Below are 262,078 nucleotides of genomic sequence, written 5' to 3' on the forward strand. Positions count from 1 at the left end.
TGCTCCCTTGCTTGCTGCTTTGTGGTGGTGTTGGTGGTACGCCTTGTCAATCATATCTGTTCTTTTCATTTTTTTTTCGTTTTTGCATGTTGGTGTGATCTTTGGCTTAATAGATTCTTCGTTCCTGGCCAACTCTAAAAGACTAGCCATCATGCTAGATATCCAAAATTTTGCCTACTGTAGCAAAAAACACTCCAAGAAACTAGTCGTTTAGGCTTTATTTGATTTAAAGGAATTTCATAGAAATTTTATAGGATTTCATTCCTATAGGAATTTTTTCTACAAAACCATTTAAATCAAGGAATGAATCATATGAAATTCCTATGGAATGCATCTTCCTACACAAGTTTTGGAGGAAATTTAATAAGAGGTTAAACCTTATGGAAAAAAATCCTTTGAGTCTATTCTTCTTTTTAAATTCCTGTGTTTTTCCTATGTTCCAATCAAACGGTCATTCCTACGTTTTTCCTGTGTTTTGCAATCCTCTATTTTACATCTACATTACTCCTATTTCTTCGTTTTTTTCGTTCCTGTGATTCAAAGGAGCCCTTAGCTTGGCCGGTCATTCCAATAACCAAATGGGTTGACTAGCTAGCTAAGTTATGCTAGCCAAACTAGTAATCCTTCACCTTCACTCCTATATTATTGGGTGCACTAGAAGATACGAAAGTATGATTTGGCTACTCTTTTGAAGTGTATACAGAAACATGCAGAAAACATGGTAGTCTTTTTTTTCTTTTGGGTTAGCTATTTGGCTAATTATATTTACATGGCCTCTTGGAGATGCTCAGTATATCGGTTGATTAGCACTTGGTGGTTTTCTTCCTATGAAGCATAACAAAGCTATGAACTGTTTGATGTGGCTCCATGTGTGATTGTGTTCTTCCTTTTCTGGTATGATGTCCAATCCAGTATAGCAGTATGCTGAGATGCTGATTGCTCAACTCAACTCCACGACCTGCTGATGCTCGCAGCAGAAGCCTGAAGGCGCAAGATAGCAAGAACATTTCAGCTCCATGGTGCATACAATCGCTCAGTTTGGATTGGAGCCTACCTACACGTGAACGTATCGAGTGTATCACCAAAAAATATAGAGATATGCATGTGTGAATATACTTTTGACAGTATTAAACATATGTATAAAGTCTCATCTTCAAATTCATTATATTTTAGCCACGACAGAAAACAAAAATCTAACAGTTTTAAAGTAGAAATATATCATATTTTTGTTATTTTTTCTCTCTGTGTATAATGAATTTAAATGACGTTATACATAGGTATAATACTATTAAAAGTATATACACATTTGTGTTTAGAATTTTTGTAATATTTGTTAGTTGACGTGTACAACGTATGCACCAAAAGTTTGTGTGTGTAGTACACGTTCCCTACCTACACAGATGCTACACAAAGGATTGCAACTGTTCAATCAACATTGAGTGTACCATGCATGTGGCATGCATTATTCAGAATGTGACCTGCAACTAGCTTTGTCTATTTATTGTGTTGTTTTCCAAGCCCTGTGAATTAGCAGTCGACTGGCCATATTATTGCCTTCACATTGATTGATTGTCCTAAAACCACATCAGTTCAGCCAGTGCTTAGGCAACTGGAGATATTTGTGCGGAGATGGATTTTCTTCGAGGGTTTGGACGTCAAAATTTTTCGATGTTATCCGAATAGTCATCGAATAGTTTTAGAATAATATAAGATATATCAATCTTTAGACATACCAGTTCAAATTTAACTATAGAAAAACAAATTAAGATATGACATCCACAATAAATTTGTTATTTTTTATAACTTGAACAAATTAAAATTAAACTTGTATGTATATGGATTAAATGTCTTGTGTTAATCTATATTGTTTTTTTAGTTATTTGGATGACATATAAGAAATAAGTGAATGTCTGCCCGAGGGATAAAAATATTTTCCGATATTTGGTCCTGATAAGTGAGACCCTTTTGTTCCCTGTCGCTGAACATGTATGTTCTCAACTTTTGCTCAGTAGCTGTGCAGCGTCTGTATTGCATGTGACAACCAAGATTCAGTTCAGAAGGAAGCTTCAGTCTCTAATGATGCAATTGAGAATCAAATGAGTTATTTTTCTCTTGCACGCAACGAGCTGCAGACTGCTTCCAGCCATAAATTAGACTGTGGTTGAGTGGCCTATGACTATGAGCTTTTTGGTCAGCTTCATCACAGGATCACAGGAAGCAATGCTGCATCAGCGTCAGCTTAAGCAGTGCTGGACAGTCACCGTCTTTCATACTAGTGTGTACTGCTAAAAAAATCACAACAATTATAGAAGTACTTTTCTTGCTAATCTTCACCCTCTTTGATGAGTTCATTCTTTTTAAGTTTTTGAGTTGTTTGTTCGATGAGTTTGTCGTAGGCTAGCTGATTGCACGACAACCAATCTTGCATTGTGTTTGTTTTGTCAGAACCCAGGATAGATCAATCAACGTGCAGGAACGAATTATATCATTTTTTCGGACCTATATAATCACTTTGCTAATAAATAAATTACATGTACGGACATGGATCCATTACAAGACAATTTCGTTTTTCGATGATGTCATTGCACGACAATTAGCCCGTGATTCCTCGCAACGTTCGTCTTTCACTTTCTTCTTTAACGACAGATTAAACTACAGTTTGGTACTAGCACGGAGGGTTATTGTTTGGATTTTTTATAAAAAAAATCAAATGACATATTTGAAAACAAAAAATAAATTATAAATAAAATTTTTATATGCGTACTCTTAATAATCTAAAAGTCATTGACTAAAAAATAAACTTAGATAAGGTTAAAAATTTAAATTTTAGCTTATAAGCATAAGTGAAAAGACGAGGACTATAGTTTTTCACAGTGGATGTATACACAAGGAACAAATGCATTTATACAAGTGTATTCGTGTATATATATGTGCATACGAAACATGATGTTTTACGACGGTATACATACGTACAAAACATACTGTATATATGCGTATGGCGAGTTCGCGACGTACGTACGTCCATGGCTGTGTGTACTTAATCATGGCGTCATATGCTTGGACATGGTGTTGACGATGGCGAGCGCGTTGGCGGTGAGGTGGACGAGGCCCATGACGTGGCCGCGGACGGCCTCCCTGGTGCCGCCGCCGCCGGCGGCCTCGCCCTTGAACCCTTCCATGCACATGTCGCCGTCGGTGAGCGCCGCGCTGGCCCACGTCAGCACGCTGTCCACCTCGAACCTCACCTGCCGCGCCGCCTCGCGCCGCCCTTCCTGCTCGCCGACGCGGGCCATGGCGTCGACGCACTGCCGCAGCGCGTCCTCGCCGTCGCCGAGCATGCTGACGCAGTCCCCGGCCGCCTGCGCCGCCGCCGGCGGGAGGCGGCCGCCGGCCCCCGCCGCCATCGACCTCATCGCCGACGTCGCGTTGCGGGCGCCGGCCAGCGTCACCGTCAGCGCCGCCCACGCCAGCCGCGCGGGGCTCTCCCCTACCGCCGCCGCGTACGGCGCCAGCGTCGCGCCGCACAGCGCCGGGTACGCCGTCCCCGCGCACCACGTCCTCACGAAGCTGCTGGGGCCCGCGTCGGCGTCGGCGTCGGCGGCCTTCGTCGACGCCGCCGGCGCCGGCCTCCCCGCGGAAACGACGGCGGCGACGGCGAGGCAGCAGCAGCACGCGACGGCGAGAAGCAACGAGAGGCTAATGCGTGCCATGACTACGTGCTTCGCGTGGTGTACGTACGAGTTTTTGTTTTTGTGTGCGACGTACGCGCGCGCGGGGGTGGGGAGGGATTTATAGGATAAGGCCGGGGCGGCGGCGGAACGCGTCGGGGTGTACATGTTGCATGCGTCGCGCGAGAGTAAGCTAGCGGCAACGGATGCGAGCGAGCTGATCGCATGGATCGGCCTGTGTGTGGCGGGCGCTGTACGTGGCGATTCGGGCCGTCGTCGCGCGTCGTCCTCTCGTGATAACATATTAATAGTACGGAAATTACATACTCCCTTCATCCCTAAATATTTGACGCCGTTGATTTTTTATACACGTTTAACCATTCGTCCTATTTAAAAAATTACATAATTATTAATTATTTTTATATTATTCCGTGTATTATTAAATATAATTTTATGCATATATATAGTTTTACATATTTGACTTTTTTTGAATAAGACGAATAGTCAAATACGTATAAAAAAATCAACGGCGTTAAATATTTAGTGACGGAGGTAGTATATAATCGTGTGATCCGTACTATTTTTAGTTTTACTGTGGGCTGTGCTTCCGAATATCAGCTTCACTGAACCTTCTCACCCTCCTTGAAGATCGGAGATACGTGTAGACCGTGATGCGTGCTCATACATGTTTGCAGTTATGCCAAACTGACGACGGCTGCTGGGCAATCACACGGGCTACAGAACGAACGAACAGAAACGGCGAGATTTGCAGACAGATTTTCAGGGTCGTGGACTCGTGGGGGACCGAATCAATGGTGCTGTACGGTTCCTTCTGCCGTCGCCGTCACCGCTGTTGTCATCGATCCGTGCCAAAAGGATATATTGTTTGGGTTTTTTTATTTTAAAAAAGTTAAACATATATTTATAAAGAATATATAATAGTATGTGAATAAAACTTTTATATACGTAATCTTAGCGATATAAAAATTAATACTGAAAATAAACTTCAATAAAAAACTATAGAATCAACTTTAAAGTTAAAATTTTAATTTTAACTTTTATAAACATAAATGTGAACGAATATTATGGTGTGAAAACCTTTCCCTGGCAACTCGCTCCGTTTCTTCTCTGGGCCCACCTGCTCGTCGCCGGCGGCTACGGCGCGAAAAGCAGAACAGCATCACGCTGCTCCCGGTCGACATGGAGCAGTGTACACCGGAGACGAAGCTGTCTGCTGTGAACAAGTTTATCTGAAAGAAATTTTTGGCTGTTCAGAGTTCAGACGCCATTGAGTTACCACTGCAGAGCAGTGCAGCGATGTGACCGGCCATACATTATGCTCTACTACCCTGCAACGATAGCCTTGTGCTGCTGCAAGTGGGCAGTACTGCAGACGATCTTAATTCGCTGCAAGTTGTTGCCAAGCAGCTTGCAGGAAATGCAAATCATGTGCAGAACATCTTTGGCTCATAAATCAGCTCAGCTTGTCATGGGGCATGGGATGGAGATAGCTGGGACCAGATAAGAATGGATGAACGAATGAACGAATGAATTCCAGCTCGTTTATTGCTGCAACTTGCTGGCTGAACTTGCCATGGCAGTGTATCTTCAGGTGCAGACCCATTGGGACGACGAATTCCAGCTATCTGGGACGGATCACGAGCAGGCTGCACATCGCTTGCTCTCTTTATGTCATCGTCGTCGCTTTTTTTTTTCTGAGGATGCAATCACATTCATGTTGGGTTACTCGAGAACGGGCCAAAATATCGTCAGGCAACTTGCATATCGATCCCTCTGTTCACCAGCTGTGCTTAGCTTGAGTCCTCATCACTGGCGCTGGATGAGATGATGAAGCTAGGCTGCACTTGTGGTTTGGTATTGGTTGCCATGCACATTGTTAGAAAGTTGCAATTCGACGCTTTTGTATCGGTTAATTTGCAAGAAATGCTCGAGCAAATGCAGCATGCAAAATGCGAGCATTTTTCCTATCCTTGAGCAGGGAACATAAGGTATCATTGTTTTTTATGTAAAATTTGGTACCTTCTAATATATAAGATACCAAGAGATACCAAATTTTACTTGAAATATAAGGTACCAAGAAGTACCAAATTTTACTTAGAAAGAGTGATACCTCTACCTTCTTAAGAATATTAAAATTGCTCGTAAAATGCAGATGTAGGAGTAGTCTGTAGTGGAAGGCGAGAAGAGCAAGAGGTTGGAAATATGTAGATCTGTAGGAGTGTGGAATCCACGTGTAAGTTATTGTAACTTATTATGTTAGAGAATACATAATTCAGAAATAAAGTTATTGTAACTTATTATATTAGAGAACACATAATTTGGAAATGAACGTAGGTACTGAAATAACTATTTAGGAGATTATTTTATCAAGGCATCAATGCTATATACAATCTTCGCAAAAATAATACTGTGTGCATCAACATCTCATTGCAGTATAAGTATTTTTTTAGAAAAAAACATTATTCAGATTTTTAAAAACAATATTTTTATGGGTTATTTTTTCTGAGCGAAATCCAGACGGAAACAAAAACCAGAACAACAGTCAAACATATTTGTAGAAAAGTAACACATTTACGCAGCGCATATCAATTCAAATTTGGCCGATTGCATGTACTGCACAGTGTTTCAAGAAAGATATTTTCCTTTGCTTTATGCTGAGTCAGAAAATTCCAGAGATAATAATAAAACACTGTACAGGAAACAGTAAAGCTGAGTGGCACAAGCTATTCAAATTGAACCTCTTATTCCAAAAATGAACCTCATAGAGCAGCTTTAGCGTTTGTTCGCTGGAACGAAGCTGAAGTCTGCCCAGTACTAATAGCGCTAATTTATTCTTTTCTCTCCAATGTACTAACATCATCCGGCGAGAACTACGAGAAATAAAGAAGTTCATTTCACTGATTCACCCCTCCATCACTTCTCACGGGCAGGTAGACCAAGAGCAGACAAATAATTTTCTAACCCTTAAATTAGATACTAAATCTAGCGAAGATGCCAAAACATTCTTAACTTAGCACCACTCCTCCGACGTATTGCACCTCAACTGGTTCTCTCTCCCCTCCTGGCACCCTGTTAGAACTAACGATGCTGGAGCTGCCCTTATACACGTGGGCTAATTAGCTACAACCACCGGCATATGTAGCAAAAACATGATACTACGAAAATGGAATGTGACTGCTGACTTGTCGTCGAATTTTATTAGAGTTTTTTATAACCATATACTCTATCTAGTTGAATATATAAGGTATATCTTTTTTTACATGGTCTTCAAGACTTCAACCTTATCCTTTAACATAATTTCTTATAATATAGTATCAATAGCTATAAAATTAACATTACATAAAAAGATCTCAAATACGAATATAAGCAGATAAAATGCATGACACATAATACATATGTCATTAAATCAATCACTAGTTAAATCAATCATTAGTTGAAAACTTCAAACTTTAAACTTTAGATAGTCACAGAAAACAAGGATAACTTGGAGTATTTTTAAAACATCCCCCTGATATTTTTTTTCGTGACTATATCTCGTTTATGATGCAATATGTTGACAGTTTGATAATTGAAAAAAATAACGAAATGGCCGTATAAAGACATATACTAGAGACCATGGTTTGCTTGAGTTTTGTAATTTGTATCCTTTTAATTGGCGATTTTAATCATTTTTATTACTACGCATGTCGATGGATCATGACACGCGCGGGGTGGATCTCTACTGCTACGGCTCATCCCAGGGACGCCGGAGCAGCGCGGCCGGCGGCTCGGGGTCGCCGCCGCCGCCGAGGCAGTTCGGCTTCCACTCCGGCCACGGGAAGGCGCGCCGCACCGGGACGCGCGGCCCGCAGCGTGCCTCGTGCTCGAGCGCCCGCTTCGCGTCCGGGCTGAGCGCAGAATCGTGCCGCGGCCTGAACCTGTTCACCGCCGTCGCCGTCGCCACCGCAGCGACCGCGTCAGAGGCGGCACCGTACTCCGTGTCCGTGCCCCCTCCCCCTCGGCCGGGTGTTGCCGCCGCGGCGCTCGGTGCGTCGGCGGGCAAGCCTACGACCCATCCGTCTCCACCGCCGCCACTGCCGGGACTGTAGGCTGACGCCGCCGGCGAGAGCAGTGGCACCGCCATTGAGCACAGTGAGAGGAGGAGGAGGAGGAGCGTCGGCGGAGTACGTCGAGCGTGCATTCCGCCGCCGTTGTTAGCTTCTTACACGATGAATTGTCGATGCGACGCTACGAACTTATAGCTAGCGTGTTGCTGTAACTTGTCACTAACATTTCTTTGGGATTAATTGCAACTGAACTTTGGCAAAGTTACTGCAATTAAACTTGCATGCAAACGTGTTTAATGGTAAGCGTTGCTTGAGAGGAGTTTCTCAAGAAGGTTTAGATGCGAACTGAGACATGAGATTTCGGTAAACTGAACTTGAGAAAACGGGAGAACATATACATGCAGACAAAAACTTCACGGAAAATAGGTATTTGTTGGGATTACTGGCATGTGAACCGTTTATTATAGAGTTTACATGTTAGTTAATCAAAGTTAAAGAATGGTAGGTTACAAAAACTGCTTTTAGAATCTAGTGGACTCTGCTTGTTTCATACAACTGAAACCGATGGATTATCTTATTCTGTATATCTATTGAAGGGTGTAAACAAATAAATTAACTTTTATAAAGCTGTAACATTTAATAGTTTGAGAAGCGTACAACCGAAAATCCAAAATACACAATTAGACCATTCTCAACGGCTCTTTCATTTGACAATAATTAGGTGTCACATCATATTTTTTTATAACATGACAAGCATTTAATTAGGAAAGAGAAGAAAACTCTTCGTCCTAGTGAAAGGCTAGTGGTGTTGTTTCCAAGCAAATGAAAGCTGAATGAAAGTCAATTAATACCAAATAATATTTTCATCTGTAATTTGTATGACACATTTATTCACACTAGCATGCATAAATTTAATGCTCTACCAAATCTATGAAATTGTGAAATAAAAGAGCATCGTTCAATAGTCTCTTTCATTTCATTGAACAAAATTGAAACGTGACGTGTCACAATTAGAAACTGTGAAATGAAAGAAGCTATTGAGAATGGCCTTAGAAAATGCCGGGCCTCAAGACATAGCAATAACCACTTGAAATTTTGATCCATCCTGAAATTCCAAAACACTTTAGAACATTTTTCATTCACCAACAAGAACAATTGTGCTACACATTTTGCAGTGAGCAAGGCTAATTTACAGGAAACCCACATTACGTTTTTCCAGAGGAGGAGGCCCAAATTACTATTCCCCTACCGGCCCATACCGATCACAGGCAGGTCTCCGGCCCATACCGATCACAGGCAGGTCTCCGGCCCATACCGATCACAGGCAGGTCTCCGGCCCATACCGATCACAGGCAGGTCTCCGGCCCATACACTGGTTTTACGCCAAACCTGCATCGAAGGCGTAAACATGGTATCTTGAAGGCGGAAAACCGTCCATTCCCTCTATCCAAACGCACCGGCGGTGGTCCGGCGCCATTTCCTCCTACGGATCACCTCGCCGCGCCGTCCCCGCCGCCGTCTTCCCAATGGTTCGCCTCTCCACCGCCACGCTCTCCCCGCTCGCCTCGCCTTCTCCTCCCCACTCGTCGTCCACTTCCCGGCTCCACCTCCGCGCGCGCCGCTGCCGCCACCGCCTCGTCGTCGTCCGCCTCCGCGCCCTCCCGGTCCCGGTCACGGACGCGTCGCCCTCCGCCCGCAGCCTCCGCCTCCTCGAGTGGGGCAAGGTCTGCGACGCGGTCGCCTCCTTCGCTGGCACCGCCCACGGCCGGGAGGCCACCAAGGTACGTGCTCTGCTCCGACCCCACCACCGAACCCCCATTCCGGAGCCGTTGCCATTCCCGTCGCCCGACCACGGGCTCACGGCGGGGTGTGACACGGGGTTCGCCTCTGACGAGGGATTTCGGCTTGGGTTGTTGGGTGCAGGCGCAGCTGTGGGAGGTGGAGGACGTGAGCTATGAGCAGAGCCGGAGGCTGCTCCAGGAGACCGAGGCGGCGGTGCGGCTGATTGACAGCGCCGGTGGAGGGATGGATTTCTCGGGGTTGGATACCGTCGCGGTGAGGACTCAATTTCACGGAAACAATTTCTGTTTCTCTATAGATGTTCTAATTGCATGCTGCTAATAATCGACAATAATCATGATCGAGTGACGAGTATAGTAACACTAGAGCTGGAATAATGCATCATTTCTATTTGATTGATAGTAATTGATACTAGTACTAATTAATGTCCACAGTACGATGTCTTTGCACTGTTATTATGCATCTTAGTCAGTGAACTATATGCTCACTATACACTCATACGTCTAAGTCACTATGGATACGTTGGCTTTGATATGCTTACATTTTTTTAAGAATTGCTATGCCGACGTCTACTTGAAGTAAATTTCTTTACTGAACAATGCATGCAAAATAACCCCTGCCTGTTTATTTATCTTCATGCTTGATTTATAGCATTGTTCCTTTTATCTCGTTTTGCTTTACATACTTACATGCCAACTGTGTAGAGCTACTGAACAATGCATGCAAAATAACCCCAGCCTGTTTATTTATCTTCATGCCCGATTTATAGCATTGTTCCTTTTATCTCGTTTTGCTCTACATACTTACATGCCAACCGTGTAGAGCTGTAATTTTCTGTTTAAGTGAAGGTAGAATCAGCGATACATGGTATCTCTGGAGGTGCTGTGATAAAAGGTCAGGAAGCAGTGGCCATTGTTAGCCTGATGCTCTTTATTGAATCATTGCAAGTAATTATCAAAGCTGCTATGAAGCAAGACGAGGACTCACATGAACGATTGATGACTCTTACAGGAACGGTAAGGACCTATCAGTTTTTTCTATTTCCTTTTTTTTTCATCTATCATAAACTATTCACGCCAGTGCAGCATGCTGAATTCTTCTTCTCTCCTGCAGATTCTAGATGCGGTAATTAATAAATCACTAGTGAAATCAGTACAGGATGTAATAGATGATGATGGCTCCGTGAAAGATACTGCAGTTTGGTCCTTGCACCCTGATTCTACTTTTGATTCTTGTTTATGTGATACTAGTTTTGATAAGCATTTCAGTTTGCAGAGTCATGAGCATCTTCTTTATTATGAGGAGATAAATATTTATCACTATTAAGCACTAGGCAGGTAGATGCAGCCATGCAGATTTGAAATTGTTTGCGACCAAGCAATATGGCATCCTAAACGTTAACATGTTCTCTCTTCTTCCTTCATAGCATTGAATGGCACTAAAACTGTATGAATGACAAGTCATTGCATTTCATTCTAATATTCCTACCGACACTTGACACTTGTCTATAAATATACATTTCTGTGTAATTCTGCCCCTATTCTTTTGTCTTTTTACCTATGCACTTTTTTAAGGCCGTAGTGAATGATATTTCATCTGTAATATACACTTATAACTAAACGAATTGTTCCTTTTCAGAGCCCTGAGCTAAGACGATATCGAGAGCAAGTCCAGGTCCTAGAGAGCAGGGTATGTGGTTACATGCTTGTAGAAAGATGTTACATGGTCCATAAACTATGAAACTGTATAGTATAAGTTTAGGAGAAATCGTCCTTGTTTTAAGTCTATCGAGTAATTTAAAACTAGTTACTACGTTTTTTTCAATCTAGAGGTATTTATTGATGGAAATATTGCTATTGATAGTTGATTGTCTGCTATTGAGAGTTGAGTCTAAATATTTAAATGTTGTTGCCTTTTCAGTTGTATCAGCTTATGGACAAGTTAATGCGAAATTCTGAGAATGAAGCTTCCGTGTCGGTATTGTTTCATGCAACCCACTTATTGCCAATAAGCTTCATTGCAATAAAGCACAAACTATTGCTTTTCTCTAGGAGGTATGCATTGTAAATGGAAGATGCTGCATAAAAGTAACAGGGGACAAGTCTTCACCTTTTGATGGATTACTACTCTCCAGGTATGCCATATGCTCCTTAAGAAATAACGATTTTCCTCTTTAACTCCTATATCTATATGTTTCTTTTATTAGGATACATTGCTAAGACTCCTAAATTATAGCAAATATGAATTTTAATACTCATGCTTTATGGGAATTAGCTACTGATTTATTCTTTAAAATGGTGTGGATCTTCAAAGATACTGGGAGTTTAATTGTACCATTAAATAATATATTTTGAACAAAAGATCCATTTGCATTTTAGTGGTTCAGATGCTGGAAGTATGGTAGAACCAATTGTTGCTGTTCCACTGAATGATGAGCTGCAGGAAGCAAGAGCTCTAGTGGCTAAAGCTGAACTGGATGCTTTATCAAAATTGACTGATAAGGTTTGAGCACTTGTTTAATTTGGTTTTGTTACTTGAAGTTTTCTTAGACGCGCTTTATATTTTTGTCTGCAGATTTTACTTGATCTTGATAATATTCAGAGTTTGCTGCAAGCAACAGTTGAACTTGATAAGGTGTTTCTTTATTAAATATTTCGTATTGAAAATAGTTATTGCGCAAAATTTATTTGATTGAATATGTTAGCTTATCTTGCAGGTTGCAGCTCGTGCAAAATATAGTATAGCATATGACGGTACATATCCTGACCTCTATTTACCAAACCTCGTAAATGGAACAGTCAGTACTGCTACAGGTGGGTCTATCAGCACAACTTCCTCAGCTCACCTCTCTAAGCAGCAATGGAAACTGTACATGCCAAATGCGTACCATCCGTTGTTGCTCCAACAGCACCAAGAAAATCTGCATCACGCGAAAAAGGATGTAGCAAGTGCTACAGCAGTGAGTTTCTAGATTCATCCATTTTATTCTACTTGTATCTTTGGCAAAGAAAAAAAAAATGAGAGTAGCAGATGATGTATTCTGAACTGGGATACATGTTGTGTTTGCTTCTGGATATAATATTTTCTCCCAGAGCATAACATGTGCTATTGTAATCTGTTACTTCTCAATATTTAGCCATAGACTAATTCTCATTTTTCTACATATTTTTAGGAAATCCGGAGGAGGAGGATATATGGACAAGACATTGTAGAAGAAGATCAACTGGCATCAGACCTCGACTTAATGAAAATTAAGGTTAGTTCTCACTTGGGGTTAAACATTGATTACTGGTAGTATCATTGGATAATATATGCTCCAGTTTTCAGGTCTCCCAGCTGGAGAAATACCATCCAGTACCAGTAGATTTTTTCATTGCTGAAGAAACTACTGTATTGGTTATAACTGGCCCAAACACAGGGGGCAAAACAATCAGCTTGAAGACCGTTGGTCTGGCATCGTTAATGTCTAAAATAGGTATTGGAATTATTAAGGGCAGCTTGTTTCACTGTTACTTGGTGATCGTTTCCTACTGTTTATCTGTTTTGTACTCTCATAAGCTTTCCGTATCTATAATTTTTATATGGTTTGATTGATTGTGACATTTTTATAGTATGAACTTTTGGCATAAAACCGGGGGTATACTTTGTACTTCTTATTTTCAGTCCTGGATGTTCTAACCAGAATATCTTGCATAACTTTGCCTGTTCTGCTACAGGTTTATACATTCTAGCTTCTGAACCAGTAAAAATCCCATGGTTCAATGCTGTTTATGCTGACATTGGAGATGAACAGTCTTTGACACAATCACTCTCCACATTTTCTGGGCATCTGAAGCAGAACGGAGTGTGTTTTAGCAGTTATCTTAATAAATTATTCATTTCTGTAGCTTCCTAAATTGCTAGCTAGTGGCATGACTACTGCTGACCCTTTATCAGGCCATTCGTGCAGAGTCAACTTCACAGTCCTTGGTCCTTTTGGATGAGGTTAGTAATTTATTCACTGGCTTGAACTCTTGATACTTCTTTTTTGGTCTTTAGCAAGCATTGGGTGTACTTTCCTGCTTCCTCTTCCAACTATCAACTTCCCTTTTTTTTCTCCATATAATAATTGCTGCCAAAGACTGCAGATTGCAATTATTGTCTCAGTTGCAGTTGTATCTTCAGAGAGGAGGATGATCCATTCATCTTTTCATTGTTGTTTTTTATTACTTCTTGTGGCTTGTAACCTCCATATCTTCATCAGCACTTTTTTCCCTGGTTATTTTTATTTTTTAGCTGGGTCGGCCGAAGATTGGCCAACCAAATTTTTTTTAAGACTTAGGGGAATAGTTTACATGTGACAGTATCGACAGAAAAGTTGTCGAGGCTAGGTGAGCAACCTCACCTTAGACCAATACAAGTAAACTCACCCTCTTAGTTCTACCAGAGACCACATAGAGAAGATTTCCGCTTTTCTCCAAACAACTATCTCTTCTCTGATGTCGTTGAACAGCTGTGCCGCTGACCTTGCTCCATATGAGCCAGCAGACTAGTATGAGTAGCGTGTCAAACAGTTCCTGTAGCTCGGTCTGAACAACGTCCTTCACAGCAGCCACCAAATGACGGTGGCTAGGTCCAGGTCTTCCAGAAGGGGAAAGACCACGTTGATCCAGCCTCGCAGCATGCTCCACACCCGGTTTGTGTAAGGGCATGTCATTAACAGATGCTGGCTAATTTTCTGGTTCAATGTGCAAGTGTGTCAATGCCTAGGAGCTGCGTTTGTGGTTTTGAGACTTCTGCACTTCAAGCAACTTCTTGCATATTTGCCAAAAAAAAAAAAAGATGCTGCATCTGTGCAATGTTTTTAACACACAAATATCCCAAACAATACAATGTGGAATGTTATACTGTGTAATTCATGACCAGAATGCTCTTGCTATATTGTAGTCTACAATGGATGTTCACTAAACTTTTGCCCATTCCTCAAAATAAGTTGGTAATGCATCCTTGTTTCCTGTTTAGGTTGGCGCTGGGACAAATCCACTTGAAGGTGCTGCTTTGGGGATGTCTCTTTTGGAATCTTTTGCTGAAGCTGGTTCCTTTCTTACTCTAGCAACAACTCATCATGGAGAACTTAAAACATTAAAATATAGGTCAGTAATGAGCATAACTGAGTCTTTTCCTTTCTACTAGTTCAGTTTTCATGTTTTATTTTATAAATTGATTTTATGGTTTTTGGAAAACAATTCTCCAATTTTATGTTGAAAATGAATCTCTAAATGAAAGTAATTGAACCACTAAAACATGTAATATGTATGACAACGTTGATGATATGATTCTATCAACAATGTTGGAACTCATAACAAATCAGGTTGATTCTAATGCAAACTGTATATGAAATGAACAATTTATTGCATAGAAGTGCATTTTGTGTGCAGCTAGTATGGTTTGGTTGTTGGTTGTTAACAATTAGTCGGTTACATATATCAAAACATGACTCATTATTGTAAATACTTTCAGCAATGATTCATTTGAGAATGCGTGCATGGAATTCGATGAAGACAATCTAAAGCCCACATTTCGGATTCTTTGGGGAATACCAGGTTGCTATCTGTTCTCTTTAATCAACCATGGAATGTTGATATTTGCTTGGGCAGTTACAAGATTCTTATAACTTTTCTTTATGTGGATTTTCTACTTATAAAATCCATTCCTTAAAAGGTGGCCAACCTCTTCACCTGGATTATCTATGGCTGATTCCATTGTTTATGCTATGCGTTATTTAGCATGACTAAACACTGCCCATCCTGTTTGTCTTTCATGCTCCTGCGGCATGGAATGCTGCAAGTCTTTCTGCTCTAAGGATTAATGCTATGCTGAAAAAGATCCCATGCTATTTTTCCTATCATTTCTTAAACTTCTTGATTTATAGTGAAGCACTCAGCGGGCAATAAATTATGCTTGCAATATTTGGTACAAACTTTCTTTGCTGGAACAAGTCAAACTAGCTGAATAACTTTATATAGTTATGGTAAACAAGTGCCTGAACTGTTGTCTGTGCTATAAAGATTGCTCTTGTTTCACTCTTGAAATTCTTATGTTCTCGTATTTTGTTACAGATGTAACTCATAGTATGTTACACGTGTAGGACGTTCAAATGCAATCAATATTGCTGAAAGACTTGGCTTGCCCTCGGACATAATAGAAAGCTCACGACAGTTACTCGGAACAGCTGGTGCAGAGATAAATGCGGTAAGTTCAACAGGATCACCTATATGGGTTGATATTTTCCTCACTACCCTAAGTTCATCCAAGTTTTCTTTGCAGCTGGTTCTATTTTCCATTAATGGGAAATGGAACAAGGTTTTGCACTTGTTTTGAAAAAAAGTTTCTTTGCAGTTGATACTGGACATGGAAAACTTCAAGCAACAATATCAACATCATCTTCAAGAGGCACAGTATTATCTTAAGTGAGAAATTCTCCACATAGATTTTTGCACTTTATGTTGAGAATGCTGCAATTCTCTTACCCACCCAACACATTCTTGTTTGGATATAATGTGACATACCACCTTTTGAGTTCGAAAAAAGTACTCTGTGATAATTGATTCTAAGTTATGTTCAATCATGAGTTTCATCTATAATGGTATAATACTATATGTTGAACTTCCTTTTTGAGTGAATTTTTAGTTCCACCACATAGGATTTTAGATCATTTCTGATGTATTAGGTTAGATGGGTGTTCATTCAACTATCAGTCTATCACATTTAACTCAGCAGAATTAGTATTTGTCCTACTGATCGGGTTGAACTTTTCATAGTTAATTATGCATGTGCTAATTGATGTGACCAGGCAATCCAAGGAGCTTCATAATAACCTGGAAGAGGCACAGAAGAACATTATAGACCACACTTCTGCTCAAAGAAAAAGAAAGGCGAGAGTAATTTCAGAGTATGCCGTTATGGCTCGTTCTATTATACGTAAGAAGTTTCAGCAGTTCCGTGAATCTGCAATAGCCAAAAGAGCACTTGAAGAAGAGAAGGCTGTGGAGAACAACAAACCTGAGGGATTGAAGGGCCCTGAGCCGACGAGCACTCCTGTCGAAAAGGCACAGAACGCAAACATCAGCATGGCTGCAACAACTGGAGGTAAGATAGCATAAGCAATTATGCGTAGCATATAATTTATAATGCCCATGCAATTTCAAAACAATCTAAATTTGTCGGTCTCTTCTGTTCTGTTCCGTTCCTTTTTGCTTAGATGAAGATGGTGGGGTTCCAGAAGTTGGAGATTTAGTTTATGTTCCTAAGCTCAGGAACGAAGCTACTGTTGTAAAAATAGACTCGTCGAAAAACGAAGTGCAAGTCCAAGCTGGTATAATGAAGCTCAAACTAAAACTCAAAGATGTCAAGATTCAGAAGAGGATCTCCAGATAGAACGGCTGCGCTACCTACCACCTGCATTCGCAGAGATAAGTATGTATACCTTGTTTTATTCAGTTACATCACTTTACTCTGCCGAATCCTCATTTTTGCTACACATCTAGTCATATATAGCCATGCAATTGCAGTAGTTTCCCTGCGACTAGGTGTGAAAACGGGTCGGGTTCGGTCGGATTTCACCTTTCCCATATCCTAACCCACATTTTGCAATCGGGTTCGGATCTAATACGGATATTATCGAATACGGATACAATCACAGATAATACGGGTACAAATACGATATAAATATGTACCAAACAGATACGAATACTTACGGGTACGAATATTTATGCGAATCGGGAGGCGGCCGCCGGACGTCGCCTTGGCGGGGAGACGCGGACGCCAGACCGGAGGGCAGACGCTCGAGGCAGCCGACAGGAGGCGGAGGCCAGACAGAGGCTGGCGGCGGTGGCCTGTGTGCGGCAGTGCGGGAGCTGGGAGGAGATGAGCCGATCTGCCGATATCGTCGTGTGGCCGTGTCACAGTGTGCCCATGTCGCGTGCGTGTGTGAGCAGCGTGACGCCGTCCCGTGACTCCGTGATGCTGCGTGTGTTGGGTTAGGTTGTGTTTCTGTGTTGTGTATTTGTGTTGGGCCTTGAAGCTTTATGGGCCGAAATAAGCAAATGTTAAATCGGATATTATTCGGATAGTATCCACGATACATCCCAGATAATCCGTATCCGTCAGATATTGTCCTTCCGAACCCGAACTCGTATCTGCAAAAAATTACCCGGATTCGGCTCCGAATCCGCGTAAATTACCGGGTACCCGAATATCTGACCCGAATTTGTTCCGAATTAATATGGGCGGGCGGGCGGGCAGGCAGGCGGGAAATATCCGCCCCGTTTTCATCCCTACCTGCGACCCTGCCTCATAATTTTGATCAATTTTGTAGAAGAACCATGTAAATCCATCTGGGTTCAAACTTGAAGTTTCTTGAACGACCGTTCTTCTCTAACAGTTAAAGAATGACAGTGACATTTACTCTAGGCTCCATCTTTTGTTTCTTCCCATCAACTCTCAATTTCTGAAGCAAACCGGGGTCCGGATAAGCCACAGTAAGCTGCTGTGATTCCGTGGATATCCATGTGCTCTCTTCCTCAATGGGTAATGTGGTAAGTGGTGGGTGCCCGCTATTGTCGGCGCCCCGTTTTTATAAGCATCTCTCACATGTAGGAGCATCTCATTTATCTTCAGATTTTTTCGACCTAAGCAAAAATAAGTTATTTTGTATATAATAAGTTGTATATTATGATAATATGTTTAATGATAAATCTAGCAACATCATTTTTACATGATTCATCTTTTTGATATTTTTTATTCGTAGTCAACGTATAAAATGTTTAGCTTGGCACTATTTTAAAGGCAGCTATACTTTAAAATAGAGGGAATAATAAGAAGTATAAAAGTCTTAATCTAGATTTCTTTTTGGGGTCACTATGTCTCTGGCTTATAAATGGTTACCCTGAAAATACCTTTCAAGCATACTGATACTTTTAGGCCGATCTTAATACATAGTTTCATAGCATAGTTATCAAAACAGTAAACTAGTTAACCGAGTCAGATTAGCTTTATGGGGATGAAACTCCTCTCTCATCTCATGAAACTTTCTCATTTAATAACTATGTCAAGTCAACAATTTTATTGATGTAACATCATATTTAATATACATGACATTCTCATAAATCATGCATTGAGATTGACCTTACAACAAAATGCCCCCCTCGGTCGATCTACTTAATGGATGGATGATTGTATAAGGTGAACTTCTTGAGATTTTGACATGGTCACCTATCCATGTGCTATGCTGTTCAATCCACCCCACAGACCACCGTACTGGATTGTTTTAATTTGTTCCGTTCCCCTCTCGCCATCTTCCTCTGCTCTGATCCTAGGAATTTCTGTGCTGCTCTCTTTGAAGTCGTTTTCTGCATTTCTCTGCACTCCCTCTCGAATCTCACCGTCTCGCAACTCGCAAGGGATAAGACTGTTTATCGCAGCCGTCAGATCCCGATCCGACGGAGTTGCCGCGCATCTGTGGATAACGACAACACGCGTGAACTGCGGGCGCGTGGACTTGACGGGGATAAATATAAAACGAGTCCGCATCCCTCGCGGTTCGCATCCAATGTGCGGCGCGTGCTCTGCAGGTGGGCCCCGCCTCCACGCCACTAATCTAGCACTATCCTTGTCCTACTTGAATTATACTCCCTTCCTATAGTATATGTAACGCTGTTGCCTTTTATTTCTATGTATTTTATTATAATATGATTTATTATTATAGAAATTTTTAGTATGACCTATAATTTTATATATTTGATAAAAAATTTAAATAAGACTAATGGTCAAATATAGATTCAAAAGTTAACGATGTAATATAAAAAAAGGAGAGAGTATTATGTTATTTTATTAAAAGTAAGACAATATCAAAAGTACAAATTATATATGAGAAATAAAAATACTATTTTAGGATTGCAAAATCTCTTCTATTTTAGAAATATTAAAAGCTAAAATTACTTATATTAGGGTATGTTTAAAGGTGAAGCCTAGGATTGACTCTTTCTTTATTAATACAACAAAATATTTTTTATTACTCTTCTTTCTTTTTATTATTTATCACATGTAATAAAATTTTCTTAATAAATTATAAGATTTCGATTCTAACAACTATTTTTCTTTCTTCCATTTTCTTTTTCTATGTCATCATATTTGTTTACATGGTCACAGAGTCAGTTATATACGGCAGCGTTCGATTCAGCCGGTGAGGCTAAATTTCATCTCGTTTTTCGTTAGCATGCTTTTCAAACTAGTAAATGATGTATTTCGTGCAAAAATTTTCTATATAGAAATTATTCTAAAAACCAAATAACTCCATTTTTCAAATTTTTAATAAGTAATACTTAATTAATCATGTGCTAATTACGTTTATCGTTTTCCGTGTTGCTAACCAACTTTTGCGAAATTGAACGGCCTACAACTAGCACTACCAGTATTAGAGCAAGTATAATATCAGGCTATAAGCTGGCTATATGCTTATGTGAAGGAGAGAGGGGATGAGAGAGAGTGTACGCAGGCTGTAAGCTTGTAGCCAACTCGGGCACAGGAACCAAGAAACTCTGTGAGAGTGATATGTGGGTCATGTATTAATGATGTAGAGCTATCTAGTATATGGGTGGGCTAAAAGAAGACTATAAAAAATCTTATAGCCAGCTTGTTGGCTATACTATTAGCCTTGCTCTTATTAATCTTGAAATAATTATCTTCATTATTTAAACCACGTCAACCTACCTAACCGGTATTGGTGGTGCTGTCCTTTACTCCTCTGTCTCAAAAAAAACCAATTCTCTGATTTTCGTGTCTAAAGTTTGACCATCCGTTTTATTTGAAAAATTTTTAGGAAATTAAAAAAAATAGTCACACGTAAAGTACTATTCATAATTTATCATCTGATAAAAACAAAAATATGAATCACAAAAAAGTTGAAATTGTATGTAAAAAATGAAAAATTAGTTTATTTTGGGACATAGGGAGTACACAGCCAATGACAGGTGGGCCATCCTCTTGGCCGAGTGCCACTGGCCCCACCGCACAGCGGCACATAGCCAGCGTCGCGCCGATGATGTAATAGGCCAGAATATTTTGGCGGGGAATAACAACGTTGCTTGCCGCCGATCGAACCCATCACGTGGGGATTACAGGTGGCGCCCGTACACTTGTAGGGGCCCAAGTGATTGAGCCTGACCCATTCGCTGTCGACCGAGCCGCATACCTTGCTGGCTCAGCTCGGCTCGGCTCCACTTTCCCCTGCGTGAGCGTTGTTGAGCTTTGCTGCGTGTGAACGAAATCTTTCCGAAGATTAATCAATCAAGCAAACGAGACACACTGTCAAGTGGAGTACTTCTGTCTTTCTAGGAATCTCCCGGGGGAAAAGAAAGTCACAACCTGCTCTTTGAAATGGACTGCTCATTTGTTAGTTCAATATAAACTCGGCGTTTACTTTAATGGATATTACAGTCCAGATGAGATGGATACTATTAACCTTTCGTTGTCTCCTTCCAATAAAAAAAAAAACCTTTCGTTGTCTTTATATAGGGTTCGAGGTCTGGTGCCGTTAGCAGCTCATAAATGAGGGGTGTTCTTTTGTCTCTCCATCCTAATCCTTAACCCCTCCTAAAAAGAGCGACGGTAGCCGTAATAATCTTTTCAGTTATGCTTATAATGTAAATTTTGATTTTTTTTAATAACCATTGATTTTTGGCTTTTTCGGCCTCTGTTTCTAGATCGCTAAAAAAGTTTACCTATAAATTATTTTTAACTATTAATAAGTAGTTCGTTTATCCCCAAAAGCCAAAAGATGGGGTTCCTAATATTAACCGAGGGGATGAGGAAGTAGAAACACCACTTGATCGAGCACCGATGATTTTGTATCTTGTCAAAATGTTGGCTAATTGATCGAAGTGGATAAGAAAACTTTATGCAGATGTGATACAAGTATTTACACAATGATGCAATTTGTTCAACTCTAGGGGGAAAAAGAGTGGTAGTGGTATTAATTATTATAGTGTAAAAAAAGAACATTGATTTGAGAGCTGGATTTTTGTATACTACTTTAAAACACGATCGCTCATTCCCTCTCCTTTCACTCTCACATGTGTAGTGCGTCCTTCGAGAGAGAAAGAACGCAAAAATCTAATATAGAAAACTAATTTAAGTGATTGGTTAAAAGTAACAGGTGAATCCTTCTACTTAATTAATTCACACTCCTGGATCTTGATCTATTGTGTCATATGGCCTGTTACAATGTAGTCCCTCTGTCCCAAAAAAAAAAAATCAACTTTTCGGTTTTTTGTCGAACGTTTGACCATCCGTCCTATTTGAAAATTTTTTAAAAAATTTTTAAAAAAATAGTTACATATAAAGTACCATTCATATTTTACCATCTAATAAAAATAAAATTATTGATTGTAAATTTTTTAATAAGACGAAGAGTAAAACATTATATCTAAAAACTGAAAAATTGATTTGTTTTGGGCCGAAGACGGTATGTGTATACCACTCGGTTGATCGTACTTGGAGGAATTTATAGCTAGAAGTCAACAACATCATTTGAAAGAACGATTGTGACACCCGATCTACTATCGTTGTGACACACTTCTTGATCCCTTTTTCTGTGTCTGGGGACTGTACTAAGACTAGCTTTTTGTTAATCTTCTAGAACTGAACCAATATGTGCAAAAGTGGGAGACGTTAGGTGAGCTAACACTCGATTGGAAACCAATATACGACCACGCCCGTTGGTGCGGGTAACGGAAACGATGATATCATGATATCGGGATCCATTAGCAAAAGGTGAAGCAACTACTCTTTTTTTCGGTGGTTATTCTTTTTGTTGCACGCTATTAAGTTATGTTCTTTCAATCATTGGTATACGATAGTACACGTGCTTATGCCAGTAGTAGTACTGTAGTAGTTCGTGTAAATGATTTTTTTTTTTTGTGGAAAGTCATGTACAATACCTGGATAATAAAGTTGTTGGGAGCCCTTAGCAGGAAGAATCGTGGGGTTAACGGGAACTGAGCATGGCCCGGGTGGTTAGACTCGTTGTGGTAGATATGTCTATTCGAGTTTTAAGTTCTAAACTTGATACATGTGTTTGTATTTATCGACATTTTCTCTCAAATAGTAAATAACATTAATTATCAATTTTATGTCATTTTACCATTGAAATACTCTCACCTTTCAAGACGAGTCTAACAACCTACATATTTAGAAAAACATCGAGCATCAAAGTTTTGGAACTAAGTTCAATCTAGTGTGTGGCTACAAGGAAAATAGTTTGGCCTGGGAAGTGCGGATAGTGTAGCGGTGGATGTGAATATCATGCATATGTGGATATGTTTTTAATAAAATTTTAGTACAGTTTAGAATTGTGACATGAAAGCATCTTAACAAGAGACAAAAGTGGCATAGGGTAGCCAAGAGCAAGCAATTTGATTTTTTTACACTCGATAGTTTAGGACGAAAATGGTTAGAAACAATATTAATTTTATGGGAATGGTCTCGGTACGGCTAAAAGTTTTTCGCATTTACAAATTTAATTATCTAGTAATGCCTTCAATATGATGATGATGAAATTAGAAAAATTAAGTTTTATGAGTAGAAACTTTTGAAAAATATATTTTTTAAAAAAGGGAATGGTATTCTTTCGGTCGGGTATTTTATAGGAACTTCACTCCTCCTCAGGTTGGGTTTCGATTATTTAACATGATGACACATTATTATTGATTAAGATAACTTCTCTTATTATACTTACCAACGTCAATGTAGGAGATGGAAAAGAAGAGCGTGGGCTCATTCACTCCATTAATTAATTTATTTACATTTATGCTTATAAACCAAAATTTAGATTATAGAACTTAATTTTGGTGTTGATTTTGTGTTTTTATCATAGTTTATTTCAGATGTTTGCTTTTGAATCACAAAGGACAAGTACATAAAAAGTGTCCTAAATCATTACTTAATTACTAATAAACCATATGAAAAGGCATAAATATAGAGAGAATTCCCTGTATGCCACTGAAATTATACCCAGTTCCTTCTATGCCCTTTAAAAAAATCGAACTTCCTTATGTGCCATTTACTTAATTTTTTCTTCCTTAAGTGCCATTGCCGTTAACTTTTCCATCCATCTCCATTAACTTATTTTGCTTACGTTCCTTCTATGCCACTACATGCCAAATGACCCGAAACATAGCATTGAAAATTGATATTTTCGAATAAAATTTGAAATTAAGACAACAAACTTAAAAATCGATATTTTTGAATAAAATTTGAAAATTGATATTTTCAGATAAATTTGAAATGACTCATAACATAGAATTGAAAATTTGAAAAATACCACTTTTCCTATTTTGAAGAGTACTAAAGTGCCATATTTGACCTCAGTCTCTGGCTATCACAGCCTGGGTATCTTTTTTTAACCTTTTGAAAAATTTCAAAAACTAAAATGGTTTTAAATCTCTGAAAAAAATAAACGAGTAAATAAAGTGACAGAAAATCTCTGAAAAATTCTAAGTACGGAAATAGATATTTTTCAAATTTTCAATTCCATGTTGCGGGTCATTTCAAATTTATCCGAAAATATCAATTTTCAAATTTATCCAAAAATATCAATTTTCAAATTTTATTCGAAAATATCAATTTTTAATTCTGCTGTCTTGATTTCAAATTTTATTCGAAAAATATCATTTTTCAATTGTATGTTTCGGGTCATTTGGCATGTAGTGGCATAGAAAAAACGTAAGCAAAATAAGTTAACGGAGTTGGATGAAAAACTTAACCGCAGTGGCACGTAAGAAAGAAAAAATTAAATGAATGACACAGAGGGAAGTTCGATTTTTTACATGGCATAGAAGAAACAGGATATAATTTTAGTGGCATACAAGAAGTTCTCTCATAAATATAAGATATCCGATGAGCGCAATTAAAATTCAAATTTTACGGCAATTCGCCGAGCTTGAGAAGAGCCCACCCCCCCCCAAGCCTCTCACTGACATTCTTGTCCCTGGTGGCGTTGCGCAAACAAAAGATCCGCAAGCACTGCAGCCCGACAAGTGGGTCCCAATCACCGGCCCCATGATTAGAACGAAATGACATCGAAATGGATTGACTCGTTGCTTTGGTGAGCCCATGAGCCACGGCTAAAATCGAGCCAAGCCAGAGCCAGAGCCGAGCCGAGCCACAAAGGACAGTGCGCGAGCCGCGTGTCGACGTGTGAGCTAACGCGAGGGCATTTCCGTCATTTCCCAGGGCCACGGATCCTATAAATAGCCCTCCTCTCTTCGTCCCCGCCATTGCTGCTCCCCCCTCGAGGTTGGTGCTTCGCGGGTCCACGCGGCGTTGGGAGAGAGAGAGAGAGAGAGGACGAGGTCCTCCGCTCCGCTTCTCCCGCTGGTCCATCCGGTCCCGTCCCGTCCCACGCGCCTCCTCCATCTTTCGCCTCCGAGCTTTTCCACTGGTAAGTTCCCTCTTCGCCTCTGCATGTGAGGAATCTGTTTTCCTGTGAGGTTTTCGGTCTGCGATTTTCTGCGGTGTTCCGTGGGAGGGGATTCGCGTTTGGGTTTTGATCTGGAGGCGTTGGGGGGTTGGGATTGGGGTGGATTTCGGTGCGTGAGGTGGTTGGGATTTTTTTTTACTGTTTAGATCTGGTAAAAATCTTGGAGGGGGAAGAGGAGCAGGTAGGTTTCTGGTTGGGGAGAAGGGGGGTGGGTGTGTTGACTTGTGGAGGTCATGCTCTTTTGTTCGTATCCGCGACGAGTTTTATATTGGGGATCTACGACTTTTTCTTTTTCATCTTTTTATAATTCGTACGAGCGAGGAGGTTTTTATCCCCCAGACGTATTATCTGTGATTCGAATTAGGGTTTGGCGTCGCGGAATTCGATTTGGGTTCAAAATGCGAACAGATTTGGTAGGATTTAGCTACTGTTGTACTTTTTTTTTCTCGTATGAATTTACGTTAGTGCAAATTATTCGTTCGTCAGTTCAGTAGTACTATCAGCGAGTACTGGCGCAGCGTGGGTCATAAGCAGAAAGCTCCAAGACAAAATTCTGAACGAAATTCTTGTTTTGGGTTGCAGAAACTTCTGATCTCCGAAACCACAGAGAAAAAGGGGGTCTGTGAAGAGAGTTTTTTTTAGCAGCAGTGCAATGGAGGTATTTGGCAAATCCGTGATTGCTGAGCCCAGCAATGTGATTTACTTGTCCAGTATTCTTAACACTGAAGGGCCAATCCCTAGTCACAAGTGTGACAAGAATTGCCAGAACGAGCACGTCTTTGGCAACATGTACCGTTGCAAACTGACCGGAACCACGCACATCTGCGACAAAAACTGTAACCAGCGGATCCTCTACGACAACCACAGCTCGCTCTGCCGTGTGAGCGGGCAGCTGTTCCCGCTCTCGCCGCTGGAGCAGCAGGCGGTGAGGGGGATCCGGAGGAAGCATGAAGTTGACAGCAACGAAGGGTGCTCCTTTAAGCGCAGGCGTGGTGCACAGCTGCATCCATCCCCTTTCGAGAGGTCCTACTCGGCCGTGTCTCCGATCCCAAGCCAAGTTGGAGACGGCATGGACCTGAGCTAGAGATAACGAGAATCCAGTCTTTTTCTTGCCCCAGCCGCCTAATGCCGCTCTTTCGACTCCTTTCTCCCTTCTTTGACAGGATGGAACTATAAGAGCTTCCTTCTCTATAGACTTATGAATGAAGGGATATGAGACTCCTTAGATGCACTGAATAAATGTCTATGTAGTATCAGTTGAGATTCACGGGACCTTGTTGTAACTCGTAATTTTGGTTGGACCACCTATTCTGAATTGCATAGTACTTTCAGATAATCATTTTATGCTATCGCTTAGATTATTTTCCTATACCACATCAATCCTTTTACTCTATTGGTTACTTATCTTGTGCATTTTGGTATGATCAACATATCAATTATGTGAATAGGCTTTGATTAGATGAATGGTGTAAATTTGTTAAAGATTACTTGGTTCTTAGACGGGGGGTGTGTGTACTTACTAACTGAAATTTCTGCAAGGCTGTTAGTGCGTTGCCTGGCAGGCTGCTGGTAAAGTGTGACTTCTTTATATTTTCTTTTCATATAACTTGATTATGTATTTTACATGATTCTCTCTTTTGCAGGTTATATTTCTAACGTTTCTACTGTCTTTTTTGTTTCTCATTTGTTCTTTGTTTGTACCCTGAATCTTTATTGTTTTGCAGGACCTTCCAGGTGCTAACTTTTTTGTGATATGTTTTTATCTTTCATAAAACTGTATGTTCATATAATTGTTTTCTTCATTTGAGTTAACACCCATTCCTTTCTTGTGCAGGTAAACTGCTGAACTGTCATTCTGTCAACCGGTGGGAGGAAAAGAACTACTTACGGAGGATCACTGGATCTTTGCTGCCCAGTCTGATAAGCAGATCTCGTAGTGAGCAGCGTCCTTTCCAGGTAATTGCTTGTTATGCAATCACATCAACGCAGTATTGGACAAGCTATTGTACTATACACCCCTTTTGCATCTGTAGTAGTGATTAGCTACATCATCTTGTCACACCTCTTTACACTAAACTTGGTTGGCATCAATACATAATTATAACCCTGTTATGCATATTTGTTATCTGGGTACAGTTCTAAATAATCATGGAAATGTTGCAAGAACAGTTTTGACTGAATCTGATAACACAATTACATGGTAGTTAAGATGAATCATCATATGAGATGACTAGTGCGAGCAGTTTGATGCCTATGTTGTGAACACGAACAAGATGGCACCTATGGCTGCATGACATGCCCACCATCACTATGAATAGTAAGTGTTGCTGGTTTTGTGTTGGCTGTCGACGAATTACTCTTTTGTGTTATCTGATAGTTCAGATGAGAGGTCTTCTAGTATTCCAGTGTAATTGCATATTGGCTCTTCTATTTCCAAGATTTTTCTGCATAAGTTTCTAGTTTAATAGTAATATTCTGTAGGACTAGGATTAAATTTCCTCATTTCTATGAGTGCCTTAATTGCTCTGACCTGAACATATATGATATACCATCATCGAAAGCCATCTCTTGTACGATGTTTCCATACACATATTCCTTTTCATTCTTGACTTGCCAGATTATTTATTTTGTCAATCCCAACCAGAGACGTTCTGTTCCCTAGCTTGCTCAACCCTGTATGTCTTTGCAGATCAAGAACACAGGAAGCTTGGTACTACTACTGGAGCCACAAAACCTCTAGGCTGATATCAAAGAAGAGCGAACCTTGAGCAGAGCTTTGAACTTTTGGCGTCGCAGCACGCTCTTGCGTTTGGAGGGGTCAACAAAAGTAGCTACTCGCAATTTGTAGAAACTCTCTGGAGACAGTAGACATTTGCTTTAGCCGATAAGCCGGCTCCAGCACAAACATACTACATGTGAAGCCCCGACTTTTATATGTTCATGAAAAGGCAGAGTTTTTTCTCCGGCCTGCACTTACATAATTTCATCTTTTCTCATGAAATGTATAATCTGCTGTCGGTTTCGTATGCCATTGAAATGTGTTGAATGGACCTGTTGGGAAGTTGATATTAGGGAAAACTAACGAACTGTGAAGAAAAATCCAACCAGTAAGTGTATTTTTACCTTATTTCATATCTGGCAAATAAAGTCAAGTCTAAAAGGTTTTTTCTTTGGAAATTTTATGTCCAACGTACGGAGTAGTTTCTAAGTTTTCACTAGGGCATGTTCTTTTGTAATGCTGGATAATTATTAGTTTCAGGACATAGATGAATGAATACCATTAAAGTTACTATAAGAAATACTGATAGGGAAGTTTTTTCTTCTAAAAATCTTCAGTTTACTACCGCCCCCATAAGTACACTTTCGACTACTTACAACACACCCGTATTTCATGATTTTACCCCTAGTCACTTTCTCGTACATAACTATTAGTACCACTCATCATTCGTCCTAAAATAAAATTATTTTTCCACCTACCTCATCTCAACCAAACATAATTGTTATTCATTTAATGTTTCCTCGTATGTTTTCTTTTCAACAAATATCATTCTTCATTCAATTATTCTCACGTACTTTCTGCTATATGAATGATCACATTTTGGGATGGGGCGTCTCTACACATTGCGCCGGAGCTATCAGAATGGTTTATCCAACCTTCAGCTAAAGAGCAAACTCAAGTGAATTTCAACGACTCCAGCTAACATCATCTTTGCAGAAAACAATTCCAGCTTTAGATCTGAGTATAATTACACAATTACTGCTCAAGGCATCTAACCAAGCTACTTCTATAGAAAAGCATTTCGAATGACAATTGAAACTAGTAGCATACAAAGTGAGAAACATCACAGAAGCCATCTGGAACTTGTTTCCTTTTTGGCTTTCCGGCTATGAAAGTTTCTACCGTCTCTGTTTCATAATATAACACTTTCTAGTATTGTTTGGATTCATATGGATGCTAATAAATCTAGACATATATATACAAATAATGTACAATGTATGTTAATCAATAGATAAATTAGACATGGCCAAAACATTTTATAATATGAAGCGAAGAGGGTACATGACATAAGTACCATGATTTTGATCTCTCTGTCCTAGACTCTACACAAAAACAGAAAACATATATTCACATGACCGAAGCATGCAGGTTCACGAAGCTGCTACCAGGACATTCAAGCTGGTTTGGTGACGTTTCAGATCTTCACCTCACGAACGTCACTTTGTCCAAACGGGGTGCCACAACCTGGGCATTTACGGTGGCGGATCTCAAGGTTCCTCTGGATGCATGGTGAGCAGAAGAGGTGGAAGCATTTGGTAATCACGACCTGCCAAAATCCAAGAAAACAAGCAAAGAGTTCATCAGCAAATGCAAAGAGTTTCCAAAGAAATGGAGTTTGTGGTGGGTGTAAGGATAGAGTTAGGCCGTGTTCGTTTCTTATGGTTAGTAAGCCAAATTCCTTCTTTTTCCGCGGGTGCGCTTTCCAAACTGTTAAACGGTATGTTTTTTTAAAAAAAATTTATAAGAAAGTTGCTTTAAAAAATCATATTAATCCATTTTTTGTTTTTTATACCTAATAATTAATTAATCATATATTAATCTATTACTGCCTTCGTTTCATATTGTAAGACATTCTAGTTTTGTCTAAATTCATCAATTGATGAATGTATATAATTTATATATATTTGCAACCATATGAATCTAGACAAGGCTAGAAAGTCTTATATTGTGAAATAGAGGGAGTTTTATGTTTTCTGCGCTGGTTGCCGAACGCAGCCTTAATCCTCGCTTTCTACAACTTGGTTCACACACAAATCAACATAATGCAGAATAAGTTAATTCAAGGATCTCACCTCTTTTGGTCGGTCGAAGCATACCCCACACTTGAGGATAGCCTTACATTCGTTTATTTCATTTTGGAGCTTCTGTATAGTAGTCTCTTCAGTCTCTGAGGTCAGCTCCAAGACTTCATTTTTGATCTCTTCATATTCTTCCTCAAGTTTTGTCCTCTCGCTCCTGAAATTGAAAAAAGAAAATGTAATGAACACATCGTGGTAGAATAGAAAGACCAACCTGGGATAAAAAGGATTACACACCTCTCATGCTCTAGCTCCATTTTGAGGTCAGCTATTTTTTTCTGATTTATCTCGTATTCTTTCTCAGCAGATCCAAAAGTGGACCGAAGCCACTTGAGCTCCTTCTCTGCATCAGATACCTCCAGCATAGGCCTTTCAAGCATAATTGCAAGATGCCTACTCTCTGAAGAAGATTTCATAGCTTCTGCTACATAGATCTTCATCTGTTAAACAATTAATAGTGTATCTTTAATTTATTTCTTTTAAATCAACACTTGCTTTAACAATATCTCCAACGACTCAGCAGAAAGAATATTTCAGTGTGAGCAATTTATCAATAAATTATATACATACACAATACTTTAGACATAAGCAAAATGCTACCTGCTCTTCACAGTAGGTGATTTTTTGTTTAGATGACTCCAGTGAACTGTTGACGTGCTGAAGTTGCTTCTGGACTATGTGGTTTTCAGAAAGAAGGGAACTATATGCTTGTTTCATCTTCACACTATCCGATACTAGCTGTTAGATGAGAACCGTGTTATTGATTGAAACTAATTTGTTCAAAAAAGGAAGTAGCTTTGGTTCTAGAATGGACCAATGGTCTAGAAATCCCTGCACCAACTAGCAGTATAACTGTATAAGGTGCACTACTGCACTCTATACACCAACTGAAAATTGATCAAGATGAACATCTAAATACCTTTATGTTAAAATCATCTCTATCAGCAACCTGTTGAAGAAGATGTTGATTTTGTGTTTGCATGTCTTCATATGCTTGACCAATTGTCTGCAGTAACAATATAATGTGTTTTTGTTCACACGCACACAAAACTGACAAAAGTGCTGATAAGAAGCAAAAATTGCAGTAACCTCAATTTCACATATATGGCCCTCCCTTCCAGCTTCTAAAATTCTTATCGACTCCTTGAGCGTCAGAACATCTCTGGAAAAAACAGGGAAAACAGAATGTAAGGTGATAAAAAATGCGAATCGGATACAGGATATTTATTGAAGATTATTTAGCCATCACAAATTGTAGCATTTCAGTATACTTGTCCAAACACCCTATGTTTAAACTTAGGCATTGTTAATAGCAGGGGTAGGGAATAGAAAGGTGAGCAACTACACTACTGGTTTGACCAATGGGGAACTATTTTGAAAAGGCAAATCCCAATAAACTGGAGAACTATTTTGAGCAGAGTGAGCAAGGAATAATCATCAATTGCTTCTAGCGTGATTCAAACATAATTTTCATAAGAATTGCCTTTCTGACGCATCCACTTTGGCCCTCAAATCTTCCAGTTCTATTTCAGCGATTAAAAGCCTTTGCTGACATGCAGTTTCAGCTTCATTTGCTGCTTTTACTCGAAGCTCAAGATTATGCTCCTCTAGACATTTCCTCAAATATTCAGCTTGCTCGCGAGCTTGTTTTTCTGATTCTTCAATCTCTGCAATTGACCTAGTAAACAGCAAAGTAAGAAACTAAAACAGAAGGATCTAACAGATGGATATATCCATGTCAAATACATAAAAGCTGACAATTATCTAGCATGACATGCTTCAACATGCATCGTATCTTATTTTTAACATGCTCAAATTTTAAATGCATGTCACAAAATTCAGTTGCAAGAGTGACTTTAGCTTTCCTTTCCCTTTTCGTTTTTGGGTTTAATGTGGTTGTGCATACAGACCAAATGCACTAAAACGTTGTTCCTGAATCTTAGTTCAATGATATACAAGTTTTTCGTTTATTCCCTAGAAAGAATTTAAAAATTAGATGGTGAGGGCAATACAACAATGCAATCCCTAACCTCTTTTGAGAATAAACATCTTATAACAATCAGAAACAAACATAAAAGGTAGCAACTAAGTTAAGTTATACCTAGACTCGGAACCTTCTTTCCCGAGCATGTCCACAATAAATTGCAACTCCTGCTTTTCCTGGTCCAGTGTTTCAATCTGTTGAAATTATACTGACAAAAATGAATGACAGCCAGAGAAATCCATTAATTGCATCTGTTACCAAATTATGTTTTGCCAACAATTGGTGCTTAAATTTGGCATTATGTGAATGATAACTAAGCTTTCATTATTTCTTTAGCAGCAATAGCAGTTAAAAGCTTTTTGAGACAGCTCCAAATCCTGGATTATTGCACAGAATTGACTCTGTATGTTCAAATAAAGTGGTTTAAGCATAATTTTAGTAAAAAATATTTCAAACACCCCAGCTCCAAATGTTTTTGGACCTAGGGATACCCAGCTCCAAAAATTACCTGAGTTGGAATTCTCCCAAATATGCCATAAATCATGTTTCAGGCTATCTAACAGGTACAGACAAGCATGCCCTTATTGCTGAAATGGTTAGATCTAAATATCACATATATTGGCTGTCCACGTGATTGTTGCAAGGTACAGAGACTAAGTATGACTAAGTGAGCCTCAGAAAGTAACTGCGACTTCAGATGGCTGGATGAAAGCTGAATATACCATTCGATGCTTGAAAAACTTAAGTATTAACTGGTAATGCATAACATAATTTTAGAAGCAATCAAAATATACTAGCTACAAAATAATCAGGACATCCTTGATTGTTTGCTTCTTAGTGCTCCTCATATGACTGGTTAGTTACGATTGTCTGTCATATTTTGGTACTGTTTGAGTTTTGACACAATGCTAATAGAACACAGCTGAAGGGAAAACTTTCTCAGGAAAAGCAAAACATGTGTTCAGATCTCAGCATCTTAGAAGAAAAGGAAAAGATCAGGATATTTTACCAATGCTTTGAGGGATTTTATCTCAGTGATTTGTGAGTTGTACCTATCAGATATCTCCTTTTGTTCACCAGTCTGAGAAATTCCAGATATTTCCATCAGATGCTTTGATTATATTAGAGGTTTACATAGCTAGTATTACAAAAAAGAGACCATAGAACATGGAGGACTAATCAGGTAAAGCCTTCTGAAAATAAAATGCAAACAGTATGCTTAAATAGGACGGTGTAACAAGTAGAAAAACTTCAGTCTGCAACTATGCATAAGGGCTTCCACACAAAATTCAGCTTTTCTTGACTGGGTCACAAAATTCAGCTTTGGCATGAATATTAAAACAATCAGGATACAGTGAAGTACTGAAGTATATGAATTCAAATGGTCCTAAAATCGTTTATGCATGAACATGCAAAGCACTTGGTGATAAGAGGATACCCCAGAGCATTGGGCTCATCCTCCTTGTGTAAAAATAATCAACCTTGAAAAGGAAAACTATTGGTGCTAGTTCTAGTGTGAAGAACATAGTTTTGAATGCAGTAGCCATCAGCCAGTGATGTGGAGATCTATCCATCAGAGTGAACAAACACAAGTACTTGTTCCTTCTAATATAGATGTCATGCAAATGGATGGAGAAATATCATATTAGCATGCAGATCAATGGCAAGTTGGCAACTGAGCAAGGAAGTTTGACAAAATTCACAGGAGTCCAAGAAAATTCCAAACACTCATAACAGATGAAGATTGATGACCACTGCAGAAAACACAAAGTAAGATGGACAATTCAGATCAAATACATACCTTCTTAGCTAGCAAGGTTCTTAAATAGTCAGCTTCCTCACGTAATGCAAGTGCTTCAGAAGCCGCATCCCTTGATCTTTTCAACTGATTCTCCAACAGTTCCATCTCTTTGGAGAGTGATGCAGCCATAACATGAATCTCATCCTTGAAGTCTTTTTTTCCTAGATGGGGGAATCAAGAAAAACATATATTACACTCTGCAGGAAGATATCAACCAGATACCCCTAGCTAACAAGCTATAAATGTGATAAGTCCACTCTACCCGAATCTTGCAAGGCTTCCTCAACCTTGATTTCCAGATCATTCTTTTCAGCCATAAGTTTCTGAATTTCATGTTCCAGACCTTCAATTGTGGCACTGTAAGTGGTAATGGATTGTTTAATACTTTCCATTGATTCTTCCTTTGCAAGCATTTCTTTCTCCTTTTGCATGAACTGGTCCTTTTCATTCTAAACTCAGGAAGAAGAGCTGATCAGACAACACCACCATTGCAAAACAGAGCAACGGAGGAAAAGCAAAGTACCTGTAACACTTCAACTAACCCCCTGTGTCGTTCAACCTCAGCATTCAGATGATTTAACTGGTCATTAAGAATTGTATATGGTTTTGACATAAAAATATAATTCTCATCTTTTAATTGATCCTGCATATGCATCAAACAAGTGCGATTTAAAATAAGAAAGCCAGGAGCCAACTTAAATCTGTAAAATTATGTCAAAATTCCACAGCAAAAGATAGTAGCAACCTGAAGATCTTCCAGTTTCTTGGACAGTATTAGATTATCCTCCTGGGTCTCATGGAGTTCAAATAGGCGGTTTGCAGCAAGAGTCTGATCTCCATAGGAGAAATTAACAGTAAAAGAAAAAACAAACAGTGATAAGATAAGAAGTCAGCAAATAACACATCTTCAAACCATCCGTAAATATAACCATAATAATAGCAATGTCTTATCACAAATACCTTAGCCTCTTGAACAGCATCTTTCAGGTCTCGCCAGCCCATACCTTTATCCGAAGATTTATCAGTTGAAACACTACCATTCACACCATTCGGAGCAGCTATGTTCATCACTGAGGCTCCATCTCTCTGCAACTGGAGAATAGCCAGCTTTCGTCGACTTTCCTCAAGATCTGCCATGCTTTCCTCTAGCTCATCTAAAAATAAAACATATGAATATAGGATGGTTAGTTTGGTACAGCCAAGGTATGCAGATGTGCATTTGCACTGTTGCCAAAAATGTAGCAATGTCCTGTTCACATATGTGTATTATATGATCTCCTTCCATTTTTTATGGTAGCCAATTCCTGGAATGAATACTAACAGTCCTGTATAATTTATGCGATAAATAGACAAAGTATGACAGAAGGAAATCATACACTGCAAAGCCAGGTTATTTGCGAATATAATTATATAAGTTTGTCCATCGAGCTAATAAAAAATAAATGTTTTTTTTTATAAATTTGTCGTATAGCACATTTACATGACCATAAGCCGAAAATTGCAGGTAGATCAACATAAATGCAAATGAAGAAAAAAACTAAAAGGGTTTCAAAGTTGAATAGGGTTAGGAGTAGCATTATTTTAACACCTGAAAGACACTTTATTTCATGTAGTTCTCTTGAATGGCTGCTTTTGAAAGACTCAATCTCATCCAGATACCTTTCATGCTTCTCGTTGATGATAGAGATAGCTTGGCGTGCATTGTCAACGACCTCTTTCAAGTAACCATTATGGTTTTCAAGGGCTATAATGACATCTAAATTAAACAAATACAGTTTAAGAAAATGGTTAATTATCAAGTATAAAGTTGCAGTGTGAAAAAAAAATTGAAAAAGGGTACAAGTTTCATTCCTCTTTACCTTCATTAGTGATTGCCCCAGTTAAAGCTAATGATAAAGATTCACTTCTGGCCTGGTGTACAGCAAAAGCCTCTTGCAGGGACTTCATCAGAGTAACTGTTGTTGAATAGCGCAAGGCAAGAGCTTCTTCAACGAATTTTGACAGGTTATTGTCATCATTATTTTTGAAATTGCTGGTATTCAAGAGCCTAAAGAGAAATATCTCCTCAGAAGGGCATGCCTCAAGAGATTCTGAGGAAGAAGAAGAAAAAAATTCAGCCAATGTAATTAGTGGAAGGAAAGTAAAACTTGCAAAGCAAAATAAAACAAACAGCCAACCCTCTGAGAACTCTTCATGATCAAGCGCTTGCAAATTGTTTAAATTCCCACCAGCCCGAACCGCAAGCAGGACTAAATCATCAATCAGCTACAATTCACAAATGTATCAGACATATCGAACTGGACAGGGTGCATACAGTAGAGTTTACATGAGAATACAAAGCACATATGAATAAACCTGATTCCACATTTTATTCAAAGAAATCAAACTGTTGTCGTATGAACATTGCTCATCCCTCAGCTCCTTGAACTTGCCTTCCAACGCACGCAGCTCAGATTTCTGTGCCTCCAGTTGCTGCACAAGCTTCTGATTCTCATACTGAAGAGCTGCGGCATCCATCTGTAAAATCAAATAAAAGTGATATGGCCATGTATTGCAGAATAAATCAAAGACCTAAAACAGGTCAACAGCTTAAGGATCATACTCCAAATTCACCAATCCATATATCACTAACACCAATCAAACTTCTTCGATTACTTAAACTTTGGTACTCAAACATTTGGGAACCAAAAAAAACTGCTATTAGCCTCCCATAAGGTTAATATCAAGGCAAATTAAGCCAGAAGAGTACCTATCTAGGGTTCATGATGCAGATTCCAGAAGAGAAAAGGGTGCGTGGATAGAGAGATGAGAAAAGAGGGTGCGGATGGATGCTCACCGGTGAGGATGAAGGGCACGTCGGCGCCCCTGCTCGCGGGAGGAGAGGGAGAGAGGAGGAGAAGCCCGTCCTGGGCCGCCTCAAGGGAGGGGGGAGGGGGGAGCTCGCCGGCCGGCCGCCGCGAACGGGAGAGAGAGGGCGGAGGAAAGATACCCTACAGAGCACTGAGCGGTCCAGATTCATCTAACGTCATATCAACGGACGAGATCGGACCACACCCTAACCCTAGCCGCCGCTGATGTGCTCCCCCTCACCCGATGCCGTGTGGTGCGGCATCGCCCGGCCGTCAGGAAAGCTCCGTGGGCAGTGGCTGCTTGACAGCGCTGCCGGTGAAGACGGCTAACGCTCACGGGTTATCTTTTGGTTGCTGAGGAAAAAAGATTGAAGAACTACTACAGATGCCGCTACAGTAACGGGATAAGCAGCAAATCAAAGGCAACCGTTCAAAACGTAAGCAGAAACGGAGCACACATGATCAGTATTCTGTTTCCTAGACTTTCTGAAAAGGTTAACGAGGTATATTTGTGAATAGAGAAATAAATTGTGGATAAGTATTTATATGCGTATAACATGTACACAGTGATCTAAAACGCTAAAGCTAAAAAATAAACCATGATAAGAAAAATCTCAAAACTAACTTTAAAATTAAAATTCAAATTTTAGCTTAAGAGTATAAGCAAAAGGTAAACAACGGGATATCGGTCGTCACTCGTACGACCCCGCATGGTTTCAAAAGTCTGGTTGAGATGGCTTGTGTCTGTCAAACTTTGTCTAAAAACCGGACCAAAAGATTTCATCTGGAGTACAAATACAAATGAAGTGGATTGGATTGTTTAAAGTAAAAGAATAAACTACTTCCTATATTTATAATCTATTTTATGTTATAAGATATTTTGCTTTTACTTAAATTTATATATAAACCATGATATATACATATTTACTGTATCCAACATTTGACCATTTGTTTTATTTTAAAAATTTTATGATAAATATATTATGAGTTCGTATATAAACATGATAAAAATTATGTTAATCACTGTTCTACGAGGTCATATAGAGTATACTATATTTTTCCTTACAATATCATTTTTAAATTTTTTATTACCTTCCTAGATTATATATATTAGAGGTAAAAAATATACATGTTTCTGATTCTGGTTTTTAGAAAAATATGGATTATAGTATAAGAAAAAATACATTATTCTGTATCAGCAGTATGGCAGTATCTAGGGGTGATAATGAGTCCAATCATTTTGCCTACGAAATTTAAAGGTCGGGTTCAAAACATATTGAAAATAAAATTATATAGAACTTTGAGCTAAAATCATTTTAAAAATTAAATAGGGTTGTGAAAAAACCCACATGTCACGATCCATTCTCATCCCTTATGGTATCCGATTTCAAATTCAAAATAAAATATGAGTTCGGAAATTCGAATATCATCACCCAACCCAATTTCACGCCTACCGAGCAGTGGCAGCGGTCCTGCCACCACCACCGAGAGAGAAAATGGCGCTCGCCGCCGCTCCCCTGCTCCGCCTCCCGATCTCTCCTCCCCCCTCACCACCGCCGACGCCGGCGACTCCTCTTAGCTGCCTCCACCTTCGCGCTGGCCGCAGACGACAGCGCCTCGCCGCCGCGGCAACGGCTTCGCCCGCCGCTCCCATCTCCCCCGTCCCCGTGCGCGCTCGCTCGCTCGCAGTCATCCTGTTTATGGGGGCGGATGCGGCCCGCTCGCTGCGACCTCTAACCCCCCTCGCCGGCCGGATTGCAGGCGGCGGACGCGGAGCGGCGGAAGCACGAGCTGCTGCGGGCGGTGCAGGAGACGGGGCGGGGCTTCGCGGCTGGCCCCGACCAGCGAGCGGGCATCGAGGAGGCCATTGTGCGAGACCACGACCACCCTACGCAGCATCTCTCGTTCGTGTTGGGCTGCCCGCGCTCGGGATTATGACGCGCGGGGGGATGGGGAACGACCTAATTTGCGTGCTGCGCGCCCTGTGTAGGTGAGCGTGGAGGAGCTCGGCGCCGGGGAGGGGTCGCCGCTGGACCTCGCGGCGCTCGACGGCACATGGAGGCTATGCTACACTTCGGCGTCGGACGTGCTCGTCCTATTCGAGGCGGCCGAGAGGCTCCCCTTCCTGCAGGTTCTTCTCTCTTTTCCAAATTTCACTAACTAATTTCTCCTTCCTAAGAAGTCAACACTGATTAGTTGCACTAACAGTGAAATTAATTTAGTCCTTAGCAACTGCAAGTGCCAAAACTTTTTCAGTTTTCACAAGAAATATTGGAAGTGTTTGATAGTGTTGAATACTGGGTAAAAGTTAGCGTCTTATTCCGATGTGTTTTGGCTACTAAAGCACTCTCACGAAAGCTCGAACTATAAGGAGTAAATGTCAAACACCCCCATGTACATAGGTTTTGTGTAACAAAAAAAAACCATGTCTAAGGATTTGATTTCAACATGCCCCGTCTACTTTGATCTACTGTCAGAAAACCACATGTTTTAGTACTCAAAGGCATTACAGGTCTCTTGACATGGCCAAGACCCCACCTGCAGGTAGCCAGGTACCACATCAGCATGGTATAGTCGGCAACGTGAGCCTGATCGGGCAGGCAACCATGCCATTCGTCCTGCTCATCTCTCTCCTTTCTCGCCCAGAGCCAAGAGACAATTAGCCAAAGCTCCAGATTTGCTTTGGCAGCGCAGCTGTAAGGGAGGACGCAATGAATATGCCTGTAAAGACAAGGGCTGGGTGCTGCCATGTGAGAGAGCAATCTGGAGAACTCCATATTTTAGTCGGGTTGAGGTGACCCGAGGCCTATTCGGAAGCATCGATCAAAACACCAAACTGGAGCTACAAAACAGATGAAATGAAAATAAAATTCATTTCGAGGTGCCTGAGTACTCGAGCTTGAGGCTGAGTTTGCATGGAAAATTAGTGTGGCGTTGATAGGCATGCGATTGATTAATGTGGTTATGCGCGCCGATAGCAGTAAGCTAGTACCCAGCCATTTCGAGGTTCACCTGATCCTGTTTAGACGCTTGGCAATCTGGCATGCATCCAGCTATCTAGCAGCCAACGTGGCACCTGCTGGTAGGCCCTTGGCCACATCAACAGGTCTGTGTTACCTTTGATTTGAGTACTGAAACGTGTTTTTTGTTTATAGAATGGCAATGGACATATGGGTCAAACTGAAACCAAATCCTTAGACATGGTTTTTTTTCTTACACAAGTCCATATACATCGGGGTCTTTGATATTTAACTATTAGAGATTCAATTTTGTACTACAACAGGTTGCGTCAGCTGGTAGTGCAATTGTTCTGTGATATTGTAATATTCTACTGGAGATTTGGGATAAGGGTTGGAAACTTGGGATCTATTCAACCATACGATTTTCAGGTTGTGCTTATGGATACAGGTGGGGCAAATATACCAGAAATTTGAATGCAAAGATAGGTCAGATGGTGGAATTGTGCGGAACGTTGTGCGGTGGAGCATCGAGAACTTGCTGGAGGTAAAAAATTTAATGTGTGCTCTAACTTTATTCTTTTGTGCAGCATATTTTCTTTGGGTGTGTATCTCTTTTTAGCCATTATTCTTGTACCACCACAAAGTTGAAAAACGCCATGTGGCATTGACATATGGTCCCAGTTTTCACATGTGGTGATAATTTCTAATTTGCGCATCTTCTAGATGTATTTAACTTTTTTTTTGCATTGTTTTCATTATCCCAACATCACTTTACTGCTGGCAGTTTATTTTTTTAATCATGTTTACACTTAAATAATCATTCACTTCAGATAAGCTGTAGGTGAAATGGAATTCCCAACTGCTACATTTCTGTGTTGTATGAACACTATTCATTGTGATCAGACAGTATGCATAAGTACAATTCACTTGCCATCTTGAATTTCTAGTGGGCTGATCAGCATGTAATCTTGCCCTGCCTTTACTGTCTGTCGGAATAGTACGAGGAAAGCAACCTTTCTCTAGGCTGATTATGTTTCTGTGTTACTTGTGATGGGGCAGCAATTCATCTCCATGATTGTTGATATACACAATATTATGATCGCTGCAGCTTTGCGGTGATTTGACTAGCCATCAAAAAGTGTTTGTAGATTTATTATTTACTGAAATAGTGTTTGTTATCTGGATGATACTGTATATTTATGTGGTATGATCTAACTGGAATTTTCAGATAGGAACACTTACTTCATATTGTGCATTAGCTAAGCAGTTGATTTCCAGAGCACTGCATATTATTGATAAATCACAATTTAATTTCTAGTCTTTAATCTCATTGTTTAGATCTTTTGTGTAAGATTGCTTTTAGTGATCTCTATAGGAGCAAGAAGGTGCAACACTGATGGTCTCTGCAAAATTTGATGCCATGTCTAAGCGCAACATCTTCCTTCAATTTGAGGAGGTATCTATCTGATTTGGAAACACATAAACCTGCTTATTGATTCCAGTATTGTGACATGAAAAATGGCATCTATATTGTTACATTAGGCTAGAAACGTTGAAAATGTTTTGTTACTTCAGTGTGCAGTGTACTATGGTAAATAGCAGGGATGTGATTTCCACTCAGCAAGTAGAATGTGAAGTATAGTGACAGTTGGCATTCTCTATGATTATATTCTAATGCAAGATGGTGCTAGGATGTACTGATGAAGCAACATGACTAACCATTATATCATCATAATTCTAACTTTCTTGCTCATTTGCAATGCTGCGATTTCTTAGTTATCTGCTATTGTCATCCACAAATTTAAACAACTAGCCGAATGCCCATGCTTTGTTACGGATAAAAGAAAATATACTATAATACTGCTTAAAATAAATAAAAATACATTTCCCACGAAATGTGTTACACATTTTACAAGAATATTCATCTTAATTTGATTTTATATCTAGCTATCCATTTAGATTTGATTTTTTCTTAATATTAATAAGTCTAAGGGGATAATTTGTATAATTTGCAATGGGGTAGGCATTAGGCAAGGTAGATTCACTACCACCACCACTCCACCACTACCTTCTTTTAAATAACTATAGATGTTAGAGAGTCATTCTTATGCTTTCATGTTGTTTTCCTTTTTTTTTTTCCGTTTTTCATCATTTATCTTCTTTTTCTGTGTGGCTCTGGTAATCAGTTTTAGCTGCTAGTTATGATCCACTTTTTAACAGGTTGCGATACAAAATATCAAGATTAGTGAGCAGTTACAAGCACTCATAGCACCTGCTATACTTCCTCGCTCATTTTTGAGCCTCCAGGTATGTCGGGATATATATTAGTTAAGCTGCATTACTTACATGTTATGTCTATTTTAGTTCAGCCCCCTCCCCCACCCAGGCCATAGATATCCATCTACAAATGAGATATTCCTTATTTTGAGAGCTGCTAGTACCCATAATATATAAATGCTAGAGTACTGTTTTTCTGTTCTTCAAAAGGAGAAAGATGATCTGGGAAGCTATTAATATTTAGGACCAGCGTTTGTATTGAAATTTGTGCTGTTATTCAAAACTTTAGATTTACAAGTATCTCATTGCAGCATGTTTGTCCATGTAGGTATTGCAGTTCCTTAAAACATTTCAGGCTCAAGTTCCTGTTAATGGCCCTGAAAGGTATGTTTCCAGTCTACTCTATGTCGTTTCTTGCTTCCTGTGTTCAGCAAGTTCTAAATTGAGTTTAATCTTAGGCGGTCACCTGGAGGACTGTACTATCTTTCTTACCTTGACCGCGATATGCTCCTCGGGCGTTCAGTTGGTGGCGGTGGAGTTTTTATTTTCACAAGAGCGCAACCTCTTTTATGACGTTTTCAGAATTATTAGTAGAATATCATTCAAGGCAGTAAATTATCTGAGTTTACACATACAAAAGGTATATTTTACTTAACAAAATTGCAACACTTTATGTCTTCTTTTCAAATCTGGTTATCATCTTATTCTATTTTGGGGGAAAAAGAAATTTGCTTGCCGAAATCTTTCTGCTTTAGATTACTTAATTATCTTGTGCATCGGAACGTGGTATTTTCTTTGTAATATCACCATGTATACATCACTCTGAATGTATTAATCTCAGTCAGTTCTCTGTATCACTGCAACACTACTCCGTTATTAACCATTTTTGCCTAGTGTTTGTGTTCCTGTATGAAAGTCTCTATAACAGCATTAAGTCTTTGACATTTGTTATGATGTTATCAATGCTTGCACAAAGTAAAGATGCACCTATTGTGATATTTTAGTTGATTTTGTTTCTCTATTTTGGTGTAATAACTGTTAGGAGAAAAAACACTTTATTCAACAAGTAAACGGTCACTCTAAATAGCGCGCAGTGCGCTACTTATTAAGGGGATGCTTGTTTTCCCTCAATTTTTTTTAAGTCCCTGTCATATCGAATGTTTGAACACTAATTAGAAGTATTAAATATAGACTATTAATAAAGCTCATCTCATACTTTAGACTATTTCACGATGATTAGCGAATGTGATGCTACAGTAAACATTTGTTAATCGTAGATTAAGGCTTAAAAATTTATCTAATGAAATAGCCTTTATTTGTGCGATTAATTTTGTTATTAGTCTATATTTAACAATATTAATTAACGTCCAAACATCCGATGTGACAAGGAATTAAAAAAAGTACTTGGATCCAAACAGCCACTAAGGCTGTGTTCGAAACCAACCAAGGAGGAACACTTTTACTTTTTTTTTCGCACGTTTACCAAGCCGTTAAATTGTGTATTTTTTTAAAAAAATTATATGAAAGTTGTTTAAAAAAATCGGATTAATTTATTTTTCAAGTTTGCAAAAGATAATACTTAATTAATCATGTGTTAATGGCTTTCTTTGTTTTAAGTACGCTGATTAGACAACGGTGGCGGGTCAACTTCAAACGCGCCCTAAGAGCAAATTCAATAGTACAATCAACTGTTTGCTACAATTTATCTATAATTCATATCATAGTCATATATCTAACCCCACCTATCAACTTAATGTTGCAGCCATTTTTTACTCAACGCCGGTCGAGAAAGCCGTTGGGAAGGCACTATTCAACATGGTCAGAGAAGTAGAATGAGATCGGGGGAGGAGCAGGGCACGTCCACGGCCAGCAGGAGATGGATCTACTGCTGTTGAAGCTGGCGGGAGATAGAGGGAGCTGAGGGCTGGGCCATGAAGCCACGAGCCACAGCCGGCCTCGCCTCGCTCGAGGTGACGGCACTTCCTGGCCCACCTTCTCTGCCGGTGGACGTCGCTCGCGGCAGCGCACAAAGTAGGCGGACCGACGCCGACGCAGCGCCGGTGAGGATCAGTGGGTGGCTGACGACGGTAGCAGGAGATCGAGGCGGCGCAACCGGCACGGATCTGGAGGCGCACTGAAGCAAACCGGCGGCGGGCGGATGGTCTGCTTCCCTCTGCCTCACTACAGCGCGCTCCTCTCGACTTGTCTCGATTTCTAGTCACCACCACTTCGGTCGCCTCTAGCGCATCAACTGCCACTTCCTGGCCACCTTCTCCGCCGCACCATATATTGGCCGCTGTTTGGTCGATCCCAAAAACAGGATCGTTGTGGAGAGCGATGGATGGATATATAGTGGCTACGGCCGCGTTCGTTGTTGGTACATTTGGGGGGGTAAGTTATTCGGTGCGAAAAGCATAGCAATAGATTAGTACATAATTAATTAATTATTAATTATAAAAAATTAAAAATAGATTAATATGATATTTTAAAGCAACCTTCCTATATTTTTTAAAAAACAACGTTTAGAAGTTTGAAAAACGTGCACATGAAAAATGAGGGAATCTAGATAAGCAAGGACAACCGAACACAGCCTACTTGGTACGTGTCCATGTAGGTAAAAATATTAGAGCAAGATCAATAGAATAGCTAAATATTAGTTCTATTTTTTTCCCATATCACCAAGAGCTAATATAGAGCTAACTTACATAATAGTTACACACAAACATATGCTACAATATTAATGCATGGTATACTTCTCATACACATAATGTCTTAGAGATTATGTTACAGCTGGTTGTAAATCTGTAACTCATTTTTCTTCTCTCTGCTTTCTTATATCCTCCACATAAACATAAATAAGACATGCTTCTACGTGATGACTTTTCTACATATTGTGGTCCAAATACTCCCCTTTATTTACTGGAGAAAACAAATATTTCCCTTATTATACTTTTTTTTACTGACATTTCCCTTAATTATGCTGCTTGGTTTAGCATCTGGTGCAGTCATATTCTGTCGTTGTGTGGGGTAACCGGACTTAGTGTCAAAGACAATCTCAGCTGGGTTTTATTGACTTTGTATATCCGTTTGCTTGTTTCATTTTCGTTATCATTTAGCATAGTTAACGTACATCGTTCTCCATGATCTGTCATACATGTGGCGTACGGTTATAACACTCTTTACAAGTTTTATTAAGAATGGAAAGATACACTTTCAATTAGCTTGTCGTGATCTGACATTTTTTTTCAGCCCTATTTTGATCAGCTGCTCTGGAAGTAGATAATAATTCTGATACCATTTCTGTGGTTAATCTGCAAGCAAGTTACAGGCTCAGTTTGTCTCGAGAAGACTTGAGTTGTTTATTTTGTGAAGCCCTGTTCCAGTTCTCTCACAAAAGACAGGTCTTAAATAGTTCACTCAGCCCAGAACCAGGTTCATCGACCGTGTCAACAAAGTAAATTCTTTTTTCACAAAAAAAAAAATCAGATGCACAGCCTGCAGGCTTCTAGTAAGGGCATGTTTAGTTAAAAAAATTTCCTATAACATCACATCGAATATTTGCATATAAATAGAGTATTAAACATAAATAAAACAAAAATTAATTTTCACAATTATGGAAAAAATCGTAAGACGGATCTTTGAGCATAATTAGACCATAGTTGGTCATAAGTGCTACAGTAACCAATATATGCTAATGATGGATTAATTAGGCTCAAAAGATCCGTCTCGTAATTTTTTGATGGAACCTGTAATTTGTTTTTTTATTTATATCCAAAAACCATTTCTGACATCTGATCAACAAATATTTTAGAATCTAAACCCACCCTAAGATTTAAGAAACTTCTCTAGGTCAATTCAAACGGCTGAAGTATTGTTCAAGGCTTCAGCTTTCGTAAGGTCGACACTTGGCCGAAAATCCAAGCCAGCGAAAAGGTCTTGGCGTTTGACCTTGGGCTTTAGTAGTGCGCGTTTTCCGGTTACCATTCCCATTCTTTCTGCCTATCAGTTTAGGGGTTTTTTAGTTTGCAAAAATTTTTACTAAAGCGGTTATATCGAACGTTCGACCAGATGTCGGAAGGGGTTTTCGGACATGAATAAAAAAACAAATTTTAGATTCCGCCTGGAAACCGCGAGACTAATCTTTTGAGTCTAATTAATCCGTCATTAGCACATGTTGGTTACTGTAGTACTTATGGCTAATCCTGTCCTAATTAGTCTCAAAAGATTCGTCTCACGATTTTTAATTAGTTTTAATGTTCACGTATATTTAATGCTTTATTTAGATGTCCAAAGAGACGTGACGTTTTTGGAAAAAATTTTGGGAAGCCTAACCAGAACAACTTTTTGAAGAAAAAGGCACGGGAACCGCTAGATTCTCTCCTCTTTGGTTCTTGGTTTTAAAAAAACCAGAACGAACGATCAGTACTGACTGATCATTTCATTATGTACAAACCATGTAAATTTCATCACACACACACCATAATCTTGCACCAGTAAAATAATATGCAAGAATAATTTACATGTTTTCATGACCTTCTCGCACAAAAAAAGAACAATCTACGAGAGGATCCATGGAGACCTGACCCGATCAGTCCATGGCGGCGGCGGCGGCGGTACTGCAGGAGCCGGACGACCGGATGACGCCGTCCATGAAGGCGAGCCTGTCGGAGAGCTCCCGGACCCGCCGCTGGTGCTGCACGGCCTCCGCCACCGCGTCGGCCTCCAGCTCGCCGAGCTGCACGCACAGCCGCTCCTCGGCCTCCTCCGCGACGGCCAGCCTCGCCAGCGCCGCCTCCAGCTCCCGCCGCAGCCGCTCCTCCCGCGCCGCCGCCTCCGCCACCGCCTTCTCCAGCTCGCCGTTCCTCCGCCGCAGCACCTCCTCCGCCTCCTTGGCGTCCATGGCGGTGGCGGTGGTGGTCGCGGCGGACACCTTACCCCACATCCTCGTTGATCAAGCCAGCGTGCGTGGCGCGTGTCACGATGTTAACGAGGTAGGTTGAAGAAGCTGACCGTGAAGTACGTCGTGGCGTATTATTTTGGTCTGGTTCTAATGTGTTGGTCTCCTTAGGGTTTATATAGTAGGGGAAGGATTCAACTGGTGAACTTTTGTAATTTCCCCCCGTTGAAAACTTTTTCTTGACAAATTAACTACCGGCAAAACCTTTTCAAAAAATAGACGAATTCGTAATACTTGGTGTATATTGCTTCTGTTCCATATTGTAAGATTTTCTGATTTTGCTTGGATTCATATATGTACTAATATGTCTAGACATATATATAGAAAACATATGATTTAATTGGAGTTGGAACTGTGAGCTAACCAGAGACCTTCCTACCCTCACGATTCGGTTGGACCATTTGGTTGCACTGCAGCTTCACTGAACTAGGATACAAGAGCTAGAGCACTACCAAATACTACCTCCTTTTCATAGTATAAAACTTTCTAGCGTTGTCTAAATTTATTTATTGATAAATATATATAATTTATATATGTGTCTAGATTTATTAGCATCCATATGAATCTAAGCAATGCTAGAAAGTCTTAAATTACGAAACGGAGAGAGTACCAAACTTGGTATTAGGATCTAGTGTGTAGTGTGTGTATACTATCACAAGTGATGCTTTGTGGAGCCTTAGAAGCTCTATGGAGCATCTTACGTCTTAAACTACTCCATATGTTACATATTATAATACCTTTTAATCTTTTTTAATTTTTATCAAATACATATATATTAATTTATTAGCATATCGCCCATGCGTTACAACGGAATTTTATTAAAAATATCATTAACATGTTAATAAGTAGAGTTAATAAAAATGGTTTGATATATAGATCTTAATTATTTTTTCTTTTAAAAGATGGGAGGGAGTTGGTGGTGAGGTAGGTGGCAGATTCACCACCACCCACCACCACTACTCATCTTTATAGTAGTATAGATGAATGAATCTAGACATAACTAGAAAGTCTTATACAAATGAATCTAGACACACATATATGTATCCTCAAATCCGAGTCTAGTTATACTGTAATACTACAGAGAACCACTGTTCATATGAGTTGAACGGTAAATAAATGTCTTGAACAGTGACAAAATTCTATAGCAGCAACACATCTAAAATAAGGTTAACTACCATAGTAAATATTGTAGAGCTAAATCTCTACCATCTGTTTTGATCAAATGGTTACGAAATATGTCAAATTTGTACTATTGTAGTTCTCTGTAATAACATGATGCTACTGCAGAGGATTTTATTCCCCTCATATCCCACAATACAGTGATAGGAACATATCACAGTGCTGTGCCAATTTTTCGAAAGATCCTCGCAACTTTTAGAAAGGTTTTGAAAGGTCCGTTTTCAAAAGTAGTGTCCAGTGGTTCATTTACAAAAAAATGATTTGCGGAAGGGCTAAGTTGCGAAAATTACTCATGCAGCGTTGAGGCTGTGAAGGACGCCGAGAAGGCGTCTAGGTTCAATGAACCGGTCCGGCAATCCAGAGGTGTCGGTGTAAGCGGCATTTTCAAAAGCTTACATACAAGCTGATGCCATAGTTCCATCCATCGCTGCAAGACCTTGCCGGTACGTCTCTCCCTCTCCTAATGTCTTCCTCCTGATTCATTTGGAGAGATGAATCGGTGAATGTGACTGGATAGATACTACTACTCCCTATATTCCATGAAGTAAGACTTTTAGATTCATATTAATGCTAATGAATCTATATATATATATATATTACATATATTTATCAATTGATAAATTTAGATAAAACTAAAAAGTCTTACAATATGAAAACAGAGATAGTACCAGTTATCCAAGAGTATGGATCATGGAGATTTTACCACACCAAAGAAAAATGTGATAACATGGTCTTCTTTTTTTAAAAAAATAACTCCATTGAAACAGTAAAAGAACCGTGATATTTTGCTCATGCAGTACACACAGTCTACTCATTCGTTACTTTTTGAGTTTATATGTATTCATCCATATATCAGATATATGTATATATTTTTATATGTGTTTAGATTTATTAACACACATAAATATAAGTAAAATCAGAAAGTCTATTAAACAGAGGAAACATTTCTTTTCAAAGAATAGACAAAAGATTTGCACACGTAGAAAGATGATACAACATGACGGAAAAAAATTATCTGGAGCAGAGCACCACTCCTCACCATGGGTAGATCGTAGGTTGTCGTGTATACCCCCACAACCTACCCTCTGTCCCTACCAATTATCACACTGAAAGCAGCTGCAAAGCCCCTATGTCCCTATCCATTATCACATTTTTTTCTGGTAAGAATCCATTATCACATTGAAAGCAGCTGCAAAGCAAACGTCCTCATGTCTCTCTATTTTCTTCATACGAATTACTCGTTCTCTAATCCTCTGCTTGCTGGGATTCGAATTTCCAAAAAATGAATTTACATATGATTTTGAAGCTTTTAATTGTACTATACTTTTGTATTATATTTTAAATAACAAATAATACATGTATAAATGTTTTGTCTATAACCCTAGATCGGCGTTGATCAACGAAAACAATACTTTAGGGTCTCTCTGAACGAGTTCTTTTTTGAGCCACCCTTACTGGTTGGATCGTACGGTACCAATGGAGTTTGATGTTCTGAATTTGGCTGCGTGCGTGATGCTGATAAGTATAAGGAGAGCAAGCGAAAGGCACATGCTGCTGCCTACTGGTACTTGTACTACGACAGTCGACAAGATTTCACCATTTCTTTGACGGTGAGGTGCTCACCAATAATCGGTTATCGGTCCTTAAAATATAGGAACAAAAGTCTTGTTATAGAAAAGTGTAAGTTTATGAAAAAAAAAAAAGATAGTAGTATTCCTTCGTAGTTGTTAAACTGAGATCACCTGCAGCCACGGTTTTGTTTATCGTTTCATAAGCCGAAACTGTGCGCTGGTGATATCGGTAATAATCATGATAATAGTAAAACACTGTATAAATTTGAATTTAATTTTTTTGAATAAAATCTTTGTGGTTTTGAGGGTCCAACCGCGTGGTAGGGAGCGATTGGGACATGATCTCTATGTTTCATGAGTCACCCATGGTGACGTATTATTTGGGTTCCTACATCTCAAGACATGCAAAGTGTACCAACGTGGCATGTGGTTTTAACCCACCATGTCGAAGCCGTTGTGCTAAGTGAACATGGACCGTGCCCGTGTAAAGGCATGCGCGCCCTGTAGAGGCCAGTGGGCTTGTTATACCGAGCCTTTCTATAGGCTTAGGAAGCAAGAGGGATGAGAGGAAGGTGTCGATGTAGACCTAGGGAAGAGGCCCTAATGATTAAGTTGTTGCACCGATGAGTTCCATGAGGACGATGTCGCCACCTTTACCGAACTCCAGAGAGAGTCTCCTAAGCCAGAAGCTCACTGGAATCGCCTTCGATTCTTCCCGTTGCGGAGGTTGGCCCGCACTGAGCTAGCTCTCTCGTCCGCCAAGTTGGCCACCTCTGAGCTCACCAGCCAAGGTTGACCTCTTGAGTTTGCTGCCTCCGAGCTCGTTGGTTAGACTTTGGTTAGATTTGGCAACCCACGGCCAGTTATGTCAGCTAGGGAGGGGGAAATGAGGGGTGCTGACAAGGTGAGTTGAGGGGGGAGGTTGGGTTGTGTGATGAGGAAGGAGATGAGGGAGCTGGTGGAGGTGAAGAAGGCAGCGGCGTAACACAAAGGAAAGGAGATGGCAATACATGATCTTTGGGGTGGAGGGCTGGGGTCACTTTATTTTTATTTCTTATTTTCAAGATGTACAATGTAAAATTTTTGTCTTCTTTATAAAATGAGAAAAATACGAAGACTATATTAGAAATTTATAGAGATTGATACAGAAAATTAAATACACTGCTTAAGCCACTTTACATTGTAAAAAAAGAAAATGATATTATCCTATATGTCAGATTATCTCTCCTCACTACTCGATAAGGATACATTTCATGCCCCCAAAAAAACATATCTTGCTTCCTGCCGAAAATGATGCTGCCTGCGGCAATGGGCGGACACCTTTTGTTAGGCTTTTTTAACTGTCTGCTTGCGATGTCGCTTGTGTTAAAGCTGGCACGTTCTAGGCCATTCTGGGTTGGAAGAGCTAGATGTGGCACTGGCTGAGTGTATCATATAGACCAACACCCATTTCTACTCTTACTTATAAACCAAATTTTAAATTTTTAATCTTAAATTTAGAGTTGATTTTAGGATTTTTTCGCCGATGCTTATTTCTTAGCATTGACTTTTAGATCGCTAAGAATACACATATAAAAGTTTTATTCACAAACTATTTTTTTCCAAATATCTTGTTTGGATTTTTCTACGGAAGAGCCAAACAATTACCCCCAATAGAATACCTCCCTTATAGATTAAAAATACATCCCTTCTCTTTTATAATACTAGTGGTTTTAATTTTTAATACCAACCCTATGCGCTTTCGATTTTAATCCTTGTTTTTTTCTAATTTATGTGAAAGTACAAGCTTTTAAGTTGAACACCCTAAAATCTATATAAAAAAAGAGTATAAAAAGCTCCATTGCGCATCTCTGTCTTGCCCTCTCCCTCACTCTTGGCTTCCGCGTCGGTGACCCTCTCTCCTCTCTCTCATTCGCCACGGTGAGAAGAGGTAGGGTCGTCTAGTATAAATGAGTAGTCATAAAGATACAAATAGAAAAAGCTTAGGACATAACAATTTACCATGGTTCAGGCACTTAAGATAGATAATAGCACCGATCCAATTTATATGGATCATAGATGATGAAATCACACCAAATATAATGTATGAGAAGTGTATACCTAGCCTAGCAACCAATCTTGTTAGGAAGTCGGAAGCTATTTAGTATTCATCATTAAAAACATATTTTGGCCATTCGAGACTATATATTACTCCTTCTAAACAATTACTGTAGTTTATTATCAGACTTGGATGTTATAAATTTTGTACCCTCTACAGTGAAAATAGACTATATATAATATCATTATAGGTACTATGAATTTATAGCCTCTGTACACGAAGAAAACTCTGATCCTTCCTGCTACTTTCTCCGTCGAAGGCCGATATCCGAGGGAGTACATCTTATTTTTACTATTTTTCATGCTGATATTGAGCAGGTTGCATGGCAAAGTCTTGCCATTCCTTTCTTCTTATTTTAGCATATGGTGCAGTCGTTTTATGTCGATTTGTGGGGTAGCCGAGGTCGTATCTCATACAGTTTCATTTGTGTGCCTTCTGGACTTTCTGTGTTCACTAGTTTTGATTTCATTTTCGTTATCTTGTACCTCGGTTACATACATCAATCTAATATGTCCCCAAGGGTGAATACGATCTCTGAATTTTCGCTTCAGTGTCAATTTAGCCCCTAACATTTCATATTATGCAGAGAAGTCACTAAAGTTTGTTACTTGACATATCGTGTTCTTTACCTCTTCTTCCCAATCTATATTCTCTTGTTTCCGCACATATGCTAAATGACGAGTTTTTTGAAAAAAAATTCTATAAAAATGTTATTTTAAAATATTATATCGATCTAATTTTTTTGTCATTTTATAGCTAATAATCAATTACTTATAAGTTCATTCATGATACATTTTACGTACCGGTCATCAACCCCAACTATCAAACCTTGGCCTTAATTTAGTCTCAGAGCCTACTAAAACACCACATAGAGATGCCACCTCATCCACATATGCAAATTCAACATTTAAATACCCATTCCACCCTTTCATTTTTTTCCATAGGAAATAAAGAAAAACAATGGAGAACAAAACAAATAATTGGAATTAGCAATTGATAAAAAGAATATCACATTGGTAATTAATAAATTAAATATGAAACATTTTCCATTTTCTTTTGCTCCCTTTGATTTGTCCTATTTTTTCTATAGCAATTTTGAGAGTAAAATGGGCATTGACTTTACATGCGCAAATAGTGTCTCGCACTCACATGGTGTTTTCAGTGGTTCTAAGGACCATATTAAACCATATAAAAATAATTGGAGACTTGTTTAGACAAAAATAAACTAGGACTAACAGGACATCGGACCAAATTGGCTATTCCACCTATCCTAAATAATAAATGTGGATCAGATCTGGAAAATGTGAATCAGATCTGGAAGAATTGATTGAGATGGCTGCGTACAATCGTAATACTCTACTTCTAAAAGTTTTAATACACTTAGATTTATTAGCACATAAATGAATATATGTAAAAACAAAAAGTCTTATAACGAATATTACGTAGGAATAATATGTAGGAGTAGTATTTGGTTGGTTTCATGTCGTTGTCTGAATATTATTTTTACTGCTCATTTTATTTGCTGCTCTAAGATTAGATTAACTCTAGTACCGTTTCTAATTGGTGGTTGCCCTGAAAGCACGTTACAGATTATTTCCAGTTTTTTGGGAAAAAGACGGATCTTGATTTGCCCAAAACCAGGCCAATTAGTGCCAACAACAAGGTCAATTCAGAAGGCTCAAGTCGCGTTCAAGCTTCAACCTTTAATCCAAGTCGAGTTTTCTCCCAATAAATTAAAGTCGACGAACAGTTCTTGGCCCTGTTTACTCCCGACAATTACAGCTTTTGGCCTTTGGAAATCTGAACGATCAGCATCGCCTGATCTCTTTCATAATGTACAATCTCAGGTAAATTTCTTTCTTTAATTCACATATCCAAACACACAGCAGCTTCTTCATGCCATCGATCGATCGGATTAACGCAAAGAAGAAGAAGAAAAAAAGAAACGTACATGGTTCAGTGAGAGCTGGTCGACGGTCAGTCTGTGCCGGCGGCGAGGGCGCTGCGGCGGTGGCCGGAGGAGCGGAGGACGGCGTCCATGAGGGCGAGCCGCTCGGAGAGCTCCCGGACTTGTTGCTGGTACTCGACGGCCTCCGCCACCGCCTCGGCCTCCAGCTCGCCGAGCTGCACGCACAGCCGCTCCTCGGCCTCCTCCGCGACGGCCAGCCTCGCCAGCGCCGCCTCCAGCTCCCGCCGCAGCCGCTCCTCCCTCGCTGCCGCCTCCGCCGCCGCCTTCTCCAGCTCGGCGTTCCGCCTCATCGCCTCGCTGGCGTCCATGGCCGCCGCCGTCCTATCGATCGTCCTCACAATACACAATGTACAGTGTCGCAAGAACGGCCAAGGTTCAAAGCTGCTCCGGGTCTCTTCACATTTTGGTCTCCTTTTAAAGGCGGGAAAATGGGTGCCGCATGGCCTGAAGCCGCGAGGAGAAACTAGAAGGCGTCCAGGTTCAGTGAACAGATCACAGCAACTGGGTTTGGATGCAAGATGATGCCATCCAGTCCGTCATCGCCTCTCGAGACACCTTAATTGCCCGTACGTCTCTCTGTTCTCCCTATTGTCTTCCTCATGATTCATTTCGAGACATCACAAGTGTTGAACGTGACTGCCGCTACCTCCGTCCTATATTATGTGACTAAATTTTTTTAAAATTTTAAATAAGACGAATGATCAAACTTCAGACATAAAAATTGAAAAATAAAATTATTATAGAAGGGAGGTAGCAGGGGATAGAGAAAAAAAGTCCCGGCGATGGAGCATGAATAATTCGCCGGTACTCCCTCTTGAACCAGAAACAAACGGTGTCTTATACATGGTATTATCGTTTAATAAGTTAAACTTAGCAGATATTCTTTTTATTGATGAATGATTATCTAATTTTTATAGTCAGTTTAATTGTATAAACAATGAAATTAACTACTATAAAATTAAATATATATATACACACACACTTTAGAAAAAAAACATTGCTTAGCAGTTTAAAAATTACGCATGTAAAAACCGAGGAATAATCTGATCCATAAAAACACAGATAAGGGTATAAATATGGATGACAGTGAACGGATTTCTTTGTTGACCTTTTTATATCTTCTAGATTAGACTTGCCTGAAGAAAAAAGTAAAATAATATTTTTTATTACCGATGAATTATATGCACCTAAGTAGTGTTAACGCGTGTATAAAAGTTTTTATTTATAAAATATTTTTATTACAAATAAGTTGTTACGTTTTTTCTCTTACAAAGCTAAGCGATAGGAGCCCTAGTGTGGGGTTATTTCTACGATGCTGACTTCTGCCTTTTTATTTCTTTATTTTTGTCATTTCTTTGTGCAAAAAAAAATGTTTGGGTGATCAGTCTTATTCAATCCGATTGTGCACATTTCATGCAGATAAAACCGAAGAAAACATCATAGATTGGAGAAAAACCTCCTCACCTACACTACACGGGAGGCTTGATGCTCTGAGGCTGATCAGCTCATGAGTGCAAGCGATCGATCGAAAGGCACGTCTGCTTTACTGGTACATGTACTGTGACAATATATTACATGTGTCGAGAAAACCCTCACATTTCATCTTCCTTGACGGTGAAATGCTCACCAATCATCACCAATTGGCCCTCTTCTACGTACTAATTTCGTTCCATAACAACCTTATTTTTCGTTTTTTCGTGTCCAACGTTTGACCATTCGTCTTATTTGAAAAATTTGTAAAAAACTTAAAAAAATAGTCACATATAAAATACTACTCATATTTTATTATCTAATAATAATAAAAAAAATAATCGTAAAAAATTTCAAATAAGACAAATAGTCAAACGATAGACACGGAAAAATAAAAAATAAGGTTATTATAGGACGGAGATAATACAAGAACAAGAGCACAAAAACTCATGTTTGAAACATATCAAAAGTACCCTAAAAAAATATCAAAAAGAGATGAGCACGAGGCCTCCTTGGGAACATGGAGATATCACCGGGATTTTACGTGATTTGAATTAAATCTTATAAAAATATGATGAAATTAGGGGCATTTAACTTTTTGTCACTCTTAAAATTAATGATAACAGATTTGTCACACATGTCTACGACATATGGGCTCTCATATGGCTAATGCCATGGTGGGTCTCATGACAAATCCGTTATGACCAAATGTAAGAGTGAAAAATTTTTTATTATTCCATGAAAAAATCAATGTTTTCCAGAAAGCGAAAAGAGACTATCATGAGATTTTATTTTTACGTGATTTTTAACTAACTGAACTCTATAAAACTCCCCAGAAACTAAAGGCTCCAAAATTTTATAGGTTTCAAATCATATAGGATTTTTTTCTACGTAGTCCTTCGAAATAAAAAAAAAACTTTCCCAAATCTTATAAAATTCTAAGAAATAATTTCTAGACTCCATAATGAACCCGGTAGCGAACATGATAGTCTATAGATATTTTTTTTTCGGTTCTTCTTTTCTTTAAAAAAAAAGACCTGTGTTTCAGAGGACCGGAGCTCCAAATCCTATACCGTTTTGTCTGTTTGGACTCGAATATTCGATCCAATGATCCCAATTCCCGAATCTGCCGGGGAACACGGTGGGCCCAACCCCGAAAGGAGCCACACGCTTTGCACAGTGTGCAGTGGCCGCATCTGTTTAGTTCCCAAATTTTTTTTAAAAAAACATCTCATCGAATTTTTAGACACCTAAATAAAACATTAGATATAGATGAACTAAATAAATAATTGCATAGTTACGGAACAAATCTTAAGATGAATCTGTTCATGATTAGTCATAAGTGCTACATTAACCAACATGTGCTAATGATGAATTAATTAGGCTCAAAAGATTTGGCTCGCGGTTTCCAGGCTAGGCGTGAAATTCGTTTTTTCATTCATAACAAAAACCCATCAAACATTCGACGTGACACTTCTCTCAAAAATTTCCCAATCTCCATTCTAATGCTAGCTGCCTCTTTCGGTGCCGTAGGGTCGGACCAAATTATGGCCCTTGGCGACCGTCGTTGCCAGCGACGTGTGGCCCTCTCATGTACCAATCTGCTGCCCATTTCGCCTTGCCGGCAATTGTCTCTACCGTGTCACCGTGATGTAAATGTAGTATATATCTAGTATACCACTGTTTTAAATTATAAGTATAGTATATATATCTCGTATTAGCTCTGTTTTAAATTATAAGGTTTTTTTATTTTGTCTAAATTCATACGTATGGTAATAAATATAGATACATATATAAAATATATACATTGATATATGGATAAATCTAGATAAATCTAAAAAAATATTATACTCCATCTGTTTTATAATATAAGATATTTGACTTTTTTGTTTGCAATGTTTAAACATTTGTCTTATTTAAAAAATTATAAAAATATCATTTATTTTGCTTGTGACTTACTTTATTATTAAAAGAACTTTAAGCAGAACTTGTTATTTGTTATTTTTTATATTTGTACTAAATTTTTGAATAAGACGAATAGATATACGTTACAACTGAAAAAATCAAATATTTTATATTATGAAGTAATATATAACGGATAGAGTATACCTATAACTTGGTGGATGTGTCCGGCTGAAAATGATGATGCCTGCACTTGCGACGAAAGTTGATTAAACTTTGTTGTCGAGGATTGTAGTTTGCGACGAAAGTCAAACATCTTACCCTTCTCTTTTAACCATATGTTTTATTATGCCAAGCAGTAGATCTATGTTAAAGGTGTTATACAAAGCTCATACGCAGAAACATAATGCAGATAGCAATAATCTATGATGTATAACTTTACATAACATATAAAGTTCAAAATTCATGAATGTTTTGGAGAGCAGTGAGAATATGCATGGGTTTCTGTACTTAGTATATCAAAAAAACTATGTATTATATTCTAACAATATGTATACTCGACAACTACAGTCAGTGTTTAGAATGGAGAAAGGTCCAGGCAAATAAAGGAGTACTAACCTTGGCACATTTCGTTCACAATATATCTCGCCACATTATTGAACATATTTACTTAGAAAAAGCAGCAGTATGCAGTCGCAAATTAAACTACTACCTTCTCTTCTCCTCTTTCTTGCTCCTCTCGTTATCTCATACTGACTCTGTTCCAAAAAAAAAAAATCAATTCTCCGGTTTTTATGTTCAACGTTTGACCATACATTTTATTTAAAAAATTTTCATGAAATTAGAAAAAATTAATCACACGTAAAGTACTATTAATGATTTATCATCTAATAAAAACAAAAATATCAATTATAAAAAAATTTTAAATAAGACGAATAGTCAAAAATTATAGATAAAATATAAAAAATTAATTTATTTTAAGACAGAGGGAGTACGCACCAATTGGATATTTTTCTCGAGATCCCGCGCACGCGGCCGACGGAGCTAGCTGAATCGACCGCGGGTGGCGACACGGGCCCCGGCCGACGGCCCGCGCGCGCCCGGCCTCCCCTCCTTTCCGGGCTGATCAGGACGATGCGGCCTAGGACGACGTTGCTAGAGTCGAGGCCCACGCGCTCTGTTGGAGTTGTGGCCCAGGACTGACCCAAGGCTTTGTCGCACGGAAGGAAGGAAAGGACAAATATACCGCTGACATCGCTACGCTGCTGCCAACGTCACCGTGACGTATGGATGGTGTCAGCATAGACGAAAAAACGAGACAGAATCTTTATTCTTTTTTATAATAGCAAAGATATGTATTAAATCATAGTTCAATCGTTCAATTCGTGGTATGACCGTACCTAGACACGTGCGTTTTTTACATTTTGCCCTCTGTGAGGGTGGCAAGGGGCCAAACTACAAAAATGCCCTGACGCCATCGGCGGCTGTCCCTGGCGCTTGGCGCCCTCACCTCCGTCGTCTACCACATCATCTTTCCACCCTCTAAGAGGGCGGTGAAATGTTAAATTCGCAAATTTTGGAAATGAAAATATAGTTTTATAATTATTTAATACATAAAATAAAAAAATAAAAAATTCTTTGGATGCCCACCATTTGGCCCAAAAAAACCAAATGAAAACTTTGTTTAGGTCCAATTCAAAAAGGAAAATAAGAAGGACAGAGCCGAGCGAGCAAAGAATTGGGCCAGGCTAAAATCTAAGGCAGATCTCTGATGGGCCATGGAAAACAATACTAACTGGGCCTAACCCTCACCACACCCCACCACACCGAGACCCCCCGCGTGACGTGTCCCCAGTGTCAGCCGTCGGATTGAAAGTTGTACGGTTCAGATCGTACAACCTGACCTTCTCCCAAGCAAAACCCCCGGATTAGGGTTTCCTCTGTCCCCACCCTGGCTTATAAATTCGCTCGGGACGGATGGGATCGGCAGAACCAGCCCTGCCGCCGCCGCGATCCGCACCTGCGATCTGTTCTTCGTGTTCTTTCGATTCGTTCCGCTTCGATTTCTTCCTCTTCTTTCTTTTTGATCTTTCTTCGGTTTGGTCTGGGATTCGTTTGCTGTTTATCAGTTCATGAGTTCACCGTGTGCTGAATTTGCGAATTAGGGATTTGTGCGGAGGCGAAACGAAAGGGAGGAAATTGGAGGCGACGAGCAATGATTCAGGCAGCCCCTTTGTCTCGATTGCAATGGCAATGGAGGTGTTGCGTTGCTCGGAGAGTGATTCTTCTGCTCTTCAGATTAGCTGAGAGGAATGGCTCTTTTGCCTTTCCTCACTGAAGCTTGTCTAGTAGTCTTAAGAACAATTCATTTATTGCTCAGCTTCGTTTCTCTTTGATCTAGGTATTTTGGGGGGTTTCTTCACAGTTGATTAGTTTGATTTACTGCAAAATCAAAACGCCAAAATTTATTCTTCGGGCAGTTTAATGGTGTACGCGTTTTGCATGATCTGGGGCGACAGTTTCATAGATGGATGTTAACCTGACGAAAATATTTCTGGGCTGTCTGCAAACATTATGTTTGATAATCGGAGTGACAAAGATTAAAATTACAAAAATATCACCCGAAAAAAGTGCCAAGAAAACGAAAAAGATCTAATTGCACGGTGGTGGTGGTGGGAGCAATTGCTGCACGTCGTGGTGAGGAGGCGGCGGCGAGCTCTATGGTTGCACCGGCGACGGCGGCGAACTCCTTGGTTGCACTGGCTTCGCCGGAGGTGGTGGTGGCGCCCGGTAGAGCGGCCATGTAGTCGGGGACTCGGGGCCGGCTTCGGCGACGGCGGTGCCCTCACCACCGGCCTCGCCCACACGGCGGCCGGTGATGGCGCATTTGAGGTGGACACTGGACAGAGCAGCCAGGATGGCTACGCCGGCGATGAGCACACAGCCACTGCGTAACTCGATTTATACTGCAACTTCGATGGTTAACTTCGAATTTTTTTGCCTTGCCGGCTCGCACATGGAGTTCTTGCCGGCTCTACGAAGAGTATAAAATTCGAGTTTTCTTTGGACTTCTAAATTCTAATATAAAAATCCGAGCAAAACATTTTCCAGAGATTGCACACGAACATTTTTCAGAGATAGCACACGAACAGCAAAAGAACAAGCTTTCAATGAGCAGAAAGAGTCTTGAAAGGAAAAAAAAAAAAGGAGCAACAAATTTACAATGGTGAGCGAAGAAGTGCATGAAACCGAGTAAATCTTGGAAACTACTTGCTGTCGAAAATTTCAAGTTCTACCGAGCCTGCAACGACGGCTACAAGCACGGCGGCGGTGGCGGCGGCGCAACCGGGCTGATCGGGAACGGATGTGGCCGGTGCGGTGGCGGTGGACGTGGCTTTGGCCTAACGTACGACACCGGTGGGTGTGGCCGCGGCGGAGGCGGAGCTCCAGTTGAACCCCTACGACCAAGAAGCCCCAAGACTGGTGCAGGGACTTGACCGCGGTGGCCGGAGCATGTCGGCAGCTCCGGCGCCGGTGAGGTGTGGCCGCCGCCGCAGGCGTGAGGATGCTGCCCCTGCTGCTTGGCGGTCACTGCCGAGGCTGGAGCCAGCGCTGCTAGGATGAGCAGGAGCAGAGCTTGAGCCGCTCCCATTTCTGCCTAGAGAGTGTCGGAGTGATGCTTGGATTTGGGTTGATTTGGATTTTCTGAAGCGAAAATTGAAGTGTTTTATCACCTAAATTGATGAGCTGTCCACTGTCATTGTAACATGTGAAGCGCCGGATAAGGACGATTTTTTTCTTGAGTCTGCAGTACGCCTCATTTGTAAACACGGTTGCCGAAAAACCGTGCGATTTTCCCGCCGCGGTTAATGTAATTGCCGAAAACCGTACGATTTTCCTACCGCGGTTAATGTAATGTGATTATCGTAACAACATCCATTGTCACAGCGAGAAATTATCTCATATAAAAACCACAGCAATCGTGTTTCATCGAAAGGCGGTTTAAATCCTACGTAATAACCCAAACTCTGTTATTTTTTTATTAGGTTTCTAAAATAAAAATTCGAGCTTTTCAGACTGATGGCCAAGTGACAAGTGAGGCGAGCAAAACATTTATTCAGAGATTACACATGAGTACAGGAACATCAGTCTGAAAGTATACGAACATTTCTGAGAGATTGCACGTCCCACCTGTCTCCGTAAGGTTATCTTTCAGATTTTAGATATAATGTTTTGACCATTCGTCTTATTTAAAATTTTTTTGTTATTAATATTTTTATTTTTAATAGATGATAAAATATGAATAATATTTTATGTGTTACTAATTTTTTAAGTTTTTATATAAATTTTTTAAATAAGACGAATGATTAAAATAAATGGCACAGAAATCAAAAAATGATATTATTAGGACGGAGGTAGTACACGCTTCAAATGAGCAAAAGACTAAAATTAGCCCAAAACAAAAAGGAGCGAAACATTTACATCGCAAGACTCGAAGTTCATGATACAGAGTTGCTGACTGAAACATTCCAAATTCCGCCGATCCTGCTACGACAACTACAAGCGCGGCGGCGCCGGCGCCGGCGGTGGCGGCGGCGGTTGTGGCTGTGGCGGTAGGTACGACACCGGCGGGTTCGGCCGCGGCGGAGGCGGAGCTCCAAGTGATCCTCTACGACCAAGAAGCCCCAGCTGCGGCGCAGGGGGTTGGCCGCGGTGGCCGGAGCATGACGGCAGCTCCGGCGCCGTTGAACTGTGGCGGCAGGTCGCCCTTGCGGCCTGGCGACCATTGACGAGGCTGGAGCTAGCACTACGAGGAGGAGCAGAAGCAGAGCTTGAGCCACCAAGCGGAAGCTGAACCCCATTTCTGTCTAGAGTGATGCTGCTGCTTCTTCTTCGCAGTGCAGTGCTTGGAGTTGGATGGGTGTCTATGGCCTTTTATGCAATTTGTACCAATGGCGATGGCTCGTGCATTATTGGTAAATTGGATTTTATGAAGCGTGAGACTGCGCTCTACCTCCATAATTTTCTTATTCAGTCATACGTTTTTTAAAATTAGTGTTTAAAGGCATGTAAAAGTTGCGTGTCCGTGAGGAGTGGACGGGTGTCCCTATATGCTTTTGGATGAAATTTGCTAGTTCAGACTGTCAAATGCTAAATACTAAATATAAAGTTGTCAGTTTTCTACCCAGTGTTTAGATCCATTTTTTCAAAAAATGCTTCAATTATGATCCTCAATAGATCATGGCCATCTCGAGGCACGTCGCGACCTACAGACAACACCAGTGAGACCCGGGAAGGTAACCCTACATTTTGGAGATTGCACACGGCAGTCGGCACACCGAGATGATCTCAGAACAAGTCCAAGACTTGCCTCCCGGATCAGAAATAAACAAACGGAAATGAAAATTCGGGAGGCGAGAGCCAAGCATATGCATGAAACAGAAGAGTGGGTAAATCCACGAGCTTCCTTGCTGAATGCTGCTTGAAAATTCCGAATTCGAACGACCCGGTTGCGTCAACTACAGGCGCTGTGGCGACGGCGGCGGCGGCGCAACCGGGGATGGAGGCGGTGGATGTGGCCGTGGCGGTAGCCGTGGGGATGGAGATGGAGATAGGTTTGGAATCGGCGGAGGCGGTGGATATGGCCATGATCGCGGCGGCGGCCGTAGATATGGCCGCCCTCGGTATACAGGAGGCGGTGGCGGCGACGGTGGTGGTGGCGGTGGTGGTGGCGGTGGCGGCGGCGCAACCGGGGATGGAAGCGGTGGATGTGGCCGTGGCGGTAGCCGTGGGGATGGAGATGGAGATAGGTTTGGAATCGGCGGAGGCGGTGGATATGGCCATGATCGTGACGGCGGCCGTAGATATGGCCGCCCTCGGTATACAGGTGGCTGGTTTGGATCCGGCGGAGGCGGGCCAGGCGGCGATCTGCGCCGGCGTGCTGGCCTACGATTACGATAAACGAGGCCCACCACCGGTGGCGCTGGGACCTGACCGCGGTGGCCGGAGCATGTCGGCAGCTCCGGCGCCGGCGCCGGCGAAGTGCTGCTGCATGCGTGAGGTTGCTGCGGCCATTGTTGCTGCTTGCCGGCCGTTGCCGCGCCGGAAACTAGCACTGCAAGAACGAGAAGAGCTTGAACGACCACGAAGGAGCAGTGGAACCGGGATCCCATCTCTGACAATGATGGTGATGCTACAATGGTCTCTGCCTCCCCGAGGCTGGAATTTATGCAGTTACGTCCCAATGGCCCATGCATTTGGTGACGATGAGGTCTTTGATTTTCCTCAAGACTGAACTGAATTTTGAGATTTTTTTTCTCCGCTCACAATCAGTGTGTGCGTGTTTTTTTTTCTAGATGAAGATGGATAAAATATTTTCTATTTTCTTATAGCTTGTTAAATACACGACAGAATTAACTACGGTAAAATTGAAAAATATATACTTTAATGATATAGAGCGATGAACTTCTATGTTTATTAATAGTTGAGAAAACACACATGCAAAAGCTTAAAAAAATATGTATAAAAGAACCCAAACCAAAGCTGAAAATGTCTAAGATGATCACTATACTGGACAGAGAAATGTCTCGAGAAATTCGACAGTATGGAGGAATTGGAGATAAGGTCGAGATCTTGCGTTTGCGGTGGTCTAGAAGTTGGTAATCGTACGTGAGATGAATTCGAAGATAAGCAAGTGGACAAACTCAGAGGTGCTGCCCGTAGCACAAATGTATGATCAAGTGATGGGCTGTATTTGGCTGTGCCGGTGCAGATAATTTTGGATTCGGAGACTGTGTATAAATCAAAGTGTTTAGGGCACACTGGATTTGTAGTGAAAAACTGATGAGGTTACATCGGATTTGTTTCAGATTTTGGATTCAAAACATGGTTTACTTTACTGACCGATGATTGGATTTCAGGTCATGTCGGCATCACGGTTTTTGATCAGGCCCTTTTTAACCTCCTCGAAAAATACCTTAAAATAACAAAAAAAATTGTAAATATGGTACTTTAAGGTGCCTTTTCAAGGAGGATAAAAAATCTGTTTCGACAAATTTAGATCGCTTTTTGATAGATTTGGACTGAATCTTGATCACATCTACTGTTTGATTTCTGAATTTGTCCTGGTAGTCGCTGCTTCCTCCGTCCAAAAATAAGTTTATTTATCAGTTTTTGGATAACGCAGGACACAAAAATTAAAAAACAAAGTATTTTCGGGACGGTCGTAGTATATTAAGAGCAACGTTTCGGTGCATATTACTTGTAGTATAATACTGTCAGTAGAACTAATCTCGTCCATTGATTTAAAATGGTATTTTCGTACTTTGATTAATATTATTTTTTATCACATTATGCACAGATAAAAAAAGCCCAACAAGACCCACTTACTGTCCCAATAAAAAAGACGATATTGCTCTCTCAGAATTCTACTACACCTAAAATTGCTGGTAGTATAATCTAATCATAACCATCCAACAAAATTAGATCAACGATCTGAATTAAATCATATTACAAGTAATATGCACCGGATTCTTAAACGTTTGCTGGGGGTGTCCATGTGGTTACTATAGCCAGCAAGGCAGCAAACGCAGACCGTCGACGCTGTCTTCCTGCACGCAGACCGTAGCCACAACACCAGCCGGTCGTCCTCTTCCACCTCCAAACGGACAGCCACCACGTCGACCTGCTCTGCTCCTCGCCGGTGCAGGAGCTGCTCATTTGCTACTGCTGTTGACTTGGATCGTTCATCTCAGTGATCATGTACAGCTGGTTACTTCATGTGCATGAGTGACAACGCTGTTATTACAAGGTTCCATGGCCTGAAACCCGAGGTTTTATAACCTAATTAAAAAATGCTAGGTTGATGACGATCACTAGCATCTTATTCAGAACGAAATGCTGATTGGTATGGCAGACTAAAATTCAACCGCATGGAGAAGGAGAGGTGAAGACTGAGTAATTAACTTCTGAAAATGGACAAGATTTTAAACCGATTTTTGAGTCAAGTTGTGTGGTGCTGTAAGACTTTGTAATTCTTATGGATAACAAAACAAGTAACATTTGGTACAAGCTTTTTAACATACTTAAAAAAGTATATCAAGTTATCACTTTTTTCACTGTAAAATTTCATTCGTACCTTGATATACCATGCTAACCTTGTACTAATAAATAACAAAATATATTAATTATCATTAATCTTATTGTAAACGAGTGCGTCAGATGAGCTAGAAAATAGAAATGGGCGAGGTTTGCGCTGGGCAAGGCCCACTCCGCCGCCTCCTGCGTGGGCCTCACGATCGAAGATTGCCAGCCGGTGTACCTATTGGCCTCGCATAACTTAACTGGGCTGGTCGTGTTACTCGTCATGACTGTCCATACCATGCTCTCTCTCTCCGAAAGAAAAAAAAAAGTTTGGTAAATTTGTCATTGTTTTTTTCTAAATTAAAAAAATATAATTTTCGGTAGTTTTACAATAATAAATTTGTAGTAGTAATTGCAAAAAAAAAGTTATACTTACTACCGCAGTGGCTTTGTGGCGTCAGTGTCATCGCTGATTTCAGCATTGCAAAATTACTCTGCTCAAGTTAGAGCAAGCGTATCAAGTGAGCAACAGCCACACAAGGGAGGAGGCAGTAAGGCAGCGTTTAGTTGCCAAAATTTTTGGCAAAAACATCGTATATTATCGAACGTTTGACTAGATGTCGTTTCGAACACGAATGAAAAAACAAATTTCAGATTTCGCCTGGAAATCACGAGATGAATCAATTAAGTCTAATTAGTCTGTCATTAGCACATGTTAGTTATGGTAATACTTATGGCTAATCATGTCCAGATTCGTCTCACGATTTCACCCATAATTATGTAATTAATTTTAATGTTCATGTATATTTAATAATTTATTTAGGTGTCTAAAAATTTAATATAATGTTTTTAAAAAAGTTTTTGGAACTAAAGCGATCACATCGACCGTGCGCAACGACACTGACACACACTGTGACTGTCTATGTCAACAACAACACGTGATTGCAGAGTGATTCCAGACTCTCCAGGAACAAAAGAAAAAAAAACGATCAATTGCTGTAAGTGTCACGAAACTACATGCTCTATGATTAAATTATCATAACTCTATAGATTTGGGACCCTATTTTTTTTTGCTTTTTTTATGTTTATAAGCCAAAATTTAAAATTTTAATCTTAGTCTAGAGTTAATTTTGATATTTTTTTTATCATAATCTATTTTTTGGTTATTTTTTGGTCTTTGCTTGTAGATCAGTAAAAACATATATATATGATCAAAGTTTAAATACATACTGTAATTTTTCTCGAAAAAATAAAAAAGATGACCCTCTTAAGACGGTATACGATGAAACTACAAATATAGTAGCAAATTACTATAAACTTGTGTCACAAAACAATAGAATTTAGTGGTGACGCCACCAAATAATTACATATTTTAGAGTTTCACTACTATATTCTTTAAGTATAAAAAATTATAGCTTTATGATAAAATTATTATCAAATCTGTAGTTTTGGGATATACTCTATTAATCTCATAATATAAGGCGTAACTATCACTAACGCAGAAACCAAGCAAAAGTTATAGCACCTCGTTTAGATTACATTGGTTCATATATGCATGTGATGTGGTGTGATGTTTTGATGGTTAAAATTCTAAAATAAATCTAATGTAGAGAAAAGATATATCCAAGTTAACACATGTTTACATACACACATTATATTATGAGACAGAGAAAAAAATACTTATATATATTATGGGACGAAGAGAGTACCTACACCTTAAATATGTGTTTTCTTCTTAAAAAATAATATTAAATAGTACATAACCTATATATATATATATATATATATATATATATTCGTAAAATTTACCCCAAATAAACAACGGTGGCAGCGTGAAGGCGTTGCCGTAAAGGAGCTGTAAAACGAAGCCAATAAAGTTGCCGCCCACCCACGCACCGGCTCGCTTTCGGGGCCCCCAAGTCGCCACCGTCCTCCCCCACCACCACCTCACCTTTCCTACACTTCCGTCCATTTTTCTCCTTCTTTTCTTCAAATTGTAATACTGCCACTACCCAAGTACCAACCGAAAGCAGCGACAGCTCAAGGCATACGACAACAAGGCGAAACAAAAGAAGAAAAAAAAGAAAGAGATGGTAGTAGTACGAAGAATAGATTGCAAGTTTGTGAACAGTTCGATCGATGGCCCCCTTGACACACGGCTGCTACCTACGCATAGAAAAGCGAAATAGTTACGAGTCTACACTGTTCAGAAGCTTAAGATTCTGAGAAATAGCGGATAAAAAATTAATTTATAGAGATTCTGTGAGAAGGTATCGTCATCATAAGTTTTTCTAAAGAGACTCTTGGTTGAAAACCGAGATGTATTGATGAGAGGATATATGGCCGAGGTTGCACGGAGAACTTTAACCCAAAAGCAACTACATATTTTTATGATATCAATAGCAGCATTTAGATGAGTCTGCTAATTAAAATTCAAAATGATACAATGTATGTTGCATGTACGAGTTCCAGTGAGATAAGATATGGGTTGTTTGGACTACCATGCTTCACATTTACGTATCGTTATTATTTTGCTACGGTTGTAATCGCAACTCGCAACCATCTTAGTCAAACACTTATGGTGTTAATCCTCACATGTCTCAACTATTTTATCTAGGCACTATCAATGAAAAATATATTTATATTAGAGGTTTGTATATCATCTTGTTCTTCTCAAGACATGGCAGACTTCACTCGTTTAATCATCTGTATTTAGTTCCCAAAAGATTTTCCTAAAAACATTACATCGAATCTTTAGACATCTAAATGAAACATTAAATATACATGAACATTAAAACTAATTACACAGTTATGGGAAAAATCGTGAGATAGATCTTTTGAGCCTAATTAGGACGTGATTAACGATAAGTGCTACAATAACAACATATGCTAATGACGGATTAATTAGACTCAAAAGATTCGTCTCGCGGTTTTCAACCATAATCTGAAATTTATTTTATAATTACTTTAAATGTGTGTCAAAAATTTAATGTGATGTTTTTAAAAAATATTTTTCAAACCAACGGGGCCATAATAAGCTAACATTTGTCCATCTTCACTAGTGGGGTCCCCATATTCCCATAGCTGTAAAATGGAGCAACTATTTGCTCTTTTTTTAAAAAAGGAGAGAAATCAAACATTGGGTACATAATGATGTGCACGTAGGAGCAAAAACAACAACACACAAAAAAAAAAATGGCAGGTTTTCTAGGTTGGCCCAGGTGGGCAAATGATTCCGCGTTGGCACGGCTGCCGAGACAGCCGGGCATCCGCTCTCTTCGCTCGCAACTCACAACTTTCCAGTGAGGCCGGCGCCTCTTTACATCTCAGCCATTTCTCCCCATTTTCCACCTCCACCACCATATATCTCGCCCTCTCCCTCTCTCTCCCACTCGCCTCCTTCCTACGCTTCTTGCTGCCGCCGCCATCGCCGCTTCGGTTCTCTCCTCTTCTCTCCGGTTTAGGTGAGCAACTGTCTCTCGAGGGTCCCTGCTAGCGATTGGTGCTTCTTTTTCTTTTTGCTGGAGTTACTAGTTCAGTAGGACAGTAGGTGCTCCTGATTGTTTGGCTTGTGTGTATTGCCAAATGCTGGATCTTTAGGATTGGAGTGAGTTGATCTCTTCTTCTTCTTCTTCTTCTTCTTCTTCTTCTTCTTCTTCTTTTTTCTGTTCTTGTTCTTGGTGAATGCTGATCCGTTTGGCTTCAGCTGTTCGATGTATCCGATTCATTCTGTGTTAAAGGTGACGAGTGGTTCTACGATGCGATAGATCTCTTCGATTTGGATTGTGTGGTGAATCGTAAGGCTTGGAGTTGGTTGGACGGCTAGTTGTTCTGAATTGCAGATCAACGGGCGGGGTTTTCACATGAAAGTATGAAACTGCCTTGATTTGGTGGTGATCTGGAATTGTATAGGTTTAGTGAAAAGCTGATTCCTTTTGTTTTTGTTTGCACGGTTGCTTGCTTGGCGTGAGGAAAAAAGGAACAATTTTTATTGCTGTAGTGATCGATTGTCTATTGGGAGTTTATGCTCCGGCGCAAGCATTCCTTAGTTCATATAAGAACACAAGCATACCAACGATTTTATTGTGTGACATGGCTTATTAAATCTGACAAAACAAGTATTTTCAGAAATCACGGGCTCTAAATTATTCCAATGAAAAGGTTCACAGGTTATGGAGTACTAAAATGGATTCCTGTGGACCACGATTCTAAGATGCTTCACATCTTGATGACGGCTGTCTGATCAGAAAAATTAATGCTTCAGATCAACTAATCAGATAATCCATGATACGTGCACACCATGTTCCATTCATTTCAGCCAATCTGGCAGATCCCCTTTTTTTAGGATGGGTCTAAATCGATTGAAATACACGTGTATTGTATACCCTGAGGACCATTCTTTTGGAGGGTCGGTTCTTCAGACCAGCCTCACTTTTATTTATTTATTTTTATTTTGGAGAAGGGTTTTTTTACCCGGCCTCATTTGATGGATTATAATTTTTTAACTGCAACTCACCTGATCTAGTTACTAGAAGTTTATGCATCATAGGCCTTTCATTTTGGAGTATCCTATCCTATATACAACTAAATGCTTTACCTTTTTCCTTTATGCACACTTGTTTTTTTCTGTTTGAACAATCCTTATCACAATTTGCCATGGTAGTTAGTCAGTAATAGCTTTCCATGTAGTAATAGCTTAACAGCATGCATTTTTGGCTTTGGTATTTGATAGAGTACTAAGCAAAGAATATATTGGCTTTGTAACTCATGTGTTGAGTAGGATGAACATTTAGTTCTCACATATTTATTCTGTATCAATCTACAGTTTGTGTAAATGCTGTCTTGAATAAGTTTTTTTTTTGTCAATGCAGATCAATTAACATAAATGGCTGACGCAGAGGACATTCAGCCCCTTGTCTGTGACAATGGAACCGGAATGGTCAAGGTAATTAAAAGTTATCACTTGGCATCACATTGTTGAACACAATGTTTACTTGCTGGGAATTATAGTTAGAACTGAGAAGCTCATCAAGTATTACTTGTCTTCATTTTTTGTAGGCTGGCTTTGCTGGAGATGACGCTCCCCGTGCTGTTTTCCCAAGTATTGTTGGGCGTCCACGCCACACCGGTGTAATGGTTGGGATGGGACAAAAAGATGCTTATGTTGGTGATGAGGCCCAGTCCAAGAGGGGTATCCTGACCTTGAAATACCCTATTGAGCATGGAATTGTAAGCAACTGGGATGACATGGAAAAAATTTGGCACCACACGTTCTACAATGAGCTACGTGTAGCACCAGAAGAGCATCCAATTCTTCTTACAGAGGCTCCACTTAACCCTAAGGCCAACAGGGAGAAGATGACACAAATTATGTTTGAGACATTCAGCGTTCCTGCCATGTATGTTGCTATCCAGGCCGTGCTTTCCCTATATGCTAGTGGGCGTACTACTGGTAAGTGAACAAAGAATAAGCATTTTCATCTGCACACTTCTGTTTCGCTGCTCTGGAATATTAATCAAGCAGGAATAAGCTGTAAAATAAAATGCTATGCGCACAACTCAAATTGGCTGCACATTGTATAAAGTAAACTTAAATGAACTATTCAAACCAAATAAAATACAAGGTTTTGCCTTGCTTTACAGATGTTACAATAACAAAACAAATGCCGCTATGTTCTTTGATCATTTATCGTCTTGATCTTTTTTGTCAATAGGTATTGTCTTGGATTCTGGAGATGGTGTCAGTCATACAGTCCCAATCTATGAAGGTTATGCCCTTCCGCATGCCATTCTCCGTCTTGATCTTGCTGGTAGGGACCTGACTGATTCCCTCATGAAGATCCTGACCGAGAGGGGTTACTCGTTCACAACCTCTGCTGAGCGGGAAATTGTCCGTGACATCAAGGAAAAGCTTGCGTATGTCGCTCTTGACTACGAGCAGGAGCTTGAGACTGCGAAGAGCAGTTCATCAGTTGAGAAGAGCTATGAGCTGCCTGATGGCCAGGTGATCACCATTGGTGCAGAGCGCTTCAGATGCCCGGAGGTCATGTTCCAGCCTTCCATCATTGGCATGGAAGCCCCTGGCATCCATGAGACAACATACAACTCCATCATGAAGTGTGATGTTGATATCAGAAAGGATCTGTATGGCAACATTGTTCTCAGTGGTGGATCCACCATGTTCCCTGGCATCGCGGACCGCATGAGCAAGGAGATCACTGCGCTCGCGCCAAGCAGCATGAAGATCAAGGTTGTCGCTCCTCCAGAGAGGAAGTACAGTGTCTGGATTGGTGGATCCATCCTTGCATCTTTGAGCACTTTCCAGCAGGTAATGCAAAGTTACCTGACGATTATACTTCTTGATGAGCTTTCTAGATTGTTCCAGAAGGTTCTGACACAAGTTCCTTTCCTTCTCTCTTCGTGCAGATGTGGATCTCAAGGGCTGAATATGAAGAATCTGGCCCAGCCATCGTCCACAGGAAATGCTTCTAGATGTTGCTTTAGCTGTATCCTTCATGCGAACCCTTGTCTAGTAGCATTAGCTGGTTGTTTCATGGACAGAAAAAATTTGTTGGTCTGATGGCTTGTCTATGGTTGTATCTACTCTGATTAGCTCCTGTTTTGTGTATGCCATATAATTATTCCGTGAGAACGTGGGAGTCAAAGAACATTATGTGTGTAGTTCCATTTCATAAATTGATTGGATTCTTGGACTTATTTTTTTTAGAACCTTTGCAATGTTCGTCCTCCTGATTTCCTTGTGCTGATATCTTTCCTCCTAGCAATTGTGCCGTGCATTCTTGTCTCCTGGCTTGTGTACTGTATTTGCAACACGCACAATGCTGAACTCTATAGCACAGAGTATTCCTCTCGTTTCTTAAGTACATGTATTTTAAATTGTTAAATGATATGTTTTTTTAGCAAAATGTTTCTATATAGAAATTAATCATCTCCTCATTCTAAAGTGGATTTTCAACTTTGAAATTCCACCGTTTATGTTATTAAATATCTAACAAAAAATAATATTTCATATATAAAAGAACACACCTCCGAGCTACACATTCTGGGTGTGCATTGTGCAAAACGTTCTGCTCAGGCGTATAGAGCTCCTCTAACGTATTCATAGCGATCACAAAACATATATTCGAAAAATAATTTAGGAATAAAATTTTTTTATATATGTAGTCTTAACGATCTAAAAGTCAACGCTAAATAATAAAATTTGATTACTCTAAATTTAAAATTAAAATTTTAGTTTATAAACATGAGTAAAGCGAAAATATAAGGTTGATAGTAGGTGTGGATCCACGTGTTAGCGACTGTAACGGTAGGTCGAAGAATCTCAATCCAGTGGAAACACGGGAGGAGCAGCGGCCGGTGATTTCGCGCTACGAGAAGCAGAGGATAGAAGAGTGCTCCTGTAACTGTAACTCGCCTGTACCCAACTGTCCTCTCCGACCCTTGGATTTGCCAAAACGACCGGCCAAAATCGCTTCCCCGGATGACACCCGCATCGGCAGCACGCCGGCGCCAGAGTTGCACGGGTCTCCTCCTGTGAACAAAGGCAGCAAATGGCTTCTTGTTCGGTTAATCTACTACTATTACTCCTACATCTGAAGATGATTCGGTTAGCTGAGCCTTGAGGGGAAGTATTCTAAATGTTTAAGGAGACATCTCTCGTCTATTACATATCATCTAAATAGTTATAACTAATTTAAAATATATATAAAAAGATAGATGAATACTTAAATATATAACTTCACAAACATACGAGTTCAAATATAATTTCTATAATTTATAACAAAAATAATAAATATGACTATGAGTATATATATAATATTCAAAGTTTAATTTATTATTTTGCTATGGATGGTATAAGACATTTTTTAAACTTACATGTTTATAAAGTGATATATATTATATGAATTTATCTATATAATTTTTTAAATCTTTTAATAATTATTTAAATATTACGTAATAAATAAGGGGATAGTTTAGGCTTGAGCTGTCCAGCTTCTGTGACTGTGTACACCGGTTTCTGGTTTTGGCCAGACGACCACCTTCAAAAACCGGATGTCCGTCATGCCCCGACGACTCGAGCGACGCTGACAGATCACCTGTACCTGCACATACTTTCTCATCGATTCATTGTAATACACCTTTAGGTTTTTTCGTTTGAAACTCGTTGAATTTTTTTTACGTACATTTGATTATTTGTCTTATTTAAAAATTTTGATTAAATATATAAAATTATAAATCATACTTAAAATTACTTTAGTAATAAATCAAATCATAATAAAAAAGTTAATAATTATATGAATTTTTTTAAATAAGATTAAGTGCCAAATATAAGGCCTTGTTTAGTTCCTAAATTTTTTTTTTCCAAAAACATCATATTAAATCTTTGGACACCTAAATAAAGCATTAAACATAGATAAACCAAAAAACTAATTGCGCAGTTACGGAAGAAATCTTGACACGAATCTTTTGAGCCTAATTAGAAAGTGATTAGCCATAAGTATTATAGTAACCAACATGTGATAATGATAAATTAATCTAAAATTTGTTTTATAATTAGACTACATTTAATACTTCAAACCTATATAAAAACTTGATGTGATGTTTTTGCAAACTAAACCCCACCTAAATAAAAAGGTCGACAATCATGTCAACGCTGCACCTACTTTTTCACCGGAATAAACAAAAAATAAACAATAGTAGGCTATAGGCAGCACAGAGCTGTTCCAACTGGAATCCTGGGGGTCAACTCGGTGATAAAACCACCAGTCGCAGGCCGAGTTCTCATGCCGGAATGCCAAGAAACAGCAGCGCGGCGCCGTTTGCTGCCAACCGCAAGAACACCCACGCTGTCATGTCAAATCCCGTGATTTTCTTTTTCAACTCGCCACGACTCGCGCGTATAAACACACTGTGTCTCCATCACGAAACCGCGGAGGAAGTGAGAAAACTACGATGCATTTGACACTTAGCCCAGTGAGGAAGGCGGCGCACGCCCGGACGGCGAGCCACCCGTCGCCGTCGACGTGCCAGTGCCGCCCTGCCCTCGTGAGGCTCGACGGCGCGGTGAGGGAGCTCAGGTCGTGGTCGTCGTCGGCCGGCGGAGGCGGTGCGGTGGATGCGGGACCGGGGCTTAAGCTCGTGGAGGCCGTGCTCGCCGCGCTCGGCGAGGTTCTCGAGCTGCCGCAGGCCGTGGCGGCGCTCCGGCACGGCGGCGCGTGCGACGGGGCGCTCGACGGGTTCCTCGTGCTCGCCGACGCCTACGGCACGTTCGAGTCGGCGCTGCTGGCGCTCGGGGAGAGCGTGGCCGGGGCCCGCGGCGGCGCCCGGCGCGGGGACGGCGCCACGGTCGCCGCGTCGCTCCGCGCCCGCAGGCGGACGGAGAAGGAGCTGTGCCGCCTCGCGGGGACGATGCGGCGCGCCTCGAGGCCGGCCGCGGACGCGACGGGCGAGGGCGACGGCGTGGGCGACGCGGTGGCGGAGGCGGCCGCGGCCACCGCGGCGGCGTCGGAGGCCATCTTCCTGGGGTGCGCCGCGATGTCGCCCGGCACGTCGTCGATGGCCAAGACGGCGCCTCCTTCATCGAACAAGTACTGGCTGTCGAGGCTGCGCGTCGTGCCGGCGGCCAAGAAGGTGTCGCCGGAGACGTGCGCCGCGACGGCGACGGCGGCGGCGGCGTTGGAGAGGCTGGAGGAATGCATTGGTGAGCTGGAGAGCGAGAGCGAGAAGGTGTTCAGGAGGCTGTTGCAGACTAGAGTTTCTCTTCTTAACATCCATAACCCCGTGTAATTCTGCATCTCTGTTACTCCATGCAGTTCGGAATCGGGAAATATTTTTTTAGCACAAATCTAAATAGTTATAAAAAATATAAAATATTTAACAAAATAGAGTAATATGTATATCACTATACGAACATATACGAACATGCAAGTTTAAATTTAATTTTAATAAAAACTGAAACTAAGTATACGTAGAATTTTAGAGAAAGAAACAAGTGAAAATTCTGAGTTTTGCCGTGTCATACCTTGATCTTTATTTGTCTCGTTGCTAAGGCAATAAACGATCATTAAAAAACCCTAAAATAAGCTTTAAATTTAAATTTTAAAATCAAAATTTAGCTTTTACCAGCATAAACATAACCTAAAATATGAGTACTATGAACTCCGGAATTGTGATAGGACCTGTCGTACATAAGAATTTAGGTCCTCATGTCAAACGTTTGACACCACTTTTACGAACATAAACAGAAACAAAAGAGTTATGTATGTTAATCTAAGTTGCACAGCACATCAAGACTAAACCCACCTTTTGCTTAACGTCAAGTATTTTGTAATCGGTAGCACCTGGCAACCAAAGATGGCTATTGGAAAGCAGAATTGCGTTCTGATTAATAAGCATTTTTGTTTTCTGGAGTATGCAGAACGAAAGAGACCTTGGTACTTAGAGCGCCCAATCTTATCAGCGTCATAAGCTACCGCTTATCATCATCGAACACTTGCTGGAGCCAAACTAGTGCAGACGAGCCAACAGTGTGTGAAATTTGAAGCAATGGGGGAGGCTAAGCCATTGTTTGATAGAGCTGACTCCGGTGTATTTTACTGGCTGTGGAATTTAATTCATACCGTTGATCTATTTTTATCGAATGACTGTAATTAGATTATACTACCAACAAAATTAGGTGTATTGAAAATTTGAAAGAATAATATCGTCCTTTTTATTGTGATCTTTATAAAAAACAAAATTGTAAAACCCTACTAATCAAGTAATTAACTAAGTAAAAAGTACCTGTTTTTTACTGGTAGTATAATACTAATAGTAAAATACACCGAAGAGTTGCCCTTGCTTGATACTTGGATCAGCTCTCTGCATCTCTTCCTGTGCTTCTAACGCAGGCACGGATCCATAATGTAGCTGGAAGGGGGCTGATAGCTCGCTCCCCTCTCCTTCATCCTCCCCTCCAATTTCCCCTCTCCTTTCTCCATATCGTGAAGATCTAGCGGGTAATGGAGACTTGAGCCCCCTCACCCCATTACATGTCTGTATTCTAATAATCGGTGCTAGTGTTAGTGTTGGTTTGACATAAGCTTTATCGTGTGATAAATCTTCGGTCCTTATCTTTGGGCCTTTTGCTCGAAAAAATCAAACGACATATTTATATAAGTAAGCATGAAAATAAGACTGATAGACAACTTATAGTTATAGTTGATATTCCTCTTGTTTAGCTCTACAGAAATGGGTAATTATAGTCGTGTTTAAGACTCTTTTGTGTAGGAATATAAGTTACAAACGACAATATATTTTGTTCCGAATGGAGTACTTGCTAGCACTGAGACTCGTTTGGAGCAGGACGTGACGGGCCGAAGCATTGCTGTGCCTATTGTCTGCATCTTTGGGCGTACACACGACAGGATTAGTGTCTGATACTTTCGGTTAGTGGCTACAGTGATGTCGTCGTCTACCTCGTGCCGTCGCCATTGCTGGCACCACGATAGTAGCACACAGAGGAGCACTTGAAAACAGGTGCACTGAACCATCATCGCCATGATCAATGTGCCAGTGTTTGGTCGGATTTCGATCTTTCATCAGCCCTTTTTCTAGAACACAAGGTGGACGCGATTGATATTTCTATATGTGAAGATGATTAGACTGTCCTGAAGAGTCATTACCTTTTGTAGCTGAGCAGTGGATGCGATTGATATTTATATGCGTGAAGATGATTAGACCGGCCTAAGAGTCATTGCCTTTTGTAGCTGAGCACTTTGAGCTTAAAGATAAGCTCCAATCAGAGTCTGGCTTTGTGGCTCGTCTCTGAAACCTGGGAGGTTTTTGGCTGAAGAGAAAACAGCGGACCTGACAAACCGGAGAGAACGGAACGAAGTACACAGCTGCCATGGTATTCTTAATATCTTATAAAATGTGACAACATGGAGAACAATACTACTACCAACTACCATTCCGAAAAAAAATAAATCTAAGTTTGGTTTGAACAGGGGAAAAAAAGATTAATTCGACCATGCAGCATACTGCATACGTATTCTAGTATTAATAAGCTGGCATAGATAATGGATTGTAACCCATTCTGTGAGATGGTAGATTTATATACTATCGAGTATCGACACTTCATTTTCTTAAAAAAAATTACTCATGTAAATATTTGCCTTAAATTAAGAAAATTAGATGCACTCTCGAGGGATTAGAAGATGCGTCCTAAAAAATGAGAGAAGAGTTAAGCCAGCCACCACGAGAAAGGGTTCATAACCCTGACAAAAACCGGTCCAACTCGAAAACATAAACCATTTATTTTTTTTCGATCAAGTTGAAAACCAAGTTGAATTTTAAATTTTTTTGACAAAGTTTATCAGTTTATCACCGAATTTTAAGAAAACCGAAGATACCGCTCAAGGGTTGTTTTGATCCTGTAGTGTACAAGGATTGGGAACCATCTCACGGCATTCTTAACACAGCGAACATCAACTAGTGGTCTTATCTCACGAGATCATCAGTAGGTCATAACCTTTTCAATCTATGTGGTCTCAGATAGACAAAAAACAAATTCACGTGATTATTACATCTTACAGAGAGCGTGATTATCCCCCTAAGACGCAAGCCCCACAACATCACGGTTCCCACAAACATATCAGCTACAGCAAATTATAGCCATAAGCCACTGTTAGGCATAGCCTCACAGTGCCACGCAAGGCAGGTGATTGTTTGGGTGTTTCGTATAAAAAAACTAAATAACATATTTATAAATAAAAGATAATTTATAAATAATAAATTATATACCTATTCTCAGCGAAGTCAAGACTGAAAAAAACTTAGGTAAAAAAACCAAAATCAACTTTAAATTTAAAATTAAAATTTTAAATTTTGACCTATTAACATAAAAAAAATAGACGAAGCTGACTCGGTTAGAGTGAAAGTTCCCGGATCACCTACACCTTGTACTCAAATCACTGTGCAGATTTTGTCCGTATCCATTAGGCAGGCAGAGCTGTTCAAAAGTAAACTCAGCACTGTCAACTACTCAACACAGTGCTGAATACTACTAATAAACAGTAATAAGCACTAGCAGTAAAGGCAGATTAGCAGTTTTGCGGTCATGCCAAAACAGCAGCTCGCCCGCCGTGGCGCCGCACCAACTCCAAAGCGCGCAAAGCCCTTATCCAACGCACGGAAAGCCATCGATTTTCTCTCTTTTTCAACGTGCAATACCACCTGCTCCCGCCACCCGCGCCGTCCCGTATAAAAACCCCCGCGCGCCGTTCTTCTCATCACGCACGCAATCAAATCAAGAACCATTCGGCAACCTACCTGATCGAGTGATCCGGTGGTGGAGGCAGCAGTGAACTCGATGATCGGAATGCAGCTAACGATCAGGCCGGCGGCGGCGGCGAGGTCGGCGAGCTTGCCGCGGGAGCACTCGCACCCGGTCCTGGCGCGGCTCGACGGCGGCATCCGCGCGCTGAGGTCGTGGTCGGCGGCGGCGGCGGGGAGTGTTGTTGACGGCGACGGGCGGTGCTCCGGGGTGGCGCTCGTGGAGGACGTCCTGGCGGCGCTCGGCGAGCTCCTTGAGCTTCCGCAGGCGGCGGCGGCCGTCCACCGCGCGGCCGCGGACTGCGAGCGGGCGCTCGACGGGTTCCTCGTGCTCGCCGACGCCTACGGCACGTTCGAAGCGGCGCTGCTGGCGCTCAGGCAGAGCGCAGGGGAGCTGCGCGCCGGCGCCCGGCGCGGCGACGGTGCGATGGTCGCAGCGGCGCTCCACGCGCACAGGCGGACGGAGAGGCAGCTGCGCCGCCTCGCCGCCGCGATGCGACGCGCACTGAAGCACAGCCCGGTGGCGGCGGCGGCGGCGTCGAGGCCAGCGGTTGACACCGACGGCGAGGTGACCGGCATCGTGGCGGAGGCTGCCGCGGTCACCGCGGCGGCGTCGGAGGCCATCTTCCTGCGGTGCGTGGCAATGTCGCGAGACGTGCCGGCAATGGTGCAGACGGTGCCATCGAACAAGTGGCTGGCAAGGCTAGGCGTGACGCGGGCGGCCAAGAAGGCGGCGTCGCCGGAGATGGCGCCGGCGCCGGCATTGGAGAGGTTGGAGGAGCTGGAGGAATGCATTGGTGAGATGGAGAGTGGCAGCGAGAAGGTGTTCAGGAGGTTGCTGCAGACAAGAGTTTCACTTCTAAACATCCATAATCCACTGTAATTCTGCAGTCATGTTGGTGTCTGTATATGTACTTAGCTACTAAGATATTAGAAGAAGAAATAGGAATGTGTATAATCACCGTGATATATTTAACGTAGTTTGACATAGGCAGGTTTCTCCCTGTTTGCTTCTTTGATTCTTTGCTTTCGCTCCGGTGTAAATGTAGACCTGCTATATGATAATTTTTCATGTTAGTATCTGTAGAAATGTTGATTGAAACTCATCAAGCTCGAAGGCCAATACTCAATAAGAAAAAATAAGCCAAATGCTATCTTTGTCTACTCAATACCGTCAGTACCAAGAAGGCTATAGTGCAAGCGTGGAACTGGTTTAACAGCATGAAACTTTTAAGCTAACGAGAACAGAAGAACTAAATGTAGCACATTTTCTAAGGAAAATGAACTAAAAGATAAAAGGGTAGTGTTCCAACAAAAATATTCTGTGTTATGGACCTATGGTTAATGCTTAGGCATAGTGTTCCAAAACGCCGAAGCAACTTGCTATACTGGAAAAAAGACATTATGGACATACAACTGCCACTAAACTTCAAATCTGAATTACCAACCAGATAAGTTAAGGTTCACACCTTTCCAGTTGTGAGCATCAACTGGAAGTCCAGAAGGCTCAGAACTATACTCAATCCAGAGCATTGCATTGACAGATCATGCCAAACAGTGAGCATAAACCCCTCAAATAAAAACCAATATCCTTCATCTGGTTAATGGATGGCATGCAAAATTCCCTGCACATGAATATGAAACACCATTCAAGGTAGTCCAAGCACCTCTTGAACAGGTTATGGTAGACAAGATTGTCCATGAAATCCACAACTGCTTTCTCCTCCAGCTTCAAACTATCAAATCTCTTGCTCCTGTAGATCACTTGTTTCCTCCCCACTGGCATCAGAAGCACTGGCACATGAAGCCATGTTAGCATTTGAATTGGCATTCCCAAGCCCGCGACGCCGGAGGAGCATGAGCTCAACAAGCTTCCTCCTTGCCTCCGACACATCGTTCGGCTCGATGAGCTTGCCACGATCATACGCCTCGCGCAAGAACACCGTGTGGCGCTTTCCCTTCGCCGAGAGGTAGAATATCCCAGGGTGATCCAAGAACACATCACGGACATTGACCTCGATCCCAAACCATTTCCTGAACTGGCTGAATTTCTCCACCTCCACCATTTTCTCCACGGTCAGGCTGAGGAACTCGTGCGCGATCCCCACTGCCCTCTTCTCCATCTTCTTCCTCGCCATCTTCGACACCTTCTTGCTTCCCACAGTCTTCCGGACTGATACCTCGTATGGCCCAATGTATGGTAGCTGCTGCCACTCCTTCACTTTCTTCCGGTACTCCTTGGTCAGCCTGAATCCCGGCGGGAACTGCAGCTTGAAGGCGTGTTTCTCCGGCCGGGCTTTCTCGACCGCCGGAGTGAACTCCTCGGTCTCCGGATCGGCGACGAGGTGCAGGATGTGGGTGTTGGGCTCGGCGGGGTTGGGGGCGAGGTGGAACAGGTGGGGGTGGCCGGCGACGACGGAGTCCTCGAAATCGTCGGGGAGAGCGAGCTCCCGCCAGACCCGGAAGACGGCGCGGAGTGGGAGGGATCGGGAGGCGGACATCGCGAGGAGGCGGTGGAGGGTGCGGGCTGCCGCCGCGGGGGAGGACGCGACGGCGAGGAGCTCGGCGGCGGGCGCGGTGAGCGAGAGGGAGAGCGGGAGCGGGGCGCGGAGGTCGAACACGCGCGGGAAGAGGCGGAGGAAGTGCAGCGCCCCGCGGCGGTGGAGGCGGAGCGGGAGGCGCCGGGCGAGGCCCGGGAGCGCGAGCGGCTCGGGCGACGCCCGCAGCGCGTCCACCAGCGGCGCCGCCGCGACGAGCGGGAGGTGCGCCGCCGTGAGCTTCTCGAAGGTGTGGTCGAGGTGCCGCGCCGCCACGTGCTGCGCCGCCGTCGTCTTTCCCCGCGCGAGCAGCAGCCGCGCCGGCAGCAGCGACATCGCGCGGCGGCCGCCGGCGTCGGCGCTGGCGGTGGCGGCGGCCGCGCCTCTCCACCTCACGCGACGCCGAGCAGAGACGCTCGCGGATCGCCTCGTGGGCCTAGAGCAGTTCGAGGATTTGGGATTTCGTCGGCCCAGCCCATTAATGGCGGCACCCGAGCTTTTTTTTTTTCCCTTCATCTAAGAGATGAGTAAGTTTACTTGTTCTTCATCGAAATTCAAAAGAACGGATTGAGAATTTGAGAGAAATCGTAGGATGCATCTTCTCTCTCCCGTGAGGTTGCGTGGATCGTCTTCGAGCGCTGCTTGATCCTTGAGGTGAGTGGATCCATGATCAATCCATGGCTGGAATCAGTGGTAATTTTCGCTTTGCGTTTGTGGCGATTGCGTGAGGGGGGAGGAGGGGGTCCAGTTGATGGATTTGATGAAACCCTAGAGCCCCGATGCGGGATTCGGTGGAAAGGAGGAAGATGGCATTCCTTTCGTAGAGATTCTTCCGGTGGCATTCAAATCTTTTCTGTTTAACTTCACTTCATCTTTTCGTTTATGCCCATGCCCATGCTTATGATTTTTAGGGTTATAAGACAAAAATTAAATTAAAAAAACTGTGAGCTGATTTTAGGGTTTTTCACCAAAATTTATTTTTTATATTATCTTTTTATCACTAAGAATACTTATATAAAATTTTATTCACAAATTATTTTGTCTGTAAACATGTCATTTAACCTTTTTTCCACAAATTATTTCGTTTTGCTGTTGTTTTGTTGCTCTTGATCCAAAAATAGCATGTTTTTTTTCAAGAATTTCAATCAAATTTGGATGATTTGAGTTCCCTATGATCCCATTTAGTTTTTTCTTAGGAATTCTTGCAAATGCCTATCATATAGTTTTTTTTTTTGAAACGAGACATTGGATAGATTGATTCTATTACCAATAGTGATCAATGTAAACTTGCTCTTCTGTAATAAAAACTGGTGATAATATACTTGAGAGATGAACCAATATCACCTGCAAAGATATCTCTTTCACCCAAGGAAATAAAAATCATATGCAAATATACCATCATACAAATAACTAGGATGACAATGACATAGAGATTCCTGGTATATGTGCTTGTGGTCCATGCATTTCATTGCACCGACACTACTCCATCACCTCCTGCATCACACTGCATCATGAACACAAGCATCTTTCCAATCCAGTGTTAATGTTCATTTTTAAGTCCAAAAGGAAAAGCAAAAAAAAAAAATTGCAGGGAAGGAATTAAGCAAATGGAGGGCCGACAATCTCTCCCTCTTGTGTGTGGATGCCGTTTCACCATTTGACCAAATCCTGTCCACTCCATGCAGATGCAGGATAAAAGAAAAGGAATAGCTAAAAAGTTGTGCCTTTTGGTTATTTTTTTTCTTCTAACCCTGTGATTCTACTGCAAACAACAACCATCATGGGCATGGCCGGGCAAAGCTGCCCAGATCGATGATCGAATCGGCGATCGCCGGCGAGGGTGGGGGGCAGAGCGAAATTGCTTAGGTCGCAGGGAGGAGGATCTAGGACCTGCATTGTGAAGGTAATTCAAATTCTTGGGTATGAATTCTCCTTTGCTGATGATTCTTGTGGCGTTGTCGTTTTCAATCTTGGGGATGTAGTATGGTTTATGTATCTTGTTGCTTGTTTATTGATATTTACTATTATCTGTCATTTGTGATTCTAAAGTAGACAAATTATCCCTGTTCTGGCAAAAATATGTGGCTTGAGAATATTCATTTTCGATCTTGATCCTGTGCAGATGTTGTAAAGTTGATTGCCGGAAATTCCCCGTTTTTTCCTTCAAATTGTCATGCTTTAGCTTTTTATGACCTGGACAGTTTTGTAATACCTGGAATGGTTCTCACTACTGGTTAAAAGCTTTTAGAAGTAAATTGTTGAAGAGAAAGCAAAATAAAGTACAAAGAACCAAGGCACTTTTAAATTTTGATCTTTCTCTACAGTGGTATTGATTTGCTTTTAGGATCACACACTCCCAGCTGTTAGCCTGTTACATCTTGAAAGCGAAGCTTGGCACAAGAATGGAACACGATTGATCCGTGTTTCCCAAGAGCTAAAAGTAAAAATAATCCACAACTGAAGGTTAGACTCTTCAGAGTTTTCAGATGTCCAGGATGGTTTAGAAACCAACAAGCCTGAAAAACATTCAGCAAAACCGCCAGGCATGGTCAAAGCACGCCACACTCGGTGCGAGATGCCTAATTGCATGGAGACCAAAGATAATTAATCCACTAGGCCACTACAGGGGTGTTTAGATAGGGCTAAACTTGTTAGCCCCATATCACATCGGATATTTAGACACTTATTATAAATATTGAACATAGACTAATTATAAAACTAATTACAGAAATATGAGCTAATTTGCGTGACAATATTTTTTAAGTCTAAATAATCTATAATTAGTATATATTTACTGTAGCATCACATAGGATAATTATGGAGTAATTAAGCTCAATAGATTCATCTCGCGAATTAGTCCAAGTTTATAGATACGTTTTATTTATAGTCTACGTTTACTATTTTTAATAAATATCAAAGAACCGATGAGAGTTTAGTCTCTTGTTTCAATCACTCCATAGCCCATTGCACAATGGTCATCTGGACATTTTGGTCCAGTGCCACCGTACCGGTGTGCCATTACCACGTGAGCCAAGAAACAGGAGGTCGATCCAAGAACCCTAGCCAGCTTTGGTGGTGGTGCTCCTGCGCCCCTCTTTTCCCTGCCCAACTCCACCCTATTTTTTAATCCCGTGTCGGCGTGATCTTTCTGCCACCGCGGGTGTATGGCCACCACCATGGCCCCATTCACACGCACTCCTCCTTTATTTATGAAAGGGGGTCGGGTTAGCTGGGAGATGAAGCTGCTGCTGACATGTGACCGTGTTCGGCATCACTCCACTCCATTTCCACCACCACTGGCTCAGTGGCTGCCTCACTCACTCACCGTTGTCCATTTGCTAGGTAGTAGTCCAGGCTCCACGGCTCGCATAAATAGGCAGAGCCTCTGAACCAGGAGGAACAGGAGGAGGAGGGGTTCTCTCCATCGCTGCCTGCTTGCTTCCTCTCGTCCTTGGGAGTGCTTCTTCCTGAGCTGGCTTCTTGAAAGGTTTGGTTTTTTCTTTTCAGCTTGGTTTCTTGCTGTTTAGTGTTTTCTTGGAGTGGTGTTAATGGTGGTGTCGGTGAGTTGGATCCACTGCCATTAGGGGATGGAATGGAAGTGATGCCACTGGGTGGCATTCATGTGGCTTGCCTGCCATTGCTGTGAGGTTTCTGGATTTCTGTGGCCTGGTGCTTAGCTGCTGCCACCATCTTGTTGCTTCCACTTTGCCTTTTGCCTAGAATATTTACTCTTTAGCTTCTTTGCCTTTTATCCTATCCCCTTTCTTTGCCTTCAGCAGCAAGCATAAATCTTGCTGCTGATTTTGGTGAAGCACAAGCCTTCAGCAATAAGCGAAGAAGTGTAGTTTTTCTCCTCTTGAGTGAGGCAAAGTGTTCTTTTAGAATTATTTCGTGATCTACGATTTATTAGTGGTATTTTGCCCCTCCTGCTTGGTTAAATGCTATCTGTTCATTGTTCACCATGGTCTTGGCCTCTCTTGGGTTTGGTTTCAACTGCTTCAGCTTAATAAATTTAGGACAAACAAACAGTCAGGTGTATGTTTCCTGATGTTGTCAGTGGTCAGATTAAACAATTTTGCTCAGTAGATCCCTTCCATATCCTGAATTTTAAAATGATCTGTAGTTTTTACCCCCATTTTCAAATTTGTAATCGGAAATTTATTGCCATGTGATCTTCGCAAGTACTAAGATTGGTGCGACAATTAGTGTGCCACAGTACATAACACGAGGAATTTCGAATTGTTGTAAATCAATAATACAACTCAAATTCATCCGTCAATTCAGCTTTGCGGCTCAGATCAAGTAGTTGTAGCCCAAGTTCTTCAATTTAGTGCCTTTTTTTTTTCTGCATTCAGCAAAGCTCCTAGCTGACGAGTTCTTGAAATCTTGCAGGAGCCATGGCGAAAGAGTATCCTGCCTCCCCTAAAGCTCAGCAGCTGCAAGAATCCAGGAAGCAGCGGCTCACCTACATCCTGGTGGTGAGCGCGCTCTGCGTCGCCTTCTACGTCCTCGGCGCGTGGCAGAACACCACGCTGCCGAAGCCGGCGGCGAGCTCGGCGATCACCAAGGTCGGCTGCGACCCGGCGGCGTCCTCCTCCTCCGCCGTGCCGTCGTTCGGGTCGGCCTCGCAGGAGTCGCTCGACTTCGAGGCGCACCACCAGCTCAGCCTCGACGACTCGGACGCCGGGGCGGCGGTGCAGCCGTTCCCGGCGTGCCCGATGAACTTCAGCGAGTACACGCCGTGCGAGGACCGGACGCGAGGCCGGCGGTTCGAGCGGGCGATGCTGGTGTACCGGGAGCGGCACTGCCCCGGCAAGGACGAGGAGATCCGGTGCCTCGTCCCGGCGCCGCCCAAGTACAGGACGCCGTTCAAGTGGCCGCAGAGCCGGGACTACGCCTGGTTCAACAACATTCCCCACAAGGAGCTCAGCATCGAGAAGGCCGTGCAGAACTGGATCCAGGTCGACGGCGAACGGTTCCGGTTCCCCGGTGGCGGCACCATGTTCCCGCGCGGCGCGGACGCCTACATCGACGACATTGGCAAGCTCATCTCGTTGTCGGACGGCAGGATCAGGACTGCGATCGACACGGGTTGCGGGGTACGGGGGAGAAGATCAGAACATCTAGCTCAGGTTTCTTGATTTTGTAACAATGTGCTCATGCTTTTGCGTCTTGTTTTCAGGTTGCTAGCTGGGGTGCTTACCTGCTGAAGAGGAACATCCTTGCAATGTCGTTTGCACCGAGGGACACCCATGAAGCTCAGGTGCAATTCGCGCTGGAGCGAGGTGTGCCGGCCATCATCGGCGTGATGGGAAAGCAGCGGCTACCTTACCCGTCTAGGGCATTCGATATGGCGCATTGTTCGCGCTGCTTGATTCCATGGCAAGAGTTTGGTGAGCACTTGTCTAGGATCAAATTAGTTTCTATGTGTATCATGTTTTCATGCTGTTCTTAGGTAAAAATTTATTGACTAAGTGTGTTGATGTTTTGAAATTTTCCATAGATGGACTGTACCTAGCTGAAGTTGACAGAATTCTAAGGCCTGGGGGATACTGGATCCACTCGGGTCCTCCGATCAATTGGAAGACACACTACAAGGGATGGGAGAGGACCAAGGAAGACCTCAAGCAAGAGCAAGACCAGATCGAGGATGTGGCGAGGAGCCTTTGCTGGAACAAGGTGGTTGAGAAGGGTGATCTCTCCATCTGGCAAAAGCCTAAGAACCACCTTGAGTGTGCCAACATCAAGAAGAAGTACAAGACACCCCATATCTGCAAGAGTGATAATCCTGATGCTGCCTGGTATGGAATCACTGCATCAACAAGATTATCTGGCAAATCATCTAGCTGTCTGCTGCTGAATTGGCTGCTTCTTCATGTGTGTAGGTACAAGAAGATGGAAGCATGTGTTACTCCATTGCCTGAAGTAAGCAACCAGGGAGAGATCGCAGGTGGAGCGGTGGATAGATGGCCACAAAGGGCATTTGCAGTCCCTCCAAGGGTGAGGAGGGGTATGATTCCAGGAATTGACGCGAAGAAATTTGAGGAGGACAAGAAGCTGTGGGAAAAGAGGGTGGCATACTACAAGCGCACCCTACCCATAGCCGAGGGGAGATACAGAAATGTGATGGACATGAACGCGAATTTGGGCGGGTTCGCTGCTACTTTAGTCAAGTATCCTGTGTGGGTGATGAATGTCGTCCCTGTAAATTCAGACCGGGACACCCTTGGAGCAATTTATGAGCGGGGATTCATTGGCACGTACCAGGACTGGTGTGAAGCTTTCTCGACGTATCCAAGAACATATGACCTCCTGCATGCTGACAATTTGTTTAGCATTTATCAGGACAGGTGACAAATGTTTTATACTATATATCATTTCTTTTAGCTCTTACTTCTGCTTAACCATGTTCAAGCTATCACCGTTTAGTTGTGCATTTCACTGAACATCTTCCCAAGTATGTTGATTTTAGGTTAGCCCTTAAAGGATGCACCTGTCTTGTCCTTAGTCTGTTCTCTGATTCAGAAGACTCATTTTTTCTTTTTACCAAATTAATTTTGGAAGATATTTCCAATGGCAATTCGCCATCATTTTCTACATGAATTCATATAGAATGAGTATAGCTTAAGCCTTAAGCTACACAGCTGTGAGTACCATATAATGAATTTTCAACTGTACACCAAAAGATGGAGACATTGTGCACTGGCCGGTAGTAAATGAAAACCAATGGCATGATAGTCCTTTTAGTCCTCGTTAGATCATTGCCACGATGTGCATGGCCTGTACAGTACTACTCTTCATTATGCCTGCAAAGCCGCTAACCTTTATACTCCCTCCATATTTTTTTTATATGACGCCGTTGACTTTTAAGTCCATGTTTGACCATTCGTCTCATTCAAAAAAATTATATAATTATTAATTATTTTATTATAATATGATTTATTATTATAGGAACTTTAAGTATGCATTATAATTTTGCATATTTGGATATAAATTTTGAATAAGACGAAGAGTCAAACATAATCCTAATAGTCAACGGTGTCATACATAAAAATATGGAGGGAGTACAATTTTGAAAGCAAGTCACTGATATTTCTACCAGTGCTCATGCTTGTTGTGCTTACACATGATCCCATGCCAGCAACAATGTCTGCATTGGTGGTGGGGCAATCAGAATGTGCAAAACTGCAAACCACATTGTTGGCTGGTAGCCTGTTTACTGATGCACATTTCTTCAACTCTGCAGGTGTGACATAACCAGCATCCTCTTAGAGATGGACAGGATCCTAAGGCCCGAGGGCACGGCGATCATCCGCGACACGGTCGACGTCCTCACCAAGGTCCAGGCGATCGCGAAGCGGATGCGGTGGGAGAGCCGCATCATGGACCATGAGGACGGGCCCTTCAACCCAGAGAAGGTCCTCATGGCGGTCAAGACATACTGGACTGCCGATGAATCGGAGCAGCACTAGCAACACTGCACACAGACAGCACACAGAACAGGCTCGGCTGATCTCTCTGAAGACTGAAATCTGAAACCCAGCTTTGTTTTCAGAGCTGTGATGATGATGGCATCGGAGTTTCTGCCATCTCGGTGTAGCTGAGGATCATCTGGTCACTTGTTTTCTTTGGCCTTCTGCAAATTCTTTCTAGTTCCAAATCAAGGAGAAGCTGTGGAGGGTTTTTCGGGTGAGATTGGGCATGGTGGGGTGGATGATATATGAGTTTGTTAGCAGGGTAACAAGTGCAAAATCTTACATAGGGTTCTTGCCCCAGTTTCACACATGGAGCAGACAGCAGAGCATAGGTTTTTTTAGACTGTAATATGATGGCGTCCAAGTATCCAATAGACAATGTTACTCTATATCGAGGTTAACTAAGATAGGTGTTTGTCGAGTTTATTTATGTAGTTCTTGGAATGATCAGTTTTTTTATCATTTAACGGCGATTTCTTATGTTCCTTGACACGGTTGCAGTACATTCTTCCAAAGTAAGTAGTGATTACATGTCACATTTACTGGCAGATGAAGCTAGAACAGAACAGAACAGCTGTTTGCCCTGAGTTGGCCCAGAAGTAACTGTTTGCCCTTACAGTGGATGGAAAAGAGCGTTCTCAACAGCTTATCTATCTCACCCTCTATCCTGAAAATAGAGGATGAAAACTACAAATTAAGCTTTAACAGAACGACCATCCTACCTATCATTTATTTTTGGATGTCATCCATATTAGAAGAGAACCTTTATATTTGGATGAGCTCTCTCCATCCTCCAAATAGATATAGAGTATGTCATCTATATATGATCTATTGGAGTACAAAGAGATATAAAGGATAAAATTGTTTTAGATGATCATCCAAATGAAGATATGGATGACCAAATTTAGATAGGCTATTGGGAATACTATAAGGGGCCAAACTGCTAAAATGTCTGAGCGCCGTCAGCAGCCATTTTTGGCGCTCCCTCTACTATTTGTCATGTCATCTTTCCGTCCTCCATTATGACGGCGGATTTGCAAATTTTGGAAATAAAAATATAGTTTTGTAAATTATTTAATAAAAATTAAAAATAAATAAAATCATGCTTTTTATGCAATTCAGCCCAATAAGTAATGAAGCCCATGAACAAGTATACAGTGTCAGTCCATACCCCATGAGAACTCTCTGCAAAGCCCAGTAAGTACAGTACAGTTAAAGCAACCTTTTCCAGCTCTTCTAGAAGCAATTTTAGATGAGCACAGGTGATATGATCAGATGATGCCATTCCAGTGTGACAGCAACAAGGGAAACTTTAGAGAGCAGCTTTGTTCTTTTCCCGGGCTTTCGGCGCATATATGCTCTCCCACTTGATTAATACACATGCATCACAAGTTGCCCTTTCTCCTTTTGCTGTTATCCTTTAAAAAGTGGTTAAATCATCTACCAAGGAAGAAAATTAACCATAAATGTCCATCCATATCAGGGGCATTTAACTTTTTGCCACTCTTACGGATGTTCATAACAGATTTACCACTGGACCCACCTGTCATAGACTCATGAGGATCCACATGTTACAGGCAACGAGGAACAAATCTATTTTGGCCACTCGTAAGAATGACAAAAAGTTAAATCTCTCTCTATATCAAGTCTAATATTTAACCTGAATTAGCCATATATAAGCATAAGTCTAGAATTTAAATATAGATTTAACGAGAATAGTAACATCCTCATATTTTTGCTTTTGCTTATGCTTGTAAGCCAAAATTTAAATTTTCAACCTTAAAACTAAAGTTTATTTTGAGATTTTTTCTCATAGTTTATTTTTCAATTTTAGCTTTTAGATCACTAAAAACACATATATATATATATAAATATTCATAAATTATTTTTCGTTTCTAAATATGACGTCTAGCACAATTTTAATAACCAAAAAGTCTAACTAGCTGAGTTATCCTGGTAGTATTAGTTTGTGAGGTGATTGTTTGGCTAATGACATATTTGCAAAGAAAAATAATTTATAAATAAAAATTTTTATATATGTATTCATAGCGATCTAAGAGGCAATGCTAGAAAATAAGTTTTGGTGAAAAACCCTAAAATCAATTTTAAATTTAAGATTGAAAATTTAATTTTTATCTTATAAGCAATTAAGCATAACCCCAAGGACGTTAAAGTGGCGTGCTTGCATCTTTCATCTCCATTTCCACTTCACGAACACCTCGGCTTCCTAAATAAGCTTTTGTTATGACGGCAAAGTTAAAAGCTAATGCTTGTCATTATGCGAAGACCCAGACTTTTTGTTATTCCCCTTGATGGATACGTGTAACCAAACAAAACCGAGTTTATCGATCACTTTTGGCGCCTTGAGTCACGGCAAGATGGTAGCTGTCCTAATTACTCTCCGGAATATATTTGGGCATATGCGCTAATCACTCAAAATGTGTTGCCTCAAATTGACTCTCGATCGTGTCACGGTTTTTTGTGGGTATTTTATAATTTGTATTGAGAGTTTCAGACGAATCCTATCAAATATAAAATCATGTTAAATGTGCTCGATAGGGTCCTTTTCTTGGCAGGTGTTTGGCAGAGTCTTTAATATTAATTAAGTGTCGATTCCTGACACGTTTCGTGGATGTAATTTCTCTTGGAGAAAGCATTACGGGTTCCTTTGTGAGGATTTTCCTGGGTATTTTAATTGATTTATGTGAAAATCATGTAAAATTTCTATTCTCAAAAGAATCTTGCATATGAACACTAGAAATGTCAGACAAATCATATCGAAATTAATCAGATAATTAACGCATATTGAATTAAACATTAATTATTACTTAGTTGAAAAATGATTACATTTTAGCTATCTATAAGAAGTGTGTTCCTACAGAGAATTTTATATAATGGGAACAGACGTTGCTTCCACGGAAGCTACAGCTAGCCTCAAAACCAAATACAACAATCTAAGACAAATGATGAAGAGAAGACACAATAATTAAGCACCAAGAGTAATCTTATTAGTGGAACTCTATCCAGAGTTCCTAAACATAATTAACAGACAATCAATTAATTATTAATTATTACTAATTTAATTTTCCCATTGAAGTACCTAAGCAAAGTGTGTTGGTGATAATTAATACAAGTAAACGAGAAGAACATGACTAAGGGGGGGTTGTTTAGATGCGGCTAAACTTTTTAGCCTCATATCACATCGGATGTTTAGACACTAATTTGAAGTATTAAACATAGACTATTAATAAAACCCATCTATAATCTTGGACTAATTCACGAGACGAATCTAATGAGCCTAATTAATCGATTATTAGCCTATGTGATGCTACAGTAAACATTTGCTAGTTATGGATTAATTAGGCTTAAAAAATTCGTCTCGCGGATTAGTTCTCATTTATGAAATTAATTTTTTTATTAGTCTATATTTAATAATTTAAATTAGTATCTAAACATCCGATATAACTAGAGACTAAAAATAAGTCCCTATAAACAAACACCCCTAAAAAAGCGCCAGAAAATTAATCCATAAATATCTAGAGGGTATCCTTTGGCTAACACACGAGCGTCGTATGGCACCAAGCAAGTGGGAACAGGAAAAGTGTGCCACCAAATAACCCTAGCTGCGTTGCACCCAAATTCCGGAATTTTCTGCAAACAACTGGGCTGATCCGGCTGGAGATTTTGACCACGCGAATTGATTCAACTCCAAGTTTTGTTTGGTTGGTTGCACCTCGTGTTTGCGAAGCCTTGACTAATTAACCGCCAGAGTTTGGTCGCCTCCAAACGCTCCAGAATTCATTGGCGCGTCAACCTTTCAACTACTGCTGCTGCTGCTGCTAATTTCTCCCATCACCACCACCATTTTAAGCTAATCTGATCAACGTGAGAGAACCGGGCAGGTTTGGACAGCGAAGTTTTTGGAGTTGTTCAAAGGCTACTATTTAATTTGTGAGAACATATGCCGCGTGATTAATTGCCGATTTGCATGTTTAGTGCGTGGTTAATTGATTATTAAATCAGCTTGGTACGAAGAAGGGGAGAAACATATTTATGGAGCCGTCATTAATTTGCTAAAGGACATGAGATATGTTGATTTGTACTTATCCAAAGTTAAAGAAAATGGCCATAACTTGTGCAAAGAAAAACGATCATAACGTTCTCGAACTTGCCCAAATTTAGTCATGGCCCCCGCCTTGCTCTTTCACGAGCGGCGAACCCATCATGTGCCCTGCCCAATGGCAGATTTAGAAAAAAAATATTAGAAGGGGCTGGACGAAAAAAACTGCTTCTAGCCCTTCCTTCTCTATAATAATACCCAAAATTTTTTGTAGGGCCCAAGGGGGCTTCAGTGGCGTACATCAGATAGGGGGCTGAAGCTCTCTAGCCCTGGTGGTAGATCCGCCCCTGCCCCTAACCCTCCCCTATGCCCTACCCCCTTGCCTTTGCTCAAGCTAATTGGTAGGCACCTGTGCAGTGTCAATGATGATGGTGGCAGAGCCTCTCCCAAGCTCCCAACGAGGACAATGGCTGGAGAAACAACTAGATCTAGGGACCCTGCTCTCAGATCCGGTAGTGGTGGCCGCAGGGTTCTCCTCTGGCTGGGAGAAGATGGCGGCAGTGATTTTAGTTCTCCTAGCTAATGGACGACGATAGTGATAGGCTCATCCCCAACCCATGGCAAGCAATGAGTTGGGCTCCTCCTTGGATAGCAATAGGAGCTCCTTCGGATCACAAGTAGTGGCGGCAATGGAGGCCCTCCCTAGCCAATGGACAGCGATGGCGGAGCTCTTCCTAGGTTTGCATGCAAGAATGGCGATGGGGTAAGTGGGTCTATACCCTACTAATCAACAACCGTAGTAGCAACAGGGCATTTCTCTATCCCACAATGGGTGGCAATGAAGACCTCCTCAACCTATGGGTTGCATCGGCGGGTGGTCAGTGAATGCAGCAGTGCCAGGAGTGACAACCTTTCAGGTCTAGGGCATCCATGCACAAATCTAATTGCTTGTCGGCCCGATCTATAGTGTTGGCAGCTTTGGTTCTTGGATGGTGTTGGCAGCCACAGTGAGCTGCTAACAAACCTGTGAGTAGGCACAACATCAACGATGGGATTGCTCTCACAATCGTAGCTTGGTGGATACCAAGGCGGACGCTTGGACAATGACACATGTGGGTGCTGGTCCCTCCTTGGAGGCATCCTTTTGGGTCCTTCTGTCCAACAGTGTTTGGATTTTCTTTGGGTGTAACCCTAGCCTAACGCTTGGGCCGGCGATGGTGGCGCAACTTGGCTTCATGTCCTTCTTGTAGGCATCATTGAGGAAACCTTTCGTAATTACTAGTTATTTCCCGCTTCAGCACCTCATGGTTAGTTTTCAAAAGTCAGAGTTGTTGTTGCTTGATGCGTTCGATGAGTTTGGCAACGATGCCTCAAAGTTATGCTTGATTGCATGCGGGTTTGGCTGTTGTTCCCTAGGGAAGTGAGAGTTGCTCCATAGTTGTGAGCTTCGCAAGGATGACCTAACGCAAACCTTGTCAGCTATGTCTTGCTTTGGTGTGAGGTGGCAAGCTTTTGGTCTGCAAGACTTGATCTAGCTTGCTCATGCCTCAATGAGACTAGTGATCATGAAGTTGGAGTTGCGGCATCAACAGGGCATGGCATATGGCAACGATGACATGAGCCTAGCTGAGTTGTGGTTGGGGCAGTTTGGGTTTTCGTTCTAACCCTGATATTTCATGCCGAAGTTGGAGTCACACATTCACGTGGATTGTGGTGTGATGATGATGATATTGCGTCTTTGTCAGTGTGTAGAAGTCTTGTTTTTATTCTAGCTTGTCGCTTGGTTTAGTGTAGTACTATTGGTGTTGGTTGTTCTATCTTGGTCTTGGTGGTTTAGGTCAGCTAGCAGAGAGTTTGTTGTATATGTGGTTTTCGCCCAGTTTCCCCTATTTAACTGAACACTAAGATTTTGTTCCAGTTTTCTCCTTAAGATGAGACACCTTCTTCTCTATATAACACGCTGGCAACTGCATGAACATTTAAAAAAAGAATAACGGTATGAACAATTTTTTTTTAAAAAAAGAATCGTACAAAATGGGGAAGCCCCAAAGATTTGGTGGTGGAATAGAATTTATTGCGGATACATGATTTGTCTGATGTTTAAATTTGAGTTATAATTATGCATGCGTGCATAGTATTTGACATGTCTTTAGTGAATTTAATGAATGCCCCCAAATATTACTGACATACCTGCGCTCTCAATATGTATTTAATATGTATTTAGTGAGATTGAGAATCCTGTATCGTTGGCCTCCGTCTTTTTACCATGTTAGGATGTGTATTTGTGGATGTGTGTAGCCTTTATTTCAAAATATATGACATATTTTGTTTTATTATGATAAGAATTTGACCAAAGATTATTCTATTAGGATATAATTTTTATCATACTGAATTAATATTATTAGATTTCTATTTGAAAATATTTTTTTATGATTATACTTCTTTATAATTATACTTTTATGCCGTATAAGTAATTTATTTATCAAACATGGTTCTAACGAAACAATGTACTGTCTATATTTTGATATGGGGGAGTATATCTTGAAATGGAGGAGTATGTGCATATATGACTTCGGTCATAAAAAAAGTGTGTGGGTGTGGTGTGTGCGTTTGTATCTTTCGCCTTTGTGTAATAAAAAGATATCCTATTTTTTTTCTAAAAAAACAATATAAACTAACTATTTTACTTTTTTATCAAGATATATCATCACAAACTTTTAACTATGTGATGCATGATAAACTTTTTAACTATGTGATGCAGGAAAATATCATTGTATGACTGATTGTTGTAACTTAGTAACATAAGTTTTTATGAGTTCTTATAGAGGATATTAACAAACCAGCCTCGGAATAATTCTGAGGAATAAGCTAAAGAGACCGAAGGTGGGGGAACGGAATACATAAAGATACGCTGCAGTACAACTTTAATGGCAGTACTTCCATTGCTAATTCGGTCTTAAACGCACAAAGATTCCTCTTCTCTTCCCCAGCGAATAGAAAAGAAAATCGCATTGCTAATTCTGTCACGCGCAAAGATCATTTCTTTCGCGGTTATCCAAATTGTATGGGAAAGAAATTAATCGTGTAGTGATGGACGTTAAATACTTGTATTTCGCGTGAAGTTTCCTTCCATATTAATTTCCCGTATTAGACTGGAAGAGAAAGCAACTTGATTGGCGAAAAAGTAGTGTTTTGGCATTAATAACGTAGAATCCACGCATTAATGACATGGCAATGGCCATGTCAAAGCTCTAAACAATTAGAAGAACATGGTTGACAAATTAACAATCTTTTTACGGGTGGATCGATCAAGCTATATTAAAAAGAAACAAAATGGCCTAAAAAAATAAATCCAAGAATTGCTCTGAACTTATTGGAGCAAATCAACAAATTAACAAACTTTTGCAAGTATATCGATCAAACCATACTAAATTAGTGATGTGTTTAAAGTGAATGTTCAAGAAGGAAAAATGAACTAAAATCTAAGAACAAAAAATGAACTAAAATCTAAGAACTACTCAAAATTATGGGAGCAAATCAACAAGTTAACAATCTTTTGCAAGTACAACGATCAAAGTATATTGAATTATTGATGTGTTCAAAGAAGTGGATGTACAACAAAGAAAAAAAGAAGAAGAATAAAGCTAAGAAATACGCTTTCTTTACACTTGAGATCTCAAATTTTTCGTCGTCATCAGCATCGCAAGCCGTCCTCCGATTCTTCCGGTGAGTAAACCCAATCGAATCAAGATCGGAGGAGGGAGCAAAAGGAAAAACCAAAACTAGCTAAGTAGTTAACCAACCCTAAATCCATGGAGAGATCAGCCAAGAATCACGCGCGGAAGCAGTCGGCGAAGCGCGGGAGGTGGAGGTGGATCTGGCTCTGGTGGTGGTGGGCGGCGGCGGCGTCGAGGTCGACGAGGTGGTGGGCGCCGTGGAGGTCCTGGTCGATGAGGCGCTCGACGTGGACGAAGCGGTCGACGGGGCAGGGGATGGCGATGGCGCCCTGCTGCCGGAAGCCGTACTCCCGCTCCGCCTCCTCGAGCAGCGCGCCGAACAGCGGGTGCTTGAGGTGGCCGAGCGGCACGGCGAACCGCCGCTGCTCCTCCCCGTCGGCCCCCACCCTCACCGTCACGCACCCCTTCGGCGCCACCGCCGCCCCCTGCCCCTGCCCCTGCTGCTGCTGGTGCCTCCCGTGCATCTTGGAATCCAAGAACTCAACCGAGGAGGAGGAGCAGCAGGAAGACGACGACGAGAAAGAGAGAGAGCTCCTGCTCCTGCTGGTCGTCGAGAGGAGGAAGACGAAGAAGACGAAGCTGGGTTGGGTTAGAGGGAGAAGGGCCAGGGGTCGGAGCTGGAGATGGCGAGGCGGAAGACGGTGAGGGAGGAGTCGCGGAGCGAGGTGGGCACGTTGGACATGGCGATTTCCCTCTCCTCTCTTCTCTTCTTCTCTTCTTTCCGTTGCCGAGTAGAGGGGGAGGTCACTGCGACGCGGGGGGCGGATTTTATAGCCTCGCGCCGTCGCGCGCGGGTCTCGGTCGCGTCCCTCGCCGTTTCGCGACTTTGCGGCTACGGACGGTGCGATCGATTTGGGGGCGGGGCGGGGTGGCGGATGGATTGTTGGGTGTTGCGTGCGTAGATTTGTGATTTTGTGGGGTGTTTGGGTGTGTGTTTTGGGCGTGTTTCTTTCGTCTCCCTCCCTTTTTCGGTTGTTTTTCTGGGAGATGTGGATATGGTCAAATGGATAGGCGTCATCGTGTTTCCCTTCGTTTCTTAGTTAGTTTGAGATTATTGTAATTAAATTACTAGAAATTATCAGGTCCACCTAGTGATCAAATGTTTAAAAATTTTAATTTCACCAATCTAATCCGTTCACTGTCGTTGGATAATAATCTAAAAGCATACACGCAAGTTAAAAACTCTCATACATGTCCTCCATCAGTCCCCCATGCATTAATACATGCGTGTTTGGTGGAATAACAAAAAATCAAACGTTTGATCAATAGCAAAAGTGAAAATAATCTAAAACACCCATGTGGATTATTGTAATGGTTTACTATAGCTCATGAATTATATTATTATAATCTGATAAGCATTTTTAAGCAATATATTCTCATATTGTTTGGTAGCTAAGAGCCTATGACCTACAACTTTCGGATAATTTTAAAGTAGAGGGCAACTATTGATCAATTACTTAAAAAACTGAAACCATCAATCGATTTTGTTATAAGTTAGAGTAAAAATATCCTATGGACAAGCACAAATATCGAAGTAAATCTAACCGACGGGAAAATTGTTTGATAGATTAAAATCTTTCAAACGATTAACAAATAGCAAAAACAGTAATTATCCGCATGGTCATACAGTGATTTGCACCAATATAACCTTATCACAATCATCATAAGTGATAATAAATAGGATCTTAATTTGGTTGTGCCTTGTGTGTCCTGTGAGGTGGTTTGGGTAGTTGTGATTCCGGATTCTGTGGTGATAACGTATGATGATGGATGCACGGTGAGGTAGTTGGATGGATAAAACGTACTACTTCGTACTAAAAAAATTCAGGTATGTAGTTTGTGACCATCTATCTTATTTAAATAATTTATTAAAAAATTAAAAAAATAGTCACACGTAAAATATTATTTATATTTTATCATATAGTAACAATAAAATATTAATCATAAATTTTTTAAATAAGATAAAGAGTCAAAAATACCATCTAAAAACTCAGAAATTCGTTTATTTTGAGACGGAGGTCGTAAACATGCTAGGCGTTGGTGAATTTCTATGGGAGGGAGAAGAGGGTAGGAATTTGTTTTTTTTTTAGTTAGAGTAGCTCGTTGAAGAGTTCTCGGGTTGACCGGAAATTTTATCAACAGGTTTATCCTGATCGGCGTCGTCACTGTTCAAAATTCAAACATTGGATATGGCTATATTAGTACAGAAGCATAGTTCGAGTTGTTCTGCGCGTGTATTAAAATATCGGGCTTTCTCACTAGAACCATTTTTTCATTACATTTTCTTATATATCTTTATTATCTACAGAAAGTCACGTACGTATTCATTAATTTGTAATGGAGCAGCGTCCGGTACGAACGCGATCGCATGGCTGGCTCGCCGGCTTGCCCACAGACGCACGGCGGCGCGACGTGACGTCGCCGTCGCCGTCGCCGTGGCCCCCCCGGTTCGCGCCGCACGCGAATGCGGCGGTGTCGCCGTAGACAATCCTGGACCAGGCAAAGCTGGAGGGCCGGATTCTCTTCTCACGGCGGAAGGGTGGCAAAGCTGCCGCGCGAGATCTTTTGCGGAGCGGTGAGAACGCCACCACTCGCGCCCCGCCTCGACGATGTGCGGCGGCTCGCCGGACGTGTGGCCTGCGTACTTGCCACACCATATGCGATTGACACACCCATATTTTCGTTTATATACTGGTTTATATCAGCTAAGATTTAAATTTCAAATCCTAATTTTAGAGTTTTTTTACATAGTTCATTATTCAGTCTTAGCTTAAAAGAATAAGTATATAAAAGTTTTATTAATAAATTATTTTTTAAATAAATCATTTAGATTTTTTTCATAAAAAAAAGACAAACATTTAACTTCTGATGCCTCTTCTTCTGGTCGTACGAGATCATTCTGGTTCGCTTTCGACCGGGTAACGTCAATCTTGAAGCATCTCTCCTCCTTGTCTCGATTCCGGTCTGGATTGACGATGAGTGAATATATATGGTGATGATCGTTTACGGCGACATTTATGTTTAATTTCTCTTCGAATTGAGTGGATTTTTTTTTCCTTTGGCTCCTAGTACTACCAATCATCAAGCTGTCGCAACCTGGGTTGGTTACCTCAGAGAGAGGGAGAGATCGATGATTCGATGGGGTTGGAGTTGTGGCAGGAGGAGCAATATTGGTGGAGGCGTTGCATTCTGCCATACTGTGTCTGCAATCAGCATGTGTAGTGCTACTACTACATGTTTGCAGGCATTCACGTCTAAGCGTCAGACGCTTGTCTCACGCACGACCGATGGCTGCATAATTGGTCCACTAGCACGGAACCTCACATTTATAATGGGTTATTCATGACGAGCAGAAGCAGCTGTTACAAATAATAGTAGCTGTAACGGGTAAACTTGACGACCACTAGATATAGCTAAATTTAGTTGTTACATATGCTCGGTAACTTATATATACCAACTGTGTTAGAGCCATTATAAATGAATAAATGATATATCATATATCATTTGACATTTGTAACGGTTTTTTTTGAGACGTTGATCTAAAAGCTGAAAAGAATAAATTATACTCACACCGTCTCAGAGAAAAACGAATTTTCGGATTTAAAATTTAGACATCCATACACTACGTCCCAAGTCTAAATCTAGAAATAAAAAATTTCTGTGGCGGAAGGAGCAGTCAATCTCCCTAATGCTTTTATTTGGTGATGCTTCGTGTTGGCCGTAGACTTGTGGTCAAGTCAATCCACGCTGGACCATTCCTGCCGCATGAGAAGGCGTCGGCACCAAAACCATCGCCGTACGTGACCCCCGTCCTCATCACGGTCCCACCCGTTCCATTGCACGCCACTTCACGCACGTTACCACGCGCAGCGCAACGTCGTCGTCGTGCGCCGCGCGCCCGCTAATCGATCCCCACACGAAGAACTGAGTTTGGTTCCTAAATTTTTTTTAAAAACATCACATCAAATTTTTAAACACCTAAATAAAGTATTAAACATAGATAAAAAACTAATTGCATAGTTATGAAAGAAATCTTAAGACGAATCTTTTGAGCCTAATTAGTTCATAATTACAGTGCTACAGTAACCAACCTGCGTTAATGACGGATTAATTAGGCTTAAAAGATCCGTCTCACGGTTTTTAAGCTAGCCGTGAAATTCGCTTTTTCGTTTGTGTCTAAAAACCCTTCCGACATTCGATGTGATGTTTTTGCCAAAAAATTTTGGCAACTAAACATCACCTAAACACGCGGCCCCGAACCGATTCGCGTGCGTGCGTACTCGCGTCGTGTCCCCTCGCGCGCGCGAGGAGTCGAGAGATAGCGGCGGGCCGCAGCCGACCACGCGCGCGCCTCGGTGTCACACACACCGTCGTCATCTCGGGTGATCATATATATCTCCACCTCCGATTCGATCCGGATCGTTTCGGTTCGAGCCCGTCCCCCGTGGCCGTGGGAGGCAACGCAAGCGCCCGCGCTGCACCACGTACGGTTGGTGCGCTGAGCCTTCGTCGCTAAGTCAGTCAGTCACGGCCTCACCGGTGCACGTACCGTACGTGAAATGTGTAGCTGGGTGGCGGTTTCGCGGGAGGGTTTTGCGGCTGCGATTTGGAGGGTTTCGCACATGCGCACGGGAGGAGGAGGAGGAGCTGGAGCTGGCCGTAGCCGGTCGGCGCGTCTCCTGGCGTGGCCTGGAAGCTGGGACTGGGAGCGTGATGATGCATGCCGTCGGCGTCGGTTTTGTCGACCGATGCGGGGGTGGGGGAGGGAGGATCAGGTGAAGGCAGGCACCGGGCGACACGCGTGGACGGCATACGCGTCCGTGCCGGTGCCGGGTCGTGTTGGGTTGGGGGGGCATGGGGCCTACCCCAGGTAGCCCGCGCACGCTTCGTTGTTGGTTGGTTGCCGTGTCAGTATTTTTCTAGTACTTTAGTCCCTTTCATAAACTTGTTTTACGAAGAACTCCTCAAAAAAATTTCTCACAGGTAGACTCCTTTTCTCAGCGCCAGCGACACACTTGCCTCCACTGCTGATAAAATTAAGGGACGCGGTGCCAATTTTTTAGCGTTCAGGATATATTCATAAACAACTTATTTGTACAAATCATATTTGTAGAATATTTTACATATTTTTACCTAACTAGGAGTATATATGTAAATCAGTTATTTACAAATATATCCTCGGTCTCTCTTGGTGTCAATGTTCGGCTGCCACGAGAGCTAAGGCGTGTCGATGGTAGAGTTATTGGAGCCAAGATGTTGGACCTATTACGAAATAAGTTTTTAAGAAAGGTCACCATGTAAACGAAAATACAGGTCGCCTTGCCACCCTGGAAGTTTGGTGGTGCACAGCTTGCACGTAGAGAGTACATACTTGTATTGACATCCAAGTTTCTCTTTTCAGACAAACAAAAGCTTTGGAGTATCACTCTCTCGTTCTGTACTTCTGTTTTTAAGAAAACTAGTTATGGCATGTGTGTTGCAACTGTCTTTAGATTTTATTCGGTTTAGTCAAAAAGTTTAGGTCAAGTGAGTTGTCTGATGGGTTTTTCTGAGAAATTGTTTTTTTTTTGTTGAATGAGTTTTATGGTGGAAAGAGATTTTTACCTGGAGGTGATAAAAGATAAAGATCCAACAAAGCTGCCTTTATATATTTATTATATATTCCATGTGCTAAAATAATAATTGACGGTTTTGGCTATGGGACGTTCAGCTTCAACAACTATAAACAAATTTGAAATAATTGATTTTAGCAGTACATATTTTGATATTGATTTGTGACAGTATATCATTAGATTTGTTATTGAAATTACTTTACTAATATCTCAAATTTAAGCATATCTATTTTGATATTGCATAAAAAGTGGATGCTAAATTAGTTGTAAACAAGAGGTGTATCAGTACGGCTATCTTTCAAAAAGGAAAATGAAGTTCTTTCAAAAAAAAATACATTAAGACGTCTCCTTCCGTAGTTGTTGGGGTTCACACTCCACAGGATAAGGACTATCATGTGTATTTGTTCAATTGCTACTACAACCACCGACCTTCCGAGATTTTGGCGAATGTCAGACACGGCATTGCGATGCCCTGTACTTCTGGAAACTGGTAGCTGAACTGGCAGTTTTTTCTTGAGCTGATCTGGATGTTGCTGGGGACGAATAGATATATTAAGACCATGTTTAGTTTTTAATTTTTTTTCTAAAACCATCACATTAAATCTTTGGACATTTAAATGAAGCATTAAACATAGATGAAAAAAACTAATTACATAGTTATGTGAGAAATCGTGAGATGAATTTTTTAAGACTAATTAGTCCATAATTAGCCATAAATGCTACAGTAATAAATATATACTAATGATGACATAATTAGGCTCAAAAGATTCGTCTCACGGTTTCCAGGCGAGCTGTGAAATTCGTTTTTTTCATTCGTGTCCGAAAACTCCTTCCGACATTCGGTCAAACGTCCGATGTAACATTCCTGCCAAAAAAATTTTCCATCTAAACACCCCCTAATTGGAGCAAAGATGACAAGGTTTGCGCTGGCAGAGGGATGCACACGGTCTTCTACGGCGAGCAACTTTGTGCTTCTTTTAGCATTATCGTTGACACTTGGAGTAGATTTTAGATTTTAGTGATATAAAAGCAAATATTAAAAAAATAAAATTTGATAAAATAAACTTTAAATTTAAAGTAAAAAAATTAAATTTTAGTTTATAAGTGTAAGAAAAAAGTGAAAAGACGAGGAGAAATATACCTATTGTTTAGACGGTGCCGAGCAGCTGCAGATGATGCATTACTAGCTGCAGGTTGCTGCCCTGCAAGCATCCAAGCAGATCTTCTACGTTCCAACTAGGAGTTGATTAGTGATACTACACTACTTATTGCTTCTTAATGCTGTAGGTCAACCACTAACTAAGTTTCATAATATAATGATTTTTTAATTTTAATTTTATAGTAAATATAAATATTTTAAGTACTATTCATACTACTTGTCCCACAAAACACTTTCATTCAACTTTTTAAATTTTGATCCGCACCTTACTTTTCATCCTTATTCATTTCTCATTTATTAGGTAGCTATGGTTTTTTTTTCTCAATCTTAATTCATACTAAATAAGTTAAAAATGCTTAAATTTTAGACGAATGGAGCAGGTCTCATGCGTCGAAGCAATCAGGCCATGGTTGCAGGGGAGGTTGTGTTGGCTTCTGAACATCGGTAGAGGCAGCGAAAGACGCTCTTTTCCATTAATCTATCAAGGCATGCAGGCCTTCACGTTGCTTCTGTTTGGCCTTCACTTCATGGATTATTGATTTCTAATTTTGGATTTCCTTGTTAATTTATTCGTTACAAAATACTGTGCTGGAGTTTATTTGTAGTCCATTTGACCGTTTTGATACGTTTCAGAGTTTGATGCTACCGTTAGATTTCATTTATTTTTAAGTGAAACTTACGGAAGCACACAGCTCGCTTCCGTCCTCCATTTGGGCTGTTTCAAATTCCAAGACCAGATCTTCTACAAGAGCTTTCTTCGTGCTTGCACAGTATCATCTTATTTTTTGATGACGAGAGCGTCTAACAAACTCAAAGGGCAGGTACAATTGGACGATGTCAATGTACTCGTGTGATTTGGAAAATAAATGTCGCACTGTAGAGTGTAGACCAATAGCTCATGCAATTTGTTGTATGAGTGACGCAGTTTATTTCAAGCAACTTAGAGGTTTGGAAAAAAAAATGAAGAGGGTCAAAGTCCTAAATAGTACATTTCATGTAAAAAGTTTACATAAAAATTCATCGCATATTGTTTTTAAAGAATTTTTAACTTTACGGTAGCTAAACTATTCGTTTATACCCTCATAATTATCATAAAAATCAGATGTCTGTGTGGTAGTAAGTAACTAAGAATGGAGGAACAATTTTACCATTATTAAGAAATAAGAAAGGTTCTCTATATACCAAAATTACACTCAAAATTTAATGTCATCGAAAGATACATATCAACTCTATGAACTAGCGGTGTATTTTGTTTTTCCTCACTATATATAGCCTTCTGGAGTTATAGTCTTTTAATTATTTTTTTCAGCTATATCAATATGAAACTTTGCATCCTGGTGTGGTTTGTTGAAAAAGAAAGAAAGAAAATATGTGAAACCAAATTGTAATGAGGCCCATCTGAATAGAGTAGGCTCACGCAAAAATCCATGTGCAATGTGTTTTTTTAGAGAATGATATTTTTACCCGGTATCTATATCCACTCGGATATATGTAGCTATTTTTTTTAAGGAACTTTGGGAACTTAGCCCGATTTGGATAAGGACTATGGAGCAGCATTTGATGTAAGATGGGCTAAAAAAAACAAATTTGTGATAACTTATCAGATCGTCAGCATGTGGACTCCTTGTTTTGCTTCAGATCTGCTGCAAGCCCAGTCGTGTTAAGCATATCCGGGCTTTACCACGAGGGGAAGCCTCAGTTGCTGAAAGGGCAACAGAGTTTGTAGGTGTTAGCACTGTATGAAACTTGCCAACCAGGCCCCTGGACAGACCGAGGCAACGAATCAAATATCGGACGAGGTGTACTTTTTGTTGTTTCGTACTTCCAAATTTTTTTATTTAACACCGTTAACTTTTATATCTAATCATTCATCTTATTATCTTTTTCAAATATGCAAAATTATAAATTGTTTTTAAAATTCTTTTAGTAATAAATTAATCATAACAAAAATTAATAATTGTATATTTTTAATAAGACGAATTATCGAACGTAGACCAAAAATTAATGACGTTAAATAAAATGAGGAGAGTAGTATCCTGCAAAGAGTTATTATTATATCTCCTTTTATATTTTTGCACTTAACACAGAAAACACACACCACAATTTACACATGAACTCGCAGGTGCGTGCGCCCCCCAAGCCCCAAGGACACGCTCAACGGACGAAATGGAGTCTAGCAGCAAATCTTTAGCTACACTAATCTCTATTGAATCGCCTGGGTATAATATTCATGAACACCAGGATTTCCTGGTGGTGTGGGTGGAGTCCAATAGTGCTTTCCTGCAAAGAGTTAGTACTTGTCCTGTTCATTTTGAGTATAACCTGACATGTTATGCCTGTTTATAGTTGGATCACTCCTAAGTTCATACTCCATCTTAAGATATTAAAAAAGTGCACTGGTGTTCATTCAAGTTTATGCTTGTTTTTCGTTCGATCACTATTAGTCTATACCCCCTTCATCTCAAAATATGATTTCCCATTTCCCAAATCCGTAGTACTAGATTGTATCTAATTCGGTATTTTTCAATATTTTGTGAGGGAGGAAGTACTATTAAAAAAAGGGAACAACCCACAAAGGCAGAAACTTCTGTTCATGGACACATCCTAAATTCAGTTGCCTGTTGATCTCAGGCAGAGAACTCAGAAATCCTCGGCAAGGTAGTACAGCTGAGTAGCAATCCAATCCAAGTGCTAACCAGACAGCGAGGAAGATCCTTTCATCCCCGTGACATGTTTTGTGTTTTTTCTAAGTACCTTTCGTACCTGAAAGCATTTGGTAATTGTCCTGAGAACCATAAAAGTGGCCGTACAGTTGTCCGGCAAAAGCAAAACACACTACGACATTTGTGGCCTTTTCTGCCCCCATCTGCATTGGATTAGTCAAGCAATGGCAGTTTAGAATAAATAAAGAACACACCAAACAAAAAGTAAATTTTAAGACGTCATGATCATTATCATTATCATTGTCACCATTATCATCAGATGTTTACCTGTAGCAGCTTCTTCTGTGATTACTTGATGAAAAAGGAAAGGCACATAGATGGCACCAGTGATAATACATGCAACATACTAAAATAGACTAGAAGGCATGGAAGAAAGTTAAATCAAGGGTGAGCCAACTATACAATGCCCACCGACAAGCCAGATTAAGAATGGTTTAATCAGAACAATCAAGATGAGAGCAGGTAAAAGGTAAAACACAAACAGGTAAAAGGTAAAACACATTCAGGTAAAGGTAAAACACATCCTTTCTTCTAAAACTCCATTGTGAACTTTCACTTTTGGTTTCCTTTTTTCTCTACATGCATTCTCTACAAGCTAAGCCACGAAAAAGAGAGGCAAAACGGCAGCAATCCTCTGACTCCCATGAATGAAAGCAATGGAAGCTATTCAAGCAAACAAGGCAAAAAAAATTTAATGATGCCGCCTCGCGTTGCTACTTCGCATCGTCAATCCATGCAAAAATTTGGTATAACCTAGAAAGCTAAGCTTGCCATCAGACGGTCTAATCCAGTCGCGGACGATAGAATATGCTGCGGAAGAAAGGTTCATCTCCTGTCAGGGGAAATGGGCATTGGATTAGTGAAACTCACAAAATAAGATATTTGAGTCAATTCTCAGAATATTTCTGTTGCATACCTGCGCCAGCTCCTCAATTGTGATGGGACGGTTGCCTTCCTGCTCAAAGTACTCAAATGCAGTGCCAGCTATTTCCTCCCACCGTGATAAAGCCTCAAGTTGGTAAGGACTGATTGTCGCCGCCCGGAACTCCTCAAAGTCCATTCTTCTATAGGCAAGTGGCTCCAACTGAAATTGAATACAAAAGTAAATTCGGATGAATGACATATAGCATACGCTTAAATGAAGAAAATGAAATAGTGAGCTGAGTGAGCATTTCATACCGCATTCAAGATATCAAGGGCTCTGGATTCCTTCATAGCATCCGTAGAGTTTTGCAAAAGAGCCTGTAGAGTTAAAATGTTGATAAGTGTTATTGAGTTCAGTATCCCACAATGACAGTAATTCAAATGCTGACAAGAATAAGAGCTTGAATAAACCTAGTCAAGATTATGATTGTAACAATTTCATAGAATAAGAGCACTTACCATCCTGAAGTTTTCAATGCATATCCGACCATCAGTACTACTTGGTTCTAGCAAGTTGTACTGTGCTCTAATGTAGATAAGCTCGTCTTCTGTTATTGCTCTGGACAAAGCCTGCATCATTAAAAAGGGAAAATAAAAGGATTAGTAGCATAGAAAATTGGTCAACAAAGATCAACAGGATAAAAAAAGTAGAATCAATGTAAACAAGAGATATCTCCACCTCCCTGTGTGAAGTATATTAACCTAGACAGCTATTTCTCGCAAGTTGGGACTATATGGTATATAATTACATGTACATACAACCACAGGGGTGTGTTGCTATCTGATAATCAAGAAAAAATATGGAAGTTTCACAGCATTGGTATCAGAGTTATAGGATGAAGTAGTGCAGTAACATTGCATGCTACAGAGATTACAAGGATGAAAGCAAAACCTTTAATGCCGCTCGCTTGAAAGGTGTAGAGCGAAGATATGCTTTAATCAACTTAAACACTAGCATATCCAGAGGGATCGGTCGGCTTTCATCTCGCAACCAGGGATGAGCTACAACAAACAGACAATACATAATAAATTTACTAACGGAAACTTAAAAGAAATGCTATCTGTAACTGATGTAGAGAAACCAAGGAGAATCACAGGGACTACTCACAGAGTGCCTGGGCAGCAGTCATTCTCTTTCTGTAGTCCTTGTTAAGAAGTCTTTTGACAAAGTCTTTGGCTTCAGGAGATATTGCAGACCACGGTGTGTCATCAAAATTAGGATCAGCTCTCAGCACTGAGCGGAAAATGCCTGATTCAGTCCGTGCCCAGAATGGTCTGCTACCGCAGAGCAAGATATAAGTGATAACACCAATACTCCACATGTCTGCTTCTGTGCTATATGACCGATGTAGGACTTCCGGGGCAACATAGTATGCACTACCAACAATATCATTTAACCTTTCATCTGTAAAAGAAAATGCATCAACCAATTAAAATATTTATTTAAAAAACTTTAAAGCGTAGGAACGTCAGGATAATTCATATAGATTTAAAAAACATAGGTGAATGCCAGGACAAGTTCTTCGTAAGGGCATAATTCTTGTGTGGGGGAACTACCTGGCCTTATAAAATCAGAAAGTCCAAAGTCGATGATCTTCATAGGTGAATGTTCATCTTTAGTGCTGAATAGGAAATTCTGACAAGATCAAGGGTATAACTATTAGATGGAATATATCAACAATATTTGTAACAAGATAAACACAGTTCAATTTATGTACTCAACATATAAGACGGACCTCTGGCTTCAAATCACGGTGAACGACACCTTGAAGATGGCAGAAAGCAACAACATTTAATATCTGTTCAACTATAACTTTAGCATCTTCCTCAGTGTATCTCCCACCTCTAAAAAAGGCAAGCAACACTGCATTAGTGCTATACTTGTTTTAGTTTGCAAAAAAAATATGTCTAAAGAAAAATATAATACCTGGACAAAATTCTGTCCAATAGCTCCCCACCTTCACATAACCTGCTCAATAACAGATAAATAAAATATGAATCACCATGCAACTTTACACGGAAAAAAAGGGTACTTGTAACCAGATAGCAAGCCCATTTTAGCATAGCTTTTAGATGATGGAAATATCCATCACCTCTACTCTTGATGTGCTAGAAATATGGCATATGCAATATCCTCAGGTTCAAAAACTATCAAAGGGTAAAGTCTATTTTGGCCTCTGATTAGTTTTCAATTCACTGTAAACTTACAACCTGTATGTTTTTCACCCGCCAACTTCCAGAACCAGACAAATAGCAAATCTGAACCCATTCAACAATGGTTTTTCTATCACATGGCAGTGGCATTCGCTTGTGTGAACTCCTATTATGATTGTTTAGCTTATGTGGGTGCCATTTAGTCAGGTCCACATCAACAAATTTACTTAACAGGAGTTCACGCCAGCAAAAACCACTACCACCTGAATCAAAAAATCACTGGTGGGCTAGAGTTTGGGGTTTTATTTGTATTTTACGTAGTTCTGGGTGATATATAATCCTTTTTGGGGGGTTCGGTGTGAAAAAAATGACTTCAAGAAGAATTTGAGACCAACTTTATGAAATCCAAACAGCCAACTATGTAAGGATGAAAAGTCAACAGTATCTGAAAAAAAGAAACGTACTCCATGATTATGTAGACATTAAGGGCATCCTCACATGCATCATAAAATTTCACAAGATTCGAATGCCCAGATAAAGCCTTCAGAATTTTCACTTCCCTGCGCACATCCTCAATTGATATTGCTGTTGTCATCTGATAAAAAAGAACAAAAAGTTGAGATCATGTTCCAAAGAATTAAAATGTCAATATGTAATAGACTAACCCAGAGAACTCATATTTTAATCCAGGGAAATTTGGTGCTTAGTGATTGATCATCCTCTCTATTTATATTAATGAGCTCACTAGTTCAAGCATTAAAATTAGATACTTACGTCAAACAAAAAGGCTGCTGACATTCTGATACATACTATATATATGACAGAAGAGAACACAACTGCATGAGATGCGAATAGACGAAAATATGAAAGAAGAGAAACGCATTGAACAATGTATATGATTAGGGAGCAATAATTTACGGAAGCAAACTGAAATATTCAATAATCAATGCAAGTAATAATGCTCTGAAAGGTGTTTATATGCACAAGAAACATCAATGCTCGCATGCACATATACGTGCACATACATTCCTTATGACATTGTACATTAAATTTTAGCGGTAATTTGTTGGGCTGACATCAAGAAACAACGATTAAAAATTGAACAATGTCCAATTCAGTGTCTAATTAGATTTCCAAGGACAATCATCTCACTATCAACATTACTCAACTTATTTCCCCAAAAATATAGAGGATACTTATTCACCTAATAAATTTTCTTATCCTCTAGCTCCAGTCATATCAAAGCGCACAATATGGATTAAGTAGCCCCAAACCCTTTTGCAGGCAACCAACATTTGAAACTACTCCAGCTACAATGCTACTACTTTCCAAGCTATCTGGGAATCATACAGAAATCAGTCACTTCTTAGCATAATCGAAAAACTGTATATACTATATACCACGACCCCACGTTTTGTTAAATAATGAACAAGAGAACAAGAAACAGGTAGCAGTATGGCAGATCGATAGATGATTAGATCACAAAAGCAGACAAAACATTAAATGTAGGAATGCTGAAAACAAGATCTCCACAATGTACTTTTTACCGCCACAGGAAATACCAGCACGATTATGAATACACATTCCTAGCTCAATGTTCAAGTTAGGCAAACAAAGAAATGATTGATTTGCTGTTGCAATGTCTGGCGATGGCATTACCAAGTCGCTAAACACTTGCTGCGAAACCAAACCACAAATCCTGATCCATCGTAGAACTCCTCGAAGGATCATAGCAAGATGGCATCTTCGTGTACGAGCTAAGTCCATAGAAATTCGATAGATTGTGCGCTTTTAGTAAGGGTGGAGAATGAGATCACGATTGGTCAGACCTTGGCTTTGGAGATGACCTTGACAGCGAGGAGGTGGCCTCTCATGTCGCCCTTGCGGGCACGCGCGAGGCAGGTGTGGCCGAAGTGGCCGCGTCCCACCTCCTTTCCCAGCTCGTACTTGACCGCGAAGTGGCGGTCATAGCCGAAGCTCTTGTCGAGCTCGCGTTCCACCTCCGCGCCGCCGCCGCCGCCGCCGCCCCCGTGCTCCGGGATCGGGACCTCGGCGGGAGGCTTCGCGGCCTGCGCCTGCGCCGACGCCGGCGAGCGCTGCCCGAGGCGGCGCGCCAGGGACGCCTTGATGTGCTTCGCCGGCGACGGCGGCGGGAACGGCCGCCGGAAGAACCGCCTCGGCGTCGTCGCGGACGGCGCCGGCGACGGCGCGATGCCCTCGGGCAGCGGGCTCCCCGCCCACGGGCTCCCCACCGCCGCCACCGACGCCCTCCCCGGCGTCGCCCCCGCCCCGGCCCCCGCCCTCCTCCTCGGCGTCCCCGCCGGCGACGGCCTCCCGCTCCGCCTCCCTCCTCCTCCTCCCCCCACCTCCTCCCCCGCCGCGCTCACCGATATGGTCGTCGTCGTCGTCGTCGTCCCCACCCCTCGTCCCCCTCCCCCTCCCCCTCCCCCTCCCCCATCCCCATCCACCGCCACGTTCCTCGCATAGCACTGCCCCATCCCCCCCACCCGCGATCGCCCACACCACCTCACCTCACTCCACTCCACTCCACTCCACCCCACCCCACACACAAACACCACCACGCCGCCGCCCCCCTCGAGCCCCCCCGCGTCCCAGGATTTATAGCGCGGGGGGATGAGGAGGAATGGGGGGAAGAAATGGAAGGAAGCAATGGTGGTGGTGGTATCAATGAGAAAATGGAAGGAAGAAGAGAGGAGGCGAGCAGCGAGTAACGTACGCGCCTCGCTGTGTGTGCGGGTGCGCGAGGGAGGGAGACGGTCTCCGCGAGGCCTCTCTCTGACGCGTGGGCCCTGCCGGGGCTGCGGGTGCCTGGCCCACCGGTCAGCGGCGGGTGGGTTTTAGGGTGGTAGGGTATGGTGGGGTCTATGATCTTTTTTCCTTTCCCGTATAGGCGTGTGTATAGCTGGTGTATTTCGTCGGCTTTTTGTTTTTTTTGTACGCTTCCTTTTTTTTTTTGAATTTAGGCGTTGTACAGAGATACGGCTGACGAGTTTGGAAGAATACATCCAAGGTTTTCGTGGGTTGTAGAGGCTGCATCTTTATTGTTGCAGCTGGAGTGACACCTTTTTTTTTTAAGCTGGAGTGACACATGTTTTTATAAGCGCATGTATATACATTAGCGGTAGTAAATAGTCATTGGTATTTATCACGTGAAACATAGTGCGTATGCGTTGAAACAAATTTTACTCAAATTGGATGAGACATCCAATACAATTTTGGGTGAGGTGCCAATAACCAAAGTTTTATGTTTTGCTTCAACAAGATAATATGACGAACGAATTAACTAAAATAGTTTGCATTCTATCTTTTCGGAATGAAATGGTTAGTATTTGATCGAGCAAATATCTTTTTGCTACCGTGAATAAGAATTCTCTGATTCCCGCTAATATTATGTATGTCTTATTTATACAATTTTTATGGCTACGCGATCTAGATATCATTAGTTGCATCCTACTATTTAGGTTTTACCAGCATCAAATGCTCCAACTTAGTGGTGCCTCCAACTCATCTACCTACCCTAAAGCTAGTTAGTCATGATTTGTTTTTATTAACTAAGCGACAAAAAACCGTTATATCAGTTAATCCTAGAACATAAGAGCGTGTGTCGTTGCCATTTAATCCAACCGTTACGCCATTCGTTTCAACGTATAAAAAGAACATCCGAGAATATTGTACTACCTCATTTCTAATATAGAGGTGTGAAATTTCGAGCTGCAAAATTATTTTTTTAAAAAAATGATTCAGCCGTGTGGAATATAAAGAGGAGAATGATCGATTGATCCATCAATTGATCTGGCACCCCGGGTAAAACAAGTGGCTGATCGATCATCCTTTGGTATTTTGCTGGTGCGGTTCAACTGGATTGTATGCGAATGATACCATCCATCCATCATCCATGCGCGGAGCGTGGCGTGTGTGTGGTGTGGTCACCCTGCTCGTTGCGCTGCCCAGCTGCACACCGGACACTGCCACGTGGGCCCCACGCAGCGTGGGGCCCACCTGTCATAACCTTACGCGTGTAGGAGCGCTCGAGGAGTCGAGGTCCCTGTCCCCCCCTCTCCCTCACGCGGAAAGCCATGTGACCCTCCAAAAAAAGAAAAAATCCCACTCGAAATACCGAGTTGATTATTTTATTTGCGTATTCACAGGAAAATACGAAACAGATACGAATACGTTACGTGTGCTTGTATCAGAAGGGAATCTCTTCAATGCTGATACTCCAAATATACGCCTTCTAATCTTGCGTATCTCCAAGATATACATACCAATAAATGAGTAGCACCAATTCATGGGCGATTTTATTTTCAGATATAGCTTGATTTATATCGTGTATATCTATCTATCTATCCATCTATCCATGCATTTTTATTTCATTATTGTCTACCATTTTTTTATGGATGTATCCATTTTATTTTGCATTTTTCTTGATAGTATTAATTTCTTCTTGAATTGGACTCGTATTTTGATGCTTGCTTGCTCCTAGTGCTATCTGTTCGCTTCTGCAGACAGGCCAGGTGGTGGTCCTTGTTCTAGCGTCAACTGCAAGTTTATGGTTACTACCACTTTTTTCCTTTCCATGCTTGCATCAGAGAGTAGTAAAAAAATTGATTAAACTGACCATTTCTGATATCTGAATAACGTCACCGAACAGTGGAAGAATCGAAATTTTTTAGCTTGATTTGACCCAATCGCTAGAAAAATTCAAACGATGCTTATAGTTACAGTAGAATAGCTGTTCAAAATTGGGATTTTTCTGTGCTCTTTGGAAGATGAAAATTTTGCTTCTTCGTACTTGGTTGACCAACCAGTACTTGTTTGTTTGCATCTCATCTCACTTCTCCAAAAACAGTACATTAAATTGAAAGAGAAATCTAATTAAGAAATGCTCCCAGATGCTGTTCATATTCCTGATGAAATATAGAACTCGCATAAAATATGCAGCTGATATAACAATCACAAAAGCCTCTGTCAGAGATCAAAACAACCCTGATCAGGATTCAATCGATCCCAGGAGCAGATCAGGATCCTTCTTCTCCGAATAAACAAAGTTGTGTGTTGCTGTCTCTCTCTATGGCAACCTCTATCCAAAGCCAAAAACTAAGTACTCCTAATAGCTATATGACAAAATCAAACACACAGCCAGAGTACCAAGCCAAACCAAACCGATGGAAAACGCCACATGCATCCATGGGGGGCCCCTTGACAATGGCTTCTCCAAGATCCTTGCGTTATATTGGCCGGTGATCTCTGCAGCCAAGTTCTCTGTTGGTTTGAAACTTTGAACTACACCTGATAAGCCCCAAAAAAATAAACAAAACAACCAAAAATAATTTAAAGATAAAAATATTATATGTATGTCCTTAAGTGGTTTAAAATTAAATTAAAATAGATGATGAAAAAGGACACTAAACTTAATATTAAAATTTTAAATTTTGACTATACGTAACAGGCTAACAATCATAGAACGAGAAGCTTAGGTGGTGCTTGAGATAGATAGATACGACTAGTAGCTAATTAAGATTGAAAGATTATTTAATGTTTGTGATACTTATTCGAGGTATAAACAACCGAATTAAGGGGTGTTTGTTTCTAGGGAATTATTTTTAGTCCCTAGTCATTAAACATAAACTAATATAAAAAAACTAATTTCATAAATAAGAGCTAATCTACGAGATGAATTTTTTAAGCCTAATTAATCCATAATTAGCAAATGTTTACTGTAGCATCACATAGGCTAATCATTGATTAATTAGGCTCATTAGATTCGTCTCACGAATTAGTCCAATATTATATATGGGTTTTATTAATAGTCTATATTTACTACTTCAAATTAGTATCCAAACATCCAATATGACATAGGGCTAAAAAGTTTAGCCCCATCTAAACAATCCCTAACTTACATAGTGAAAAAGGAAGGTTCAATGAGGACTTTTTTTTTTACGAAAGACATGGTTTAGGAGCATGCAGGGTTTACATTACCGAACGATAATCAAAATCTGAGCCTAGTCGGTATCACATTTTTCAACAAATTTCGACCTCATTTTGACTGACTTGACTGAACTTTGATCGATTAACTGTTTGACATTTGAATTCATCAAAAACCATTCAAATTTTTAACCAAAAATTGATTCCAAGCCACACAAAAACATTGAAAACCGCAAAAATCGGCCGGCTTTCGTCGTCTTTGCTAACCCCAGGAGCTAGTAAAGCATGACTTTTAAAAGGATCCAAAATCCTAATTGGAAACAAAGAATAGTACTAATAAGGGCATTCTCAACCCAATGACTAGGATGGTGTCTATAGCATTAAATAAGTTGTCACATAAGATGATGTGGCAAGTGAATAAATGAGGAAAGAGAATAAAACCATGTCTTGCATAAGACATGGTTTCTGCACAACATCCAAGATATCATGTGAGATAAGTAGCATTAAATTTAAATGTGAAATAGTGATGTTTGTATTGAAAGAGTAGTGTCCGGTACTAATTTCTTGATGATGGGAAGTTTTTAGAAAATGTTATAAGTTGAGAATGCCCTAATTAAGCCGATTGCCGGCCAACATTGCCTAGCTAGCAATAACGGCTGCATGGTATGCTACAGCACGCATGCAGAGGGGGGGGGAGGTGACAGTTCAGAGAGGGATATCCGGTGTGCTTAGTTGGTAAAAATTTTTGCTAAAGAGGTCATATCGAACGTTTGATTGGACGTCGGAAGAAGTTTTCGGACACGAATAGAAAAATATTTCAGATTCCGACTGGAAACCGCAGGACGAATCTTTTGAGTCTAATTAATCCGTCATTAGCACATGTTGGTTACTGTAGCACTTATGGCTAATCATAGACTAATTAGGCTTAAAAATTCGTTTCAAGATTTCTTCCATAACTGTGCAATTAGTTTTTTAATTCATCTATGTTTAATGCTTTATTTAGGTGTCCAAAAATTCGATGTAATGTTTTTGAAAAAAAAATTGGGAACTGAACAGGCTCTATGGTCGCTGGATTTTGGTTTTGGGGTTCTTCAGTTCGGCCTGGTTGGTCTGTGAGAGAGAGATGCTGCTACCTTCCAAGGGAGAAACACCCAAAAAAAAAACCTCTACAACGAGGCTTCGAGCTCGAGAAATTGTTTGCAGTATTGCAGCTACCGTTTGGACAGTGATGCCGATACATGCATGGCTGCCTGCTTACGATGTGGATGAAGATGTGGCGCCACAAATATAATTGGCCTGGGGCTGGGTGTTGAAGAAACTTAAAACTTAAGACGGATCTAACATAGAAGCGGGACGTCTTTGAGCCCTTATTATCGGTTCTAGGTCCATAGAGATCTCTAAATTTCCATTAATTTTTATCTATGATATATAGAAAGTGGGGCTAGAGATTTATTTCGAGGGTAAAGAATATGATTTTTGATCGGTCTATTATTTTCTCTGAGCAGGATGAGGATAGTTATTGAGTCGAGATGAATCACGCTCTTAATATCAACTTGCCCCAACTAAAAATTAAAATTTGTAACTTTATTTTAAAGTTTTTCCATTGCAGTAGTCTATTATCTCAAGATTAGCCTTTTAACGTCAAATTTATTTAGCAAATATATTATTTTGTGTTGCTTCATTCATGTTTCATCGCCTTTATCATACGCTCCTGAATCAATCAATATTCAGAATTCCCAAGGCTATCCTTCTAAACTGACAAGAGCCGAAATACGCTTGGGTTCTTGTTGTCCTTTCTTTTGCTGATGACTCAAAACCGACAAATTGCCTCTTCTCATTCCGTGCGCATGCGGTTTTCTTCCTTTCCAAGCAGGACGACTAATTTGCACGAGCTGATTGATGGTCCAATTAAGCCATGATATGTCCTTCTGATTCCTTGTGTAACACTGACAGTCTCACCATTTGGCTTGTGTTTATACTTGTGAACTAAAATTTAAATTTGGAACCATAAATTTAAAATTAAATATGAGGTTTTTTATCGTAATTTATTTTTTAGCTTTTGATTTTAGATAACTAAAAACACGTACATACAAATTATGTTTCGTGTGTGAGTATTTTCCCAAAAGAAATGAAAAAATGACCATCTAATACTATCGAGTACTGAAGTATAGCAAACAAACAATGAAGTGATTGTTTGTCTTTTTCATAAAAAAGCCAAACCATATATTTGCAAAAAAAAACAATAATTTACGAATAAAACTTTTATATACATTGTTAGCGCTCTAAAAGTTGTTAAAAAATAAACTTAATAAAAATCTCTAAATCAGCTATAAATTTAAAGTTAAAAATTTAAATTTTAACTAAACTTCAACCAGCGAAACTACGAAATGATGATGGGAGTGAGCGCAGTTTTGGGGAGCTGAAGATACGGCGGAGTGGAGACGTTTCCATGGAGTCGAGTTCCCTGCGAGGTTTGTGTCAGCTAGCTCGACAGGACTCCGATCGAGCAACGGAATGTGTGTTTTTTCTTGGTCCCCAACCCCAACAGCTGTGCAGCGCAGGCAGGGTACGGTGGTGGTGGAGTAGGAACACCGCACATGTCAGCAAATTACCAGCGCCAGCCAGCTTCGCAGTGCGCCGCTGCCTCGATACATACGGTCATCAAATCCTGCAGCATCTCTCGGTTATTATTCACCGTGTAATCCCTGTGATAATTATTATTGGCCGTAACTTCTTTAAAGCAAATACAAATTAATTCCATTATATGAAGGGGAAAAAAAGCCCAGAGTCCTCCGAGTTGATCGGCCGCATCGCAGTCATCGTCTTTTCATGTTTCAGCTCACGTTGCTATGGATCGTTGTCTCAGAATAAAACAATTCCTATATTATTACACGTTTCCTACGTCTTAAAATATAGTTATTTTTAGAATAATACTAAATTAAATATTTCGAAATCTATACATTAATAAAAAAAATAAAAAGATCGATCGGTAATAATGATGCTATGATATTCCTATATATCTTTAAACAAACTCTAGTGATGGTGTGGATGTTAAATTTGCGTGCACCTAGCACAACTATGTCCCGACATGTGCGACCATTCAAACAGATCCATTATGTTATATTAAAACAATAATAAAGATAGTTCTGCCAGTGTTTTGGATTAATATATAATTTTGTTATAATGTACAGATATTCCTCCAGTATCATTAAACAATCTCTAACAATATGTAATTCTTTTTATTTAAAACTTATGTTTTATAAAAAAAATTATTAGTTAAAGTAGCATCTCGAAGACTATATAAAGATCTATAAGAAGTTATACGTTGGGACACATGGATTACTCCCTTCATCCAACTTCATTTTTGCCTTTTGTAATTTTCCGACAAAAACTTCAATCTTAAAGCGATCATTGTATTAGAGTTGGTAAAAGTGGGGATAAATGCATTGAATTTTGTTAAAATGGTAACAAATTCATTTATTGTTTTTTGGATTTGTACCGATATGTGTGGGATGGAGAAAAGATAAAGTATTTTGGAGACAGATTAGGTAGTACCCTCAATATGGAAATCGAAGAGTTTTATCTATTTAATAATCCTTACATACTCACTTACCAATAAATGATATTTCGGCCCTTTGTTCTCCTCTATAACTTATCCTTAATATGTTAAAATATGTTTTTTTCTAGAAAGAGGTAGCATTCATTAGCTGTATTGTTTGGACTCTGATGTGTAAACAGGGACAAAATCCGGCTGAAGGTTGCGCTTAATTAAGGTTGTGTTTGAACCAGCGGATCGACTAGACTACTCCCTCGTCTCTAAGTAAACATACATGTTTTCTAAATCGTTAAATAGTACGTATTTTTCAAAAATCATATATAAAAATTTATATGAAACATTTAAATTGAATTTTAAATATTAATAACCAATCAATCGTGTGCTAATAACTGCCTCGTTTCACATGTCAGAATATTCTTAGTTTGTTCAGGCGAACCGAACCTAGTGTGATTTGTATAGTTCAGCTCCATCTTTTTACTGAAACGATCATGGTCGCAGACTCTGAATTCACTGGACTAGATGCGTCATACACACACACACACAGTAGTGATGTTGCTGATCTTGATTAACTGGTTGCAAACTACAGGTTCAGACACTCAGAATGGTAGGTTCCACGCCGTTCCATTGAGCAAGTTAATACGACTTCGGTTAACGAGATAACCTAGATGGTTAGCCATGTGACTACCTGCAGCCTATCAGCGTATAATACTGTTCTCTGATGTTGCTACATTCAGTTGATCGGTCGGTCTACCTGGTTTTAACAGTTCTTAACCTGGTCAAGCTCCATTATGTTAGGCCTGTTTGATCATAATGCAGAAACAGTATATAATATATATGCATAGACCTTAATTGCCTATAAAAAAGGATTTTTTAAAAAAGATATATATACTCGAATGGTTATGAGCTATCTATTATTTTGGATCCAATGAATCTGATTTTATTATACTATATCAATATCAATAGTATATGTATTAGAAATTTTTAGGGATAAAATATTAAAACTAAAATATATAATATTATGATAAAATTTTGCATATCATATAGCATGTTAAAATAGATGGATTGGTAATATATCTCACCAAAGTTTCAAATAAAATATTTAACGCACTTATAGAAAAACACAATTAGATTTAAATTTACCGCACGCTACCGCTACCGTAGAAGATAACGTCTCAGTGCCAAAAAAAAAAAAAGGTGCTGGGAGATAGTTGTACGTATATACTAGACACAGTTGCCGCATTCATGGACTTGATTGGGACTGGGATTATTCTACAGCAGCATTAATCCGTAATCTCGCTGCAGATGAATGGCATTACGGCCTCCATGACGCATGCACGCAGGAAACATTGATCAATCTCTCCAGCTTAATTTGAGTGTACATGTGGCGATCCATAGACCAGAGAAATTAATTAATTAATTAATTGATTAACTGACGATCCATGGAGGTAGCTCTTGTACACGTCCATTTTCGTTCGACAAAAAAAAAAGAGATTAATCTATGCAAGATTGCAATCAAAATGTCTCCACGGCATGTAATGTAATTAACACGAACCGTGTCTTGAACAATCTCTGGCGTACGTTTTAATGGCGCTTTATTTGGGGGCCTTTCCAGCATAGCTGTCCAAAGACGCCGAATTTGCTGGTTTGGTTCACCTACTCGTTTGCCCGTACTATCAATTGCCAGAGGTTAAGAATGTGTGCTTGCTTTTCTCTCGACGATTTGACACCAAATTGGTCGCGATTTCAGCGGCGGTTCGTCATCAGCAAGAGCGATATTTTTCCCAATCTTCTCCAATTCTGAAGCATCATCATCATCATCCCAGGAATCGGCTTGTCCTGCTCGGCTTTGTCGCTCGGATGTAAGCAGGTTTACATTACCTCTAAAACCATCGTCCGACGAGATATTTAACTTTTTGTCGCTCTTACAGATGTTCATAACAGATTTGTACCAGATCCATATGTCATAGACTCATGATGAACCACATGTCATAGACAGCGAGTAACAAATCTGCTTTGACCACTCGTAAGAGTGGCAAAAGGTTTAATTTTTCCCATCCGACAAAGCACGATTATCCTATTCGGTTATACAGTTTTGTACGATAATCGCGGTAACTGCGACGGTTTCTTCGCCGATTTCTGTATACCCTGATGTAAGCATGCAGCAGCAGGAAAACGCGAGCTCGATCGGGGACCAGGCAGCTGCAGCTAGAACACAATAGTTTAATTCCTTCACGCCCACATGTACCGCGTACTTCGTCTACGGCGTTGGATATTCAGCAAAGTACCGGTACAGTGCTAGCTAGCTCCTTAACCTAAGCAACTTCTTTTTGTTACTGTACCAGTAGCTCACAAACCGAAGAGCTACAGCTTAAACTGTTAAAGCCTCAACCACTCTTGTGTCTGCATCTCTTCAGAACTTAGCATCAAGTGAAGACTGGACATGGTGCTGTATTTTTGGAATCGGTTGTCAAGAATCTCTTATTGTATTATGGGTGATGCAACACATATAAGCTTACTTGGGAATTAGGATCTGATGATTCTTTTTATCCTTTCAGTTGTTTTTATCCATCTAAAAGGGTAGTTGGGGTTGAGTCCCATCACTTTTCATATTTCTATTATTTCTTTAAAAACTTGTTGGTTGTATGTGTTATGGTAGATGCCAGGATGCTACAGATTTCCATTGTCTTAACAAATTGAAGACTGGACCCTGAAGCGAAGCAGCAGCACGCAGTAATCAAGGACCAATGCCTAGTATGCTACTCCTACACTGCTATAGCAGTACTCTGTTAGTATGGTAGCAGTGATGCGTTGTTTTAGTTTTTATTACCGGCGCTGACTCCGGTGTATTTCACTGATAGTAGAATTTAATCTATACCGTTGATATGTTTTTATCGGACGGCTCTGATTAAATTATACTACCAATAATATTAGGTGTAACAGAAATTTAAAGGAGTAATATCGTCCTTTTTACTGTATGTGATCTTTATTGCAAAAAATAAAATTACAAAATACTGTTAATCAAGTAATTAACAAAGTAAAAAATATCTTTTTTACTGGTAGTATAATACTAACAGTAAAATGCACTGGAGAGTTGGCCTTTATTACCCCTTTCATATTATAAAGACATTCTATCTTTATCTAAATTTATCATAAGACATTCTATCGTTACCTAAATTCATATGTGTGAATGAATCTAACCTAAATTTATATATGTGTTAGTAAATCTAAAAACATATACGAAACATACAGAATGATACACTGATGAATCAAGATAAAATCAAAAAATCTTATAATATAAAATAAACAGCGGGAGTAATGTATTATAACGAGGTTTTGATAAGGCAAGCAGGTAGCTCTGCACTGATCGCTCTGTGTGGTCGCTGCATGCAGCTGCTAGCTGCAGCCTGCAGCTGAACACTAGCCGACGCCTCGTCCGTTCTTGCAGGCTGGTTCTCTGCGTGTATATTTGCATGTGTGTGCGAGTTCTCTCCTGGGAATTCTGTACATATGTGTGTGTACGTCGAGGATTCTGGAGTAGCGACTGACATGTTGTACACTGTAACCGGTAGTTTCTGCTTTTTAGATGACGCAGCGAATATATATCATCGTCTCATGGATCGATACATGGCCCAGGCCAGGCTCATGCAAGCAGACGCAAACGCCTGTAGAAACGCTGATGCTGCCAATCTGATAGGGCATCCCCAGCCATGGCTGGGAGCTAGCCTGGGAGAGATTCGTTCGAGGAGAGGAGATTATCACATGACATTGGATTGGATAAATCATAACCAAACGTCGGCCGGGTTAGGCAGCTGAGTCACTATTATCTAGCCTAATATCCCTGACCAGGAATAGGGTCGATCGGTGAGTTGCTCCCTAAGAAAATATCATCGTAGTCTTTTAGCTTCTGCTTATGTTTATTATCCAAAATTTTGCTACATTAAATTTTAAGTTGATTTTGAAGGCTTTTTTTATCGAAGCTCATTTTATAGCATTGACTTTTAAACCACTAATAATACGTTTACGTGAAATTTTTATTAACGAATTATTTTTTTGTTTGCAATCACGTCGATCACCCCTAGCGTTGTTCGTGATTGTTCACCAAGCACAGACCACCTAACCCGTTTGCAAACCTGGCAACAGTGTCAAGATGAGTTAGGCGCGAAAAGAGCAGGCCTATCTCAGTCTACATTACGGCTCTACCGGTTTCGGTCCCCAGAAGCAAAGCAAGGCGAGCGGGTAAAAAGGGAGGGCGACGGCACGGCCGAATTAACCGCGCGACAGACAGCAGTAGCGCGGTCGAGGCCGCGAGGATGTTGCGCTGCCCCGCGCTACCGGCTAGCCAGCCAGCTGCTCTTGCCGAAGGAAGGAAGCATTAGCACGGGCGCGTCCCGCGACCGCGAGCGCGAGCGCGGCCGCGCGCTACCCACCAAGCGAGCGGCCGCCGAAACACCGGCTTACCTGCTGCCGCTGCCGATGCGGATGCGGATGCCGCCGCGTGCGCTACCCTTTTGGCTTCTCTGTCCGTCCGTTGCGCCTGCTCGCATCGCACGCACGCGCGCGGTTGGGAGCGCGCGCTGCCGTTGCGGCGGCCTGCATGCATCCTTCCATCCACGACTGAATGGAATGGTGCTGCGGAGGCTCACATTCCATAGCTTTCTTTTCTTGTTTTTGTCGGGCTTTTCAGATTACTAAATCATGCGTTTAAATTTTTTATATAGGAAATTTATCGTGCCATTTTTAAAATTAGACGTTCAACTTTATTGTATCTACTTCTTTTATTTATTTATATCAGTGAATAGCTATTAAAATTAGAAAATCTTTATCTTTTCTTCGAGAAAAGAACGAGTGTGGACTCGTCCTGGTCTGGGCTGGCCTTTAGGTCTGTTTGAGGAGTTTTTTTTTCAGCCGCAGCTTTTTCTAAAAGTTGCTTCTGACAGAACTGCCCCAAATGATTCATAGCTTCTAAAATTATGTAGTAACAGATTCTATAAAATGAAGTAAGAATCTAGCTGCTTCTCATGATCTAAATTTCTCCAAATATGTCCTTTGTCTCGCCTCGCAGCTCGCTGCTGTCTTTTTAATTTGACCGCACGCGTTTAGCAAAATTAGCACCGTGCGATCGATGAGATCAGGGCAGTACTACTATCATATATCTCCTAGGGTCCTTCTCGCCTTCTCGGTGGGCCTGATTAGATGGGCCAAAATTCTGGTCCATTGTTCATGCAGTGTTAATAGGCCGAGATTTTAAGTCCAAATGTCTTACATATAGACACGTGGACAGATTGAATTAAGGCCCACCTAGATGTTAGATCAGGGCAGTCGGTAAAATACTCCATCCGTTAAAAAAGGGCTGCCTATACATCGTGTGACAGAAAATCCCACCACTGTCATTAAAATTTTGGACCATTGGATCTGCTTTAAGATTCATATAGACCCTAACACTATTTCTTTCTCCATCCCCTTTTTCTCTGCTCGCCACCACCCCACCGCACCGCCACCATCGCCCCACCGCACCGCCGCCCGTCTCGCCGGCTGGCCGGAAGGAGTCAACAGCGCCGGTGAGCCCTCTCCCCCCGACGAGCTCCCTTCCCCTCCCCGCTCCTCCTTCTCCTCTCTCTTTCTTCTCAAGGTGATGACGACGTCGCCCCTTCCCGTCCTGCCGTCTTCCCCGTCTCCGGCGGTTCCTCTCCGCCGGATCCACCACCACCGATTGCTCCCCGTAGCTGACGGTGCCTCCTAATCTCCGCTTGCTTTGCCCCCGTTGCCAACACCAGCCCACCACCCTCCTCCATCCCTGCGGCTTTGACGGCGCCGTCGCCACCTCGCCGCCTGTCGGAGTCCACCGCCCACCGCCGGTCCTCCGCCACCCATGGCCATTCCTCTAAGCCCAAAGGAAACCCCATCTTCCCCCTCCAACAACCCCTCCCCTCCCCCCTCCCCCCCCCCCCCCCCCCCGGCACCCTAACCCCAGACCCTAACTCGTATGCTCACTGCCGGAGTTAGGGGTGTTGTCGGGGCCGGAGAAGAAGGGGAGCTCGCCAGAGTTGGAGGAGAGAATGTCATGCACGAATCTTGGCATGGATCCAATGGTTCAAAATCTGTAGGATTTTATCCTCAAATTTCATTCAGATGTCATATAGCAATTCCGTAAAAAAAAATTGTAGGAACATAGGCTGCGTTCTTCTCGTATTATTCTCAGTTTTTTTCCGTAAAAATCTGGTTGGGGAAGATTTCGTTACAATATTGATTTACTACCTGCAGCAACCACATATGTATGGTTGGACAAGATTTTCTTGCAATATTGATTTGCTACCTACTACACCACGAGAGGATATATTTTTTTCTCGACGCGTCGCCGGAGGAGCTACACCTCCGAAGTGTTTGTGCCCATATCTGCTCACTGATCGCTCTGAGATCTGGTCGCTGCGTGCAGCCTGACGCTGAACAGTAGCTGATGCCTGTCCGTTCTTGTAGGCTACTAGTTCCCTGCTGGTAATTGTTCGTATTCGCGAAAGAAAATTTTATTATCCTAGTTAGATGTTTGATCGGATGTTATAAGGATTTTTGATACAAATAAAAAAACTAATTTCATATCTTCCCTGGAAACCTTACGGATCTTTTGAACATAATTAATCTGTCATTAGCACATAGGTTACTGTAGCACTTATGATTAATTATGAACTAATTAGGCTCAATAGATTCGTATCATGATTTCTATTTAAGTATCTAAAGATTTTATTTGATGTTTTTTTAAAAATATTAGAAACTCAACGGAGCCTTAACTGGTAGCCGGGAGAGGAGTCGTACTTGAACATGTACTTTCTGCTTTTTATTAAATGACGCAGCGAATATATAATTACACTTAATTAAAATATAGTTACATTGGAAAAAATCACTCTGGTGATTTATATCAAAACTGAAAAAGGAAATGGAAATGAGGCATTGGCCCAAAGTATGTGCCACGAGTGTAGCTGCGTTAAATTGGATGACAATAACAACATGTCCCCTCAAATTTCGTCACCTGAATATATCATTTGTGAACTCTCAGTTCGGTCAGCACACATTTATTTTTCGAAAAAAAGTGGACGCATACGATTTTTATAGAAAACAAAGGCAAGCGCTTTGCCCTATTCCATTAACATGGAAGACATATAATTTGCGCACATCGATCAGCCGACGACCCGCCCTCCATTTTTATTCGAAACCTGTTTCAAGATGATCAATCTTACGCTAGCTGGGCGCATCATATGATGCAATAACCGCAGCTAGGAATTTTATTCTTCCCATCACATCTAAAAAATGATCATCTCCCGTGCTAGTAACTAATTAGGTTTTTTTATCATCTTTAATAATACCTCGAGGTATCACAAATTTTAGCGTAAAATTCTATTATCTTAAAGTATTATAACTCAAGTTACTAAATTTTTACGCTAAAAATATGATAACTCAAGATATTTTTTAAAATACCATAAAAAAACTCAACTAATTAACCGCTACGCCAACACACGAGCGTGCGTTCGCCGGCGGCGTCCGCGGCACGACCAGCGCGCGGAGAGGGCGCTGCATGGCGGTGATGAAGCCGTAGTCCGCCGTGAGGTCCACCTCCCCGTCCTCGCCGGGGGCGCGGCGCCACTCGAAGGCGGCGACCAGGCTGGCGAGGAAGTACTCGAGGTGCAGCATGGCGTAGCCCATCCCGGGGCACCGCCGCCGCCCGGCGCCGAACGGCATCATCTTCACCACCTTCGTCGCCTCCTCCTGGTGCTTGCTGCCGAGGGCCAGCCGCACCCCTTCCCCTTCGCCGCCCGGCATGAACCTCTCCGGACGGAACTCTTGCGCGGATGCCCATATCTGTTTAAATTCATGGAGTTGGCAGATGAAATTAGGGAAAAACTTGGATGTTATCTAATAGTCGGTAAAAAATATCAATGTATAAACATGCAATTTTAAATTAAACTTCTATACGTGGTAACAAAAATAATAAAAATATGTGTGTATACTAGTTTCAATTTATTTTTGTTTTTTCTATAACTCGTAGAATTTGAATTTAAATTTGCATGTTTGTGGAGTGATATAACTCATATTAATCTATCTTATTATTTTTTTATATATATTTTTGATAATTATTTAGGTGACATGCAAGCACACGGGTGGACCCGTGTGTTTAAAACAGTTTCGCATGAAATTAGGGTGTGAAACTAGCACGGACGTACCATCTCCTCTTCGTTTTAAAATATTAAGGTAATATTCGATGGGATGAATAATCTCGATATAAGTCACGAGCTAGATTAGTGCTGCTACTACTACTGATCGATTTGCTGTTATCCCCGTCCTAAAATCTTTGCTCTAACTGTTTGTAGGTGATTAAGATTTAGAAAAAAAAAGAGTACGATATATCTCAATAAATGAGAAGTAGGTCGGATAAAAGGGTTAGCGAGGGTAAAATTATAATAATTTTGAACATAAGGTGATTGATATAACAGGTAGCGATAAATAGTATCTTACGTTTTAAACAACCCACCCCATCTTTTTATTACTAGTTATGTTTATAAGCCAAAATTAAATTTTCAATCTTAAGTTTAAGTTGATTTTGAGGTTTTCTTCCCTAAAGTTTATTTGTAGCATTACTTTTAGATAGCTAATAAAATATTTATAAAAGTTATATTAATAAATATTTTTATTACAAATATACTATTTGGTGTTTTTCATGAAAAACCCTTCTCTTGAAAAGGATATATGCCATTATAATTTTACTATGTCATCCTGGCTTACGTGTCATTGACTCACATAGTTCTTATATGTCGGTGAGATTTCAATATCATATCTCCAATTTTACAAAATCATAATGACACGGTTACAGATTTTTCTATTATTTTAAGTAGAAATGAATATTGTATTGCAACACCACGGGAGAAAGCACCAATGGTGAGTAGTGGGTATAGATCTCTCGAACTATGCTAGAAAACGTATCTATGGATGGATGCGCGTGTAGTTATGTTAAACCAGTATAATATTCCATATGGTATATATAGGTAACCGAAGAAAAAAAAATTAATGCGTCTTGTTTGGCTTCGACTTTACCTCGTTATCTCTGCCGATTTCTTCTATGGCGAAGCTGACGACGCTGCCCTGCGCGGCGTGCGTGTCGTCACCGAGCACCACGTCGCACCCCATGTGCCGCTGCACGGACGACACCGGCGGGTGCAGCCGCAGCGACTCCATGATCACCGCCCTCAGGTAGGCGCACGGCTCGCCGCCGGCCGCCTCGACCTCGGCGCGCAGCCGGCTCTGGACGTCCGGCCGGAGGATGAGGTTCGCCAGGATGTACTCCAGCTCGGCGAGCACCGTGCCCGTGGTCGCGCCCAGGTACTCCGACACGAGGCCGACCATCTCGCCTTCGGTGAGCTTCCGCCGCCCGGCCTCGCCGTCCGCCGCCGGGACCTCGAGGTCTAGGAGCGTGTCCACGTACGCCGTCGACGACGACGACGGCGACGTGGTGCCTTGAGTACGGCGCTGCTCCTTGCGTGCTCTGATGAGCGGGAGATACATCTCCTGCTGCCTCCGGCGGTAGTGGACCAGCTTCTTCCATCGATCCCGGTACACCAGCCTCGCCACCTTCTGGAAGGTGCCGAAGACGCGGGCTTTGGAGAGGAAGCTCAGGAACTCGTGCTGCACGACGCGCATGGTCTCGACGAGGTCGCCGTCCACGCCGTCGCCGAAGCAGGTGGCCACGTTGAGCGAGAAGAGCGCGGCGGACAGGCAGTCGCGGACGGGCACCACGCCGCCGGCGCCGGAGCGCGCGGCGACGTCCACCACGAGCGAGGCGAGCGCCCTTGCGCGGTGCGGCGCGGCGCCCGCCAGGCCACGCACCGGGTGGAACGCCTCCGAGCTGAGGTTGCGGCGGAGCGCGACCCAGAGCGGGCCGTACGGCACGGTGTTGATGTTGTGGACGCGGCCGCCGGAGATGGTGGACGTCGGGGCGCTCCCGGCGGGGCGGGTGGAGAACACGTCGGCGCGGCGGACGAGCGAGTCCACCGCGACGGCGCCGTCGCGGACGACGACCGTCCGCACGTCGCCCAGGCGGATGCCGACGAGGCGGAGGACGGCGTCCCGGCTAACCGCCGCCGTGTTCCACTTCCAGTTCCATGGCCGCTTGCTTGCGCGCAGCCGACCGAAGACGCAGAGCACCGTAGCTACCATGATCGCGAAGGAGAGAAGCAAGGGCGGTGAGTCGCAGGGCAGGGAGCTGCCCACCGCCATGGCCGGGCTCATCGTCAGCTCGATCATCACAGAGCTACTGCGCTTCAGCTAGTTCACAGTGCGATCTCACTTGTTTAGTATGGTGACGTATTTATACGTGAATGCTTGGACGTGCACTCCCGATCTTATCGATGTAGATGACTAGACGCCGTATTATTTCATTTTAATATGTGTTCGGATCATCGTTATTATGCTGATTGTTCGGGTGTGTCAAGAAAAAAAAACATAAATAAAAATTTTATAGATGTATTTTTAGTTATTTAAAAGTTAAGTTAAAAAATTAAAATTTGAAATACTCTAAAATCAAATTAAATCTAACCATCTAAATTTTAGCTTATAAGTTTTAGCTTATAAGAATAGGTGTTTAAAAAAAAGATAAAAGGCGGGGCACGAACAGGGTGGCAAAGTTAACATCAAATTGTACAGTATTAAAAAAGGTCTCGTGTCATGCATGGGAATATGTGGCCACCAATAGCTAGATGGGTATTCATTGCAAACACCTATCAAACACGAGCCCTGTCCCTCCAGACGGGAGACTGTTTTGGGCACCGTGTAAATAGTTATAAAAAATATACTCCCTCTATATTTTTTATATATTTTTATATATGACACCGTTGATTTTTAGATCACGTTTGATCATTCGTTTTATTCAAAATTCATATCCAAATATGCAAAATTATAATGCATAATTAAAGCTCCTATAATAATAGATCATATTATAATAAAATAATTAATAATTATATAATTTTTTAAATAAAACGAATGATCAAATGTAGACCTAAAAGTCAACGGCGTCATATAAAAAATATGGAGGAAGTAAAAAATTAATAAGATAGATTAATATGAGTTATATCACTTCACAAGCATGCAAGCTTAAATTTAACTTTTACAAGTTGTAGTAAAAAGCAAAAAATAAACTAAAACTAGTATACGCACATTCACAATTATTTTTGTTACCGCATATAGAAGTCGAATTTAAACTTGCATGTTTATGGAAAGATATAACTCATATTAATATATCTTGTTAAAAAAATTATATTTTTTATGACTATTTAAATGACATACAAATAACGGGTGAACATCATATCTACCCGCCCGTGTACTAAAATACTGTGTCCAACTCCAAACCAACCCGTAGTTGATCTAGGCTAGGCCATTAATAATTTCGGGTAATTTATTGCCAGTCTGTTTCAAGTCCAATTGATACTCCAATCGACTTTTATGTTAGAGACGTCGGTTACTTGTAGTCACGTACTCTCTCGGTTCTATAATATAAATCTATTCGTGCAATATAAGTACAACCAGCTAATAACTTCAAAAATTAAAACATCATCTATCATGTAATAGCGTATCGATATAAAAGCTAGACACGTATACGTCCTACACAATTAATCCATGCCCTACACATCTCTCTCACGAGACCGTGTGCGGCTAGCTGCAAATCTAGAGTCCGCTTAGCTTTGTTATCGTACTCGCTCTAAGACACAACCACCGCTAACGCAAAGAACAAGAAAAAAGTTATAACTAACCTCTCGTTTAGATTACCTAGGTGCATGTATGCATACATGTAACGTGGTTGGTTGTTTTAATAATGAAAATATGCTAGTTATATATTATGTGATAAAGAAAAAAATAGCTTATTACGGAATGAAGGGAGTATATCACTATTCCACGTTAATTTTTTCTGTAAATATAAAAAAACATAGTTTTTATTAAAATTTATTTAATAATATAATAAATCATAGCAAGCTATATAATAATATTTTTTAAAACAAGACAAATAGTCTGTCCAACAATCAACAAACAATCATCCGTGTCAATTAAGGGCCCCTTTGAATCATAAAAATAAAAAAACGGAGAAATAGAAAAAGTATAGAATTTTGACAGGAATGTAGATGTAAAACAAAGGATTGCAAAACACAGGAAAAACGTAGAAATAACTGTTTGATTAGACCACGGAAAAAACATAGGAATTTAAGGAGAGAGGTAGACTTAAAGGATTTTTTTTCCATGAGTTTCAACCTCTTGTTAAATTTCCTCCAAAACTGGTATATGAAGATGCATTCCATAGGAATTTCATAGGATTTCATAAAATTCATTCATTTGATTTTGTAAGAAAAATTTCTATAGAAACAAAATCGTCTAAAATTTCAATGAAATTTATTTGAATCAAATGGGTTAAAGAAAACCGATGAAGTACTGGATACGTCGTACGTACTGTAGTAGTTATGTCGGTATTGAGATTTGCGATATTGATTTGCCACCCCCTACACCCCATGTGCTAGTATCCAATAGAATAATGCTATCATGATACGCATGGTTTGTTTCCACAAAAGAGGTAGCGTGATGCGATGCGGCCACTTGATCATAGCTTGGAATTAGGTGGGGTTTGTTCGTAGAGACTAAACTTTAGTCCTGGCTGTATTGGATGAATTTAGAGTATTAAACATTGACTACTTATAAAACTAATTTCTTAATTTTAGACTAATTCATAAAGCGAATCTGTTGAGACTAATTAATTCATAATTAGTGCATGTTTACTCTAGCAGTTATGGATTAATTAGGCTCAATAGATTCGTCTCACGAATTAGTCTAAAATTATGGATGAGTTTTACTAATAGTTTACGTTTAATATTTATAATAAATATATAAACATGTATCCGATACGGCACTGACAAAAAAAAATATTAGTCCCAAGCAAACCCCTTAGAAATAATAATCTTTTCTGTTGGCGTTCCCGAGACAAGTGGAGGCTGCGGAATATTCCAACCCCATATTTTTTCCTGCTCACGGTTATAAGCTAAAATTTAATTTTTTAATCTTAAATTTAGTAGACTCTAGGGTTTTTCATTGTATTTTATTTTTTAATCATGGGTTTTAAATTACTAAAAACACATACAAAAAATATTTATGAATATATTGTTTGATTACGTCAAAAAAGTGTTCACCGTATGTCCATTAACTTAAAAACGAGTCTATTTTTCGTCCCTTAAATCAATAATATAAATGTATACGGCTAAACTCGTATAACCGTTCAGAAAAGGGTCACTCGGTATTTTTACTCAATTTTTCACTAGTTTTTGCTGATATGCGTCCGGTGAAACCCACGTGTTAGTTTTTTTTTTCTCTCTCGTTCTCTCCATCCCTCTCATCTTCCTCTCTCCTCTCGTCAGAGAAATTCTTCGTCGCCGCCGCAAGGTAGCTGTACCGGAACCGCCTCGTCGATGCCGCCACCGACGAGCTCTCCAACACATCCATGTTGCTGGAAGCCGTGTTTTGGTTTCACGTACAGGGAGTCAAATCAGGAAAAACCAACAGCAGATGCTCCCTCCCCTCCTGTTGCGAGACCGGTGAATGCTCATGCAACAGACTTTAGATGCCATCGGCTGCAGCCAGAGCTTAATGTGGCCTCACTTTAATCTCCGTGACAGAGAAGGGCGCCGCACCGTGCTGCTCCTCCTCGCCGCGTTGCTCCCCGTCGGCGCGCTCTGCGCCATCCCGGACCTCGTCGCCACCAGCGTCCTCCTCCCGGCGCGCGTCTACCTCCGGAGCAAGGGCGGGCCGCCGCGAGCCCTGCCTCGACCGTCGCGGCCGTGAGCCACCTGGGCGGGCCGTTGCCGTCCCCGCCCCGCCCCGCTCCGCCGCAAGCCGTCGCCGCCGTCTCTAGCCTGCGGCTGTGTGCGCCAGGGCCGAGAAGAGAGAAAGACAAGAGAGATAGAGCATGGGAGTGAAAAAGAAAATAAGGGAGGAGAAAAAAAAAGTAAAATAATCTGACACGTGGAATCCACCAAACGTCATATCGGTAAAACAGTTAAAACATAAGTTAAAACTATTGATTGATTTTTTTAAACAGATTATATAAATTTAGAAGTATATATATCTGGTATTTCGGTTAAAACATGAAAAACAAACACGACTTTAAGCCTAAGAACCTAAGGGGACTTTTTTCCATTTTCCGTAGAAATGCTGGACCCCTCGCCAAAACCGAGTCTGAAACTCACGGGCTACGGCCCACGCTGATGACTGTATTCGGGGGCCCACCACATGACGAGCCCCGGAAGATCTCGTGCACAAATTCACAGCATACGAAGGATTGGCACGTTAACTATCGGTTCCCCCTTTCCCACTTGTTTTGGGTGCTACAATTGTGTATGAGATATGGCTTTTACAGTAATTGTAATTGAATCATGGGATTGTCTTAGAACATGTTTAGTTCACAAATTTTATTTCTAAAAACATCACATCGAATCTTTAGATATCTAAATAAAACATTAAATATAGATAAAATAAAAAACTAATTGCATAATTATAGGAGAAATCGTGAGATGGATCTTTTGAGTCTAATTAGTTCATAATTAACCATAAGTGCTATAGTAAATAACATGTGCTAATGATGACTTAATTAGGCTCAAAAGATTCGTCTCACGGTTCCAGATGAGTTGCGAAATTCGTTTTTTTATTCGTATCTAAAACCTCTTCCGACATTCAGTCAAACGTCTGATGTGACATTTCTTCCAAAAAATTTTAGCATCTAAACAGAGCCTTAATTAAAAAAAACCTTTCAAAATGAAAAATCTCTCAAAAATATTCAGATGTAAGTATAGTGCAGGAGCAGTGTAATCACGTTGTAACTCACATGTCACTCTAAAATATCATGCTCTTCTTATTTCAGCTTAGACTTGTTGTCTTAAGTTTTTAAGCTGACATTTCGGCTTATATGATTTATAAGTTGGTGACTTAAAATCTTCAACTTTAATATTAAAGTGCTAACTTTACTTCGAATAAGCTTAAAAAAAGCTTTCCGGGCATAGCTTTTAACTTAGCACTTTATAGGCTTATAAATTTAAAAATCCAAATGAACAGCTGCATGTTTGCTTAGGATTATGTCTATTAAATTAGCCTACTTACCATAACCTTGACAATTAAATTAAAAAGGTGAAAAAATCCATGTCAGTTACTCTAACAGGAGGGAGGGTATATGATATATCTGGCTAGACAGCGAAGGACTTGGAGATGTTGCACAGTTGCGTTTATTATCTGGATTGGCATACGATATGTTATGATTTTATAAAAGATCCAGTGAAATGTCGTGCCATCACTTATAAATTTTGCTACTTTATTTACTATATGAAATTAAATATTAATGGTATAATATAGATTTAAGGATATGTAGGAACACGCGGGGGTCTTACGGGTGGTTTGTAAATAATTGTGCAGTTTTTAGATGACAAAGCGATTTTTTTACAATATTATATTTTCGCAACTTGGATTTAACGTGCAAGCTTACTAGTTAATTAAAATGTCAGAGAAAATACATCTAATTTAAGCTATATCTTATAAATACACATGTAATCAATAGGCATGTGAAGAGTGAATCTATTAGCGGCATAGGGTGGATAACAAATTGCATACTTCATAAATACTCCTTCCGTCTCTAAATGTTCGATGTCGTCGATTTTTTATACATGTTTGATCATTAGTCTTATTTATTTTTTTTATAAAATATTTAAAGTTATATATGCATAAAAATATATTTAACAGTAAATAAAATAATATAAAACAATTAGTAATTATGTAAATCTTTTAAATAAAACAAATAGTCAAACGTGTATAAAAAGGCAACGGGACGGAGGCGACAGTTGTTGGGCCAAAAGTATAATAGGTGGCTTCCTTAATAATGGCCAGCTACACCTAGCGTGGCCAGAAAAATACTCCTACTGACCATCGAGGCATCGAGACCGAGTCCAACGTCACCGAGCTGACTCGAAGTTGCAGTTTTTTCATCCTATCAATTTCTTTGGTGGGCCATTTCGCTTATATTTATATTTATAAATTTAAATTTAAATTTTAAATTTAAATTTAGAATTAATTTTATGTTTTTTTAATAAGATTTATTTTTTATTCTTGGTTTTTATATCATAAAAATACATATATAAATGCTTGTTTATAAATTATTTTTTTATAAATATACCGTTTGGCTTTTACGTGAAAAGAACAAACCATCACCCCCTTGGTTTCAAGAAAAAAAAATTCTTTCTATGAAACTAAGTTGGTTTGTATTTTGTGAAGACCGAACTCTTATAAAACCGAAAAAACCAACCTGATAAAACCGAGGAAACAGAACACCCACCCCTAGCCACACCTAGTGTTTGTTCTTCCTCAGATCAAACAAGTTGTACAAAATGGAGAACGGAATCAATGGCCAATTGTTAATAACAGATGGAGACTGATTCGACCACACTACTGCAAGTTAAACAATTAATATCCGAGTAACTAGGGCCAAGGAATGATACAATATACATAGACAAGAATTCAATTATTGTTTCAGAAACTAAAATGTCAACTAAAGTTTTGGAGCGACGACAATTAATCATCGGTTAGAAAAATACCAACCCACGAGAATCGGAACTAAATTTCTGTTTATTACAAGTTTTTGGCATGCCATTGAAAGAATAACCGATGAAACGCAATTTGTTTTTCCCAACCTCTCGATCTTATAACAAAAGAATCCATGTGGATGATTAACAACAAGTCAATGAGTAATAAAATTTTGCTCTTACAGATAGGTTTCGATTAATGTCATTGCTAGGGCGATGATTAATTAGTTGGCAACCGGGGGACAAGTAGCCTAAGAAAAGACTGTCTTGGTCAATTTTTCTTTATTACAGCTAATAATTTCATATGCACACAAAAATATATCACGTGTCCACCGGGCATCCGGTTTTAAATATAATACAGCAGGCTCGTATTTGCTATTAATTTATTCCTTTTAGTGATAAAGGTATGCTCCATACGTTTCAAAATATATGATATATTTTATTTCGTTGGAATAAATGGTTGATAAAAAATTACTCTACTAGTATACGATTTTTATGATGCAAATTTAGTATTATTAAATATGTATTTGAAGGTACTCTCTTATGATTATTTTTATGATACACAAATAATATATTATTAAAATAGTCTTTAGTTAAATCTTTAGCTTAATGAAACAAAACACGTTACATATTTTAATATGGATGGACTATTTAGATTTGTTTATAGAATATGTGTGCACATGGGTGGGGCTAGGGCCAACATGGGCAATGCCCCCAACATGTTTGCTTATTTGCTATATACCGCTGATTGTTTACAAATAAAAAATAATTTATGAATTAATAAAACTTTCATATGCATGTTCTTATTGATCTAAAACGCTAAGATGAAAAAATAAACTATAATAAAAAATCTTAAAATATACTCTAAATTTAAGGTTAAAAGTTTAAATTTTGACTGTAATCTTATAAAAAACAAAAAGATGGGTTGCACCATGCTAATGATCCTCCCTATAAATTAGTTCAAGTTCACTCACCGTACGTGTGTTCTACATGTATACGAGCTGACGAGAGTACGGCCATGGAGGTGGGCAGCTTGCTACCTGACGTCGCTTCACTCTTCGTTCTTTCCATGGCGACCTTGCTGATCGCAGCAATTTCCACCGTCAGGCGGTGGCATGAAAGTAAGTGGCCGTGGAAGACGGCGGCGATTAGCGGCCGGGAAGCCGTCCTCCGCCTCCTCGGCGTCCGCCTGGGCGACGTACCGACGACCGTCATCAGGGACGGCGCTGTCGCGGTGGAAGCGCTCGTCCGCCGCGCCGGCGCGTTCTCCGACCGCCCCGCCGGTGGCGGCGCCACCTCCATCGTCTCCGGCGGCCGCCTGCACAACATCAACACCGTGCCGTACGGCCCGCTCTGGGTCGCGCTCCGCCGCAACCTCACCTCGGAGGCGTTCCACCCGGTCCGCGCCGCGCCGCGCGCGGGCGCTGGCGGCCCTCGTGGAGGACGTCTCCGCGTCCGCGGCGCGCCCCGGCGCCGGTGGCGTGGTGCCCGTCCGCGACTGCCTGTACGCCGCGCTGTTCGCGCTCAACGTGGCCACGTGCTTCGGCGACGGCGTGGACGGCGACCTCGTCGGGGCCATGCGCGCCGCGCAGCAGGAGTTCCTCCGCTTCCTCCCCAGCGCCCGCGTCTTCTCCACCTTCCAGACGGTGGCGAGGCTGGTGTACCGGGACCGATGGAGGCAGCTGCTCCGCCACCGCCGGAGGCAAGAAGAGATGTATCTCCCACTGATCAGAGCGCGCAAGGAGCAGCGCCGCACTCGCGACACGACAGCGACGACGACGTACGTGGACACCCTCCTAGACCTCAAGGTCCCGGCAGACGGCGACCGGCGGCGGAACCTCACCGACGGCGAGATGGTGGGCCTCGTGTCGGAGTACCTTGGCGCAGCCACGGAGATGGTGGTCGCCCAGCTGGAGTGGACGCTGGCGAACCTAACACGGCAGCCGGACATCCAAACCCGGTTGCGCAGCGAGGTCGAGGCGGCCGCCGGCGGCGAGCCGTGCGCGTACCTGAGAGCAGTAGTGATGGAGTCTCTCCGGCGGCACCCGCCGGTGTCGTCCGTGCAGCGGCACATGGCGTGCGACGTGACGCTCGGTACCACGCGCGTCGCGCGGGGCAACGTGGTCAGCTTCGCCATAGAAGAAATCGGCAGAGACAACAAGGTCGACCATGCAAACACCGCCATTGACGTGCCACATTTCATATAAATCTTACACTCGCACACACTAATAGTTCCCTCGTCAACTCCATTGACAGGCGTGGGCATGGCCGGAGGAGTTCTCGCCGGAGAGGTTCATGGCCGGAGGGGAAGGGGAAGGGGTGCGGCTGGCCGTCGGCAGCAAGCAGGAGAAGGCAGCGAAGGTGAAGATGATGCCGTTCGGCGCCGGGCGGAGGACGTGCCCGGGGATGGGCTACGCCATGCTGCACCTGGAGTACTTCCTCGCGAACCTGGTCGCGGCCTTCGAATGGCGCCGCGTCCCCGGGAGGGAGGAGGAGGAGGCGGTGGATCTCACGGCGGACTACGGCTTCATCACCACCATGCGGCACCCTCTCCGTGCACTGGTTGTGCCACGGACGGCGATGGTGGCGCCGGCGCCGGCGGTGGCGTTGTGATCAGTGATTCAGTGTCGCACTGTCGCAGCAAAATTCAGTCATTTTTATACAAAGAAGGTTACATGCATTTACACTGTAAAGTTTAATGCTTAAAATATTTGACTTTTTTACTTGCAATGTTTGATCATTTGTCTTGTTCAAAAAATTATGAAAATATAATTTATTTTGCTTGTGACTTACTTTATTATCAAAAAAAAAACTTTAAGCACAACTTATCATTTTTTATATTTATACAATCTTTTTTAATAAGACAAATGATTAAACGTTGCAGCCAAAAAGCAAGCATCATACGTTATGAAACGGAGGTAGTAGTAATTTTTCTAGTAAGCAATAATGCACTATAAGAGAATTGTGGTTAAAAAAAATGATTACAGCTCAAGGAAAATGCAAGACAGAAAAGTATGAATAACCATTGGCAAGCAATGTGAGCGCAGCACTGAAGGATGCCGAAAAATTTCGTCTGAAATCGCTCGAGAAATGTGGAGACAGTTCTACAGTAAAACCGAAAAATAAATATTGTTTCAAATGGGACCTAGCTGTTCTTTTGGTCGACGAAAGATTAATGATAATTAATTTTTAGTAGTTACTTAACAGTATAAAGATAAAATCAAAACATATTCTACAAAGGTAAAATGATAAACTTCTATATAGAATTTTTTAAAAATATATCGCTTAGCCATTCGAGAAGCGTGCATATAAAAACTAGAGAATAATAGGATTCAAAAGAACAGAGCATCTACAAGAGTCGTTTAAAATTGATTTCTAAAAATAAATTTTAGGAATTAAGCTATTCTCAATATTTATGAATGTTTAAAACATATTCCAAATTTAGGGCAAAAATATGTGTTCCTAATACATGTTATTCAGTTTTGAAGGAGGGTATAATTTTTATGTCCAATATTTTTTATAACCAATACAAGATTATGAAAAGTGAAATATTAGTATTCTTCTCAAGATGCTCTAATAAAGCAATGGAATATCCTCACACACACACACACTCTCAGTAAAAAAAACGATCGAATAACTGTATTGGGCTCCCCGCAATCCCCGCCCAAGCGGCACCATACGGGCTCTACGTACGCAGTATTCTAGACCGTATACCGTATCGTCGTCGTCACGCCAGGAAAATCCCGTACACAAATCCGTTGAATACGATCTGCACGTTAACTGCTTTCCACTTCTGACCAAGAGAGATTTGCTTTGCTTTGCTTGCGCCGGAAACGCATCCTCCCCTCCGCCGCCGCAGCCGTCGCAGCGAGACGAAGCGGAAGCGCCGGAGATGGCGTCCCGCGCCGTCGCCGTCGTGGCCCTGCTCCTGCTCCTTGCTCGCGGGGCGGAGCCGATCGGGCTGTGGCTGCCGCCGCCCTCCGGCGGCGGCAGCGTCGGCGGGCGCCTCGGCGCCGGCCCCGGCAGGTACCTGACGCAGGAGGAGCGGTGGATGGACCAGACCCTCGACCACTTCAACCCCACCGTTGAGTCCGGTCTCCCACGCCTCTCTCTCTTTCCATTTCTCCCTCGAATTTGCAAGGGGTTGGGGGAATGGCCGGTGGATTTGTGTCGAGCCCTCACTCTGCAGCAGTTTGGGCTCTGCCTGCTCTTGTGTGATAGCATAGCGAATTACTTAACCTGCTCGCCACATCCGCAGTGGCACGTTATTTTGAAGCTGGACGATTTATGGAGCTTGAAATTGCTAGGTTTTTCTAGGTTGTTTAGTAGATTTTACGTGATCTGCCCCATATCGCCGTGCCCGTGCTGATGTTCATGGTCCACACACACAATGTTCATACCTCATATCGGCTGTCTGTTGATGTCTCTAAATGCATGTGAAGGCAGTGTGGGGAACCATATGTGGATCCCTTACGAAATTGGTACCCCCTGTATACATGTTATGCGTCACTATGAAATTTATGAGCCTGCCAGACCTGCTACTTACTTGCAATAAACTTGAACTTGGACTTCAATGTTGTCCGGTGTGAAAATGCGCGGCATTTAACTATTTGCCACTGGTGACTCAAGTGGTGTCAAACATGATGTTGTATGGCATAATGTTGATAAATTGTGCCATCATTTTTCGATTCTTCCTTTTTGCATTTTATTGAAGCGGTATTTTGTTTACTATGCAGGACCATCGGCAATTCAAGCAGCGTTACTATGAATTCCTTGATTACTACCGAGTTCCAAAAGGGCCAATTTTCTTGTATATCTGTGGAGAATCTTCGTGCAATGGGATCCCTAACAGCTACTTAGCTGTGAGTATGACCGAGTATATATCTGTACAATTTCCTACTGAAGCAATTAGATGTTATTTGTTACACACTCTAGGTGTGATCTATAATTCTATTTTCAAGCATTAGGCTGTATACAATAACTTCAGCTGTTTTGACGGCATACATGTGGGATGGTTTGTGTATGTAGGTCATGGCAAAGAAGTTTGGTGCGGCGGTGGTCTCCCCTGAGCATCGATACTATGGAAAGAGTTCCCCTTTCGAGAGTTTGACAACAGAAAATCTAAGGTTCTTGTCATCAAAGCAGGCCTTGTTTGATCTGGCTGTTTTCCGCCAATATTATCAGGTGTGCATGGGGCCGTTTGTACTTTCAATATCCAAATGAGTGTACCTCCTGTTCTGAGTTTGACTTCTCTTGTTTGAAGGAAACTTTGAATACTAAGTATAATCGCTCAGGAGCAGACAGTTCTTGGTTTGTTTTCGGAGGGTCGTACGCTGGAGCACTTAGTGCTTGGTTCAGATTGAAGTTCCCTCACCTGACATGTGGAAGTCTTGCAAGTTCAGGAGTTGTTCTTTCTGTTTACAACTTTACTGACTTTGACAAACAGGTTAGTACCAGTGCAGATCCTTTCTCATGTAATAAAGATGTCACACTTCGGCTTGCATCTAAAGTTGTACCTTTCTGTATGATCACACCTCTGGAGATTGGTGAGTCAGCTGGCCCTGAATGCAAAGCAGCACTGCAAGAGACAACAAAACTTGTTGATGGACAACTTCAGTCTGGTCGCAACTCAGTCAAACAGCTGTTTGGAGCATCATCGGTAATCATCTCCGTGACATGGAACTGTATTTTTTTTTGCTTTGACAACTTATTGGTTGCATCTTTTGTTCCTGGCTTCAGTATGACAAAATCTGAAAGAACAAAATTGTATAAACATGTCCAACTTACTTTAATGGTCATGCAATAGTGGTGCTAAAAAAATGGCTTCTCAAATTCTTACAATACTTCCCTGACTTTACAGTCTAAAACTTGTCTGGAAATCATGTGACTCTGCACAGTTTTGATATGACTGACATTATTATACTAAAGTAGGAAAGTAGGAATCTGTTTGTCAAAATATATTATGGAGCATTCAAATTTAGGACTGTGTTTTTGTTACCTATGAATATTCCTCTCCTTGTGGTAGATGGAAACACGATTAAACTGCTGTTGGTCTGTCAATCTTGTGACTGAGATTAATATAACAGTAGTGCATGGTATAAAAATGCTATAACAGCATATTTACCAATTTCTTTTGGATACTTGCAGTTAGAAAATGATGGTGACTTCCTCTTTTTACTGGCAGATGCAGCAGCTATCGCGGTATTCTCATTGTACATTTATCTTGACTTTATCATCTATTGGATGCAAATGTTGTGTTAAAATTTGTACCATGTGCAGTTCCAATATGGTAATCCTGATGCTGTGTGCTCCCCACTAGTCGAAGCAAAGAAGAATGGTACAGATTTGGTGGTATGTACTACCTCCATCTGGAAGCACGATGAATATTCTTGTTAGTAATTAGGACCTGAGTTAGGATAAAGCTGCCAGTAATTCCTGATTTGTGTTTGTGTCATTATTGAACATGTGACAATTCCTTGTCAACCTTTACTCTTATTTTTAGTTGTGCTCCTGTACATTTTGCTAATCTTGCTTGCTCTACACTGCTGTGCAGGAAACATTTGCTCATTATGTGAAAGATTATTACATAGGAGCATTTGGAGCATCAATTGCATCATATGATCAAGAATATTTGAAGAACACAACTCCAACTCCTGCTGAATCCTGTAAATGCAAACCCTTACGTTCTATATTTGCAAAAGTCATGCTTTCAGAAGTTGAAAGTAGCACTTAATGTCAGTCACCCTTTCTTGATGTTACCCATGCATTTAACTATTGATTTTGTTTAGCATATAGGTTATGGTGGTACCAAGTTTGCAGTGAAGTTGCGTATTTCCAAGTGGCTCCAAAAAATGACAGTGTCCGTTCTGCAAAGATTGACACAAGGTTACTTGAAAAAAAAAAACTGAAAACTATCTTAGCTTGGATCCGCCATCTATGATCCTATCTTTTTTAGATGTGACTATGCTTCTAGACACTGTATTTATTTGTATCTTTTTTTCTTTCTAGGTACCATTTGGACTTGTGCAAAAATGTTTTTGGGGAAGGAGTTTATCCTGATGTTTTCATGACAAACTTATACTATGGAGGCACAAGAATTGCAGGTATACCTTTTTTTTAAAAAATAATTAGCTTCATCATGTTACATTTTATGATTCTTCAAATATGGTCCTTTTTGGCTATCTAATTCCAAAATATGCACGCAATTCCTGCAGCAAGCTGCAAACCTCTGTAATTTTGCTTTCCTTAACCTCTGAAGTTTCTCTAAAAGGGAAAACTATACAATACAATAATAATTGACATGTGCATCCTGTTAATCACAAGGTTCTATATGTCCATATTGATGGATCCTATTGTGTGGTTTAAAGTGATTGAGCTGCACTAGTAATGCAAGTGGGTGAGGTCATTATCATTGACCTTGTATCTGCAGTGAAGTATCCCTTCTCACAACCAAGGAAATTCCATATCTTATAAACATATATCGTGATTTTTGAATGGATATTTGGTTAACCAAAAAGATGTATAATGGTTTAGTGTGACATCCAAAGCATGTAATCAGTATTCCGCATGCCAGTAATTCCTGTATTTTTTAATTAATATATCACATTTGTAGGTTCAAAAATTATTTTTGCAAATGGCTCCCAAGACCCATGGCGCCACGCTTCTAAGCAGAAATCATCAAAAGAATGTGAGCATCTAAATTCCTGGCCATTTCTATGTTTCAATAGCACTCTCTTATCCAATATACGAGGCACAGTTGAAGAGTTAGTATGCATTTTTTCGATGTTATAATATGCTTATAAATTTCTTTTGCAATGTCTGCAGTGCCATCATACTTAATTGAGTGCAGCAATTGCGGACATTGCAGTGATCTATCTGGATGCCCTCAAGCTCCGTCACATATTGAAGGTACACCAGTTACACATATTGAGGACAGTAGCACAGGCAAAATGCAATTTTCCTTATAACTGTAGATTATAACCTTTACTTTCTTTGCCTCGTCTAGGATTAGTATCAAGTCTCTAGTTTTTTGAGTTGACAATTGTTTGTATTTTGCGGTTGCCAGGTGATTCATCCAATTGTTCATCTCCAGAGGCTGTGAACAAAGTACGAAAGCAGATTGTCGATCACATTGACTTGTGGTTGTCAGAATGCCAAGACCAAGGTTAGTATGGCTGTCCAACCATTGTGCCATTTAGTGATTGTGATTTTTTTTCTAATTAATGCCTCCAAACACATTTGCGATTCACTTCAAATTCAATTTCGGTGAACGATATTGTTCCTCCACGTAATCTCAGGACACGACAATGAGCCATTGCTGGGCAGTAGATGGAATTTAGCTACTTTCTGATTAGCTGCTCGAGCGACCAACCGCATGTTTAAAGGTCAGGAATCCAGGGCAAAGGAGCTGTCATTTAGAGCACTAGTACAGAATTCACTCAAATAATACAGACAGTTGAGTGTTCCATACATTTTCACGGTCTCAAGCATCATCCTTAGGACCTCTGCAACAATTGATCAGACATTGCTACGCGATGACCTCTGCCAAATTGTCATTTGCCAATAACCTTACAGGTTGCTCTCAGGCTTCCCATTCTGCAGTAGAGTGCCCTGATGTGTAAAATGTTACTGAATCATGTACAAGAATACAAGGTAAACTTGTTTATACGAGACTGAGATCGTTGGCCGCATCCTTAGTATTTGCGATTTGGAATGCAATTCAAGTAAACAAAGTATACAGCGTTCTATGTAGCAGCTGTATAAGTACTTGCTTGATTATCAAGTATGCTGTACTGGCAGTGACGATAAACATTATGTTAGTAATATTACCATCACTATACGTAGATATGTAGGAGATAAGACTTATATATATCAGTGACTGTAACGTTAGCGGCAGAGCTATTTGTATCGACGGGGGTTTCATAACAAAATATTAGTCAGAGTTTATCAATTTTTACCGTATATGTATTTCTTCCATCCAAATCCAATCATTCATATCAATCTAAATCTAGTTCAAAGCACTAAAAAAGAAATGAGAAGAAATGAGTGGCATCCATTCTATTTCGCTCGTGCTCTGTCCCTGATATTAACATAGGATCCAAGTTTGACCGCATCGTTGCCGCAAGACGCAGCCAGGGCCCATGGGCTCGCGAGGAAGGTGACGTCAGCGAACCAGGTTCTCTTGGGCTTTTATTGGGCCCGGCTCGAGGAGCGGACGAAACGGCCCACATAGCAGAGAGTCCCGCGTAAATTGGGCCCAATAAAAGAAGAAGAAAAAAATATCTCTCCGCGTGTCCAAAATGACAGTGCGCTGTGCGGCGCTACTCGAGGATCTTATCTACCCCTCTCTCCGGAGCCCGGAGCTTCCATTCCGGGCGCCACCGGTGAAGCCGGAGGTAGGGGGGGCACCGGCAATTCGCAACGCGCATGCGCTTCTGCACATTGCCTTCTGATGCTTCTTGGGATTTTGCCTTCTTTTTTTCTTTTTTCAGGTTCTGATGCTTCTTGGAATTGTTCAGGTGGTGGTGTCTGGTGGTTTTTGTTGCTCGCCGGAGTTAGCTGTCAGCAATAGCTGGCGGCGGGGATGATGGAGCTCTGCTGCTCCGGCGTCCTCGGGGGAACGGCCCCGTCGAGGACCCCGAAGGCTGGGGCCGCGGGGGTTTCTTCCCCCGCTGGCGCTGGGTTGCTGGCGTCTCGGCCCAAGAAGCGGCGGGTCGGCCGAGCTGGCTTCCGCCGGCTGGAGCCGCGCGCGCCGCCGCCGCCCTGCGACGAACGGAGGGCGGGGGCGGAGGACGTCATCCACATGCTCAGGTCGGCGGACGGCCCCGCGGAGGCTCTGGAGCTGTTCAAGTCGGTGGCGCGGCAGCCCAGGGTCGCCCACACGACCGCGTCGTGCAACTACATGCTCGAGCTTATGCGCGCCCATGGCCGGGTTGGGGACATGGCCCAGGTGTTCGACGTAATGCAGAGGCAGATCGTCAAGACAAACGTGGGCACCTTCGCGACCATCTTCAGAGGGCTTGGCGTGGAGGGGGGCCTCCAGAGTGCGCCGGTGGCCCTGCCGGTCATGAAAGATGCTGGGATTAGCTTGAATGCATACACGTACAATGGCTTGATTTATTTCCTTGTGAAGTCTGGGTTTGATAGGGAGGCATTGGAGGTTTACAAGGTGATGATGGCGGACCATATCGTGCCGAGTGTGAGAACATACTCTGTCCTGATGGTGGCGTTCGGGAAGAGGAGGGATGTAGAGACGGTTCTTTGGTTGTTGCATGAAATGGAGGCTCATGGCGTGAAGCCGAACGTGTATAGCTACACCATCTGTATTCGAGTTCTTGGACAGGCAAGAAGATTTGATGAAGCTTATCGGATACTTGGGAGAATGGAGAATGAGGGGTGTAAGCCGGATGTCATTACCCATACTGTGCTTATACAGGTTCTTTGTGATGCTGGTCGTATCAGTGATGCCAAGGATGTTTTTTGGAAGATGAAGAAGAGTGATCAAAAACCTGATCGAGTCACGTACATTACTCTTTTAGATAAGTTTGGTGACAATGGCGACTCGCAGTCAGTGATGGAATTCTGGAACGCAATGAAAGAAGATGGGTACAATGACAATGTTGTTGCTTATACAGCAGTTGTTGATGCATTGTGCCAAGTTGGGAGGGTCTTTGAAGCTTCAGAAATGTTTGATGAGATGAAACAAAAGGGTATATTGCCTGAGTTGTATTCATACAACTCACTAATATCGGGCTTTCTTAAAGCTGATAAATTTGGTGATGCTTTAGAGCTGTTTAAACACATGGATATTCATGGACCTAAGCCAAATGGCTACACGCATGTCCTTTTCATAAATTACTATGGAAAATCTGGTGAGTCTATAAAGGCAATACAGAGATATGAACTTATGAAGAGCAAAGGGATTGTTCCAGATGTTGTTGCTGGTAATGCTGTTTTGTTTGGTCTTGCCAAATCTGGTAGACTTGGCATGGCAAAAAGGGTCTTTCATGAATTAAAAGCTATGGGGGTTTCTCCAGATACTATCACCTACACTATGATGATCAAATGTTGCAGCAAGGCATCAAAAGTTGATGAAGCTGTGAAGATTTTCCATGATATGATTGAAAATAAGTGTGTTCCTGATGTTCTTGCAGTTAATTCTTTGATTGACACAGTCTACAAGGCAGGCAGAGGTGATGAAGCCTGGCAGATCTTTTATCAACTAAAAGAAATGAATCTAGAGCCAACAGATGGGACTTACAATACGCTTTTGGCAGGATTGGGAAGGGAAGGTAAAGTCAAGGAGGCAATGCATCTGCTTGAAGAAATGTACTGCAGTAGATATCCTCCTAATTTAATAACATACAATACAATTCTTGACTGCCTCTGCAAAAATGGGGCAGTTAATGATGCACTTGATATGCTATACAATATGACTATGAAAGGATGCAGACCTGACCTTTCGTCTTACAACACTGTCATATATGGCCTTGTCAAAGAAGAGAGATTTAATGAGGCATTCAGTATTTTTTGTCAGATGAAGAAGGTTATTATTCCAGATTATGCAACGCTGTGTACTATCCTCCCAAGTTTTGTGAAAATTGGACTAATGAAAGAAGCTCTGCATACTATCAAGGAATATGTTCTCCAACCTGGTTCCAAATCAGATAGGTCTTCATACCATTCGCTGATGGAAGGGATACTGAAAAAGGCTGGCATCGAAAAGTCAGTTGAGTTTGCTGAAATCATAGCATCGAGTGGTATTTCCTTGGATGATTTCTTTTTGTGCCCATTGATTAAGCATCTCTGTAAGCAGAAGAAAGCTCTTGAAGCACATGAACTTGTCAAAAAGTTCAAGAGCTTTGGAATTTCACTAAAAACTGGATCTTATAATTCTTTAATCCGTGGCCTTGTCGATGAGAACCTAATAGATATTGCTGAAGGCTTGTTCGCTGAAATGAAGGAGCTTGGATGTGGCCCAGATGAGTTTACTTACAACTTGATTCTTGATGCCATGGGAAAGTCAATGCAGATAGAGGAAATGCTAAAAGTTCAAGAAGAGATGCACCGCAAAGGATATGAATCAACATATGTTACTTATAACACGATCATTTCAGGTCTTGTAAAGTCAGGAAGGTTGGAGCAGGCTATTGATTTGTACTACAATCTGATGAGCGAAGGTTTCTCACCTACACCATGCACATATGGTCCTCTTCTTGATGGTCTGTTAAAAGCTGGAAGGATAGAAGATGCAGAAAATCTTTTCAATGAGATGCTGGAGTATGGATGCAAAGCCAATTGCACTATCTACAATATACTACTGAATGGACATCGAATAGCTGGTGATACAGAAAAAGTTTGTCAATTATTTCAGAATATGGTTGATCAAGGAATAAACCCAGATATAAAATCCTACACGATTATTATCGACACGCTCTGCAAGGCAGGACAGTTAAATGATGGTCTAACATATTTTAGGCAATTATCAGAGTTTGGTCTTGAACCTGATCTAATCACTTACAATTTGCTCATTGATGGTCTTGGAAAATCAAAAAGATTAGAGGAAGCAGATGCTCTATTCAATGAGATGCAGAAGAAGGGAATTGCCCCGAACCTGTACACTTATAATTCACTAATTCTCCACTTAGGAAAAGCAGGGAAGGGTGCTGAAGCTGGGAAAATGTATGAAGAACTACTGGCGAAAGGCTGGAAGCCTAACGTTTTCACATACAATGCTCTTATTAGAGGGTACAGTGTTTCTGGCAGTACTGATAGTGCCTATGCTGCCTATGGCCGGATGATTGTTGGCGGGTGCCTACCAAATTCAAGCACATACATGCAACTCCCAAATCAGTTGTAACTAACTAATTAGTCACTCAATGTTGTACTGCTTCTGTATAGTTTTGTCTATACATTATCTAAAAAAAAAAGTAGTTTTGTCTATAGAAGGAAAAGGATCAACTGTAGATATATGGCAGGGTTCTGCTGGTTCTTATTCTACACGAATTTCTTGTACTTGCCGGAAGAGAACTATTAAATACATAACTGACTTGAGAACTTGAACATCTGTTCAATTTAACTGACATTCTGAGGTTACAGTTGCTAACACTTAACAAGTCAATCCATTGTATGTGGAACAAGTACAGCTGATCTCTGTGCACATTGCCCATTTTTTTGTACTGGCAAGTCTCTTCGGTCAAATGTTGTGACATAGTTCTGTTTTACTGCTGGTATTTCCTCGAATTTAAGAAAAAAACATAGTACTAGATGTGATACATCTTATTACAATAAATCTGGACAGATGTATGTCTAGATTCATAGTACTATAATATGTCACATGCAGTAATAGGTTTGCTTTTTTGGATCGAAAAGGTTTATATTATTGATGTGTGTGCATCTTTAGGAAGTTAGGCTAGTGTCTTAGTTTAAGTGTTTCCGTGATTCACCTTTTTTCCAACCGAAAGTCTATGGCGCGCCGTTTCCTCTAGCCATGAAGACTTCCACATATATCTTTTTACTTATGTTTATACTTATAATATAAAATTTAAATTTTAAACATTAAGTTTAGAGTTGGTTTTGAGTTTTTTTTCACCAAATTTTACTTTTTAGTACTGGCTTTCAGATCACTAAGAATACGTTTATAAACGTTTTATTCACATATTATTTTTGTTTATAAATATATCATGAAAAACCCAAACAATCAACCTTAAACAAACCGTCTTTCTTACACGCTTCCTTCCCCGTGCACTCATTCGCCACCGGACGACCCCCATGCCCACATGGCCTCACCTCCGCTCCACACTGGTCCCCTTCGTGATGATCTCCGTCCGTCCTGCTCCCCTCCATCGGCTCGCGCTCTGGCTCGTGACTCCCCCGCACTCCATGTTGTCTCGTCACGCGGTGTCATTGATACCAGCTAATATCATCTTTTTTATAATTTATTTTATCGAACGGAATCCATCGTCCAGTCGGATTGTTTTCTTAAATAATATGACACGGCCAAATTAGCGGCTCCATACCATTCTGGAGACGAGTACCATACTAGCGTGATGTAAAAGTTTTAACTGAATTTGTGTACAGGATGGACTTTGGATGAGACTATGCGATCACCAGCTCTCTCCTACTCCAATCATATATACTTTTTTAACAGAAGAAGCGACTGCATCGTTCTTCTTGATTGAGATTGGAGAACAAGTGAACAACCCTGTTACCCTGGCCATGGCGATCGCCATGGATGGAGCTCTCTGAAGAAAGCGAGAGATTAGTTCCTTCTTTATACTTCAAATCGAGATACGATTTTTTTACGTACTTACTTACCGCCATCGACTAAGATGGTGCTACATGATTCACGAGTGTCAACGCAATTAAGGATATATTTGGTTGGCTGAATATCACTGGACGGAAGATGGTCGTCTAGTTTTTTCATGTGTTTGATTCGTGGACAAAGCTGTATAAAGCGGTCCAGAAAGAGAATATTCGGATGAGTGTATCCGGCCGGATGAGCTCATCAACCCTCACTAACAGTGATCATTAGCAATTATTTAATGATAATTAGCATATTCCATCACTAATTAGTAATTAACAAGTTTAAATTAGTGTTAATTAGTTATTATAGATTTATTTTATTGTTAATTTATAGTAGTAATGATAAGATCTATAATAATTAATTTATATTATTATGTATTAGCAATTTAATATATCCATCCTATCCTTACTCGTCAACCCAACAAACAAAAAATTAGATCATCCAATCCATCCGACCAAACATAAAACTAGATCGTTATATTATTAAAAATATGAATTATCATATCTCATCCTATCTTGACCGCCAACCAAAAGCACCCTAAAGTAGCAACGGAGACGACATGGAATCATCGAATTTTTTGAATAAAACCCGAGCTAAGTCATGCCACCTTGAATAATTTGATAGGAGTTTGGTTGGCTGATCGTAGGATGGTGCTACTGATAGTAAACAATTCTAGTACCAGTAATCTTACAAGACCACGAAAATCTTACTAAAAACTCATGCCCCTTTTATTGACTTATTTAATATATCTCTTCATATTTTAATAGATGATTTAGTTGACTTTTTTACGTGCCCAACCATTTGTTTTATTAAAAAAATAATCAGTGTTATTTTTTAAAATGAATTTATTACTAAATATATTTGATTTTAACTTATATTTTTACATATTAGTCAACTTTTTGAATAAAATAAGTGTTCAAACATATATTAAAAAGTTAATGATGTTAAAAGTTAATGATGTTATCTTATTATGTTATAACATATTTTGGTTCTCGCTGAAATCATATGTACATTAATATCTAGATATATTTATACATATATAGAATATAACATGTATATTGATATATACGTAAATCTAACGACATTCAAAAGTTTTATGACACGAGACTGAGCGAGTAAGGAAGTACAACGTAGTTTTTGTCGAGAATATCCTGTGTATAGTGCTAGATTTTTCTTGATTTTTCTCCTCGACAAATACTGTTTTCCTGTTCCTGAGAATAATTAAGTCCACTAGTTGTACGCCTGTGTACTCCGCCAATCAAAACGTTCGAGAAGAGAGAGCGAGCAAATTTCGGGGAGTTCTAAGGCGGAACTGGATGGGGTCGCCTGCTCGCCTCGCCGCCGCCGCCGCCGCCGCCGTCCTTCATCTCCTCCTCCTCGCGCGCGGCGCCGAGCCCCGCCGCGCGCCGCCGCACGCCGCCGGCCGGTACCTGACGACGGAGGAGCGATGGATGGACCAGCGCGTCGACCACTTCTCCCCCACCGTAAGTCTTCCTCCTCCCGTCGGCGTCGGGCACTGCGATGGCGATGGGCGCTGTTTTTTACCCCAGACCCCCTGGATGATTAATTATTTACAAATAGGTCCCTGAGTGGCTTTCCTTGGTAGAGTCCGTTGACTCGTGGAGGGCATGGTTGGAGTTATATTTTATGGTAGGGGGCTATGTGTAATGTCTCGCGAAACTTTGGTTTTGGCGCCTCCCTCGCTCACGTCGGCGGCCGCCCTGGCGGCTTTGCAGGACCACCGCCAGTTCAAGCAGCGGTACTACGAGTTCCCGGACTACCACGGCGGCAGCGGCGGCGGTGGCCCGGTCTTCCTGCGCCTGTGCGGCGAGGAGTCCTGCAACGGCATCCCCAACGACTACTTGGCGGTGAGAGACATCGCGGTCGCGGGCGCATGGTTGCCGGTTTGGACTTCCGGTTGTTGATTTGTTGGGTTCTCTCTGGTCTACGAGTAGGTGCTGGCCAAGAAGTTCGGCGCCGCCGTGGTGACGCCGGAGCACCGGTATTACGGCAAGAGCTCCCCGTTCGAGAGCCTCGCCACGGAGAACCTGAGGTTCCTGTCGTCCAAGCAGGCGCTGTTCGATCTCGCCGCCTTCCGCCAGCATTACCAGGTCAGATCGATCGATCGATCATAAATCGAAATTTGAGTTGCTCCGTGATATGGAATGCATGGAAAATTTCTCAGTTCCCTGTGGAAACTGAACAGTTTGATGTAAAATTCATGCAAAAATAAATAAATAAAACTCATGCGTTTCAAATGGGGGTTAAATTATATGATGCGGTTTTTTACTGTCCTTTAAGAAGTATTTTGAGGTATTAGAAAATTAGCGTAAAATTCTGATAAACCTTAAGGTACTAAACTATTATACCGAAAAATGTGATATCTCGAGGGTTTTTTTTCAATAAAGTAAAAAAGCTCATATGGTGCGTTGAGTTTCTGATTTTTTATGTGGTTGTGTTAATTTTGTAGGGAACCTTGAATGCTAGGTACAACCGCTCATCAGGGTTTGACAATCCATGGTTCGTCTTCGGGGTCTCGTACTCGGGTGCTCTCAGCGCATGGTTCAGGCTCAAGTTCCCTCACTTGACATGTGGAAGCCTCGCGAGCTCAGGGGTGGTGCTTGCTGTGTACAACTTCACTGACTTTGACAAGCAGGTTAGGAATCAGCCAATCAGGAGTGCACTTTCACTGGTGCTATGAACTCATGATCCTTGTATCCATGCTGCTGTTCTGTCAGGTTTACTTTGGATTTGATGCCGGATTTTGTCATCACCATCTTTTCACTTCTGCTTATACTTATAAATCAATATTGAATTTTCAACCTTAAATTTAAACTACATTTGGGGATTTTTCACTGAAGTTTATTTTTCAACCTTGTTTTTTAGATCACTAAGAATATGTATATAAAAGTTACATTTCTTTTACAAATATATCATTTGGAATCACCCCCGTATGGTTACATTTGTGCAGGTTGGCGAGTCAGCTGGCCCTGAATGCAAAGCTGCACTGCAGGAAACAACTAGGCTTGTCGATGAACAGCTTCGGGTGGACAGCTACTCGGTGAAGGCTTTGTTTGGAGCAGAGACGGTAATCCCTTGTGGTTGAGGACATGGGATTGACATTTTTTTACTTTTGAACATAGAAGTTACCTCTGGTACTACGCGATGAATTCAACCTCTGTTTCCAGCATTTTCACATGCTCTAATCTATTGGTAATTCATTTTGTTTACACGCAGTTGAAAAATGATGGTGATTTCCTCTTCTTCCTGGCAGATGCAGCGGCCATAGCAGTATGTAATAATGATATGAGTTCTGATATTATTGTAATTTGAAGTTACATTTTTGTTGTTCAAAACCTATGCCATTTTGCAGTTCCAATATGGGAATCCTGAAGCTGTGTGCTCCCCTCTAACCAATGCAAAGAAGAGTGGGAGAAATTTGGTGGTAATCCATCTGTTAGTTAAATAGCAGCCTGAGTTATTTCCTTTTTAGAAATTGAAATTTAAATGAAAAATATCCAGCCTCTGAATGAACAATCGAAGTAATAGATATGGGCCGGGTTTGATACATCCAGGCTGTTTGCAACACTCGAGAAACAAGCCTAAGATTTCTGCACTATCTAAAGTGGGATAACAGATCCTTGACTACCCACTCCAATTGTGTCAGGGTTTTCGACTTAATCTTGAACTATCAAATAGTTATTTAAACATTTTCATTTAATTTGCATGGAACACTTTATATTTTCCATTTATCATTCTACCTTATCATTTTTTTTTACTCTAGCAGCCCTTTGTGGAAAAGTACATGAATTCAGCCTTTTTGAGCTTTCATGTCCCGGTTTTACAGGAAACGTATGCTCAATATGTGCAAGATGTTTTTGTCAAAAAATGGGGGACAACAGTATCTTCATATGATCAGGAATATTTGAAGAAAACGACTCCTGAAGATACTAGTAAACGATTTTCTACTTACTCTCTTTTGCTAGCAAAACCAGAAACTGTGCGTCCATTTAAGAACTTGAAGTGAAACACCATGACATCAATACCTAGTTAATTTACCACTTATGTTTTAGGTTCTAGACTTTGGTGGTTCCAAGTTTGCAGTGAGGTTGCCTATTTTCAAGTGGCACCGAAAAATGATAGCATTCGCTCTTCTAAGGTCGATACAAGGTAAAGTCCAATGTTTTTTTATCCATCGGTGTATGTTGTTTCATTTGTTGGAAATTGGACATTGTAGTGTTGCAATATGTGGGACTGAAGTAATACCACAATATCAACATACTGTTTAGCTGTATACTTATCTTTGACAATCTCTTGCGGATGCAGCTTATATACACTGACACGTTGTCACGTTTGACAGAATGACAGTTCTCTATTGCTTGTTTACTAATATATTTATCGTTCCATTTGCTTGTTTGCTTTGAATATCTCCAGGTACCATCTGGACCTGTGCAGAAATGTTTTTGGCGAAGGTGTTTATCCTGATGTGTACATGACAAACTTGTATTACGGAGGCACAAGAATCGCTGGTCTGTCTCTCTAGTCTCTAGATAGCTTCTATTCTCTCTGTACTTAGCATTTGTTCTGTGAATCATTGGGCTATCCAAGCCTACAAAATGGCATCAGCAGTCCAGCGGCCACCTTGGTATGCTCCGTAAATTTCACTGCACGCTAATCACAAGCATACCTGTAGTTCTACTTTCTAGATTTCAGATTTTCTCACTTGTGGATTTCTGATTTTTTTTTTCCTTGAATGGACTGGATTTCCGATTTCCGATTTCTGATCACAATAATGGAACGGATGCTCAGGTGATACTCAAATCTTACTTTTCTCCTGGCTTTGCAGCTTCTAAAATTGTCTTCACAAACGGCTCTCAAGATCCATGGCGTCATGCCTCGAAACAAAACTCGTCAGAAGACAGTGAGCCTTCAAAGTTCCCATCTACTAATTTATTGTAAACTTGTAATTTCCATTGTTTCAGTGTAGCCTTGCTCCTTGTGTATCTACTCTACAGCTCTGGAATGGTTTCTTTCTCGTGTCGTACTCCTACTAACTGAGGTTCTCCAACATTTACAGTGCCATCATACATAATCAAATGTGGAAATTGCGGACACGGCACTGATCTGAGAGGATGCCCCCAGCTCCCTTTCGTAATTGAAGGTAGACTGCAACATGCAGTGCTCTGTAGAGTATCTTAGTACGATGATTACAAATGTTACCAAATAACTAGATAATTAATATTGTGATTACCTTTGGTAGCTCTCCTTTGAGGACCACGAATACACAAGCTACCTGCGTGCTCCAGTAGCATTCCTATGTTTTTGGTTCAGTAGTTCATATGAAACTTATTACATTCGGAGGAAAATCCTTTCTGTTAGAGGCATTCAGTATAAAATTCTGATATGTTCGCATTGCATTATCAGGTAACCCTTCAAACTGCTCGTCCCCAGAAGCCGTGATCACAGTGAGGAAGCAGATCACCAGCCACATCGACCTGTGGCTATCACAGTGCCAAGGACCAGCAAGGTCAGGTTCTTTTTGAACTCTTGGATGGCCGGTAACACACCAACACCTAAAGATAGAATTATGCAGCGACTGTGACCTTTCTTTCTTTCACATCTCTCTGATTGAGGCTGCCCTCAGTCTCAGCTCGTGAGTGCCGGCCCATCGCTTACCATCATGCTGCGCTCGCTTAGCTGCAAGTGCAAGTTGGCCTCTGCTTAGACATGCCCCAGCATGCTGTGACAAGCTGGCCCCACGGCCGAGCCCTGCATAGCGGCTCTGTCGCGTTCGTCCACAGCCTGAACTTCACTTTTTTTTCAATCTTTCTTGAAAACATTACAGCATGAACTTCTGATGCAGGTCATGGTGAGTTGGTGACAACAAGCGCAGGCCAGCATATTCATCAGAACAAATAATTGACAAGGGAGGAGTAACAAGTGCAACACCGTCGTCAAAGCTGTCGCCGGAGCATGGCCGGTAGCCAGCCAGGCGTTCTCGGCAGCTACCTTTGTTGGAACAATCACATGCTGTGGGGTTGCACCTGTGCTGCGACGCTGTGACACCGGTGATCGATTGAGAGGGTGGTGAGGGGTGTGTGGCTCAGTTAAAGCTGGCCGGGGACATTTCAGACTCATCGAGCCGTTGTGGCAGGGCCGTGGACCCCCCCCCCCCCCCCCCCGCTTTTGGCTGCTTGTTAAGCTGTCTAGTGTAATGCTAATATTATAATTTTGGTCGTTTTGAACGGTTTTCTAAATCTGTATTTGATTATAATTTATTGTTAAAAATATATAAAAAAATTAAGCATTGTTTACTTTTATTATAATACTCTATATGACTCGTCTATATATATTGTACTAGTGTTTTCAAACTAAATATTTTAAAAACTATTAATAGTCAGAAGTTTTAAAAGTTACTCCTAATCCAAAATGATATGAAACCAGATGGAGTAATACGCAATTCTCGCACTCAATCGTCAAATATAACACTTCTGCGAACATTTCTGCTTATGCTTATAAAAATTTTATTCGTAGATTATTCTTCGTTTGCAAATATGTCGTTAATAATCACTCATATACTGGTCATATGGCTGGACAAGGAAACTCTTTTAAACTCATAATCACCCATTGTTGGATCTTACTTGACTACTGATACAGTACATAACTCATATACGGGTCATACGGCTGGACAGGGAAACTCTTTTAAACTATGTTGATGAACCATCTCTTAGTTATCTGCACATCATATAAATTTATAAAAAAAGTTAAGAAACGTTTAACAAGATGGGTTAATGTGTGACATTCCGCCCGTATGAATAAGAGTAAATGTAACTTTTACAAGTTGCAAAAAAAACATATAGATGTGAATACCATATACTATTCGAAGTTTAATTTCTTACTTTGTTATAACTTACCTAAGCTGTTTCTAAATATGCATGTTTGTGCAGTGATATATTATATATAATTCATATTCTCATCTTTTCTTTAAAAATATCACTGCTGTCCATATGACATGTAAAACCAAGTGAAAATTGACTAGAATCCGTTTCTGTTAGGCACACCCCACTGCATTATTGTATTTCCTCTATGTTAAGGTGCAACAAATATAGGAACTGTTTGGGAGCTTGTTCCGGCTACAGTTTTTTCCAAAAGCTGCTTCTGCCAGAAGCTATCCAAACGGTCTATAGTTTTTAAGAATATATATAGTTACATATACTGAAAAATAAACTAATAATCTAGAAGCCGAAAAAGCTTGGTTCAGTAGCTTTTCCAAATTATCAGAAACTAGCTACTTCTTAAAAATCATAAAGCTTTTTCAAACAGACACATAGTGTGGCGGTGGAGCGTCAGTCTCGCTTTGGCTAGCTTCGTTTCTCGCCGTGTACGTGTTCGTCTTTGTTGTCGTTTCTGTACGACGTAGACGGCTACTGGCTGAAGGGGCCGTCTTTGTATGCTTTTTAGGACATCAGTTGCGTAGCACATGGTCAGTTGCGTGGGCTTCTCTTTTGTCTGTATCTATCGTGCAAGGAACTGGGGAAAGAAGAATAGGGATATGGATTTTCATCTAAATAATTATAAAAAAAAGTTAACAACGTAGATTATTATACATATCGTTCCAAAAATATATATATACACATATATAAAATATATACCTGTAAATTATTATTGTTTTTTAACCTTGCATTGATTTTTCTTTAAAAACGGAAAACGATGAAGCCTTTAGTCGCACATGTTACATGTGTGCTGCGCTGCACAATCATCGGTCTAGCGTCAACATGACGATCGAGACGCCCTACCTATCATCACCAGCTCTGAAGTACCGTTCGTTCCTTCGTTCACGCCACCGTCATGTTGGCGTCGCGGCGGCGCGGCTGTCGACAGCAGCAGCGACACGGCCGGCCGCACGGCAGCACACGTTCTCCGACTCTCCATCCGCATGCCATGATGCCCCATCTCCGGTAATGCGCCATTCTGTTCGTTTTCTAAAATAAAACAATGTTTCAAAACCTTTTAACTTGGCCTCCCAAAAAATTCTTATCTAAAAACACCACATTTAGATATCTAAATGAAACATTAAATACGTATGAAATAAAAAACTAATTGTACATTTATCGGAGAAATCGTGAGATGAATCTTGTGAATCTAATTAGACCATAATTAGCCATACATGCTACAGTACTTACATGTGCTAATGACGATTTAACTAGGCTCAAAGATTCGTCTCACGGTTTATAGGCTAGACGTTAAATTCTTTTTTCATTCGTGTCCAAAAACCCCTTCTGACATCCGGTCAAACGTTTGATGTGGCATCCAAAAAATTTCTTTTCACCAACTAAACATCCCATCATTAATTTTAAAACTATATCCCTTGTATTTATATATCTACACATGACACTGCCACGCCACGATAGTGTTATTTGGCTGGCGGTGTCTTTTCTTTTTAATTTTGCCAAACCAAATGAGATGGCGTAGTGGAAAAGTTTAGATTTGGAACAAGTTGCGTAATGGTTTAATTTTAAATTTTTAGACAAAAATGCTAAAATAATAAAGATTGAGTTAATTGGATCTATGTCATTATAAATTTATTGGTTTTAAAAAATATCATCACTATTTGACTAATTGTAAAATATTATTACAATTTCTAAACTATCCGAGATACGCCATTGCATACCCCTTCAGTGTATTTAGAACTTTTTTTTGACCCTAAACCCTCTCATACTGTTCAAAACCTCCGAAGGAAGAATGTTGCAAGTGTCGATGGTAATTTTACGTAAATTTATAAAAATAAAAGTTATAATTAAAATATAATTTAATAATAAATTCAACCCCAAGAAAATAAATAATACTTACATAAATTATTAATAAAAATGTTAAATATGTGTAAAAAAATATGGGGAGAGAAGTACTTTTGCACTACTATTTAGAACAGTGACGATTGCCCTCCTTTAGGCCTGGTTAGTTTCTAAAAACTTTTATTAAAAACATCACATCGAATTTTTAGACATCTAAATAAAGCATTAAATATACATGAACATTAAACTAATTACACAGTTATGGGGAAAATCGTGAGACGAATCTTTTGAGTCTAATTAAAATATGATTAGCCATAAGTGCTACAATAACCAACATGTGCTAATGACGGATTAATTAGACTCAAAAAATTCATCTCGTGGTTTCCAGGCGAAATCTGAAATTTATTATTTTATTTGTATCCGAAAACTCCTTTCGACATCCGGTTAAACGTTCGATGTGATGTTTTTGCCAAAAAATTTTGCAATCTAAACACTACCTTAGGGGCTATTTAGTTCTCAAAAATTTTCACCCACAAATATCACATCGAATCTTTGGACATCTAAATAAAATATTAAATATAGATAAAACGAAAAACTAATTATACAATTTTAATGTAATGTTTTTGTAAATTTTTTTTTTAAACTAAACGAGGCCCTAGTCAAAAATACCAGCGCGGGCCGCGCCACCACGTACCAGTACCACCCCCCAACCGCGCCGTGAACCCAATAACTGCAAGCGCAGCCACCACGACGACCCACGGCAACGGCGCCCGCCCACCCCACTCCGCCCCCGATGCGTCGCTTCGCCCGCGGGTCCCACCCCACCCCACCCCCACGCGCGCACCACCGCACCGCACCCGTCTTTTCCACTCCACCGCGCGGCGCGGAGGCGGTGAGCCTGCGTGTCGTCTCGTGTTGGGGGGTTTCCTTTTTTTTTTTTTTTTTACCGCGGCGAGTTTACTGTTTCACCGCCCCCCGCCCCCGCCTTTTTTCCATTTCGAGCTCTCGCCCGCCCTCGCCTCCGTCCCGTCCCCCCTCCGTGCTCGCTGTCGCTGGCTGGTGTGCAGTGCTCCCCCCCCCCCCTCTTCTCTCTCGCTGTCCTGGCCGTACGCTCACGCGCGCGCGCACGCACCCACCCACCTGCCTGCCGCGACGGGGGGGAGGGGAGCGCGGGAGGGAGCTAGGGTTAGGGTTTAGGAGCCCGGGCGGCTTGATCCATGGACGGCGGGACGGGGCCTGGGCTGCTCTCCCCGGGCGAGGCCGAGTGGCCGCCCGAGCTCCGCCTCCCGCCGCCGCCGCCGCCGCCGCCGGTGCCACCGCCCCTCGAGCCAGCCCCGCCCTCAACTCCCCAGCTGCGCGGCGAGGCGGCCCCCTCCTCCCCGCCTCCTCCTCCGGCGCCCTCCTCCGGCGCGCGCCCGCCTCCGTGGCTGCAGTCTGCTGTGCAGGCGAGCAAAGGGACGTCCTCCCCGCCGCCTCGCCACGCAGCGGAGGGGTTCGATGACTCGCAGTTCCTCGGCTCGATCATGGGGGCAGCGGCGTCCGCGCACCAGCAGTCTGCGGCGGTGGAGCAGCAGCCGGTGGTGGTGAAGAGGAAGCGGGGGAGGCCGCCTAAGAACAGGGATGGAGTGGCGGGTGCGGCTGCGCCGCCCAAGCCGGTGAAGAAGAGGGAGGACAACGAGGAGGTCGTGTGCTTCATCTGCTTCGATGGGGGCAATCTCGTGGTCTGCGATCGAAGGTGTGTGTGCGGTTGGCGCTTGCATTCTGCTTGTAGTAGCGTAGGTTCAGTTCGTGTGTTCGTGAAAGCTGAAAAGCTGTCTATTTGTTTTTTTAATTTTTTGGCTGTAGGGGTTGCACAAAGGTCTACCATCCTGCTTGCATCAAGCGCGATGAATCGTTCTTTCGTTCTCGGGGAAAATGGAATTGTGGTAAGCTCTCCTGTTGGACTTCTGCTTCTTTGTATTTAATATCTACTGGTGTTTAGGCCAGTCATAGTTACCAAGACTATTTAAAATAGGTAACCAAGCAGTTTCATGGGGATGAAACTCCTCTCTCGTCTTATGAAACTCTCTTATTTAATGACTCCGCCAAGTCAACAATTTTGCTGATGTGACATCGTATTTAATGTGCATGACACCCTCATGAAACATGTATTGAAACTGGTCTTACCTCTGTACAAACTTGGTGGGGAACATGATTAAGGTGATATCTTCTTCGATGTGCAATTATATTGACATAATGGTGGCCAGAACTGCTGTTAAAAAAGGCATCTTTTTTGGGTATTAGATATTCTACATAGGTAAGCAGTGATCATACTCCTGCAATAAATAAGTGCATTTGGTATGATTGTCTTCCATTCTCTGCAAATCTATGAATTTGATGTACTTGAATTTAATGAGGAGATTAGGGCATTCTTTTTGCCGTTTTACCATATCTGGAAACTGGAAAGTGCATCCATGATCATTTTTATTGAGTATTTGCATGTACTGAACTACTGATTGGTCCACTTACAAACCAATAGTTCGATATTACCTCATCTCAAAATATAGGGCATATTTTGTTTTGTCAGGACAATGGTTTGATCAAATATTACTCTGTTAGGATATAACGACACAAAACCGCTATTATTAGATTCTCATTCGTAAGTACTTTTTATATACTTTTGTATCACTGAAGTGATATATGAATAGAGTAATCTTTGGTCAAACCGTGGTCCTAACAAAAACAAAATACGTTATATATTTTGAAAAGGAGGGAGTACGACTTATCCCTGTTCTTGATGTCTCACATTTCAGGTTGGCACATATGCAGCAGCTGTGAAAAGGCAGTACATTACATGTGCTATACCTGTACATACTCCCTATGCAAAGGTTGCATCAAACAAGGCAAATTCTTTGGTGTCAGAGGGAATAAGGGTTTCTGCGATACCTGCTTTGGCACTATACTGTTGATAGAATCCAAAGATGAAGATCGTGCAAAGGTACCCCGCCGCTATTCGTTATATTCCCTTTGCGTTTCTTGAATTATAGGAACATCTATATGCAAATACATGAATGAAATTAAAGTGCAAAGATCCTTTTTCTCAGTCCTTTCGACAACATAATACACATTGAGTGAATATCACCATTGGCTCCATTCTGTTTTTGAAGCTTCAATTGGATCCCCATGTTAAAATTTTAACATCTGATTCAACTAGGCACCTTCTTGGAAAATTCATTTGGTATTGGAAAGTTATGATAAATGAAGGCCATAGATCTTTCTGTGACTATTTTTGCAAATAATAATTGTGGAACCCCAAGTCGTGGAATACATGGAACAGTATGCATCTATTTGTGTCCAATATGTTGGATTGTTGGCACATATTTCTGTTTTATGAGGTGCAGGCTTGTAACTTTAGACTTCTGTGATGTAAAGTTTGTATCTTTTGCTGGGTCAGTTTATCCATCGTGCTTTCTTTAGGTTGTTGAAATGGATGGCTTTGCTTTGGTTTATGTTACAGCGCCGAATTGTAGTTTTAGCTTGAGTGGCATCTGGAACTAGGAAATATTGGTGTCACTGTCGCCTTCATGTAATCTTATGAACATATTTCTATCCTCACACAGATAAATGCTCATGCGTTTCTATGGAAAAAAAACTAAACCGTACATTTGATAATATTGTTTGAAACAAATGATTCTGATTTTTTTCATTGAACACACCCTTCATTTTCTTAATTTTGGTTACAGGAAGCACTTGGCAACTTTTACATTACCATTGTCATAAAATTATACTGCATATATATGTGACAATCCATCACCGTAAAGCTTTCCACAATAAATTTGTATTTTTAAAGAGAATAAGATATTAAAAATATGTAGGACTATTTTGTAGTACTAAAGAATTTAAGGAATGAGTTCATAAGAAAAGGATGTACCGTAGAGTTGGTGGGTTGGTACCGTGTCAGATTCACTGCCACCACCATTGCATTCTTTTAAAGGAGATAGATATAGAAGCTAGGAAGCCTGAAACAAATGGTACACTTTTACCATGAACTTTTAAATGATTTTGGGCTTAGGTTTGCTTGGACAAAATGGTAATAAAGAAGCTGCCTGAATGAAACAACCATACAAGCTAAACTTCTCTTCTAGTTTTAGTTGTACAAATGTTAAAATCTCTATTTTTGTTGATAAGATACACAGATGTTTCATATGACTCGTTATTCATATGTTCTTATTCCAGGTTAATGTTGACTTTGATGATAAAAACAGTTGGGAATATCTTTTCAAGTTATATTGGTTGGATCTTAAAGGGAAATATTCACTAACCTTGGAAGAACTTGTCAATGCCAAGAGCTGTTGGACTGTTCGTAGCACTTCTGCTCGTAGAGAGAAAGAAGAGTCATCCGATGACCTATATGATGCAAACGATGACATTGATGCCAGTTCTGATGGCCTATTAAGAAAACGAAAAAGGAATGGTTCTTCAGGGAGAAGAGGACGGAAACAGCAAAAAAAAGGTGCTATTACTACAAGAGAACATGAAATTTCAATTAAAGGTGCTGAAAACTTACCCAAGACAGTACCACATGAAGGAATGACCTTTCTGGGTGACACACAGTGGGCATCATCAGAGCTCCTGGAATTCATTGGGCACATGAGAAATGGTGATATTTCTTATATTTCCCAATTTGATGTTCAGGTTCTTTTGCTTGAGTATATAAAGCAGAATAACCTTCGTGATCCTCGCCGAAAAAGTCAAATTATTTGCGATATGAGGCTTAGCAGTTTATTCAGGAAACCTCGTGTTGGTCACTTTGAGATGCTAAAGCTTTTGGAAATGCATTTTCATTCGAAGGAGACGGTAAATGGTGATAGCCAAAAAGCCACTGACGTAGATTCAGCTCAAATAAACAGTGGAGAATATAATGATATGTCAAGTAAAATATGCTCTGATAAGAGGAGGAAGATTCATAAGAAGATTGAAAGAGACTCACCAGCTAATCTAGAGGATTATGCAGCCATCGACATGCATAATATCAATTTAATTTACTTGCGTCGTAGCTTGTTAGAGGATCTTATTGATGATAATGGCACATTCTCTGACAAAATTACTGGTGCTTTTGTGAGGATAAGAACCTCTGGTGTTGGCCAAAAGCAAGATATGTATCGCTTGGTGAAAGTTCTTGGTGAGATTTTTACCTCTACTAACTTGAGCTATTAATTCTCATGTAACCAGAGTTTGATTTTGTCTACAGGTACACATAAAGTAGCAGAACGATACAGTGTTGGTAAGAAGACAACAGATCATGCACTTGAGATATTAAATTTAGATAAAAAGGAGGTTATCACAATGGATACAATCTCAAATCAGGATTTCACACAGGTAAAAAAAACTCATATGCTTGGCACTTTTTTGTACGCTAATCACGACAGTATACTTTCAACCACAAATTAATATTGTTATAAACATACAAAGTTGCAATATAATATTATGCATAGCTTCACTTAATTGTCAATGGTTTTAAAATTCTAGGCTACTAATATGTGGATTAATATTCACTTCAGATGGCACAAGCATCATGAATGATAGGAGTTTGGTGTTGATTGTCAGTAGTAACTTTATTTAATTTGTTAAAACATTATCGTGCAAAAATCTGAATACTGTTATGAGCACTTACTAGTCATTGCCCATATCTCGTGGATATACATTGCTTGGATTTAAAGTATACTGTCAGCATGCCTAAATATCATTGAAGCACATATGGATATCACACAACCATGGCTTGGCTGGCTGTGGATATTCATTTGTCATGTGAGGTGGCTAATTTAGTTCCGAGGATAATGTCCAAAGCAGAGTTAATTTTTACTGAACTTTTAAAGTGGTTCTATTTATCCATGCGAGGATCAGTTGGAGGAGGTGATGATGGAAGAAACCATCACCACCAAACCAACTGGGTTATTTGACGGTGTAAAGACAGGCAGTTTGATCATATGCAATATAGTGCATTACTGCTACTGCTCATTTACTGGACTTATGATGTTGTTCCCTGACCATTCAGAATCCTCAAACAATGGATCTATTATAAAAAAAAAGACCTGTGTCTAGATTTTTTTAATCTATTGTACTAATTTCTGAAGTGCAAATTTGTTGTGGCCCATTCTTCTATGGTACTACAAACATCTCTTGTATTTTTCTTACGTTTATATGGTCTTTCTTTTGTTTGCATGTATATATGTAGGAGGAATGCAAACGCTTACGCCAAAGCATGAAGTGCGGTTTGATTACCCGACTAAAAGTGGTAATGTGGATCAAGATTAATTATATGGTGATCCATATGATTCCTAAGTTCATGGTACATAGATCTGACATATCTCCTTTGTCTTGGTTGATTCAGGGAGACATTCGTGAGAAAGCTAAAATATTTCAACAGCTTCGAGTTAATGATGTACGTATGGTATTACTTGAAAAAAATTTGCTAAGTGCTGACTTGACCTTATTTCAGAATATTCCTTTCCTAACTTATCTTCTGTTATTCTTTGTTGAATCCTCCTATAGTGGTTAGAAAATGAAAAGCAGAGATTGAGTCATCTACGAGATCGTGCTAGTGAAACTGGGCGCAGAAAAGAATATCCTTTTAACTTAGTATGTTGTGCTGCTGTTCCATTACACCTGCCTGTGTTTCTGTTGGCCATATATGTTCTCCAATATTAGATCACATATTTGCTTGCCTATGCTCACCATAGACAAATCTATCAAGCATTCAATTCATAATAGTCACCAAAGATTTGCATGTCTTTCATGCATAGTTTTCTAACAAAACTTGAATTTCGAGCACTAATTATGTATGACTAAGGATGATGTTATTGCATGGCCTAGAACTATACATTTCTCTGTTCAAATTTGAGCAAAACATTTTGAGGAATATGTTTAATGGGTTGCTTAGGTGCCTTGAGTTTGACTCTATTTTTGTAACATTTTTTTACTTTACTAGAGTTTCTTCTGTTTAAGTGCTTTTCATCACTCTTGCACAATCATAATTGTTATGCAGAGCTTTCAATCTTTTGTCATCCTCCTTAAATGGTGGGGAAGTAACTATGCACTAGATAAAACTTGTATTTTAGAAATCAGAAGGCATCTTTCATCCATTGTTTTCCTTTTCCAGATGATGCATCTATGTCGACATAAATACTACTGTAACTCTTTATGCTCTGACTTGCTTTTCACTTTTTTTTTTCTGTAGAGAAATATTTTGGTCAGTGCCATTCTTTGTTTTAACTTTTAAGTAAAACTTCTGCCATAACAGTGAAGTCTTAAAGGCTATGGTTTTGCTGTCCAATAATGATTGACATTTTGTGATCCTTGACTATACCATACACTTAGGGAGTGTGTAGAGAAGTTGCAACTTCTGAGCACTCCTGAAGAAAGAGCACGCATGATTAATGAAGATCCAGAAGTACATGTTGACCCTTGTATGGATCCTAATTATGAATCTGAGGAAGAATTAGAGCTTAACAAAACTGGTATTTCATGTATCCTAACTCCCTATTCAGCTATTGTATACTGATGTGCTCTACTTGAAAACATTGATCTTTTTGCAACTTTCGTATTGATCTTGCATGCAGTTGACCAGACAAGTAGGAATGGATCAGACTTGCTATTTCATCATCATGGAAGAACAGGGACAGAAACAAACTCTCTGCAGAATCATACACAAAATTGTTTTGCCACTAATCGTCGCTCGACTATAAGTCCACCTACTGAAGGTGTGACACATAGACAAGGAGAAGGTAACATTAATTAGCATTCAACAAATGGATTCAGTATTCCTGAACCTAGCATTGATTTGAACAATATTGCAACATCTTTTTCATCGTCTGAAATTGTATCAGGTGACATGGAACCAGAAAAAGTATGGCACTACAAGGATCCTTCAGGAAGTGTTCAGGGCCCATTCACACTTTTGCAACTATCCAAGTGGGCAGCTTATTTCCCACGTGACCTGAGAATATGGTTAACATTCGAGAGTGAACAAAACTCACTGCTTTTGACTGAGGTGCTCTCAAAACAAAAGGATTTCATCCAGTCTTCTTCTGAAGTTGACAATAATAAATCAACAGGGGAAGGCGGTGGGCAAGATAAAGTTAACTCAAGTTTGACTGGAAATAACTCTCCCTCTCCTATTGGTTATAATCTGATATTTTCTTCTCAGTTGCCTAGTCCATCTGCTGACTGTTCTGCACCATCTAGAGAAGGCCCAAACCTTCCAGGCGGTACCTTGCCATTCACAACAAGCTGGAAAACCCAAAAGGATGCTCAGATGTTGCATGGCCAGGCACAGCATCAGGGCAATTATTCATGTGCCATCCCGTCATCTGCAGTTTCATATAGGCCAGCCGGTTCTCATGATGAGTGGCCCCCTGGAGGCAACATTGGTGAATGGAACAATAGTCAGGATAGTGGTGGTGGTATGTGGAGCCCAACGAAACCTCATATGAGTCAGAGTAATTCGGAGCACCATTCTGACAGGCGTATTATGAAGCCATTGCAGAATGATTCTGAGAGTAATTCTTTAGGAGGATCTGCAGAAAATTTAAATTCCCAAATGGATTCTGGTTCACAGAAAATACAGAGTCCTACACAACAATCTGAGAGAGACCTTGCCACTTCTGTTGGTACTTCAAGGCAACCTGAGTTTAAAACTTGTCAACAGGAAGGCTCTTGCTGGAATTCATCGGAAGACCCTATTACTCCTGATGGGCTTCAATTATCTCTTGCTTCAGCAAAGCCTGAGAGCTGCTCTACAGTAAATCCTATTGAAGATGGAGATTCCAGTTTAGCTTCTCGCGTGGCTAAGCAATCAGGAGCTCCTGTCTATAGCCCACAATCAGCTCCAGCTATCTCTAATTTAAACAAGGGCGAGGAGAATATGAATCTTGGTAAATCTAATGAACCAGAAGCATCAAATAAATCGTGTGAGCGTGATGCATCAAATGCTCCAGTTAATCAACCTCATAAGACAGAAAGTAATCCAGTATTATCTCCTGATACTCAAGATTTTGAGCACACACATCCTAGCCCAACTCCTGAACATGACACAAAGAATCCATTGAAGGATCAATCAAGGTCAACATCAGTAGCACCTGAAGAGTTGGCTACAAAGGCACGTCGGCAGTCTTCCATAGCTTTTATATCAGAAACATCTGGCCCACCTTCGGGTAAATTTGTTGGCATGCAACCACCCAAGAATACACCATTTCTTGTTGAAAGAGATAAAAAAGATGGAGTACAACCAAAAGAGAACAAACTTTTAAGAGAGCAACCAAAAGAGGAGAGTACAACATTTAAGAGAGAAAACATAGCTGTTAATCCTATATCTGACACTGAAGCAATAGTTGCTGGTGTGCTGGAATCTTTGACAGAGACATATAATCTACATGAAGAAACACCTTTGGAAAATCTCACGTCAAACTCTGCTGAGGAAGAACAACCGCAGTGCTCTAGTCCTATTGCTTTATCTCCTTGGGGCGAACCAAGTTACTATCAAGGTGAAGCTGTTGATTCTGCTCTTTGGGGTGTGCAAGACGACCAAAGCAATGACATGTGGTCATTGTCTTCACCGACACCTACTCTCCAACCTTCAGGTTAATGGAAATGCCTATTTCTTTTATCACTTTATTTGTGTTTACTTGACAATGTTTGATCTTATGTAATATTCCACAGGCCTTGGAGCTGATGTGAAGGATTCCTGTGTTATAGAGGAGGTGATAGTAGCACAAGGATGTAATGCTGTTGAACCGTCACCAGCTCCAGTGGAGAAAAAGATTGAAAAGGTATCAAGTGCTTCCATACACTCTGGAGTACCAGAACAGGTAATGCTAAGTTAAAGATTTAATGTTGAAATAGGTACAATTCACCAACATGATGTGCCTAGTTCCAACAGCACTTTTTATTTTGACTTGTTTAGGTAAAATCAAAACCAACTGCCACATCATCTCCAGAGGGGAGCACAAAATCTTCAGGTTTGCCACCGTCTAGCACATCTCTAGAGGGGGGTGCAGATCCTTCAGGTTTGCCACCTTCAGGAGCTTCTTTGGAGTGGACCACAAAAGTTTCAGGTGTACAATCCTCAGGCTCATCACTGGAGGGGAGCAAAAAGGCTTTTGTCAGGCAACCGTCAGGCTCGTCACTAGAGGGAGACACAAAAGCTTCAGGCAGGCAGCCGTCAGGTTCATCTGTAGACAAGAAACCTTCAGATAGGCAGCCGTCAGGTGCATCTCAAGAGGGGAACACAAAACCTTCAGCTTGGGAACCATCTGTGCCATCTCTTGAAGGTGGCACAAGAGCTTCAGGCTGGAAGAAACCTTCAATTTCCATAGACGGGAATACGAAAGCTTTGGGTTGGCAGCGATCAAGTCCATCTCCAGATGCGAGCAGAAAAGCTTCAGCATGGCAATCTTCAGGTTCTTCGCCTTTAGCAGGGAGCACAAAAGCATCAGGTTGGCAGTCGTCGCCCCGCGAGAGCTCGAAACCTAAGCCGAGTTCCACATGGGGTGCCAGCCAAAGCCGCAACTCGTCTTCTGCTCACCAATCAACAACACCAGCCGGGAAACACTCGTCAGAAACGCCAAGGAGACAAGGAGAAGCTCCTGGAAACAAGAGCTGGCATTCATCCCCAGGCAATGCTAGCGGCCGAGGCAGCCATTCGAGCCACCACCATGATAGGCACTCACAGGGCAGCGAGCCATGGCGTGGTAGCTCAAACCATTCCAGGAGATCAGATCATCGTCAGGACTACGGCGGCGGCGGCGGCTCGTCAAGATCATCATCATCAAGAGGGCAATCCCAAAAAGGAATATGCAGATTCTACGAGAATGGCTACTGCAGGAAGGGCTCATCTTGCCAGTACCTTCACCGTTGATCTCCTCCATGGAATGAAAAAAAAGAGAGAAAAAAACGTCCTCACTCACATTTTTGTATAGTCGTATATGACCACTCGGTAGTCAACATAGAAGCAGCATCTGACCTTCTCGGCACCACTCAGTTGTTAGTAAAGTATATATCCATCAGCACAGGAGCATGATTTAAGGTAGTAGTAGTAGCATTTTCACGCTTGGAAAAAACAGCCACTGATGTATGGCCACGAATCTAGATCCTCCTCTTTAGGTGCATGATTTATTCTCATTCTGCTCTTTAATTTCTCTGGATCACCTATGCAAGAAGCAATTTTTTTGATATGTGTTTACACGTGTTATCTCGTCTCCTGATGTTGTCATCCAGGCAACTTTGTTTGCATGGGTGACTGCAAATCAGAAGCTGCCGGAGCAGGCGGAGGAGAGGAGACAGCAGGTCGTGCCCTCGCCGACGGCGGCTCGTCGGAGCAAGCTAGCCACCCGCCGTCGACATGAGCAGCTCGAGGACATAGGCCCACGAATAGTTGGATCACCTTTAATATTTTTGGTGGGCCAAATGAGGCCCAAATATTCTCGAGGGAGGCCGTGCTTACTAGGATTAAGCCCAAAGAAATCGGCCCATCTATCTTGTAAAAAAAAAAAGCCAGGAAATTTGTACTTCGGTCTAGAGTCTTGATCCGGTGATCCCCACTCTCCGGCGACCAGGCGGCGCCGTCGGCGCTGGCGGCGGTGTTTCCACTCCAGCGCCACAGCCCGCAGGAAGCCAGCTCCATGCCCCAGTCTTCCCACACTGGAAGAGCCGCCACTGCCTACATCTCTCTCCTTCGCCAGAAGAAGCTGTAATGCGATTTTCGCCGCCGTCCCATGTCGCCACGGCGGCCGGAAATCCCCAAGGTGACAACGCTCTATAGACCGGCGCCGGTCAGGACCATCCCACGCCTCCGCCTGATTCGTCCCGGGCCTCCCGGCTCCACCTCGCCCGAATTTCCTCACCGCCGACGAGGTCAGTACGACGAATCCCCTCTTGTTACGACCTCACACCGAGAAACACTATTACGTTCAGCGATCCATGTGTCGATTCCTTCCAAATCTGTGAGAATTTGTAGTTGTGATCTAAAAAAATCAGAGTGACGTTATGGGCTACTTTGAAAAATCTGTGAGATTTGTAGCTGTGAACTAAAAATCAGAGTGACGCTATGGGCTACTTTGAAAAACGTAGGAATGAAATGCCATGCTCATTGGATTCCTATAGAAATTTGAAAAACATGAAAGCATAAAAAAGAACACAGGAACCCTAGACACGGGAAGAGGAAAACATGAGGTGAGACGTCATGCTTATTATCCTCTAAAATCCCTCTAGAATAGCGCATCTCACAGAGATTAAATGTCTCCATAGGATTATTTCCAATAGGATACAAATCCTTTAGAATTCCTATATCTTTCCTTGTTCCAAAGGGCCCTAAACATACCTTTCTGTAAAGGGGAAAAACAGTACTATGTTGCAGACACTTTTGATTCAAGAAAAAACTGTTAGCTTAGACCTTTTTTTTTCCTTCACTACAACCTGTCACTAAATTCAACACTGTTGATTCCACAAGTTATTAGATATATTTCTCTGCGAAGCACACTACTTTGACCTTGGCGTGGAGGGATAGAAGACAGGATAGTAGGTGTTCAGCTCAAGCTGGTCCAGGATTTGCTTGACAAGTGTCAGGTAGGAAGAGTGTCCGACGACGAGCTCAGTGACATCAACCTGTGATTTACCAAGTCTTCAGCCATGTATAGGAAAACATGCTGGCCCAGTTGAAAACCACAACACACTTACATTTTCAACTCCAGGTACATGAACTGCTTGGATGCCAGCCAAGCCTTGTGTGAGCAGGCTACATGAGAGATTGAAAAGATGGGTTCTCAACCACAATCCACCATAGTGATTCTGAAATACGAGTCAGATTTACCTTGCACGAAAAGTAATACCAAGAATCCAATCATTTGTGGAGTAAACATTCACAAATCTTCCGGCAACCATCTGTGGGAAAAGCATGGCCAGCCATAACTAGTGAGAAGAGGACTTGGAGCAAGGCAGGATTTGCAAAACTAAAAGGTGGTTTATTTGAGAAATTAGCACTCATTTATGACTTTAGTTTCAAGCAGTTGCTTAAGGGGTAAATCACTAGTGCAAATTTCACATAAGAGTTAGTTATCTGCTTAAGATTATAGTTTCAATCAGTTGGTTTGAGAATCTATAGAACTACCACCATACCTTCCTGGCAGGCTCCCACAGCTCGCCCTTATCTGAAACTGGTGCACCTATTAGCACAGCTCTTTCAACGATTCCCTCTGTTCACAATAAAAAGTCAGCCAAATAATAATAAGTTATAAAGTTCATATACGCAGATAGTTAAGCAGTACCATTATTTCCCAACAAAGCTAGTTCCTGCAAACACTTGAAGACAACACGTGCCCCTAAGGAAAACCCAATGAGAGTGACAGGCCTAGAAATACCAGAAAAAAAATTAGTTCCATTGAGAAATGAAGTCTACTGAATTGTACATTCTAGGCAGAGAATTACCTGCTTCCTTGCAATCCCTTGAGCAGCACTTCAGCAAGAATTTTCCCAGCTTTATCTGACCTGAAAACGCCTACTAGATTTATGAGATACAAGAAGTTTCTCATGCACTAAGTAATTAGTAATGCATACATTACAACTCCTAAGTTTGTATCATTCTTTCCTTTTTAGCATTACAGCTCCTAAGTTGTATCATTCTTTCCTTTTTAGCATAGCTCTTAAGTTTCAAGATAATAGTATGATGTTTTCAGTTTTGTACAACAGAGTAAAGGATCAATTTTGTAAAAAAATGGGGAAAATGCATCAGCATTATTAGTTAAGGAGAGTCATGTCACCTGTCAATAGCAATGGACCATTTACTATCGATAAAATCTGCAGCAGATACCACGTAAGCTGGCCATGCAAAAGCAGAAACAATACCACATAACACAGTTTGCATTGCACCTTCCCTCATCAACTCCATTGCAAATCCTGCATCAGTAACGAATAATCAGACATTTTTCTGTTGAGTAATCAGTAATGTATGAATGAAGAACTTTTTTTTACTATTCTTAAGAAAGTACCTAGACGTATCACAATTTCTAGTGTAAAAACTTGGTAACTCAAGATACTATGTACCTAGAAGTATCAAAATTTAACATTAAAACTTTGGTATGTCTGATTACTTTCTTAAAGACTAAAAATTCTCATGAATGAGAAAAATAAACACTGTACAAGTAAAATGTCAATATTACTTGATGCGAGCCAATCCCGAATTGCCGTACTGACACCAATTATATGCTTAGACTCCCATTGCAGAATGTACCTGCCAATAAGCACTGAACATTACAAATTTTCTGTACTTATACAAGAAAACCATGTTCTAAAAAAATGCAATGCATACTGTTATTGACAGGGACCACAACCTTATGAACCTTACCTGTATTCATTTCATGTGAAACTATTGGTTGTTAAACACAATGCAATAGGGCATAACTATGTCAATAGAGCATTTTTTCTATCCTTGAGGAGGTACCACTGTTTTCTATATAAAATTTGGTACCTTCTAATATCTAAGGTACCAAGAGATGTTAAATTTTATATAGAAAACAATGGTACCTTATAGTACCTCTTCAAGGATGAGAAAAAAACTCATGTCAATAAGTACCAAAATACTTGCTATGAGGACTATTTAAGAAGCTCTTTTCTTTTTCTTTTTGTGTTTGGGGATGGGGGTGTACCTCTCTAAGTTTGTTTTCCATCCTTCCCATGGCTTTATATAATCTTCCTCGGTAAAGGCAAATCCAGTGACCAAAATGGCAACGGCTAGCCGCTGAAATCATAAACATCCATGAAAATACAGTCAATCCTATCACGGTCATCCACTCAAATGGCTTTCTTTGAAGAGAAGGGATAGCATCTTGCTTATGCTCTCTGAAACTTTCCATGGCACTAGCAGGAGAGAACAAAAACTCACACCCTGGTTATGGTTCTCGCCGATAGCTTTGAACTCAAATTCTTTCACACTACCAATTCTTTTGGCCATCTTGGTCCCAGTTAACCCAGCTCCAGCAGCTGATTAAGTTGCTGGTTAGTTAAGGATTATAATAAAATAGTTCTGGGTTCAGAAATAACAGCCTCAAGTAAGAAGGTATCACCAAACTATATATTCAAAGAACATCTAGACACACCTCCGAATGATGCAGCAACTGCCACAGAGCCTGCAGTATGTCCAGCAGCAGTAGCTATAGCAGCAAACCCACTAGCTCCTATTAAAGGGACAAGTGTGTGCAGCGTTGGAGCCAGAGCAGTGAATCCTGCAGCAATTGCTGGAGCAGCCAAACCTGTAAGTAGAAGAGAAAATACTCAAGTCATATTGGGTAATGATCAGATTTTTTTACATTAACTTATATCAGGATCTGACATTTCAGATTGTTCATTCCAAATTTCTTTCAGAGACAGATCATACCCCCGGAGATGGCCATCAGTGTTCCTCCAGTCAAGGCGGCTGCGCCGATGATTCCACCACGCTTCCAATTCTCCCATCTGCTATTTGGTGACTCATTTCCACGTGACTGTTCTTCCTCTTTCGCTGCAGCCATAGCAGAGCAAGCAACCATTATCTCGATAGCTTCCTACAATGCCAAAATGTTCGATTACAAAACATATATAATTTGTGTCCAAGACAAAACTGGTAGAGATCACTGTTCTTAGCCTCTGCCTTACATATCTTCAGATATGCTATCCTAATCAGTAATTTGACATGGACAAGAATATTGTGCTGTGTGTACCCTATTACGTGTTTCTAGATCTATAGTACTCCCTCCATTTCATATTACAAGACATTTTGATTTTTTTCAAGGTCAAAATTCTTTAATTTTGAACAAATTTATACTTATTTTCTTTCAAAATAAAAATGGATTTCATTGAAGCAATAAACGTGAACTAGAAAGATAAAATTATTTTGGAATGAACTAAGTAGAAAATGTAGCAATATTTTTAATATAAAACAAATATACTCAAAATATATTCAATGCTTTATCTACCCTATAGTGCATAAACTGGATTTACTCATCATCGTGTGACGCATCTAACGTTCCAAAATCAACCGTAGGATCATCGGACGATCTAGATTTACTCGCTCCACCGTCCTAGTCTCCGCGCTCCCTCTCCCTCATGCCCCCGATCTCCCTCACGAGCACATCCCCGTGTGGCCCCCTCCAAACCCTACCATCTCCACCTCTTCAATGCCATTGTGGCCATCACGGTGCCTCGCCAATCCTTCGTCGTAGAAGTACTGTTGCTACGTCTCGCTGTCGCACCGTCTCTCTTCCCATTCCCCCAAGCCCTAGAATTGCCGCTGCCGATCTAGTATGCCCTCATCTCGGCCCCCGACGTTGTATGTTCTCATGGGACCTGCGGTAGTTTCTCTTACATGTGTTGATGAAGTTATTGAATGGGGCGGCCAGCATGCGGCCGAGGAAGATGTGCAAATGTCGGACTCCAGTACTCCGCAACTTCTCTTTCCCCGACAAGACATGAGCTGCAAGTAGTTCTGCTTTGAGGAGATAAAGGTGGAACACCCGTGATCAGCACATGCATCAGTGCATCAGTGAGTGGCTCTTTCTACATACCGATGGTGTTCCTTTTTCCCTTGTAGAATTTTGAAGATAACTACAAGTTAAAGAGTTGCCATCTAATCTTATTTATAGAAGACAAAATGGATAGAACAATTCTGATTTTGAATGAGGTGCTCTATTTTTTCGGTCTCCATATTCAGTGTTTACCTTTTCATTACCAAGTTTAAATGCTCCCAGCTTGTAGCTACTGGAGCATTGTAATTTTGGTGATTTTGTACATCTTCATCTAACCCCATGACAAATAGTGGATTAGTGGCAATATATTTTTATGAATTTTTATATAGTGCATTTAGAACCAAGTTTTTTATTATTATATGTGTTTTTCAGGGTTATGTGATTGCTATATTTATGCTTTCACTTCATATCTATTTACAGCTTTGCAAGTACATAGGGAATTAAGTTTTGCAATTTTTTTCTCCTTATCAGTATTGGACTTGGAATGGCAGTTGGTAGGCGCTCCATGCCTGCAAGTGAACGTTGGTAGCAGGTGTTGATGGGCTCATGGCCACAACGGCGGTCATAGAAAGGCAACCACTAACAAGATACATATATATGTATATTTTTTTTGCTTCATATATGTAGGTACCATTTTATAATCATGCCTATAAATTATGGAGTGATATCTATTCACTTGGTGTTATTACCTTAATTTCTGAACATCTCCATATCACTAGAGGATCTAATTTGGTGATTACTTTTTCTGTTATAATTTATAATCTATTCTTACCTGAAAAGACTTAGATTTCATATTATTACACATGTTGTAAGAACTAAATTATGCAGTCACATCTCGTGCTAACTGATCAAGTAGATTTAATAAATTAATTAGAGGTGAATAAACAATGGTTCTTCTTTAACATGACAGAAAAGAGACGTGTGTTATAGATTGCCCATATAGATAAGTAAATTAGTCTACTTCACATGAAAGTATCAGCTTGCTTTTAATGTTGTCAAATTTATGTCCTTACTTTCCACCTCCCCATTAAACAATTGGTTGTTTCATACACCCAGTTTACAAATATATCTACTTGCGCCGAGTTATGAATGAAGTTGGTCCTTATATTCTTATGAGGTGATTACTTTCTTGCATCTCATATAGTTTTCTACGTAGCAAGCATAGTTGTACTCTACTTGCTTCTAATAAAGCAATGTCAATGAGCAGCCAAATGCCTAGCCATTAGTTAGTTTAGGAAGCATAATGAAGCGTGTTGATGATTTGTCCTTTTTCCATTTTATGGATTGAGATAATAAAATATTTGTTACCATTATGTCTTGGATTAAGAAGTGCTAGGTAAAATCTTACATGTTCCGTTCAGTCCACTTAAAGACTTGAGTTACATGCTGGCTTATCCCTCCAAGATACCAACTATTTAGATCACAAAATTCTATGCCCTCAAGTCCAATGTATGGGATGAAATTCAGCCAAGAGATGTGTCTCTTCGTATTCAGGCAATTATCTAATTCAAGTAGGCTCATAATTCTTCAATTATTTTATAGGCATTTAAGTAGATTATTCTACCATTTTTTCAGTGTTAGATATATGAGCCTACTGCTTTGCATCATATTATAAAGAAGCAGAAGTAGCTATTTGAGCTCCAGATAAAGATGGTGCAATCATCAACTTCGTTGGTTTGTCATTTAGCTAAAGGAGTAGTTGTGTGTTAGTCTTGAGTATTAATCTCTTTTACTTTTTTGTCGTAAAATCAAGGTATGGAGACAAATCACCAAGTGATTATGACATAGAAGTGCCTGATTGGCATTTCACTTGGATCTCGAGCATCCTCTTCATCCCTTTCTACTATGTGGTTTCTCTGGTTGCTCTGGCATAGTTGCTTCGGTTGAGACATGGTTCGGTTGATATGCTAGAATGCTGCTCTGCTACCTCTAATTTGAACTAATTCTAGGGCTAATTGCTGCTGTTGTGGTGTTCTATATTTCTTGATGCTTTTCGCAGCTTTACAGATGAGGCATACATTACTATTGTTGATATTGCTTGGCATCGTTTTCTAGCAGAGGCAACTAATAGCTGGTTTTTTATCGATATTTGGGGGCTACGGTTGATACTCCCTCTGTTCCAAAATAAGGCAAAGTTTTGACTATATGTGTCCAACATTTGATCATTCGTCTTATTTGAAAAATTTTCAAGAAATTAAAAAAAATTTAGTCACACGTAAAATACTATTCATGATTTATCATCTAATAAAAAACAAAAATATTAATCATAAAAATTTGAAATAAGACGAAGTGTCAAACATTGTAGCTAAAAAGTAAAAGATTGGTTTATTTGGGACGAAGGGAGTATTTGTTTGCTTGAAACAGAGGTTGATGATGATGCAATTCTTTCCACTTAAAACATTTCAATTTGTTATATTCTGTTTTTCATTAATTGCTTAAGGAGCAACAAATTATTCTTTTTTCTATTATTTCCTTTTTTATGTATGTAGTCATACTGTCAGTCCCAAAAGATCAAGGTTCTTACTTTTTGGTGCATTGATATTTGTAAGGATACTTGTAAAAAACACAATTTGCTTGTTTGAGACAATGTATACCATTAATGTCTTTGTTTGGCATTTTGTAGTTTGGGGTCATCTTTGGGCTTTTTGAAAGAAAAAACCAAACAACATATTTGCAAACGAAAAATAATTTACGGATAAAAATTATTGTGTGTGTTTTATAGTGATCTAAACGCAAAGGCTAAAAAAACTATAATGGATAAACATTAAAAATCATATCCAAATTTTGGCTTATGGCAAAAGACGAAAGATACACCTGTTATAGAAAGCTGACTATTTTAATTAGTAGCAGTGAAACTATTTAATAATTGCGTCTTAATTGGATATACCTTGACATGGATTTTTAAGTGTAACTATTCTTAAGTTGGTTTGGAGCATGAAGGCATACGTCTAAGGGCATTTTAATATTTTCTTTAGCCCCAAGGAGTGCTATATGGGTAATGTTTATGCGTCTCAAAATAATCTCATGATATGCTTTGGTTGAAACTTAATTATTACATTTTTGTTATTTCCGTTACATATCAAATATGTTCGTGGCGTTAGCACAGATAAATTATTATCTATCCTATAGTGCACAAACTTGATTTACTCATTAGACAAATCCAATGACTGAAATTATTTGCATCAAATCAGATAGTCCACGTTCCATCTACCCTCCTTGTGTTTACCGGCTCCCAAAATCACACGTATTTTCCATCTATACTACCTACGTCAAATTTAATACATTAAATCTCGATTAAATATAGATCCAAAATTCAACTTGTCATAAAAAAGCCAGAAGGAGTATTACAAATACCGCCATATCAGATCTCGGTCAAATCTTCGTTTAATCATTCGTCGTTCCAAAGTTTTCATGCAAACATAGAATATTATGCATCATTCTTATAGTTCACTTACTAATAATGAATTAAATTTATATATAAATAATTTTTTATATGTATATATATCAACACGAATGTTTAACCTTAGACCACTAAATCAACGACATTAAATAAAAATAGACCGAATATTAATTAATAATGTATCATATATATATATATATATAATCTAATATTTATATGTACATTCGTGTTGACAATATTAAATAACGAGAGATATTTTTCACACGGTGGTATTTGTAATACTCATTTGGGATTTTTTATACGTATATATCAACGCAAATGAATCACAGTGTCAAATAAAAAAGAACGAGTATAAAATAAATTTTGTAATATATATGTACATATATTATTTAAATTATAAACATGTGTGTGTTCAAATTAACTCACAAGTGATTGCGGAAGCTACTTTTTGACACGGTAGTATTTGTACTACTTCGTCCGACTTATTATTAGACGCCGCTAAATTTCAGACCTATACAATATCATAAGTCATTCATAAAATAAATAAACAATTTATTTGGGTCCACATTAAATCATTTAATTAATATATATGTGCATGTATAATCTAATCTACCCTATAGTGATAAAATATATTAGAAACTTTCTATGAAATATAAACTTGTGTTAGAAACTTTGTATATGTCATGCGTAGAAAAAAATCTTCCTATGTATTAAAAGCTTTCTATAAAATATAAGTTTATATAGTATATAACTCCGATAATTATGCTATATACACATACAACACAACCAAGGCGTTGTGTTTGATTTGAAACATAGTAAAAGTCAACTCCAAATTTAGAATATAATTTTATTGATTTTTTCCCAACGTGTACTTTGCCTTTTTTGCCTGAAATTAATGTTAGAAAAGACGACGAGTTACGTGAAACCTATGAGTTATGTGAATTTAATATTACTTTAAAATTAAATATACTTATTTAGAAAAGGTGTAGTTATGTGAAACCTGTGGTCACTTTTGTTATATTTGTTATAAATCTAATGATTATAGTATGTTATAAATAAGTGAGTGACATTTGTAAATAAATACGATGATTGTAGTATATTATAAATAATTCTGTCATCTCGTAACATATATTATTTAGTAGCAAATAATACTATAGATATCATATTTTTCATGATCACACATAGGTAGTTATTCACGTTACCGTTGCTAATAATCACTCATGTACTTTTTTGCGAGTTACTCATGCTGAATTATATTTCATAATTGAGCACTTTGTATTTAAAAATGATACATTAAACCCTATTCTTTTATAATATATTATCGAACATAATACCGTAGCGGTAGCACCAGCACATTACTAGTTTAATAAAACTAATTTGGTGTTGTAAACGTCGTTATATTTTCCTATAAACTTGCTCAAGACATTATATGATATTAAACGGAGAGAGTATCACTTTTCATGCACAAAATTCATCTAGTGATCATGTGTTCATACACACACATATTAGATGCATTGATATGTTATTTTGTATCATCAAGAAATGGAATTTACTGGCATTACCATTTTGATCCACTTGACGTCGAGCCAGGTGGCGAGTAGCCGGAGAGCCACGCGGTGGCGGGCGTCGTAGCCCTTCCTGACGCGGGGAGACCCCATGCCCTCCTCCGCCATGTTCACGTCGGCGACGCACGCCGAGAGGAGCATGTACAGCACCGCCATCTTCCGGTAATCCTTGGCGCGGCTGCCGCCCGGCGACGACGCCGGCGACCCTTCGTCGTCCTCGGCGCTGGCGGCGATCATCAGCTCGTCGGCCGCGACGACGTCGTTCTCTAGGCCCATCACCATCGCGTCGACGGCCTTGGCGAGGGCGAGCTCGTGGTCGGACCTCTCCCCCGCCGCCTTCTCGCCATCGTCCTCGTCCTCGAACACCTTTCGAAGAAACTGCACGCACGACGGACAGACCAAGGAGGAAGGAACCCCGTCACGGATCGACATGGAAAGGCAGGCGGCACTGCGTGCGTTTCGGGACGGGGCGGCGCGTACTTACGGCTCCGATGTGGTGCTTGGGATCGGAGGTGGCGGCCGTCGTCTCCACGCCCGGCCAGGCCTTGTGGTCAATCTCGAGAAACCTGAGGACGGGGCGGAGCAGGCCGTGGGAGTCGTGGGTCCAGAGGTGGCGGGCGTCGACGTGGTCGGCGAGAGAGGGATTGGCGGCGGCGGGGTCGTCGTCGAGGCCATGGGATCCGAGCAGGACGGACTGGTGGATCTGGGCCTGGCGGAGCGCGAGCGCCAGGAGCGCCCCCGCCGCGTACCGCTGCGTCTGGCTCAGCGTCGACGACGTCGCCATGCCGATCGATCGCCGGCGTCACGGTGGAACCGTGGCTGGCCTAGCGGCGCGCGCGCGCGGAGGCGGTGGCCGTGGAGGCGAGGTGAGGCGAGACGCGTCGCGTGCGTGCATGCGTTCGGGTGGCCGGCTCGATCCGCTCGCGCGGCATGCGCGGCAGCTTGTGTGTCGCGTCCTCGCAAACGAAGGGAACGGCGCATTTAAACTTTGGATGGCCCCAGATTTCGGCCTAGATAAAGAAGGCCGTAAGATGACATGTTGATGTACTGCTGCAACATGTCACATGATTTAAAATTGAACACCAAATTATAGTCAAGTTGGAGTCGAATATATAACTTTGTATGTGTAAACTTTGATAGTACTATAAACTTTTGAAAAACGAGTGTCTGTGAAGTTTCTTTTAAAACTTTACGCTCAATTAAAAAATATTAAAAAGCAAAAGGATTAAAAAATAGAAAAATACGTATACGACTGCGGCGACGACGACGACGACGACTACTGCCTCTTAATTAGCTAGCTCCCCTTCGAGGCTCACCACCATCGTTCGAGAAGAAGATGTCTTGCTGCGGCGGTAACTGCGGCTGCGGCTCCGGCTGCCAGTGCGGCGACGGCTGCGGCGGGTAACTTAAAAACTCAACATTATCGAGGTTCGTATATATATTAGTATGACATAAACATGTCTACAGTATGATATCGATCCAACGCATCGACTGATCAACCTGCATGATGATGCTGCCCTGTGTTCTTGTGCCACATATATATATATATATATATATAGAAATACTATGGGATCACGTTGAAACGGATCCAACTACGTATTGTTTACCTCGTGTACAGATGCGTCAAGAAGAATGGCCTCCTGGCCGTTAACATCCACACGAGCTTTGCACCGGCGGTGTTGATGTACACGGTGGCGCCGGACTCCTAATATGGGACGCCACCGTCAAGAAGTTCCTTAAAGAGATCGCCGGCGAGAAGCCCATCCGGTTCACGGCAGCGTAGCTGGCCGGCTTCACCAACAACTACTACGGCGGAACAGCGGCGGTCGACGGCGACTACGACGGCGATACAATTGTGGCGGCGACAACGATGACGAGGATTCAACGGCTTTCGGATGGTACTAACCGAGTATCAGATGTTACTCTATGGTGTCATGTTTGATATCTCATCAGAATTATCCCGTTCCAGTATTAGATTTGGTACCGATGAGGTATCATGTTTGATATCTCTTTGGAATCATCTCGTGTGCAGTATCAGATCTGATACCGATGAGTTCTCTTTGGAATTATCTCGTTTGTAGTATCAAATCTGATATCGATGAGTTATCGTGTTTGATATCTCATTGGAATCATCTCGTTTCAAAATAGAATCTTGTATCGTAGCACTCCCCTAAAAAAAATGCTCCCTCCGTTTCACAATATAAGTCTTTCTAGCATTGCCTAGATTCAAATGGATGCTAATGAAGCTAGACACACATATATAAATTATATGCATTTATCCATAAATGAATTTAAGCCAGGCTAGAAAGACACTTAATATGAAAGTATATGCTAAGGTTGGTGCGACACAACCTAACCTAAAATTAAACGAGGTCTCGTTCATCCGGGTATGCCATTTTGGTGGATAAGATTCTTGACCCTACAAGACTGAAATGCAGAAGTTGAACCTGCCACCAGCAATACAACAAGACAATGTGATGGAATAACCAGACCAGTCACCAGCACTAACTTGTCATATCTTGTAATAAGAATACACACAAGAGGTCTATACATATGAGATGGTCTGGATTTATTTAGCTGAACCCACAAACTGTCCTCTAATTTCGCCGGACGACAAACAGTCTTCTATTCTTGTTAGTATTAGTATTAGTATATACTGATATACGAGTATATACGACCATGATCCGGCTAAGTGCATTAATTTTAGATGAACTGCGACCTAGCTCTGATCGATCTACCTTTCAAAATCTAGAAATAAACCCATTGCATTCGTTGCAAGGCACTCACTTGACACATGTCGACTGTTTGGACACCTAGCAGCACCAAATCCGAAGTTTCAGACAACCATACAGATCCATGCGTGCCGTGCCAAAATCAAGCTGGACACATCGCACGCTCTCCTTCACATGCACGAGCAACGGCTGAAGTCTACCCGGCTACTCTCAGTCTCTCACACTGAACTGAAGACGAAGAAGATCAGAGCTAGCTTAGCAATCGATCGCCATCGATCAGGGCATCGAGGAATCGGCTAGCTAGCTTTTCTCCTCCCTCTTTCCGACATCAGACGTTGCCGGCCGTCGTCACGTCCAGACGAGATTTGTTCTAGTCCAACAAAAAACACCCTATAGATACTGTACCTCATTAAATTATTTCTGATCGTTTGATCTGACCATGCATATCCTGTTCAGCTAGATCCAATGATGGAACTGAGACCGGAAAGATCGGCGAGAAGATTGCAGAAAACGCATCTCCTCTGCACATAGTCGATGCCGAATAATTTGCAGGCTCCATCAGAGACGATCTGGCCCGGTGTGCGATCCTGAATGATTCCCTTGCCGGTTGATTTCACCGGCGTTAAAATCGGTGCGTGCTTTGGTGGTGTAGGATGATCGACGGATCAACCGTATCAAAATGTTCAGACTTCAGTCAGGCGTTGCTAGACTGATGAGAGAATTCAGAGCAGAGACGACGCACGAGCCATGGACAGTGACATCGGCGATGATTCATTGGTCCTTTTTGCTGAATTTATTTTCTCTGTTTTTTTTTCACAATCATTTTGATGATACGCAGTAGTCGAGCACGTGTGCACTAATTGACTAATTTGAATCATATACACATGTAACACGTTAATTAAATCCGTGGTTTGCAGGGAGAAAAAAAATGTCAGTTTGATGAAGCTTCTCCGTCACCGAGGAGAAGAGAGGACACGCCGACGTCGCCGTCGCCATCGCCGTCGACGCGACCGACCGTCCGTCCCGGCTCGGTGGCGAGCCGCTCTTGCAACGTGCGGGCGTCGTCGCTCGCGCGGCAGCAAGCGCAGCGCTAATCATGGCAGCGACGGGCGGCGATCTCCCGGCCAGGGCCGCCGCGACCTGCACCTTCGCCGGACCACGCACGCCGGCGCTGGTGACGAGCAGGCCGGCCACTCTTTTTTTCTGTCTCATCTCACGTGGATGAAAGAGCATCTCTAACAAACTTGCTAAATGGCTCTTCATGCCAAAATTTATCCATTCTCACTAAAAATTATACTCCAACACAATGGCTAACCCGATAACCAAGTCACACGGCTGGCCAAACTTCTTCCTCTACTAGCTAAATTTGGCCAGCCAAAATATACTTACCACCCGTGAGCCTCACATATAAGTCCACAAACAATACTAGTACTACTACTGTACTACAACAAGCAACAGCGCCGCCGGAGGGTCGCCACCGTCACCGGAGGGCCGCCTTCGCCGTCGGAGGGTCACCGCCGTCGCTGGGGGGCCACCTCCGTGTCCGGGGCCACCGGGCGCCGGCTCGCCGCCTTCCTCCACGGGGCCTCTCCGCGTTGCGCCGCCGGGCCTCCCCGACGCCGCCGCACCGCCTGGCCTCCCCGCGCCGCGTCGCCTACTCCGCCGCCTCTGCTGCCTGTTTGTTGGAGAGAGAAATAGAGAGAAAAAAGAGAGAGGGAGGAAAAAAGATTGAAGAAGAGGGAGAGAAAAAGATAGAGAAGAGAATGACATGCGGGCCCCGGCTGTCATAGACTCAAAATAGAGAGGGTGGATGGAGAGACTGGTGGACTAAAAAACGAATTTGAGTAGCCAAATAAAATGAAGAGTGGCCAAATAGGTATTTGGAGAGTTTAATTTGGGCTGTCTGTTGGAGATGCTATGAATGCACTCCGTTGAACAATTTTTTTTCTTGGTTTGCTTAAGTTGATTTTTGATCTAAAAATGAAACTTGAAAAAAGTGCAGAATTTTGCTGATAATTTATTAGAGTGCTTTAATGATTTTTCATGACATATGAAAGATGACATATGATTGAAATATAAGATCAAGCATACGAGAGATAGATGAATGGTAGCTAAAATTAAATCTTTTAGTGAAAATAAAAGTCATTTTGTCTGAATTTCTCTATGATTTTCAACACTAAAGCTTATTACGGTGTCCTCCCAATATGATGTTCATCCACCAGTGTGCCAACGTATAACCAATCTCGTCACCTGATATCTTTCAATATTGTAAACCTCGGCCCTTCTCTGAGTTTAGTCGTGGTTTTTACCGTTAACCAAGATTAATCTTAAGCCACCTACACATGAATAAGCAAACCAACCATTTTTTGATATATATATCATAACTTGGCCAACATTAATCATACGGACTCACACCAACACCACAAATATTTTCAACCAAATTTCATAAAACAAATTATTCGTAAAACTAATTGTTCATGCCAATAAGCAACGAGCCTACGTATGCATACACAACAAAATTCCGTATTCATCATGACACGCATGTGGTGTAGGACGGATTTAAATTCCTTATTCATTAATTTCCATCACTTTGGGTCCTCAGATTTATGGAGCGGTTTGCAATAAGCAGATAAAGACAGTGCAGACACTGGAGGTTGTTGATACATACAGTACCCCTCTCTGTCTCTTTGTACGCAAGATCGCTGACCACCTTCTATGGCGGTCTGTAAATGAGTAGATGAATACATAATGGTCGTCGGTTACTATTTTTAAACGCACAGTGCTTCTTTCATCTCACATCGTATGCATAACCATTGTGGTATCATAACGGTTTGTCCTTAGCAATTTTACAGTTATTGAGTAGAACTGATATGTCCCAAAATTTTAGCGTAAAATTTCGTATCTTTCAGTACCTCTAATGCACCTAGATATTAAAATTTACATGAAAAAAATGGTAACTTCTCGAGGATCATAAAATTGCTCTTTATCCTTACTCTATCCTCTAAGCACATCCCTAATCTTATGCACCTGATCCATTATAGCACATGGGTATATTACTAGTTTTAAAAACATTATATACTCTTTCTGTTTTTTTAACGTCATTGACTTTTGCGTCTATGTTTGATCATTCGTCTTATTTAAAAATTTTACATAATTGTTAATTATTTTATTGTGATTTGATTTACTACCAAAGATACTTTAAACATGACTTATAATTTTATATACTTGCATACAAATTCTTGAATAAGATGAATAATCAAACGCATACCTGAAACTTAGCCGCGCCAAATAAAAAACCGGGGAGAACAGTACGTTTGCCTACTCTATACGAGATTGTAAGTTACTGACAGTGTCATAGTACAAGTGAAGTTGCTGACGACGAGTTTGTGGGAAACATTCAGTAAAAACCCAAACTTGTTTCCGGGGAATTAATTGAGGTGACTTAGTGCTTTTCGGTGAGATAATCACCTCACCTTGCCCTTAATACCAACACGACAAAACATTGCATACTTATCATTAGTCGTTCTCTAACACCACAAAGGGCAGTTGCTTTCACCAACTATATATCCTGGAATATTTGATGGCTACACAAAATTGGCTGAATTATGGGCCTTCTGAGCACTGATTTTTGTCAGGATAGCTTAAGCACCACTTTTTCCTTAATATATACTAGTATACAAAATTGTGTCCTTAAATGGTGGCAATCATATAAATTGTCACAAGCTCACCAATTGTCAAAAAGTATAGTACGAAACCACTAGCTAAGTACCTTTTTTTAGCAACACAATCTAATCTAATTGGTTCACCAAAGAATCAAGTTAAAAAAAAGGGGGTGGAATGGAATGATCATGCCTTGTAAATATCTTATGTACACCTTTGGATCATCACCACAAGTCAAACTTTAATAATGGGCAAATTATATTTGCGGTGCATTAACCTGCATGATCGGTGGGTATAATCTAGTGGATGCGAAACAATTACATAATATTCGACAGTTAACTTTTAAATATATATTTGACCATTTGTTTTATTAAAAAATTATGCAAATTTGCAAAACTACAGGTCATCTCTAAAGTTTCTTTAATAATAAATCATAACAAAATAATCAATAATTATATAAATTTTAAATAAGACAAATGATGACACGAAAATCAACGGTATGGAATTGAAAAAACCCGGAGGAAACAGTATATTTATCTGAGCAATGTTTGATTTCCTCAAATATCATAGGTTCCTTTCTTGTTCCGTTGTTTTAGATTCAGCAAAGGCTGTCTGCTTTAGACTACTTCCAAGTTCCAAGCATTCGGCACCAACTTATTAAGCTAAGTATTTGTCATTATCGTTGATAGATTTGCTCTCCCCATGGATATATATTTTTTATTTTTTAAGAAAGGTATTTCCTTTACCCGGCCTATATATTCAACCGACAATATTCTTAAATTAGAAAATTATATTCGGACTCAGGACCTTGGAATGATACTTGGATCACTGCAATAATGAAGTTCATTCCGATCTTTGATAACAAAAAGCTACAACCTCTGCAAAGCACAAAATCACTGCTTAATTAAAAACAAGAAAGTTCTTTAAAATATCACATGAAAGATAGTTTTTCCATCTTCCTGGGTATTCATGATCCTTTCAAATTTGATGCATGAAAAGTATTATACCTATGTATTTAATTTGCTTTGACAGATTTATGACTGGATAAGACATGTTGGAAACAGCGTGTTTTCATGACCGGAGCGAGTAGTCGCTTGCAACCAACCCCGAGAACGACGGATTGACACGTACGAACGATGAATATCCATTATGAACTGATAAATGAGATAAAAAAACTTAAAATCAACTCTAAATTTAAGGGTGAATATTAAAATTTTGGCTTATAAGCATAAGAAAAATAGAAAGATAAGACCGTAAAACAGTTGAGTTTAGCATGAATGATGCAACATATGTCTTCATTTCCCGATAAATTTGATGATTTGACAATTTTTTCGCTGGCCAATTATTTATGTTAACAGTTATGAGTATGACGTGTGAAACCATCTGAGCCAATAACAGTGGGTCATGATGTCAAATAATCGAATCTCAATCTTACGAGGGTTAAAAATCTAATCCCTCCTTTATTCATGCTAAGCAACTGAAAATGAGAGGGTCAGTTAGCTACCTCTGATGTCTGAAGCTTGTGAGAAAGCTCGACGTCTGAGGGTCATTTTCTGATATGGGTGACAGTGCTGAATTCGATGAACCAATTCTGTTCATGCGGCATCTCATTAATTCTGAATCTTCCACAAGAAAAGGTCATTTCACCAAACAATTAACCATACATTTCTGTTCATCATCAGTGCTGATAGTTATAACTAGCCTATTTTAACTAGTATCAACTTAGTACAACTGTCATAAAGAACCGAATGGACCATTATAGGTATAGCACACCAACACCGCTAATGCTAAGGGGTTGTTTAGTTTGTAAAAATTTTTTAAAAAAACATCACATCAAAACTTTAAACACATATTTAACGTATTAAACATAGTCTAATTACAAAATAAATTTTAGATTCCGCCTGGAAACCACGAAACGAATCTTTTGAGTCTAATTAATTGGTCATTAGCATATGTTGGGCACTGTAGCACTTATGCCTAATCACGTCTAATTAGACTCAAAAGATTCGTCTCCCTATTTCCTTCATAACTGTGTGATTAATTTTAATGTTTATATATATTTATGCTTTAATTAGATGTCCAAAAGTTCGATATGATGTTTTTAGAAAAAAAATTTAGGAACTTAAGGGACCTAAGTTCTGTCGGTTTTTTCCTCGGTTTTTGCACATATATTTCTGAAGTATAAATTGCTAAATGATGTTTTTCTTTAAAAAAATGTCATATAGAAATTTATCATTTTACTATTCTAGAGTAATTTTTTATCTATAAAAAATTTGGACGATCTTTTATCTTTGATAGACAAACGAACGCAAATAAGATGGTTAGGAAAATTGTGAGCACGGTTCAATTTTGGAGCCTATGCTTTCCTGAAGTACGGCCTCTATCCCATAATAACCTCATTTTTCGTTTTCCCTTGTCCAACGTTTGACCATCCGTCTTATTTAAAAAATTTGTGCAAAAACCTAAAAAATTAGTCACGTATAAAGTATTATTCATATTTTATCATCTAATAATAATAAAAATATTAATTACAAATTTTTTTAAATAAGACAAATTGTCAAACGTTAGACACGGAAAATGAAAAATAAGATTATTATGAGACGGAGGTAGTACTTGTTATAGCCCAGCTATACTCCCCAATCGTACATCAGTCCGCTACACCACTACCCATGCAATTCTAAATTTCAGTACACGTGTAACTAAATAAGTTTTACAACAAAATTCAGAGTTTGCTATTGGGTTATCGAATCCAACATTAATTTCTAATCTTAGACTAATATTGATCATCTTTGCTAATACAAAAGTTAAATAGATCTACTGACCTGATTGAGAAACCAAAAAGTCGAATTTGTCTTCTGTTGAATCCTTCTTATGTATTTTCTTTTTCTCTTTTTTCTGAGATCACTTCACAAACCCCTTCTAGTGCCTCTAATGATTGGAAGATTAGGGTTTTAAATTTGAACCACGACTTGGGCGTCCCATACTCCTCTGTTCCTCTCTTTATATAGCACTGATATGACTCAGGTGTATCTCGAAGTTAGTTAGGGAGTTTAGATTCTACATCAAAACAAACTCCTCCTTATCAATAATATGTTATCTTTAGAGAAGGACATTGGTAAATAGAATCACGTTGTATTTCAAATTCTTTATCCAGGTTTCTATCTCAATTTCTGTTGTCCGATGTCTAATCGAAAAATCAACCAACATTTGCATCCACGGATAGCAATCATACTTGTTGCCTCTGCTTTTGTACACAAGTTTTACAAGAAAATTCAGAGTATGTGCTACTGTAATGTGGACAGCAGCCATCACATTTACATCTTGTTCATCCTGTCTATAGTAGAGTATAGTATAGCACACTATCATCCTTAATTATACCCTAATTATATAAGCATGCAGCTAACCATGGGAATCCACTTATTGTTCTGCAGACATGGCTTAAAATTAAAAACAAAACAAAAAAAAAGGCCAAATGGCGCCAGATATGAATTTTGAACGCATTGACCTGCAAAACGATCGCAGCTGATACATGACACGATTACTGTACGCCGTCGCGGTCGCCGGCGGCGGCGGGCAGGGGACGTCAGTACAATGGGCAGGTGAGCCGGGGCGTGGCGACGGCGGAGAGGCGGGTGGCGCGCGGCGCGGTGAGGCCGAAGATGTCGGACATGTCGAGCTCCGACGGCTTCATGCCGTCGGGGAGCGACCAGGTGAAGGCGTGGGCGAGTTGCGCGACGGCGAGCTCGAGCGCGTAGAGGCCGAGCGCCATGCCGGGGCAGGAGCGGCGGCCGGAGCCGAAGGGGAGGAACTCGAAGCAGCCGCCCTTGAAGTCGAGGCCGGCGGCGTCCCCGCCCGGCGCGAACCGCGACGGCCGGAACACGTCGGCGTCCTTCCAGGCCCCGCGGTCGCGGCCGATGGCCCAGACGTTGATCATGACGCGGGAGCCCCTCGGGACGGAGTAGCCGCCGACGACGCAGTCCTCGGCGGTCTCGTGGAGGAGGATCGGGATGGGCGGGTGGAGGCGGAGCGTCTCCTTGACGACGCACTTGAGGAAGGGGAGCCTGTCGAGGTCCGACTCCGCCACGTTCCGGTCGAGCCCCACCACGTCGGCGAGCTCCTGCTGCACCCGCCGGAGGTCGTCGGGGCTGTGCATCATCTCCGCCATCGCCCACTCGATCGCCGACGCCACCGTCTCCGTCCCTCCAAACATCACATCCTGCATGCACAAGTACAGTCACTCATCAGTAAATGAAAATATACGAGGCACTCTATTTTTTCACGTTTGCTACTGATCAAATCTTTAATTTTTTTCTCCTATCAAACACGTGTATAATAGCAGTGGCCGGATTATCCTCGAATAGCAGTTGCCAGATTTTGATTGATGGAATTAAAATTTTCAAATATTTGATCACTAGATGGACCCTATTTTTTTATATAAAACTCATGTATATATATATATGTACTTAAAATTTTAACTCAAGATATTATTTTAAAAATAGTAAAATTCTCACGACCACTGCATCAAGCTAGCATTATCGTCTTCTATTTTATTATTATAAGATTTTCTGATATTACTTAGATTTTTACATGAATGAATATATATTTTGTACATACATTCATATTTATTAACGTCTATAAAAATAGTCAGAAAGTTTTGTAATTTGGAATAGAGACACCACTCATTAATTAATACCAGAATTTAATTATTACATACTTGAAAAAAACTACTCGTTCCAATTAAATTGTAACATGTTACAACTTCTTTTATTTTATTACACAACATGGTACATACTAAGGCCTTGTTTAGTTTCTAAATTCTTTTTCTAAAAACATCACATCGAATTTTTGGACACCTAAATAAAACATTAAATATAGATGAATTAAAAAATAATTGCACGGTTACGGAAGAAATCTTGAGACGAATCTTTTGAGCCTAATTAGTTTATGATTAGCCATAAGTGCTACAGTAATCAACATGTGCTAATAACGGATTAATTAGGCTCAAAATATTCGTCTCGCGGTTTCCGGGATAGCTGTGAAATTTGTTTTTCCATTCGTGTCCGAAAATCCCTTCCAACATTCGATGAAACATTTGACGTGATATTTCTCCTAAAAAATTTTCTCTATCTAAAAACCCCCTAAATTAAATGCAACATGTTGTCAATTTGTCGTAGCAAAAAAAAATATTGTGTTCCTTGACAACATGTGTACATCCAGCAGTGCAATATGTTGGCAGCTTGTCGAAGAAAACAAGCTGTTGCTGATGTGTAGTACATTCAGACAAGAAGTTACTAGCAATCTCTTGCGTAATGCTTACTGGTTCTGAGGTTATAAAGTTGTCATTTTTCAATGTTAAAAATGAAGTGACATAAAAACCATTTTACCGTGAGACTAAAGAAAGGGATTTGGTTGGTGTAAAGTACCACACTGAGCGGCTGGGTTCAGAAAAAAAATGAAGATTTTTACTTTGGAGGGTGACATGCACCATCTCTATGACATAGGTGAAAAGGGAATGGCAGTGAAGGTGACATACATACAAGCTCAATTGGTTGGCTCATGTTTAATTTTCAATAATTGGAGAGAGGGATATTCAAAGTTGAAAATGATGTTGGGTATGTATAGCTATGTGGTGTACTTTAATTCCCAAAATAATAATAATAATAATAATAAATTGAGGTAGTAAGTGCAAACTGCATACATGCTACTAGAAAATATGAATAAATTCACTTTTTCATGGTTTTATAAAATTACCTCAAGAATTTATTTTAAAATGTTAAAAAATATCAACGAGAAATATCGTTTGCAAGTAAAATTAAAGAAGTGCAAAATCAAATCCAAATTATCTCTAGCCACACAATACACACCACACACACCCAACGGTCCAACAAATTACGTATATCTACCAACTCGTGGTTGCTTCTCCAACAAGACCACTAACAGTACACGACAGCAACATGTAAAAAACCAGAGGAAAAAAAAATCAAGAAAAGTGCAAATGAACAGACACCAACAGATGCTAAAAACTGTCCATATATACAACCATATGCAAAACCGCAAATCATTTTTTTTTGAAGATACAAATCTGCAAATCACGGGAGAGGAAGACAGCAGCATGGCAGAGACAGCACACACATATAGGGTTGTTTTCTGCAGTTAATACTTTGAAGATTGTCGTTTTCGTCCATCGGTTTATACTTATAATCTAAAATTTAAATTTTAAAACTTAAACTTAAATTTAATTTGGTTTTTAATTATATTTTATCCTTAATCTATACTTTTAGATCGATAAAAACATAAATTATATATTGTTTCGCTTACTAATGGCATAAGCCAAAGTAGAAGCTCATGTGTGCAAGTGTCCACACGCGTCGTTGACTCGTTGTTCGTTCTCAGAGTCAGAGACCAGTCAGAGTGAGCTACCCAAGCCTACCTCGAGGAAAGAGACTACGCCATGGAGTTTGCATGAAATCGATCGAGGGAAGAAAGAAAGAAACAAAAACAAACGAACAAGGGGGAAATCGATGGCCGGCCGGCGCCGGAGAAGACCCGCCGCCGCCGGCCAGGCCGGCTCGTGCATGCTCTGTCTGACTTCTGAGGAGATTCCAGTCCAGCCACGTTGGGCTGGTTGCACCGGCGAGCGAGGTGATTCGTGTCTCCAAATGTCCAATCGATGTACGTACCAGTGAGTCAAACACATGTGGTTCAGTTCAGCCTATACGCAGCTGTCTGTGAGACTGGCGAACAAGACTATTATTTTTCGTGATAATCTATGATATATCTCCCGATGTTTTTACTACTGCTGTGTATACATTCTCCGTTTGAAACATAACACGTATTAGCTTTTTATACGGTTTCCAGTACTACTTCTTTTGTTTTTTTATATGATCAGTTAACTTTTAGATTTAATCTTTTGTTTTATTTAAAATTGTTATCATATATATATATATATAGTTATAGTAATAAATCAAATCAGAATAAATGATTAATAATCATATAAAATTTTAAAACAATATGAATGGTCAAATATAAACTAAAAGTCAATGAAGTTAAATAAAAAAGTATTATCTAACTAGTATTATTTTTTTCTATAATATATTGTTAACAACTATAAAAATTAGCATCATATATTAATAGTAATGCATATATGACACAAAACACATATGTCGCTCGTTTAATTAGTAGTTGAAATTTTCAAATATTGATTTTACGAAATATAAGGAACTATTATTATACTTTAGAAGAGTAGTATTGAGGTATGGCTATAAATCATCGTAGGATAAATCCAGGAGAACCGTCAAGAAGCTCATGTAATTAGCCGAGTTGGCTGCCGGATGCACGGCGAGGAAGGCGCGAAGGTTAGTGGAGTAATATACTCCAATGAATATAGCATCAAATGGGGCAGTGGTACTGTACATCTATTTTTCACCTGCAACGAGGCGAGACCACATGGTTGTTGCCATGTATGTACCACAGATCGATCCGGCCGGACGGTCAAAATGTAACACCAGTGTCATGTTTTATGAGATCATGTATATTAAATAGAGTATCACATTAGTAAATTATTGATTTGACAGAGTTATTAAATGAAAAAGTTTTATGAGATGAGAGAGAAGTTTCGCCCCATAAAACTCATCTGACTTAGCTATCTAGTTTACAGTCTGGATAACTATACATTAGGACTGGCCATGGTAATAATCACGTACAGTACTTTCACAGGTTGGTACTCCTGTTTATCGGCGAGCCATTAATTTCAGTAAATCTACGGATTAATTTGGTGGTGAAAATAGCGGTTGATGGATGGAGAGATTAATTACCGTGTGCTGGGTAGAGAGATTACGTTGGTGAAAAATAAAAAAATTGTGGTAGAAGATGGCAGTAAATTAATTAGTGGTAAGGTTGTGAGGTGCACGTTACGTACCATGATGATCGCCTTGATGTTGTCGCGGGTGAGGCGGAGGGTGTTGTGCAGGTCGGCGTCGGCGGCGGCGGCGGCGTCGTCGGGGTTCTTGCCGGCGTGCGGCTTGGCCTCGGCGAGGAAGGCAAGCATGTCGTCGACCATGTCGGCGTCGGCGTCGTCGGGGTTCTTGCCGCGCTTCATGTGCTCGTCGATGATCTTGTCGATGAACCGGTCGAGGGCGGAGCGCGCGGCGACGAGGCGGCGGTTGATGCCGTTGGGGTCCACCCAGCTGAGCCAGGGGATGAAGTCGCCGATGTTGAAGGCGCCGAAGAGCTTGGAGAACTCCTGGAGGATGGCGATGAACTCGTCGTGGCCGTCGCCGTCGCGCGTGCCGAAGGCGGCGCGGAAGATGACGTTCTTGGTGAGGTTGAAGATGAGCTCGCCGAGGTTGACGGCGCGCTCGCCGCGGGACTCGGCGACGGCGCGGACCAGAGCCGCGGACTCGTCGCGCACGGCGAGCCACGTCTCGGCGCGCCGCCGGCTGAAGAGCTTCACCACGCACAGCTTCCGCATCTGCCGCCAGAAGGGCCCGTAGTGCGCGAACGCCATGTCCGCGCGGTCGTAGGTGAGGTACGCGATGGCGATGGTCGCCGGCCGGTTCGAGAACGCGCCGTCCTGCGCCTGCAGCACCTCCCGCGCGTACTCCGGCGTCGACACGGCGAACGCGTGCAGCCTCCCCAGCCGGAGGTGCATCAGCCCGCCGTACTCCTTCGCCAGCGCCGCCAGCCCGCGGTGGGTCAGCTGGTCCATCATCGACATGTTGCCCACGATCGGCATCGCCTTCGGCCCCGGCGGCAGCGGAGCCGCCCTGCGCCGCCGCGGTATCTGCATGGCCAGGACGGCCACCGTCACGACGATCACCAAGCTCAGTGGATCCTGCAGCCACTCCATGGTGAACTTCACCATGTCCGCCATAGATGCACACCACAAACTTCAAATTCCTTTCAAAATTTCTACAAAATTTAACCTTTTTTTTCTTCTTTTTTTGTTTTTGTTTACAAGCGCTCTTGGACTAGAGCTGGGGAGAAAGTGAGGAGGATCCAGCGTTTATATAGAGTTGGGAGGAGTAGGTGAGATTTTTAGATTAGGCTTAAGACTAGTACTCTAGTAGTATATAGTATCTTATTTTTTTTCATAGATAAAATGTCATTTTTTTCCTTATTTATTTTGTATTTTGAGAAAGGGGGTCCCAGTACGTATATATCTTCATTTGCATTTGTTTTAGGAAAAAAGGTTCTCCATTTTTAGACAGGAGAAGGTTCTCCTTAAATCATTTCCATGTTTAAGAGGGTCCATGCATATCTTCATGAGAACAATTTTGTTATATATATACATGGTTCTGAGAGAGAAGGGCTGAAAATGACATGGTACCCCAATCCTAATTATAATTACTGTCCTTTTCCGTGCACAGTAAAAACACGCACACGAACACCACCGCTCATTTACATACACACCTCTATAAACATACATACTCCTTCTGTCCCAAAAAATAGAAAAAAATTAGTCACACGTAAAGTACTATTTATGATTTATCATCTAATAAAAACAAAAATATCAATAAAAAAATTTGAATAAAACGAAGAGTCAAAAATTATAGGTAAAAAGTGAAAAATTAGTTTATTTTAGGACGGAGAGAGTATATATTAAGGTTAGCAAATTACCTTTTTTTTCCTCCAAACACAGTACAAACATAATCACTCATAACTGGTATATGTTGGGCTGACAGATTACCTTTCCTTCTATGGGATTGACAAATTACCATTTGTTCCAAGAACGATATAAACACAGTCAAGTCGCTCATATACGTACACGCAGTGCGCCAGTCAAAGGGCCTCCACCCTGTCATGCAATTTAAATGTATTCTATATAATTTTTATTTCTATATAAACATGTGAATAATTCTCACACATATATATATATATATATACACGTACAATGTTTTTATATAAATAATATTTCTGATTATAATTATTTATATTTACAATAATAATTCATGAGTTTTTTTAATATACTTGAAAAGATACATCAAGATACCATATTTTTTATATAAAAATTTAGTACCGCGGAATACAATGTATCTTAACATATCAGAATTTTACACTAAAATTTTTAGTACCTTTCAAAAATAATAAAAAAGACACATAATTCACACACACACACACATATATATATATATATATATATATATATATATATATATATATATATATATATTCTATTGACTGTTGTTATATAGTATGTTAAGGGAGCTATATTTAGCTTCGCACTGGACCCTGACAAGTCCGGACTAGCCTTGCTCACATTCGACCATATGAACAGATACAATTGGCATATTTTGTAATTGACAAATCAAGCCCAGTATAAACACAAGTGCTCATCTAAATACAAACACATCAGGCCCTATGAATATACACAACTGGCATATCCTGAAATTGACAAATTACATTTCTTTTTTCAAACACAGTATTAAAAAAAGCGCTCATAGGAATATACCCATACTTAACCCTATGGGCACACACAATATACCTTGGAATTGACAAATTACTTTTTTTTTCCAATCAGTGTATAAACACGAGTGCTCATATAAATACACACATACTCAACCCTATAAACACACAATTGGTATATCGAACTTGAGCCTAGATAGAAAGATCCACGACCTAAACCAACTAAGCTATGCTCACTTCATGCTAATTATTTCCTCCGTTTTATAACTAGGATGTTTCATTTTTTAGTTACAATGTTTGATCATTTGTCTTATTTAAAAATTATGAAAATATCATTTATTTTGCTTGTGACTTACTTTATTATCAAAAGAACTTTAAGCACGATTTTTCATTTTTTATATTTATACTAAATTTTCGAATAAGACGAATGGTTAAACGTTACAACCAGAAAAAGTCAAACATCTTACATTATGAAACAAACATAGACTTTCGTTATTGCTACAGGAATGTACATATCATTCTGTTAAATAGGCTTGGTAACGGCGTCGAAATTACGGTTGTGACTAAATCAAACAGACAACAGGCTGTACAGTAATTAATGATTGGGCAAGTGTTGGGCTGGTGGCAATTAGCCGGCAAATTGCAACGACTGTGAACTTGTTCAACACTCGAGGTCTGGAATTCTTCAAATCAAATAATCAATACATTACAATTGGACTAAAGGTCCATGAACAATTAGTTAGTCTAATCAAAGATGGTGAACAGATACCTATCTTATGTATATTTGTTTGGACTTGTTGCACTCCTCTGCTTGAACCATACACAATTAGCATTTGGTATCCGTCACCATTTATCACCATTTACATCACCATATATATATATATATATATATATATATATATATATATATATATATATATATATATATATATATATATATATATATATATATGAAATACAGAAGATGGCATTCCACCTTATTTTCAAGGGGAAATTACAAGCGGCCCCAAATATCACCATCTTTGAGTTTAAGATTGCCCCTCTTAGACAATGGGATCATTGAAACCAAATTCTGCGTATATATTATCGAACTTACCTTATGGGGTTCGACGTCATTTTGATACCTTTGGCAAATTCAAGATTGGAAAAATGAGCTAAGTACGATATTATGTGAGCCGGCATAGCTCATAGATACATGTGAAAACTCCATTTTGCCTTTCGATTAGCCTTTTTTCAGTAGGGAAGCTACAATTTGTTTTGAGAACCTTAATAAGCTTTCGATGGCTTTAAGCTGAAGATATATAAAAACTCAAAAGGAAAAGAAAGAATCTTTCACCCTCATCTTTTCACTTATAACTTTATAAGTTAAAATTTAAACTTTCAACCTTAAATTTAGAGTTGATTTTGGATTTTCTCATCATAGTTTATATTTCAGTCTTGGCTGTTAGATCATTAAGAACACATATATAAATATTTTATTCATAAATTATTTTTTATTTATAAATATATCGTTTGGTTTTTTCCCTAAAAAATTCAAACGATCAACCCTTTGATGCTAATGATGAACGGATCAATGTATACAATTTTTTAAACTTCTATACTATACGATTTTTTTTAAAAAAATATACACGTGGAATTCTTAGAATATTGTAACTAATCAATTCATTCGAACCCTCGGATAATTATTATCCCAAACCATTCATCATTTCACCTATCCAGCACAAAAGAACACACGTCACAATCACATAGAGAGGTTCTCCTGCAGATTAAAATTTATTTAGTCCAACAAATACATATTTGATTTTGATGGATGTACATGTAATAAATTTATGTTGCCATTATATTATTAGCAGTAAGTGGGCACAAGATTGTGTACAACAAATAAACACACTAGATAACTGCTCTAACTTGAAGATAACCTTGTCTAGTTCATTATATTAGCGGAGCAAACTAGGAAATGGTTCAATGGTACTGGTTCAGGTAGCACTAACTCAACAAGAAATATGTGTTGCCAGCAGCACATTGGTGTAATTCTAAAGGACTATACAATTGTAACTAGTTCTAAGAGAGTACATTAGTATATTATGGCTCATAGTGTTTGCTGGCCATCATGGCTGTGCAGTAATAGACTAATAGTGTTATTTTTTTATGACAAAAATGTGCATTCTTCTTCTTTATAGGTTTTTTTTAATAAGAAGACTCAAGAGAGCCTTGTTTTTACTGAAAACAACCTGAGAATATGCTAGGGATTCCAGTTTACTTCTTCTTTATAGGTTATTAGGTTATCTCCCTAGTTACCCAGTAACTCTGTTATTAGGCTATCATTCCTAAATTGGCAACATGGGATTCTATTGCTGTGGCTTTTCAAAAACTGGACTATGCGGCAATAATTTTTTTACCCCGGAGCATGGGTGGCAATCTAGTCTTTAAATTGATGGCCATTGAACCTTTATGTTTATGTATAATTTGTTTTATCACCTTTGTTTGGGTGTGTTTTTTGGCTGTGTATCCTAGTTAGGCCGAAGCTGAGAGTGTTCTCAGTTTGGTTTATGTAATTGACTGGGTTTTCATTATAAAAAATAGTATGTTTACTAATGAACTTTACAATTGTAATTTTTGATGCAATAATACATTAGTATATTTACTAATGGTCATTGATGGAATATCCAATTGTAACTAGTTATCCCAAAAGGAAGAAGTTCTTTTATGAGCTTGGATTTGAACTACTATACAGTGTGTAACCTCTCCACCAGAAAACAAAAAAAAAGGTTAAAACTACCCACACTGCTTTTCAGTTTCCAAAGTCATCAGCGTGGTTCGTGGATCTGCCAGATAAAGCAGTTTCAGTTTACATCTTCAAGTATATCCAAAACTGAGAAGCACCAAACCTGAAATTTACTAATCACTGACCAACCATGAGTTTGAACTTTGAAGCATGTAGTGTGCTCAATTAGTTAGGAGATTCTGACGTTGTTCAATCACGGAAGAAGCAACTTTTAGTCTCCATTCTGGACGTACCATTTTCCTCTGGAATCGTTGAGAAAAATGCTAAGCAGGATTTTTTTGTTTACTAAAAGAAGAATATCCAGTCGACTTTAGCTAATTTGTTTGCTGTTATTTCCGGTGTCAAAGACAATGTCTATCACTGTAAAATGTCACTTTCTCTATATATTGTTTTCTTACCACGAGCTTGAAAAGAGTTACTATAAATTTCATTCATTATTTTTTTTGTCCTGCTTGATGAATATTTCCCTATCATTTCTTTGTACTTAACGTGTTTGAGGAGTAATTCTTACAATTCTTTCTAGCCAAGTCTCCAATTAAAACAACTGTGTTTATTCTTTGACTAGTGTCTCACTAGAACATTATTATTTACTAAATAAGCTTGACTATGATACTCTCTGTTGTTAGTATTTTACTATCATTATTATCATCGATATAAAAATCTTGACTATTAATTTAAAGTTTTACTATCAATATAAAAAATATTCTACTACCATAGTTATTGTGATAGTATAAATAGATTCAATCCGTTGAAATAGAAAAAAAAGTAAATAGTCTATATTAGTTCTACGGTAGAGCGTCTCGTATAACACCTGTCAGTAAATACATTTCCAATGAGCAACTAGTACTAAGTATGAAAGCTTACCCATTGACGCGTGCTTAGCTACCACTTATCAGTAACTTCCGGTCAAAGTTACCCTACTGAATCGTTCAGAAAAGACAGGCGATTCTTCCTTGTGCAGATGTAAGACTGTATCTTTCAGACAATACTACGTAGTAGTAGAATACTTCCACAGTTTCAGACAAAAGCAGACAAGTCGTTGATAGCAAAGAAAGGAAGATCTCGCTAGCAGCAGAGCAAAAGGGTCAGGCTCAGAACAAGGCCTGTCAGAAGATATTTCACCAGCATTTCGGTAGTTTAGGGGTTGTTTAGTTAGCAAATTTTTTTGCTAAAGGGGTCATATCGAACGTTTGCTTGGATGTTAGAAGGGGTTTTCGGACACGAATGGAAAAAACAAATTTTAGATTCCGCCGGAAAACCGCGAGACGAATCTTTTAAGTCTAATTAATCCGTTATTAGCATATGTTGGTTACTGTATCACTTATAGCTAATCATGTCCTAATTAGGCTCAAAAGATTCGTCTCATGATTTTCCCCGTAACTGTGTAATTAATTTTAATGTTCATGTATATTTAATGCTTCATTTAGATATCCAAAAGTTCGATGTGATGTTTTTAGAAAAAAAATTTGAGAACTAAACAAGGCCTTAGCGAAGAGTCAGCAGACCAAACCCTCACGTTGTCGTTAACTGTGATTCTGTCAACAGTGGAACAGTATTAGGGAGCCATAAGCACAGGCCTAAAGGATATCTTATTCCTAATGTGGAATGGTACAGTGATAAGGATATGCTTTTACAATTAGAGCAATCCTTGGTCACCTACTCATGGTTGTAATCAACTATAATCTGAATTGTTGGGAAGAATATTACTTGATTAGGTTCTCCTAACCCAGACTAAACCATATTTCCATGAGCTATCACATGTCAGCCAAGGTTTCTCATCATCACATTCCAGAGTTTAGAATACCAAGCTATCTCTAGAAAACACCAAATAGAGGGTTCAATATGCAATCATGCTCATATTTTTTTAATATTAGGGATAGAGCGGCATTTCCACGGACAGAAGCTACGACCACCTATTATAAGTCGAGGGATTTTATAGTATTTACGAGATACCTAGAGGTGTAGGGAGATGGTGCAACATGAGTTGTTGATTTGTGAGGGATAAGGTATGGAAAAAATATTGGAACCGATGGCAGTAATATAATTATAAAGGAATTCGAATGACAATGTATCTTGTGTGAATACCTACCACGTTTAAAAAGCCTGAAGATGACAGTAATAGGATAAATTCTCATGAACTTTGTCAATTTACTGTCTTCTTAGCTAATGGTCACAATGTACGCCTTTAGTATGATGAATTAAATGTCTTCTTACATAAACATTTATCTATTAAACCAAATACTTATTTAATATGAATACATCTTTACAAATTTTGTTGCATAACTGGCTATTTTTCCAACACTAATGGATTAAAGAAATTAAGGACATTATATCAAATTAGTGGACCCGAATGCCCTTTATACAATTACCCTTAGTACCTAATTATCTTTAATACCTTTTCTGCGGTATCTTTCGATGTGAAGCATGGGATCTTTATCTTTGTTAAAATACAAACACCGTAAAAGGCCACTACAAAGTTATTAGCTCAATAGTTCATCGAGTATAAATATGAAAAGCAAACGATGACGAGATGACAAATTCAAGACACGCCAACTTCAAAGGAGGATAACAACTTATTCAAGTAGAAATCTAATACTCCCTCTTTGACGTCGTTGACTTTTTTTATACACATTTGACTATTCGTCTTATTTAAAAAATTTACATAATTATTAATTATTTTTATATCATTTTATTTATTGTTGAATATACTTTTATGTATATATGGTTTTATATATTTGATAAAAAAAATTTAAATAAGACGAATAATTAAATATTTATAAAAAAAAATCAACGACGTCAAGGAAGCAGTAATTTTCCATCGAAAGCGGGTGAAAATTTATATAAACGTTATCTCCAAACTCTTACATTAAATATGAATGCATTCCTTATCATTCTCACGTCTTCGTAGTCGGGTCCAAAACCAAAGCCAATCATACTCACCGGTTCAGTGATTATCATAAATCGTCTGTTGTCAAACAGTACTACTCCTCCGTTTTATATATAATATAAAATGTTTGATATTTTTCTCGTAATATTTGACCATTTGTCTTATTCAAAAATTATGAAAATATCATTTATTTTGCTTGTGACTTACTTTATTACTAAAAGAACTTTAAGCATGACTTGTCATTTTTTATATTTGTACTAAATTTTTAAATAAGACAAATAGTCAAACGTTATAATAAAAAAGTCAAACATCCTACGAACGGAGGCAGTATTATTCTAAACAAATAGTTAGTGATGACTGCGTTTGGTAAGCTCCAAAGGAAAGAGTAATTGGTGAAAAAAAAAGGGGAAAAATGTCTAGTGGTTAATGGTGACATCATTACACCAGGAATAATTAGTACTCCTACTCGCTTTTTTTTTTGGAGAGAGAGAGAGAGGGGGGGAATAATTAGTACTGTGGACTTGTGGAGGATTAAGTGAAGGTGACAGTGACAGCATAGTCATTACCACCTAACCGGTCCCTCACATTTTCAAAATAAAATGACTTGAATTTTCCTGTGAGAAAAGTCAAACACAAAGTCACATACTCACATGTACCCTTTATGGCAAACTTAGCATGAGTTTTTTTTTTTGAAAAAAAAAGATTCAAGTACATGTGTACATACAGGTGGTTCATTGATATCATCACATAGCCATGTATGCATTCTTTTATTTGAGTAATTATCTTTTCTGCATTTTTTAATATTATTATTGGTGCACAATGACAGTTTTTTCTTGGCCAAAAGGATGGGTCCCTAGAATGAAGTAGAAAAGTAGTGCTCCTTTTGTCGGCTGATTTAATTGGGACATACAGTAAATTAATCATGGCCTATAGTTCTTAATCATTATATGCATGTCACTATCAGGGATAAAATGTGGAAACTTGGTTTGGGCTTAGTTGATGATAGCCTGTGATTAGGTCACTCTGTATTAAGCATGACGTGTGGCTGTGAACATTAGAGCAAAATGCAAGATGGAGGGGAAATCAGAACTGCTTGCGTCAGATCTCAGGAATCAGAAGCAGATGAAATAGTTTGCCCTGTAAACTTGATATTTCGTTGTTGTTAAATGTTCAGAATTTTTCATCTCAAAAGGGAACGATGAGAACTTTTAACACCTGAGAAACAGAGGAAGGCTCATAATAATACTCGCTATGTTGAAAAATATTAGTCGTGTATATCCCTACTACTTAAAGCGAAGTTGTTCGTTCTATTCCCTATCTCATAACACGCAAAAACCATCGCTTTAAAGAACCAGTTTTATATTAACTTCTTCCTCACCCAATCCAATCATACTTCATGTGATAAATTAAATGCAAGTTTTATCTAAGAAGCAACAGAAAAATAAAACTGTCCATTGGAAGAGATGGTTTCATTGATAGTTTGATAGCACCTAAGCTGATGTAGCATCTTGGAAAAATTAAAATAAAACTTGGCATTGGAAATAGCCTAATAGAGGGAGCATTATACGTGTATTTAGGAATGTTCATTCATGATCGTCTCCGCTATTTATTTTTTGAGAAATTTTATTGTTGTCCTTAAAAAAACATATAGAAGTATTAAAATATCTTTAAGTACACAGGTTTACATCACAAAATGTCACGTTTATAGAATCTTTTCATCATACAACTATATGAAATATTTTTCACAACAATCCAATGATACCATTTTCCCCTACTAATAAATCTTCAAGCCTTCGTGTACAACGATTTAACCGTAGCATCTAAAACATCACATCTAAATCAGCAGCATTCAATCCTCCATCGTCTGATTCTTTTTGTGTACATTTTTCCGAGATCTCAACGGTTGCTACTTTTCAAGGAATTATGTGATCGCTAACCTAATCCATTATTTAATCCGTGCATTTGCCATGTGTACCTTTCTCTATAAAATCAGTACTGCCAAGTTGCGTACATGTACCGTTTGAATGCATGCTAGAAGACCAACATCTGTTTGGTCGGTTTGCTGATGGCACATGCACACCAAACATGACACATGTACAAGTTTGAAAGCTAAGGCCTCCTTTGAAACAAAGAAATTTAGAGAATTTATACGTGCTATATAAAAAAGCCATACAATGCATATAAGCCAAAATTTGAATTATATTTTTAGGTTTCTCATCATTGTTTATTTTTCAGCCTTAGACTTTAGACTCTTAAGAATATATATAAAAGTTTTATTCATAAATATTTTTAATTTATAAATATATCATTTGGCAATGACCACCCACCCTCAGCACCCTCATAATAAGCTTCATATATTAAAATTTTACATGAACTACTCGTCAACTTATGTGCTATTACACATGCTCCCTCCGTCCCAAAACAAATCAACTTTTTAGTTTTTAGATACAATGTTTGACTTTTCGTCTTATTAAAAAATTATGATTATTAACTTTATTTTTATTAGATGATAAAACATGAATTGTACTTTATGTGTGACTAATTTTTTTAAAATTTCTTAAAAAATTTTCAAATAAGACAGACGGTCAAACGCTTGACACAAAAACCGAAAAGTTGGTTTTTTGTGGGACGAGAGGGAGTAAGTAATAAGCTTCAAATATTAAAATTGTACATCAAGGAGATGCATTACACATTTGCATGTGATACTATTACTGATATTATTAATACTAAAACAATTTGTTATGTGCTAAACATATTTGTCATTATATATTCTTAAACTAAAAGAAGAGTTCATGTTTGTTGTATCTAGTTTTGAATCATGGAATTTAATGAATGAAATACTAAATTGAGAATCCAAGATGGATACAACTTCATATTAATTGATTATGAATTTCATAACTATGCAATTTTGGAGGAAAAATAATAAAAGTGAAGAGCCCATGGTATTTCTAATTATCTACTTTTTCTAACATAAACTCTCACAATGATTTACTGTCACGATAATATGATCTACCTAATTGACGGTCAGATCTTTCTGGTTAACGTTTTACCCGTGCAACCACCCAATTAGCGTAGATATAAATAGATAGATTTTTAGTATATTATCCTTTTACAGAAGTTGGAAAGAATTCATGTGTTCCCAAAGAAAACCACCTTAATATAAAATTCATGACAATTCAAACTCATTTCATCTAAAAGGTATGTTCATGCAGCTCTATTCAATTCACCCCCTCATCTGTTCCCCTTTTCTTTTTCATTCACCATGGTGACATTGGATCTGAATGGAAGGAGGCAGGCCACCATCTGATAGCTCATCTGTTGTCTGGAAGCAGCAGGGTGGAGTAAAAGGGATCTCACCAGCACGGTGGCCGGAGCCGAGCAAGAAAACGGGAGACCAAACCTGAAGACGACCCCAACCAACACCAGCGGTCAGTTCATCACCATCATTTCATTTGTGTGTTCGCTCTGCTCCCAGAGATTTTCTGCTTTGTAGGTAGAGAGGAACACCTTGGTTCTGAGACGTGTCACTCGAGGACCACATCTGTCTGCTCAGGTGTTATTTTTCATGGACAGGAGGATCACAGGACACAGCAGCTTTGGAAAATGCTCTGGATGCAGAAAAAGGCAAAGAAGAAGAGGTGGTCCTTAATACTACCTCAGTTGTTACATATAATAAGACGTAATAAGACTTTTTGGGATTGTCCAAATATATCCATACATCAATATATATGTTTTGTATATGTGTCTAGATTTATTTGCACACATATGAATCTAAACAAAATCAGAAAGTCTTATAACGTGGAATGGAGGAAATAGTCATTTAGCTGTGATTCCTTATTGTTTGTCTTTGGGAGAGTGTACTTTTGGCCGTGTATCTAATTATGCAGAGACTAAGGGTGTTCCTTCAACAATTGTATCTTTTTTGGTGTAATTGACTAAGATTAATAAAGAATTCATTATTAAAAATAAAAGGTGTTTCTTGTTCTTAAATAAAATGGAAAAAGATGTGGTTTTGTTGGAGAAAAGGAACTCTTAGGTAAATGACATGTCATGGTGGGTTGCTAGGAAAAGTTGAGTGGGATCAAAGATTAGAGGTTGATGTCAGCATGAAAAAAAATTTAAAAGACTTGGAGCAAGTTTTATAATAGAGATGGATGTTACCTTTAATTTTGTTCATGTAAGCAACTTATTAATTAAGAGGTGATACATACGATACATTACATTTCCATTTTCTCTAGTATACTAATTTTAACCATTAATTAGCAATGTACTATGTCTTTCTCTTTTTCTCTTTGAGATTGTATAGATGTTACCTCTTACATGGGGTGACTCATTTCATCTCTCCTCTCTTCTCTCATTCGCTTCACCATTTAATTCTTACATGATATTTTGGGTTTGTGTTAAGAGGCTCGCAATACTTCTTCAAAAAAAATATGAATAATGCATTTCTTCAAAAAAAATATACTTGTAATATTAATGAGTAATGCATCAATGGAAGTTTAATGGAGAATACAATTTGATCTGCTATTGGAAAACGAAATGCTATAATAGCTTTTAAAGTGTGCTGTAGTTTGGGACCAGCTGTAGATGATGTCCTCAAATACGAATAATGCTGGTTTAGTGTTCTTATTAAACTCTTATTGTGGAAATTAAGAGGTGGTAATAAATATGACCACTATTTCCATGATACATGTGTGGCCTTTGAATAGCAGTACTTATCATCAGTTCATCACCTGACCTCTGTGTCGTCCTATCTTCATTTAGAACTATTTATAAACGTCAGTACATCTTTGACTATCCCATTGATGACCATCTCATCTAATCTCACACGTGTCTCCTGTGCCATGATGTTACGAATTACGCCCAAACACCACAAAACTCGAACAAAAGTTTTGCTAGAACCAATGGGAACTGAAATTCGATCACTGAAAGACCAGATGTTGAAACTTTGCTGTGCATCAGTGACCTTTTTTTGGCTGCAATCAGAAGAGAAGTCAGAGATTGCAGAACTCTCACCAACCATTCTGAATGAGACATACAGATGAGATCAAGATGAGGAAGCTCACAGGGCATAGAACATCGTGTAAAACCGAGAGAATTTTGTTTGTTTTAATTTGTCATACAAGAAAAGGCTATGAAATTTTCTTCTGTGGTAGGTTCAGATAATTTGAGCTCAGAAAGAAAATTTCAGAGTCTCTAAGCAGGGAAGTCCACAGTCATGGATGAGCTTTAAGAAATTGAGCTATCTGTTCAGTAACATACAAAATTACATGCTGAATGCTTCAAGTTTTCCAACACAAAGGAAAATGCCTCCACATGTACTCCCATCAAAGATCAGGGAAGAAGCCCATGCTTGGTGCCGGGAGGCGGCCGGAGGCAACGAGTCTAAGCTAATACTCCTTTTATTTTTTTTTTATTCGGCGTCGTTAACTATTAGATTTATATTTAACTATTGATCGTATTCAAAATATTTTGCAAATACACAAGATGGTAAGTCATTCTTTAAGTTTCTTTAATAATAAATCAAATTATAATAAAATAATTAATAATTTTTTAATAAGACGAATGGTTAAACGTGGACTCAAAATTCAACGGTGTCAAATAAAATATTGAAGTATTATAAGCTAACCTATGTGGGTAAGTAAACTTTTTTTCTCCTCTTTTTAACCTTCGTTTTCTAAATCTTTTGGGCTCCTTTTCCTATAATATTTTTAAACAAAATATTACCTTTGTATTCTAATAGATAACAACATTAACATCTTGTCACATGTTTAACCATTTTTTGTTAGATTTTTACCAAACTTATTTTAATTATAACTTTAAACTTTATATATATGCGTAAATTTTTAAATAAGATAAATGATTAAATAAGAAAAAAATCAACGATGTTATATATCAAATTACAAAAGAAATATGTACGCAGACGCTCGTGAGCACTTGTGTCCAGTCCGGGACATAAACTTTTTTTTTTTATAGAAGTCCGGGACTTAAACCTGGGTGAATAGGTTTTATCACAAGAAGCTTAACCAATAACCAGTTAAGCTACGGTTAGACATTTTTTTTTCTCTGCACTGTTAATTCTATATAAAAGGCAATCCGCGTGCCTATTTGTTTCAAAGAGAAACTCGCCAGAAGTATGTAATAGCGCAGATGAGTTGTGCATTAGTTGGGTTGTTGGATTCGGGCCGTCTTATTTATATCTTCTTTCCAAACTATATTATCTTAATTTTCACCCACACGTGCGTTTATCGAACTAATAAAACATATCTTTTGAAAAAAATGTCATATAGAAAAGTTGCTTTAGGAAATCATTTCAACCCAACTAATGTCATATAGAAAAATGTCATATCGAACTAATAGGCCGCGTTCGACTTATGCGGAAAACGTAAAACGTAGTAATAGATTAGTATATGATTAATTAATTATTAATTATTAAAAAAATATAAAATAGATTAATATAATTTTTTAAAACAACTTTCCTATAGAAACTTTTTGTAAAAAATACACCATTTAGCAATTCAAAAAATATACGCGTGAAAAACGAGGGAACTTAGTTAACTGACTAGCAAGAACAACTTCATGTGTATGGTTCGAAGAGGACCATAACATACTCCCTCTATCTAAAATAGCAATTTTTAGGTCTTGGCATGGCTAGGCTTGTTTGTCTAGCATGGTAAACAAAAAAAAAGACTTGTTTGTCTCATCATGGTGGGTGAGGTGTGGGCGCTGATTAATAGGAGTGACATCGAAGCCAAGGGGAATGGGCAGTTTAGTGGTAAATTCATATTTAGGATAAATTTAAAGACTACAAGTTTATATTTTAGGACGAGAGAGATTAGGCTATATCTAGCATTTTTTTACTGCGCTAGAAAATTGCAACTGCTGCAGCAATACCCAACAATATATTATATATGCACTGTAGCACTGGCTGCAGGCTGCATCTTCATTAATCACTTCCGATCAAAACATTTCTTATCTCGTATTCATCATGCTGGTGCCTAAATTTTATAAAATATCCCCTTCCTGCGCTTTTTTCTGGGATGTTCTTGTGATCGTTGTTTTGATTTTGCCAAACTTGTACTGTTCCTACCACTTTTTTCTGTCCTTTTCATCTTGCTGGTGCTAGCTATAGGATGTTCTTTTTGACATTGCAAATCTTGTATGCGCTACTTATAGGATGTTTCTTTTTGATATTGCAAATTTTGTACTGTTCCACTTTCTTATCCTAGTGCCGCTATACGTACGATCCAATTATACTACGTATGACTGAAACGTTGCAACCACTAATTAGACAAAGGGTGTTAAGTAAGTGGGATGTAGCCATTGATCAATTAGATCGTGCTAAGTCGGATAGTGAGTCGTACGTATAACAATTTCCTTCTTATATCTTTTTCATCTTGCTGGCGCCTATATTTATATAAATATCTTGCCTGTGTTGCTTTGGTTCGATGGTTCTTTTGAATTTGTAAATCTTGTGGGAGCACTATTCCTAGCACCTTATCTCTTGTTCATATTGCTGGTGCTAGGATAAAGGCAGTGTTCTTGTTCCGGCTTTTTTTTCTTGATTTTTTATTTTATTTCATTATTTCGCGTTCACTTTTCGAGTGCTAAACTTTTTTTAGAAAGTTTTTATAAAATTTTTTTTATCATATTATTTTTTTAAATTGAATTTTAACTTTATAATAATAATTTGATCATTTATTTAAATAAACAGTTATCGAAAAATGAAATGTCATAAAGTTTTTATACAAAAATTTATCATATTATTTTTTAAAATTGAATTTAAACTTTATAATAATAATTTGATCATGTATATAATTAAACAGTTATCATAAAATGAATAACAGATGAGCCAATTTGGTCCAACAGCGATGGATCCTCGAGTCGAGTTGCAGTATCACACTATCACGTTAGGTGGCTAGAAGACCGTGGGAGTCTTGGGTCCAGCCGTACGTCCAGAGAGGCGGCGGCGGCGCCGCCGGCGGCGACCGGCCGGGGTCGTCGTCGTCGAGGCCGTGGGATCGGAGCTCTGGCCGGCCATGGCGATCGATGGCTGCGCGGTGGCCGCGGAGTGATGTCCTCTCGAGTGGCCGGCCCAGAAACATCCTGGATGTGCTTCGATGCAGGCCCATTTGCATATATTGACCAAAAAATTGTACGAAAACCTCGGCGATCAGGACCGAACCAAAAATTTGTTAAGCCTATAGATTAATAATAAAATATAAAATCTTTGGATAAATTTTAACTAAAAAATAGTAATTTCCTAATGCATTATTTTGCCAGGCGTGGGGCTCCAGTCCAAGCTACCTAACGCCTGGTACCGCCACTGTCGACGATGCACAAGCATGAGAAGAGATTAGACATTCTCATTTTTGGATACGTAGGACATGCTTGATTCGACTTAGAAATATTTTAGATAAGCATTATTGGAAGCTTAATGGAGAAGACAATTAATTTGATCTGCTGTTGGAGCAATCCGAAAGTGTGCTTAATAAGGCTTTAGGCCTTTAGTTTGGGACCTAGTTGTATATGATGTCCTAAATCCTAATGGTGATCATTCAGTACTTATGTTTGACTCTATCTTAGAAAATAAGATGTGATAATAACTTGATCACGATGTTCATGATAGGTATATGGATTGAATAGCAGTACTTATCATCAGCTCGTCACCTGCTCTTTGCGTGATCTAGCTGCATTTAAACCATTCATAAACGTCGGTGCATTTTTCTCCAAACACTACAAATTCGACAAAAAAATATCAGCAGCCAATGTGAACTACAACAATCCAAACCATTGAATTTAAAAGACGAAATGTTGAAACTCTATCATGCATCGGTGACCTTTTGGCTCTAATCAAAAGAGAAGTCAAAGATTGCAAACTCACCAACCACTATGAACAGGACAAACCGTAGCTGTCGCTGAGATCAAGATGATGAAGCCCGAAAGGCACATCATTTTGTTGATCTACAAGACAACAAAAGCTCTTAAATATTCTTATGTGGTAGGCTGAGTCAATTATAACGCAGAAAAAAATTGTAGTGCCTCTAAGCAGTTAAGTCCACAATCATCAATGAGTTTTAAGAAATTGAGCTGTTTCGTACACTAGTAATATAACCGTATATTGCAACAAATCCATACAACTGGTGATGAACTCCACATGTCTAAAGCAAAAAGAAATAATCTATAGAAACAAATGATGGACTACACATGCTCAATTAGAAAAAGAAACGGTTTTTTAAAGAAACCATTTTTCTGGTTTTCTAAAGCAGTGGTTTTTGCCTGACGTGAGTTGGGAAGAAGGAAGAAGGATGGTTGACTCCACTTTTAAGTAGTACTTCCTCTATCCCAAAACAAACCAATCTTTCGATTTTCGTGTTCAGCGTTTGATCATCCGTCTTATTTGAATTTTTTTTTTTGAGAAATTAAAAAAATTAGTCACACGTAAAGTATTATTCATGATTTATCATCTAATAAAATAAAAATGTTAATCGTAAATTTTTTTAAATAAGACGAAGAGACAAACATTATAGATAAAAAGTGAAAGATTAGTTTGTTTTGGTACGGAGGAGTAAACAGCAGTAGAGATATGCTGAATACTTAAAGTTGCAGTGTGAAATTGAGACTGCTAACATGGGTTGCTGCTAATCTCACCAAGTGATGCATAATCTCGAGACTGCTAACATGGTTGGTGACTGGCTTGGTAAAGCTCGTAGTCAAATGGTCAGGACTCACGCGAAGAGTCTAGATGATATGCACTGCACCACTGCAATCCAAGCTTCAAACAAAATGATAACAGTAGAAGGCCACGGCCTGACATTTGCAGCCCAACAACATGTTCCCTAAATTGCCAAAAGAGTGAGAGCCCGAGAGGAATGCATGTTCCTTGTTGGGGTTTGAAGGACCACCTGTATGAACTAGGTTGGATGTGTTTACATCAGTCAGGTTGGATATGTTTTACCAAACCTACTGGAATAGGGCAGATCAGTTGTGCATCAGTCAGGTTATCTCAGGTATTCAGGTTCCAAGTGGACCTTAAAATGAGCATTACTCTAAAAGTACAGTATATGGTCGGACCATGGTCTGATAAAACAAAGTAAGCACTAATATGATATCTATAATCAAATTAGATGGTCTAAAGTTTACATGCTTCCTTCTGTAACTCGAGGCAACAGAAGAAAAAAAGATATGATTTAACGAGGCATCTATCCTTGCCCATACGACGATCCCTTGGTTGCTAATGGTCTTCTCTTCTGTTGTGGCCTAAAGGTTCCTCCAGATTTTACAAATCCCTTACTTGTGCTGCTTCTAGGATATTCTTCTGATGATTCTTTTGATCTTACAAATCTTGTACTATTCCTGACACTTTCTTCTCTCTTTTTCATCTTGCTGGTGCTAGGACGATATAGAATAACAGATCGACCGATTTGGTCAACAGCAATGGATCCAGTTGACTCCTCAAGTTGTAGTATCACGTCAGGTAGCTCTCCAGGGCAGTTCCCATGAATTTTTAGCTGTCATAACATGCCAAACGTTGGAGAACAAGTTGACAGCCCAGAAAAGAAAGCCCAAAAAAAGGGTTCACTTAGCTACTCAAGTCCAACAAGAAATGGAACAAGAAAAAATTCGTGTGCAACGACACAGGCACTTAGCTAGTTAGCTACTCAATTCCAACAATCGTCTGTCACACCATGGACTAGGTCAGAATAAAGATATGAACTTTATTTTAATATAAATCAATTTCTATTTATGAAAACTCGAACATTTTGATCTATGCATTATATACATTCACAGTGGTTAGATTGCTTGCTATGCACTATCACACAAACTATGCTGCTTCTTGAAAGGGAACCGGCCAATAGTAAGGAAAACTCAAGATCAATCCAGTCATGGTTACATTGAACTTTCCGTGTCTACCTAAATCAAAAGCAGTTTAACAGCAGCATATCTATCCTAGATTTAGATTCATACCATAAAAACATTAGTTAACTTAAACTATTGAATAAATCCTACAGTGATGATGAGTGATCCTAATTCCCACTTAAACACCATGTCACAATATCTGGAAAAGCAACATCAGATCATTTTATCAGTACTCTCGGCAGCATAAACCATCCCATTCCCATTGGTATATCATACAGTGAAACATGCATTGTATCATGAATTGGATGATGAGATGGGAGGAGGAGGAGGAAAACGGGGGTCACCTTGAGGAGCTCGTTGGACTCGAGGTTGTCGTTGAAGGCGGAGACGACGGAGGGCGTGACGCCGCCCTTGCCGACCTGCTGCGACTTGAGCCTCTTGCCGAGTCCGTGCGCGTACGACGCCAGCTCCTTCCGCTCCTTCACGCTCAGCTTCGGCCGCGGCAGCCGCGGGAGCACGAAGGAGGGGCGCGCCTCCACCTCCGCCGTCCCCTCCTGCTGCACCTCCTCCTCCTGTTCTTCAACCCCCTCTCCATCCGACGCAGCCACCGCCTCGGCCACGGCCACGACGGTGGGGCCGAGGCTGGGAGCCAGGAGGGAGGAGAGGAGGCGGCCGGAGGTGTAGATGCGGAGCCGAGGGGGTGGGGTGGGATGGGTAGGGAGGGAGTGGAGGTGGGAGGAGAGGCGGGCGAGAGGGAGGCGGAGGAGGGTTGCCGCCGCCGCCGCCGCGGCCGCCATGGTGTTCGACGGAATGCCGAGGAGACGGCGAAGCCGAGGAGAGAGGAGGGGGATAAGCAGGGGACAGCGGCAAACCGCAACGTCCACAAAGGATAAGAACTTGTATGAGTGAGAGACGTCGGCCCCACCTGACGGCGTCTGATATGGTCCAGACTTTGGTCCCACCTGTCAGTGTCACCATAATTAGGGGTGAACAGAAAGCCTGTGGCTCATTAGCTAGCTCGATTCATGACAAACTTGGCTCGGCTCGACTCGACTCGTTTAAATTTCATAACGAGCCGTGCTGGCTTTAAAGCTCGTTAGAGATAACGAGCTAGCTCGCGAGCCTTAACGAGCTGACACTTTTAGAATGAAGGTCTAAGCCCAACAGGCAATACAATTACACAACTCGTACGGCCCAAGCCCAACTCGGTTGAGGAGAGAAAAACCCTAGCAATCTAGTGATCGATCCTCTCTCACTTGATCTCTCTGACTCTCTCACTTCTCTTCCACGCCACCGCCAGGCCGCCACCGCCAGGGTCTCCTACGGCCTGGACGAGGCCTTAGCTCCGACGAAGCCGGGTAATCTGCGGCAGGAGGGGAAGACGACACGGCGACGTTCGGGCACAAGCTCTAGTCGCTCATCGCGGCGACGGGAGGGAAAGACGACACGACGACGTTTAGGTTGTCCTGTCACACGGCCTTCTCCATGGCGTCGCCTCCAAGGACCTCCACATCGACCCCAACTCCTTCCCTCTCTGTCTGCATCTTCCTCCCCACCCCGCCGCCGCATCAGCATAGCCTAGGTCTCCGCCCATGCCGCGCCAGCGAGCCACCGCCCTCCACTACCATCGCCAGGTCTCCTCTCTTCTGCCAGCTAGATTGGTTGGCTCGCGAGCCTAACGAGCTAGCTCGAGCTTTCAAACGGGCCAAGCTGAGCTGGGTTTCTAGCTCGTTACGATAACGAGCCCTAACGAGCTTGACCGAGCCGAGCCGAGCTGGCTCGCTATCCACCCCTAACCATAATATGGACCGTCTCTAGATACATACGTCTTGTCCCAAAAAATAACCATTTGTAAAGCTGGGTACACATATTAAGAAAATTGGTGAAAATAATTGAATAAAGTTTGTCAATGAATAAGAAAAAAATGTACGTGAAAAATAAATTGTGAATGATTATGGTCGTTGAGATGAGAAGGTGGTTATAGAAATAGTTTTATTTTCAAACAAAGGATAGAAATAACTTTATTTGAGAATCAAGTAAGTAAGATTGAATGGAGGAGTGCTTGTAATTAGTTAAAATAGGAAAGTGATATCTCTATTTTATATTTATTCTCTATTTTAAATTTTATATTATAAGTTCCTTTAAATATGTCCCAAGTTAAACATCTTTTAAGTTGATCAATTTTTATATAAAATATGTTAACATCTACAACACTAAATCAGTTTTAAAATTTTTACAATATATCTATTTTATGTTAAAAATATTATTATTATTATTTATTAATATTATTACTTGGTCAACCTAAAAAAAATTGACTTGATAAAGCCAATGTTTAGAAATGACGAAAAAATGGTATTTTAAGACAATTTTAAATTTTATAAGTGGCTACAACCTTTCTCTTAACATGGTTTTGGTTTTCGAGATGTTACTCTGACTAATAATATTTAAAGATTTTGTAAATTTATCATCGGTTTTTCTATATTACAATAATGCCAATAGAATAACCGTTTTAGTTATATTTTTGTAATTTTTCTAGTGATATTTTTGCAATAATGATTCAAACTAATGGCAAATTGCAATTACCTAATAATATTTATAAAAAACATATTACGTTTAAATAAAAAGAGTTGTGTTCTGTGATAGTCTAATGTAGTAACATTATCTTACATTATGGATTTTTTGAATTTTTTGCTATTAATAGTCAAATTTTAAAATGTTTAACTAGTATTTGGAAGCTATTTTAAGATGGATTGAGTACAATTTAGAAATGCTAGTAGAAAAGGAACACAAGACGGCTAGAGCAGATTGGCATATTGCCAATTTTCAAGAAACATTCTGTATTGATTTGTCAACAGAGATGAGCTGAAAGAATGCTTCAGTTCTGGTGATTCTTCAAGGCAAAGTCTCTACAACTTCAAAACATCAGGTGTGTATATTTTGAGGGAGAATGTATATGAACAACAGTGTTCTCTCGCTGTATAATTTCAACACTGCAGATAGCTAGCCAATTAGCCATGCAAGAAGATGTCATACAAAGGGCTGGTTTTGACCCAAAAAAACGGGTGGTGATAATGATAATAATAGAACAAAAGAATATTTGTGAATTCTTCTCAGATCATGGTTTTTGAAGATCATGAACGATCATAATACAGTGTACAACACCAGGATTATGTATGTATGGTTCAGTGAACGCCTAGAAGACCTGGGCGACTTTACTTGCCAGTACACGGTCCCTTTTCTCGATGTAGTCGTAAGGGAACCACCCAGCTTTCCCTCTGCATTCACCTTCTGCCCATCCATTGTTTGACACCTGGTTGAACAAGTTATAAACAGGAAGTTTAGCGTGGCCAATTTTGTCCATAAAAATCCAGCAAACAATATGTTTGAAGGTCAGAAGTATGTCCTATGCAAGAAAAACAGTACCTTCCGGACCACTATGTAGTCACCAGCTGCCAGGTTGAGCTCAGTTTCACTTTCAGCTCGATACGACTGAATGGCCTGTCAAGAAGATGACCATGCATAGCAATCAGCAAATAAAATCTTAACAGATAAAACTTAGTTGCACTGTAGTAATAAGCTAGTAAAAACTTGTGCATTATGGTGAAGTCATCAGTTGACTTTTTAAAAAGTGAAACGGCATATTTGTAAACGAAACATAATTTGTGAATAAACCTTTTATATACGTGTTCTTAGCGATCTAAAAGCAAAAGCTGAAAAATAAACTATAAAAAAAACCCAATGAAACTCCATATTTAAGGTTGAAAATTCAAACTTTGGCTTAGAAATAGAAGCATAAGTGAAAAGATGGAGACCATGATTGGTTACCTCAGCCAGGAAGAACTCCACAGTCTCCACCAATTCTGCAACTGTTGGATTCCTCATGAAAATACCGTTAACTTCTTCATATGCAGGTGGCGGTGGCATAGAACCCTCAACAGCTGGAGGAGGTGCTCCTTCAATTCTTTGGCGCTCAGACACCATCTGTAGAAGGAAACAAATAAGAAACTGAATCAGGATGACCAAATCGAAGCTGTTCTTTTTCAATAGTTAACAAGTTCCTTTTTCTGTATAAGCTTGATAAGGATGCAATACAAAATCATCGGTACCTCTCTTTCAAGCTGATCAAGAATCTGCAGGACCCTCTGGTGATAACTTCTCTCGGATTCGACCTTTAGTAAATCAGTAAATGTCATGTCAAGCAATACTAATTGTCAAGGCAAACAAGGAAATGATCAATTTACGGAACTAAACAAGCATAGAATATACCATTGCAATTAGTCGTTGCAAGGTCAGCCTTTGTTGTTGGGCTTCAACGGCAGTCATTGCTGCGACGGCTTCCTTGCCTAGAACTCCCATGTTTGACTTTAACTCTTGCAACTTTGACTCAGCAGCCTCCAATCTTGAAATCATATCACCATTCCCAGATGTCTCTCGTAATTTCATTTGGCGCTTTGAGACTTCAATAGCCTGCAGAACTCATGGTACCTAGCTAAGTTTCTATATGATCAGTGATAAAAGTTGTGACATGGCATCCATGTGAAACTCAAATGTTGCCACCACACAGTAGGCAGACAACAGATAAAAAGTTTAAAGATAGTATGTTTCATGGTGAAATAACCTGTGCTTCAGCTTCTTGACGCATCCTGTCGTATCTTTGAGCAAGATGGCGAGCATCTTCCAAAGGAGCTCCCATCACCATAGCCCTCAGCGGTTCTGCCACCTAATAATATTAACCATAGGTTTAAAATAGCCTTATGCAGATCGCATAGCACAAATGCCCAAGATTGAAATTTGCAAGGGTATTATGCCATTCATGGCAGAATAAGGTAATTACTAGCATGTGCAAGGTAATGGATATTTTAGAGATGACACATTTTTGACAGTTGCTAGGTTTATAAAAATATAAAAACTGTAAAGACACAACATCACGAACAGAAGTCATAAACCAAAAGGTAAATTGTCCTCTTCTAACAACCAGCAACAGTTGTAATCTTAGACACTAATACTATAACTATAAGTCATTTCATCCACCCATGAACCGTACGTAGCACATGCAACGTGTTTCCCATTTTCTATCTTCTATTTATGGTGCATGTTTCACAAGGCTCTGATCCTGGCGGTTCATTCCACTTAAATAACTCAATAGCACCTCAGTTACATTAATGAGCATGTATTACTACAAATTACCAAAACATATATTGCTGTCCTACGTGCACATTACGTAGAGTCATAGACGGGGAAAAACATAAGCAGCACGATTGTATTCTGACATATGCTAACTGGCATACCAATGAAGGCAACAATGCTCACATCAAATCCTTGAACCATTCCCCAGCTCTACTAATTAACCGCAGAAATATTCCAAGCATAACAGATAACACATCAGACCAGCTTTACTTAATTAAAATGCAGAAGAATTTCAAGCATAACAATTAACACATAAGTCACTGATCTTACATTGATGTATACCATATGAACATTATGAAGATGAAACCATCAAACAGTACCTGAGTGCCCATTGCCTTCAGCAGGTTCCCTCGCTCCTTCTCCATCAGCGACCGTGCTTTGGCAAAACACAATGCCGCCTTCGACAGCGTGCTTCCACTGGTACAGGTGTTCTCCGATCCATACTTCTTGCCGTCCTCGCACAACTTATTACCTGCAGACCATAAAGTACATTATACCAACCCCGCATTCAAAAGTTATGAACAGGGTGAAGTCTTCACGAATCACAAACAATCAGAGAAACAAGAATCCAGCTCTTTTCCTTACCGATCTCGACCTGCTTGGACCCTGTGACAATGTATCCCTCCACCCCGCGAACTATATCCCTTTGGAAGTGCTGCAATGGCAGTACAGCATGAAGCACATTTGTAAGCAATGGAATGGGAGGTGAAAACGCAGCAAACTTCCAAGCGAACCTAGCTTGTTACCTTGGCGGCGCGCGTGGAGATGTAGAGCTTCTCGAGCTTGGAGTGCTGCTGCGCCTCGGCCTCGTCGGCGAACGCGCCGTCCGCGCCGTACCCGCCCCCGAACTGCTTCATCACGGCCTGCGGCACGGGGCACGAACTCCCGAGGCGTCAGCCATCAAAGGACGGGGGGGAGGGGGAGCACGAGATCTCGGCGAGGGGATCCTCTTCGTGTAGAGCTGGATCGGGGGTAGAGCACCTCCGGAGGAAAGGGGGCGGGGGACCCTCACCTGCTGCTGCCGGGCGACCTGCTCCCGGAGCTTGGAGGCCTGCTTCCGGATGGCATCCATCGGCGACCGACGCCCGAGGGGGAGTACCGCCTGCCTGAGCTGCCGGGAGATGCCGACGACGACGACGACGGGATCGGCGGAGACGGGGAAGGGAGCGGGATCCGACGACGAGATCTGAATCGGAGACGAGGTGGTGGTGGTGGTGGCGGAATGGCGGTGGGGGGGCGATGGGTAAACTCCGGCGTCCTGATCCTTCCTATTTTGCCCCCTTTTTTCTTTTCTTTTCTTTTTTCTTCTTTTCTTTTTTGCTCTGTTTGATTATTTTGTGTTTCTCTTCTGCCATTGGGTCGTGGCAACCATCGATTCGGATGGTGGGATTGATTGAGTAGGAGCCCGTTTGTTGGGGTGAATGGATTGTTCTTCTTCTCGGTTGTTTCCATATTTTTTTCGGATTTTACACCATGTTTTTTAAAAAAAAACTATATAAAAATTTATCATCTTATATTTTAAACTAAATAATTTAACTGTATAATAATTAATTTTATTATTCACTATTAAATAGTTATCATAGAAAATCAGTAATATCTTATTTTTTTTCTTCTTTCGTCGTAAAACAACGTGCGTGTGTGACATTTATGTGTCTGACATGTCTGTCCCGTGTTTGTACTAGTATATGTTTAGTTCGGTGTTCGAACTTAGAGCGGAATAGCTTTGTGATCTTGGTAGATGGTATAGTGATACGCCGTGCATTTGAAGATGAGCTCTTGCTTTACATCATTTATTGTAGTTCACATATGAGCATCAAATCTTTTGATTTGGTTCATACGAATTTGGCATAAGAATTAATTCAATTTTCAATTTTGGAAGTTTCAAATTATTTTGGTGATAGACAGTATACCACTTAGTAGCGATATGCTAGTGATAACTTTATCAATTTTAATATTTACATGACTTAGTCTTCAAATATATTGAGACGTAGGGGGTACGCGTGGGATTCGTGGAGGATGAGTATACACGCGTTAATGCGTTATGAACACATGTGTTTGTATTGTATTTTGAAAAAAAAAAGAAATGGACACAACTAATCCGTGGAAATCTTGTGGATAATTTCCCCCATTTTAGTTAGTACTCTTTTGTTGTTTCAAGATAAAACATTGTCTTATTTTTATTTTTATGATAGATATTTAATAGCATAAAAGATATTTTTTTAAAAAAACACGTGGTTTAGCCATTCGGGAATGCATGCAAAAAAATTCAAGGAGAATTAAGAAAAAAAACAAAGAAGGCCTTAGGTTGCATTCATCTTTATAGATTATTCTCAATATTTTGCTCAACTTTATGCGTACACTTTCGAAATGTTAGATGGTGTATTTTTTTATAAAAAGATTCTATATAGAAGTTAATCATATCACCTTTCTAAAGTAATTTTTTTAACTTTTTAGTAGTTAATTTCATGGTTTATAATAAATAGCTATCAGAAAATGAGATAAACTTTCATTTTTCAAAGAAAAAAAACAAAGCCTTAGACCTTAGTTTGGGACCAAGTGAGGATAAAAGGAATTGGCTGGCCTCGGCATCCGTCGGCAAGGGACACCGATTGGCGCTCTTGTAACAGCGAGACAACAACGACCAGATTGGACGAGTCACAAGATCAAGCACGGCAGCTTCAGTTGGGAGCAGAAAAGGACGGCACACCTCGCCTCAGTGCAAGCCAGCAACAGCATGTCCCGACATCAGACACCAAACCGCTTTTTTCGCTTCACAAGCTTCACCAAAAAACTACCCGTGCCAACTTCCAACAAGAATCAAGCACGCCCGTGACGCATGTACTACTGTACAATCAAACCTTGGCAGTAGGACTGTTGCGAAGGACAACCGGATTGATTAAAGGCAAAGTGTATCATTCTCGAAGGATTATCTAAATTTGGTCATCTATATCTTAGTTTAGATAGTCATCTAAAACAGTTTCATCATCTATATATTTATGTGCTCCAACAGATCATATATATTCTAGTCTATTATATTTTATTGATACATGTAATACCATGTATTTCTTTTATGTTTTATAGTGACCAAAGTAGGGACAATTGAGTTTTAGATGATGATATTCTCTATTGATATAGAGGACATCTAAAAATAGAGAATGAAATAGATGTTCTGTTAAAGCACTATTTTTACTCTCCATCATCTATTTTTAGGATAGATGATAGGATAAAAGAGCTGTTGGGATACACTCAAGATCTCATATTCTTGGTTGCTTTACTTCTCAAAAGCAAAAAGGGAAAAAGAAAAGGCAAGGAAATCAAATGTATTATACTGTCGAGTCGCATCTATACATATTTGCAGAGAAGTCATATCTTGTAACTCCTCGTACAACAAAGAACAAGGGGGTGAACAGGAGAAAAGTATAGGGGAATCAAAAAGAAAGAAAGAATGTGGGTACAAACACAGAAGGAACATAAAAAAGGCGCCTTCTTCGCTACGGAGAAAAAAAAAAGAATCATATACCACTGATGATTTTACAAGGAGAGTTTGGGCGCTTCAAGTTATCTGGCAAACAAAACAGCATTGTTTGGTCAGCGATTTTAGCAGACAAGTAAAAAAGCTACTAGGATGCATGTAGTGAGGTTTTGATACCTTTAAGATAACATGCACTTTAGGTGAAGGTAATTATCCTGTCCGCGATTCTTGTACGGCATAGAGGGCATTCTGAACAGGCAAGCGAGCAAGGCTTGCACACTGGAGAAAAAAAATTGGCAGTTAGTAAACAAGAAAGATCAGCATAGGTGGCATATGAATGAAATTATCGGATAGATGGGACTGTTGCTTACAGCAAAAGTGCCGACAAGGAAGCAATACTGCAGCAGTGGCAGATTCAAAACACACTTTGCAGACATGGGAATTTCCATCTTTATCACCCAAGGAATCAGTTTCCTTCTCCTTCATCTCTTGAATTTTAGCCTGCATATAGAAGAATTTGTTTCAGTCAGTGGCACATACGAAATACCTTACAGCAGAAGTCACTTGGTTAAGCTTGCTGTGCATAAGTTTAGACAGATAATGTATCCTGAAGACAATGATATCCAGTCATAACATAGCATGAACATACGACGATTTAATACCTTGAGACGAACGAGAAGAGGTTCAAATTCTGGATTTCTGCATTCTTCTGCAGTCAGTGACTTTACAGTATTATCTGAAAGTTGCTTCTCAACTACAACTACATTTTTGTCAGCTTTGTTTTCCTTTGTACCGTTAGTTATATCAGCTAGATTAATAGATCGATCATCAACATTCAGGTCAGATATGCCTAAAGCCCCTCTCTTCAGCTTAGCAACAAGTACCCACATTCCTGCTAAATCGTTTTCCAGAGATAGCTCCTTTTTCTTTGCCTCATCAAACTTTTTCTTGTACTCCTCTTCAAGATGCTCCTTCTCAGCCAAAGCAGCTTCTAGAGCAGCTTCCCTCTGTTTTCTAGCTTGTAGCTCCATCTTCATATCCTCTAAATCAAGACTCCAAGTTCCAACCTCATCCCTGCCCCGACCAGCTGAGCGGCCCTTCCTACCAGGAACCCTAGAGTGTGCCATCTCCTGAGCAATTAGTAACTCTTTTGCCTGCTTTGCATTTTGTACAGATAGCTTGGTAACTTCTTCAGCCAGATTCTTAAGTTCAACAGCAGCAGAAGATGCCAATTCTTTTGCATAAGACACTTCCTCACATAATTTGTGGTTCTGGTTGACCAACTCACGATTTTCCTCGGTGATTTTCATGTGCTCATATTTAAACTTTTCACTTTCAGCTTCCTGTCAAAGCATATTAGAAATTGTTAGAAAAAATAAGCGCACAGCGGAGACAGATTTAATGTGAAAATATTGTGGTAAAATAACACCGGCGGCAACCGGCAATAATCACTATGAGAAGATGATTACAAACCAAGGGAATACAACAGGACATCGCACCCTTCCCGTGTAGCTTAGAAGAGATATATAAAGAGGAATTCTAAAGTGTCCTAATAGGAAAAGACTACAATTCTTATTAGGAAACTCTAAGAGTCTTGATAGTCTAATCTTTTAGGAAACTAATATCATAATACAAATACATTGCATATTGTAATTTGGATCATATCTCTAACAGATATATTGTGTGCATTAATTGATCGGAAGACAAAAATAAAAACAAGTAGCGCCCGCTAAAAATAAGTAGTTGTATGCATCCATCAAATGCATATGTATAGCAATTAGCAAATTATATCCGATCACACTAATGGGAAAACAAAAGAATAGAGCAAGAAATTTAGCAGATGTCAAACAGTGATACATAGGTCAGTACCAGATCATTTCAAACAGCAAGCTTTATATCAATAACATGAGCTATGACATAAAATAGTATATTAAAATAATGTAGTTCTTTTTAGTATAAAAAAAACCAAATAGAACTAAGTAAAGAATTACTGTGAAAGGCATGAAAAAAATATTCAATAAATTGCACGAAAACAAGGACCATATAAAGAACCTTTGACTGAAGTTTAGATTTCAAATCATGAATCTCCTGCTCTGTGCATTGATCAGGGGATGCCTCAATTTTTGTTGTCAGCCGTTGCTCAAGGTGCAGAACTTTTTCTTGTAACTCATTGATTTCCACATTCTGCAAGTCGAGTCAATTTATGTGTTAGACCAGTATTAAAATTGCACCATTGACCATTCACAAATATTTCAAACTGAAACCACAGATAACAAAGCAACATAGAAAAGGAGGTACCTTCTGCTGTAGCTGCTCCTGAAGGACACGATTATCAGCTGATCTTAACTGTAGCATTAAAAAGGCACAACGTGAGAAGAGTTAAAACCCTGCTATCAGATAACTTTTTTGTAGACATCACACTGAAAATTTTATTTTCTTAAAAAATCACCTCTAGCTCAAAAGCCTTCTCACTGCACTGAGCTGTCAGCTTGGTAATCGTCTGTTTCCACAGAAGGCAAAAAATGTTACTAAATAAAATCACATGAACATTAAGGAACATCATTGCTCAGGAGCCTGGACAGAGAAAGAATGCATGAACATTAAGAAATTTGGTACTATAAAGTCTGGATGCATCACCTGTTGCATATCCATCATGGAAGCATTAGCAACTGATGCCTCACCACTTTCCATAAGTTGTTGCTCCAGGGCTCGCATATTCCTTCTCTTCTCCCGGATTTCGCGCTCCAAATTATCTATCTGTGATTAAAAAAGACATATGTGCAACTGAGTATTACGACAAAGAATATGGCACTGGAACCAGAATTAATGATTATTTCAAGATAGTGATACACAGAGACAGATATCTTAAAAATTACAGTAGGATCATGATTTCCCAAGTTCATAAATATAGCAAAATGAAGTGCTAAGGTGCATAATGCATCCTGAAGCATGGAGATATATACGGAATGAAACAAAATCAAGCAGAAGTTCAGTATTTTATTTATAGGTTTATACAGCTGTCAACAACTCCACACGTCTATCCTTCATAAATACATAGTATATAATCATTTATCCTTGAGAAGATAACTTTTATAATTCAAGATAACAATTCTTATCAGTCATTGTTCTGTTCTTAGTTCTTACATAAGATACAATAAATAACAAAAGAGAGGATTGCCAGCTAGTATAACATTATTTTGCCTGCCATAGAAATCATCAGCATAAAAGGGGGACAAGGAACTAATTTTCAATTTTTTGTTGAATCAGCAGTAAGTTCTCTATTTTTTATTGTTCACTTGAGTTCTGATTTGTTCTGCTATAAATTTATATCTAAAAGTAAATTACATGATTGTTTCTTCTACAATCTAAAAGATTGAAAACCAACCAAATGTAATAACTAATAACTAAGAAGTACTAAGGAAAAGGAGGAAAATATTACTTGATTCTTTGTCCCTTCAGGGTCCTCAATAGATTGCTCAATTAGTCTTTTCAGCGAGCTGGTACCGAACGCAATTTCCCCAGCAAGCATCTTTACTTGCTCAATCAATAGATCCATTTGATCTGATGCTGTGATCACTGCCTGAAATGCAAAATACAGGAAACCGTAGACAATCAAGCTCACAAATACAGCATGTTCACTACAAAATGAAATCCAGTTGAATAAATGGTCTACTGTCTAGTGAGCGCCTAAGTGTGTTTAGGTGTTTGGTATTATGGTATAGGAAGGCAAGGCCACCTATCAATGGAACCCATTGGATATGGCTCATCAGCTCATCCAGAATAAACTGCACAGACAAAATAGGTTCTGTACAGCAAGAACATAAGTTCTTTCTTTGAAGTTGTATAAATTACTGGCCACAAATAAGTAGCAAAGTTTAAAATGCCTTACAATTTTAAATTTTAAATCGATAGTTCCTTATTATGTGTGATGAAGACTGTAAATAACATAGATAGGGCTGAATGGAAAATGGTTGGGTTTAGGAAGTGAAAGAGAACGCTGCAGAAAGGCGTATAGAAATTCTCATGCACTAACATAAAAAAACAGACTAATTCAATTCAAAAAAAACAAATAGTAGATATGAGCTTATCAAATTGATGTAAAATAAAGAAGCTTGTTTTATAAGGACATTTCCACGAAATAATTGCAAACACATTATCAACAAGACATGTCATTAAAGTAGCATAGTATAAAGTCAAACTACCTGCATTGCATCAGGTCCTGAACCAGCAATCGAAGATTGCTCGCCACTAGCACATCTTAATTGATTGATCTCATCCACTGCATCTGGCAATGCAGATGATGCGGAATCTTTTGTGGCACTATCATTTTGGACAAGAACAGAACCATCTTGTGATGTGCTTAATTTCTGAAATGAAAAGAATTAATACATTGTGAGTGAAATGGCCTGGCTGATGAGTACATATCAAAGGAAAATTATCTGTGCAGAGACAATTATTATCCGTGCAGAGACATAGTTTAACAATAAACACTTACATCTTCCTCACTGACCGAATTATGGCACTGGTGACTAGACGTATCTGTCAAGGCAGGAATATTGTTCTTCGTGGAAACAAGTATTAACTTGGTCAAGCGCTGTATTCTGCTCATAAGAGCAGCTTTAGCTTCCTCTTCTTCCTCCAGGCGAGATTGCATTTTTACTTGGCCCTCCTCCAACTAAACAAGATAAAAAAGAGTAACTTCTTAAACATTTATTACTTAACAGCATAAATCGTAGGTACCCTAAAAGAGCATAGCCATGACTGCAATCAGCACACAACCACAGAAGTCTAGTAATTTCTGTCCCACAAACAGCAAAAGGAACAGACCTGCTGGCGTAAACTCATTATTTCTTCCTGACTAGCACCACCAATCATCCCTCTCCTTAGCTGGTCAAGCTCTTGCTTCAGAGAGGATATTTCTCTCTGGTATTTCTTGATCAAAGACTTCTCATCGATCATCTGGGCAACACAAAATCATGATGCATCCATTAGTTCGTACCTCCAAAACAGTCAAATAAGAAGTCAGTTGACACCTAGTTACTTACCCGGTTACGAGCAGCATAAATTTCAACACGTTTTGCTCTGCTTGCAAATTTCAATGTATTGTGTGTCTCCTCCATGTTACTCGATGCAGGGGTAATTGTGCAAATCAGCTGCAAAATATAAGTTAATTTGTCACTTGATCAAATTTCGAGTCACACTGAAAAAAAATGGCCACCGGTGTATCACCATGTAGTGAATTCTGAACAAAACAGATGCAAAAGAAAAGGTACAGCTTGGTACTTACTGAAACATGGCCATGACCACTCAATGACGACTGCAGAAGGCGAGTCAACTTAGAATCACGGTATGGTATATGTGTTGCTCTCCCTTCACTGAGTTTCCCAATAACCTGTGGGTTGGAAATTTTCGAAGTCAGTAAGACCAATCAATGATTCTAACAAATGTTTGAAATTGGAGATTTCTCCTGAGGTACATAATTTCATTCCTATAGGAGGTTGCATGGGAATAGCTATTTCTATATATTCAACAATTCCAACTATAAATTGTTAGCAGCATAACAAACATCAACCAGATGCTTTCAGTTACTACCTGAACTTGGTAATACCAATCATGTTCTAACACAATATCTCAAGAATAGAAATTATAATAGACCTCAAACTGCAATTTTAAGTTGTGACTGGTGGCTAGCACCAAGAACTTACAGTTCCAAGAGTTAAGAGACTCTTGTTAATGTACGATCCTTCCCTTCTTCTCAGCCCTGTAGTCTCCGTCTTCGAACTCTCTGACCCAGCTAGATCAATCAAATTCTAGATATACAACAGCATAGAAATGTAAGATCAGAAAGCTGGAGCAATTGAAAATACAGAATGTTGTTTATGAGCAAAACATACAAGTTGTGAGTACATGACTCCATCATAATCATCACCGCGAGCACTGCTTTCAATCATCTACATAATAGCAGGAATAGCATACAGATTGGATTCAGAAAAAGCAGGCAGATTAATACAGAAATAAGAAACCACTAGTTTTTCGAGAAGTTATTGAATGCATAAAAAATCCATGAACTCACCAATGTGAAAATTGTATGACTTCGGCTGCTAAATAAGTTGAAATTGTTTGAGCCAACATGTCGATGCTCTGCCATGTTAAGTGATTAGTTTTGAAAGGGCAAAAGACATGTTGCTTTCTGGTAAGATCAAACCCAAATAAACAAGCATTCTAATAAGTACAAATAGCTAAAATGTCAATTATATTTGCAATGGGAGAAATATTAAGCAAAAGCCATATAGAAATCATGGACCAAGAATTTTCCGTATGAATGAAGAAATCTATAGTATTCATAGTGAGGATAACAAATCCTGCCGCCATTCCAAAATGTAAACATTTCTAGGTTGTTTAGCAAATACTAAGGTTTAGTCATAAGATTTTTCTTTAGTTACTTCAGTGGTTAAATTTTATATTTTGAATTGCTTAGATTCCCTTTCCAAGCACCTGATTGGTTGTAAAATTATCAGAATCAGGGAAATCATAGGAATCAGCGCATGAAAGCTATATTGTGGTACAAAACTTGAATCCTATAAATGCTTATATTTCGGAACGGAGGGAGTATTACAAAAATAGATGCCTTATGCTAATAGCATGCCTCACAGTCACAGGTACAACAGAGTTCTGAAGCAAATTGTGGGGAAAACAACCACATGCAAATATAACAGAAATGCCAGAAGAATATTAGTTTTGAAACTGCTTGATAACTAAAACCAAAAAGCATGGCCTTGTGCATCAAAATATGTCTAGTCCATTATCTACAAATTAAACCAAAAAAAAGGATGTCCAATCAGTGGCTGTGTACATCCAGTGGATGTAGAGGCCTGGTCTTATCCCATTTCAAAAAAAAAACACGGCAGCAGGCCTCAAGCCATGTTATAGAATTAAAAAGAATCATGGCCAACTATCTTCAGAAAACACAAGAACATCAAGCATGCCTCCAAACAAACTGTCTTGCTAATTTTACATATTAATAACAGGGAAAGCAATATATGATAAATACCTTCACCAGCAGCAATAAAAGAAAGAGCGTGCCCTGGAGATAAAACAACTTCTTCTTTTATGCCTTCTACATATGTTCCCTAGAGCAAAAGGAAGAAATCATCAAAAACTCACAAATAAAAGAGCCATTGAAGTAGATAGTAGAAAATATTATATGTGCGTGTGATACAGCTAGAACAGTAAATGAGCAAGGAAAAGCATAGCAAAGTTAGACATAATATTATGATATGCACAATGAATAGAATGATTAGAAACTTGTCAAGTTCATCATTGTGTGAAACAAATGGCACTGCACAAAAGAGAAGGTACAATGGAGTCACATAAACAGCATCCGTGTGTCAAAATAGGAGTGAGTCTATATTTTAGTACACATTACACACTAATCAAACCCTACGCTCTGATACCTTAGAAACATAAATACCCTATTAGAGGTTTAGGACTATTAAAAGAATCCATAAAACCATGAGAAAATAACAAGGACAGAAGAAAGATAATTGGCTAAACTATTGGAGCATTTTCCATATCAACAGAAGAGAAGTTTACTTGCCTAAAAAGGACAATAGAAGTAACAGTTCGGAGAGAGAGAGAGAGAGAGAGAGAGAGAGAGGAATTTCAGGGGGTATGCAAATAAATAAATTAGATAAGAGCATAAATATTAGATAAAGATGCATGCCAACAAGATAACCAAAGCTGTAGAGGATTAACCTGTGCATCTTCCCTCACACGCAGATTTTGTCCAGTAGGATCAAGTAGATCGTTTATCACCTGCCATGAGAGAGATTAAATCCATCAAGATACAACAACCTGAGTACACATATAGAATATGGCCTAATCTAACAAGCCTTGAAATTTGACAAGAGCTCTAATAAAGGAAAGGCATCAATGTCCACATTCATAGTATCACTTGGACAATATTTACACTACCATAAGTTTGGAAATATTACAACTACAACAGTAAGATAAATGCAAAGCTTGAAACAGAAGCATACATATAAGACCAGTGACACAACCAGTGAAATTAAATGCATGTATATATGAGGACAACTTTATGTGGAATCTGAGTACTTGGTCAGCCAATCCTTTTGTGAAGGGCAAATAAAAGACACGAGTGAATAGAAATATCACTTAACTACAATTGTTGTGGAATAATCGTTAAAGAGACAGACAAAATGCAACATCGAATAAGTATATCAAAATTATAGAATGATGCATATCTTGGACTGTCTAAGGTAGCATACCTCATTATAGATTTCAAGATACGAGACACGGAGCAAAAATTCCCTCCCAGGAGTCTGTAAATTTAGATGAAAAAATAGTGACAACAGTTGAGTGATATCCCAAAAAGATGAGAAAACAAAGTCAAATTTGAGTAGCAAACAGTGAAAAGTATGCCCAGAGAATAGTAAAAGAAAAAGGAATATGCAGAAACTGCATGCTTTCAGATTGCATTTGCATAACATGGAACATTATGATCACTGAACATAGCTTTTGAGAAATTTCAACTTTATATCTTACCACCTAGTCAAGCAAATGGTGTCCTTTAGTTCAATAAGGATTGCCAGTTTTTTTTTTATTTTGGTTTTACTAACTAAATGACAGTACTTTCTACAGATTAAAGGAAATGCCATAAGATTGACTAAAATAAATAAACTTTATTTTTGTGTCAAGTATATTATCCAATTGTTTGTTAGCACCTTGATTATATATGGGTAACCCATTTATATACATTACAGCAGTCAAAATATTTTATTAAAAAATGGATGGCTAAATATTATGTAAGAAGAATTTACTGCCGTACTTCTTGAATTAAGCTGAATACGTCCTTGATGGCTAAGGGGATTATTCCAGGGCAGTTCTGATCACCCTGCAAAAGATTACAGAAATAAATGAATAGGTGTAAAAATGGATCAAAAGGCCAAGTCTTCACAAAGCAGAATCGAGCAGATTTTTTTTTTTAGAAATAACATTCATGACTGGAAATATACATGCCGCAACCATAACTGTGATCAGATGCAGTAGAAGGATCAAAGAATATCTTAAAAGCATAAACTGCATTGGAAGGAACGGTCTAGAGGAAGTTCTCACGAGGGCTCAACAGAGAACCTGGAATCACTAAATACAGGATCCAATAGCTCTCCTAGAAAGACATTACTTCATCAGACAGAGGATTTTTCCTCAAGGATTTAAGAACTTACATGCATTGTATGGGTCTTCCCACTACTAGTGACACCATAGGCAAAAACCGTACCTACAAATTGATACAAATTTATCATCAGCAATGTGATTACTTTGGTAAGCAAAAAAAGCACAATATACAAGGTAAAACATAAATTCTATAATGTGTGAATGTCAGTAATGCAAGTCTGCAACAGCTCAGAAGAAGTTAAAGCACTAAATGAGATGATATGGACAACAGCAGCAAGAATTGCACAAGGAAAGGTAATTTCTCGATATAATATGGCAGAATATAAATAGTTTGGAATGGAGCATGTATCATCATGGTGACAATAATATTACATACAGATAGTAACTCTCAAGCAATGATTGTCCTCCATCGGATACAAGTAAATGGAAAAATCATGAAACAATGTGAAAGATGATCTAAATAAGGAAGGATAAGTAGCATACCATTTATACCCTCCATGGCACCTTTAACAACAGGCCGGGCAGCAACATCATATACAGACTCAGTTTTTGTTGCAGGACCAAAAACCCTATCTGAAAAGAAACAGCAGGAAAAAATGATTGGTATTAAATAGAAACCAAGATATCCTACAGAACTGCATCACAGAATGTGCTAATATTGTTAATATGAACATTGAAGGCTTGAATTGATTTCAGTGCAGTTGATTGACCCTGATCAGAAACATAAATTAAAGTTGGTAGAAAGCACAGAACAAATGCTTAACACCTGGTTCAGGGAGTAGGACATGAAACATACATCAAATGAAAATGTTGACAACAATTTCATTATATATGTTTAACTCTATCCACTTTCAGCTGATGAAGATATCAACTCAAGGAATCAGGATTGTTCATCTCCCATTGATCATATTAGTTTATAGGAGAAGTAGAGAACATTAAACCCTGTGAGCCTTCCAAATTATATTGCACCAGTAAACCATTATTTTTGCAAATTGACACATGTGTAGCACTTTCTGACTGAATTGCACGCACAAGTACTTCTAGGGGTGGGCATACCTAAAGAGTAAAGTTGCATATCACAAAGTACTGTGTAAAACAGGAACCAATGCCTCAAGTCCAAACAACAATGGTGTAGGATATCATCTCAAACTGTCAAATATCCTTGCACAGACTATCTGATAAGACCCATCTTAATCTTAGGCTTCCTAAGCTACATGCAAGTGTGCAGAAACCTGTCTCTATTATGCATTTTGATATGGGTAATTATCAATGCACGGTCATAGGGTTGCCAGTTGCCACTTATCACTGCCCAATTGAATGTTGATATTGATCAGGAAATATACTCCTATCTATTCATAATATTCAATATCGGTTGAGATAGTAGCAAGTGGACATCCAAAAATGATAAGGTAAAAAATATCCATATACATGCAGGACATGCCTTCCCAATTGGTTACAACTTACAGGTATTAGCAGACCATGAAAACACACAAGTTTTTCATCCGGTAAAAATGGCCGTTTGAAATGGATCATTTTATACTCGATAGTTCAAACTATGTGAAATATATGCATGAGTGACTCACTGGGAATTGAACTTTGCTAGGTATAACACATATATACCAGAGCCAATATAAGCATGAATCGTCATCTCAGGTGGTGTGACCGACAGATTTATAGCATACCAAAAAAATGCCAATCGGGAACTAGCAGTCTTCTGAAAGAATAGTAGAAGCAGCGCGAAAAGGCAACGAATGCAGTGAAACTTCATGGGTAGTGCTTTAGATTGTGGCTGGCTATCAACTTCACAGTAACAGCTCTCTCAAAATGCCGCAAAAATGCAAACCAGGAACTGCATTTTCAATCAATCATCGTGTCCAAAGCGCTGATGCATTTACGCCTACCCACAAATAAAAATCCTAACTAGCTCATTACTGATTTTCCACATTGCGCCACTTGTCCCATAAATCTGTGTAGGTGAACATTCGACGTTGGCTGAATCCATGAATTTTTTTCCAAGCTCCAAAATTACAGAAAGCTCAAATGTAAGATTCAAATGCCTAGCATAACAAAAAAAAACACATTGCCAAATTAACCGCACAAGCAACTGAGGCAAGCTACTCACCGTAACCATAAGCCGTCGACGGGTTGTACTCGCACCGCACAAGCCGTTCCCCATCAGCATACCACGAGATCTCGTCGCCGCGCTGCATCTCCCGCTCGCTGCAACCAAACCGGAAAATCCAGCTCAAATCAGCCAAACCACTCGCCACCATGCCCCCGCAAACAGATCCGAGCAACCCACACTCCCCAGATCCCCCCACCTGAGCGGCCGGAAGCGGATGGTGACGGATATGCTGTCCCCGGATCGGGAGGTGTCCTCGATAACGAGCTCCTCCGCGCTGGGGAACGGCACCGGCGACGGCGGCGCGGGAGCCGGCACCATGGAGGAGGAGGAGGAGCTCCCCCTCCGCCCCGGGGTGGTGGACCTCGAGCCGCTACCCCCGCCGCCGAAGAAATGGGAGGAGGAGGAGACGGACGACGCGGAGGAGTACGACCGCGGCATGAGGCGGCCCGTCATGTACGAGCCCGCCGAGGACGCCGACGAGGTCGGCGGCCGCCGGTGCCCCGCCGAGAACGGCGAGCTGCTCCGCCTCGACGACGCCGACGACGACGGCCTCGACGACATCCCCGCCCTCCCTTCCGCGGCGGTTGGCTCTGCACGAGGAGAGCACCGCAGCAGAGCAGAGGCGAGGCGAGCCGCGGGAGGGGGAAGGTATCGGAAGGTCAGAGCCTTCACATGGCCTGCTCCAAAAGAGGCGAGACGCCACGGCGTTGCGAGTTTTTAAAGCGAGACGCCACCGCGACGACGCAGCAGAAGAGAGGGGCAGGAGGTGGTAGGAGGTAGGAGGAGACCTGTGCCACGCTGACGCGTGGGGCCCACCTGGCAGCGTCGGCGGTGGGGCTCGGTAATTTGAAATGCGTGCGCCGGAGGGCAGCGGGTGGTGGGCGGGAATAACTGCGGCGTGCTTACGTTTTTGCGGGATTTTCTTTTTTTTTTTGGTTTTCGGGGAGGAGTAAAAAGGTGAAAAGCGAAGAAGCGTAGGGGGCTAGGTGAAAATTTTCAGGGGGAAAAAAACAAAGAAAGCGCAGGGGTGGCGGTGCGCACCGGCACGAGGCGCGTGCACCAGCTTTTTGATTGGTTTGTTATTGTAGTACTTTTGCCTACCCGTTGGTTTGTTGTTGTTTTCGATGTGATTTGAAATTAGAATTTGAAATTCTTGTGATAATGACCGGTCGGCTCTCATCGGCTCACCGCTCTGCTCTCAGATGGGAGGATGAGAAGTTGACAGGGAGCGCCTTTTCGCCAAAGGCCTTGTTTAGTAAAAAAAAAAATTTATAAAAACATCCCATCAAATTTTTGGACACCTAATAGAGCATTAAATATAGATGAACTAAAAAACTAATTGCATAGTTATGAAAGATATCTTGAGACGAATCTTTTGAGTCTAATTAGTCCACGATTAGCCATAAGTGCTACAGTAAGCAATATGTGCTAATGACGGTTTAATTAGGCTCAAAAGATTTGTCTCGCGGTTTCTAGGCTAGCCATGAAATTCGTTTTTTCATTCGTGTCTGAAAACCCCTTCCGACATCCAGTCAAACATTTGACGTGACACTTCTCTCAAAAATTTTCTCAATCTAAACACCACCTAAGATGCATTTATACATGAATTAATGTATTTGTTTTAAAATGGATATAGTAACTTTATATTTTGTGCTATGCCTATATTCCTATGCAACAAAATAATATGGTAAGGATAATCTTAATGAAAGTTTTATGGATAATAAATAGGGTGATATGTAGACATTTTGATGACGTGACAAAGTATTGATGAAGAGAGGAATGAAATGAATTTTATGGAGATGAAACATTTAATGCACTATTATCTAGACAACTTGTGTCTTGCATATAACATAGAAAACAACAATAGATGAAACTATGCATTGAGAGATAAGTGTTTTGTTCTAGTTTTAAACTTTTTAGATGACATGTCACTCTACGGAATCGTGTTCATGAAACTTACATTGAGAATAGCCTAAGAGTAGTGGTAAGACACGTGGGTTTTGGTAAAATACTAGAGATAAAGTCTATTTTACAACCTTATATTTTTCATGGTAATCTAAAAGGTCGATCTTATACTTCCAAACTTAAGGATGCAGTATTCATTCTGTTTCCACACCTTTTAGACATTTTACGTCCATCAAAAAAAAAATGCTCAATTTTGCTTACGTGGTATTTAGTAGGCATTCAGTTAAAAGAAAAACTTCGAGTTGTGAGCCCCCACATATTGTTCATGCATGCAATGGCCGGACAAGCTCAAAAGGGAGAGTGATAGAGCAGTCACGGCATGGCCTAAGAGCATTTATAACAGTGTGACCTTAACTTCCATATATGTTCAAACGCCACGCAAGAGGTTAGGTAATCGTCTCAGAGTTGTTAAAGTGAAATACAAGTGACACATGAAAAAAGGCGGTCTAGGCAAATTGGTGGGGATGGGAGGAGGTATCTAGCCATGTCATCGACTTGCTCCAAATGGGGAACAACAAGTTTGGTGGTAAGTAGTTAACCATTCCCAGCGATTAGGTGGACTCACTGCTGCATCTATTGACACCAACTATGAAGATGATGACATTTACCAAGTGTGCACAAGGAGAGTGCGGTGAGCGATTTGGTTGGATTTACGCAACCAATGGGCAGATCTAGCTAGTATTTGATTAGATCTATGCAAACACCCTCTTGCCAGTTGCCACCATGAAGATCATAAGTTCGAGCGTCCTCAGATTCATGCAACCGTGGAGTCTGTCGGCCTAAACAATCCTTAGTCTGCGTTACTAGGACCTCATTCGCCAATAGCATGGAAGGATGTGGCAATTGCTATGGCAGCAATAATGTACAAGAAGAGATAATACAATGGTTGTGATGACGTTTGGGATAGAAGGGAACAACGTTGGCACGACAACACGAGTTAGCATGCGAGAACAATAGGATCACACTTTAGGAGAAAGAGGGTGGAAAGAGAAAAAGGGTATATATATGTTCGATTAGCAAGTTGGCATGTGTCTAAAACAGAGTATATATATACTCCTATAAAAAGGTGTAGTGGTGGGTGTTGAGTCTTCCACCACTCCTGCACCCCATCGCCAACTCCATATTTCTTGAAAGAAAAAATGAATGTGGAAACCATATATCAATCACCCATGCTAATTCTTTATTTTTTACAAGGAAGGAAAAAATACAGTGAGACCAATGGACCCACATGTCAGTAATATATGCAGTAATTAACAAATATTGTATGGAGAAAATAATTGTATAACATATTAATTATGATTGCTTTAAATTCCGTTGCAAGGCACGTGCAATATGCTAGAATGTATGATTTTATTTTGTTCAAGTAGATTTAGGATGTAAAAATTCCTAACAACATTGATAATAGAAAATATTATAGGTGTTGAAATAAAATTTTCTAAGGCTAAAACACGAAGATGCCTTAGGATAACATTTCGTCGGAGGTTGTGGCTTGCCCAATGACTTTGGTCATATGTCTTTTCTCTGCAAGCCACACCACGAGAACATTCCCCGTTGTAAAATGCCCTAAGACAAGGGAGCAAAGATCATGGCCAACAAGTGAATTAAGGTGGAACATGAGGTCCTACGAGGGTTTTGTGAAGCATTGAAGGGTGAGGTTAAACTTAGAGGGGAAATATGAAGTGGGGGTATTACTATGGTCCAATGGTTTTGTAACCATGCTATCAGAAAGTCTTTAGAAGAAGAAGGTTGTAACTCAGTATGGGAATAAGTTAGGATATGTATGAACCTAAACATTTTGTTTGAGTTTATTAATATACGGTTAAATATGGTCAATCCGTGCCGAGCTCACTGTGAGTCGGTTATCTATAGATAACTAAAAAGTTAACCTACTTAGCAAGAGAAGAGACATATGTGGGTCCCACATATACCACATATAGAAATTGGTAAAAATTTATACAAATTTGCTCATACAAATAAACCATCCCACCAAATTTCAGTCAAATTTAATAATTTTTATAGGTGTGAACACGAGTTTAAAAATTTCATGTCTAAGTTTATACGTACTAAATAAGTATGAAATAAAATGGGTACGACGGTCAAAACGATCGATCTATTTGTCATAGGTTCTTGAGGTTATAAACATTTAGCTCATTTAAAGTTTAGGGACACCATTTAAAATTCATTGGAATATATTACGGATTCAGGTGGATAAATGGGTTGAACCTAACCATTCCCACCATAAGTTGTAACCCCATGACCAACAAATCGAATCATATATACGGAAAATTCAAAACAAAACAAATCCCTGTGGGTGCATTTAAAATCACCGATCACACTGAATCTCTTGGCAGCATGCTATCCAAACTGGACAAAGAACCCTTTGCAGGATCAGCTCCAAATGTTTGGCTTTATTTACCTTCGGGTCATGTGTTGTAAAAAAGATGCTTCTACGTTAATGATTTCATCAGCGTTGGATCGCAACACTTGTTCAACAACGTTTTTAATCATTGTCCCTAACTTAAAAGATCATATTCAATCACATGGTTTAGTGAGTATACAATTTATGAGCTTCTGTCTCCACAGGAAGAGCATGACCCTGCAGGGGCAGGTAACGTAAAAAAAACAGAATGGTCCAACACATTGTACCATATAGATCATGGTCTTAAATGTTTTAAATCCACCAATGAAGAATTAAAGCCAACTTTTCATATTTAAAAAGGATGTAAAAACTGTCATTTCAAATAATAAAACGACACCCGCAAATTCCACGGTACCCAATTCACACTTTCAGTATATGTGATTTAATTTCTTTGCCCCCAAAACAGCACAGAAGTACAGAACAACGAACCATGCAGTCATCATCTGAAGATCCTCAAAATCACAGTGCTATAGCCCAAAAAAAGCCAAGCATTTTCCACCAAACCATCTGTAACATCTGGAGTGGATTCCAGTGCAAGCATACATGTGGATGGCGAAAGGAGGAGGGAGATATCAGCAATCGGCATCAGGACAGTGCAGAGAACATGGTTGTTGGCGAGTCATCCTAGCGCCAAGACTCTCACTCAGCCTTTCTGTCTCTTAGCCATAATGCCAAGAACCCTACTAATGCCACGCACACAGGAGGGCTTCCATCGTTTCGCTTTTTAGAGGAATAACCGAAAACATATTTTTACAAACGAAAAATAATTTGCAGGTAAAATTTTTATATACGTGTCCATAGCGACTCAAAAGCAGAATGTGTAAAACAAACCATAATAAAAAACAATAAAATCAAGTCCAAAATTAAGTTCTAAAATTTAAATTTTAGCTTATAAGTAGTTGTAATTGCAAAAGAATGGAGCCTAGATTAGTAGCAGTACCTGATATGTGGGCAACAAGCCATGATGCCAATTTGGCAACCAGAGTTTGTCATACGTGCTTCTCTATTATCATCCTCACATTCTCATAATCTCACCAGACAAAAGACTCCTGTGATACTGTGATGTGTGTGTGAAGTGCACAGTTAATTGTTGCCAATGGGGGACAGAGTGTGGATCCATAATGCATTGGATCCTGCTGGGCTTCCCCCACATGGAGAACTCTGAATTCTAGAACATCTGTACAGGGACAGCATGCAGACATGAAGCTGATCACTTTGTAGTATACATGTTCTTGATGTTAATATCACATATTTCCTCACTTGTCAAACTAGGACAGGAAATACTAATGGACCATGCACAAATGGTACTATGGTAGTGATCATCCACTGGCTGGTCACTTGGTCAGCTCTGCAATCCTCCGAAAGCTGATGCAGTTTCACTAGTCACTACTACTACATCTGATGAGGAGTCCCTTCTATAACCAAACATCTGCATCACTGCAATTTAAGTAATACCCAGTAGAACACTAATTTTACTATTGTTAGGTTAACCAATTAGGCAGTATATATTAAATTGTACTACAGTAGACCAAGAGAAGACAACTACGCAGCACCAATCATATGGGCCTTCCAAGCTCGCTGCCAACCTGGTCTAGGTCTACTACCATCGAAATTCCAAACTTACACCTAAACAATGAAGTAAACAAGTGTCAAGCAGTGACCAAAATGAGCAAGATGAAAATTATTTAACCATGGAAGCATCAATCATGAACCAATTTTTTTCTCTGCAGAAACACTGCAAATTCCATTCCATGGATTGAGGCATGTTTGTTTGTTTGTAGGGTTTGTAGGCTTGCAAGCCGCATGTGCCCATCATGGCATAAAAAATGCAGAGAATCAGCGACTCACTGTGTGTCACAGCCTCTGGAAAACTTGAAGATTAAACAAAGATAGAGCTAGCTAATAAAGTCCATATCTTGTGCCATGGACTGTACTGTAGTAAAAAAAGTTCATATTATCTCAGAGTAATTAACACTTCTCCATCTCTAACAATATAATCCTTATTCTGTTCTCGTTTGCACATGTATCGCGCCTTCCGTTTTCATAATTCACGTCGTTTTGAACCAGAGTATATCAATAAACTTTTAAAATCTTAACTAATAATTTTTAAAATATTTAGTTTAAAAACACTACAACAACATATATAAATGAGTTTTAAAAATATTTTAATAGAAACGAGGACTTATTCTAAGAAACGCCATCGACGAATGTGAGTTCTATAAAATACCATCGTATAAACAAATTGTCTAAAAAATGCCATCACCGTTAGGGTTCCGTCAGCATTTCTCCGTTAAGTTCTATAGCGTGAACAATGTATTTAACGGTAAAAATGGACGGAACCCTAACGGCGATGACATTTCTCAGATAAATTCGTTTATACGATGTTATTTTCTAAAACTTATATTTATCAATGATATTTCTTAGATTTAGATGTTTGTTAACGATATTTTTTGATTTTCTCTAGATGGAGTAGCCATCTGCAGTAGTTTAGAGTGCAGCACACGGGACAAGGTGGGCCTGAAAGGGTAACACGGAGTTACTCCCCGTTTCATGGGCCACTGGCCCAGTAGGACCACACAGGCTCGATGTACGTTGTCGAGACATGCAAAACCTTTATTACTACTGCCTTTCCTAGAGAAAATCATTCACTGCTTGCAAGTACCAGTACAATGTTAATTTGTTATCAGTAAATTTGATGTACCTTCTTTTGTCACCTGGTACTGCACATTTACGTATTTGTGATCCCTCCCTTGTTCAATTATTTTGTGTGAGAAGTCATTGTAGTTTTTATGCTAATTCATTCTTATTTTAATTTGATCGAGTTTGTTGGAAAATATAGCACCATCTACAGATAATAAATGAATGCATCATTAAGATATATTTTTATTTTGAATTAACGTGGAAGATGTTGATATAATTTTTTCTATAAGTTATATCAAAATAAGAGAAGATTGACTTATGACAAAAGCTAAAATGACTTAGAGCAAGTACAATAGCAGTCTATAAGCCAACTATAAATATATTTTAAAGAGGTAAGAGAAGAGAGAAAAGAGTAGTGGGCTACTAATTTGTAGTCAGCTGCAGCACGGGTGTGTATAACATGTGGAACTATGTATTAAGGCTTTGTAGGTAACTATTATATGAATCGGCTATAACTGATTTAGAGCTAGTAGTTGCTCCTACAATCAAGTAATATAAAATGGAAGGAGCACGCGAATTGACAAACCTAGAAACCACAAAACACACTTTTTTCCATGCACATTTCTCTCATGTTGCATGTTGGATGTGTTATGACATACGAGACATTTTCACCCCTGTTTTCCCACTTCTGTCTATAAACAAAAGTTTATTATTTTTTTTAAAATTTAAAGTTGATTTTGAGGTTTTCTTTCTCCTAGTTGAATTTGTAAATTATAAACCAAACAATGACCCTTTCTAAATTCTATCTTTCCTTTGTTGTCTTCTTTAGCACGCATCCAAACGGCCGTTTATCACTCCACGTGCAAACACTAGCTAGCTACAGATAGAAGCAGTACCACTCACCCAAAAGAAAAAAAAAACAGTGGTGACAGTAATAACCAATCGCATTTGTGATCCGTCCTGAAAGACGGGACAGCACCAAATGCGGAGCGGCCGGTGTAGATCGGAGTCCTCAATTTAGGAGCGACGGTGTTCATGTCACACGATGACAGCAAACGAAGGGAGATGAGAGAGAGGCCCAGCTGGGCAACGCCAACCAGCTGATCGACCCGATCTCCCACACGCGTCTACTTCTATTTGTCTGTTTGGGAGAGTTTAATTTTGTTTAAATAAGTTGATGAGAAATCAATTTTTGAAAAGCTATTTTTCCAGCTTATGACTTCTAGTCTATTTTCTAGATTCTATATGCTTCTGTTTTTAAAGATTTCATAAGAAACTACTGCCACGGGAAACTCTTCGAACCGAACCCTACAACTACTGGGAGGGGGATCACGTGGTCGGTCACCTCACGGGCCGTTTGGTGGCGAAGACGAGACATTCTGCAGTTTGCAACCAGCTTTGCTCCTGTGCGCAGAGCTTGCGAACACGGATCTCCTCGAATTTTCGGAGGTTTTTAACCAAACCCGGTTTCCCGTCTTCCGGGATCGGGAGAGAAAAAACTAGGCTTTTCATCGAATTTCAGGGCCCACGACGACGCCGGTAAGCCCAGGTCTACGAAGGCAAAGACGGTGGGGGAAGTCATTACGGCCCATCTAATTTGGTTCTGGACTCTTCAATGTTGTGAGACTTGGAGACTTCGAGGGGGTGTCGGAGAATGGAAAAAAAAGTCTATTTGACGTCCTACAACTACTAACACCGGTGCAAATCGATCATCTAGATGGTATTTTCTTTTAAAAAAATGATATTTTTGTCCTACTTTTGTGTGATATTGCATACAAATCAAACTCGGGCAATAGTCGGATAGACCATTTCCGTCGGAGAATTAGATTCCGGACCCCGTATTCCCCACCTGTCTGGCAATTTCACCACACGAAACGCCACCGAAAAATGCGAACACAGACCCATGGGTATGGTACACGATGGTGAAAAAGCCGATGCGGTAAAACCGGAAGCCAAACGCGACCCGTACACAGCCATAAATAAACGAACAGCTTCAAAGATTCGGATTGCCAATGCCGTTCTGTGTAACATCGTAGAGATCCCCGTCACATCCTCCTTACTGATGGGCATTTCACACAGGGTCATCGTCTACGTTTGTCCCCCCCCCTAAAAAAAAAAGACCAAAAAATATATTTCAAAAATAATAATAATTTGTGAATAAAATTTTTATATACATGTTCTTAGCTATCAAAAACAAAAACTGAAAAATAAACTACGATAAAAATCCTAAAAATCTAATAATTTAAATTTAAATTTACACATATAGGTAAAAATTTAAATATTAACTTATATAAACATAACTAGAAGTGAAACGAGCGGGAGTGACACTTATTGGAGCAAATTTTCTCGATTATATCAACAGTGGAACACGAAAATACAATGCCTGTCACGCAGGGACAATCAAGTCTTACAACAACCACACGCACAAGCAGACGCCCGTTACCCGGCGCGACGGTGTGCCTTTTATTCTGACTCACACACGACCATACCACACAAACATGAACCACGAGTACACTCCTACTACCGTTCTGGACGAAGCAAAACGGGGTTTATTATTACAAATTATTATTATTACATGCCCAAGGGCCTCATTTCTAATGGGCCTCAAGCCCGGCCCATCCAGGCCCAATATCAAACAAGGCCCGACGATGATGGCACGACCGGTTTGATTAATTTTGGCAGCCATGGATTTTGTTCAGGTTAACTACGCAGTAATTAACTTCGTAGTATTTATATTTGTATAAAATTTTTCAGGTTTCAGGATGACGCACACACGTGTACGTACCGTACGTGTGCGTTGATCAGCGGCGGAAGCTGCGCTGCGGGCGCGGGGTGTCGCCGTTCTCGTCGCGGAGCTTCACCGCCGTGTACACTCCGGCGCCGGCGATGGCGCCCAGCGTCGGCGCGATGAGGTATATCCACAGCTGGCGGTAGTTCCCGGCCGCCACCGCCGGGCCCAGAGTCCTCACCGGGTTCATCGACCCTCCCGTCGTCGGCCTGCACGCACGTCGTCGTCGCCGGTTAGCCGACCGGAGATCGATCGATGATGGAGATCGATCTATGGAATGGAGGAGGCGGAGCTAGCTACGTACCCGGCGATGAGGATGTTGAGGGTGACGGTGGCGCCGACGGCGATGCCGGCGAGCTCGCCGACGGCGCGGGTGTCGGTGGCGACGGCGGTGACGACGAAGAGGAGGTTGAAGGTGATGATGAACTCGGTGAAGAAGGCCTGGGCGGTGGAGATGGTGACGTCGGGGACGGTGACGCCGCCGGAGAGGAAGGGGTGGAAGACGCCCTTGAGGGCGAAGCCGGCGCAGATGGAGGCGAGCACCTGGACGGCGATGTACGCCGGGACCTGCAGCCATGGGAAGTGGCGGAGCACCGCGAAGGCGATGGTCAGCGACGGGTTGAGGTGCGCGCCGGAGATGTGGCCCGTCGACAGGATGATGATCATCACGGCCAGCCCCGCGCACGCCGCGTTCCCGAACGGTGAGATCGCGCCGCCGTACTTTTGGTTCACGATCGGCGCCGCCGTCGCGAAGAAGATGAGGATGAACGTGCCGACGAACTCCGCTCCAAGCTGCATCCAAAATTTTGTTTTTGTATATTTAATTAACAAAATCTAAAATCAAATTTGTTTGATTCCTTCATTTTTCTACGGTTTATATGTTTATTCTATCGTGAGGCGGTTGTTTGGCTTTTCAGTGAATAAAAACCAAGTAGTATAGTTGTAAATAAAAAATAATTTGTGATCTAAAAGCCTTTGCTAAAAAAATAAACTGAAAATACTAAATTATCTCCAAATTAAATGTTAGAATTCAAATTTTTGCCAATAGACATAAGTATAAACGGAAAAAATAAGGGTGCATTTGTCAGAGCACGACAAATAGTGACTCAAATCAATGCGCAAGTCGATGAATTAGTAACAGTTGTAACTATCAGCCGTGATAGATTTGCAATCAGTTTAACGCTCCATTATTGATCATTCTCTGATTGATCAATCAAAGATATGGATATAGACGTTCAGTTTTAGAGCAAGTTTAATAGTGTAGCCAGCTACCAGCTCCAATTCATCTATAATCAATCTAATATCCAATGCATACAATAGTTAGCTACAAAACATCAATACATGGTCCCACATGTCATACACATGTTTTATTTTGAAGCCCGTGTACAGCTAGCTACAAATTAGTAGCTCAACTCTCTTCTCTCTGCCCTCTTATCTCTTTAAAATATGTTTATAGCTGGTTTATATCCTGGCACCGTGTCTGCTCTTATAAGTACACAGGCGACAGAAGAGGCATCAATAATTCAATTTGATCAGAAGTCTAATCGACATTTTCAACTGTTTCTGAGTAATATACTACTCTGCCAATGCCGAACTGCAAAAAGGTTGTCATCAGACACAAAAGTCATGATTTAGTACATCGATATGAATTTAGCGATATTTTGGTCGTCGACAAAAGGAAAGTAGAATCATCAGGGAGTAACCAAAAGTTTAAACGTCACGCTGATAAGTTTGTTTCTTTGCTTTGCATGCCAACAGAAACTAATATGAGCTTTTCTGTCTAAATTCCAAAAGAGGCACACGCAAAGTCCCGTTGAATTTTCTAACAACATTGCTTCCAAACTTTTCACAAATCATCATTAACCAATAGTTAATTCCGCCGGGATTATGTCAAATCACGAACTGATTATCCTCCCAGACAAATAGAAAGCGAAACCCAGGGACAGATTAGACATCACAGGGCATAGCAAAAAAGCAACCAAACCACTCTCTCCCCACGGATCCATGGATGGCCTGAACTGATCGTTGAGTCAACTCTGAATTTTGGACAGAGCCCTCTGTTTTGTCACATCCAAAGAACCTTATCACCAACAAAAATCATTGTACCTTTTTTTTCCTCTCTCGTACTTTTGGTTTTTAAAAATTTGCACTTTGTCATCGAATTCAACAGTACTAGTACCATTGATAGGAGTAGGATGTTTTTGTTTTTTTTGGATGTTTTTGTTTTTTATTTTGAAATGGAAGGGTCCAAAGATGATAATTTTTTAAACTCAATCATTATCTCTGAATTTCTAAAATGGCCATGGGTTAGTAGGGGACAGGGGGAGGATGCGTGAACAGTAAACTCGGACTTGACAGGCAAACCGCCGGATTACACGCTCGCCGCCGCCGTATTGTGTGGACTGACGGTCTGACGCCGAGCAAGGCCAAAAAATTCAGCATCTTTTGCAGGTATACGAAGGTGGTGTTTATTAGATTGAGAAAATTTTTGGAGAAGTGTCACATCAAATATTTGATCGGATATCGGAAGGGGTTTTTGGATACGAATGAAAAAACGAATTTCACGGCTAGCCTAGAAACCGCGAGACGAATCTTTTGAGCCTAATTAACCCATCATTAGCACATGTTGGTGACTGTAGCACTTATGGCTAATCATAGGCTAATTAGGCTCAAAAGATTCGTCTCAAGATTTCTTCCATAACTGTATAATTAGTTTTTTGGTTCATCTATATTTAATGTTTTATTTAGGTGTCCAAAAATTCGATGTGATGTTTTTGAAAAAGAAAAATTAGAACTAAACAAGGCCGAACTCACAGATCAACGTGATGTAGGCGAAGACCTAATCGCCTACACCGTGCTGCACTGTTGCTGATCGCATTGATCATTGACAATATAAAATCCCAGCTTCTAAGATGAGCATTTGGTGTTTCTCTTCGTAGAGTGCAATATAAATGTTAGTAACATCCATTTAAGATATGTAGTAATCTTCCTGGTTCAAATTCGAACATTGTTCATGGCATTTTTGGCCCGCTCCCGAATAATTTTTAACCTTTCTAGATTCAAATAGCACTGTGGTGACGGAAATAATTTCACACAACGCATGGGCTTGATGTCAGTGTTTGAGACGAATCTGGCAAAACTTTAAAGGGTTGTTTGAAACGCAATGAATTTGATGAATACTATACAATGCGGTTATTGTTTTATTCAGTTGAGTAATTTACAATTTCTCGCCGGGGACCACTTCCTGACTGGAGTTATAAACTTTTGTTTGCAGGTTCTGTTCCAGCTCAGCTCTCTGATCCCAGTGTGTTTAGCACTGCGTAATGCAGATCTAGGCACTGTCACTTCCTTAATTAATCACCCTACCAAAACCACGTCAGTGTGATGGTGCTCTTTTGTCTCCATGCGTCTCTAGTACAAGAGGTGGTACAAATATATGCAACTTTATGAAATGATTTTGCATGGTGTGCTGGCTGTTCTAAATCAGCGATTTGATTTTGGCCAAATAGAACAGCATGTAGGCACCTCGTCAATCCTCAGTTTTCATTTTTTTTTCTTCTTTTTTCCTTTTGCTAACCAGGCACAAGTCAAACCGGCAACTAGTTTCATCGATGCTACATAAAAAGTTAAAAGGGGCTAGCTATGTCAAATATAAGTAACTACGAGCTCTCTTCATTTTATATTATAAGTTATTTTGGTTTTTGTTCCAAGTCAAATATCTAATTTGTAAAAAATATAATAACATTTTCACCAGCACAAAATAAATATAATATAAATATATTTAATGATGGATTTGAGAAAACATTATTATTGTAAAATCTCGGTATATTTTTATATAATCTTGATCAAATTTATGTAAGTTTGATTTAATTAGTACAAACTCAAAGTGGCTTTATAATATGGGAAGTACAATTTTAGCCTTTTGTAACGGTGGTTAAGTGTACCCATAAGTAATATTTTCTCCGTATTTTAGTGTATAACGTCAGTAGGTGTAGTTTAAAACCAAATCAACGTCATCTAAGAGCAAGTTTAATAGTAAAGTCAACTTACTGGTTATAAGCTTATATTATAGTCAACACATATAATAGATTGGCTATAAGTTTAGCTATAATTTTTATCTCTTATTTCTTTCTCTTACCTTTGCATTTAATGCATTTTTTTAGTTGATGTATAGCTGATTCTTGCATGAGAGCTAACCCCACCCCTTTTTCATTATCTCTTTCCTTCACATCAGCTTATAGCTAACTTATAGCCTACTATTATATTTGCTCTAAGGAGAAACCGAAAGAGTACTACAACTATGACCTCTTGATTTGGAAAAATAGAAACGGTGCTTAATTTAACAAATAAAGGACACTGGACGACATTGGATCGTCCACGTCATCTATCGTCTGGTACAACGTATGACGTTCTTCCTCCCTGCACTTTGCCGACCACGGGAAATTTAACTTTTTGCCACTCTTACGAGTCAAAACAGATAGGTCACTTGCATGACATGTGGACCATCATGAATCTATGACAGCTGGAACCCGTGACAAATCTGTTATAAACATTCATAAGAGTGACAAAAAGTTAAATGCTCTATTTCGTTATGCCTTAGTGGCTCAGGATATAAACTTAACGACATTACAATTAATTGTAACCACGATAACCGTGAAAATTCGGATAAATTTATAAAAGTTGAATTATCTTTGAAGTTTATTTAAATTTGGTAGGATCATGGTGCGGTTACCATTAATGCACCGACGGTAAACACGGTTACCACGGTATTCGGCAGACTGGCTAACCATACGCTACAAAACGAGAAAAAAAATATGCTCCAACCTGGCTGTATAATGCATTATTTATATTATGAGAAATTTATTCAGCAACTAGCACGAAGGACGATCGATCAGCTAGGCTGACTTATTTTTTAATTTATCCCCTGGAAGCGTGGCTTCAGGACAACTTATTCGGGATTGTTTGATTTTTTATTTGTGATTGTTTGATTTTTTTATGAAAAAAAAGATAAACATCATATTAACAAATAAAAAATAATTATAAATAAAATTTTTATACACATGTTCTTATAGATCTAAGAACTAAGCCTAAAAAGTAATTCTAAAAAAACTTCAGAACTAGCTTTAAATCAAATATTATATATTTAAAATTTGACTTATAAATATAAATCGAAGAAAAAAAAGAAAAGGACGCATGTGTTTGAGTGTGTGTGCGTGTCAACGTCAACGTGCAGATGCAGGAGTATTTTTGTACCGCATGCATGTCTGTAAATCAAGGCAGTACATGCCGCTGACATTTGTACATTTGTACCGTGGCTGTGTACGACTACGCCTACGACATCTCGCTCAAAAATTCCATAAAATTGAGTAAAAATATACTCCTACATGCCAGAAAGTACGTACGAACGATTATGCGTCTAACTCCAAGTACACAAAAAAGACTAAACAAAACAGATTCAAAAAGCTTTTTTTTTAAAAAAAAGGAGTAAAAAAAATGGATGAACTCACAAATCACAATCACAGAGAGGAGGAGAGCTGCATGTGTAAGGTGGTAGCAGCTGGAAGATGGCCACGTGGGCGTCATGTGCATGGAGACGGAGGAGGGGGAATGGAGGCGGCGGCGGCGGCGTACCTTGCGGGTGAGCGAGACGTCCGGCGCCGGGATCTCGACGACGCAGCCGTGCGCCGACGGCGCCCAGGCCTCCACCGGCAGGCACTTGCACCGCGGCATCGACTTGCGGTCGTACGACAGCGAGTCCACCCGCGGCCCCGAGAACAGCGGTGCCGGCGTCCCCGGCGTCGCCGGCGCCGACGCCGCCCCGTTCACCGGCGACGCCCCTCCCGCCGCCATCTCCATGAGCGAACTCCCTCTCTCTCTTTTTTTTTGGGTTTTTTTTTTGTTTGTTTCTCAGACGAGTTGTGAAGAAGGTAGAAATAGGATGGATATTAGCTGCTAATTAATCACATGATTTGATGGCTTTTGCAGAGGCAATGCTACAGCAATGGCAGGATTGGCTCGAGAATTACTCCCGGACTGCGACTGAGACGATGGCTACTAACGATGCATGCTGGAATCGATTCTTGGCCCTATATTTTTTTGGGTTTTTTTTTCCTTCAGCTGGGGATGTAGAAAGATTATGCCGAAAATTACATGATCTAGAGGTTTTTGCAGATTTTTTGCTAAGGAATTAGTGGGGGAATAATATCCAGCCTAAACAACCCTTAGCTAGTTTCTGCTAGCTGCCTTTGGGACCTGGAAAAAAACTGGCTTTTTTTTGTGCTTTTTTCTGAGGTTGGGTTTGGATGAAACAAACTGGTGTGTTCTTACATACTTCACAGGCTTTTCTCGAGGTTTGGCTAAGGGATATGGAGGGGAGAAATGGTGCCCAGCTCGATCTCTCTCGCTACGATGGAATAGAAAGATCAATGCACATCAAGAACAAGAAGAACAAGAACAAGAACACTAGTAGCTGGAGCTAGATGGATGCAAGAATGGATGCAGTGGAGGTGATCAAGGAGGAGGAGGAGGAAGAAACAGTGAGGTGTTTGGGGGTTGGGTGATGGAGGCAGCGCAGTGTGTAGTGTGTGGGTATATAGGGGTGGGCGTGCGCACATGAGGCGATGGATCGAGGTCAATGGCGTCCACTGCTAGCGAGGTATCTCCTCCCAACTGCTCCCCCGAATAATGCAACACGAACTACTAAAAGGCTTGGGGATCGCATCGATCAGTACATTATATAATCAATCAGGAGAAGAAGTAAGTAAGTAACAGCAATTTTGTAGCTGGTACTCTCTCCAGTTCCACGATGGAGTGTACTTTGTCTTTCTGGAGTTTGATTCCAAATGATTTTTGAAAGAGCAATTTTACCATCATTAAAAAGGTATCAATAGATATCATTGTTTTCTATGTAAAATTTGGTACCTCGTGGTATCTTAGATACTAGAAGGTACCAAATTATACATAGAAAATAGTAGTATCTCATGGTACATCTACTCAAGAATGAAAAAAATACTCTTTTTAAAATATTTATTTTGGCCGGCTTCTTTAGCCGCCTCAGAAAAAAAAGAAATATTTACTTTCCAAGCATAGATCTTAAACATCGTACCTTAAGTTACTAAATTATTACACTGTAAAATGTGTTATCTTGAAATTATTTTTAAAGATATTAACAAAAACTTCATTGAGAAAGTATCTAAAAATATCAATCTTTTAATCTAAACTTTGGTATCTTTGGTAGCTAATACACATGGATACCAAGATTTTACTTTAGAAATATAACACCTCTATGTATTTTCTTAAGTATGATAAAAACGTTCTTTTGCATATATTGTAATAGAAAATAATAGTTAATACTAATTTTAAAACCATATCTCTTTTGAAAACGATAAATATTATGAAACGGATAAAGCAGTAGTCTAAGAGTTAAGAGGCCAAGTGATGTAGATATGTCATGGAGCAGCTGCCCAATAGCAAGCTCAGCTGGGGAGAAAGAAGAGGGAAGAGAGACAAACCTTGCACTCACTGGTGGTACATTTCTGACCAAGTGTCTTTCTTCTTTGTTGGGATCTGGAAAAAATATTTTAGGTGATATATTATGAGAGAATTTTATGGCATGGTAAATGTGTATTGTGGTGTTTTTATGTAATTTTTGTGGTGTTTTTTTTTGGAGCACATGATGTTATACTCCCTCAACTGTCATGCATGCTGAAAAGTGGGTTTGCACTTTCAGTTCCAGCACAAAAACATCCTGAAAGAGATAAATTAGAGTAATTTTCCCATCCTTAAAGAGATACTATGAGATACCACTATATTTTATATAAAATTTGGTACCTTAGATAAATATATTAAATTTTGTATAGAAAACAGTGTACCTCATAGTACTTTCTTAATAATGAGAAAAATGCTCGACAAATTATGGGTGAAAACACTGGACAAAGTGTTAGAAAGAACTTTGAATCCAACCAAAATATCTCTTTGGCTTTTGACTTTTGGTTTCCCATGAAAAAAAAAACATTCAATGATAATATCATATCACATTGTTTACCATATCTATGCATGATGCCAGCCGTTATATATTGACTTATCAATCACATACTGTTTTTTAAAATGTATCGGTTTTTGTATGAAGCTAGGGCAACATGAATCATTGTGCTTTGATTAACCGGAATTCTCCAAAAAAAAAATATAGGGATGCATGTGCAATCTGATCGAAACAATACAACAAGAGATGATCTCACGCAGAGTTCGATATACACAGGACTCATGGACCAACAACCGAGTAGTACATGACTCCGGTGAATCCGAAGATTCCAAACATTAGAACTATTATAAAATTGCATGCATATCATGTGTGCCAGCAAACAGTCAGACCTACCTAGCTAATGGCAAAACACGCTAGAGGATGTTACACAAAACCAAGTCTCCTTCCAGGGGAGTATTTAAAGTATTCGCTACCCCGTTAAAGCTATCAGAGTCTCCATAAAAACTCCCCTAAAATATTATGACAATGATTAATTAAAATGAAGACCGAAACTGTATCTAACTTAGACTTTCCAAATCTCGGTGCTTTGTTCCCCCACTGTCTCCTTCGAAACACATGATTCTATACTTAATATCATTGCAAGAAAAATCAGACTATATCATGTAGAAATAGCGTAAAATTCTCATGAAATTTCTGCGACCAAAAAGTAGGAGATGCCCTGTGTACATGCACTGGAAATGAGAATAAGCACAAACAAAAAGGGCAACCGAAGTACCAATAAGTAACAAAGATTTTGAAAATCTGTTTCAGAGTGAACTTTCAACTCCAACTCATGGCAAAGAGGCATGGGGATATAGCTGTCTCCGATATCTCTCGCACCACTACAGTGTGGTGTGTATCCCAATCCTAAGTAGGTTGCGTTCGGCGGTTAGATATATAACCGGCGCGAAAAACATAACAATAAATTAGTATATGATTAATTAATTATTAGTTATAAAAATTATAAAAATGATTAATATGACTTTTAACCAACTTTCTTATATAAAATTGTTGAAAAAAACACAGTGTTTAACGGTTCAGAAAGCGTGCGTGTGGAAAACGAAGAAATCTAAAGAAACCAGAGAGGGTACCGAACGCGGCCGTAGTACCATTTTGGACAGTGATGTTGTGTCCTACTCATACTACCTTCCACGAGAGCTGATCACTCCCCTCTCCACTTGATCCTGCCATGATTGTCACATCTTTATCAAGCTTGGTGTTGCTAGCTGAAGAGCTGCAATACATATGCCTACCAATTTGTTCATGCTAGCTGAACATATGGTTTGATTTGGTCAGGTCAAATCATCATCTCTGCTGCATTCTCCACACATGTTCAGGTCGGTGTTGATAACCTTGTTAAGTCTTACCTGATTTGTTGATGAGCAGCATTCATACAAATTATTGAAAGGGGCATAATGTCTCCAGTGGTATTAATGCAACCACGGTATCACCATGTATTAATTTGGTAGGATGTGTGGAACTCTGAAAGTCTTCTCTTGATGTGATCGCACAATCACGCCATGACCATGAAATGGATCTACTGATGGAAACCTGAATTGATGTGTAGTAGTAGAACAATTCAATGCATTGGTATATGCTGAACAGTGAAGGCCAGTACCTTGTTGCATTAGCTCCTGGCCACCAAATGATGAACGGCTGAAACTGATCTGAATGAATCACCTTGGCCGACCTGAAGTCTGAAAGTCTGAACAGAGCACAGCAGCAGAGTATGCAGCTGAATGCGTCACTGTTTGATCTAGACATCTAGTCAACCAAATTAAAGAACCATTTCGTACTCAATTATTCATTCAGTGACCGATTAATCGAAAAGTCTATTGACCAGGAAGAATTAATCATCCATTAAGTGCATAAAGTAACGGCCCGATTTAATTTGTGTGCCTTTGGCACGAGCCCTTTTCCCCTTGAGCCCCAACATAACCTAGGTTTAGCTGCTAATGGCAGCACTATCAAGAAAGAACATTCACAGAATTTGGCTCAGATTAACAAATTGTCCAGGAATCATCATTGCATAGTACTAGATTACCAAAGAGTTAAACCAAGCAGCTACAGCACTAACACCAGTTTGTCCCACTATGGCACTAATCTGTGGTGCTTTCTTTACATGCGCTCTTTTTTTTTTTTTTCGTACATATGGCCTGCAGAATCATATGCCTGATCCAACCCAAAAAGAAAAGAAGAGAGGAATAATCGAAGGCCATGTTTGAGACGATTCGTTTCTCGAGCAAGCGGCCGGCCTGATCAAACACAGCACACTTTGAGGCAATAGGGGAGTATCGATGCCTCGAGTTACCGTGCGCGGATTCACGCGGGTTGCTGCAGCCACTGCAGGCGGATCGATTCGCCATTGCCGTCGCCGTGCAGCTGCTTTGACGATTGTGCCGTTTGCCGTGACGACGACGACGAGGAGGAGGGGATGGGTTCAGTGGCTAGATAGTACTCCCTACATATATTTTTTAAGTGAAGTGTAGCAGCGGTCTCTAAATTTGTGTGCATGTGTCATCTAGGTCTCTGAACTCTCAAAATATATTTTTGGTACCCAAACTTATCCAGGGGTATCATATAGGTCCAAACAGGCTCTGACCCACTCTATCCGCTGACGTGGCATGCCACGGTAGCGCCTACGTATTGGTGGGGCCATATGGGTCCCACATGTCAGTATCTCTCTCTCATTCTTATTCTTTTCTCTCCCTTCTTGTAAGCGTCACTGTGGCATGCCACGTCAGTGATAGAGTGGGTCAGAGCCCGTTTAGACCTATATGACACCCCTGGATAAGTTCGGGGACTCAAAAATATATTTTGAGAGTTTAGAGACCTAAATGACACATGCACCTAAGTTTAGAGACCACTGGTGCACTTCACTCTATTTTTTATATGACGCCGTTGACTTTTAGGTTCACGTTTGACCATTTATCTTATTAAAAAAAATATAATTATTAATTATTTTGTTATAATATGATTTATTATTACAGAAACTTTAATTATACATTATAATTTTGTATATTTGAATATAAATTTTAAATAAGACGAATGGTCAAACGTGATTCTAAAAGTCAATGGTATCGTACGTAAAAATATGAAAGGAGTAGCATCATGATCAAAGAGTACAGTGCAGTGCTGTACTAGCTAATTAGCTTTTATCCCTTTTGTAGCATTCACTACACGGATCAGTGGCAGAAGTGGAGCAAATTAAAGCAGCGATGAAGGTGCATGCATGTCGGAAAGGGGAGATCGTTGGGATCAATCGGCTTTTACAGTTTACTCCACCTGCGATCGATCGATGGCCGTTGATTGATTTGCTCTCCCGGCCGGCCGATCGATTCCTGATGATACAGAAATTGCAAATCAATCTACTCGAGAGAGCATCCAATCCAATCGGTTTTCCATAAGAGTATACGACAGTGCGGTTGCGCAAGTGCGTTATCTACCATTATAAATATCTCTAGCGGTGTGACACCCTAATGTTTCCTATTATTCTTTTACAAATTAGTTCATAGTATTTTCTGATATTATGGAATAATCTATATTTGGTTCAAACAAGTGATATTAGTATAGTTGAGAAAAAAAATACCGTAACATTTTGTAATATATTTCCATAGTAAATCACGAGTATTTTGCTAGTTGAAGAAAAAAAATGACAAGTGGTTGATTTTACAACTATGAATACAGAAGACAAGCTTGGCGGGAGTAAAAATTCTCGTGCATGAATGAAATGGCCGAGCTGTATCGATCTAGCCGTGTATACCTAACATTCTGTCCAGGATGTTATTCATCTGACAGAACTTTTAGAGTGAACCCAGAAAGCTTCAGCTATATTTTTTTCCAGGACTATCAATTTGCTGCCTCGTCATAAAAGTATAGCATTATATGTTTGCAAGTTTGGGCCAGCAAAAGTATCATGAGGTATATATAACTCATGCTATTAGTAAGGAGGTATATACTTGTTGAGTTTTGAGGTCCCTGCAGTGGAATTCAGTGGACAGTGGATGTAGGGTCATCTATGTGCCGAGTGTAATCATATAGATGCACGCAAGGAGAAAGAAATTGGGACATGAATTTATACCGGTTCAGGTCCTATAGTGGTTAATACACTTAATCCAATTTATTTGGATACCTAGCTTACCAACTAATCTCAACGAGTAAGCAGAGGTGACTTTGCTTGATGTGACTTGTGTTATTTAAATCTATTGGACATCCTTTCCTTATGGGAGAGATCTTGTAATTATACTATGAGATAGCCCCTCCTCCAAATAGAACCGGAAGCACCGTATATGCATAGGACAATCCTATTTATATCCAAATTAGATTACATAGAAACCTTCCTTACCTGCACCTATCCATAATTATTGGTTGTCTTCCATTTAACATTAGAGATGGTGTATTCTTGGTAGATATTTTTATGATTGTAGGGTATGTTATATCTACTACTATGACAATAGTCATCTTTCTAGTAAGAAAAACCTAACATTCTTTCTTGCGAAACACCGGGATAGTTTTTTTTAAAAAAAAACTATAATATGAAGGTAAGAAATAGACATCATGTTAGATTAGTGTCAACGGTGAGGAGCAGATCCACAATGGCATGCGACGATGGTGGTGGAGTAGGTCCTATCTTTTTCCGTGTTTATAGACATATGTTACAACGGAAGGGAGTGCCATAGCAGGATCCTCGACAAGGTGGACTACCACACCTCACCTCCCCTGGCTCCCTTCCCTTACCCCATGGTATGAAATCCTAATAAATGTCTCAGTTTTGCAAGTTTGAGTAGTTTTTTTTTAACTTATTTGAAGTAAAGTTATATTCCACCATTGAACCTGAGGATTAAAAGTCACTGACTTATGTAACATATCAAACAAAAGGTTAGCTTAAAAGCCTAAGCGAAGTCCAAACCGAACAAATATAGGGTCTAAGGCCGTGTTCGGTAAGAGTGCGGATAAGTTAATTTATCCAACGTGAAAACGTAGTAATATATTAATGTATGATTACTTATTAAAAAATATAAAACAAATTAATATGTTTTTTAAAACAACTTTTCTATAGAAAACTTTTGCAAAAAGTACATTGTTTAGTAGTTTAAAAAGCGTGCGCGTGAAAAACAACCGGGCGAAGTTAACTTATCGCCTCCGGCGAACACGGCCTAAATACTTTTGTAACTTTGACACAGCGGCTGTGTTCTTTTTAGGTGCTACAATGTATATATTTTTTTTTTGATTTTTATGTACACACTTTTCGAAATACCACATGGTGTGTTATTTTATAAAAATATATATATAGAATTTTATTATCATGATTTTATAAATTACATTATTAACTTTATAGTATTTAATTCCATTGTCTACACTCTTAAGTAATAAAATATCATAAAATTAAATAACCTTTGATCTTTTAGTCACGAAAGAACACGACCGTAGAGATTAGATTTATATCCATTATCTGAGAAAAGATATAATCTTTTTTCCAAGAATCATTTTTGTCACCCGTCCACCGATGTTAGGGGCTGTTTAGTTCCAAAAATTTTCACCCAAAAACATCACATCGAATCTTTAAACACCTAAATAGAGTATTAAACATAGATAAAATAAAAAACTAATTGCACGGTTATGTGAGAAATCGTGAGACGAATATTTTGAGCCTAATTAGAACTTGATTAGCTATAAGTGCTACAGTAACCAACATGTGCTAATGACAGATTAATTATGCTCTAAAGATTCGTCTCGTGGTTTCTAGGCGGAATCTAAAATTTATTTTGTAATTAAACTACGTTTAATACTTTAAATATGTATTTAAAAATTTGATGTGATATTTTTATAAATATTTTTTGTAATCTAAATAAGGCCTTAGTGTATCAAAAACCTTCAACGATCACAGGAGCTAGCCATAGAGATTGGAGAGGGGTAGGGAAGCGAGCCACCATTAATTGTCCATGCCTGGGAGTTAGGAAACGATGAAGACAGCAGCCATGGATGACACGTGAAAACGGCGGCGCCCACCAACACCACAGCCTGCATCGATCATTCCCTCCATTGACCCCGGCCATGGCAGAAAAGCTCATCAGCATGGCTGGTTAGAGGAGACCAAAGATTATCTGATTACGTGGAAGCTATTCAAAGATATAAATGGTGAATTAACTGCTACTATTTTTATCTCATAATAACTTTATTTTTTATTTTTTGTCCAAAGTTTAACCATTTGTTTTATTTAGAAAATTTATAAAACAAAACTTTAAAAAATTTAGTCACACATTCACGCATAAAGTATTTTATCATTTAGTAACAACAAAAATATTAATCGCAAAAAAATCAAATAAAATGAAGAGTCGAACCATCGTAACTAAAAACTGAAAAATGAACTTATTTCGGGACGAAGGTAGCACCAAGTTAAAAATCTATTTTAAAAATATAAAACAATGAATTTCTCTATATAAACTTTTTAATAGCTCTAAAAGTATACACATAAGAGACAAGAAAAAATCAATCCTAAATAACGCTGTCTACGTGCACTCCAACCCTCCCAAAGTCCCCTGCGCCAGGTGAACTCCCCAAAATCCGAGGAGACGACGAGAGCATGCGGCGAGGAGGAGGGGGAGGAGGCGTCGCCGCCGCTGCCAGCGCCGCAGCTTCCGGCGAATTCGACCACCCTCCCCATGATCATGTCATGCGCGCATGGAAGCAAGGATGATGACGATTCCCCCATGCATGATGCGACGCAGTATGGCCCCCCAGGTTGTCTTCTCCAGCCTCGCGGTGATCGTAGGCTGGAGGTTGACGACGATAATGGTGATGTGACGACGACATGGAAGCGTACGTACGTACGTGACCTAAATTTGTTCAGTTTGTCTGCTTGACCCTCGCCTGCCATGGCAGTTGAGGAGGAGGCATCGTCAAAAATTCAGAGTTCAGAAAAGAGCACGGCGTCCCTGTTTAGTTTCCAGCAAATTCCAAAAAAAAAAAAAATCAGATGGTATCTTTGGACACTTATATAGAGCATAGTATAGATGAAACGAAAAACTACTTAGACAGTTATGTAAGAAATCGTGAGATGAATCTTTTAAGCCTAATTAGTCTATGATTAGTCATAAGTACTACAGTCACCCACCTGCGCTAATGATAAATTAATTAGGCACAAAAGATTCGTCTCGCGGTTTCTAGGCAAACCATAAAATTCGTTTTTTATTCGTGTCCAAAACCCTTTTTGACACCGATCAAATGTCTAATGTGACACCCCAAATTTTTTATTTCACCCAATTTTTCATGCTGTTTATTTTTTTCGTTTTCCGTAGGTGACATTGGAAACGGCACCAATAATCGATCATTTGATTGATTCTATATGCCACCCACAGCAGCTATCCTTAGGTACAGGTTCTAAGTAGCAGCAGCACAGTAGCACAGTACAGTGTATGATCCTTGTTTTGCTGGCGATGTGCAGAGAGTTTGGACCATAACCTGGCAGGCTTCCTCTGCAAGCGAATATCTGACAGCTTGTCCTCGTCCAAAACACCCTAAAATATCGATGAATTCACAACAACTCACTGATCGATTAATCACTGGACTATACTATAATTTAATAGTAGTGTTTCTAGCGCTTGGTTGCGCATCGATCAGCATCACTAAACAATTCAGAAAGACAAAACAGTCAGATCCTATCAAAAAAATCAATTATTGTACGTCTAGGATAGCTGTAGAGTTAGGTGGTGTTTAGATTTGGAAAATTTTCGAGAGAAGTGTCACATTAAATATTTGATCGGATGTTGGAAGAGGTTTTCGAACACGAATGAAAAAACGAATTTCATGGCTAGCCTGGAAACCGCGAGACGAATCTTTTAAGCCTAATTAATCCGTCATTAGCACATGTTGGTTACTGTAGCACTTATGGCTAATTATGGACTAATTATGCTCAAAAGATTCGTCTCAAGATTTCTTCATAACTGTGCAATTAGTTTTTTGTTTCATCTATATTTAATGCTTTATTTAGATGTTTAAAAATTCGATGTGATGTTTTTTTAAAAAAAATTTAGGAACTAAATAAGGCATAAGTTCTTTAGTCCTTGATCAAAGATGAGTTACCTGGCATTCTTGCATTACGCATCGATCGATCGTCGATCGATCGATCGAAAAGCATTCGTGGAATGCAAGTGAATTAAGAAAAGACCCCAACTGTTGCTTTAGCACTTGTCAAATGTACGACAGTGACGAATCACGCTACCCGATTAATCTGGGGCTGGCCTCCCGGGCGTTTGATGCCCAATCACCAGCCACCGAAAAGTCGACGATAAAGTTGAGGAGGGAAGAAAGTTTAGTGTCAGTTGTCATCATCAATCTTCCTCAAGGCAAATGATGCCCATGAGAGTGAGAGAGAGAAAGTGAGTTAGAAAAGGGCAAGAGAGAATTTGTGCTCATGGGAGAGGGAAGAGAGGGTCCATTAACTAGTTGATGATGATGCCAATGGCTAGCTGCTGCTGCCATGGTGTGGCACTTTGGAAACACATGGATCGTGTTGTATTATATCTGTTACGCACAAGCACGGTATGACTAGGACTACTAATGCTCTCTGTAATTTTGGCCTAATGGATTGTATATGTTGATCAGATCGTGTTTCAACTGGCAAAGAATGGCATTAGCATGGCAGTTGAGCAGCAAGGGTTGGTAGAACCTGATGGAACTTTTGAAAATTTTCTGAACCACATGCGTATGGTTGCATGCGTGCCTGCCTGCCTTGTGATTTGCTGATGAAGTACGCTCATTGAGAAGGGGAAGAAGGCTAAAGTCTGAAACCTGAAATCTGAACTTTTGTGGTGGAAATGTGGGATGGAGAAACCTGAAAACTTGAATTTTTGGAAGCCTGAAAGTAGTAAAAGCTCCAGATGTGAGGTTCTGGTCCATGAACAGAAAGGATCAAGGATGTGACCCGTGGCAAAAACTGATCATTCTTTCGATGGAACAGACTACATGGAGCATTTGTTCTTGACAGACAGGTTGGTCGTCACATGCACGAGTATTGCACATGAACTGAACCCCCCAAAAAAGCGAAAAAGAATTCAGCATCATATGCAACTTGAGGCCAGGAATCGCTCAGTTTTGAGCTAAGCCAGGGCCGGCCATGCCCGGAGCGCTGCTGGCCTCAAGATCTCCCTTTTCTTCTCCCCCTGACGCCGAGATGATGAGCGAGATCATCGCTGAGATGCAATGGCGATCGAACAAATCGCAAAACACTAGTACAGTGGTCGTCGTTGCCGTGCATCTTTTTTTTTCTTCTGTGTCATCAGTTAGTGGGAGACAGCACGGGGTGTGGAGACTAGATGGTGAGGATTGGTTGGTGCTGCTGCTATGCTACAACTGAGCAGGCAATGCATATCGTCCTCAGGTTCAAAGCAAACCCAATCACCCAACAGAGAGAGAGAAGAAAAAAGATGTGATTTTTACTGCTCATTCACTGCAGCCAAGTAAACACGAACCGGTTGCCGACACTTTTTACAGGCGAGATCACATCATCAGATACCTGAAAATAATTTACACTACGTACAGTACTACAGTGTGTGCAATCTTCCAAAGCGAAAACAGGAGGCCCAGCTCGATCCGCCATTACCATAATCGATCGACGGAATAACATACTATTAACACCACAGAACGCTATAATTTGTAGCTATTAGAGCTAGCTAATCTGTCAGGATGTTGCGGCTGGAGGCTGGTTGATCTCAGCTCGTTCTTTGCTTCTGCTGCACTCCGGTGATTGCGTTTTTGTTGCAGGCGATGCGATGCGATAATCGGTGACACGATCGACGCGACAGGCGAGCTGCGAGGCTAGCTAGTAGCAACAGCTAGGCATGGCAGGACGGGGCCGAAAGCCTTGGAGGCCGGGGCGCTTTTTCCGGCCGGTCTACGATCTATTACGTGAAGCTTCTCGTGCAAATCGCGAATTCGCGATGGATATGATCAATCAATCGATCGGGGGAGGTTGCAGAGCGTGATTGGATCGGTTGCATGTTCAATCAGCAGGCGGTGAAGATGACAGATCGCGGCAGGATTATATCTCGGCGGCGTTTTACGTGCGTGGACCTCGGCCGGTGATGGTGGATCGGTCAGTAGCCTTGCGGCCGCCGGCGATTGGCCGGAGAAGATGATGCTAACCTATCGAGCACGAATCTCAAAGCAAATGAAGTCTTTCACCCTCGTCTTTTTCTCTTATATTTATGCTTATATAACAATTTAAATTTTTAATCTTAAATTTAGATTAGATTTTAGAGTTTTTTTATAGTTTATTTTTTGACTTGATTTTTAGATCGCTAAGAACACATATATAAAGTTTTTATTTCTAAATTATATTTCATCTACAAATATATCGTTTGATTTTTTTCCTGAAAAAGCTAAACAATTACCCCCTCTTAACCTTGCCTATCTCGTAGAAATTTTGTAAGGTCCTGTTTGAAATAAAGGATTAAAAAGCATATGAATAGAAAAAAATAGGAATAATATATGGGTGTAGAGGACGTATTTTTATCCATTATCTAACAAAAGGAATAAAATATGGTGTAGAGTGGAAAAACCAAGGAATTCAATTTGCATGGAAGATGAAATTTGGGCTGTATGCATACATGAAAATTTGAGAGAGAGAGAGAGAGAGAGAGAGAGAGAGAGATTTGCAAGGATGAAGCCAAGGAATTTTTTTAACCAAAATGTTTTATTTCATTTGAAATAGGAGGAATTGCTAATTTTCCATAGGCTTCAAGAACCTACGTTCCAAACATGGCCTGAAAGATGACACATAGGCCTATTCCTTTTTGTGTCAACTAGGCCTATTAGATGGCCCAGTTAAAGTCCTTGGGCCCATATGGATAACTGGCCCAAATTAGCGGTGGCCCAGTATTTAGAACTCTCCCATTCGTTCAGCAAAATCCCTCTCCAAATCGAGCCTTTTAACTTTTTACCTCTCTTATGAATTTTCATAACAGATTTGTCACTGGATCCACTTATCAGACTTATAAAAGCCCATATGTCATAAACAGCGAGTGACAAATCTATTTTGACCGATCGTAAGAGTGGTAAAAAGTTAAATTTCTCCTCCAAAATCGGCAAGGTAGAAGGACGTTATCAATTTAGAGTAAACTACAAAAAGGAGTGCCACTGTTGCCAAGTAACTTAAGGCCATGATTTGTTTGAAACAAAACAGATATAAGAACCGTTTAACTATCGCCACCACACAGTGACACAGTTGTGATAGAGAAGAGCAAGTTCAATAGTGTTGCTAACCGTTTGGCTCAAAATCGTTTATAGATAACTTAATAGCAAATTCATACAATAGTCATATATACCACATAATTAATATTCAGTCCTACCTAATATACACACATATGTCCTGTAGCATGTGCTGTAGCTGGATACTGTAGAACAAGATGATCAGGTAACCTTTTGTGCAGTCCATACTGTGCATCATCTCACCATACAGTTGGACACACAGGAATAAATCCCGGAGAAG

At 40.3% G+C, this 262,078-nt stretch overlaps 25 protein-coding genes and 1 non-coding gene across 42 annotated transcripts; 12 read left to right on the top strand and 14 right to left on the bottom strand.

The window, feature by feature from the left end:
- Positions 1-2,837: 2,837 nt before the first annotated feature.
- Positions 2,838-3,774, bottom strand: LOC121055580 (21 kDa protein-like). The gene has a single exon (XM_040528400.1). It carries the CDS (start codon positions 3,708-3,710, stop codon positions 3,042-3,044), a length of 669 nt encoding a protein of 222 aa, XP_040384334.1. The 5' UTR covers positions 3,711-3,774; the 3' UTR covers positions 2,838-3,041.
- A 5,442-nt stretch (positions 3,775-9,216) lies between these two features.
- Positions 9,217-28,083, top strand: LOC102721483 (endonuclease MutS2). Of its 8 annotated transcripts, XR_001551278.2 has the most exons (23): positions 9,217-9,516; positions 9,659-9,790; positions 10,384-10,551; positions 10,649-10,732; positions 11,174-11,224; positions 11,456-11,512; positions 11,587-11,669; positions 11,914-12,037; positions 12,110-12,169; positions 12,252-12,494; positions 12,708-12,791; positions 12,863-13,010; positions 13,252-13,379; positions 13,472-13,519; positions 14,537-14,667; positions 15,035-15,117; positions 15,663-15,766; positions 15,914-15,984; positions 16,368-16,663; positions 16,776-16,990; positions 26,887-27,008; positions 27,257-27,369; positions 27,742-28,083. XR_001551278.2 is itself a non-coding variant. In XM_015841856.2 (21 exons), the coding sequence occupies exons 1-20, from the start codon at positions 9,262-9,264 to the stop codon at positions 16,949-16,951; spliced, it is 2,526 nt and encodes an 841-aa protein (XP_015697342.1). In that variant the 5' UTR covers positions 9,217-9,261; the 3' UTR covers positions 16,952-16,990; positions 22,212-22,244. The 8 variants fall into 8 exon arrangements, 4 of the variants coding, with proteins under 4 accessions (XP_015697342.1, XP_015697338.1, XP_015697340.1 ...); XR_001551277.2 differs by lacking the exon at positions 27,257-27,369; XM_015841856.2 differs by lacking the exons at positions 26,887-27,008; positions 27,257-27,369; positions 27,742-28,083 and adding an exon at positions 22,212-22,244.
- A 940-nt stretch (positions 28,084-29,023) lies between these two features.
- Positions 29,024-36,878, bottom strand: LOC102721771 (E3 ubiquitin-protein ligase BRE1-like 2). The gene is made up of 19 exons (XM_006661878.3): positions 36,531-36,878; positions 36,050-36,211; positions 35,872-35,959; positions 35,554-35,784; positions 35,283-35,450; positions 34,655-34,848; positions 34,440-34,523; positions 34,218-34,337; positions 33,957-34,143; positions 33,695-33,855; positions 32,903-32,974; positions 32,011-32,087; positions 31,393-31,587; positions 30,999-31,071; positions 30,829-30,915; positions 30,510-30,647; positions 30,147-30,349; positions 29,904-30,066; positions 29,024-29,377 (listed from the first exon to the last, which is right to left on the bottom strand). The coding sequence occupies exons 1-19, from the start codon at positions 36,711-36,713 to the stop codon at positions 29,246-29,248; spliced, it is 2,718 nt and encodes a 905-aa protein (XP_006661941.2). The 5' UTR covers positions 36,714-36,878; the 3' UTR covers positions 29,024-29,245.
- Positions 36,879-37,996: 1,118 nt separating this feature from the next.
- Positions 37,997-44,188, top strand: LOC102712017 (probable plastid-lipid-associated protein 10, chloroplastic). 2 transcript variants are annotated; one of them, XR_005812643.1, is made up of 9 exons: positions 37,997-38,210; positions 38,305-38,412; positions 38,534-38,674; positions 39,952-40,047; positions 40,879-40,959; positions 41,724-41,810; positions 42,109-42,164; positions 42,239-42,420; positions 43,543-44,188. XR_005812643.1 is itself a non-coding variant. In XM_040528468.1 (8 exons), the coding sequence occupies exons 1-8, from the start codon at positions 38,040-38,042 to the stop codon at positions 42,351-42,353; spliced, it is 855 nt and encodes a 284-aa protein (XP_040384402.1). In that variant the 5' UTR covers positions 37,997-38,039; the 3' UTR covers positions 42,354-42,702. The 2 variants fall into 2 exon arrangements, 1 of the variants encoding a protein (XP_040384402.1); XM_040528468.1 differs by lacking the exon at positions 43,543-44,188 and having other exon boundaries at positions 42,239-42,702.
- A 1,918-nt stretch (positions 44,189-46,106) lies between these two features.
- On the bottom strand, positions 46,107-47,214 carry LOC121055578 (protein RESPONSE TO LOW SULFUR 4-like). The gene has a single exon (XM_040528389.1). It carries the CDS (start codon positions 46,720-46,722, stop codon positions 46,369-46,371), a length of 354 nt encoding a protein of 117 aa, XP_040384323.1. The 5' UTR covers positions 46,723-47,214; the 3' UTR covers positions 46,107-46,368.
- Positions 47,215-53,287: 6,073 nt separating this feature from the next.
- LOC121055511 lies at positions 53,288-54,087 on the bottom strand (the record flags this gene model as incomplete). The annotated part of the gene is made up of 1 exon (XM_040528025.1): positions 53,288-54,087. A coding segment is annotated over one exon (525 nt), but the record flags the coding sequence as incomplete, so codon positions are not given.
- A 5,061-nt stretch (positions 54,088-59,148) lies between these two features.
- LOC121055648 lies at positions 59,149-59,291 on the top strand. The gene has a single exon (XR_005812682.1). It is a non-coding gene; the product is annotated as a small nucleolar RNA snoR77 (small nucleolar RNA).
- Positions 59,292-68,351: 9,060 nt separating this feature from the next.
- On the top strand, positions 68,352-71,737 carry LOC102722051 (actin-2). Of its 2 annotated transcripts, none has more exons than XM_006661879.3 (5): positions 68,352-68,472; positions 69,880-69,953; positions 70,067-70,460; positions 70,723-71,336; positions 71,435-71,737. In XM_006661879.3, the coding sequence occupies exons 2-5, from the start codon at positions 69,894-69,896 to the stop codon at positions 71,498-71,500; spliced, it is 1,134 nt and encodes a 377-aa protein (XP_006661942.1). In that variant the 5' UTR covers positions 68,352-68,472; positions 69,880-69,893; the 3' UTR covers positions 71,501-71,737. The 2 variants fall into 2 exon arrangements, with proteins under 2 accessions (XP_006661942.1, XP_006661943.1); XM_006661880.3 differs by lacking the exon at positions 68,352-68,472 and adding an exon at positions 68,560-68,615.
- A 2,172-nt stretch (positions 71,738-73,909) lies between these two features.
- LOC107305076 lies at positions 73,910-74,848 on the top strand. Its single transcript, XM_040528482.1, has one exon. The coding sequence runs from the start codon at positions 73,982-73,984 to the stop codon at positions 74,813-74,815; it is 834 nt and encodes a 277-aa protein (XP_040384416.1). The 5' UTR covers positions 73,910-73,981; the 3' UTR covers positions 74,816-74,848.
- A 3,532-nt stretch (positions 74,849-78,380) lies between these two features.
- On the top strand, positions 78,381-79,311 carry LOC121055478. The gene has a single exon (XM_040527960.1). The coding sequence runs from the start codon at positions 78,381-78,383 to the stop codon at positions 79,224-79,226; it is 846 nt and encodes a 281-aa protein (XP_040383894.1). The 3' UTR covers positions 79,227-79,311.
- Positions 79,308-81,216, bottom strand: LOC102712576 (protein ROOT PRIMORDIUM DEFECTIVE 1). 2 transcript variants are annotated; one of them, XM_015841735.2, is made up of 2 exons: positions 79,813-81,216; positions 79,308-79,394 (listed from the first exon to the last, which is right to left on the bottom strand). In XM_015841735.2, the coding sequence occupies exon 1, from the start codon at positions 81,214-81,216 to the stop codon at positions 80,083-80,085; it is 1,134 nt and encodes a 377-aa protein (XP_015697221.2). In that variant the 3' UTR covers positions 79,308-79,394; positions 79,813-80,082. The 2 variants fall into 2 exon arrangements, with proteins under 2 accessions (XP_015697221.2, XP_040383893.1); XM_040527959.1 differs by having other exon boundaries at positions 79,314-79,397.
- A 233-nt stretch (positions 81,217-81,449) lies between these two features.
- On the top strand, positions 81,450-88,744 carry LOC102722527 (probable methyltransferase PMT18). Of its 3 annotated transcripts, XM_015841880.2 has the most exons (7): positions 81,450-81,534; positions 82,566-82,783; positions 85,273-85,979; positions 86,063-86,273; positions 86,384-86,681; positions 86,766-87,230; positions 88,127-88,744. In XM_015841880.2, exons 3-7 carry the CDS (start codon positions 85,278-85,280, stop codon positions 88,350-88,352), a joined length of 1,902 nt encoding a protein of 633 aa, XP_015697366.2. In that variant the 5' UTR covers positions 81,450-81,534; positions 82,566-82,783; positions 85,273-85,277; the 3' UTR covers positions 88,353-88,744. The 3 variants fall into 3 exon arrangements, with proteins under 3 accessions (XP_015697366.2, XP_006661944.2, XP_040383993.1); XM_006661881.3 differs by lacking the exons at positions 81,450-81,534; positions 82,566-82,783 and adding an exon at positions 84,148-84,367; XM_040528059.1 differs by lacking the exons at positions 81,450-81,534; positions 82,566-82,783 and adding an exon at positions 84,776-84,792.
- Positions 88,745-95,948: 7,204 nt separating this feature from the next.
- Positions 95,949-96,960, bottom strand: LOC102712852 (auxin-responsive protein SAUR32-like). Its single transcript, XM_040528358.1, has one exon. The coding sequence runs from the start codon at positions 96,614-96,616 to the stop codon at positions 96,248-96,250; it is 369 nt and encodes a 122-aa protein (XP_040384292.1). The 5' UTR covers positions 96,617-96,960; the 3' UTR covers positions 95,949-96,247.
- Positions 96,961-106,153: 9,193 nt separating this feature from the next.
- On the bottom strand, positions 106,154-111,222 carry LOC102722803 (CDPK-related kinase 3-like). Its single transcript, XM_006661882.2, has 11 exons — positions 110,554-111,222; positions 109,189-109,319; positions 108,498-108,539; positions 108,307-108,415; positions 108,128-108,206; positions 107,679-107,975; positions 107,463-107,572; positions 107,030-107,140; positions 106,826-106,888; positions 106,563-106,730; positions 106,154-106,478 (listed from the first exon to the last, which is right to left on the bottom strand). Exons 1-11 carry the CDS (start codon positions 111,220-111,222, stop codon positions 106,338-106,340), a joined length of 1,920 nt encoding a protein of 639 aa, XP_006661945.2. The 3' UTR covers positions 106,154-106,337.
- Positions 111,223-125,045: 13,823 nt separating this feature from the next.
- Positions 125,046-128,526, bottom strand: LOC102713124 (cytochrome P450 89A2-like). The gene is made up of 2 exons (XM_040528397.1): positions 127,305-128,526; positions 125,046-126,074 (listed from the first exon to the last, which is right to left on the bottom strand). Exons 1-2 carry the CDS (start codon positions 128,508-128,510, stop codon positions 125,709-125,711), a joined length of 1,572 nt encoding a protein of 523 aa, XP_040384331.1. The 5' UTR covers positions 128,511-128,526; the 3' UTR covers positions 125,046-125,708.
- A 7,911-nt stretch (positions 128,527-136,437) lies between these two features.
- LOC102713402 (cytochrome P450 89A2-like) lies at positions 136,438-137,901 on the top strand. The gene is made up of 3 exons (XM_015841564.1): positions 136,438-137,029; positions 137,126-137,292; positions 137,848-137,901. The coding sequence occupies exons 1-3, from the start codon at positions 136,438-136,440 to the stop codon at positions 137,899-137,901; spliced, it is 813 nt and encodes a 270-aa protein (XP_015697050.1).
- A 743-nt stretch (positions 137,902-138,644) lies between these two features.
- LOC102723085 (probable serine protease EDA2) lies at positions 138,645-143,539 on the top strand. The gene is made up of 14 exons (XM_006661883.2): positions 138,645-138,944; positions 139,597-139,722; positions 139,889-140,044; positions 140,124-140,306; positions 140,403-140,519; positions 141,008-141,061; positions 141,140-141,211; positions 141,414-141,525; positions 141,649-141,745; positions 141,869-141,963; positions 142,473-142,547; positions 142,685-142,768; positions 142,926-143,024; positions 143,158-143,539. Exons 1-14 carry the CDS (start codon positions 138,753-138,755, stop codon positions 143,208-143,210), a joined length of 1,515 nt encoding a protein of 504 aa, XP_006661946.2. The 5' UTR covers positions 138,645-138,752; the 3' UTR covers positions 143,211-143,539.
- A 641-nt stretch (positions 143,540-144,180) lies between these two features.
- LOC102699536 (pentatricopeptide repeat-containing protein At4g31850, chloroplastic) lies at positions 144,181-147,999 on the top strand. Of its 2 annotated transcripts, none has more exons than XM_006661884.3 (2): positions 144,181-144,255; positions 144,379-147,999. In XM_006661884.3, the coding sequence occupies exon 2, from the start codon at positions 144,444-144,446 to the stop codon at positions 147,717-147,719; it is 3,276 nt and encodes a 1,091-aa protein (XP_006661947.1). In that variant the 5' UTR covers positions 144,181-144,255; positions 144,379-144,443; the 3' UTR covers positions 147,720-147,999. The 2 variants fall into 2 exon arrangements, with proteins under 2 accessions (XP_006661947.1, XP_040384116.1); XM_040528182.1 differs by having other exon boundaries at positions 144,186-144,255; positions 144,352-147,999.
- A 2,398-nt stretch (positions 148,000-150,397) lies between these two features.
- Positions 150,398-155,344, top strand: LOC102699813 (probable serine protease EDA2). The gene is made up of 14 exons (XM_006661885.3): positions 150,398-150,649; positions 150,902-151,033; positions 151,121-151,276; positions 151,636-151,821; positions 152,137-152,253; positions 152,403-152,456; positions 152,539-152,610; positions 153,013-153,118; positions 153,239-153,335; positions 153,600-153,694; positions 154,012-154,086; positions 154,243-154,326; positions 154,590-154,692; positions 155,029-155,344. The coding sequence occupies exons 1-14, from the start codon at positions 150,482-150,484 to the stop codon at positions 155,036-155,038; spliced, it is 1,455 nt and encodes a 484-aa protein (XP_006661948.2). The 5' UTR covers positions 150,398-150,481; the 3' UTR covers positions 155,039-155,344.
- Positions 155,345-159,095: 3,751 nt separating this feature from the next.
- On the top strand, positions 159,096-169,127 carry LOC102713671 (zinc finger CCCH domain-containing protein 19-like). Of its 2 annotated transcripts, XM_006662443.3 has the most exons (13): positions 159,096-159,692; positions 159,803-159,882; positions 160,750-160,934; positions 162,173-163,118; positions 163,188-163,315; positions 164,172-164,231; positions 164,328-164,378; positions 164,489-164,559; positions 165,308-165,453; positions 165,556-165,720; positions 165,823-167,574; positions 167,654-167,802; positions 167,898-169,127. In XM_006662443.3, exons 1-13 carry the CDS (start codon positions 159,175-159,177, stop codon positions 168,849-168,851), a joined length of 5,205 nt encoding a protein of 1,734 aa, XP_006662506.3. In that variant the 5' UTR covers positions 159,096-159,174; the 3' UTR covers positions 168,852-169,127. The 2 variants fall into 2 exon arrangements, with proteins under 2 accessions (XP_006662506.3, XP_040383977.1); XM_040528043.1 differs by lacking the exons at positions 159,096-159,692; positions 159,803-159,882 and adding an exon at positions 159,993-160,253.
- A 943-nt stretch (positions 169,128-170,070) lies between these two features.
- LOC102700090 (transmembrane and coiled-coil domain-containing protein 4-like) lies at positions 170,071-180,368 on the bottom strand. 2 transcript variants are annotated; one of them, XM_006661886.3, is made up of 14 exons: positions 179,936-180,368; positions 179,449-179,829; positions 173,361-173,526; positions 173,083-173,235; positions 172,869-172,966; positions 172,633-172,724; positions 172,147-172,217; positions 171,748-171,883; positions 171,416-171,475; positions 171,256-171,338; positions 171,107-171,183; positions 170,802-170,872; positions 170,669-170,726; positions 170,071-170,596 (listed from the first exon to the last, which is right to left on the bottom strand). In XM_006661886.3, the coding sequence occupies exons 1-14, from the start codon at positions 180,233-180,235 to the stop codon at positions 170,471-170,473; spliced, it is 1,872 nt and encodes a 623-aa protein (XP_006661949.2). In that variant the 5' UTR covers positions 180,236-180,368; the 3' UTR covers positions 170,071-170,470. The 2 variants fall into 2 exon arrangements, with proteins under 2 accessions (XP_006661949.2, XP_015697448.2); XM_015841962.2 differs by having other exon boundaries at positions 173,361-173,483; positions 179,932-180,368.
- An 8,964-nt stretch (positions 180,369-189,332) lies between these two features.
- Positions 189,333-194,804, bottom strand: LOC102700372 (cytochrome P450 84A1). The gene is made up of 2 exons (XM_040528517.1): positions 193,762-194,804; positions 189,333-190,059 (listed from the first exon to the last, which is right to left on the bottom strand). The coding sequence occupies exons 1-2, from the start codon at positions 194,713-194,715 to the stop codon at positions 189,427-189,429; spliced, it is 1,587 nt and encodes a 528-aa protein (XP_040384451.1). The 5' UTR covers positions 194,716-194,804; the 3' UTR covers positions 189,333-189,426.
- Positions 194,805-211,801: 16,997 nt separating this feature from the next.
- On the bottom strand, positions 211,802-213,650 carry LOC102700651. The gene is made up of 2 exons (XM_006661888.3): positions 213,124-213,650; positions 211,802-212,430 (listed from the first exon to the last, which is right to left on the bottom strand). Exons 1-2 carry the CDS (start codon positions 213,574-213,576, stop codon positions 212,122-212,124), a joined length of 762 nt encoding a protein of 253 aa, XP_006661951.1. The 5' UTR covers positions 213,577-213,650; the 3' UTR covers positions 211,802-212,121.
- Positions 213,651-215,738: 2,088 nt separating this feature from the next.
- LOC102700929 (SH3 domain-containing protein 2-like) lies at positions 215,739-219,343 on the bottom strand. The gene is made up of 10 exons (XM_006661889.3): positions 218,979-219,343; positions 218,713-218,829; positions 218,552-218,621; positions 218,287-218,438; positions 217,398-217,499; positions 217,046-217,246; positions 216,886-216,948; positions 216,605-216,760; positions 216,203-216,277; positions 215,739-216,089 (listed from the first exon to the last, which is right to left on the bottom strand). Exons 1-10 carry the CDS (start codon positions 219,036-219,038, stop codon positions 215,973-215,975), a joined length of 1,113 nt encoding a protein of 370 aa, XP_006661952.1. The 5' UTR covers positions 219,039-219,343; the 3' UTR covers positions 215,739-215,972.
- A 1,917-nt stretch (positions 219,344-221,260) lies between these two features.
- LOC102713943 (kinesin-like protein KIN-7K, chloroplastic) lies at positions 221,261-233,429 on the bottom strand. Its single transcript, XM_006662444.3, has 25 exons — positions 232,955-233,429; positions 232,756-232,853; positions 231,117-231,206; positions 230,684-230,736; positions 230,287-230,352; positions 229,727-229,780; positions 229,194-229,253; positions 228,490-228,568; positions 227,512-227,579; positions 227,333-227,389; positions 227,144-227,248; positions 226,726-226,830; positions 226,484-226,591; positions 226,266-226,397; positions 225,934-226,113; positions 225,641-225,805; positions 224,878-225,018; positions 224,076-224,195; positions 223,888-223,938; positions 223,737-223,784; positions 223,491-223,622; positions 222,101-222,781; positions 221,810-221,939; positions 221,616-221,717; positions 221,261-221,528 (listed from the first exon to the last, which is right to left on the bottom strand). The coding sequence occupies exons 1-24, from the start codon at positions 233,317-233,319 to the stop codon at positions 221,635-221,637; spliced, it is 3,171 nt and encodes a 1,056-aa protein (XP_006662507.2). The 5' UTR covers positions 233,320-233,429; the 3' UTR covers positions 221,261-221,528; positions 221,616-221,634.
- An 8,085-nt stretch (positions 233,430-241,514) lies between these two features.
- LOC102714223 (aquaporin NIP3-1) lies at positions 241,515-249,263 on the bottom strand. Of its 2 annotated transcripts, XM_040528174.1 has the most exons (4): positions 248,202-249,263; positions 242,875-243,362; positions 242,568-242,779; positions 241,515-241,888 (listed from the first exon to the last, which is right to left on the bottom strand). In XM_040528174.1, exons 1-3 carry the CDS (start codon positions 248,424-248,426, stop codon positions 242,584-242,586), a joined length of 909 nt encoding a protein of 302 aa, XP_040384108.1. In that variant the 5' UTR covers positions 248,427-249,263; the 3' UTR covers positions 241,515-241,888; positions 242,568-242,583. The 2 variants fall into 2 exon arrangements, with proteins under 2 accessions (XP_040384108.1, XP_040384107.1); XM_040528173.1 differs by lacking the exon at positions 241,515-241,888 and having other exon boundaries at positions 242,103-242,779.
- Positions 249,264-262,078: the final 12,815 nt, after the last annotated feature.

The sequence above is a fragment of the Oryza brachyantha genome, chromosome 10 (genome assembly GCF_000231095.2).
Source record: "Oryza brachyantha chromosome 10, ObraRS2, whole genome shotgun sequence".
In the NCBI taxonomy this organism is placed as follows: Eukaryota; Viridiplantae; Streptophyta; class Magnoliopsida; order Poales; family Poaceae; genus Oryza; species Oryza brachyantha.

Bases quoted from the DNA above. Each gene is read 5' to 3' on its own strand.
- LOC121055580 (XM_040528400.1), bottom strand. From the start codon at position 3,710: ATGGCACGCATTAGCCTCTCGTTGCTTCTCGCCGTCGCGTGCTGCTGC.
- LOC102721483 (XM_015841856.2), top strand. From the start codon at position 9,262: ATGGTTCGCCTCTCCACCGCCACGCTCTCCCCGCTCGCCTCGCCTTCT. The intron at 10,552-10,648 runs GTAAGGACCTAT...TCTCTCCTGCAG, and splicing joins TGATGACTCTTACAGGAACG to ATTCTAGATGCGGTAATTAA. The intron at 15,118-15,662 runs GTTGCTATCTGT...TTACACGTGTAG, and splicing joins GATTCTTTGGGGAATACCAG to GACGTTCAAATGCAATCAAT.
- LOC102721771 (XM_006661878.3), bottom strand. From the start codon at position 36,713: ATGAATCTGGACCGCTCAGTGCTCTGTAGGGTATCTTTCCTCCGCCCT. The intron at 31,588-32,010 runs GTATAACTTAAC...GCTGTTTACTAG, and splicing joins AAAGAAGGTTCCGAGTCTAG to GTCAATTGCAGAGATTGAAG. The intron at 29,378-29,903 runs GTGAGATCCTTG...GGATTTTGGCAG, and splicing joins GCTTCGACCGACCAAAAGAG to GTCGTGATTACCAAATGCTT.
- LOC102712017 (XM_040528468.1), top strand. From the start codon at position 38,040: ATGGCGCTCGCCGCCGCTCCCCTGCTCCGCCTCCCGATCTCTCCTCCC. The intron at 40,048-40,878 runs GTAAAAAATTTA...TGATCTCTATAG, and splicing joins GCATCGAGAACTTGCTGGAG to GAGCAAGAAGGTGCAACACT. The intron at 41,811-42,108 runs GTATGTCGGGAT...TTGTCCATGTAG, and splicing joins GCTCATTTTTGAGCCTCCAG to GTATTGCAGTTCCTTAAAAC.
- LOC121055578 (XM_040528389.1), bottom strand. From the start codon at position 46,722: ATGTGGGGTAAGGTGTCCGCCGCGACCACCACCGCCACCGCCATGGAC.
- LOC102722051 (XM_006661879.3), top strand. From the start codon at position 69,894: ATGGCTGACGCAGAGGACATTCAGCCCCTTGTCTGTGACAATGGAACC. The intron at 70,461-70,722 runs GTAAGTGAACAA...TTTTGTCAATAG, and splicing joins TGCTAGTGGGCGTACTACTG to GTATTGTCTTGGATTCTGGA. The intron at 71,337-71,434 runs GTAATGCAAAGT...CTCTTCGTGCAG, and splicing joins CTTTGAGCACTTTCCAGCAG to ATGTGGATCTCAAGGGCTGA.
- LOC107305076 (XM_040528482.1), top strand. From the start codon at position 73,982: ATGCATTTGACACTTAGCCCAGTGAGGAAGGCGGCGCACGCCCGGACG.
- LOC121055478 (XM_040527960.1), top strand. From the start codon at position 78,381: ATGATCGGAATGCAGCTAACGATCAGGCCGGCGGCGGCGGCGAGGTCG.
- LOC102712576 (XM_015841735.2), bottom strand. From the start codon at position 81,216: ATGTCGCTGCTGCCGGCGCGGCTGCTGCTCGCGCGGGGAAAGACGACG.
- LOC102722527 (XM_015841880.2), top strand. From the start codon at position 85,278: ATGGCGAAAGAGTATCCTGCCTCCCCTAAAGCTCAGCAGCTGCAAGAA. The intron at 86,274-86,383 runs GTGAGCACTTGT...AATTTTCCATAG, and splicing joins GATTCCATGGCAAGAGTTTG to ATGGACTGTACCTAGCTGAA. The intron at 86,682-86,765 runs GTATGGAATCAC...TCATGTGTGTAG, and splicing joins GATAATCCTGATGCTGCCTG to GTACAAGAAGATGGAAGCAT.
- LOC102712852 (XM_040528358.1), bottom strand. From the start codon at position 96,616: ATGCACGGGAGGCACCAGCAGCAGCAGGGGCAGGGGCAGGGGGCGGCG.
- LOC102722803 (XM_006661882.2), bottom strand. From the start codon at position 111,222: ATGGGGCAGTGCTATGCGAGGAACGTGGCGGTGGATGGGGATGGGGGA. The intron at 108,416-108,497 runs GTATTATATTTT...TGCCTTTTTTAG, and splicing joins TTGGACAGAATTTTGTCCAG to AGGTGGGAGATACACTGAGG. The intron at 107,573-107,678 runs GTGAGTAGTCCC...TGTTTGTTGTAG, and splicing joins GACTGCTGCCCAGGCACTCT to CTCATCCCTGGTTGCGAGAT.
- LOC102713124 (XM_040528397.1), bottom strand. From the start codon at position 128,510: ATGATCGAGCTGACGATGAGCCCGGCCATGGCGGTGGGCAGCTCCCTG. The intron at 126,075-127,304 runs GTAAAGTCGAAG...GAATTTAAACAG, and splicing joins AAATCGGCAGAGATAACGAG to ATATGGGCATCCGCGCAAGA.
- LOC102713402 (XM_015841564.1), top strand. From the start codon at position 136,438: ATGCGCGCCGCGCAGCAGGAGTTCCTCCGCTTCCTCCCCAGCGCCCGC. The intron at 137,030-137,125 runs ATGCAAACACCG...CAGGCGTGGGCA, and splicing joins CAGAGACAACAAGGTCGACC to TGGCCGGAGGAGTTCTCGCC. The intron at 137,293-137,847 runs GTACTTCCTCGC...AAATGATTACAG, and splicing joins TACGCCATGCTGCACCTGGA to CTCAAGGAAAATGCAAGACA.
- LOC102723085 (XM_006661883.2), top strand. From the start codon at position 138,753: ATGGCGTCCCGCGCCGTCGCCGTCGTGGCCCTGCTCCTGCTCCTTGCT. The intron at 138,945-139,596 runs GTTGAGTCCGGT...TTTACTATGCAG, and splicing joins TCGACCACTTCAACCCCACC to GACCATCGGCAATTCAAGCA. The intron at 143,025-143,157 runs GTTAGTATGGCT...ACGTAATCTCAG, and splicing joins GTCAGAATGCCAAGACCAAG to GACACGACAATGAGCCATTG.
- LOC102699536 (XM_006661884.3), top strand. From the start codon at position 144,444: ATGATGGAGCTCTGCTGCTCCGGCGTCCTCGGGGGAACGGCCCCGTCG.
- LOC102699813 (XM_006661885.3), top strand. From the start codon at position 150,482: ATGGGGTCGCCTGCTCGCCTCGCCGCCGCCGCCGCCGCCGCCGTCCTT. The intron at 151,034-151,120 runs GTGAGAGACATC...GTCTACGAGTAG, and splicing joins TCCCCAACGACTACTTGGCG to GTGCTGGCCAAGAAGTTCGG. The intron at 151,822-152,136 runs GTTAGGAATCAG...ACATTTGTGCAG, and splicing joins TCACTGACTTTGACAAGCAG to GTTGGCGAGTCAGCTGGCCC.
- LOC102713671 (XM_006662443.3), top strand. From the start codon at position 159,175: ATGGACGGCGGGACGGGGCCTGGGCTGCTCTCCCCGGGCGAGGCCGAG. The intron at 159,693-159,802 runs GTGTGTGTGCGG...TTTTGGCTGTAG, and splicing joins CTCGTGGTCTGCGATCGAAG to GGGTTGCACAAAGGTCTACC. The intron at 159,883-160,749 runs GTAAGCTCTCCT...CTCACATTTCAG, and splicing joins TCGGGGAAAATGGAATTGTG to GTTGGCACATATGCAGCAGC.
- LOC102700090 (XM_006661886.3), bottom strand. From the start codon at position 180,235: ATGGCGACGTCGTCGACGCTGAGCCAGACGCAGCGGTACGCGGCGGGG. The intron at 171,476-171,747 runs GTGACATGACTC...AGGCGTTTTCAG, and splicing joins TGGTCCATTGCTATTGACAG to GTCAGATAAAGCTGGGAAAA. The intron at 171,184-171,255 runs GTACTGCTTAAC...TATTGTGAACAG, and splicing joins AGCTTTGTTGGGAAATAATG to AGGGAATCGTTGAAAGAGCT.
- LOC102700372 (XM_040528517.1), bottom strand. From the start codon at position 194,715: ATGGCGGACATGGTGAAGTTCACCATGGAGTGGCTGCAGGATCCACTG. The intron at 190,060-193,761 runs GTACGTAACGTG...TTGTGCATGCAG, and splicing joins ACATCAAGGCGATCATCATG to GATGTGATGTTTGGAGGGAC.
- LOC102700651 (XM_006661888.3), bottom strand. From the start codon at position 213,576: ATGGCGGCCGCGGCGGCGGCGGCGGCAACCCTCCTCCGCCTCCCTCTC. The intron at 212,431-213,123 runs GTGACCCCCGTT...ATGTTATGACAG, and splicing joins AGTCCAACGAGCTCCTCAAG to CTAAAAATTCATGGGAACTG.
- LOC102700929 (XM_006661889.3), bottom strand. From the start codon at position 219,038: ATGGATGCCATCCGGAAGCAGGCCTCCAAGCTCCGGGAGCAGGTCGCC. The intron at 218,830-218,978 runs GTGAGGGTCCCC...CCCGTGCCGCAG, and splicing joins AGGTCGCCCGGCAGCAGCAG to GCCGTGATGAAGCAGTTCGG. The intron at 218,439-218,551 runs GTAAGGAAAAGA...TATGGTCTGCAG, and splicing joins GTCCAAGCAGGTCGAGATCG to GTAATAAGTTGTGCGAGGAC.
- LOC102713943 (XM_006662444.3), bottom strand. From the start codon at position 233,319: ATGTCGTCGAGGCCGTCGTCGTCGGCGTCGTCGAGGCGGAGCAGCTCG. The intron at 229,781-230,286 runs GTACGGCAGTAA...CTAAATTTACAG, and splicing joins TATTCAGCTTAATTCAAGAA to ACTCCTGGGAGGGAATTTTT. The intron at 226,831-227,143 runs GTAAGTTCTTGG...TCCAACCCACAG, and splicing joins GTCTCTTAACTCTTGGAACT to GTTATTGGGAAACTCAGTGA.
- LOC102714223 (XM_040528174.1), bottom strand. From the start codon at position 248,426: ATGGAGATGGCGGCGGGAGGGGCGTCGCCGGTGAACGGGGCGGCGTCG. The intron at 243,363-248,201 runs GTACGCCGCCGC...TTTTGGATGCAG, and splicing joins ACGTCTCGCTCACCCGCAAG to CTTGGAGCGGAGTTCGTCGG. The intron at 242,780-242,874 runs GTACGTAGCTAG...ACGTGCGTGCAG, and splicing joins CTCAACATCCTCATCGCCGG to GCCGACGACGGGAGGGTCGA.